Source organism: Pezoporus wallicus, unplaced genomic scaffold (assembly GCF_028554395.1).
Source record: "Pezoporus wallicus isolate ANWC-B61680 ecotype Strahan unplaced genomic scaffold, APGP_CSIRO_Pwel_v1 scaffold_13239, whole genome shotgun sequence".
Lineage (NCBI taxonomy): Eukaryota > Metazoa > Chordata > Aves > Psittaciformes > Psittacidae > Pezoporus > Pezoporus wallicus.
This window is the reverse complement of record NW_026642052.1, coordinates 3,867,135-4,116,965: the sequence shown is the minus strand read 5'-3', so window position 1 is coordinate 4,116,965 and position 249,831 is coordinate 3,867,135. Positions and strand designations below refer to the sequence as shown.

Sequence of the window (249,831 nt, the reverse complement as noted above, 5' to 3'; positions counted from 1 at the left end):
GGATCTTGTGCATCGACTGCATAGTATGGAGCTGTACTAACACCTTAATTCAGGCTGGGAAGGCATTTTTGAAGTTAATGACTCGACCTTACAGCCCTGCTGTATTTTGTTCATACTGTAGCACCCAAATCAGATTCTTTTTGGACGACACAAACCCAGAAGATGTGCTCCAAGAGCAGTTGATGCCATTCATCCAGCTGTGGCCTGTAGACCACAGGAACCAGTGAGAGAATATCTGAAATTAAACTTCCCCAAGTGTGCCTCATGTGGACCTCAGGTCTGCATCACCAACTGCTCTGTTTTGCAAAGCCCCTCTTGTTGGGCTGCGCTGCCTGCTACTGTACATGCACCCACAGAGAAGCCTGGGTTTATAGATAAAATGTTTATAGAATGAAGGATCCACAGCCTTCAGAGCGTAAGAAGTTCACCAGTGACTGTATTAAAAATCTGGGGAATTTTCTGCACGATTCTACCAAACATTTGCAGTCTGATCTGCTGGATGCTCTGTGTCTTTGCCAATGCACTATTAAGCTGGTTTTGAGAGAAGCCTGGTTATTCCATAGATGGCATCTACTTAAATATGTTTGTACAGAGTATCGTGCATGAGGGCAAGCTCACTCAGACACTTTAATTTCACGCTTGTTGTCACACGATCATTTCTCAAGCAACTCTACTATCTGCAGAGAAAAGAAATTATAGCACCAGTTGGCTTTATGCAGAGTCCATGGCACTTCCACTGACTGCAAGATGAACCTTATTCTGTATATTATTATTTTTGTCGACTTATTATACAGGTCAGAGAATACCTTCAGCTGTACTGTGGAGACCCAAGGTAGAATCATAGCATCACAGAATCATAGAACAGTTTGTGTTGGAAGGGACCTCTAAAGGTCATCTAGCATAATTCCCCTGCAATGAGCAGAGACTTCACAGACTCAGAGTGGTTTGGGTTTAGGGGACCTTAAAGAACATCTAGTTCCAACCCCCCTGCCTGGGGCAGGGACAGTCTCCACTGCACCAGGTGGCTCAAAGCCCCTTCCAACCTGGCCTTAAGCACTTCCAGGAATGGGGCATTCACAGTTTCTTGGGTCGGTGAGTGCCAATGCTTCACCACCCTCACAGTAAAAAAAATTTCTTCCTTTTATCTAATCTAAATCTCCCCTTTTTCATTTTAAAGCCATTCCCCCTTGTTCTAGCATTACTCCCTCTTATACAAAGTCCCTCTGCGGCTTTTTGGTAGGCCCCCTTTAGGTGCTGGAAACTGATTTAAGGTCTCCCCAGACCCTTCTCCAAGATGAACAAGCCCAGCTCTCCCAACCTGTCTCCATAGGAGAGGTGGTCCAGCCTTCTGATCATCTTCATGGCTCTCCTCTGAACTTGCTCCAATAGGTCCACGTCCTTCTTGTGTTGGGGTCCCCAGAGCTGAATGCAGTGCTCCAGGTGGGGTCTCACAAGAGCAGAGCAGAAGAGGAGAATCACCTCCCATGACCTGCTGGCCATAGTCCTTTTGATGCAGCCCAGGATACTGTTGGCTTTATGGGCTGCACCTTCAACCAGACCAAGTTGCTCAGAGCCCCATCCAACCTGACCTTGGATGTTCAGGGGTGAGTCATCTACCTATGACCATCTGTGTGTCACAGGTTGCCATCTATCTGGGCAACTTATACTCTTAGTTTATCTTTTCTTTTGACTGACATAGCGGTAAGGAAATGGCCCTTATAGTGCTGCGGAAGAAGAAGAGTGGTCATTCTGTATAGTATGTGCTTTGTGAGGACAGAACAAGTACTACTATGAAAAAAATGAGAACACATCATCACTTCAACAGGAGTGAGAGCACTTTAAACAGTTTTTACCCTTACGTGCAAAAATAGTATTAGAGCACTGAGAAATTACACAAAAATATTCTCTTGCAATGAATACTGCCTTGCTTTCCATCAGAAATGAAAGGAGGGAAGGCAACAAATAAGATGTAGAAGGTTTTTACAAAATATGCAGTGAAATGGAGAGGGAAAACAAAGCGGAGTGGTCATAAAACCAGAAGAAACTCCTTGGGACTCATTTATCCTATACAGCCTTATTGCCCTGCAAAAACAGCCAGTGATCTTAACTCCCAAAATCTCATCTGGTTTCTCCAAGTCATTTCGAGGGTAAAATACTCTTTCACATTTTAGTTCCAGGGAAGAGGGAAGAAAGTCTAACACAGCTGGAAAAGCAGTTTGCTGCTACAATATTTTATTGCAATGCCACTTGCTCTGTGGTGTTACAGTTCTGATCACACATGCACATTCCCACTGCATCACTCCATGTTTAACTCTGCCAGATTTGCCTTCTGCTCAGTTTGCTCCTTCTACATTGTGCATTAAATATTGGCACTGCACTGTAAATGTTTAATTACCAACTGTGATAAAATACAAATGGCTCCTTTCATCTGTAGTCTTGACAAAAATTATTAATGAAGTAATTTCAGACATTTTTCCTGTAGATTTGGGGATAGTGGGTGGGATGGGTGGGAGGGTTGATTATAGATCTCGGCACACTCTACAAAATGACATCAAAGTACATAGTAGAGGAAATTCTAGGCACCAATCCCCTCTTACATTCCATTCTTTCAGAAGTTTTAGATGTTTTCTGCTTGCAGAAGTCTGTGATCACAATTTCAAAGTGATTTCTGACAGTTTAAGCTAAACACAAATATTGGTGTGTTGCGGAACTGTGGTTGGCTGAATAAAAATCATTGGCATTTTCCTGTTTTCTAGTTGGGTAGCTATGCAAACTCTTTTACCATGAAAAAAGCGTCTGCCAACATAGGAGCAGCTTGGAGGGTTTGGGCAGGTACGTTTACAGTTTTGGTGGGACCTGGAAAGCAAGGAGATGTTCAAAGTGTATTTAATTAAAAAACCACAGATTTCTTCTTGACCTTCCCCTGCTCTAACAAGATCAGACCCGAAACAAACCACTGTTCTGCAAATAATTCCCCTTATTTTTATAGTGGCTTAGATTTCATCTGTGGTCACCTATGCAGGATCGAAATAAGAAGCCAGTGAAGGCAAGAGTCACTTGTCTACAGTGCTAGGCTGAAGGGACTCTGCCTTCTGGAGCAGCAAAAGGAACAACAACTTACAGCAGCCACTGGAGCCAAAGTCATCAGTCGTGCTAGGAAAAGCAGGAATTATTTTTTCCTACACAGCAGTTGCAGTTCAGTCCCTTTGCACATGCTGCCAACAGGCCCTGTGGTAAATTTTGAACGAGGAATAATGGTAAAGCTTTTATAAATCCTTCCAGTGCCACACAGTAACCTCCATGGTAAACTGGTGTGATTCTAAAACAGTTTTGCAGTTCTCTTGGAGAGAATACTAGTAGTTGTTTATCAGCAGCTACATGCCTAATTTCTTATGCATATTGTGCTTAAAAATCTTAGCTTCTGTCAGAGTAGTTACTTCTGTTTATCAGTATTTTAGTGACTGGATTAACTACTCTCTGACCAGGAGGGAAAGTGATTGGATATTCTTAGCATTCATTTAGCAATGCAAATTGACTTGCTATAATCGTGTTTGTGAAGAAACACACAGCACAACCAGGACCTTAATAATGACTGGCATTAGCTATGATCGATACATCAATAAACTTGGCTCAGAGTCACAAACACCCTTTTTTTTTTGTAATTTATAATTGGGAAGGAGAAATATATTTAATAAATTAAACCATTTTTTACAGAATAGCCAGACAGTCCTCATGACTCCTCCCAGAGACTTAAAATCACAACGTTAAGGCAGACAGCTTTGTTGTTCAGTGTTCCTGGTTTTTCTTTAAGTCCATTCTAAACAATGAAGTAAGAATGTCAAAAGCTCTGTAACCTTCAATGCCCATTCTGAGAAATACAACTGAGAACAGTCCTAAAATGCAAGTCTTTCTAAAATGTATGTACACTAATAAAGACTTATGTAAACCAGTGCCCTTTTTAATGGAATTAGGTTTAGTCATAGACAATTTCATGAGCAAAGACGTTGGCACTAGAGCTCTGGAGAATTTTTTTCATCTTACTTTTTCACTGTTTTGATGTATGTTATTTTATATCCCTGAAATTTTCCCACGATTATTCTGTACTTGAGAAACCCCTCTTGGAAAAGTACTATATAATTTAATTAGTAGTTATAACTTTTCTATACAATTCTATAGTGAGGTTAATATTCTCCAGTCAATGTGCTAAGTTACTGGGGCAATTTCAATGTGGTTAATTAGTAATGAGAGAATGCTTCAAGTCTTGAGCCCTATCATGATGAACACTATATCCACATATTAAGGTAAGTCAGACATTACTGCAGGGAATTTACAGTTTGAGCGTGCTTCATAAGATGTAAGTTGAAGCCAGAAATAAACTGGAAAAAGTGTTCAGGGAAGCAGGTAATGGTGAAATCAGCTTATTAAATGTAATGAGCAACTGTATAATGCAGATTTATGGTTTTTTTTCTGCATTAAATTTTATGCAATGTCTCCTTAAAGATGTGAATTTTCTGTTTATATTTGAAAGCTCAGGCTATGCAGTCTTGGAGAGTAGGGAAAGGGCCTAGGGAGTGGAGTGGAGGCAGAGCCGGCTGCGGTGACACCAGGAGCTGTCAGCAGTGCCTTGTCCTCTGCCCATCTCTGGCCAGTTAGAGCACAGGAGGCTTGGTTCTCCAAGAGGAAGGTTTCTCTCTGCAGCTGCAGACTCAAACCCAAGAGAACTGTGAAGAGCTGAAATGAAGACGTGGGTAAAGTGCATGACAGCAAGAACCAGCTTAGTTCTCTAAGAATCCTGCTTTTCCCATGGTCTGTCAGGGGCATTCACCTCACCAGGCTGTAGAGGGCAAAAATCCACGTGCAAACACTGCAGCAAACAATCCCTGCTGAACATTTTGGCTGACACAGATCAGTCACTGCGCTCCCAAGGTCCTGCCAACCACCTACAGGTGCATCCTCATCTCCTTCTCCCACCAATGAATCTGTCAGGAAAAAAAACACCCAGTTTTCCAACTACACTGCTACTGTTGAGTTACAAACACCAGGAATTAAAGGTCTTGGGAATGCTTAGAGCCTGCTGAAACCCCACCAAATCCACTGGTCAGAGTGGTTCAGAGGGCTTTCTTGTAGCCAGAATTCCTCTTACCGCAGTTACCAGGCTTAATGTTTTTCAGAGGCACTCATTAATACTGAACAGCTAATAAAAAAGAAAGAACATTAAATACAGCAAGACAACCAGCAAGGCAGCATGTATTTTAAAGAGATTTCTGAAATATGTTTTTGCCATCTTATAGGCACAGCTATTTGAATAAGCAATATAGCTTTTTTTGCAAATGAGAAACATAGTCACTCAATCTGGGCAGACAAATGCCCCTAAATGTATATAACTGATAGTGTGCTCTCATATTATAGCAGTAACTTTCATTGCCATATTCTTATTATTTTCTTCAAAACAAAGTATCTGCTAAAACTTGTAGTAGAGATATTGAATCCTACAGTCAGACTATGTGTACTATATTTAAAGAAATGTTACTATTTCATCCTACCAGTCTTTAATTTTATTCTGCTTCTTTTTATTGCTGTTTTGAAGAGGGATCTGACCACACAACTAGCCTTTTCTGGATACTTCTTTGCTTCATATTATCCTCACTGTTATTCATCTCGTCTTTAAACACACATTCTCCCTGCAACACGCATCACAAACACCCTCCTGTGTTTACCCCTCAGGGTTTTCAACCTTTCCGCTCAAATGAAGCTCTCTGTGTCTCTAAGACATTGTGTTGTCCCTCGTTGGAAAAACTTCTCTGTGAAATGCACCGATTTCTTACAATTGCCCCACCAGGACTGATAGTTATTAATATGAGGCTGCATTACCATTTTTTAGATGCATGAACTTCTAGTGCTTCATACCATCGTGTTTCATACTACTTTTCTTGGAAAAAGGTCTTTCAAGGAGTTGATTTTTTTCCTTTGAGGATCAATCACTATGCTCTGAACAGTTACATACACAACAAAGTGCTGGACTATTTTATTGCATGGTTTTAGCATATTTGTACTACAGCAATTCATGTAACTCCCTGACCTTTCTCCTTCCAACCTTGACTATGTCAATACTGATTTTCACCTTCCACCTTGTTGTACTGCCATCACTTGTTGGTAGGTCTAAGATTATTGATTTACTGAGCCAGTATCTATACCAGGGACATATCTCTGCTTTTCTTGAAGACATACATATGTATGAACAGATTAATTGACTGTGTTTTACTCCTTGAAGAAAAACGTATATTTACTTTATTTGGGCTAGCCAAGAATAAGAAATTAATCCTTTTCCATTTCATGTACTTCAAATAGAACATTTTCTCACTTCCCATTAACTCTGTAAGTCAGTTCACAGATGCACATTACCAGATTTAAAATGTATTACTTGATGAAAATATCCTTCTATTTTCCTTGATGACACTTATTCCAGTGCTCATTGCACAGAAATAATGCAGCCATCCCTGTGATCCTTTACACCATGATATCCTCATTACATGGCATATATATATTAATCTATACCTAAAAGGGCTGGCTGGGAGATACTTCTTGGTTCATCTGCCTCATGTTCACCAGCAGCTTTGGAATGCATATCCTTTTACAGGTAACAAGTCAAAACATGGATTAGAAAACATGTATAGGAAAACATTTGTAGCATAAACCCCAGATTTTTCCTGTCAATGGATTGCTATCACTATCTCAATCTTCCAAGCTAAATAATGTGCTTAAATATGAGATATAATATAACCACATCTGTGAGTGTGTTCTAAAATAAAGCCTTTCTTGCTTTCTCTCCAGGGATTTTAGATCTACAGATTTCCTGCCAGAAAAGATAGAAACAGGTTTAGAGGAGGCTGGAGACAAGGAAGTGGTTCTAGGACACAGAAAAACACTCTGGCCCAGTATTTGGAGTCTGATAATGTTTTGTGGTTAAGTAAGTCAGTCCTGTGTCTTCCTGATTAAGGGTGCTTTACTTGACATAGCAAGGCAATACTAGGCATAAACCAAATATTTAACGTATTTGTGTTGCTCCAGCCGTACTTTATTGTTACCTGGATGTATGGTATTAACAGAGAAAGGTTTTTTTTTGAAACAAGCTTGCATGTGATGGGCTTCCTCTCCTGCTTTCAAGAGCTCCTAGAAACAGATAAATTTCAGTCTCTTTCCATCAGAGTTTTCCGAAGCATTTGAACTTCCCTTTTGCACCTCTCCATTTCTGCCTGCCTTCAACTCCCATGTGCCAAAGCCCCTTTTCCTCTCTCAGCAATCCAGAACCCTGTGCTTAGAGTCTACTCCTTTCTTTCACTTCACAGGGAGACCTCAGGATACTTCATGGGAGACCTCATAGGCACCTCAGGGACCTAAGTAGCCGTTCAGACATACAGAGCTCACCAGTAAAATGTCATAAGCACTGGAGTACGCCTAAAAGCCCTACCTCTCTTGAGGCAGTGGGGCCTTCATCTAGCTCAGATCTACAGCTGCCCAAGGGATACCATACTCCTAGATCTGCAATACCTGCAACAGCTCAACACTGAGAAAATTCATCCAGAAAACAGAAGAATTGAGTTTGGAACTTTCCACAGCCCAAGGAGCTTGAAGTACTTCCTTCCAGGAGATTGGCCAGAGAGCAGAAAGGAACATATCACTTTTTTTTCCAGGCTATGAAGAATTCAAGATTAACATGACCATCTTACAAATCTGCAACTAGGGAGAAAAAGCTATGAAAGAAAACAAGATATTACATAAAGGACTGTAAAGAAGAGCACAATCCATGCTGTACATTCAACATAAAGTTTAGAAAAAAGCTATAAATACATGCTGTTCAAGTTCTACATCTATATTACTTCCACTCAAGATCAGCTACAGGACAGAAAGTTCTTGCTTTCTAATCAGTATTCATATGAAAGTGTTCAAACTGTAATTCAGGATCCTTAGAGACTGAACCTCCTCTCAATTCCATCTCTCTAAAATGAGAATAGATTCTATTTCAGTGTTAGCTTTGATGTATTTCAGACATATATTTTTTCCCCACATTGGTTTGGAGGAAATTATTTGCTCCAACAAATCTTAATGCCTGTATGTTTTGGATCTTTCACTATACTGCTTCTTAGATGACAAACATTTCTTTAGGGAAGTCCAAACATTTTATGAAGGCACATTTAAAAACATTTATCTCTTGTTTTTAAGGCACTAGAAATAAGGCTTGCTTTTGAATTTACATTATTCAAAACAACCGCACTGAATGATCCTTTTCGTTGCATGAAGAATTTGGAATTCTTCAACAAGTGAATGAAGGTCAGAGAAATGCTCCTTTACAACAAAATGCCCTTGGCAAAAGCTCTTCATTAACACTCATGCAGAATTCTGTTTTGCTAAAAGGACAGAAGTGTGTATCACAGGGAAAGATGGAGCACATAAGGCTAAGGAAATTCATTCCATTCAATGCAAAACGAATTGGCAAGTGAGCATCATTCAGCGAGCCTGTAACACAGTCCGTCAACAACAAAATGTAGAAGAGAGTATGCACAGTGGGCGCAAAGTAAGGAGCACTATGATGTCCCTTGTTCTTTTATCAAGAAATCATACTGCCTGAAAAAGTCTCTTCAATATAAAGGATGCAAGGAAAGCTACTAGTCCTATTATAGATCCATTTCCATTGGAAGATCAAAGCAGCAACATAAAAGCGAGTGTCAGCTCAAGTGTTTACTTTCAGGTAAAAGGGTAAAAGCTGCTGAATGGAAATCTATCAAAATGTTTTCTTCTGACATGTTGATGGTAATTATCATGACTGATCTTAACCTTGGTAAATAGCTCTCAGTGATAAAAAAGTGCAGAATCGAGTCTCTCTTCACAGTCTGTCTAAAGGAAATGTGGTCAATAACAAAAAAGTGAAGTCTTTTTCTTACCACTAAACACAAACAGATACATAAAAACCCAGCATTTATACTGGCAGTAGGTTTTTGGTCCCTTGACTACCACTTTGTACTTTACATAGCTTAATTCTTTCTCTAGTTTTAACCACTCATGATTAATATTCTATCCAAGTCTGGTATATGGCTCAATTCAATTTATTTTAATGGGAATTTTAGCTTCCCCTATTGCCCCTTTATGAGAATGAAAATAGAATACCCCTCTATTTTGCTTTACTCAGCCTTAAAGAGTCTGTCATCATGTCTACCACCTTTCTCATCTGTTGTTCCTTTACTGCAAGTTGATGCAAAGAAATCATCACAGCCCAAAGTCTGTCTTCTCTACAAAGCACAGTCCAAACACACAAGGCATATGAGTACAATCCCAAATTCAGGCTGCCTAAAGAATTGGGTAAAGTCAAAGCCAAGCGCTGTACAGCCTCAGCCACAAGCAGGTCTCAGGATCCCAGTTTACCCTATTCCTTTGATAGATTTTGTACCCAAATAAAACCAGGTCACCACCAATAGTCCAGAGCAGAAGGGACACAGGTCACAGAGTGCTTGATCCTCTCTGTGATAATAAGACCCACCAGTGTGTTACATCAAATTCAGCAAAATGCTAAGAACCCTAAAACCAAAATGGTGTTTGATATCAAAAACATTTTTGGTACATGATACATGATGCATTTTTGGTACAATGGTGAATGAGCCAAGAGCGCTGGACTGGTACTTGAGAAGGAACACAGATGGTGGTGGTGAAGCGGAAGAGCTGAAAATGCCTGGGCAGAAAAGCTGCATCTGGGAAAAGAGAAAGAGAAAACCAAGGAAAGAGGCTACATTCTGAGACTGCAAGAGGAAACTGGGCTGATCATCAAGGTTGGGACACAGCCAAGACACAGGCAAGACTGGGAGCCTGGGACTACAGGCAGAGCTCAGGCAGGGAAAGGCAGCACAGATGGATGAGACCAGGGGTGAGTAAGTGAGAAGGAGCAAAGGCAGGGAGAGAACTTTGATGAGAGTGGGTCTGACAGGGCAGGACAAAGCAGATTCTTGAGGACTGGATGGAGGAGTTGGTGCCCAGTGGGCCATATTCCCTTTCAGAGATCAGATTTCTCACTGTTCCTAGGGTGTTAGAAAATTCTGTGAATCCTCCAGCAAAGCACATCTCATCCCTCTCTGGTTCCCATGGAGAAATAAAGGGAAATAAGAGGAAATAGGGCTACCGGGAACAGAGATCTTCCAGACTTGCTGAGGAAACCTAAGAGTGTGAATGAGGGACTCAGAGCTCACCAGCTCCCATGCAATCATTTTCCCAAACACATTATTTCAGGACCAGAAGGTGCATTTGTTCATTTATAAACAATCAAAGCACTCTCACAGCAGGGGCTTTTGGTGCCTCCAAAACTGGAGGGCAGGAAAACTGACACCTATGGACTGCCAAGAGTCATGGAGGTGGGGAACAGGCTGGAAGAAAAGGCTCCCCCAGCATTCCATGGAGATACTCCCTTGGGGGCAGTGGATTTCTGCAAATCTTCATTATCTTACAGAACATGCCCTCCTGAAAAATTTTTACCAGCTCAAATTAACAAGGGAATTCTGATTGTCTGGATTTTTGACAGAGCTAGAGATTTACACACAAATATATTATTTAGAGATTGTTACGGAAAACCAGGATGTCAGAACCAGAAAAGGGAGGATTGGTAGAAGAGCCCAAAAAACCCAAGTTGAAAGTCCAGAGGCAATTTAGCAGACTCCATGGAAAACTTCTGATTTCCTTTTTTATTTAAACCAGCAGTATTTTGCACAAAGGTTTTGTCTCTTCTACAGGGGATTGTTTAACAGCCAGCAATTATGGTCAGTGTTTCTATTATCCAAGTAATGAGAAAAGCAGCATCCCAGATTTATAGCAACAAAGATTTTCAGATCCTCAGTAGGACTCAGATGTGGTAAAGTCCCTTCCACTGTCAACATCCTCTTTTCTCCTTTGCTTATTGGGAGCGGGGCTTCAACAAGAATCCTCCCAAATACACCCACAGCGAAAACTTTCCTCTGACTATGGTTACTGGCCTTTCCTTTAATACTGGATTAAACTGTCCTCAGGCAGAGGAGGGCTCCAAACAAGTATTTCTCCCCCTTAGTGTGAGTTCCTCAGTCACTGAGTTGTTGAAAGGGTAGAACCACCTTCACACTGGAAAAAAAGGCTTTAAAAGGAAAGCTCTCACCCTGTCCAGTGCTACAAACCCTGAATGAGAAACGTGTCCCTGGGATCCCAAAGCAACCAGAGCCTGCAAGAATCCTGCTGAAGGTACCCATTGCTCAGGTTACACGCTGTGAGTGGATTACTTCAGATATCTCATGGGTACACATTAGTTTTGAATACAAGAGGCAGAAAAGAAATGGTGCTTGTTCACCTTTCTTTCCATATTCTGTGAAGACTAGATGTTGCCAGTTTTTCTTTTCTTTGTTTAGGATCATGTATTATTTCAATAGTCAGCATCTGGTCTCAAAAAGCCCAATAGAAACCATTTACAAAAGCCAGCAATTCCCAGACTGCAAATGCCATGGGACTTTGGTACTCTGCAACAGAAAAACATTCCAGCTCATTAAAATGTACTGATGGGAAAGGGAAACTGCGTGCAAGAGCAGAGCCCTGGGTCCCTCCCAAGGCAGAAGACGGAACAAAGCTATACTTGCACAATCCCACAAACATACTGTGCAATAAGCTACAACAGTCCTGTGCCTTGTGAAAATGAACAGTCGATAGTGATTTGGAACAATTTTCCTGTGGGCAATCAGCAGCCGCTTAACCATATGGATGGGCTGTTGCTGTGCCTCCTACTCAGGGAGGAGTGAGCAGCTCAGAGTAGGGACAAGGCACCCAGCTTTGGTCTAACAAGAAATGAGTGCTGTGCTGGCTGATGCTATCAGGTCCTAAATAAAGAGGGAGTGTGGGATTTTGGGGTTTCACAGTCTTTTAATCAATGTCTGGATTCAACAAGAAGGGAAGTGAAAGAAATCCCAGTTTTCTCATCTTCCTTCATGGTGATTTCATGAGGTTTAATGGGTAAGCATCAATAGTCTTTTCAGATATCTGTGTTAAGGTTTACTTCCTACAGCCTTGTATTTTTTGCAAGTATTCAGCAGCTGCCTTTCTCTAATTTTGGTTCGCAGTGGATACTGAAGGTGCAAGTGCATGACCAGATAATTTTGATGTCTTGTTTAGGATTCTCACTTGCACTTCAGGAGCAAATATTAGAGATTCTTATTTATGAACACAGCATTATAGCTCATAACAGGAGCCTCAACAGCGAGCACACATAAATGCTTAAGCAATAGGGAAAAGCTGAGGGTGGGAATAAAACCAAGCCCCTTCACCTACAGCTGCAGAAATAGTCTGTTCTTTTTACACACAACAAAACTGAATGAACTGAGATGTGGAGCATGCCCCAGTTTTACCTCTCCCAGCAGTCTGGTGGTTAGAGCTTGCTCTCCTGAGGCATGAAAATGTCTGTGCCTGAGCCTAAGGGTGTGTTGAACTTACAAAGTGTACGGTGCTTAATAAAAGGTAAAATGTGTCTTCGGGCTGTGGAGTGATCTGACTCTTCATAAAGAAATATTTCACTGCAGGGACTGCAGTCCAGGAGGGCAAGGGAACCAAAGCCCAGCAGAGACAGAGGGGTTCCAAGCTCATCCTGTCCCATGCAGGCTGATGCCGGTCCCCATCAGCACACATGAAGGCTGGGCTGGAGAAGACCCCTTCCCCAGTCCCTGCTCCCTTGGGAATCCCTCTGCAAAGCCAGGCATCTTGGATTCGACCAGTAATGTTTTATTCTGACATTACACTCTCACTGTAAGCCAATATTAATAACACTTTCTTAACTGTGTGCCTGATAATGAATTGTTCTAATATCCCAGTTACCGTGCATTCATTATTGCCCCGTATTCTGTTACATTAAATGTCACTTCAAAATTCATCTGCAAAAGAACTTTAAAACTCTTTGGAAGAAGGTTAATGACTGTGGAGTAGTTTTCTATTTTTAACATTTTGCTGGGATCAGCATTAAAGATAGCATAGATTGCTTTGTTTGAATCACACGTTTCTGCTAAGCTCAACAAAGAAAACCAATGGAGTACTGAACTCTCAGATATCTAGTCTTTCCGTGCACACAGGCACAACTCTCCTGTATTCCAATTTACTCGTAATTCTGTCAGACTTGCCTAGATTAGACAGTATTTCTAGTCTTTACCTTTCATCTAAGGTGCATAATGGAAGCTGAGAAGAAATGATGAAAGATATTTTATTCTTTTATACCATTAATGTCAAGTCACTGTGTTTGCTAGTTTTTATTCTCCCCTTTAAAATGTTACCCTTTTGATATTACCTTTTTGTTAAATATCTTCATAGGGTTTACAGATTTTTAAGTTTCTCCTCTCACATATGCTAGTTGCAGCCACCTGTTGCAGTCATATGGCAGCGCTCAGAAACACTAACATGGGAATTTTGACATAAGCTAGGCATCATGAAGAATTTTCTCTCTTGAATTACATTAGATGAAGAGAACAGCTTTGCTCCTTAGTGCCTTCCAAGCAACACAGCTGTGGTGCTGTTGACTTCTTCTCCCAGCTTAGCAGGGTCAAAAGGAATCTGACATATTCTACTGGCATTGTCAACTTTTAGAGAGACTTAAAATTCAGCTGTCATCGAAGATCTTTTGGTATCTACAGCAAAAGAAAGTACCATAAAGCTGTAAAGAAAATTGTAATCCCTTTGAAATCAATGGAAGTTTTACCACTGATTCCCATGGCAGCAGGATCTTACCATCCCCATTGTAGAAACTGTATTCTGTCCTGGTAAACTTCTTCCTGAGGTCTGAAGCCTAGGAGGAGTTATGATGTCCCCTGGGAGCATATGATCTACAGTGTCTAAATAGGAAGTTAAAATGGGCAAGGAGAGAATATCAACCTGGAGACCTGATGTACAAGAAGAAGCCAGAGCCCTTGCAGAACTCAGTTTTAGGAGTACAAAGCCCTTTGGTTCTTCAAGTCCAGCTACTGGTTGAAAAGAGGAACAGGTAACATATATAGGAAAGTATTTAACAGAGCCTCCATTTCATCACATCACAAAAACCCAATGTAAACAACACTTGTGAATATCAAATTGCAATGTGAAATTGCACACTTCCAATGAGATAAAGAGGCTTTTTAATAATATCAGAAATAACATTCCTCCTGTAGTAACCTTGTTATGTAGGTGATACTCAAATTTTATTAATGTTCCGTAGGAGTTATGTGGTAGATGGGGGCAATACTGATGAGTCAGTTTATACTGAGCATGAAACACAACCAAAGCAGAACCAAGAGTCAGTATCATCACTGAGCTAGTTTGTTCTGGGAGTGAATTCCCTTGAAGGATGCCATTATGTTTTTGATGTTTTTTACAGCATCTATAAAGACTTACTGGAATAGTTGGTGTTCAGTTATCACACTTGTTCTTGAAATGTAAATAAATGTGCCATATTCTATATAACACTCATCCTTGCACAAGCTTTGCTGGAATCAATTCTGTATTAATCTTTTATTTTACTAGAATTAGAATTCACATTGTATTTTCACTACAAAGAGAGATAAAAAGGTGGGGCTGAAAACCAGCTATAGAAATTTGCAGCTGCCTATGGCAGATATAATAGTCCTGAATTAGACCTCTGCATTTCAGTGGAAATTCTAAGTATAATATTGCTCAGAAAGTTTCTAGAAGACTCCTGGCAGGTTTAGAAAAACTTTCTCACTGTCCTGGGTTCAGCAGTAGCAGTCATTTTTCTCCTTAGTAGCTGGTGCAGTGCTGTGTTTTTGACTTTTGGCCTGGGAACAGAGCTGGTAACACCGATGGTTTTAGTTACTGCTCAGTCGTGTTTACTCTGACCAAGGACTTTCTGAATCTCCTGCTCTGCCAGGGCGGAGGGGAAGCTGGGAGTAAGCAGACAGGACACCTGACCCAAACTAACCAAAGAGGTATTCTATACCACAGCACGTTATGCCCACTATATAAACTGGGGGCAGTTACCCAGAAGGATTAGATCACTGCTCGGTCAGGCTGGGTATCTGTTGGCAGGTGGTGAGTGTTTGTATTCTCTTCCCTTATTATTTCCCCTATCATTATTATTATTGGTGGTTGCAGTAGTGATTTGTGTTATACCTTAGTTACTGAACTGATCTTATCTCAACCGTGGGAGTCACATTCTTTCTATTCTCCTCCTCATCCCTCTGGGAGTGGGGGAGAAATGGGGGGAGTGAGCAAGCGGCTGCGTGGTTCTGAGTTACCGGCTGAGCTTAAACCATAACAGTTCTTTGTGGTGCCCAACGTGTGGCACGAAGGATTGAGATAACGACAGATCTGACTGGGGTGTGTAAAACAAGTTAGATTATATTTTTTTGAAAAAGATTTTTCATAATTCCTAATTCTTTTTGACAGGAAAACTTTGGGTTTTCTTTTTTGGGAACATGAAAAATCAAACTGAGGCAATGTTTAATATTTTTTGCAGGGCATTTCAAAATTCAATACAAAAAGTAATTGAAATAGAAGAATATCCGAAAGAATGTAAATTATGGTTAGAAAATTTACTAACTAATTTCACTATGTAATCTCGGTAGTTACAAAACTCTAACTCTTTTAAAATTATTCTATGCATTTATCATGCTGAGATTAATTTCCTTGGTTATTGCTTAGCAGTGTTAGCAATGGTCCACAGGTTCCATGAGCACCTGCACTTCTGAATAAAATAGGTTCATGTTCTGCATTTCACTCCTTCAAGCTCCTTCTCAGATGATTACTGTAATAACGTATCCCCATGTTATGGCAAGTTTTCCCTCAGGCTAGTCCTCTTAAATTACAATTTCGGGAGCTGTGTTACAGTAGACCCTACAACAAACATGGGGAAAAGGTCTAGTACTAAATCCAGTCATCAGCTAAACAATTTACTTAGAGTGTGCATGGGAGTAGATCGACAGCATTTAAAGTATTTTAGGTGCACATTTCTTCCTTTATTTTCCTAATCTGTGGAAGAAAATTAGAATGTTATAAAAGGAAGTTTAGAAATAGCATTCTTATCCCCTCAAGCCTTACCAGTTATTTATACACCAAAAGCTGGTATTTGTATTGTATTTAGTATTCTGTACAGTATCCGCCAGAAATGCAACCCAAATCTGCTGAACTGTTGACCTTAGGTGATCGCAGCCTCAGCCCAAGCTGACCTGACAGAGAATGGAACTCCTGTTATCAACAACCCTAACTATTCTATGATTCTATGATATTTAAGCCTATATGGAATAAACAAGAAAATAATGTATGCAAGACTTGCACTTATTAGTCAGTGTCAAAGCTAAGTGACACAGCTAAGAGAAGTTTGGGATTTGGAGACCCGGAAGAAGTAAAGAATGACAGAAATAAAATACATGGGCCCAGAGATTCAGTCCTGAGATCAGTGTTTTAAAATAAGCCTAATCTCACTGCATTAGTCACTTAATTAAGTGAATTGAAACACTGAAATGAACTTCCTGCTGTAATAGATTTTGTAATAGTTTCATCTGAACAATTTATTTTCTCTGTTTCAGGCTTTTATGAGTGATTAGTGAACAGTTTTGCAGTTTAATAGTAAATATCGGTAGTGGCCTGCATGATTTAATGGCCAAAGAATTCAGTGTTAATTTACTATGAGACCAAACAAGACAGAAAACCATTGTGTTTCAATTGCTGGCAGTAGCTATGGCTGAGTTATAGGCTAGCATCTCTCCAAGAACAGTGGCAGCAGTCAGGAGACCCAGCCATGCCAGGCACTTCAGACTGGCTGAGAAAATGTGTTTTGAAAAGATAACAGATGACCAGACCCAAAATTCTCTGAATTGAAAGAAAAGCCTCCTAATGCCATTAGGAAATCCTGAATCAGGGCCTTTGTTTCACTATTAAACTTCAGGCAGTGATTATGGTCTGTCTCATTTCAGAAGGCAATAATTCTTAGTGAACACTCTGTTTTTCCACTAGGACCACTTTTGTTCAGGATTCACTCTGCCTAGATTTTAGCACAACCAACTAATAGTCAGCCAAAAATACACTTTGGGTTAAATTAGTTCTGTCCTACTCTTCTATTTGTTTGCAAATACATGGGTAGTATCATCTAAATCCACAGTACCATTTAACAGCAAGAACTGCTCTACTGAGTTACGATCTCTCTTTCTATGGTTGCTGTTGGTGCTAGCCATTTCTAAGTATTTCTCAAGACTTGTTTAAACAATATTCATCCAGGAATCCATCATCCTTGCTCATATCCCACATCATTTGCAGCCCTTGGAACTATATCCAGTTTTGAGAAAGGATTTGGAAAAACATCTGTGCTACTACAATTTGTTTCACCGAGTATAAATACAGTAATGGAGTTATCCAATTGAATCTGGGGAAATAAATAAATACATTCACAGCGATGTTGTGGGCTGTTGTGGAGGGAATATCACTTAAAAAATGACATCTCGTTCTGTATCTTAGACAAAGTAAGCTGATTGCCCTACAGAGAAAATAAACCAAAATAAAAGCTCTGAGAATATACCTTCCTCTGTTTGCAAAACCAAAATAAGCATGCAAGAGTGAGACGACAACTACTATCTGTCATTTCTTGGTCCCATATAAAACCCAATTTTACCTGGTCTGTTGCCACAGAAAAAAATTATCAGAGGATTATTTATCACTGGAGAAAACCTTTAACAAATATTGGATACATAAATCGCAGCAAAACATAGTAGCTTACCCTACTAGATCTGCTTCAAGAAAAGAAAATTGCAGTCTGATGACGCCAATGCTTTAGATCCCCAGAGAAAATGAAATCTTACCAAGGTTCCTTCACCCACTGATCAATCATTTTGGAAACTGCACTTTCTGCTTGTAAACATTACGCAGAAAATAAATGACAGGTGCCAAAATATTTTAATAATCCATCATCTTAGAGATGAATCAGTGAATTCTGACAAGTGAAAACACTTTCAAAAAAAAAAAAAAGAGAAAAGAAAATGAAAAAGGAGGAGGAAATGATCCAGAGGTTCAGGTACTGAGCTGTTACTCTGTTCTCAGCTATGCTACAGACTCCTGGTCCAACCTTCAGCAAACAGGTTTGTGAGCAGCTTTCCCAGACCTTGAATGCCTCAGCTCTCATTCCATAGAAGAAAGATTATCTGTCCCTAGAAAGCAATTGTGATGATGCATTGTGAGAGGTTTAGACACTGTGGTGATAAGCACGGTGCAAAAACAAACCATGGTGAGATAAAACTTGTACTGTCAGTCACCCAGCTGCAGGGAGGTGTTTTTCAGAGTGACATTTCTGTATTATTTATTACAAAGAAAGTGAATTTTTACTTCTCTTTCCAGTTAGCATAGACAGCTGTAGCACAGTAAGCATAGTAAGAATAGGCAGCTTAGAAATAAGACAACTAAGAGTAAATGTGTAAACTCTGAGTGATGCCATGTGGTGCTAAGATTCATATTCAGATCTCTTCCTTTGGCTCCCACACGCACTGAGGAAGAATGTGGCTTCAGGAGAGCAGTACTTGCCAGAGCTGGAGACAAAGATGCTCAGACTGCAGGAAGGACTCACTTTGAATGGACTTGCCACACTGTTATTTATGTCCTATGTCAACTCCTATGTACACAAACCAAAAATAATTATGTGTGGCTTAGCAAATAGACCTGTGGAACTCACTGCCAAAGGATGCTGTGAATGCTGAAGTTACATGGGTAGACGGGTGGAGATGAAAGAGAAACTTACCGAAAACATGAAAACACATCCAAATGTGGGAGAGCTAAAATAGTTGCCATCTGGGAAAAGATGATACCTGCTTGCCCAGTTCCTTTTTTGCCCTTGGCACTAACTTATGTTGTCACTGGGGACACGGCACCAGCTTCAAAAGGTTTTTGAATGGACCAGTTAAAGCCTTTCTTAAAACATTTCAGAATAAAGTTTCCAGGATACCCAATTTCTTGTTGCCAAGACCTAAATCACACATGGCTCCAAGGAGAGCATTCAAGGTGATCTGCTTAGGCTGCACCACCAAGGGCAAGAGCTCCAGCAGAGACCTTCGTTCCCATTGATGGGTGTTCCTTCTCCTGTAATAGAGGCAGCCCCCATTCCTGACATCATCCTCTCTGCAGAAATAAGGACACTTTGTGGCTTTTTTGGTCAGTAGGAAACAACCTTTATTTTGGAACAAATAAGGTCATCCAGTGATGCAAATTTCCTTGTCACGGAGAAAAATGCTGCTATGTTAAATCAGAACAACCGCCCATCTCACACCATGCCTGTATTTCTCCACGGCATCTGATTTACCTCAGGAGGGAGGATAACAAACATACAAACTAAAGCCAGTGCTAGTACTTACTGAAAAAGATGACAGATATTGCCATCAGGTCACAAATGGAGGAGTAGCAGAGAACTACAAGGAAAAAGATGCATAGCCATCAGAAACACAAGCTCTTGCAGTTCACTCTGTGTGTTTTCACTCATATTTTAGTGTAGTTCCGCATGTTCTACAGAAAAAATAGCACCTTTCAATTAGAAATCACAGCACCTTTGGATTAAAATGTGATTCAGCTCCAAAATGAATATTTTAATGTAAGGTATTTGTTGCAGATGATAGAGACTGCAGTTTTATTATACAATATTTCATAGTGTACTTCTCTCTTTTAATTCCTCTAAAATACAATAATGCTAATTCCAGCCTGGACCTGCTGGTGTATTTGGAAAAGCTCATCTTTAGGAGGACCTGAGTGCCATTGTGTGTGTGTGTGCAGGCACTGGTGTGTGCAAGGGGAGGAGTTTGATGGGGCAGCATCTCCAGAGGGAAAGGCCACCTGTGTCACCAATGAGGCTCAGCAGCACTGCCAGCTCCTTAGCACAAAGGCTGGACTTGGAGCTCAGCCTCTTGCCTCTGCTCAGGGATGAGGGGCAAGGTGTCTGAAGGGCTGTGAATTCCTTAGGCTTTCCCCTTTGCTCTGTGTCCAGAGGAAGGGATAGAGATGATCCGATGATGTTCTAGAACTAAATGCCTAAGCAGTATCTGCATCACAAAAAGTTAAACCAGTATTAGAAAGACAACCACTAACGTTAGGCCAAGGAGCTATGAAACATACCAGATTCACACTGTGTTGGGGTGGTTTTCTTCTTTTTCCTCCTCTAAAAGCTCCAATGATGATGTCATTCAGGAATAACTCTTTGTGATGTCAGCTAGAAAGGACTGTCCTATCAGTTGTAATGATTCATAAAGCTATTAAAAAACCTAAATAATTTGTGCCCTGATGTGCAGACATTGCCGAGTGCAGCATCTCTCATGTCTGTCTCTGCACATTTTGAGTCTATGAAAACACTTGAGAAGTGTTAAAAAAAGGCCTGCAGACCTTTCTTTCACATTGCATTTACTTTGCATCTTCTGAAGGCAAAAACAAGCACATGTTCTCTCCCAGCTGGGGTGTGCCGTGTTAATTTTGAGAGAGCAAATAGATCCAGACAGACAAAGGTGTAAATACGTTCAAGCACTAACCATGTTCAGTGGAATGAATGCAGACACCTTGGTATGAACACCATAGCAACAACCTCCATTAAATCTTTTTAACCCTATCTTAAAGATGCAAAGGAGAGGAAAATTGTTACAGCATTTGAAACGTAAAAGACGAAGTGAAATTCAATTTAATAATGCTGTTTACCTCTTTCCCTTCACCTGTAGAGAGGAATTCTCTTAAATGTAAAATACATTTATTTGTCAGTCTTTCTAATGGCATTAAAGTATGTATCTGTCTCTTTGGGAAACACAGAGGAACCAGAATTGCTGTTATTTAAGGCTCTTTTGGCTTCTTGAAAGGCAAAATTGGAGAAGACAATAAGAGAGATGCTCATTTCTTATCCAGACCTTGGAAATCACAGATGAGGTGAGCACTACATAAAGAAGAGCTGCATTTGCTGCCTCTCTTGTTGCACTGTTGCTAAAGACGCCTGGGCTTTTTACTTCTCTTTCTCCTTCATCTTCTGTTTTCCTTCTTTTCCTTTCTTAGTCTCCTATTTTTACTTCTCCTTCCTTTCTTCTTTCCTTTGTTCCTTCCTTCCTCCTTCCCTTTTTTCTTTTCCTTTTTGTTTCCCTTTCCTTCTCTTTTTCTCTTTTTTCTCTTCCCCTCTTTCCCTAGAAAAAAATCAAATGGAGATGGATGCTGCACCCAGGGAATGGAGCAGGGAAAGGACAGGATGTGAAAGAGGGATGTTAGAGGTGAGTAGAGTCCTGGGGGCACAGCCTCAGATGCCCCTTTCCTATTTCAGTCTTCACAGAGGAGCAGAATGATGATATGGGGATGTAGCACAGTGGGAATCCCAGACAGCCCCCAAAACAGGCTCTCTCTTGTGGGTTCACCTGCCTTCTGCACCCCACATGAAAAACTATGGACCAAGGGAAGGAATTGAAACAGAAAACAACTTATTTTTCTAGCAGTTGAACCTAAATCAAAGCTACATTTTGGTGTTATGCACAGACCGGTAGTCATGGTCTGAAATGCAAAGGGAATATGTAAAGTATGTATGTGCCTTCCCCTGTTGCCCCATAAGTGAGCCCTGGCCATAGCACAGGACAATGTATACAGCTCCAAACGGCAACCCCATGGGAAGCAAGGATACCTATTTTTAGTCAAAACACTTGAAGTTTGAGCAAAATGCTACTTCTGTGGTCTTTGTGGAAACAAATAAAGATTTTATTCAAGAAAAAGCAACCACAATAGCTATTTTTCCAATCAACTACAATCAACAAGAGTAATTTAAATATCATTATTTCATACTATTAATAACATCAGCACTTCAGACAAAACATGAAATGACTAATCCAAGACAATGTAAGCAGTAACTCTGAACCCGGTGCTTATTTCTGACTCAGTGTTCACTCTGCTAGACCAGGAAATTCATTGGTATTTGAGAAGTGCCACCTGAAACAGAGCTTCAGGAGGGCTGTATTCAGACACAGCTTTTTAAAGCTTTTATACGCTCTGCATGCTCATTGAAACCCTTCCTGATGAGTCTATCCATACTCCTGAATTTTAGATCTAATATTATATTCATTTGAACAGGTTTCTGTTCAGTGAAAAGAAACTCTTATCCTACCCCTCTCCCATTTCCCACACACATTTCACTGAAATAGAACAGTAGAATTGGCTTGGTACTCCTTAATTCCACACTAACTTCTTTGCAATTGCCTTATTTTTAAGTGATTAACTTCAAAATGCCATAAAAACTAAAGCACTTCTGAAATGTTCTCAAGGAATAACTTAAATGATGTCAGTAATAAAGATGTTCTTTTTAATGACCAGTCTGTGTTATCTGAAATGAAAGAATTTCAGTCCTTCATTCAAATTGCTGCCTTCTCAAGAAGTACTTTTATTATTGCCTTCTTTTTCCTTCAACTGCTCTCACAGGCCTTCATGTAAAGGACACTTGTGAAGCAGCATCAGCTGTTCTTCACCCCTTGCTGGGAAGCGAAGGCATCATCTACTCATAACTGAGGTTCATGGGATAAATGCTGCATGATAGCACTTGCTGGAAATACCACTCTCTCCTTGAATCCATTTATTCTGTGCTTCATTTCCCCCTCTGTTAAGAGGTAGTAGGCATGTTAATTCCAAAACCACACCAAAGGAAATAATGCGAATCCCATATTACTGAAACACAGCAAACTGCTATTCAACAGAATAAAATTCACTCAACGTGAGTAAAGGAAGAAATGCAAATTGCGCTTTGACGTACATGCCCAGAGTGCAGTACCAGACTGGTAACTGTCATTCCACCTGCAATTCTCTATACTCTGCAAGGCTGATCAGCATCACCAGACAGTCTGAACCCAAAGGAGCAGTTAGAACTATAGAATAGTTAGTGTTGGAAAGGACCTTTATTCAGTTTAACTGCTGTGGGAATCAAATGCAATGAAAATTTCCTAGTCAGTGGGATTGTGTACAAAGATGAATAAAGCAGAAATGGATTTCAAGTCTGAGGATGTTTCCAGTTACAATATAGAAATTATGCACAGATGCATTTATTTCTTGTGTTTGCATGTTTATGCTAAAGCAAAGAGAGAAATCTAAAAGTCCCAAACCAACAGAGTAAAAAACATATGAATCATCAACAGAGCTTCCGGGGTATCAATTAGGATACATCTGTTAACATCAATGGATCTGTGCTCAAGATCTGTCTCCAAGTGAAATTTTCACAGATGTGTACTATAACACCACTGTTTCATAGGCATACTTAGCTTGCTGGCTATTTAATTCAAGCCTTAGGAAGAGCTAAGGAAAAAACCAAATACAATTTCCTCTGGGGACTGCTGGAAAGATATGCTCAACACGTTTAATTTCTGTAACGCAACTGCATGGCACATGAGTAACTACTTGCACTTCAGCCCATCACAGCAGCAGTTCCTGGGCAGAACAGCATCATCTTTAACAAGAATTAGCAGATTTCTTATGTCAGCAATACAGCCACGCACAACCAGGCAAATATATCTCCAAGATAGCCTTTTAGGTTACACTCACCAGTATTGAGAGTGTGAGGAGGCTGCGTATCGATCCCGCTCTCACAGCCATCGCGGTGCACCGGGCTAAACAGGGACCGAGGCAGCGCTGGGGCCGGGCGGGCAGCCAGGGTAGTGTCTCTGGGGCTCGGGACTGAGCTAGGGCTGCGTGCCGACTGTGACACCGAAAATCATCCAAAATGGGCAAAGGTGATCCTAAGAAGCCGAGAGGTAAAATGTCTTCATATGCCTTCTTTGTGCAAACCTGCCGGGAGGAGCACAAGAAGAAACATCCAGATGCTTCAGTGGACTTTTCAGAGTTCTCAAAAAAGTGCTCAGAACGGTGGAAGACTATGTCTTCTAAGGAGAAAGGGAAGTTTGAAGATATGGTAAAGGCCGACAAGCTTCGTTATGAAAAAGAAATGAAAAACTATGTACCACCTAAGGGGGAAACAAAAAAGAAGTTCAAGGATCCAAATGCACCGAAGAGGCCTCCTTCGGCTTTTTTCTTGTTTTGCTCTGAGTTTCGTCCAAAAATCAAAGGAGAACATCCTGGTCTGTCCATTGGGGATGTTGCAAAGAAACTGGGAGAGATGTGGAACAACACTGCTGCAGATGATAAACAGCCTTATGAAAAAAAGGCTGCCAAACTGAAGGAGAAGTATGAAAAGGATATTGCTGCATACCAGGCCAAAGGGAAGGTTGATGCAGGCAAAAAAGTAGTTGCCAAGGCTGAGAAGAGCAAGAAGAAGAAGGAGGAGGAGGAAGATGAGGATGAGGACAAAGAGGAGGAAGATGATGAAGAAGAGGAGGAGGATGAATATGATGATGATGATGAATAAGTCTCTTTTAGAGCAATTTCTTTCTTGTCTATAAAGCATTTAACCCCCCTGTACACAACTCACTCCTTTTAAAGAAAAAAAAAAAACAAAAACAAAACAAAATTGAAATGTAAGGCTGTGTAAGATTTGTTTTTAAACTGTACAGTGTCTCTTTTTTTGTATAGTTAACACACTACCAAATGTGTCTTTAGATAGCCCTGTCCTTAGTGGTATTTCAACGGGCACTAACCTTGCCTGGTACAGTGTGGGGGTTGTAAATTGGCATGGGAGTTTTAAAGCAGGTTCTTGTTGGTGCCCAGCACAAATTAGTTCTACATGGGGATGTAGTTCCTTTTTCATCTTCAGTTGTCTCTGCATCAGAAAAAATAATTGTTGTTCTGTTAACTGAATACCACTCTGTAATTGCGAAAAGGAGAAACAAGAAAAGTTGCAGCTGTTTTGTTGACATTCTGAATGCTTCTAAGTAAATACAATTTTTTTTTATTAGTATTGTTGTCCTTTCAATAGGTGCCCTTGGAAAATCATCCTTTTTCTTTTCTCTGTTGGTTTCTTTTTTTATGAGGGGAACTCATCTTTTGCTTTATTGAATGCCCGTATGGGATCACGGGAATATTACAGTTTTCATCTTTAATATAACCAGCTGATAAACAAAGCTTTGATCTGCATACCCTGCATAATCGGGATAGGGTAAGAAAAGAAATACGTAGGCATATAATGAATGAACATTCTTCCATAACTGGAAACAAACCAACAAAAAAATTCAATCATCTCAACAACCTGAAACTTGCTCAGATTTTTGTGAAATGTAATATTCTAGTGAGTTGCATGAGTTTACCAGTCTTGGAGAGCTGAGAAGTATAGAGTTCAATTTTACAGGAATGGAATACTTGGGGGGGCGAGGGAGGGCGGGGAGGGAGGGAATGTTCAGTTTTGTCCTCGAAGGACCCATAGGAAGAGCATATGCCCATCAGGTGTGGAGGCATTTACAGGTGCTTTGGGCACGCAAGGTGGCAGCAATTGCTTAACGCAGTAAATGAACTGCTTTCAGCAAAGACCCAGTGTAACAGTGACATAATCTCACTGCTCACCAGGTATCTTTAATTCATTCAGAAATCTTAGAATGTGATAGTCTGTGGTACTGCTTAACATCAATGGGTAAAGAGCAAAGAGGTTAATCAGCGTCCATTCAGGCTGACTGTACCAAGGGTCCTGAACAGGTCAAACACTGGGACCAGATGGCTTTGTTGTCTCACATTTCTCCATCCACTAATTTGTGGTGCCATCTTAATTTGAAATTCATACAGCTGAATGACTGTGGAGTTTTGGACTTCAGGCAACTACATAACAGATCCTGGAGAATTCAGACAGTATAAAGGCTACCTCTACGGCAGTGACAGCGTCATAACTCAGCCTGTTCAACAGAATACCTCTGCTTCAAAGCTTACAGTGCCTCCATTCATATATATATATAAAATATATATATATTTAATATATATATATTCATATAGATGGGAAGGGCTTCCAGTTCAAGAAATCTTCGCATGATTTCTAGGGCTTTTTTTTTCTTATACATTTGAGTGTTTACTGAGGATGAAACACTAAAACACCTTCTTTAAAGAAACCACTTTTATGTTATAATACCCTGCTGACTCATTAGGAGGGCTTCAGAAAGTTAAAAAAACAGAAGAACTTTTAAATAAGAAAGTACCTGTGTCTTGACTCCTCCCTCTAGCAAGTGTGATCCATGTCTGCTGGCAAACCATATGTCAGCCCAGCCCCACAACTGAACACAGAGGATACACTGATCTGGGAGCAGCCCACAGCTGCTCAACTGAGCCATCCCATCTGATTTATAGATGATAAACATGTTTCAGGATAAATGAGACACCAAGCCATGCACCCCCATTGAGACAGGACTACTTTGGACCATTGGCATACAATTACCAACAAAAATTCTGGTAACTGTGGAAAATACAGGTTCAAGGCTTCTGAAATGTAGGTGCCTTTAAAGTTAAAACTGCGGTAGTGAAGAACTCATTGAAGATCATAATTTGGATATTGGATACTTAAATATCTACCCTATTATTAACACTAACAGAAGGTTCCGAGATTGTGAATTTAGCCCTGAAGGACTGGTTTTAAATGACCAACTCTTTTATCCACATATTTTGCAACATGTTTTGCCTCTATTAAAAAAAGGCTCATTTTCAAGGAAAAGGGAAAAATAAAGATTTTCAGCCACTTAAAGGAATTAAGCAGAATAAGAAAAAGGAAAGCAGAAACAAACCAGACTAAATGTTTTCAATTCCAATTTTGGTTATTATGTGCTAAACAAGTTTGTTTCTGATATGAAAGCCATTCCTTCATTAAAAATATTGACCAGCTCTAATTACATATTTGTTCAAAATTGCTCCCATGGCAACTGCAGCCAGGAGCTGAAAGGTTCTTCTGTTTTTGTTTGAAGAAAGACCTGAATGCTGGAAAGCTCCTCTGCTATGCCCAAGTATACTCATTAGTCTAATCATATACAGCTCTTCTCCCTCCTAACCATGATGTCTAGCATTCAGTATCTTGTATATAGATGTTCTGAGACCCAAAATGAAAATATACCTCTGCTTTGCAGAAGTCATACATAACAGAAAAGCTCAAGAGAAGAAACAGATGATTATCTGAATACCTTTTTCCTACTCAGTAGCATTGAGTAAATTTTCCCAGTTCCTGTTCTCTACTTTCATTTAGTAATGAAACAGTAAAAGAGAGTTATTTTAATCTACACTACCTGCTGTAGGTATCAGTTGAACCATCCTGGAGTAGTGCCTGTACCCATCTTCCACTTCTGGCTAAAGCCATGACATTTAACTTCAATTAGATGCTGTGACATTTAGATGGTCAAAATAAAGCAAAACAAATTGCAGTGCATACCGTGTACACAGAGCACGCTTTGACAGCCAGAACATGCTAGCAGGATTTTATGCCATCCTAAATTACTCTCCAGTCTGATACAACACTGAATCACAGTACTGTATTAATGAAACCCTGACATCTTTATTCATGTAAATAGTATTATTGCACTTAGGGAACTATTCATATGCTGAAAAACTAGAGGAGCTGGGAAGATGCTTGGTCATTTCTGCAGGGGTTTTTCTCCCCAGGAAGTATACAGCTTGTCTTATCACAATTTTCTTATCACGTGTCCTTGGCAAATATTATTTCCAAATGCTAGAAGCACTCTCTCCATACACTTCAATTAGGAAGAAAACCTCTCAAATGCACACGCAAAGGCAGCAATACAATTATTCTCAGAATAAAGTCACTTTGTAATCTCATTTTATTCACCCGCAGTCTAGGCTTGGTATCAGAAATTAACTTCACTCTTGACAGCAACATGCAAGATGCTTTTAGAGATCAGTGCATGCTCTGTTAATGTACAGCTTCCTGCTTTGAATCAAAAGCCTGCAGGAAATTTGCTGAATACATGGCTTTTCTGTGCCTGGGTTGGAGGAGGCAGTCAGGTCATAAACCCTCCCTCTCCTCCACTGCTGTGCTACTCAGGAGCTGAATTCCTCAAGAGACTGTGTTACATATTCAACAGTTGGCTGAAACTGCCTTATTCCAATGCTGGTGTGATTTTTCACTTCTTATTTTATTTGCAAGTGCAGTGCACTGGGGCCTCAGTTCCCAGATCTTTATTCATACACCACTGGGATTCACACAGGCTTCTTGGTTTAACTCACTCGTGATAGAAAACCAAATTTGGATGAAAGGACCAAATGATGATCTGGATGCGCTGAAACCAAAGCAGTTGATAAAGAAGCCTGGAGCCTTCTTTAGGTGTTTGGCTCTCAGTGCATGTGACAATTTGTCTCACCTCATTCACCCTGGGGAACAGAAGGCTCAAGGGAGACCTCAGAGCAGCCTGGCAGTAGCTGAAGGGGCCTAAAAGAAATCTGGAGAGGGACTTTTTATAAGAGCAAGCAGTGACAGGAGTAGTGGGTTCAGGTCTTGGATTACTTCTGATTTTCCTTCTACTTTATTATAAATGCTAACAACTATGGATCCTTTTACTGAAACTTGGAAGACGTTCCATTTTTCCATTTCTTTTTACTAATGACCTGGAAGATGAAATTCTTACTAAATCTGTATTCTAACTAAATTTGTAAACAATACTGGGAAAGGCAACAAGCACACCAAAGGCCAAGATCAAAATTTAAAGGTGTTTAAACCAGCCAAATGAATGGTCTGAAGACAACAGAGGATAATGCCATTAAAGATACATGGAGAGTATGGTGCTCAGAATGGCACAGATGATGAATCAGAAACCTGGTTAGCTATGCTACTCTCCTGTAATAAACTATGGGCAGTGGGGGGAACACTGAACAGGATTTATATGAATTTGATGAAATTTATCAGTATAGGAAAGACTCTTCTGAACACCTCAAATCTGCTGTACCACTCTACAGCTGGTGGGATGGTGGGACTGCACGTTAGCTGCAGGAGGGTAAGGGGGCTCTGAGTGGTACTGTTCTTGAAAAGCAGTGTGCAGTACCCTACCAAGGCAGATTTTGCCAGTGGCAGCTCACCAGCTATAACCACAAAGCTACTCGGTGTTAATCAAACCACCATTTAGCCATACAACTAAAGGATTATAATACTACTTCTACTACCGGCAATACTACTACTACTTATTATTACCTAATGATAATTTATTAATCCAATAATAATTTAATAATTTAATAGTAATAACTTACTGGGTTTGACCCAGTCAGGGAGCATCACAATCTCTCTTCATTCTCCTGGAAAAGAAAGGGAGGTTTAAGAAGGAAACCTGGGATAAAGCAAGGACTTGAGCCCAATCTCCCAGCTTTCAGGATAGAAATACAGCTTTTTCTCTGTTCCCTGGTGAAAAGCAGACATCAAAGAGACAAATCTTTTCAGATGGAAACAAGTAACTTTTTCTGTGAGAAAAACGTATCACAGTTTTGGAAAAAAACTACTGTGAAAAGAATGTTTTTATTAAAACTGTCACTGAATTACTCTGATCCTTCTTGCCTGAGAAACTGAGAGCATGGCAACATTTAGTCATTATAGAGCTGTAAAAAAATATTTTGAGAATGTTTGCTCATTAGCAGAACAAATAACTGATTCAAAATACTACAAGAAAGAATATGAAGCATTTATGTTATTTCAGATGGTCTGAAGACCTAAACCAGTAAACATTCACAGGAGGTTCTAATTCCTGATACCTCCTCAATACCCTCCAAGATGTAAGAATGGTGAAAAGCAGAGATCCCTTTGAAAGAGATCGCTTTCGATAACGCAACCCTGAATTACCCAGTTTCTGCAGTATACAAAGAGCAGAGACAAACATACTCCTGTGTATGCAATACACGCAAAGGCCAATTTGCAAATACAGCAGAGATGGTGATTTCAGAGTGATGAAATCCCAGTGATCAACAGCAAATGAATAAGAATCTGCAGGCAGACATGACCAGATTTAATCACTAGTGATGGTCAAGCTGTAAGCAGAACAAAAATATACTGGAAAAACCTGACAAGCACTAATACAGACTAATTTTCAGCTAATACAGACTTTGTACATCTGTCCACTAAAATACTTCCTAATGGCCTTTCAATTTATGCTCTGAAAGTAATATTTTACTCCTTCTTGAACACCCTCCATAGAGATATTTTTGTTGAGTAACTACAAAATCATGCAAGTATTATAACCTGATGTCATTCTCAGCTACTCAAATGCAAGGACCAATTTCGCAAACATAGCAAGTTCTGCCCTCAGATTCTGAATGTTGTTTTGTCTGGGAACAATACCCACCATTTCAAACAGAAGTAGCTGAAAATACACAGCTTCTCTTTTGCAGGTAGCTTCTCTGGCACAATTGAAGAAGACGTTCTAAAGGAGACTTTTTCAAACTATAATTCCCTTCCCTGAATATATAACCAAACGTCTGTCTCCTGCTCTCCAGAGGAACGCCTGAACCTTGAGGAAAACGAATTGCTTTCTGTCAGCATGACTCTCTAGCTTTTGATACAGGTAAGGTGAGAAAACATAACTAGGGGTTTTATATGCCAAGAGGCACAGACTGCTCAAATATAAAGGCATTATCAGTTCTCATTAAATGGACCATTTATATCACAGCTTGTCTGCAACACAAAGGCAAACAGTGAGCACGCTGTATAGTCTTTCACAAGTGTTGAGCCTCATTTGTTTTCTTGCTTTACTCCCTGTGAATGACAAGAAAACAAGTGGATACAGAGCACTGAAGACCTGAACTGGTGGCCTTCACCAGCCATTTTGCAGAATAGGACTCAAGTGGAGAAGCAGAAAGCAGGAAAGGCTGGATCCTACCTGGAGCACTTGACTAGGAGGGTAATGTTCATCACTTGCATGATACTGCTTGGTGGGTACAAGTGTTCAGATGAACTCTCATACAGCTCTCGACAGCCTATGACAATATAGCTTTGGTAATTCAGTAAGGGTAATAAACTTTATGCTGGTACACCTATATCTGCACCAGTTACATCAGCACAGCAGCAAAATGTGTCACAAGGCAGAGGGGAACTGGATCAGCTGAGTGAGGAAACTTGGTGCTTGCTGCTTCAAAAATCCTGCTGTCAATCTCTTGGGAAGTGAGAGCTGTTGATGAAAGGCAGTGTAATTATTGGCCAGGGATTGTATTAAGATAACAACATAAAAAAATTAACATTCCCCAGAAGAAATAAAGGTGTTAAAATAGCAGCTGAGCATATACAAGATAATGAAAGAAATGAGCATGATTTCCCCAGGTTCAAATAAAGCAGACAAGTATTTCGTAGAATTGACCTTATTAAAGAGACATTGTCACTTGAAAAGTTAATTCAAAACCATTGCAGCAATCAGTGAACATGAAGTTACCCATTAAGCATAACAATCCCACAAAAATGTCAACCCCTTTTCTTCCATTTTTACATTTTTCGGTAGCGAAGTGGCAGGTCCACTTTGAATCTTTTAAATAAAAGCTTGATGTTAGAGTTAAACTAAACAACTGAGCGAGTATCATTTTGCACGCTAATCCAGCACCTGTATCTCTGATATGCAAAGCCAGAAATATGGCAAGGAGAATAAGTAATCTTTTAAAATCTTCTCTTTCTAAAGGGAACTATGCAGGCTTCACACTATTATTGTCTATGACACTGTGATTTTTGTTTCAACTCTACTAAGAGATGTAGCAAAAAACTTCATTACTCAGATTGATTAGACTTCACTAAATGCATTCATGAGGAAACTACAGCATACAATGTGAACAACAGGATCCTAGTTACGACACAGCAGAAAATCTGGTGAATAATTACAATTATTCAATTGCAATTAGTTGCACAGGCCCAAAAGCATATGGATACTAATTCTGTTTAAATCTATGGACACTGGGGACCTTGAAAATACTAAACATTCCAGTAAGTGCCCATTTAATCTTAAAAGGGCTGAAGTATCTTAAAATAATTTTCTGAGCCTTTATATGGCACTAGCATTTTGTCTCCTGCCAAAGCATTTCTAGCTTTGACAAACGCTACATGGTCCAGCATAAGGGATCACACCATGAGCAGAAAGCTGGGCCAATGGTAATGTCAAGGACCCTGTGCACTACTAATAAGCCTCCTGAAAATCCTGAACCAGAAGCCCAGGCTGCGCCCGCGCAGTGCCCTGGGCACAAGGGATATGCTGTCCAGGGGGTGCAGACTGCAACATTACTTAAGCTATTGTTGAAGAAATGATAACAAAATGCTACAGTTTATTCTCCAGTGTGGAGAGTAATTTCTTCAATAAATTATACCATTGCCAGTAAGACAGTTTTTATTGTGTGGATTAAAGCATCATGGCCCAAGGATAGTTATGTTTGCTTGTTCTTTGTATGCTTTGGCTTCTTGGTCAACAGCTTCAGGTTGAGGGGAGACAACAGCTGTAATGGAGATGGGACTTCACTGTCAACAGTCAGGGACAAGATGAGAAGTAATGAACTTACAGGGGAACACAATTAATTGTGCCATTAGAGGGTCCTTCGTTTCCAGTACTTTCAATCTCAGTAAAATGCATTATATAGCCAGATAGAAATCAGTAAGAAAAATGCTAAACAAGTGAGGTATTTCTTTGAAATCCCAAGTCTATAATGAGCACGATATTAGCACCCTTACCAGATTCTTTTATCCATTTAATTTCACTGTATCTTTTTAAAATAAGAGGTTTAACCAGACTGCAAGGTGTCCCTTTCTGATGTTGATTTAATGAGAATGAAGAACAGTTTGTCCCATATGGATAACATTCAGAATCCAGAACTGCACACAACAGCTGGCCCTCCTATGTCCTCTGAATGACTCAAAACAAAACGTAAGTCAACTCTGTACTGAAGTGGCCTATTACCTAGGTAGTACTTCTTTTATGAGGCACAAGACATTTTAAGATCTGGACATTTCTTTGAATATGCATTGAATTATATGAAACTGACTCACAGCAGGGCATGCCTTTCCCTACTAGAGTAGTTACAACCTGAGCTGCTTCAAATTTGTGATGAGGTGCGTGTGAGTTACAGATCAGTCTTCTAGTATTAGACATACAGATTATCTGTTAAGGATAATAAACTGAAATTGCAACCAGTATTCAGCTTTTGCATTGTATTATTATAACTGATTAAAGGTACTGGCACCAATGTTTTATCTTCGATCAGTACTGTCATTTCCCTTTCCTATTATAACAGCCTAGAGTTCAGGCTTGCAAAGAAATCTCGGGAGACTCACATTCAAGAGAGGGTTCTTCAGCATTTAATTACTCCTTGCAGGCCTGACCACAGCTCAGGTTTTCCTACTGGGTTTTCTTGCATAGGGCCAAACCCCTTTCTGAAACACCCCAATCTCCTCCTGTTCAGCTCTGACCTAGCACCACGGTAGGACAGATTCTACTTTTACCCACCCATGCTTGGGGACAACATATAAGACACATTAAAACATAGTGATTCTGAACTCCTACAATGCTGACAGACTCCTTTCTGTGAGAGCAATGACTTCTATGAAAAGACTGAAGAATGCAATCAAAAAATAATTGGGATTATTAGGCTAATTACTGCATACATTTTCTACTGCTAATAGCAATATGAAACACTGCTTGCTGTTTACTGTGGGATGAATATTTAAACTTGTCAAAAGAAGTGGGGTAAAAATACATGTTTTTCCCACTTGGGATAGATGACAACTGCACACACACATATACTGTAACATTTTAATTTTTAAAATGAAATTGGCACACTATTAATACAAAGACACAGAAATACCATACATGAAAAATTGCAAAATATATAATCATAGCACCCTCAGAGAGATTCAAAGAGAGTCAAAAAAATCCCTCCAAGCAGACTTGATCAAAATGAGGTATTATACATGTCTCTTTTAATTAGCCTTTTCCTGTATTTAGGGTTTATATGTACAGGCTTCTTTCTGTCAACAGAGGTTTTAAAGTGAACACTTTTTGAAATGCAAAATGATATCCTCATTGATTTAGAGAAATCTAGGAATAAAAACTTCAAAAAATACCCACCTAAAATTGTGACAGTTGGCAGCACTGCAATCAAAAAAGCCTGTGAAAGTTTTCCGTGCCCATTTACATTTTTCCCTTTTCTACTAAGCAAGTATGATGCTATTTCACCAAAAAAAAAAGAGACTGCAACAAGCTGCAAATATTTAACAGTTTTGAACTGTAGCCACATTCACAGCTCAACTGTAGTAAGTTTAGAAACAACAGTGAAAAACTGAAGTGACTCCAGGATGCAAGGCCAAGTACATATGTATATGCTGAAGAGCTGGACTACCAGCTAACACTAAAGAACAGAGACTGCAGAAGTAACATTCAAAGCCTATTAAGAACACATTAAACAGTACATTAGCTAGAATAGCAGAAAGTCAGTGAACAGAGGACTTGTGGGTCATCCACTTCATCTCCTCATGTCGCCTGCTATACCACAGCTTATTACAAGAATATATAAATACGAAAATAGTGAATCAGTACTTACTTTGCATAATAAATAACTTTTCTATATAACTTGTAAAAGTACAACTACAGTAAAATCAGTGCAAAAATGGTCAAAATGTACCAAAGGAACACAGAGTGCTGCCTGCCTGCATGTGTGTCATAAACCACCCATATCACACCTACTCCATCATATACTGACAAGAATAAAAAATGCACAATGTACACTGCTAACTGCGCCATTCTACACTGCAGCTATTTACAATGTCAGACACATGAGACTAAAGCAATGCACGTGTTATTTAAACTGCACTCTTTCTTCCTCATTATTTTATGGAATTTTAAATAACTCTTAATAACTCTTTCCCCATTGACACTATGAAGGGAAGTTGTCCTATGGGTCCGTATTTGCATGAGAAGCCTTTTTGGAATTAAGAAAGTTCTTTTTCTTTTTCCTTGGAGAATTGTGCAAAGGAAGAATTGGATCACTGGGTCCACGGAACAAAAATACCTTCTCCCCTGTGTCTAATAGCTCTATGGATTCAGCAGTTGTAGTGTTCAAAGAACCAGGTGGATCAGTCCGTTCCATAGCAGGCTGTGTAGGCGAACATCCAAGATGAATGAATGGTGCTTTTTCCAAGAGGGCAAGTTGTTTCTTCTTTATCAAGCTACAGTAATCAAAAAAAAAAAAAAATTGAAAAAAAAAGAAAATTTGGGCAAAAAAAAAGCACAATTTCCTGTGTCATATCCTCACATGGAAGTGGTGACTTCAGAAGCTAAAGAAAACAGAATTTCAACCTACAGAATTGTAATTTCCATTCCAATCCCAAATAATTCACATATTGTTTTATGAGATACAAAATTGCGTAAGGAAAGTTAGCCTTATAATAAATAAGCATACAGAAGACAGGCAGTGCATATGAAAAATATGTGAGCTTTGTACATATGCACAGAAAAATCTTTTTAGGCATTTACTATTACTGCTTATTACGTGCATTTATGAACTTATATTCTGATTTCTAACAGATAAAAGAGAAACCTTGGAGACTAAATGAAGTATTAAAAACAAACATGTATGTTTATTCCTGTTTTCTCCTTACCTGTCTTTTCTCTTGTTTAGAGAAGGGAATTTTTCCAGACTTTTGTTTATCAGATCTTGCCTTAATTTGTTCTCCAGTGCTTGCCACAACTCTTGGTTCTTCCTGAAGGAGTAGGAAAGGAAAAAATTCCCAGCAGCAAATCTCCAAATAAACACACTTTCCTCCCCTTTCTAATTTTAGCTACCAAACCCATGACAGTAATACCATGAGTACAGTCAGTAAGAGCATTCAAGTATTTGCTTGCTGCCCTGCCACAAATCATTTAAATCAGCTAAGATCACACCTCAGGGCATCCTTATCTGTTCCTTGACAACTCATGTTTGACAACTAGAGGGACCAATGCCACAACATCTGCTTTTCTTCCCTTCCCATGTCATGGCAGGGAGTTGGGAGAGAGCATCTGGGAGCACCTCCATGTTAGCTGCACAGCTAATGGAGATAAAATGAAGGGATAAAGGCTTTAGGAGATGAACCTTCTCCGTGAGTAGAGGGTAAACCAGTGGCCACTTGGGACTTCTATACTGAACTACAAAGGCGCAAGGTTGAAACTTTTATTATTAGAAAGAAGGACCTCCTTTATATCATTAGGAGTTCTATACTCCTGAAATCAAGTGTACTAGAATATTATAAATACAAATGCTGGAAGGAAAATATTTTCATAAACTCCAATTAAAGAGAAAAAAAATGATCAGAACTAGATTTATACATCTATAAAACAACCACTTAACTCCAAAAGTTATACAATGTATTATCTTTTTGTCAATTTATTATAGTTTAAATATTTCATAAAATAAGGTAACACTTTCAAAGTATTTTTACCCCACAAAAATATTTCAAAAGGAAACTTATGCACCTGTGATTTTTAATATTGCTGTCAATCTGCTTGTCCGGCAAACATACACATATGCAAAGCAATAATCTTCTCTTGCAATGGACTACCAAAAAATATCATGCTTACCTTTTCTTACAGCTGCCAGACTCATCTGCATTACTGTCACTTTCAGCAACACCATCTGAGTATTTACTGATTGAATCAAGGACAGAAAGAATCTCACTTTGTGAGCTGGAGGGCAGCAACAAATTCAGGACCCTGTGCAACATCCTCATTGGTACCCGTGTCAGTTTAGCCAAATAGCCTGCCAGCCGAAGCTCCTAGAGGATCAGTGCATAGAAGACAGATAAATTTAGCATTGAAAATAAAAGAATTATTCATTATAGAAACAAAAAATATTACTGAAAATGTTAGTGGCAACAATTTTGGTGTCAAGCGGTCACAGTCCCATGGCCACTGTTTCTACCCATATATATTTTGATGTCAGTGTTAAAAAACAGCTGATCTTAGTGTAAGTGCTTAGAGCATATACTTGATGCCCTTCGGCCTGAAAAAACACAATGCAACCATAATCTAGCATGTAAGGTTTAGTTAATTTATGGCTTGTACTATTATGAAGAAATGCTTTCAAGATAGTAATGAAGCTATATAGCATTCCGGGCTCTGCAAAATTAAGGGAGAAAAAATAGCCTCTGAAACCTAATGACAACATTTATATGTTGCCAGGGCTGAGCACTTCATTGTGCAGCCTCTCTTAACACAAGATTCTGTGATAAACTCAGAGAGCAGCTTGTAATAACATTTGTTAAGAGGTGAAGGAAAAATCTGGTTTTGTTTTGGTTTGGGGTTTATTTTTTTTCCAAATGTCCTCTCTTTTTTTGCCCAAAGGTCAGTAGTAGACCATATTAACATAGTGCTCAAATAGACTAAGTTCAAATGTAGTTGCTCCCTAGACAATCAACCAGCCCCATTTCCCCCTCCAAACCCCAAAATCCTGTTGTTTTCTGCTCTGCTTTCAAAACTACTGTGTCTCCAGGGCTGTTTCTGCAGACACCTCGTGTCTGTGTAACAAATATGAAAAGTCTCCAATGTATTGAGAACTACATGGAAAGAAAAGAGTTGAGCAAAATAAAACAAGTTAAATTCCTCAAAGGATGCCAGAAAAAAAACTGTTGTAGTCTATTCAAACCATCCATGCATCTCAGGTAGGTGAAGTTAGGTAAGATGTGCCAAATGTTCGAGATGACTCACGACAGCCGAGTCACCTCTGCTCTGCAGACTCTCCTATAAACTTGATGAGGAGATGACCACAAAGCCCATGTCACATAAAAAACCTACAAGGTCCCACCATGCTTGAAGACAGTCAATTTCTTTGTCCACAATGGATTCAATGTGTCACAGTAAATATCTGAACTCTGCCTCTTGCTTTGCATGACCAATTTCCAGAGTAGCAAACACACCCATGAGATGCCTTTATTAAATCACTCTTTTCTTTTGCAAGAAGGCATTTTACCAAAAGGATGTCCTGTAAAGGACAAATCTTTCTGCTAAATCCACGTAAAAACAAACAAAGCAATCACTCCTAATGCAGTCCTAACCCAAATTTTGATGGCCAAAAAATAAAAACCCATGACTATTCTCCAAGCAGAGAACTCCTCTCAGAAAGGAGAAAAAATAGCCATGTCCCCAAAGCTTCCTGGGTTTTACAGTGTTCTTGTTATAAGTTTTCCATGGAAACTCTGAGATACTAAAATGAACACGACAAAATCCTAAGTTTGAAGAGAAATTAGGAAATTAATGCAGTATCTAAAATATCCAATGTCTTCACCCTAAACAGGAACTAAAATGAGGTAAAAGAGATGTCTGTTTTGGCTTACGGCAGGAAACGGTCTGATTCTTCTCTGGAGAAGAATGTAAATAAGAGCTTTAATCTTAATACAGACACCTAATTTTAAATTCTACAGTTGTAGACAGACTGTGTTGTACTTTTAGTCTTTAAAACTGTTCTGTCAGAAACTTACAAAAAACACATTAAGTGAGAATAAAAATTACACATCTCTGTGATGTATTCTGCCCTTTTTGGCTGAATAGTCTCAGGACCTATAAGTCAGTAATTCATACACAGATGACATCAGTACTGCTTTCCCCTGAAATAGTTTCCTCTTTAGAACGTTTTCTCCACTCTGACCCTTACCTTTCCACATCAACAATGATTTGGGAACTGAAAGGGAATCCTTAATGCTTTTCTAACACAGCAGAATTCACAATTAAGTAATCCTGCCAGGTGCCACAATGCTGTCACCAGTACTGAAGTGGCACAGGGGCCCACTGGGATCTAACATATGTATGGCCAAGAGAGTGCAGATGTGTGAACATGCACCAGCAGTGAGCAGCATTTCCAGATGCTCACAGCTATTCAGAGCGGCTTGCAGAACCGGGAAGAAGTGAACGTGCATGCAAATACAGGAACGGTTAACCAGTCAGACCAAAAGCGCTCCAGTGTGGGGTGACTTTGATTCTTCAGGTATATTATATGGTCAAAATAAAACCAGGAAAGAATTGTAGTTTACACACAGCAGAATTACTTTTAAGTATATGGACTGAGCAATGTGAATTTCAACAACTAATGGCAGAATCAGTGAACTCGATCTGTGCTGTGTTTCAAGCTTACTGTGCTGTTTCCACATGGCACTCTGCCTGCATCATCTGCTGTCTCCAGAATGCAACTGGTGTACCTGGGACTATATTATGAGCTTATTTAAAAGAAACTTCTCAGACAGAGGCTTATGATCCTGAAGACTATCATTCAAGCAAATCTGTTATTCACCTAGATCTGCCTTGATAAGGATAAGCTGAAACATGCAATGTAGGAAAGCAAAAATTACCTGGTTTTCCAGAGAGGGCTGCATGCACAGTTCTGAAAACTAGCCTAAAGAGGAAAGACCTCTTAAAAGAAACAAATGATTGCAAGATACAGAGGTACAATGGCTATAGCTTCCTAATACTTGCCAATGTACTGTGTTCCATAATTTATATGAAAATGAGGGAGGAGGGAAGAGTTAAAAATCAATTCCCATATCATACACACGATAAGCACATCCAAAAGCAGGAACATGTTGCACTCTAAGCCATAATAAATTAGTCTTCTCTAAGCACATGCTTCTTTACAGTTAAATTAAGAATATTGAGGTTCGGAATTATAGTTGGACTTATACTTGCAGAGAACAGATGTTTTGTATATCTGCAGGGTAAATAAGTATGTGTTTTATGGAATTTCAATAAATTATGTCCCAGAATATCTCTGGGCTACACTTTATGTGAATAAACACAGAAACCCCAATGGTATACATAATGATATCAAATGTGTTTTTACACAAATTAATTATTTCTTCAGGGAACCTTATGAACAAAACACAAAGCAGTCCCCTAAGTATACACTGAACAGCGAGTGCAGTTTTTCAATTGCAGTGAAGTGACAGTGATGTTTTTAAATCTCTGTCTTCAAGATACCAAGATTTATAATTATCAAAGGTCACTGTTTACCTGCTAGGGTGGTAAGAGGAGTGGATACTGTGAAAATTATGACGTTTTCAGTTTATGTCTGCAAAGCAATGATTTCAACCTCTCAATTTGCAGAATACATGCCATGCTGTTCAGCAGCTCTTTCACAATGCATCTATGCCCAAGAAATTTAACAACCATCACAGAAGACAATTAAATTGCCGTAACCCAAGAGGAAATAGTCAGCAATCTGGTACACCACTTAGACACACACATGTCTATGGGGCTAGATGGGATCCATCCAAAGGTACTGAGGAACTGGTGGAAGTGCTCCCTGAGCCACTTCCAATCAGTTATCAGCAGTCCTGGCTGCTGGGGAGATCACAATTGACTGGAGGTTAGCATTCATCTTAACATGGCACAAATCTTGAATTCATGCCTTTATGAGGGAAGTAGATGCTGAGGCTCTAGCAGAGACAACCAAGCTCAAGATCAGCAGAAAAACATTTCACAACATCCTTTGCAAGATAAGAACTCTTCTGCTGAGCATCTGGCTTGTTACATGCATCTTCTTCCAAAGCTTCTATGCCAAGAGTATGGCAAGATAAGAACCACAGTATGAGATTAATGCAGTCTTCATGCTCTCTTTTAAGAATTCCCACTTAGTGCTGACTGGTTTTGCCAGCTGATGAAATTGCTAAATAAACACTGTACATGGTCTCTCCAATTAGTCCAAGATTGCAAGGCAACAGCAGATTTAAAAGTATTGAAATTAAACTATGATAATGGTCTCAGTAGTGCTAATCTGGAGGAGTTGGTCTGGGCTGTTAAAGCCTTTATAATGGCCAGGGATGCAGCATATTTTGTCAGATAAATATACAGTGAACTAGGGAAAAAAAAAACAAATCCCAGCAAACAGTATAAGAAGAATTCAAAAGACTACGGCCAACCAAGACCTTTGATTTAACCCACACTAGTACAGAGAAAGATCAGCAAAGGCCAAAGGACCTTTCAAAGCATTTTCAATTTTTCTATCTGCTATAACGCTTATTTTTCCACAGATGTGGAATGGAATTTATTTTATCTAAGACTTAACTTCTATTTATCATATTTGGGATGTACCTGAAGCACTGTATGTTTCAGCAAAATATTCACAGAAGCCTCCCTGTTTCACACAGAAAAAAAAAAGGAACATTGAACATGCCAAAAGATCATCTTTCTCCCAGAAAAAAGCTCTGAATCTTGAAGTATTAGACAAATGCAACTAAAAATGGGCAAAATAAAGCCTCTAATTTCATAGTGCCTCTAAAAAGTGTTATAGCTGTCACTGCCCACATCACCATTCCAAAACTGAATGAATAATGAAAATTGTGGGTGATCATTTTATGCAAGTTATTTTAAAGAAGCATAAATGAATACACATAAAGTTTAAAGTTATAAAGAAATAAAGATTAAAGCTCACCATCATATGAATATTTACATCATAAATACCATATAACCATATCAAGGTTATGATAAATATCACCTTATCAAAGGCCTGCAGCAGAAATTTTTTGCAGTGTCAGTAGGATGCACTGAAATCCCAATAAAATATTAGGAGCTTTATGCACAGTAGGTCATTGGGGGCAGAAAACAGTGGGAAGGAACTAAAGGCTGGAACAGAATTCAGTAGCTCCTGAGAGCCATATCTGCTTAAAACATCCAAAACTGTCAAGGCTGACAGGATAGCAAGCCAGTTTGAAAAAAAACAGTTGCAACAGGAGGTGGGGGGAAATCAAAGAGGAAAATAATAATACTAATAATACTAAACACACACACCCCCTGCCCCCAAACTCTACAGCAATATATAGCTTGGATTTAAAACTGGAAGGCTGGTAACGCTGGTCATGACCTCTTCAGCAAACACCTCCAACTGTAACACTGCAAGACACACCAGAATGTGTTTTTGATGTTTCTATTATTATGCCCACAGGATAGGATGCTCTGGAAAGTGTTAAGACAAAGTCTGAATTCCCACTCTGAGTTCTTCTATTCCAGGACAGAGCTTTAGCCATAAGGCTGCCAGATATTCAGAGGTAAGGAAGGACTCTCAAAAGGACTTGACTCTGAATGGAGCCTGAGTGTCCCCATGAGAGGCAGAGACTGAAGGGATTACCACCCTCCAGTGAACTTTAAGAGGCTGTGATGCAAATTCCTTACCTAAATCAGAGTACGGGTCTGAAAACATGTGCTACCTTCCGGGTGAATATCCTAACATAGAAAAAGTATACAAGAGTCTCACTCCAATTCTTCATGAGAGCAGCTGACTTAAAATAGACATCTAACTCGGGAGACAACAGAGTTCACAAAACTGAGCAGAAACAAGCTAAGGCACAGGAAAAGCTGAAAGACCCTTAGTCTAAATGATTCTTCCCTTTGCTTGCTGACTTCTGAAGCTCTGAATTTATGATTCATGTGACTGCAACCACACTTGCTCCTGAGAGGAAAGATGTTTGTATGCAAAAAGCTCCAATGCTGAGTCACTTTTCTAACACCAGTTACTATCTCAAACAAGGCCTGCAGATAGCACTTGAGGACAGCAGTGATTCATTTTTAACGCCTTTTGTGAGACTGACAGGCAGCCAATACCTGAAGAGGTGACACTCTTCTAAAAAACGCTATGAGTAATGATACTAGAAAACTTAACTAGCAGTCTGTCTATCTTCTAGTTTTGTAACACAATCAATGCAACCATTCCTGATTAAAACCTAAACAAATCCCTTGTCCTGTTACATGAAAATCAGACTGTAAATCTACCTGTAAACCAGAAACTTGGGCAATTTAGTTCTCTACAGAATGAAATGCAACAGGAGAACACCCTGAAAGGATTTTTAAGCGAATAACTCAGCAAAATTCAAAAGGCCGAAAGCAGGTCAGAATTAAATAAATGATAATATAGACAGCTAACAGCAGAACTGGGAGCCACTATTAGCAGATAGTCACTCCAAATACACTTATAACACTTCCCAAAAAAGAAGAAAAGCTTATTTTCAGATACAGCCTTAATTTAAACTTGGCAGCTTTGCTCAATTTCATGCTTACCTGACTATAAAGTGCCAATAATGCATCCATTTCTATATTTTCCAGGAGATCTTCAAGCACCACGCAATTCCATTGCTCATCTCTCAAGCTGAAGTGAAAGACAGAATTAATATTGAAGTCTTCCCAGGCGCAACAACTGTATTACAGAAAACAATATCTGAAAGTCATCCATTCAGGAAGCGTGACTTCCTGTCAAGCAAAGCTGGGTGAACAGCGTAACTTCTAAAATAAGCCAAATTCTTTTCCCTTCTTCCCTGAACCACCAAACAAACATGACAGCAGAATCTAAGGCTATGCTCTTGCATGCAATTCATATCCAGAGTTGCTCCAATGTGACACGATTCAACCTGTCCCCATCCTCTTTAAATTTCATCACCACAGTTTATGGCAAGTTGTGGATCTTTATTGCTGGAATATAATAGTAAAGAGCTAATTCCCTCACTAGTGGTGGTTTTTTTTAGTTTCTGGACCGAACCATGAAGCCATCCTCGTGTCACTTGGTAAAAGTACAAAATTTGTTTCTTCCATTAAGTTTTCAGGTAAACAGTAAAGGCTAGTTGCTGTTTCTTTGAAGTCATCACTGAGCGATCTCTACAGTAGCATCCACAAATCAGTAACTTACTTGCTCTTCTAGTGACTCTTCTGCAAGATAAGAGTCATTAATCTACATTGAGTAGAGCTCCAGCATGTTCAGAATTGAAACAGCCTTAAGAGTGCTGTAACTCCGCTCAAAGCCTCTCAAAGCCATTTTAAATATATCAATTGTTTCACAGAAATTCCTCTTTGTAATGGAAAACATCCTCTCAGGATCATACATGTATCTTGAAATGTGGTAGGCTTTTAATACTGTACAATACACATAGAAATGTAATACCTAACTCCTGTAACCCTATTGAAGGTAATACAATACTTTGCAATTTTGCACATTACCACCCATTTTTGTTAGGCAACCTTCATGACCAGACAGATATTTCTATATATTTTTTTTTTGGTCACTGATACCTTTACATAAAAATGGGCCAGGGAAAAGTGAAAACTGAGCCTGTCTCTAAGGAAGAGTTTATATATCCTATCAAAAATGACTGTGTGACAGGGAATTCAGTCTACAGTGTGACAGTTGAGATGGAAATTTAATTTAAATTATCTCAGTTAGTTCCCCTGAGCCCTGCAGATCAGGTTGCTACCTATCTTCTTTGGAGTCAAAGGAACAGGACTGAAATTCTTCTCCTCCTTGCTGCTAAGGAGTATTATTATTTTTCCACTATCGCCATCAAGAAATGGTGATTGCCATGCAACACAGCATAATCTATACACAACTAGGTTATTATTATTTCACGTTTCTTATTTCAATATTCCCAAGATTCCTCAGTTATGCTCTGGGCTACATCACAAAAATGCACTGTTCAAACACATGCATAGTTCCTCCCCAACAGCAGAATATTTAGCATGCTGTTTGTAATTATCTTATGGTTTATAAGGACTGCTTATAGAACCTGAGACCAAAGGACTTACCTTTGCTGATGCAGATTTATAAATTGCCCACATTTATTCATAGCCTGTCTTAGCAGAACTGTCACCTGTCTGTCTGCATTTGTTTCTACAGCTTCACTTGAAAGTCCCAAGCCATCCAGACTCCACCTCTGTCTGCTCATTAGATGGTGCTGCTGCTGAGCTGACTCCTTATGCAACATCTCATACTCCAGCTTCCTGTCAAGTTCTTCAATCTCCTACAGGGTGAAAAGACGTAATGATAAAAAGTCATAATTTAACTTGGAAGAGCGAATTTCATTTGGAGACAAGAAAAAAGATGGTATCAAAATTTCTGATATTATTCATTTCTCATTCTACCCAGCCACTTGCAGTCATTACACTTTCAAATTCATTGGATGGCTTCGCCAAACATGACTTGCAGACCAGGAATATCAGAACAATGCCAAAAGATACGAGTCAATTTTCACTGTGTTAAAGGTCAGTGCCCTCTGAAACCTTCCACTGTAGAGGACATCTACAAAGTACACTATCAGCATGGCTCAGATTCAAACAAAAGAATGGCACCATTAGGATTCATCTATAAGCTCTATAAAGCCTCTGAAAAGAGCTTGAGAAACTCAGACTGAGTTAAATCTTAAGCAGATTTAGTTCTACTGAATAAACAGCTAATACCAATGAGTTTTATGTGAAAAAACAATAATTCACATTTAGTGTGGTAAAATTAGGGTTAAAATACTATGCTCTTTGGGTTAAATGCCAAAGTCTTAATAAGTGGACTTTATCCCTCATGACGAAGATCTTTCTTTGGTCAGAGTCAAACTAGACATCAGAAGGGAAGTTCCATAGTCCACTTTTCCAATGTCATTGTCTGACCTGAACCTTTTAAGTTTCTTAGTATCTCAGTGCCCTATTTCTCAACTTGTATCTGGAGAAAATGCTGAATTTTGATCTATTCCTCCATCCCATCAGCTCTATTCAGACTACAGATTCACTGGAGCACAGCATCTTTAAGTAAGTGTCTGCTTCCTGGTCAGCAAGATTTGACATTAGTGCTTAGATCCAACACCAAAATTGGTTATTAACTAAGATGATTAAGGGAGTGGAGCATCTCCCTTATGAGGAAAGACTGAGGGAGCTGGGTCTCTATAGTTTAGAGAAGAGGAGACTGAGGGGTGACCTTATTAGTCTATATAAATATATAAAGGGGGAGTGTCACGCGGCTGGAGCCAGGCTCTACTCAGTGGCAAACAATGATAGGACAGGGGGTAATGGGTACAAACTGGAACACAAGAGGTTCCACTTAAACTTGAGAAAAAACTTCTCAGTGAGGGTGATGGAACACTGGAACAGGCTGCCCAGGGAGGTTGTGGAGTCTCACATTCCCATTATCTAGGTGGAGACATTCAAAACTGTGAAACTGTGAAACTGTGTAACTTGTTATCTCTGGACACATTCCTGTGTAACATTATCTAGGTGCTCCTGCAGGGGGATTGGACTAGATGATCTTTTGAGGTCCCTTCCAATCTCTAGAATACTGTGAAACTGTGAAACTGTGTAACTTGTTATCTCTAAGGGGATGAAGCAAACTCACAGCCATTGGCAAAACAATCACTGATGTTGTCAGCATTAGGGCATCCTCTGTAATCTGATGTATTTGTTTTAAAGCAACAGGTGTTACAATTTGCCAGATAGTTGGACAAAGGAGTTAGACAAAACCACAGCAAGAGAAAGAGGTTTCATCACCAGGAAACAGCCCCTGCAATCCAAGCCTAACAGGTTCTTGAAACAATGCCTAAAATATTTTTTTCTCCAAAATAGGTCTTAAATCAGTTCATGCACACTGGATAAAAAAATCCAGCGTTAGCTACTCCAGGTCTCTCTTCCATCCCTCCTTCAATTCTTTTTCTTCATCTGTTCAAGGACAGACAACCTAAAAGCAACCTCTTCCAAGAGCTGCCTTACTGCATAAAAGGCAGTAACTTCAGATTAAATTATTTTTATAATACTCTGTCTACATAGAATTTCACTATTTTCTACAGATTTTCTACAAATTTAAGCAAAGCTGGAATCATAAGCATTCTAGCTGCCATGCAAAGAGAAACGCTGTAGAGATGAAAGCATTAAAATTTAACCAGGAGTTTTCACAGCAATAGCTATCTAATGATGCCCTCTAGCAAAGAGGTTTTGCTCTTAAAAACCCATTTTGTCGGTTCGACTCCAGTGCTCTCGCAAGCCTCACTTGGATGACTGCAAACAGCAGATGTAAAAAAAAAAAAAAAAAAAAAAAAATCCTTATGAATACAAAGCACTGAATTATTAAAAAAGGTTCAGAAAACTGGCACACACCAAGTATATAATAAATACGATGAAGGGAGGCAGCCTTTCCAAAGTTTCTGCTATTTAAATGGTGTAAATGCGCTTGGAGGGAGACAGAGACAGGTAGGAGGCTGTATATATAATCTTTAAAAGCTCAATGACTTAAGCATATCATGTGGTTATGGATTTTACCATAAGGATAGCAATATAACATGGTCAACTTTGTAACAAAGTCATGACAATTTACACACTATCCCAGTCATGACTCACAATCACTTCCCAGTTATCTTCCTTGCAATCGATAAGTCACTAATAATAATTAGCCATCAAAATACACTGTAAATCTCTGGATGCCATTACAATAAAAATAAATCATAATGATGCACAGTCATTCCTGGCTCTACTACTGTTTTTCGCTTTATTCCTTTAACTGAGTGCATTAAAGCACATAATCACAGAAATTAAATACTGGACAACCAGGAGCTACAAATCAGCACAGCTAAATCAAGTCAACTAAGCTACTGTGATAGTTGCTGTCTCCTAAGAGGAATTTTTCCTTTTCACGACTTCATTACTTACAGGGTTGTGTGCTTCTAAAATCTGAATACATTCCAGTTTTGACAGGGCTTTTGACGTGCTCAGTTGTTCGAAGAGCAAAGCTTGCACACTTATGATAGCAGTATACAGCTCCAACATTTTGGATTTTTTAACAGTCTTCTGAAAAGCTAAAGCAGCAATATACTCTCCAAGTTTATTTTCCAGGTCGCGCAGCTGACACTCTTTCTCAAGCAGCAACTCGTGCTTAACCTAAAAAATACCAAACCACAAAAGATAAAAAGGTTAACAGAAAACCTCATGAAAACCTCATCATGCATGCCCATGGTTTTATTACTCTGTAATTAACAAGCAGGTTAAAGCATTGAAGAAATCAATTCTGTTATCTTACAATATAATACATTGCTTTAAAAAGTGCTTTTGACATTAAATCCCAAGATTTTACCGTGTTTAAGTGATCAAAAAAATACTACAGTATGGTCAGACATTTCAAAGAGATCAGGCTTTGTTTTAGGGTAGTCACAACTTTAATATTAAATACAAACCTAAAATAGAGGGTCTATATAATTTTTAATATAAGTAAAAATTAAAAATACAAATAAACCTATGCTTACCTATGTGGTTGGTTAAATGGGAAGATAAAATACATCCCTGTTTTAGCAAAAATACAAACTTTCTAGAAAGACTGTAATTACTATCAAACTGGTAATAAATACTGACCAATGAAATTCAACCTACTGTTCTTTAAACAAATAACCAAAAATCTTATGTAAAACAAAGTTAAACTGTAAATCAAAAGTAATGGATTTCAAACAAGATTAAAACTGGATTGAATGGACATCAAACAGGATTAAATCAACATGATTTAACTCAGTATCTATGTCGCTGCCACACATTTGATGGGACATCCACGGAAACTATCCAAGGGTGAAAGGCAAATACAGCATGTGCAAGCACACGCTCAAATGCAATGTGATTGATGAGCTTTCGACGCTATAGCACTGATATTCATAGTCAGCGATATTGCCACTGTAACCATTTTTCTGCAGCACAGGGTGGACTGCACCCAACTGCAATTACCCTCTTTTACATGCTTCCATTTAAGCTTGACATTTTAAGTCAAAGCCAAGGAAAAGGTACTTATCTGTATATTTTGTATCCTACAAAATGTGTTTCCAGTGTCATATAGGTATGGATGTCTAAGTTAGGCACTGCTGCATATCTAACACTTGGGTAGATAAATCCTCAAAGTCGGGAAATAATTATCAGTTTAATTTCATTCTCTCTCCCTTTATTATCAACATGGCTCCAAAAGTTGGGACTGTGAGACAGAGAAGACACAGAGAGAGAAAGCACATCCAACCACTGGCACAAGTTGCCTAGAGAAGCTGTGGCTGCCCCATAGCTGGAAGTGTTCAAGGCCAAGTCGGATGGTCCTTTAAGCAACCTGGTCTAGTGTAGAGTGTCCCTGACCATGGCGGTGGGTTGGAACTGAATGAACTTTGAAGTTTCTTCCAACACAAACCATTTTATGATTCTAAGAGAGCTCCAACTCCATTATTTGGTGTTGGTATCAACTACAGCTTTTCACAGTGGACTTAGAATAAAGTTAAGCAAAGAAACAGCCATCTATACACTGCTGGGTATCAGAGGGCAGGGTTTTTCCTCACTACCTCTAAATTATCTTTTGGTCTTGATAAATCTAATCTGATAGGTTTCACAGCATACAAAAAAAAATAAATAGAATTCTCAGAAATTAGCATTTTACAGTATTATGTATTTTAACAGCAGTGCTCAAGCAACAAGTTTACTATCACTGTGGCATCTGAGCACAGACATTCACATTTGCATTCTATGGAAAAGTATTTATCTCATGAAGTTTCAGCCCTGTCTTAAAGAACAGGCAGAGGTCTGCTCTTTGAACACAAAACATCTGTATTTAATTGAGATACCTACACAGTTAATACCTTAGCATGGCAGGCATCCTGTGGTATACCTTTATACGCAGAATCCACCTGTCTATGGTTTTGCAAGTCAATAAAATAAGAACAATAAAGACCTGCAAGCATGAACTACAACACTGTAACAGGTCAACCAGAGTCTTTATATATTGTATCTTCTTCCCATTGGCACAAGACCTGATTTTGCCTCTCAGAGTATCTCTGCACAAATAGAGACAGTAGGTACTCAAAACATTAAAACCTTATTAGCTTTCTGTTCATGCTAATCAGAATTACACATTATTGACTCCATTAACAATGAGCCTTAAAGGAGCATTTAAGGAGACTTCCACCAAGTTTTTAGACCAATAAGATGATAAATATGTAACATAATGTGCATGATTTTTCTCTGGAAATTTTGGTAAGAGATCTGCTAAATGCTATTACGTATCATACCAATTCTATTATCCAGTAGATAGAGCGAAATTTAAAATGTGATTTGGAACCAAATATACTTGTGATAGTCTCATGCCCATGTAATATTCCCCAAAGTCTCCATTATATCACCTGGAATGTCCTTGAATGCAATGGATGAAAGGTAACCTTCAGGAAATATTTCCCCCTAATGTGAATTAAACCAATTACAAGACAAGAGTAAGAAATCATTGTACAGACACAAAGTGGAGGCAAGATTCATTTTCTTGATATTTTTAACAAACCTCCATCATAAAAGACAGTCACTGCCTTTCAACATTACTGTTGATCTAACAAATTGATCTTGAATAATGCAGGTGTGTGACACTGAATAATAAGTAAGCATACGTGTTACAAATAAACACCTGTGATTTTTGAGTTAAGAGGAGAATTCAACCCCGGGATTGTATTGGAAATACACTAATTAAAATCCTGAACACTAAGCTGTTATTTTTGAACATGCTGGGCAGTGACTGAAGAGCAGAAGAGATGGCCAAAAATGGGAGTTCATGGGAAAAGAGCCGAGATGCCTTCCAGCACTTGCTCAAAAAGAACCCAGAAATACCTATTGCTTGTTTCTATGTTTCACTTATCAGTAGGAAAAATGTCAATAATAAATTATTATGATGACTATATTTTTATACATATCTTCTACATTCTGTGCAGGTAGGCAAGAAACCTATTAAAGAGAATTTTGGGCCTTTTGTTTTCCTAAAAACAAAACTTGTTTTTTAGCAAAGAGCAAGTAACTTTAGTATCTCATTTAAACTTCCACTTCAGTAGTTGAGAGGCATTCAAAGGTGTAGGCTGTACTCTGGCAGTACTGACAGGAAATCAAAGATAGAAACTTCTGCAGAACATCCTACAGGTCATGACTTTGATATAGATTGCACAAGACTGCCAAGCCCACTCTAACTCAGTTAGTTCTGGTTTATGGTCTACTGTGAGGTGCCGGGGTGGCAGGGGGGTTGGAACTTGATGATCTTAAGGTCCTTTCCAACCCTAACTATTCTATAATTCTATGATTTTAAAAATCCAAAGTGTTACTTCAACATATTCTTATAAACCAGTGATGTAAGACTAAGACCTAGAACTAAGCCTATTCCATACCTCAGAGCCAAGGTAAATATTTAAAACAAAAAATAAATAATTAAAAAAATTACATCTTTCTTCAGAAAAAAAATAATCTTTCTTCAAAAGCCTGTGCACAAATAAGATTCACATTTTTGTTCTGAAAGGCATGTTGAATTTATTGTTGTACTACTGATCACTGTGACACGAGACAATGTTCTCAAAAGCAACTGTCAATTTTCAGAGCTGTATTGTCAGACTGTTAAATTTTTTAAGGTCTCAGTTGTGAAGTTTCCATTTACTTGCCTCCATCCCTCTTTTCATCAGTGAAAGTTGTTCCACTTTTAGGTGATTCTTAAAGAGAATACCAGGAGAAATAGCTTCTAAAGGAAGGCAAGGAATTTGTATCTGATTCAGCCATTCACTCAACACTTAGCTAACAAGTTGCTGTCTAGTAAGATGCTCAGGGAGATTCATCACTACAGCAGACATCACTTTAAGGGGCAATATATGTTAGAAATGAACCAGGCTGGACAACTAATGCCATGAGCCACCTTTCAAAACTTTGGCAATGTTGAGTTTTGATTTGACTTAAAAGCAGGAAAATGAAGATGGATGAGAACCACCAATTTTTTGTTGCAAGAGACTAAATGATTTATATTATGATTTTTATCACAATAGCATCTATTCAAGGAACAGGGGGGAGGAAGGGGAGAGGAAATTCAAGCAGACCCTCCTCACTAGAAGTTTCCAAAAAGACTAATGCTTTAGAGTCTATGTGATGCTCACTATTCAATGTATTATGGCAGCCTCTTAACTAATAAGAATATTGCAACACTACCAGCTTGAATGAGTTGTGACAACATGCGCACACCAAGAGCTCATCTTTCTTTTCTTCCAACTTTTAGTTATATGTCTAAGATATTGCCTACCAAAATACACAAATTTTTACAAGATCTCCAGAAAGGGGAAAATATATGCTTGAGGTATGATTTGTTTTATAAGACAGAAAATTAGTAAGTAATATCTGAAGGCTGCCTTTGTGGTTTAGGGACAGGAAGTGCTCCAAACCTCTAAAAATGTGGAAAATTACACAGAAATGTTTTGACAGGTGTGTGCACACCACTGAATTTAAAGTTCAGCATCAGTTTAAGCTTCTTCACAGGAGGCTCAGTTTCAGACACAAGGATTTTAAATGAATTATACATATTTGAAATCTGGGGATAGATGAATGAATAATGAATACATGAATGGGTAAATGAGTGATCACCTTTAGTGTAAGTTTGAACCCATTAAAATGAATAATGAATAAGGATGGTAATGCAGTATGACAACTCAAGTTCACTTATAAGGAGACACAAAATGTGTATTATAATTGCATCTAAATTAAAAGGCAAGAGATGCCACTGATGAAAGAAACACTTATACTTTTGTCAACCACTTAAATAACAGGGATTTTATATATGTTCAGTATATTCCATAAATCATAAGATTTATGGTCCAAACTGCGAAACTAGGTACTATTTGCATATTACTATGTATGAAGCCATGTGTTAAGCATGCCCAAATACAAGGGATTTGAGGAAAGGCTCAGACATCTGGGATTGTTCAGCCTGCAGAAGAGAAGGCTCCAGGGCATCCTTACTGAAGCCTTTCAGTACATAAAGTGGGCTTATAAGAAAAATGCAGTCAAACTGTTTTGCTGTGACAGGACAAGGCATAATGGTTTTAAAAAGAAAGAGGATATAAGGAAGACATTAGTTTATGATAAGGATGTTGGAGCACTGAAACAGGTTTCCTAGACAGGTGGCAGATGACCCATCCCTGGAAATATTCAAGATCAGGTTGGGCAGGGCTCTGAACAACCTGATCTGATGATGTCCCTGCTCATTGCAGGGGGGGGTGGACTAGATGACCTTTGAAGGTCCCTTCCAACACAAAGTATTTTATGATTCTACGGGAATGATGTTCAGCTTTTTCATTCAGCATCTATTCAACATTATACAGTAAAGTAACTGCTTGTAACCAAATAAAATGTTGCATTATTCAACTGGTACTACTATCCCTAGTCACCTGAGTTTCTTCTGCCTCTTGTCAGCTTTGAAATCACAGCTCTGCAAACAGAAATACATTTGTGAAAACCAAAGCTTGCAAGTACATCTGACTTCAGTGTGACACAGAAAGCAATTTCAGTAGAAGCTGGATCAAATATTAATTACAAACTAAATTATAAACTAGTTATAAACTAATATCCCCTGGCCATTCTTGAAGCCTTTTATTATATCAGAGTACTGCAGTACACTGCTTGATATCATATTATTTGACATATAGTGTCAGACTACTTTGGTGATAGTGAATCCACTCTCATAGGTCTGAACATTTGCTCTTGATTCCACCTGAAACATTCAAACTACACAAAAAAATTGCCAGTGCTGTAAATGCACTATGATTAGTCCATTGCTTTAAAACACTGACTTTTAAATCCCATATTTAGTTCAGAATAATTGCTAACTAGTTCTGTCTCAGTCCTATATATTACAAATAAAGGGAATAATCTGAAAATATACTTATTTACCTGCAACCTTAAGTCATTTCTCAAGCAAATATTATTATTGGGTTTTGTAAGCCCAGCAGGGAAAATAGACTAAAGAATGAGGCGTTGACGGGTGGAACTAGATGAGCTTTAAGGTCCCTTCCAACCCAAATCATTCTAGGATTCTGTGATTCCATGAATGTTGGCATTTTTACTATTCTGTTTCTTCTGACATAAATTAACTTCTATTTCGGAAAGGAAGAGCTACTTCCTCACGCATAACCAGAAACAGAATCATAGAATCATAGAATAGTTAGGGTTGGAAAGGACCTTGACCTTAAGATCATCCAGTTCCAATCCCCCTGCCACAGGCACGGACACCTCCCAATAAACCATGCCACCCAAGGCTCTGTCCAACCTGGCTTGAACACCGCCAGGGATGGAGCATTCACAGCTTACCCAGGCAAACCATTCCAGTGCCTCACCACCCTCACAGTAAAGAACGTCCTCCTTATATGCAATCTAAACTTCCCCCGTTTTAAGTTTTAACCCGTTACCCCTTGTCCTATCACTAAATAAGACAACTCAAACCAGCTACAAAACACAAAAGTAGATAACGTCTGGTTTTGAAGATTTTCACAGTGAGGTCAATGATTCTCTCAGATGCTCCAAGATAAGGCATCAAACTTCCTGCCGTAGCTTCCCAGCTCATCATCTCCTATGAGTTGTTCTCTGCTGTGCCTGTTTTACCGTGTCACAAAACACACACTGCTGCTGCTTTCATAAGCATTAGCTGGAAACCATTTTACAGCCATCCTGTAGAGAGACAGAACTCGACACCATATGAAGTCTGCAGCAGTGAAAGCAGGTGAAATATAGCAGAGTTGTACTGCTCCATTGTTCTTCTTCCCTGCTTGAACTGGCTATGCAACTTCAGATGGTTAATTTTGAGGAAGACGACAGAAGTGTTCATATTAATGCAAAACTTAGAAGTGTTAAGATTCTAAATGAGGAATGAGGTAAGAAACTCTAGCAGCAAAAGAAAGAAACTCTGATTCTGTGATCAACATGAGGTCAACTGCAATATTTCTGGGTCCTAATGTGGGACACATATTCCATATAGTCCCACCATATAGTGGGAGGTGTCCCTGCCCATGGCAAGGCAGTTGGAACTAGATGATCTTAAGGTCCTTTCCAACCCTAATTATTCTATGATTCTATGATTCTAATGATAAAGTGTGAAGTAACGATCTTCCTTAGTAGTTTAGCCTCCTTACTAGGAAAAGCCCAAAGCAACTGGCTTTTTGTAACTAATGTGCAGCCATACAACGCAAACAATGGGTATGCCAGGTGGTACATATAAAACTTAATGAGGCCTAGGGAAGCTAAATTTCCAATTTTAAAACAAGATTCTAACAAAAATGGCAATATTCATACCAAATAAGTATTCAGTACTTGTAAAAAAATTTAAAAATATCTAAATTTTGGAGGTTAAGGAATAAAAAGCATAGGAAAGAGGTGCAAAACCAGATTTTTGTCCAATTTGGTACTAAAATAGATACTGCAACCATCTGTGAAACTACTTTTTATCTACCAGTGTCAGCTGCTTATTCTGCATAGCTGTTATAGCTGTGCACCATGTCTACCACAGTTACCACTGCAATACTCCCCCAATATACAAAAGTAGTATTACCCATATTTTACAAGTGGAAAAGAGAAGGAGAGAAAGGTTAAAGAACACAAACAAGACCTCATGGAACATCTGCTGGCAGAGAAGGTATAATCTTCCAAAATTCCATATTGGCATTGGTCCCACTCATTCCTTAAGGATTGACTATATACTGGGGCTGGTGAGCCTTTTAGAAGATAGATACCCACCAGAATCAAGCTCTCTTTCAATAAGATGTGTACAAATAAACTCAGCCCTTACGCAAGAAGTCTTTGATCTAAGAACCCATTCCAGGCTTTTCAGTAGCATTAGGAGACATTAAAGAACTAAATCTTGCTCAGTGAAGTATGCAGTGAAGCACCTTCCATGTTTTGAAAGCCTAACTAGGAAAGCCACAGGATCTCTGGGCATTATGCAATCATGCATGTGCCAAGTCCCAGAACCACTGGAAGAAAAAAAAGGTGACACATTAAATCAGTTCTGTAACTAAGGTGGAAAAGTTAAAACAAAGTTGAATCTCTTAAACCTGAAACTCAACACCTTTATAAAAGCAGGCAAGAGTAGAAGCATGCATCATGCCACCACACCATATGCCTTTTTATCTGTTTCTTATTCACACATATAGAAAACTGACAGTCATTAATTACTAGAGATTGTTTTAGTAATGTAGAAGACACTTACCTTATTCAAATTTTCATCTTTCACAGAGTCTTCATAAATGAAAATTTTGTCCTGTAAAGATTTCTTCAAAATATCCATCTTATTTCTATTCCTGGATCCATTTTTTTTCACTTTAGAATGCGGCTGGAAGTAGATGAGTACGAAATGCTTTATTTGTAAGAAGTATATGAGGACGCTAATGTTATTACTTGCTATTATTGACAGATCCACCTATTAATGATACACGTCAAGGATGACATTAACTGAGAAAATGTTTCTGAAATGAAGATGCTGCCCTATTCATTCAGAAGACTCCTTTCAGACAAAGTTGCTAATTACCTTTTCTAATTTCTTTCAAAGTAAAATTATATATTCATCCTTTCCATGAAATCTGCTAGCACACAGATTTGATTTTAACAAGGTTTAGCAGTGATAATAAGAGTTTTTAACTGAAACAGTCTCCTCAGCATGGTTAGAATGAACAAAGAATATTAATTTAAGAACTACATTGTTTTTCAAGACACAGTATATGAATCACAACTGAACCATGATAGTATTAAGGGGCAACACTCCATGTAATCAAATTATTCTTGACCTTTATATTTCTTTACAAGAATATCAACTAAGTATAATGTACTCTTGGGGAAATGATAACATCTGTTCAACTATAAGGCTTTACAAAGTCAACTCCTTTCTTTAGTACTTTAGAAATTATTAAGGTCTTGAACTAGGCTAATTCCTACTATAATTAACCCAAGTTAGCTTACATGTTTAGAAAACATAACTGAACCAAATCAAAGCAAGGGAATGTTCTCCTTTTTATGATGTTATCAGATACAATTCATAAAGGAAACACTTCCCCCCTCCTATTTAAAGAATTGAAAATAATTTATGATTTTTGGTTTTACATTTTACTGAAGGAATTAAACATCCTTCACAGAGTTCTTTAAAAAAAGGCTAGGTTTTATAGACAGATTCCTTGTTGGAAATATCTTTCCAACTCTGAGTATGCCTTATCTTCTACATATTTAGATTTGAAATAAACAAACATAAAGAACAACAAAGAAAACGCACCCTAAGCCACAAAACCCAACCCACTGTATATGCCCAACTCTTTTGGAAACTAAAAATGGAAATGAAGCCCAAATTCTTGCTAAGCAAGTCCAACTAATTCAGGAACTTTGGTTTCGCAAACTAACAAGACAATGCATGACATTCCCTTACAGAAACTCCTTGATTTAGTGTCAAATTTAGCACTGTAGGGGCTGCCAGGAAAATCTTCAGTCTATACTGTAAAGGACCCAACTTGTCCCTAGTATTCAGAGCCAGCCTCAGTGCCGCTCAGATTTTTGGCATTTTAGTGGACTCCCCTGCAAGATGCAGCCCCTTTTTGCCACCTGTCTGCTTCCTTGTAACTATGCCACCTTCTTGGGAAAGCTGGAGGACATGCAATCAGCAGAAATAATATGCAGATGTATGTGAAAAAAATGTGTCTAATTGATGCCCAATTATCTTTAAGGTCCACTGGTCCACGCAAACAGAAGAAATGTGCACTGCTGTCACACCTATGAAGAAGCTCTGGACCTGTATATGCAGGCAAGGCCAACAACCTGCAGACATACCAGAGAACCCTTCCACATCCCCACACTGATCCTACATCATTCCCACCTGTTTACTGGTCACTGCTAAATTCTGGTCGACTTTCAGCACCTCCGCATCCCTCTGCTCGACCTCGAAAGCCTGAAGCAAGGTTCTCGCTCTTATTTTGGGCCAAGCTAAGCTGCTGTCCACCTGAGAGAAGCAGCAATGCAACTCTTGCCTCATTCTACGCAATTCTTCTTCCGATAGTGAGAGGGGTAAACTTAGAAGCTGCCTGTTGAAAGAAAACAAAACAAAAACCATAGCCTTTTGCTGTTCAGTGATATAAGCATAAAATGTAAGAGAATACACACAGATACTTTACATGACAATAATAATCCTTTTTTTGTCTTATTCATGTAACAGTTAATGAGCCAATTCTGAGCTGCTTAGTATGTTCAAAATATCCTTGAGGATACTTTAAATTCTGCATACAGAACTTCCTGGACTGTAAAACTTCATTTTCAAGGGGACACAGTTTTTGAGTATTCAAAAAGTAAATAAAGACTTTTTAGCACATTTCCTATGCACAGAATCTTTCCACTTCCACAGACAATACAGTGCCTGAACCTAGGGATGAAATCGAGATAAAAGCTTCCCATAAAGCCTCCCTGTGCTGCTTCCCAGAACTCAGCACTCACAGCTACTGAGAGGGGTAAAATATAAAATGAAAAAGTCTCTCCTTATTACAAACTTATACCCACTATCGCTCCCATCACCCACCACAAGGTTCCAGCTCCTTTTTGTAAAAAAGCTTTTAGCAGTCTGAACAACACTGAGTATATTTTAGCAGTAATTTGAATCACTCAAAGTTCCCATTTTGGGTAAGGAAGGTTACCAACATAAAAGTCTGGGGAACTGATTCTCAGGTCAAGCTGAAGTTGACTGAGCATGCTAAAGCCTAAATTCACCTTCTAGTTGTAAACAGCCTTAGACTATACATCTTCTTATCTTGTGATTGAACTATTTCCTTGAAATATTTAATAAAAAATAGAATACTTTTTTATTTGGAAATTTTCTCTATTTCCCCCAAAATATATTTGAATTTAAAGCATGAATGGGTATTTAAAAAAGTAGTTTTCTTTTAAAAATGTATTATACAATACGTTCCATTAGGACTAATGCTTTTATTCAGTGTATCACAGGCCTATACCACCTCATTATTTCATTGACATATTTCAATAATAATGAAATATACTGAAAGTTAAATATTTCAATATATTAAAAGTTTAGAAATCCTTATTTCTGTTTACTGATTCAGCAAAGAACAGCAACATCCTAAATTAAAACATTTTTACTACATGAAGTTTGTATCTTTGAAAGATTACTCCCTTTAAGGCAATATTAGTCCAAGCAAAAGTATTTACAGCATACTTAACCATTTCTCATGGTTAACTACTTCTCAAGCTGTCTTAGGCTTTCAGAAGAAAATCCACACTATGTATCCATATGTACAGACAGATATATAGACTGAGATTCAAAGCTAACACAGAAAATCAGTTTTGTCATGTCTACGTTTAAAAAGGACTTTAAACATTAATGATCTTCATATACATATTTTGGACTAACTCACGGTCCTTTGATAAGCAATAGAAATGAAATGCTATCATTCAAAGTAATTTTTTGTGAAAACCAGATATCAGATGAGAACATGAACATGACAGCTGGCATCTGTCATCAAAATACCAAAACTGACAGACTGAGCATAAAGTCAGTGACAGATTTTAAGGGGCTTTTGGTAGGACAGTTGTGGATTTTTTGGATCTATTTCCCAGTATTTTACTGGGAAAAATACCCCAAACATCTTACCGTAGCTGTAATAAAGATAGCATACAACTGGTGACACTGCAGGCTGGAACACAATTATCTTTAATTGTAAGTTAGTAACAGGAAAGACCTACTGGGTCATACAATCTACTTCCCTGGTCCTGCAGGTCTTCTTTCAGCAATGCAAACAAAGAGATAAGATAGCTAGAAAATACATTGAAATGGCTTACAGAAAAGTATTTTAAATGCTGAACAAAACATAAAGTGCTTCAAATTAGAACCAGGAGAAAACACAAATGGATTTTTCTTCTTTAGCAAAGCAAACGTAATGGGCAAGATTTCTTTTTATGTTTCCATTATAAGGTTTTAAATTTTGTAGCAGGCAAACATAAAGATGTTGTCTGGACAAAACTGCCCATCCAGATCTGCTTTGCTTTAAAGAAAAGGTATGAAGGAGAAACTTCTGCTAATGCTTCTCTCCCCTCTAACCCTGGTTCAATCTCTCATGCTCAGTTTGCATTGTATTAAGGGCAGACAGGCTAATACAGTTTTCCCTGTTCCAGTTGCTTCCCCCAAAGCTGCAATTTTGCCAGCAGACTATTTTTTCATGTTCCTATGTCTCAAGCAATGCCTGTTATTAAACAGCCATTGTATAGGAAATGTAGTACTGTAAATATTCAGGCAACAAAACAACTAGTCATAAATTTATTCTAAAACTAAGGAGAAATGCTGCTGAGCAGTGTCAGTCTCTCAGGGCCTTGCTACCCAGTCTGAGAGGCACCATGCATGATTACTCTTGGCTGCAGCCATCGTCTCTCTCTGCACAAGGTCTCCCAAGGGTGGCAAAGTCACTGCCCGTCTTCCCAAATCCCTGGGGTCATATCAGAGCAGGTAGCAACAGCCATAAAGTACAGCTGGGGCCAGCAAATCTCTCTACAACACTGCCTGTGTCATGATGCCTCTCTGACTTGGGGTTCAGTGCCAAGGGCACTTTAGCAGCAGGCCAGACTGGCCAAGTCTGATGCATGGTGCCCATGAGCTGGAAAGGTGAGACTGCTGCACTGTGTATTTATGGAATATGTGGAAATACTGTGGCAGAGCTCAAAATGAACCTGATGAGTAAGGCTTGACTTGTGTCTGCAAGGAATATATCAAAACTGGACATGGGGCTAAGTAGGCCTGACATACTAAATGACATTTCCAAAGTGCTGGACCTTTGAGAACAGACTAAGAATAATAATGAAAGATGTGCAAGTGAAACCCATCACAGAGTAAACACGAGTACAAAAATACCATTCCATGATTTTGGTTTCAAAACAGCTGTTTCCCAGGATTTCCATTGCAGGGCTCACCCACAAGTGCCACAGGGGCTGAGCACTTGCAAACAAATCAGTTCTCAAGTGCCCGACAGAACTGACCACTAGGAATCATACCTGGACATGTCTGAAAAGTCCTAGTTCATCTCTATTTGCAATAATAACTAAGAAAAGATGCAGAGAGATACTTGCATGAATACTGATTGTTCCCAGCTCCTTAATTTTTTTTGTTCCAAAATGCTTGTTTCTAACTCTTGGCTTAGCTTCTGCCTGGTGAGCTGAAGCAGCTCTTCAGTGGCTGCGCTCTTTTCATGCTCTTCCCTTTCAAGCTGCTCATGTTTATCAACCATCTCTTTTTTATGCTCCTCTACAGCTTCTAGCAGGAACACCTTTGGCACACTGAGCTTTACCAGTTCTTGCACAAATACTCCACACTGAACACGTTTAAGCTCTTCAATGGCTTTCTCTGTTAAACCAAACACAAGCTCTTTCAGCTCTTCACTGGCCTCATTGTCAAGTTTTTCAGTAAGCTCTTCAAATTCAATGGTGTGATCACTCAAAAGATTTTTCCAGTGGCCCAGGTAGTGAGTGACCTCCTTAGTAGTTTTGAAGGTCTCTCCAAGGGACAGCTGCTCCTTCCGATGCTCTTTCTGCTGATTCATTTGCAAAAAGGAAGAACAAGGTTAAGAGAAGGAACATCTCAATTTCTACCTCTTTAAGCATGTATTCATAGCAACGCAAAATCTCATACTTTGGTCTTTCAGTGTTCTTGAAACTACTTTTCAGTGTTCAGAGACTTACCCAGCGCTCAACATGATGGCTTTGCGTGCATCTAGCAGGCCTGTGATGTCAGACTGCTAGACAGAAAGGCTAACACAGACCTGTGATAATCTGGATGGCTGCTCAATAAAAGGGCTGACACCTAAATAAATACATGGATCTATATTTATTTGATATAATCCAAACTGGCTGAACTGCAACAATCTGGCAGCATTCCAGAAGTGAATCTGGATCAAATACCAAGGAAGAAAAAGAAGGAGCAGGGAAAAAAACCAAATATTAATTGGAAAGCTAAACCAAAGCTACCTATACTCAGTAAAAATACAACAAATGAAGTGCCCATCTTTATACCTGCTGTCTGTCTTTGCACTGGTAACCGTTAAAGAGCAGAAAACACTGAAACACATACCCTGCAAAAGATAAAATCAGTCTCACCTAACTTTGGTCATCTAAAGAAGTATCACCTAATCCAAGAAAAATTTTTCTTCACTTTTTAGGCAGAGAAATATAGGGACTTTTGGATAGCAAACTCCCTTTCATTTATCTCAGATCATTTGCAAGACCTCTGCCATTAAGAGGTGATTTGGAGCTCTTGGAGTTAGCCTTGATTTCTAGATGTCTGAGATGAGGTGACATGAGTCCTACACAAGCAACCACAGGTACAACATATTCTAAATAGTTTTGTAGCTGAATTTTAACTGTGCTGTAGAAGACATTTAAGACACACATAACCAGGAAAACCACAAAAAATGACTACTGTCACAGATCTGTGTCATCTCTCTCACCAGCTCCAGAACCTCATCTGGCTTTTGCCTGTCTGCACATGCCAGAGGCTTGTCACAACCCCCCTGGACAAGTTAGACTAAGTACAGGGGCTTCACAAGTTTCTCCAGTTCTATTACTTTCTTGTATGTTTTTCTAAAAGAACAGCCATTAATTACTACATGATTACAACAGCATATGGCGGTACAGAGCTAAAACCAATGGACACTTATTTTCATCCATGCTCCTGGCAGCGCTGATCGCTGTTATAAGAATTACACTTTATTTTGCAATTCATTCCATTTTTAATTCATGGCAAGTTCTGTGAAAATAAATATACTGAAATTACCTTTTGCAGCACTTCCCGCCTTCGCCTTGTAATGAGTTTCTGGCGAAGCTTTTGCTTTTCTTGTTTTAAATCATGATCGAATTTCTGTTTAACAGAATTAATTTCAGCCTCAGCTCGGTCCAGCAGCATCCCCAAATGACATTCAGGTAGATGACCTGCCCTGTAATAACAGTGTTTGAAGCCTGTTATCCCAAATTCTTAAGAGGAAAAGGATATTTGAGGCAATTAGTACCATAATAAGGTTCAACACAGTAGCTACACAGAATGATCCTTGTTCTTTCAGCAGTGATACCTGGGGGGAATCAAAGAAGCAAGTGGATAATAGAAAGATAATCTCAATGATTAGTGTAGGTTTGAGACAGTTTTTGAAGGTAGAATGAAAGTGTATGAAGAAGGAACAGGAAAAAGGAAGGAAGGGAAGGCAAATGCAAAATCATTACCAGTCAGTAATATAAGCAATATTCAAATGAGACATTTTAAACCTTATCTATTATTCATAATATTTACATTTTTCATTTAATGCCCCTGGAATGCAATTCCAGATGTTTTTTATAACTCCTTCTCCTCATTAGGAACAATTTTTCTTTGAAGGATGTAATCTAATCAGGGAAAAACAATTAAAAATTATTTTAAAGATATCAAAGCAATCATATCCATCAAAAGATTTATATTCAGATTTCCTATTAATACATCATCATCATAATTATAAAGATTTCAAAATAATAGTGAAATAAAGTAATCTCTGGTCTACCTCCAGTTGCTACAGTATTTAATTTCAAAGAGTAAGCAAGATTAGGTTACAAAAGTTTCAATCTCCACAAACTCAAATTGAATTTCAAGAATTACCTGCTACTTACACCATAAATTCCTCAGACATCTTAATTCAGACCAGACTGTTGGACATTTGTGAGTTCTAATTTATAAAATTGAGCACACTGGACTTCTAAAATGTGGGGCTGAAAATTGCCAACATGGAACTCTGAGAAGAAAGCATCAGTTCTGGACCTAAACTTGGAATGTTATCCAAACAACTTCTGGTTTATTTTTTTAAATCCCCTTTTTTCAGAAGATACAAACATTACACACAGTGCCTGGATTCAGATGAATTCACATCTCTCCACCTACTGTTTAAGTATCCACAAGTATCTGATGAGCCACAAAGCGTCATCCCCTACATAAGGAATGCACTAGACAGAAACTCAGGTCTGCTGTATCACACAGTTATATCGACAGAGGTGGCTTCCCTTTGCAGAGCTTTTCTGCTGCTTAGCTATCATATTTCTTTAATCTTCTGAGATTAAAGAGGATTAAAGTACCTCTCCATACCTTGAAAGCAATGCACCAGGCATCATTCCTGGACCTTTCAGCAAAGTAATTGTTTCCTTGAAGCAGCCAATACTAAATTTCAGTGTTATGTCAAAAAAAAAACAACAGCACCAAGATTCCAGCTCACATTTGCTAACTCTAAGTCTTGCCCCCTTTTTGATCAAACCCAAGGCAAAACAATGAATAAAATGAAGATTTATTACAGTGACAAAGTGAGTCAAGTAATAACCAAGATCTTTTTAACACCTTCATCCTGTCTTGTACTGGGGAAATAAACCTAGTCTTGCCTAATCCAACTAAAATCCCTATCCAAAGTAGTGAAAAGGGTCTTCATAGAAAAACATAGATGTGCTGGAACTACCTAGCAAATGAGAGTTTTAAGAAAAACCATGCAACACAGAATGACTGGGAAATGATATATACCTACCTATTTTTAGGAAAAACAGGAATCTACATTACTTCAGTTTCAGGCTGTTGATTTATTTAGAGATCCAGTATGTCCACAGCTCAAACTGTAGGCGACACAGTATTGTAAAACCCATCGACCTATTTATTTGGAATCTCAGATAACAAAAATAATGGGCAAAATGCCTTCCACCACAGAAGTCTATGTGAGTTTATGTGGCAACTTGTATTAATCAGTATTATGGAAATTACTAGAAGGATCAATCCTGGCAAAAGATCTTAATTTTTGGTTTCATATAAACACAGTATAAAAACAATTGCAGTATTAGAAGTAAAAGACATCCTGTTCCCAAAGGACTCTGAACTGAAACACAAAATAAAAGGAGACAGATAACGAGACAGTATGGACTGTATGATAAACTGCTTGGTCTCAGCATACCAGACATCTAATCACTGAGGAGATGTGTAGGCAAATGTTTAATGTCTTTGAACAAGGAGAATTTTAATCAAGGAGAATACTGCAGCAATGACAGGGATATTTACAGGGAGATCCTCCCAAATGCAGTGAGCACCAAGGAAGGCACAGAGATGAAGTGAGTGCCCAACAGCAGCTGTAGGTCAATCAGAGGCAGACCTTCACTTCACTATACAAAACAGATGCTAACAAATTTAGGAGAAAATATGGAGTGACGGCACTAAAAGTAGTAGCAGTTTGTAGCTGATGCCACAAGAGAACTATGTAAGGGATGGTGGACCCCAGCAAAGGAAAATTGTTTTGTGAAAGTAAGAGAAGGCATGGGAGTATCACTAAAGCAAAAGGGAAATAGATGTGAAGCAGAAAAGTTGTACCAACCTGGATATATGTGGAGGTTCAATCACAATACTATACAGAAACTGTAGAGAGAGAACCTGTAGGAGTGCCCACGCTACTCCACTTCAGCTACTTCAGAATTTCACCTGCTGAACTGATATCTTGCTAGATCAGAATTCATGCAAATACTTCAGAGCAATAAATGCCCTACATAGCAAGCACTATGAGCAGAAAATGTATTAAAAGTTTATTAGATAACTTTATACTGATGCATTACTGCTGGAGGAATTAACTTTCCCAACACCAGCTTCCTGAAAAGTGCAGCAGGACACTGTTCAGAAAACTTCTTTGCTTACAGCAAGGTCCATATAAAGGGAGACTATCCAGAAGAACAAGCCCAATATGAGACATTTTGCTTTGACCTTTTAAGGAAGTCGACTGACCACTTTAAAAACACAATACACAAGATATTCTTGAGGTCTTATAAAAACTAAAATGTTTGGAGACATTTATATAGGAGTTTGAGCTGTTTGTACCTAGTGAGTCACAAGAACTAGATTCAGTTTTTAAGGCACCAAAGAAGGAAGGAAAGTTCCTGTGAACAAGCAGGTACTGGCAAAAGAATAATGCAACAGTTACAGCTGCTGTAGTTCAAAAACATTGAGCATTTCAATCTCTCTTGACTGCCGGAACAACCCAGGATGAATGCTGCCCCAGGTATTGCCCATGAAGAACCTAGGTAGACATCCCTGAAATCTATCATTACGGATTACCTTTTAAAACTTGCTTTCCTGCTTTTTGGCACTGCAGTCTACAAACTTGATTTTTAAAAGACACTGAATACCCACAAGCAGTCCTGACTAATGGGTCATTTTATTTAAATACTATATTTAAAATCCCAGCTTGAAAATTCTGGCTGCTCTATTTCATTTAAAAACTCTCCCTAGAATTGGTTTTGGTTTATTTTACTTTTTATAACACTTATTTCTGACCACACAGAATCTTATCTTAACCTGAAATTGCCTTGCTCTCTGATAAATCTTAAATATCCTATTAAGTTCCATTTTTAAAAGACCTCTCCCCTCATCATTTATCTGCTGGTTTATGTATCCCTGAAACTTTTTATCTGTGGTATATGTAATCTACATCTCTTCTTAGCGTCTCTTCTCCATACACACAGTTCTGCATTTCAAAATCCCATTTATAACAGTAAGTTTAAAGCACACTATTAAAGCTGGACGCAGCAGATTAAGACAGACCAGTATCTATATTTAGACAAGCAGATTCAAAGCTAAAGTATTGCTGTTACTGCCCAAATTTTAATGCTCTTATTTGTAAATATTCTCTCAATCTTTTATAATTAGAAACTGAAATGCAAGCCTTTCTTGGGGTCTATACTTGGATATTTCAGTATACCTGTAGGAAAAAAAAAACCAAACCAAACCAAAAACCTAGAAAATAATCTGAAATACTACATTTTGGAGTTTTATAGTCTCAACATCTAAAGAATGAGTAATAACATAACATTATGGCAAATATTTGCCTGAAAGGAATTCCTGCAACAACAGGTGTGGGAAGTTACATGAAAATAACTAATTCTAGTCCCAGAAAGCCAGATAAGATCACTTCTCTCCAAATGCTGTCTCCAAGTATGGGCACATTTCCTTTGTCCACAGAGTATTACGACCATTGCATACTCTGAGAAGTTTAATAGGGAAGAATTATTTTTTCATTTTGGTAATGACATTGGTGGTTTTGGAAGTTTTTGGATAGCATGATTTGGGGGCAGAGGGGCCTTAGTATATTTTTTTTGATGGGATCTATGAAGTCTTGCATTACTAATACTACATGTTTCCTCTCTGTTTTGTAGTTGATCTGTTTTGTGACTGTTACGTGCACTAGCAAGTACTAAACAATACATGAAACCTGCTTTTCCAGCTTAAGAAATTCTTGGTGTTCACTGCAATGATTTAATCCATGGATCCAGTGGTCATACACATGACAGTTTCTCATGAAGGCTTTTCACATAACTGTAACGTTTGACAAAATGTCTCGGACCATTTCTCTTTATCGATTCCAAAGAGAGGCATGAACTAGTGAAACAGAACTCTATGTGAAAGATGTGTCTCAATTATATTTCTTATGACAAGACTTATTTTTGTCTTTGACCCACACAGCTGCAGATGTCAGCAAAATAGGCAGAGCAGAGCAAGCATACTGGAAGAACCTCTCTCTGATCAATGAATCTTGAGGCTAATCTTAGGGTGTGATTCCAAAGAGGCAGCACAGAGGAAAATGAAAAAGATCAGCAAGGAAAAGTTAGAAAAAACCCAGTTAAATGACTATTGTATTAACAGACGCAGTCTTTGGTAGCTTTTAACAGTCTTCCTGCTCCCTAATATTAAATTCCTTTCAAGTAAGTCAACACTATGAGAAAAGAAACACAATGTAAAGACTGGTATTTACACATGTCCTCTTACTGCATGTTCCATATGTTGTTAGTGACTGACACCAATATAAACATCTAAAATATACAAATAAACCTGCATGCACGGGATTAACAGCAGCAGTGATAAATTGTTTTCCTGCTCACTAATGTATTTTACTGCACTGGCATGCTTCTCAGTAATCTCTCCTTATGACAGACTTAAGATACACCACAATTCTCTGGGCAGCAGCAAGAGATCTCTCTCAGTAATCCACACTGCCATGTGTAGTCTTTGCTACTGTCCTGGGTTCAGCAGCAACAGTCATTTTTTCTCCTTCTTGGTAGCTGGTGCAGTGCAGTGTTTTGACTTTCAGCTCGGGAACAGAGCTGATAACAAGGATGTTTTGGTTTGGCCAAGGACTTTGTGAGCCTCATGCTCTGCCAGGGAGGAGGGGAAGCTGGGAGGAAGCAGAGACAGGACACCTAACCCAAACTGACCAAAGAGGTTTTCCATACCACAGCACGTCATGCCCAGGATGTAACGGGGAGTTAGCCGGAAGGGCTAGGAGTCGGCAGGGTTGGAGGAGGTATCGGTCGGTGCTTGGTCGGGCTGAGGGGGGCAAGTTATGTCGGGTGGTGCTGAGGTGTTGTATTCTCTTCCCTTGTTATTTCCTTTATCGTTGTTATTATTGGTGGTAGCAATAGTGATCTGTGTTATACCTTAGTTACTAAACTGTTCTTATCTCAACCCGTGGGAGTTGCATTCTTTTCGATTCTCCTCTCCGTCCCTCCGGGAGCAGGGGGAGGGCAAGAAAGGGGGGGAAGTGAGCGAACGAATTACCTGACTGGGTTTAAACCACGACAGCTACTCAAGATCCTCCCCAGTTATGCTATTCATAAGTGTAGCCAAATTACTTTAGAAAACATTCATGCTTTCCAGTTTGAGACCACATATCCAGTTCCTCAAACACATTCAATCATAGGTGAACCAGAATTGTTCTTTACTCTTTAAATTCACATACTCATATGTAAAGAAACCAGACAACTGCTCTTAACTAGTACATGTTGCAGTGTTCTCTGGTAGGACATCTAAAATGACTGTGGACCATTTACATGAATAATGGATGTACAAAGATACTGAGAATCTCACACGAGTCTGCTTCCTGCTGAATTTAGAATTACACGGTTCCCAGCAATTCATCTCTGTGTTGTACGAAGTAGACACAGACAAGAAAGCCTCACCTTTCACCTTAATGTCTGCTGGGATATTAACTAAGTCATCAGTTACAAAATATTTTCTAAGAATTAACTTAAAGGATAACACTTTTATGCACCTTTCCTGCTAGGTAACACAAACAAAAAGACTTTTGAAGAGTATTTTATTGCCTGTGACATAATATAGCCAAATGGCTGCCAAGAAAACAATTGAGATATTTACCTTTCCATCTTATTAATGAGACTTGGTATCTGGGCTGCTGCTGCATTTATAAGAGCAGATGCTTGAGAATCCCTTAACCGTATCTTACTTATGAGATACTCTCTGTAAGCAAATCTTCTACTCAGATGATATTTCTTGCTAGCTTGCAAAAAATCCATTAGCTCTTCAATGTCTCCCTACAGGAAAGATTGTGAACAAATGTATTCAATTAGATGTAAATTTCAGCCAATACCTGTGGGTAACAGACCAGATTTATTCGTTAACATGGTAAAGTTAAAAAGCTCTTAGAAGTGAAAAGCAATAAACTTATATCAGCTTGTCTCTAATGAACACGTCAAATTACTACAGTGATTTTAACAAAACAAAATAAATAATAATGTGCTGAGCTTCTGGCCTGAATATCTCAGTACTGTGTGTACTCTCTTGAATAGTCAGTGCACCTCCCAAGAGCCCTGATTTAACAGGTCATTTGATCAGGTACCCACAATTAAATACACATGCAGCCTTCCAGCGTTAGTAGAACTGTTCCTGCTTAAAGTTATCCACAGGCTAAACAGTCTTCAACTGAGACGTGAAGAGAGCATGTGTTCAGTAACAGCAGTAAGCGGCACCATGTCTCTTTTTTTTAAATTCCTTTTTTTCTTTACAATGCGTTTTATGACTAAATAAAGGGTAACATTTTCAAAGGTGTTTAAACTGACTTCAAAGCCAAGAAAAAGCTTTTCACGTGTGTCTAGTATAAGAGCAGCAAAAGCCAAGCCTGCTGAACACAGGCTGGCTTAGAAATTTCCTCCTTCCAACAGATGGGAACAGCAAAGGTTTAGATACATACAGATGAGTCTGGCAGATACCAGCGGTACGCACACAATGCTCTACAGCAGGTATTCTTCCAGCATCAGCTAGCCAAGACAAAGTCTGACACTTAGGTGACCCATGCCTGAGCAGCTGAAACACTGTGAAAACTTCTTTTACTTGCTCTGTCTTCTGCTGGCTGCTCAAGTGTCTTTTGCACAAGTGCTCTACCTCTGACAGTGGCCCACATGCTTAGGAAATATTACCCATGAAAACAGAAGTCAGCACCAAGCACATACTGTTGTGGCAACCATGTATAACTCACTGGTTTAGAAAAATGTTTTTCACATGCATCAATGTACAGTTATATAGATTTCTAGATGTGTATAATAATTGCATTATACATTTTAATATTCTTCCTAAAAAAAATCAGCTATAAAAGTGATAAAATTCACCCTGAAATATATTTTCTGAAACACTTCTCAAAAATTACTGTGTGTTTGTATTCTGTCATTAGGTTAGGAATGGAATTATCCTATTACCTGTATTTTAGAGTAACCTTCCACTAACGTTTTAGCTGCTTCCAACTTCAGTTCTCCCTTGAAAGTAGCATTTGTTATCTGTGTAAAAAAGATATTATGGAGCTCCTTTCTCTGGCAAACAGCCAGCTCTCTATAAGCCTTTGCAAAATATTCCTCCTGCTTTACCAGAAGGAGCCTCTTCACATGGTCCTGCTCCAGTGTGTGAAGTCTATCCAGAAGACTTCTGTATTCTACAGCAGGCTGCAGAGAAGAGAGAAATAAATAGATCCAAAGTGATTTTCAGTATTCAACATATTTTAAATTATTAGTGCTACCAGCTAATACATATTTTACTCATACCCTGATTACCATAACTTCAGGCTTAAATGAAGGCTAATGCTAATTATTATAAATGAAGGCTATACTAATGCATGGTTTTCATCTGTTTGGAATGACAGAGGTTGTACAGCTGTCAATCTCTAATCCAGATAATGGCTGAAAGGCATAATGAAGTATTTTTAAAATTTGGAAGCATTATTTAAAATAAATTATACAAAACGGCATGAAATTCAATATAAAGACTATATACATGAAATCAATTTCTTAGGTTTCATCAATCCTGAAATCCTATTAAAACTGAATAGACTCAAATAAGTCAGAACAATGATGCAAGAATAAGCATACAATTTAAAAACAGTACAAATTAGAAAAAAATATTCTATGACAAATCTCTAAAAGTTCTTCCTATTGATGACCTACTTTATCTATTGATTTCTACAGATTAATGCAAGAGCATCATGTTAGAGTTACAACAATGGAGTATAATTAAATGGCAATTAATTTAAAAGCTTCTTTGCAATAAATACTTTCTTGCAATTCTCCAGTAATACTTACACATTCATAGTTTTAATCTCAGATGGTATAAACTCATTACAGAATCAAAATGCACATGTTCCACAGAGCAAAGGATGCTGCTTATGCCAGCAGAGCTACCTAATGGTAGCTGTGTTAGTCTTGCTCTAAATTTAATGCTATTTATCTGGGGACAACTGTCCTCTGCACCTCACCCCTCATTCCCAAGAAACACACTGGAGACAGCAAATAATTAATCAAAAAGGCAGGGAATATACACACTCTGTGTTCTGGCTGAGAGGGGAGGAGGTTATTGCTCCAGCTGTTTTTCACTGCTATCTCTTGGATGATAATACACCCACTGCCATGACCGCTGGGCCAAGCCTAGTGCTCTGGTATGTCCTTTTAGACAGCTTTCCCTGGCAAGTACAAACCCAGGTCCTTTCACAGACAGGAAAGTGAACAGCAAGACAACAGTATAAGATAAATACATCAGGAAAAGTATTGGACTGGCGTCAATTCTTTAATTCCTACCATACAGGATTTCCAATATAAAACACTGGAACTGAATTGGGACTGAACCAATACCAGTGTATTTTGTGCAAAACAAAAGCCACTTTGCTCAGAAAGTATTTATTGTGAGTTTCCATAGTCAGTCCCTTCTCTGCAGACTTTATCAGGTAGTGTTCAAAGGATTTATCAGGAAGTGTTCAAAGCTAGGCTGGATGCAGTTTTAAGCAACCTGGTCTAGTAGAAGTTGTCCCTGCCCATGGCAGAGGGACTGGAACTTGATAATTAAAGTCCCTTCCAACTGAAACTATTCTAGGATTCTATAATCTCAGCAAGGTGTTAGACATCTAAGTTCCTTCTATAATCAACAGAAGGAAAAGGACTTCTGCAGAATACAATTTACCTCATCCTTAAAAAGATGTACATGACTATCCTTTCCTTGCTGTCTCTTCTGACTTTTCTATGCTCATATCCTACTTGAAAGCTCTCTAGAGTCAGAAGTTAAAATTCACCTGGAAATGTCAAAGAAATTCAACTGGGTCACTAGCCTTGCACCATCAACCCTGTCCATGCAGCAGCCTTATAAAGCAAAGTACTTCCTGAGAGCTTCAACATACTCAGCAAAAATCTTTTGTCAAAACTTCAATCATGAATTGTCATAGAGGTCCTAACAATTATGATATGCAAATAAAACCACTGCTTAAAAGAAACTAAATCAAAACAGAAGGCCAAAAATTTAAGTACTGTCTGCAAACAGAGCACACAGAAGTAAGCAATATACTGATCTAAGGGATTATACTCATAATACTCATGTATCCGTACAGCTCTATTTCCACACAGACTACCTACAACCCTGAGCAATGACCCTTACCCCTTCAGAGAGAAATCTCGAGTGCAAGTGACACATAAAAGCACTAAGCTTTTACTTAAAGAGAGACTCTAATCTTGCTAAGAATCATACTCTGCCTTAAATTATTTATCTCACTGTTATCTAGAAGCTATTTCCAACAGAACTCCACTTCTTGCTCTGCCTAAAATACAAATGGTTTTGCTTGCCTTCAGGTTGAAGGAAATCAGCCTTTGGTTGCACTTACATTCTCATTTTCTTCAAAGTAAGAATATAAATATTGGAGGCTTTTTATCTAGATTGGAAGGTTTATGATGGAGAGAGTTCTGCTCCGAATGTGCAAAGTACTATATACAGTGTCTGGCTGGAGTTCTTAGAAACCATTGCAGTAAAATACAGTAAATAAAAATACACCACTTCGTAAGGGTTCAAGTAACTATAGAAAGATCATGGTAATTACACTCTTTTGTTTTCAGGTGTCACAGATGCTCTTGAGATACATTCGTTTTCTGGTTAAGTAAAAAACAGTTTCTCAATAACAACTACCCTAATTATGGCATCTGAATGTTTGAACACATTTAAATTGCACAGTTTTCCTCTTTTTTCTTAGAAGAGGACAACTCAGCCACTCTAGTCTAAAAGAGAAACCATCTATATAAAACTATGCATCATGCAAAACGTTTGATTTTGTAGCAGGTTCACCTTTTCATTCATTTTCTTCATTAATTCCTCAGCCTCTTCATTTACAGCTCTAGCTTTTTGGCACTGAGCCTCCATTTTCTTTCTGGTTTCTAGATTACACTCAGCTGTTAAAGCCACCATCTTCCTTTCATATTCCTCTTGAATCTCCTTCTCCATTGCAAGAAACTGCTTTTTGAAAATTGAACTCATCTTCTTCTCCACATGAGGAAAGAGGCTGTGACTTAAGACCATGTTCTTCATCATCATAGCAATCACTTCTTTGCATATCTGCGTTCGATATGCCTCCAGATCGGCATCTGCCCGTGTCAGGCTGGCAACCTCCAAGCTGTAGAAAGGTAATCAGAACTGTTTGAAATTGCAGATTATAGGAGATTTCTTTCAGAAAACAACCATATCTAGATTCATTCAATACTGGGTAATCGAATGACAGTCACAGAAGTGCAGGAATATCACTGACAGCATATGAGCTTACTAATCATGATGGTAATGATTTATTAAAAAGCACAGTGAGCCAATTTCTACTACAGCAACTTTAAGGAAATATGTCCATTCCTGCATTTCTGTTTTCTTTAAATTCAAAACATTCCCTCAGCAAAAAGCAAACAATAACCTCCCAGAAAGAAACCAAATCAAACCAAACAAACTTAAAACCACCACACCCCTGCTGGGAAGTAGAGGAAGTAAGTATCTGAATAGACTACAGATTTCACTGACTATGTAAAAAAGTTCTAAACTCACTGACCCATCTACATTGATGCAGCAATGCCTTGTGTTCTGCACTGGTGTATTCCCTTGCCTGCTGGGAAGAGGAGTGTTTTGATTATGTGCTGATACAAATAAATTAAAATAGGTGATCTCTTTCTCTCATTAACAGAGTTCTAGAAGAGATTAAATCCGGACAGGTTTTTACAAAATGCAATAAACAGCATGTTCCATATGAATACATTCTCATTTATCTTTAATTAAATTGTAATCATAATTATTCTTATTTCATATACAATGTAACTACTGTAAATTTTATAGCTGTGCCTATTCTGCACTCAATTCAGCACTGGAAAACTAGGTGGATTTTACCCTGGCATCACAATTTACATGAACACACAGCACTATATGCTTCTGTGTGGATTAAGTATACAGGAATAAATTTGTGTCCTACAAAGTACACTTTTAAGAGCTTAAATCCATTCTTTTTCAGTTAAGGTAAATTATTGGTTTGTTCTGTTACACAGTCAAATCTTAGAATAAATTTCAACTCCATAGCAAAGATGTTGGCAAGATTTGCAAGGCAGCAGAATGACAGTACATTCAGAATGGATTATCTTGAAGCATGCAAATCTATAAAAACCTCACCTTTTAGTCAAACTCTCCTTATGAAGCAAATAAAGTTTAAGTAAATCAGTGATATATTACCATCACTGCCTCTCAGTCAAGCACAAGAAATCTATTGTCTCCATTTAGAAATCAATAGGATAGAATTAACTTGTTTTTTTTACACTGACTCAAATACCTGAAGTATCTAAGAGACATTAGCTTTTTCTGTTGCAGTCTCTCAAAACCCTTGAAATGCACTGGCAAAGGCCACACTTGTCTTGGTGATCTGCTGCAGGGCTGTCTGGTTGCAGCTGCAAATCCTTCCCCATTTCCCCTGGCTCTTCATCCCATACAGATGCAGGAATCACTGCTGCATGAGGCCAGATCCCTGCGTTTGAAATACTGCGTGCCTGAAGCATTCTTTGCAGTAATTTGAAGATCTTCTGAGTTATTATTTTCTGTAATATCCCAAGACAACAAAACACTCCAGCTCCTCTGTGCACCTGCAGGTACACAGCCTTCTTGGGTGGCCTTCAACTATATTCATGGTCAAGTCCCCCAGAGCGCTGATCTCTTCTTTGGGAGAGTCCCTCTTGCTCCAGGACAGTGGGGCAACCACATAAGACAGGTGATGATGGCAGGATCAAGGGAACAGGATCCTGAAACAGCACAACAACCACTTCAAATGGGTGGTGCAGATGTGTATTTTCTTTTAAGTCTTTTTGTTTACAGAAGTTCTAGGCCTTTTGCTGGCATAGCCAGTTAGTACTAAGCTGTTTACTTGTTACAACTAACTTCAAAAGTGTTTCAGTTCTGTGCAAATGCACTTAAATAAAAACAGGGATCTGGAAAAAGGAGCTTTTATGCTTTATGAACGTTCCTCTAACAACTGTCAGGCAGTGGTAGCAGGCTCCCTTTCATAGATTCACTAATTCATTATTAGCCTGTAAAAACCAAGCCTCTGGGTTTGTTTTACTATTTAAATTCCTGCTTCAAGTCTAGTAGCTCTGATTTAATTGAAGTATATCTTTTGTAAGAAACATCTCATCTTGGTTTTCAAGCATCCCCTAATAGAGAACTAAACAACACTTTAATTAATTGTTCCACTTGGTAATTCTTTTAAGACCTAAAAATGGTCATCTTATCCTCAGCTTGAATTTGAATAGTTCCAACTTCTAGCTCTCTTTGTTTGCTAGAATAACAAGCTCCTTAGTCATTATTTTTCTGTTCTTCATGCGTGCACTGATTGATCGTGGTCACAGCAACTACAAACCTTTTCTTACTGAGGTGTGAAAGGCTGAATTCCTCATCTTTCTCCAGTCTCCAGTTCCACCATGTTGATACATAGCTTGTAACACAACATTTATTTCTTATCACGCATGCAGGATATTTTTCAGCATGCTTTGGAAAGAGATTAAGCCATTCCTCACCCACCCCCCTGATTGTTACTTTTCCAGTCTTCTTCAGTAGTGATCCCAAGAATGAAAGCCAAAACCAAATACCATCACATTTCCTATTGTTATCTTTACCTCAGGCTTCCCACACCATCTTGCTATTCCCTGCAAGTCATTACAGACTAGACCTGATTTCATGTTGAACAAGATTGCCATGTTCTTTCTCACCCATAGAGAGAAATATGGTACCAAATTAACTCCACTCCCCAAGATCATGATGCCAAATACAGAAGGAGCAATAGGTGCAGTTCAACTGATGCTGATGTGTCAGCAAGTGAGTGATGAGGCTGTTAAGATCTGAGGTGTATTCAATCTGCAAATCCCACGCTCAGCACATCTGTGAAGAAGGCAATGAAGCAGAAGCAGCATGTGAACTGTTCCACCAATCCAAGGGTTGTAGCAGGGAGAAAAAGTAATTACAGCTCTCCCAGGTCACATCCTGGAAGACAGCAGCCAGACCATTACCTTTTCTCAGCTGAAGAAAGGTTGTGTCTGCAAAAACTATAAATCTACCTTCCACATGATGTGCTTTGCTTCTGTTCTGCCTTCTCCACCCAGCAGCCAGTGGAGTGAGACAAGCTCATCACATCCTCCAGGAACCTTGCTTCAGGTTTTTACTCCAAATGAGAGGTTGAGGGCAGCCTTAACAAGCTGCATCAATACAGTCTTGGAGCACCAGCAGTCAGTACAAACTGCAACCCTGGACATATAATAAACCAAATGCTTTCAGACATAAGTTCACCAGAAGAACAATGCTTACAATCATCTAGATTAAATGTGCAATGTTTTGTGACACCTGGAAAAAAAAATCCTAACCTGACACTGTGCCTCCTCAAACCACAGTAGATCTAATAAGTTGCTTTAAATGCTCTGCACTCTGCTTGTTACAGCAATTCATGTTTAAAAGGTCTTGCATCTCTCCCTGAACAAATTCAGCACAATAGAAATATAAGTCAATGAAGTACAGGCAGCAGATGGCAAACTATTGATGAAAAAGATGAAAGCTTCTGTTGGGCAAAGCAGACAGAGAAAGGCTGAGGACAGTACAGAAGTTATGTGGTACAAAAGTACGGGGAGAGGAAAGGTGAACAGACATGTAGAAAATGAAACTGCAAACAGCAACTGTAAAGATATTTCACTCACTTGAAGAGGAAAAGGATTTACAGATCTGTCAGAGAAGATCTGGGAGGGGAGAATCCCAGATGCCAAAAACAGAAGCAGAGAGAATGCCTGAGCATCTGATGTCCTTCACAGACCTAATAAAAGAATACAGGAAAGCAGCTAAGGTCAGGAAAGATACAGCTATAGTTAATTAAAAAAAAAAAATACACCACAAAAAAGGAAACCTCTCATGAACTACAAAATAATTGTGTCTTTAAGTTCTATTATTCAAATTAGAGGCTTGCAGAGAGAATTTTTGAATAGGAAAATTAATAGCTCCTGAATTTAACAGTCCTAAAATGAACTAAGCTTTCAGACACAGAGACACAAACAAACTCAGAGTTCACAGAGATAATAAACTACTGTGAAACAACTCTGTGAAGTCTACAGAGGAGAGAAACATCAAGCAAACTCCCCTTCGGTGACATTTCCTCACCAAAACAGGAAAACCTGTCTTTCAGAAGACTTAGCTCTCATCTTCAAATGGTAGCCAATTAGTAGCATACATATTACAACAGCATCCAGAGGAGACTGGAGCCCTGTGGTAGCAGTTTCGGCCAAAGCATCCCTTCATGATACACAACGCTTCCAAAAAGCATGTAGCTTAGGGTCATTTGTGGATGGTTTCTCTCCAGTGTCCTGGATGCCTTGCTGCAGCAGTGACTCAGAGCACCCTGGCACAGCAGCTGCACCAACTCCTGCTGCAGAGAGGAAGGCAGCCAGGGAAGGAGAGACAAACACACAACCACCCCCAGTCGGTGGCAGCCACTGCTACCACCTGAGCCAAAGTAGCACATCTCCTGCACCCATGGGCACAGTGGCAGTGGGACAGCTGCAATGAGGAAAGAAGTGTTAAGGTCCATGTCGCCTTGTCATACTTCAGAGAAGTGAAGCTGGTGAGACGGTCAGGCAGGGAAAAGCAATGAAAGCCAACTGAAGTACAATGGGCATCAAGGGTCTTCAGCTGCAGATGTGGTTTGTTTCCTAAATCATCCATTTACTGAGGGATTAGTAATACAGTATCAGTAACTTAGGCTGTGTTTTGGGTTTTGTGTTTGGGTTTTTTTTCCTGTTTTTTTTGGTTGTTTTGATGTTGTTGTTGGCTTAGGTTTTTTGATTATTTTTGGTTTGGTTGGGTTTGGTTTGAAGTACCATGACAATGTGGACCCTGTGTGCAGTGCTGTGGTTTCCTCCCTTCAGCCTCTCCCTCCTTTTTTCTCTCCTCCACTTTCCATCCTCTCCCACTGCGTCCCGTGACAACAGAGACTGGAAACACTTCAAGGCAGGAATTTACATAGGTTGCATTACAACCAGACAAACATTTGCAGGAGACAAACTGCTAAAGCAGAAGCAGAGATAATGGCATGAAGTCTGAACGGCCACCGACTGCCCAAAACCTAGTTCTTCAGCTTTCCTGAGCTGGAGCAGGGTGTGTTGTTTTCCCTTGCTCTCTGCCCTGCCAGGCTGGGTGCATGACCCTGTGTTAGAAGAGGTCTAAAGATCCTCTGGGCTACACCAGCAGCTGCACCAGCCTGCAGCCAGCTCTCAACTGGGGGAGTTCATTCATTTGTCCTGTGACGCTTACACAGCTGAGCATAAACTCAGTGTAACTCCAACATGAGCCTACAGATACTACAAGAAATCTTGTCAGTAAATAAAATTGCTAAGAAAGGTAAATGACAATTCTCTAAGGATGCTTTCACATGAATGAGTCACAGGTTAATTTAAGACTTCCAGAAAAACTCAGAATGCTGACAAAACCAGAAATAGGATTCTTACGATATGTAGCCAAAAAAAAAAAAAACAAACTGGAAAAAAACTGACCTAAGAGACCAGTAACTCTTCAGAAAAAATATGTAAGCACTTGATTTGGCAGCAGTTTCACATCAAATTCCTTAAACTCTCCACAGCAACATAAAGAGAGTAAAGGTATCTCAATTCCTAAATTAATCTGTTTAAAAAACATTTGAAAAATCCTGTATTTAAGAGACTGAGAAACTCTGCTTTGATTGCAGAAAGTCTGAAACCTGATAAATCAGTGATCTTCAGCCAACCAATTTAAAAACCACAGGTAGCTACAACAGAGCTGTTGCCACAGAGCTCAGAAAATACTATTTCACTGACAAAATAGTATGCAAAAAGAGGTAAACATACTCCAGTCCTGCCTTCAGTGAAGTCATAACACATTTTACCATTGTTTTAAAAAGCACCAACTTCAGCCTGCATAATAACAAAAGCATAAATAAATATTATGGCTATATGCATCATGCATTAATGCCTGAGCAGCTTCCATCTTTGCTGTGATCTACTGAGATCCTTCTGATCTGTTCAGACAGGGTGAGTATTCATATGACAGAAACGGTAGGACCTATCAATCTTCTTTCAAACTGATATGGAGTAAAACATCAATAACAGCACTACTCTCAAAAGCAGACTGTTTTCTGAATGCGATAAATTGTTCTGGGTGGACAGAAGTAATGACCCATATAATTCTGAACACTATTTCTTCGCTTTGCCAATGTCAAAGAAACACGCTATTTTTGGGGGATGAAAAAAAGTTATGTATTCATTAATTTCAAAGGACTTGTTTTCTTCAGTTCCCCTATTATGAACTCCTATTACCTATTAAGCATTTGAGCTTCTATGATGGGGAAAAAATACACAGTTTATGCACTTGCCACTTATAATTCTTATAAGAGCACTCATAATACAGACCTACAAATGTTGCGTTTATTCCATGTGTATTCACTGCATCTTACTGTCATATCCATGTGATTGTCGTATTTCTGCATTGCACACATTGCATGAAAACAGAGAAATGAATATACCCTCCCTTCAGAAATTCTAGAATTTTGATCATACTTTTTAGAAGTTATGACATACAGAAATTTATCACCTCAACCGCTTTCTTGTACTAACAGTGTAACTATTTCTCACCATTTTCTATGTAGGAACAGTCAAGTCTAGCTGCTATAACAATGTGATCTTTTATTCATACTTCTAATCTGAATTCAGGGTTAAAAAAAACCCCAACACATTTGCTCTTAGAAAATTAAATTGAGATGTAGAGGAAGAAATTTACATTTAGAAGTAAAAAGTGACCTTCTAATATGGTAGTAAATTGTTTTTGACTTTTCTGTCAAGGCTCTCTGGAGACAGTTTGATCCTGTTCTCTAGTACATTGGCCTCAATGTCCTCTACTATAAATCAGCTGTGATGCATACATATTACTCAGTGATTTCCTAATATAATTGGCAGTATGTACTGTGTATCAGCAAGCAATTTCAAGTTCAGCTAGAGCTTTGACAAACTCAAGGAAGCATAGCTATATAAAAAATGAAGATTAAAAATAAAAGTTGTAATGGAAAGTTGTTTAAAGAAATTAAGTTGCATTTAACAACTATCTTCTGAGACTATGAGCATGATCAGACTTCATCACATTGGACATAAACCCCAGCTGCTCATCTCTCTTCATATTCTGTTCTAGACATATAGAAAAAGGGACCCACAACATTTTGGAACATCATCTAGGGCGCATGTCAAAATTCAAACCATATAGCTTCTCCTCATTAGGATTCATTACCAATGAAGAACATTCAGGAATATACACATTAAGGAACCTACTGAGAATAAAAGCCAAGCTATTTTGCTGCATAATGTACATCAAAGATATGACTTATTAAGACTAAACTCACAAAATGAGTAACTAAGAAGCTTCCTTATGAAATATTAAAAGTATGTTTTGTTCTTTAGCCAATCCTCCTGACGTTGCAAACTGTCTACACTACAAAGATGTCCCTGTCCATAAATATTGAACACATGCTCCTAATGTATTTGCTAAACAATTTGGCACTGTAAAAGACATTAACTATTAACATAGCTTTATGTTGTAAAGAGCACAAAAAAATCCTGTGGCTCATACTTTTCTGAGTAATTTTCTCATTTGTGTCTGGACCAAAGAACAAAGCACCAGAATGATCCCAAACATGTTTACTATCACAGTGAAATTTAAAAAGGATATATTATATTATGTTTGCAAGCTTATAAGTATGCCATGTACAGAAAATGACACACAGCTGCACCAATACATGCAGAAGGAATTACCAAACTAGTGTACAAGCAAGATGTTGGTTGAAAATGCCGAAGTATTCAAAGCTCTCTGACAAAAGCTCCTATAGTTTTCCCTCCCCAAATAATAAGAACCATGATTATGATGCTAGAATTTATATTGGTATACTTATAAAAATAATGCTCAAAGTAAAAGCCTGGTTCTCATCCTCAGTGTAACTACCACTCCTGTGAGACAATACAAACCTCATTTCACAGCTCCTTACAGAAAACCCAACTATTCTATTGAGTGAAACTAAATGTAACAAAACAAAATGCAACATTGCTGAAAAACTGATTGTGTCCACAATTAGTAAAATTACAACATTTAATTGAAGCACAGAATCCATTCAAATTTACTGCAATTATCCATTAATAAATTAAAAATGCAGCATCTTTCTTATGTTTTACAAATCACTATCTCTAAAGCAGGTAATTGAAAGAAGAATCATCCTATTCTGGTTTCAGCCTAGATTGCTCATAAATGCTCCTAAGGCAGTGGTACAGTATTTGATCTTTGTCTTTGGAATCAACTAAAAACCAGGATAATGTACAACAGTTTATGAAGTACAAGACTAAAATGAAACCTTTAAGGAATACAGATCGGCACCGCTTTGTCCTAACTTGCAGAATGAATAAGGAACCAACATTACAATATCAGAAAGTGTCCTAAGTTAAATATCAAAGTGTTAACAATGAGAGATAAAAAAAGGGTTGTATTACAGCTACTGAAGAAAGCAGAAACAATACTGCATGTATCTACAAGCATTAAAGTAATGCTGTGCCGCCTTTTTGACCAACCAGCCCACAAGAACGGGATGCATCTCACCCACCTCCAGACCCCTACAGCTGAGCTAATCAGCGCAGGCACCAGGCTTTAGGGTCAGTGGGCACAGAAGCCATATGAGCAATTTTTGGAAGTCTACTTTGGGATGAGAATAATCATATCGTAGAAGTGCCCTTTTTCACCTCCGAATAAAAAAGGGAACTCAGGGCAAGAAGTTCACATTGCAGAGATCCACACTCAGTCAAACTGCACCACCAGTAAGAGAGGAGAGAAACAGGTTTGTAGTAATTGAAAACACATATTCAATAAGCACAAATAAAAAGAGGGAAAGAATAGAAGAAAACATGGTAACCACATCTGTGTTTCACCTAGTATAAAATGAATCAGAAGGTCCATTTTAAAACTACAAGAAATGCGAAGAATTGGGATAATCTAAATAGGGATTGGGAAGCACCCATTGCTAACAGAGACTGATTTGAGCCCTTCACAGTAATGTCTATCACCCTTTCAATCACCTCTCATAGCAGGAATGACTGTAACTCCGGCTACCTTTGTGGACCATCTACTACCCTCATCCTGCAAGAGGGAAAAGCTAACTCTGAAGATGAAGGAGGTTACTGACTGCTAATGGGCTTTTATGTTATTCACTGCAATGCTCTATCTACTTAGAGGTAGAGAAAACAGAAACCATAGGGAAAGAAGCAGAAGATATTTGTGCTAACTGCATAAGAATATTAAAAATATTTAGCCTCTGGATACATACTCAAATTAACAAATGAATCCTGGTTTACGGTTTGGAAATAATCCAGTTATGAAAATAATCCAATCCAAAGTTTTGCAAGAATATTTACCTTTGTAAATCATATCTGGAAAGTACAGCTTTTTTGACTTTTCTTTCCCCTTGAACTAGCTAGACATTTGCTATCCCTAAAATAAATTAATACTAAAGTTACTTTAAAAAATATCTAAACCTCTTCTTCATATTCACATAATGATTTTCAGGATAAATCTTCTCAAAGCCTGAGCTGCTATACAGTTACAAAAGCAAAGACCAATATGCAATTTACGGAGATAAGTATCCCAATTATGAAATAATGATAATGCTGTTACTCTTCAAGAAAGATTACTTCCATGGTTCCTGTAACCTTTCCTTTTCAGCTTCTATGGAATTTATAGTTGCATAATACTGCCTGTAACCTGTCTTGGCAGGAGCTAATGGTGAGACTGAACAAACAATCTCTGTCCTCACATCAAACCTTTTAATCAAATTCAGCTGACAAACAGATGACCTTTAACAGCGGCACGTTTCTGTCAAACAGCCCTGACTGGCCTTTCAACAACATCAGGAGAGTTTCCCTGCTCTACCCAGTAATCACTCCAATTGCAGCTATGTGGTTTCTTTCTGGCAGCTCTATAAACTGTCATTCCTTAGACTCTGATCCAAGTGTTGCCAGAATATGCTGCTAAACAGCTATGCTGGCACCCAGCAGGGGCTCTCTTTTTCAGGACAAAAGCCAGCCTTTTGAAAGCAGAATGTGTTCAACAATAGCAGAATGCACCCTTCCAACATTTTCTTGTACAATGAAAAGTTTCCCTTAGTGAACCTTAAAGAGGCAAACCTAGATGTTAATTTGGACTGGAAAACTTGCATGCCTAGGGCCTAGGTGGAGTTGTGACCTCTACAGTGGAAGCAGTATGAAATATGATTTTCAGTTCCCACAGATGGCTATTTAATACAGTACAAAACCCTAAGGTTTTTATGCATAAAAAATTAAAGGGCAGATACTGAAAACACATTCAAAGGTTTGGCTGATAACAAATGTGATGTAAAAGCAGTAAGTTCTTACTCTTCTAAAGCCTGAAGCATGTTTCCAGGTTCTTCAAAGGACAGAATATCAATGATTTGGTCGTTCATAATTATATCTTCACTAAAGAGATCACCTGAATTAAACTGAGAATGCTCCAGTTTGTGATTCTGGATGAGTTCATGCTGCATCTCCTAAAAAATAAAAATTAACAATTTACACTGAATATCTGATCTGATTTTATTGCAGTTAACTCTGGGTGAGAAGGTTCCTACTTATCTGTACAAACTGTACAGCTGTAGAGGCTATAGAGAGATACACAATTCAGATACGTATCTGAAATCAAATATACTACTTTGTTTCAAGCTGAACTTTTTGTATATAACTGGAGTACAAATGAAGACATGAACGGAGAAGACAGAAGACTCTACACTGACTTCAGTAGGCTTGTGAAAGCCTTCTAGGAGGTTATCTTCTACTATAAACTTTCTAGGCCAATTGTTTTAAACTTACACAAATTATATATGGCAAGATTACAGCATCATGAGGTAAACTATGGCAAATTAATCCTATGAATGATGGAATTGACTCAAGTTTGTGGTTCGGAGACTCCACTGAGACTAAAGGCTAATAAAATTACCATACAAAACCCCACTATAAATATTTGATTCTTGGACCAAACTGACCCTTTTTCATTATTTCATTATCACAGCTTTTTCTGTTAAAAAGAAACAAGGCATGACCTTTTCATTTAAAGGAATATTTTTTCCAGACCTAAAAGTTGTTCAGGGAGTAATTTTCAATCACAGAAAATAAGGCTGGAAGTGATTTATGAGCTCCTCTGGTCAGTCCAGGGGGATGGGAGATCCAGCATGGTCCGTGCAGAGAAGGGACTCAAACATCTGAGTACGTGTCTCTTAGAGGTCTGCTCTAATCACTGTGATATTCTGACTGACGGCTCTAGCTCTCTCCCATTGAAGCTGCTGCACTTTACATAAATACATAAACAATTAATAGAAGCATAGGGTGGAACTTGGATCAACGTGATGAATATTTATCAGATTTTTATTTTCTCTCTCTGTCTCAGTATGTACAATCTGGCACAGCCTGGATAAAGAGCACTGAAAATGCTTCATCCCAAGACCCGACTGTTTTGTCCAGTCACTCCATGAAATTAAAGCACATCCAAAGAACCTAAATTCAAATCCCTATTCCTGATAATCAGAAATACAATTTGGAACAAGTCTCCTGTGCTCAAGGTAAGTGGTCTGCTCCCTTGGCAAACACTTGTAACTTACAGACATCCTGCTTCTCACTTTGAGGGATGGAGAGGACGAAGAGAGGAATATGAAAGGAAACTAACAGACAAAGGCTAATCGCCCTCCAGTCTGAAGCTAACATCCAGGTACTGACAGCAGTTCTTTTGATCAGATTATCATTCTTACACTCCCTCTAAATCTGATTGTGCTAAACATTAGAGGTTGTAGAGATTGTATTACCTGCACATGCAATCCATCACTTGGTGGCTTTTTATTTATCTTTAAAAAGTCTTTAGACTATCTGTATTAGTTGGCAAATTATACCATCAGATATAATCAATGAAAAGTTTAAAGAGAATTATGGACAGTATGACTTACCTGGTTTTTACTGCGGAAACTCCATTTTAATATTTGGGTTCGGTAAATGATGAAAAAGACAGCACATGTCAGTACGAGTGAAATAAAAAAAGCAATGAAGAACCCTGAAGCATGGATGGCATGGCTGTACAAAATCTGAAATTAAAAGACCACGTTATTAAAATTACATTTTGACTATATATAAAGATCAGACTCAAAGATTATAGCTGTAAGGAAAGTAGCAAATTATTTTTAAATGGCTTCACGCAACTTCAGGGTTCCTCAGCATTAAGTTAGAATTTCTATATTTCTATTAATATTTTCAAACACGTGTCTATTTTCTGAGGTTTTCAAGACAGCATGGTTTGTTACATTCACCTACTCCAAATTCTTGTGTAACTTCAAGCAACAGAACTCCCACAGATTGAATTTAGGTGCTATGACTTTTGGGTGTCCTGTACTTAACAGTTGGTTTTCCACTGTTGACAAACTCTCCTAAGTCTCGTTGAAACTGACGGCAATTGGTCTTGCTCAGAGGCTCTGAAAATTTGCTCGGATGTTGCCTACCTTTATTTAATGGCTATATCTCAATTTAATAAAACTGAGTAACTACCATAGGGAAAAAGCACCAGTATAAATTTCAGCATAAATATGTAACTGACAGCTGACAAAACCATCCAGTGTGTGTACACCCTTGCAGTTTCTGCATAAGCCGGAGTCGGAAAAGAATAGCTGGAGCACTGGAACAGCAAGCCAGCTAACAACTTTGCAGACCTTTCATTTCAGTTAACTTAATCTTTAAATTGAATTCCATTAAAAATTAATTTCTACTTCATGCTCCATGTAGCAAGAGTTAATTCAGTGTTTGTTTAGTTCGTTGAGATCTCTGAATGAAAAACAAAGCACAGCTATTAGTATAATATTTCACCACAAACTAATCACTCTGCTGGGGTTAGAAAGTGTAAATAATTAACATGCTTCTTGCAGGCTGGGTTTGGTCATCTCTTGGAACAGAAACCTGAAAGCAGAAACCATGCAGTCAACAGCAATTCTGCATAGGAAGCAATACTCAAACATGGTTCACAATTTCAAAAGGATTTATTTCAATTTAACACTAGAATTTTATGCTTTTACTGCCTAGTTTTTCTCTGGTTTTGTACACTGAAAACCTGTCGTATCTAACTGAAAGGAGCTGCCTCATGTCAGACTCTGTTGTTGCACAGGTTCACCTCCTCAAAGCTGCTGGAGATGCTCAGCACTCACTGATTTAAAAATAATTTCAGTTGTGGAGACCTCATAGTGGCCTTCTAGTATCTGAAGGGGGCCTTTAAGGATGCTGGGGAGGGACCCTTCATTAGGGACTATAGTGATAGGACAAGGGGTAACGGGTTAAAACTTAAACAGGGGAAGTTTAGATTGGATATAAGGAAGAAATTCTTTACTGTTAGGGTGGTGAGGCACTGGAATGGGTTGCTCAAGGAAGCTGTGAATGCTCGCTCCATCCCTGGCGGTGTTCAAGTCCAGACTGGACAGAGCCAGCCCTGGGTGACATGGTTTAGCGTGACGTGTCCGTGTCCACGGCAGGGCGCTTGGAAGTAGATGATCTTAAGGTTCTTTCCAACCCTAGCTATCCTATGATTCTATGAATTAGGCAATGATGTCAGTATTAATGGAATCATCAAGGCGTTAATACAGGCTACTATTTGGCACTTGCACAGCTCCAAGAAGATCCAAGATTTACTTCACAGAATTGTACATGTACAATCAACAATTGCTCTGACAGACAGGGGTGCGACTGGCTTGTTTTTTTTTGTTTTGGTTATTTTTAATGTGCTTAGTCTAAAATAAGTAAACCCTTGAAGCACCTTGAGGTTCACTAAAATGTTCTGGGACTAAGTATTTATCTGAGTAAGCCACCCATGTGCTGAATTCCTTCTAATACATTTCAATATCTTTTAAGTTTTTAATGGAAACAAGAAAGAAAAGAAAATGAGGAGCAACACAATAATTTCCCAGTTCCATGTGTAACTACTATCACACTGTCTGAATGTTTTTTCTTGATGTAGCTTTGGCCAATTGCTCCCATTACACTCTGTACCACTGGGTGGCTGAGTACCAGCTCTGTCCTCACCTCACTCTGCAGTGCCCACCAGTTCCTTGTCATGAGCTCAATTAAAGCTGCATCACTTTGTATCAAAATATCTTCATTTTTTAATTCATCTGAAAGATGTTTCTGTAAATATTAAGTAACTCCCCTTCCTAAACAGTGTTTAGCCCTACACAGTTCAAAAAGGTTTAGCTCATATCCCTTGAACTGAGACAACAAACATCTGTGTGGGACTTGGAAAAACTGCAATTCTGAAGACCACCTGCTGTCCCCAGCTTCTCCAGTCACACTAGGTGGCCAAGAGGGAATCATAGAAGGGTTCTTTAGCTATGCCATACCAAGGATCTGCCTGTGGTCTAACCACTTTCGATAAACAGGAGATGCTGTACATAATACTTAGGAAGAAAAAATGCTGCTTTGGAACTACTTCATTTTGCCTGAACTCACACTCATTTATCTCCAAGCACTCTGTGAAATTTAGGGATCTCTCCAGGCTTCTGGGGAAAGCAGGAACCTGGTGAAGCTGAAATGGAGCTTGTTAGCTTTTGATAGAGAAAAAGCGCTGACTAGAGAATTACCTGTACTTTCTAAGTAAAGTCGAGACCTACAGCAGCACAGTCAGTCTGCACCAGGGCAGGCAGCTCTGTCAAAAGTTAAGCTCCAATGGAGAAAAATGGAAAGAAAATCATCTGTGCTTTTACATTTAAAGTAAATGGGTTCTGGAAAGAAAGTCAATGTCACTGGGGGGCTGTACCTGCAAGCAGGACACAGTAGGCGCCTAATGACATCTAAAAGCATCACTGTGGATGGTGAGGGCAGGTGCTAGAAGAGCCCCTGCACAAGCCACGGTGCAGGAGCAGTGCTGGCACTGCAGGTCAACCTTCAAACCACTGACACACCAGTAAGCCTCAAAACCCACATCTGGCACTAACTTCTTCAGCCATTCCCAAACTGGAGAGAGGCATTACAGGCCCACGTTTCTTTCACAAACTGCTGCACTTCTGCTAATTTGAAGGATGCTGACAGAAGCAAGTCTGGTAAAAGTCAGATCAAAGTAATATCTGTGCCATGCAACATGCTCAGATGGGAGAACTTTCTTTTGTCCTTTTCACTACAGCATCAAAACCACCCAGCTAAGGGCAGAGGCACTCAGTACTCACAGCCCCTGAAGCATTGCGGGAAGACATCTGACATGGACACTCACATGAGCAACACATATTTTTTTCATAAGCCACAAAATTACCCTGTCACAGGCAACCAAGCACTTTCTTCCAGTGGCACAGAAGAAAAATCCACAGGGTTTGTAAAACTTTAAAGAACCACACAGTAGCCAAGTGTGCAAGCAAACCATGTGAAAGCTGACAGAACCAACTTAGCATGGCACTGCCATGTCTACACAATTAACTCTCTTTTCTGCCCCCTAAGTCAACATTTATTATTCACGTAATCACAAGTATGTTGGCTTTACCACACTCATTAACAGGTTTAAATAATGATTTTTAGTAAATATAATCTGAGATTTAGAGTATTTATGACAGCTGAAGGTATGGATGAAATACAATACATCGCACCTTTTTCAGCTAATCATAATTTCCTTGCACAAACTGATTTCATTCTGAAATGCCTTATGCTTGGCCACAGTCCAAAGGCAAACACTATGAATGTGAAACATGAAGTGTTCTGTAATTTCTAAGCTTTAGTTTTTAAAAATTAACAGCATTCTCCACACACCTTTACCACACATTTTAATTACAAAATCTGTTCATTTAGTAAGTCCAGATGCAGCTGAGCCAATTTTACCTAACTATGAAACAGTCCCCAAGAACCTGTTGAGGTCTAAATATCAAATTCAAGTTGAAAACCCCCACACTATAGAGGTTTTAAGTATAGTAATAGCAGAGACCAATGTAGCTTATAGTCTTAGCTTAGACATCACCAGCGGCTGTAGATCAATTCACACTGAACTCTACAGAAAACTATTCACAAAGCTATTTTTCTAACCCAGTCAACTACTGCATGGCTTACACCTTTAATAATATGAGTTTCCAAAAAATACCTTTATGGTAATTCCAAGCATAATTCTTAGCTATACAAATGTCCAATCCCTTTAAATCTTACTAGAACAGTAAGTTCTCTAGCCCATGTATAGTTTTACTTTATATCATGTTTAATTCTGACTTCCATTTTAATAGAGTGAACACCTGACCTTCAATTATGAGAAAGCCAAGTCTGGACTTATTATACTGATACTTAAAATTATACTAACAGAAGCTCAGAGGGCAAGAGATTCCCAGCAATAGAGAATACTGGAACAAGAGGTCCCTGTGCCCAATCTCCAAATAGACTACTGATTTTAAAGGTAGAGAGAAACTCATGGGACAGGCCCATGGAAGGAATGAGCAGCCTAGTCCTCAAGGCCTTGTCAGGCATGCCCCATCCATATGAACTTTACATTTCAAATTATATAATCGTGCAAAAAATGTTCCAGGGTAAACCAATTTTTTTCTGCCTGAACACAAATAATCACAGTGATCTTGCCAACCAAGTCACAGCTCCTTAAGAAAAGACCCCTTGCAACACAGCCTGTCAAGGTAAAAAGGGTAGGGGAAGAAAACCAAGTTTGGTGAACACATTACTCATTACTCAAGCAATAACAGTGATGGATGCAGTGATCCATCTTAAATAAAAATTATCTAGAAGAATAGTGCTGTTCACTGCATTCAATGTAATTTTGAAGGCTTATCTGGCCTTTTAGAAACCATAATAGGAAATCATAGAATTTACCTTGGTCTTTTCTTCTTCAGTTATGGTGAATGATGCTGTCAGTGATACGAGATGTGTTGCATTCTGAGATACAAAAATATTACATGCATGAAAACAAACATGCAGCAAACAGCCCAGAGTCCCTAGAAAACCCTGTGTTTAGAAGATAAGCTATATTTCTCATTAAGCTTAAAGCTGAAATAAATCTGTCAGGAAAATGCAGTGTACTTAGGAGTAACACTAACAGACATGGAAGCAGCTACTCTGTGGGATACACTCTCCCGCTAATCACACAGAAGCATATTCCGGTGCTCACAGAATCACATGCCTATAAAGGCTGGTTGACTTAAAATGCACAGAACAGGAGCCACAGGCAGTGCATGACTCTACTCTTACAACTCGCTGTTTTTTTGAAGTCTCGCTCACCTCTACGCTAGTAACACTCTCATGCATGCTGAACATTTTTTCCTCTAAAGCAAAGGAGATACAACAGTTGAAATGAAAAGACATGTACAGGTTCTTTACATGCAACAATGAAAACCACATAAAAAAAAAGTATCAAGCCATATTTTAGAATTGGAAAATTTTACTTTGGAAGAAAGCAAAGAGACAGGCTAACTCCAGCATTCATTAGATCAGCTGTCTCAGAGCCTGGTGCAACTGAGTTCTCAAAAATCAGCAAGGATGAAGATTTCTCAGCTTCTCTGGACAATCTGTTTCAGAGATTTACAACTCACACACTAAAAAAGTGTTCTCCTTACAAGCAAAGAGGTTTTAGTTTACTTCAGCTTGTTTTTTAGTTAAAATAAATTCTTTTTCTGATAAAAAATGGTAAAACTTTCAATCTCTCACAGACTAAACTGGAAAGAAATACAAAAAGCAGGAAGAAAAGCTACAGGACAACACACAAACATACTCCACCTATTTAAGGACGTCTAGGACTTCCTAAGCTATAAAGGGTAACTCATGTATTTGTAAATTTATGGTAAGCAGTCAGACAGCCTAAGAACTTAATTTCATTACATGCAGGCCTCATTGCTTAGGCAAACAAGCACCGCCTTGGAGATTCTTTTTAATTTATGTTTTTACAAAAACGGTGAAGAGCAAAACAAAATTGTAAAGGAAATACCTGTGATGAACTCTTGAAAGTTAGCTTTGCAGGCAGCATCAAGACCCTGCCATCCCATGTTTCTTTTGCATCAAGAAGTGCAGAGTAGTTGACTGCAAAGTATTCTCCACCTTTTAAAAGAGAAAAAAAAAACAGCTGTGTAGATTAAGCAGGTGAGGTACACCTGACAGTGCATTAGTGGCCTCTAAGTATTGTGTCTGCATTTTTTAAAACAGAACAGTAGCTATACCGACATGAAAACAACCCAGTACAGTTGTACATCATTTTTCAAACAAGAATGGGAGTGAATCTCTGAAGAGTGGAGCACCCAGCTGAGCTCAGCTGCAGCTACAGATGTTTGCAAAATTTGAAAAGCAAGTTCAATATGAATAAAACATCTGAGGAGCTTTCTGGGTGCCCCTTTAGACTTACGCTTCCTCAACAGTGAAAGTGCCCTCCTAGGAAACCAGCTGCAGTAAGCTCACAACACTGAATTCAAGGGAATTCAGCAGAGGAGGCAGCCAGAGCCTAACAGCATAGCTCAGAGAGGAGAGATTTGGATAGATTTGCTTTGTCCCAGGAGAATTATTTGAAGATCCCTGGCAAAGGCTTGAGACAGTACTGGAGCTTTTTCCTTCTGAAACAGCAGATGCCCCGCATCCAGAGTAATGGCCACATGAGCCCATCTACAACCCTATCTGTTGCCTCTAAGAACTCAAGAAAATCTGGCCCAGGATCTGGGAACTGAATTAACAGATGCCTCAAGCTACTGAAAAGCATCATGTTTTGACTGATATTAAAACTCAACATTCGATATTTAGAATTATATTTTTTTAATCAAATGGACAGCCCCTTTGTAACCACTAACTGGTTGATTCTTCCATTGAAATCAAAGAGAAATCTGACTGAGATTTCAGCTGAATTTTGACTCACAGTGCACTGGAGCACTAAAAAATTGTTTATGACTAACATGCAGTATGACAGTACATAAGACAGTGTAGGCACAGGCATTCTGTCCAGCCTTACCAGCTAGGTGTGGGCTGAGCCCAGGATATTCTAATGACCAAACCTTAAACTATGCAGAAATATGTTCTGCTGAATTTTCTTCCACTTAGTATTCTTCATGATGATTTGTGCAGTGTATATGGGCTGGAAAAGCTAGCTTCAGTTCCAGATTCAGTAGTTACATGTAAACTAAATAACTAATCCAACTCAGTTTACTAGATCAGCTCTGCAAGCCATTTTTCTACTCTTTCTCAGGGACATTGTTTCTTAGGAACCTCTTTCAAAGAGTTAGCAATTCCCTGACATTAAAAAAAAAACAACAGCCCTGTAATCAGTACCGCTACTCAAACTGCTGTTTTTAGAAATGGAGTCTGGCTATCTGCAATCAGACACAACCCCAGATCTACTTATTTCCCCTTCCTGTTTGGAAACCTCTCACCAGTAAAATAACACTAGGTACTTCAGGAGCAGGTATCACTGAATGCTTCTGAAGCTCCAGGAGAAATACCATGACTCAGAAGCAAGCTACTAATTTTCTATGTGCTTGTGATGAAGAAATCGAGAGGTAAATTTTATGAATGTGCAATGATCCAACTGCTACTAAAGATACAGACTGACTCCCAAGAGTGGAACTGGCTTCTCTCTCAACTACTTGTTTTCAATTTGTAAATTGCTAAGTTTGAGGACAACGGATCCTGAGAAGAGCTGCCTTATTTCTGATGAATCATCTTGCTTGCTTCCATGGCTGTTTGTAATTCCAATGCATAGAATCATAGAATGATAGAATCGTTAGGGTTGGAAAGGACCTTAAGATCATCTAGTTCCAAACCCCCTGCCATGGGCAGGGACACCTCTCACTAAACCATATCACCCATGGCCTCGTCTAGCCTGGTCTTGAGCACTGCCAAGGATGGAGCATTCACTGCTTCCTTGGGCAACTCATTCCAGTGCCTCACCACTCTCACAGTAAAGAATTTCTTCCTTATATCCAATCTAAACTTCCCCTGTTTAAGTTTTAACCCGTTACCCCTTGTCCTGTCACTACAGTCCCTAACGAAGAGTATCCCTCAGCATCCTTAAAGGTCCCCTTCAGATACTGGAAGGCTGCTATGAGGTCTCCACGCAGCCTTCTCTTCTCCAGGCTGAACAGCCCCAACCTTCTCAGCCTATCTTCATACTGGAGGTGCTCCAGTCCCCTGATCAGCCTCGTGGCCCTTCTCTGGACTTGTTCCAACAGTTCCATGTCCTTTTTCTGTTGAGGACACCAGAACTGCACACATTACTCCAAGTGAGGTCTCACGAGAGCAGAGGGGCAGGATCACCTCCTTTGACCTGCTGGTCACGCTCCTTTTGATGCAGCCCAGGATACGGCTGGATTTCTGGGCTGCAAGTGCACACTGCCAGCTCATGTTCATTTTCTCAATACTTCAGCAAGCCAATCTGCCATGCTTGGCTAAAGAAGGAAGCTTTGTCAGGTATGATTAAAATGGCTTGTGCAGCAGCTTTTAAAAATATCCAAAATGAACAAATACTATCATGAAAGTTTCTAATTAATTTTGATGGTAGCGACTTTTACAGAATACAGGGCCTCAATTCTGTGCCTGGGAGATCAGAAGCAGTTCAAAGGTGGGAGTCAAATTATGAGCTAATACAATTGTAAACTGCAGGACAAAACCTCTTCCGAAGTTTTTCACCTGTATTAACTCATAATCAGAAAATCAGAAATTTTACCACCAAAAGTAAGTAAATACTGTGATTTGAACAGATGCTCGTCCACATCTGTAATCCAGGGTAGTTCCCTGTAGATTTTGTTACCTTGCAAGACTCCTTTGCTATAAATCTGTATGCCATCTGTGGTCTTATTGCCACTGTTTTTTTGAACGTGAAGACCAGTGATATTGTCCAGGAGGATAAGATCTGTAATGTTTGTTGAGAGCAGCGTGTTGGTGTTATTAATCAGAAGTGTGATGTGTGCGATTTGAGGGTCATGTTCAACATCCACCTGAAAACAGAAATATTAGCATTAATGGTGCAAAATGGCTGTATGTGCATCTTAATATCAGAATTCATAGTCTTGATTATTAATAAAAGTTCAGTATATGTGTAAACTTATTTTCTGAATGCATTCTGAGAGGCCTGCAAGTGCCACTCCACTCTCTTTGATCTCCAGCTCCCAAGATTTTAATCTTTGGTATGTTAGGCTGTTGCTTGGAGACAAAGGGACAGAAACCCATGAGCTAGAAACCCAGCTCATGCAGAACCAAAAGTGAAAACAAGACCTTGAGCGTCCCTGTGATACCTCATACAACACAAAACTGTATGAGAACCTTAAAAGCAGAGTCTGGAAAATCCTTAAACTTGAACTTCTGTACCATGAAGATGTTTCTTTTGCAAGCTGCCCTTGCTGCAGATTCATTCTCTCTAAGCAGTTTTGGTCTGTATTTCCCTTTGCTCTCAGGAACCACACTCTCTGAAGGGTGCTGCTGCCTTGATTCGCCCTTCCCATGAGAGGGCTTGATGGAGCCACAGGTGGGCTTGGAAGTCCCATCCCTGCTTCCAGTTAGTGGTGAAGTTCAGAAGCTAATCACCAACCTCTAGCAACATGCATCAACATTATTTTATTTACTTATTCCACTAGGCCATTAACTGTCATTGAGTAATTATACCCTCTCAATAAAATTACTTTGAGCACAGAGTTGCTTACTGACCTCTCACCTTCCAAATTGTCTCCTGATATAACTCATATTAAACCAGAATTGCCTAAAGCTTTATCAGGTCTATAATATGCTGGCCTATAGTACATCCTTAATGTTGTAGCAGGCTTCTAATAATGACACTAAATTAACACTTATTTTACTGACCAAAGTACGTTTCAGGCTGAACCTTTCTCTTGTTTCCTCTTCCTTTCTAGTCTGTATCACAACACACACAAATGGAAATAAAGCAGCCCCCAGAGAAATAAGTTCTAAAAACATGAATTGTGCGACAGACTTCAGAACTCACACCAGAGTTTGTGGCAGCCACAGGGTCTGTCATATGTAGTTATGATTTCACTGTAACACCATTCATCTCTGCATTTCATACTAATTGAGTAGAGAATCAGATTACAGTTTTAGGATATCTTATGCATCAAGGAGAAAAAAAAACTTTATTGACATTGCTTTGTTTGCGTTTTTTTCAATGTAATTAAATAATATCTAATAATGTACTAATAATAAAAGTACATTTAATAAACCTGTTTAAGTGTTCTACACGCAGCAAGTTCAACCCTCAACTGTACAGAAGAAACAGATTTTATGGAAGAAAAAACCCAACTATTTATTGTACTAGATTCTGCAAATAATTGTCAGCACATATAAAAATAGGCTTAATCATGTTTGTGAGGAAAATATTACCAATTTCATATGTTCGTATATCATTAATTATACCCCAACATTTATGAGACATAACTCCACTATATATTAAAAATGTGATATATTTGGGGCAGATTTTCTCTCTCCTGGTTTCTGAACTGGCATGATGCAGTCAATATGCCTTTCAAACTTTCCTGTGCAGTCACAAAGGCTTTAAACTTCCTTTAAAAAAGCACAAACAACATGAAACAGGGAAAAAAGCCTCAAAGCCACATAAAGAAAATCCAAAGCCACAGAGCAGAGAACCTGACCCAATCACAAAAACAACACACCTTGAAAGATTCGAGGTTCAAACTACACAAATTGTTAGCACTACCTTATGCTTCACAGTAAGTGTGGATTGGCTTGTGCAGACAAACAAGTATGCACCAGCAATAGAGGAAGCTGGGGAAAAAGGAAGAAACAGAAAAACTTTTTCCTCCCTTCATTTTACCACACCTTTCCCTTGCCTTTCTGTGAGATGAAGCAAAAAAATGAGGATTTCAGGGCCTCTTTCTGTGCTTCTAATTAGGCACAAATATATTCCTTTACATTTGGGGAGAAGGGATGTAAACAGTAATTTAGATAAATTCCTACAATAAAATAGGCAGAGAAAGTTGCATGTGTATATTCACAGGCAGGAGGGGGAATATGGCAGCATTAGTCCTTTCCTTCCCCTGGGCAGAAGGTTTAATGTATGCTCCAACACACCATTCATTCTCTTTCTTCAACCAATTTTGCACTTTCTCTTCAGTTTCTTTCATTTAATAAAGTTCTTAATTCAGTGACTAAACATAACATCCCTTCAGAGGTATCCCAACCATACTGCCTATCACCTACCACAAGCAATGTGGGAATAATGTTGGGAGTAAGTTAGAACAACTAGAAATGGGAAAGGATTAAAAAAAAAATGAAGCACCATAGAATCAAAGATAATCTGTAATGCAAGAATACTTAGAAGATTGAGACAAAAAACGCGTAAATGTATTAAAAGCCAAATAGTCAAATTTAAAGATTTACTTCAGTTTTGTTCAGGATTATTGTCATTATGAAGTACTGTTACAAAAAAGTTCATGTCATAATATGGAATGAGGCTCTTAAAGGAGTACACTTCTAGAAAGAAGGAAAGGACGGGGTGCTGGAAGCACAGGTAAAATTTCAATAAGGTTATTTCTGTGATGAGGTGTTGGAAAAATCCTGTCTCCGAGAGGTATACATATGTCATCTCCATGCTTCGAGGAATCACTCATGTTTTAAATGGAAAATGTGCAGAATGTACTTTTTTCCATCTAAAACAGCTAAAGACCACCATATGGCCAGTGTCTCTTTAGCATCTGTTCAGATGAATTAGGACTGAACTAGATGACATGGTAAGCAAAGGAAAATAAAATATGAACTACATTTAAATGTGGAAAACAATCATATACAATTGCATAGTTTTCCGTAATTCACACCCAGAGGTCTGCAAAATTATTTTCTGATAATCCTAGCATCTATAGCAGATTAACCTCGATGTACAGCAGGATTTCACAATTTTTAATGAGCCTGTGTGACGTTGTGCTATAAACAGCAGGAAAAACCCAACATGTAACTACCTCAAACTCTTTGAGAGGCTCTGATATAAAAATTGGGAATCTACAGTTGGAAAAACAGAAGGATCTGTGTTACTGCTTCTTATGTCTGAAATGCTAACTATTCAGCCTTATTAATTATGATATGCTGCCATTTCAATAAGAATATTACAGGTAATTTATGCCATGAGATGAGATGCATATTCATTCTTCTCTAAGCAAATGATCTGGTGCAAGTTATAACACCACCTCTTCTGTCCTGGTTTCTGAAACTACTCTCATATGCAGCATTTAAGTACTGAATTCATGCTTGTCTTAAAATTGGATGTGCTTTCTCTCTCCAAGAGATAGGTAAGAAAAACTGTCTCTAAACAGAAAAACTCAGACTTGCTTCATCCGGTGTAAAAATCAACCAACTAATCAACAAAAACAGGGAAAAAAACAGAAAGGAGTAATAACAGTATAGGTAAATCTATCAACCTATGCCACATGAAGTAAAAATAAAAAGGAAGGTTTAAAATTTCCTTATATTAGGGAAGTCTTTGCTCCTCATAAGCATTTTACACAAGTCAAATTAAACCTTTTTTCATTATATACTGTGCAGTAGCTGTGTCCCACTGAATATGCAGACTATGACATGTTGGTTCTTCAATGGATGTGTGATAGGATGGCCAAAGATACAATGGGCATCACAAGGCCCAGTGCCCTACTCTTCAAAAGGAGTCTACAGGTGACACAGGTACAGCACCCATGACTGAGACAGAAGAATATCTCCGAAGGCTTATCTCATCCTCTAAAGAAGTTTGTCTCTATCTCTACCCAGCCTTGTGGCTGATTTCTAGAGTTCACTGGGCTTTGTCCATTTATAATTTTACAGATTCACACGGAAGCATTTAGTTTTACGACAATCCAAAATCCCCTGAAGTCAAGAGAACATTTCACTGACTTCAGTTTTGACTCAACACTGCAAAACTGTGCCTTTTACAGAGGGTGTAACCATCTTAACATCAAAAAGGATGTTCTCCCAAATACTCAGCATTGGCACAATTCTGCTCCCACTTTTTAAAGGACATTAAGGAACAAACTTCCTACCAAATTAACAAGACAAATATAAGAAAACTTACCACACCACATTTCTGAAGGGTTATTCCAAACCCAGAAGAAACTGACACATTGGACACATCTTTAATCTGGAAGAAGGGGAAAAATCTACATAGTGTATGAAAATATAATTCACAAACTGTAGCACAAGTTAGAAAGGTAAATAATGAGATGAGAAAAAAATAGTGGTATTGTCTCCAAATTTAAGAGCTTTTTTATTCCAATAGCTAATCTTTTTTTCTAATCTAAATTTGTATGAACTACTTATTCCCACAAGTAATTACTAGTATCTTAATTGATATATTCATCTTTGGCCATCACAATTCTCTAACAAAATATTCTCTGCATAACATTATCAGACTTCACAGATCCATCTCATTACTAAGTGTCTACCAGAATTTACACAGCAATCACGTAGTTTATCTGTCACAATAACTCTTTGGGCATCTCATGAGTTGGTGCTGCTAAAGCCATTTCAAGTGATCATAACCACCTGAGACAGAACTAGAAATGTACTAATTGGGTAGTGAATTCCCAGCTTGTGATATAATTGCTACAATCCTGAGTGAAAGTTGCAAACCATCTATTACTGACCTGGTGGAGGTTAACAGAAGACTCTCGTTTGAACAAAATCTTATTTGTCCATGAGGGTACCAATGCAAACAGCGAATGGCTCCACTGATTGTCTGAGGCTGCAGAGGTCAAGAACTGGTGAGGGGCTTCACTTTCTTGAGTGGCCAGAAGTAATGGCATTGCTGCAAACCAAGACAAAAGTATGCATTACAGCTAAAGCTGGCTCCTGTGCAGCAGACACTGGGTGCAGAGTCCAGGCATGGATGGGGCTTGTGGTACCTGGTACTCTGTGTGGACACTGCAACCAGCATGCTCTCCCTCAAAGCACTTAAAATCAATACAGATAACACAGATATGAGGCCATACAGGAAACAGAGATGGGATTTGCCCCCCAAAACCCAGCAGGAGTTAGAACAAAAGTGTTTCCTACGTAGGGAACACACACATACCCCACAGAAAAGTTATTGCCATTTAAATGTAAAGTGTCTAATTCATAAATTAAAAGGTTCCAGCCTTAAATCAACTGTTAGTATTTCAACACAAAGAAATTTTCAGCAAAGCATAAATAACTGAAGCACTTAACAGTGTGAGAGGCCTCAGTGTTAAGGGAGCTCTGCTTCAAAGATACCATCTGCCAATTAACCATTAACTGTGTCAATATTCAAAACAAATATATTTCTCAGTTGAGTAAGGGTCTCAGTTACATTTCAGCTGAATTTGAGTGCCAACAAATCAAATACTCCTCAATTTAGTAATTACCAATATAAATGCTGTTTATACTGTTTTATTTTCATGAAATTAGTCCATGATATCACACAAAATTATAAAAACTGTTTTGAAATCATATCACTTTCATCTACTAAATTAAATGCACCTATGACATTAATAAAATGAGCTTATACTAAAAATCAGTGGTTTAATATACTAAATTGTCAAAAGGTAAAGCTGCTGAATGAAGAGAAAAAAATGTAATGAAAATTCAAAATTATATTTGGCTGCCTATGTTTAAAAGAGATTTTTTTCATTCTTTGCATTAGAGTTCTCATTTATTACTTATTTTTAAGTCCCATATTTTAATCATTAGCAATATCTATTCATATGAAGAAAACCTCATTTTTGGCAAATGACATTTTTCTATGAAGTTTTCATTTTTAAAACCTATTATATGTTCACGAAATATAAAAAGCTGAAGATACTAAAATCTCATTAATTTGAGAAGCAGCATATTTTTGAAAAGACACTGCTCTGTTGGAAAACCAATACAGAGAAATTCTGTTTCCGGTAAACAGGAAAGACATGCAAAGAGCATTCAGAATTAGATTTTTAAAAGGAGGTTCTATAAAGGACCTTGAAGTATTTATGCACATGAATGATGAGAAGATTTTTGTTAACATGAATGAGATGCAGTCCTGCTGCTTACAGCACCTAGATGCAATGTGCACCTTGGGGAGCTTCACTATCACCCCATGCTGGAATAGCATGCTTTTATTTGGGAGGGAGTACATTGCACAAAGTTGTGGATATATGGGCCAGGAAAAGCTAGTTGTTTATATTTTGCAATCAGCTTTAATTTACTTATCTAAGTTCTACTGAAATACTTAAACCACTGCTAAGCAATGAAACAGACACAGACTAATTTAGGGACTGTAAAAATAATAGGATAAACTTGTTGAGAACAGTAATATGTATAGTTACAATACCAAATGTCTACGTATCTTTGGAGGTGGAATCCTTTCAGGGTAGTCATGTATGGCATATTTCTCTTTCAAGACAAACAACAGCCCAAATCACTCATTATGATACCAGTGCTGAACTGTAAGTGCTGCACAGTAAGTCAGCCCACCTGGCCGTGGCACTCCCCAGCAGATCCAAGTATCATTCCATATCCCACCTCCAATGGCTCTAAACCTATGTTGTGGCTACTGATGAAAGCCTCTTCACAGTTCTGTATAGATGTATCTAAACACTGAAAAAGATTAATTTTATATTTGCTGTGTCTCTTGTACATTAATGCAATTATCATCCCATTCCTATGGAGATGGAACACCAATTCTCCTTGTTTTCTTGCCAGACTATTGGAGATGCACATTCACTTATAGCAAACAGAAACACTGACTGAGGAATGGAGCTTCTCTGTGGGGCTTCATAAGTTTCAGCTCACAACGGCAAAATGTATGGGCTGCATTGAGCACCTGCTGCCTTGAAAGTACCTCATTTAGCTGACCATTTCCTTCTGTATTTTGGATGAGGGGAGGTCAGTCAACAAGAAGGAGATAAGTGCTTCATAAAATATCTTTTGTTCTTGTGCCCTGTGCAGCATGACATCTCCATCAGCGCACCCAACCACACTTTTCACGTGACAGCAAATCCTGATACTCCCCTTCGAAGAGCATTAAGTCCACAGTAGCCAACTGAATTAACTGATCTTATGCTTTGATTCTGAATAAATCTCTGTGCTAGTAATTACACAGATAAGTCTGTTTTCAAGTTATGCTTTACAATCCCAAGATAACAATGCCCAGATCTCAGCAGAAGTCTCCAGGCATGTTATCTGGCTGCTCCACCACTGGTAATTGGAGGTTGGGGATTTTGCAGGTTCCCGATGTTATGTTAAGCAGCCCCAACACTGGCAACGATTACAAGGATACTTCTGCAAATTTACTTGTATCTTCCCAGAACTTAGTGGAAGGTTTTGCTTAAATAGATTCAATCAGCGTGACACGTGTCTATATAGCAACATGTGCCTTCCTCCAGACTTTTTTCATCCTTTTCATTAATCTTTAATGATATAGATTGTTTTATAATATACCGGTTTCCCTGGACAGTAAAGCAGCACTTTTCTATCTCATTATATTTTGTAGTATTTACTGTCAGTTAAATAACTTTTTCCTGATCCACATATATTTAACTGTCACTACAACTGTCACTAGAACATTATACAGCTCAGTGCCACTGACCTACAAGAACATTACTGCTTTTCCACATAACCTGCTGTATACCCTTAACATCAAGACAACATAACTGTATTTATGCATTCAGCTGCTTTCTCTTTTCAGATTAAAGTCCTAGATGGATTGTAGATGGCTGATGATTGCTTGAAAAGCCGGATGCTGAATATCTGAGAAAGGATGGTGCAGGCGTAACACATTCTGCAGTTTTCACACCTACTGAAATTGCTTGGGTTTTTTTCTTTAACAAGTAGATTCATCTGAGGTTAGAACATACTAATATTTGACCCCTTGACTTTCATGAACAAGCACTGAGCTTTCTTTTGGATACCCTGCTGCTCAGAAGGGCAAGTGCACCATTGTCAGTGCGCCTTCAGAGGTGCATCCCAATTCTGATCAGTCTCCTTGTTCTTTCCACTCTCTTCTCAAAGCTTCAATCTTTGCTATTTTTCTGGTTGTTTTCAGAAAAGCCATTATCAGAGCTGCATGGTCTTCACTTCCATTAGTTTCTAAATAGAAACTATTCCCACAACTTTTCAAAAGGGAAACTTTGCAAAGCAGGGGAACAGTTTGAAGCTTTACACACAGCCCCAACAGCCCCAACCTCAGCTGGGCTTGCCAGGCTGCCACCAGGCACTCCTGGAGTACAACGCTCCAGGACAAAACATTTCCCAGTGAGCAAACCAGCAGGCGTGAGATTTAATCTGCGGCTTGCCTGCAAACATCTCCAAAGATGCTGAGTGAAACAGTTCATCAAAGAAAGGCAGCAATTTCACTTTCTTTTGAGATGTGATACAGCATCACCATCTAGAAGATGAAATTTTCTTTGCTTTGTTTTCCTTAATTAAACGTTCCACATTTTTATAATGTTACTACTGAGTTGTTAATATTTCATCTTTTAATTAGCATGTTACTACAATGTTTTCCCATGACTTCATCCTCCATTAAACCAAATATAAACAGATACGCCAGAACCCTGTCTTAAACTGCATATTCCTAGCTAATTACCAGGGCTGGTAGTCAACTAAGTATTGAATTACAAAATGAAAACATGAAAATAGATATTAATGTAGCTGAGACAGCTAGATTAGCATAACTCATATTACTATAGCATTCACTCAGTCCCACATAAGCACAGTGCTACAATACGAATGACAAATGCACAATTGATCAGAACAGTCTCTGCTATTTAATGCTGTTCAAGTTTCTTTGCTGTTAACCTAGGCAGAGAATTTTATGCACTATTGCTTTGGGTGGTGATCTTTTGCTCTTTTGGAACTCCAACCACCATATATAAGGCATGCAATACACTTAGGAAGGAGAGCTCTGCACTTCAAGCCCTAGCTGAGTTCACTTGCTGTTCAGGGCATGCAAATACAGAGAGGATCTGACCTGGCACAAAATGCAACTACTACGTGTAGACTGTGGCAACAGTGGGTCTGTGTTGCTATGGCCTGGGTGTGGAAGGATGGGTAACTTTCTAAACAAAAGCAACTGTCCTATTTTTGTGATCAGCATACTGTCCTTTGCTAAGAAACTAGTTTTGTGTAACAGCAGAGACCCTCAGTGCTAATGCACAAGCCTTTACCACTGGACTAAACAGGCTGAGTCCTGAACATGGCAGCGGGACAGATGGACTGCCATTCCAAGGGCAGGTATAACACCATAGTGCCTTACCTGTCCTTCATAGAAGCTCAGGGGAAAGTTATTCTTAACCATGGTAATTGAGCAGGATGACACAAAATTAAAATAGTCTTACTACAGGACTTCAGTATGTCCTTAAGGCTTCCCTACCTTTACAACACATCCTAACCTGCCAGATTATAGTAGGAAAGTGAAGACTGACAACTTTGTGAATTGTCAAGTTCAGAATTAAAAATTACCTCACACTGTGATCTAATTCTTAAATCCCAAGGGCTGCATATTTCAAGTCCCACATCTGCAGTCTGATTTGCTTTACCCTAGAATTTATCAGGAAAGCTTTGAATAATCTTGCTTTATTTCAGTGGGGAAGAAAAGAGTTAAATATACTTGCTTACTATATTTTTCTTTGTTGTTGTTCTGTATTATTCCCTGGCCTGTAAACCATCCAGAATACACAATCCAATTTGAAGTCCTTTCAATTACACACAACAATGAGCAGGCAAAGGTAGCAATTTACTGTATTTCAGTTCTGAATGTTGCCATTAGCTTTTCTTGTTACAAAGTCAAAGAAACTATGGGCATCAGCAAGACAAACCAGATCTTTCCAGGCCTGTTTTGAGTATGTCAGAGCAGATTCAAACATAACTCTCAAAAAATCTATTGTGTTCCCCAATCACGGGGCTATTCTGGGATTGCTTGTCATCTTATCCAGAAATAAATCAAAAAAGCTTCCAACAGTGAGACCAGTGTGCTACCATAAACCATTTCACTTCAACACACTGCCACTTTCAATGACAAAGGTTTTATGCAGAAGTTCTGATCTTGCTGCTTTCACTGAGAACATCTCCAGTAAGACCTAAACAGTCTAGTACACTGATTAAGCAAACCAATAAAAGATAAGCTTTAAATATGTTAAAAATTCCTGTTTATTAGAATGGGACAATTCTCAGTTATAAAATCAAGCATACAATTCAGTGCTTGCATCAGCCCCTCATTTAACATGTGCATTCACCTACTAACAAAACGGCAGAATTTCCTAGAATCATTTAGCTTGGAAAAGATCCTTAAGATAATAAAGTCCAACCTAACACTGCCAAGTCCACTTCTAAACCATGTCCCTATGGGCCTCATCTACACACCTTTTAATATCTCCAGGGATGGTGACTCCACCACTTCCCTGGGCAGCCTGTTCCAGTGCTTGATAACCATTTAAGTGAAGAATTTTTTCATAATATCCAATCCAAACCTCCCCTAGCACAGACTGAAGGCTGTGTCTTCTTGTCCTGTCACTTGTTACTTGGGAGAAGAGACCAACCCCCATCTCACTACAACCTCCTTTCAGGTACTTGCAGAGAGTGATGTCTCCCCTGAACCTCCTCTTCTCTAGGCTAAACAATTCCAATTCCCTTAGCTGCTCCTCATAATACTTGTGCTCCAGACCCTGCACAAGCTTCATTGCTCTTCTTTGGACATGCTCCAGCACCTCCATGTCTTTCTTGTTGTGAGGGGCCCAAAACTGAATACAGTATTTGAGGTGTAGCCTCATGAGTGCAGAGTTCAAAGGGATGATCACCTCCTTAGTTCTAGCTGGCCACACCATTTTCAACCACTAACTGCACGTCCAATCACCCCACTTCTTTAGCACCATGAAGGTTCTTCTGAACTACAAAACTGCATGTGTTTCCTCTTAAATGATGGTACAGTAATGTCGTGGTTTAAACCCAGTCAGGTAACTTGTTCACTCACTCCCAGTGAGTGGTGCCGAGCTGACAACAATCAAGGTCCGTGTCCGTCTCCCCCCCCCTGCACCGGGGCTCTCCCCTTCCCCACTCCCGGAGGAACGGGGAGGAGGATCGAGAGAGTGCAACTCCTACGGGTTGAGACAAGAACAGTCCAGCAACAAATCACCACCGCTACTATCAGCTAAAACAATGATAAGGGAAAATAACAAGGGAAGAGAATACGATACCACCGGCCAAGAAAACGAGTTCCACCTGGAAGCTCCTCTCCTTCCGGGTAACTCCCAGTTACCCCCCACCCCGGGCATGACGTGCTGTGGTATGGAATACCTCCCCGGCTAGCCCGGGTCAGGCGCCCCGTCTCTGCTTCCTCACAGCTTCCCCTCCTCCCTGGCAGAGCATGAGCCTCACAGAGTCCTTGGTCAGGGTAAACATCACTTAGCAACAACCGACAACATCGGCTTCACCAACGCTGTTCTCAAACTAGAAGTCAAAACACAGCACTGCACCAGTTAACACAAAGGAAAAAACATGACTGCTACTGCTGAACCCAGGACATTATCCACCCCTTATTCCATACCATTCACGTCGTGCTCAGATCCCACATTTTCAATACACCATCGCTCTCCCACATATATACATCCATACACATACAGACCAAGAGGAAAAAATCATTTTCTTAGTGCATGGACCAATCCCTATAATGCTGCCGAGTCCATTCGGTCCATGATGTTCCAAGTTCATTCTCTGTTGGGATGATGGCTGGAGGGAAGTCAGGGCCAGTCGCTGGTGACCTGGAGACATCTAGTTGATGGGCTATAAAAGCATTACACAGCAGGCAACAGTATACAATTGAGTTCACTGGCTGTTTTCCCCTAAAATCAAATCCCCTTGAGGTATACATCGGACTTCCCCATCTTCCCGCATTACCCACCAAGTATATCCAGGTCCCTGAGCAAAAGCAATCCCACGAGTGGGTTTGCCTTTACCTGAAGCAGGAATAACCCAGACCGTCTTCCCCAGCAAATTCTTCATATGCACCACAGGAACTTTGTCCCCCTCTACAATATGTAAAAGTTCTGACTGGGCTGGGCCAGCCCTGTTGGCAGATCCTCTGGTGTTGACCAACCAGGTGGCCTTTGGTAAATGTGTATCCCAATGCTTGAAAGTTCCCCCACCCATCGCTCTCAGTGTAGTTTTTAACAGCCCATTGTACCGTTCGATTTTCCCAGAGGCTGGTGCATGGTAGGGGATGTGATATACCCACTCAATGCCATGCTCTTTGGCCCAAATATCTATAAGGTTATTCCGGAAATGAGTCCCATTGTCTGATTCAATTCTCTCTGGGGTGCCGTGTCGCCACAAAATCTGTTTCTCAAGGCCCAGGATAGTGTTCCGGGCAGTGGCATGGGGCACAGCGTATGTTTCCAGCCACCCGGTGGTTGCTTCCACCATGGTAAGCACATGGCGCTTGCCTTGGCGGGTTGGTGGCAGTGTGATATAGTCAATCTGCCAGGCCTCCCCATATTTATACTTCAACCATCGTCCTCCATACCAAAGAGGCTTTAACCGCTTGGCTTGTTTAATTGCAGCACATGTTTCACACTCATGAATAACCTGGGCAATAGTGTCCATTGTTAAGTCCACCCCTCGGTCACGGGCCCATCTATATGTTGCATCTCTGCCCTGATGGCCTGAAGTGTCATGGGCCCACCGGGCCAGAAATAATTCACCTTTATGTTGCCAATCTAAGTCCATCTGAGCCACTTCAATCTTAGCCGCTTTATCCACTTGTTGGTTGTTCTGGTGTTCCTCAGTGGCCCGACTCTTGGGTACATGGGCATCTACATGGCGTACCTTCACCACCAGGTTCTGCACCCGGGCAGCAATATCTTTCCACAGTGCAGCAGCCCAGATGGGTTTACCTCTGCGTTGCCAGTTGCTCTGCTTCCATTGCTTCAACCACCCCCACAGGGCATTTGCCACCATCCATGAGTCAGTATAGAGATAAAGTACTGGCCACTTTTCTCGTTCAGCAATGTCCAGGGCCAGCTGGATGGCTTTCACCTCGGCAAATTGACTCGATTCACCCTCTCCGTCAGCAGTTTCTGCAACTTGTCGTCCAGGACTCCATACAGCTGCCTTCCATCTCCGCTGCTTTCCCACAATACGGCAAGAGCCATCAGTAAACAAGGCATACTGCTTTTCACTTTCTGACAGTTTATTATATGGTGGGGCCTCTTCAGCACGCACCACCTCCTCCTCTGGTGACATTCCGAAATCTTTGCCCTCTGGCCAGTCCATGATGACTTCTAGAATGCCTGGACGACTGGGATTTCCTATTCAAGTTCGTTGTGTAATTAGTGCAGCCCATTTACTCCATGTAGCATCAGTTGCATGATGTGTAGAGGAGACCCTGCCTTTGAACATCCAGCCCAGCACGGGCAGCCGGGGTGCCAGGAGGAGCTGTGCTTCAGTGCCAATCACTTCCGAAGCAGCTCGAACCCCTTCATACGCTGCCAGTATCTCTTTCTCAGTTGGGGTATAGCTGGCCTCAGATCCTTTGTATCCCCGACTCCAAAAGCCGAGGGGTCGACCTCGAGTCTCCCCTGGAGCTTTCTGCCAGAGGCTCCAGGTAGGACCGTTCTCCCCAGCTGCAGTGTACAGCACATTTTTTACATCTGGCCCGGTCCGGACTGGTCCAAGGGCTACTGCATGAACTATCTCGCGTTTAATTTGCTCAAAGGCTTGTTGCTGCTCAGGGCCCCATTTAAAATCATTCTTCTTCCGGGTCACATGATAGAGAGGGCTTACAATCGAACTGTAATTTGGGATGTGCATTCTCCAGAACCCCACTGCACCCAAGAAAGCTTGCGTTTCTTTCTTATTAGTTGGTGGAGACATTGCTGTTATCTTGTTGATCACATCTGTGGGGATCTGTCTACGTCCATCTTGCCATTTTATTCCCAAAAACTGAATCTCCTGTGCAGGTCCCTTGACCTTACTCCGTTTTATGGCAAAACCGGCTTTCAGCAGGATTTGGATTATTTTCCTCCCTTTCTCAAAGACTTCTTCCGCTGTATCGCCCCACACAATAATGTCATCAATGTATTGCAGGTGTTCTGGAGCTTGCCCCTGTTCCAGTGCAGTCTGGATCAGTCCATGGCAAATGGTAGGGCTGTGTTTCCACCCCTGGGGCAGTCGGTTCCAAGTGAACTGGACACCCCTCCAAGTAAAAGCAAACTGTGGCCTGCACTCTGCTGCCAAAGGAATGGAGAAAAATGCATTGGCAATATCAATCGTGGCATACCACTTGGCTGCCTTTGACTCTAGTTCATACTGAAGTTCTAGCATGTCCGGTACGGCAGCACTCAATGGTGGTGTGACTTCATTCAGGCCACGATAGTCTACTGTTAGTCTCCATTCTCCATTAGACTTTCGCACTGGCCATATGGGGCTATTGAAGGGTGAGCGGGTCCTGCTGATCACCCCCTGACTCTCCAGTCTACGGATCAGCTGATGGATGGGAATCAGGGAGTCTCGGTTGGTGCGATATTGCCGCCGGTGCACTGTTGTGGTCGCAATTGGCACTTGTTGTTCTTCAACTTTCAGCAACCCCACAGCAGAGGGATCTTCTGAGAGACCAGGCAAGGTGGATAGCTGCTCAATTTCCTCAGTCTCCAAAGCAGCAATACCAAAAGCCCACCGGTACCCTTTTGGGTCTTTGAAGTACCCTCTCTTGAGGTAGTCTATGCCGAGGATGCATGGAGCCTCTGGACCAGTCACAATAGGGTGCTTTTGCCACTCCCTCCCAGTCAGGCTGATTTCAGCCTCCAGCACAGTCAACTCTTGGGATCCTCCTGTTACTCCAGAAATATAGATGGGTTCCACCCCTTGACAGCTTGATGGCATCAGGGTACACTGTGCACCGGTATCTACTAGAGCCTTATACTTCTGTGGGACTGATGTGCCAGGCCATCTGATCCACACAGTCCAGTAAATCCGATTGTCCCCTACCTCCACCTGGCTGGAGGCAGGGCCCCTCTAATGGTCGTCACAGCATTGGACACTTAAGTCGTGTTGAAAGGGATTATTCTTCGTTATCACAGGAGCTGGAGTAAAATCAGCTCTTCCACTCCATCTGGGAAACTGCTCACCAGAGACTGAAGCCGTAGCTCTCATGGGACGATCAGTCTTGGCCCTTGCTCCCCTCTTCAGTTCACTCACCCGTTCCTCCAAAGCTGAAGTAGGTTTTCCATCCCACTTTGTCATGTCTTCTCCATGATCCAGCAGGTAAAACCATAGGGTACCCCGTGGCGTATACCTTCTGTATCTCCTCTCTTGAATAATAGGACGTCTTTTGTTAATAGCTGAGACGTGTGTTGGTACACGTGAGGAGCTGGATAAATCAGATACATCGTCCCTCAATTTGTCGAGGTCCTGGGACAGTTTTTTCACAGCTGAGATGATGGAAGGAGTGAGATTGTCTTCGAACTCTCGGAGTTTATGAACCATTTCATCCACTGTTAGTGGTACTATGTCATTCCAGGTCACTGTTGCCAATGAATGGGCATATGATGACGGTGCATTCCGTGTAAGTTTTCGCCACATGGGTCGTGTACATTCAACTTCATCTGGATCTATAGGTGTATCCCCGTTATTCGGCTTGATGTGATAGATCATCTCTACGATGGCCGATTCCCTCAGAGACTGGATGCCTTTGTCTATAGTAGTCCACTTGGCCGAAAGACTCGTAACATCGTCCTTGTACGGAAACCTTTCTTTCACAGCTGCCAAGAGCGAGCCTCCTCCAAAGGCTGAGGGACTTTTTCTCTCTTGCAATTGCTTTGTCAATTCCCCCTTCTCTAGCAAGTGATCCCAGCTGCTTGGCTTCTGTACCTTCTAGTTCGTGACCATCGGCCCCATTGTCCCAGCATCGGAGTAACCAGGTGATGATGTGCTCCCCTGGTTGACGGGTAAAATCTTTTCGCATATTCCGCAGCTCGGTTGAGGTTCGAGGTCGAGAAGTTACCTCTTCTTCTTCTTCTTTGTCATGTGATGATGACTCCTGATCAGATTCTGGACCGGGTGGTGAATTCATTGGTTCTTCATCTCGCTTCACCCTTTTTGCCTCCTTTTTGCTTGTTCTCTTGCGTACAGGGGCAACTGATATTGGTACGAATTGGTCCTCTGGTTTGGCTGCAGTGATTATCACTGTGGTTTGAGTAGCGACTGTACTTGTTGCTGGGGGTGGTGTAGCTACCGTGCTTGGAGCTGGGGTAACCGCGCTGTCTGTTGCAGTTGAAGTTTGAGCAGCTGCTGTACTTGCCACTGGGGTAGCTGCGCAGTTCATTGCAGCCAAAGTTTGAGTAGCGACTGTCGCTTTGCCCTCAAATCCGCCGATATTCTTTTCCTTTTGAAGGTGCTGGATAGTGTTGAACAAGGCCCTGTAAGCATAGGCCAAGCCCCAGCACGTTGCCGTGATTTGTCCATCTCTGGTATGGCCAGAATGACCACACACCTCATTTAAGTGTTTTACTAATTCTTCTGGATTTTGCAGTTGTTCGGTAGTGAAATTCCAAAATACTGGAGGGGCCCACTGACCTAGATACTTGCCCATACTATCCCACACACCCTGCCACTCATCTCTCGGCTGTCCAGCCTCTGGGAAAATCTCTCGGTCCTCCTACATCGTCTTTTGACCCCAGACAAGACCCAAACCTGAATCTGCTTAACTCTTGAAATCAGTAGTGGGCAAAACACACTCTGTAAAAACCTTAGCGCCCCACACTGTTAGCATGGTGATTCCCATCACCATCAGTAAACAAGTCTCAACAGCATTAAAAGGCCATTTAAAAAATTCAACCTGGAAGCAAGGTCCGTGTCCGTCTCCCCCCGCCCTGCACCGGGGCTCCTCTCCTTCCGGGTAACTCCCAGTTACCCCCCACCCCGGGCATGACGTGCTGTGGTATGGAATACCTCCCCGGCTAGCCCGGGTCAGGCGCCCCGTCTCTGCTTCCTCACAGCTTCCCCTCCTCCCTGGCAGAGCATGAGCCTCACAGAGTCCTTGGTCAGGGTAAACATCACTTAGCAACAACCGACAACATCGGCTTCACCAACGCTGTTCTCAAACTAGAAGTCAAAACACAGCACTGCACCAGTTAACACAAAGGAAAAAACATGACTGCTACTGCTGAACCCAGGACAAGTAATAATCTGCAACCAGTCAGAAAGCAAGATGTGAGCAGCAAAGATGACATCGAATAAATACAGGAAAAAAAAAACAAGGAAGCTCAGCAAATCTGAATTATTTGCTCTCATATTTAAATTAATAAATTCATTTGTTAATTAGCCATGGCACCAGGCAAAGAAATTAGAGGCATCTCATTAGATGACTGCATCAGAGTGCGTAATTTCTTGGCAAATGCATGTCAAGAAATCACCTCTTGGGGAACCACAGCCATGGGGGGGTTACTTCAGACACTGCATTGACTCCGGTTAATGCACTGTATGAGGATGTCATAATCTTTCAGGGTACTCACCTACACTATGCTTGGCTGAAGCAGCACACTATTTATTATACACATATAAAGAAAATAAAGACCAGAGACTAGGAGAAACTGTGATTTGTTCAAATGTACACAAAGAGCCTGTGTCAGTCAGCCCCCAGACACAGCTCCTCCAGGCTAAAAGTACTTTTCTAAGTATCAGATCAGGCAACTACCACTTCCTTGGTGCATCTGAAATCAGTGACAAGTATACTTGGTACCTGCTGTGAAGAGTATTAGTATCCCAGCAACAATTCCAGACACCCTACATCTGTAAGTCTTTACCAACTTGGTCCAGGACAAAGCATACAAGTTATTGTAATTGCAGAGGTCTCTGAAAATGCCTTCAAGAGTAGGTATTGCAACAGCGCTAGTAAATGCATAGAGGTTAAGATAGCTTCTGAAAAGGAACAATATCTTGATCAGCTTTAAACAATATAGTTTTTTTTTTCATAATACTGGTAACACTGGTCATCAAAGGGTACTCCCCTATGTCATTATGTTTAGTGAGGAAAAAGGACTGGTTCTGAAAATGATTCAGAGCAGGGTATGAACTAAGGTTTTCTCACAGGTGCTTTATTCCAGATGACCTGTTTAGGTAGCATAGTGCACTCTTATTCTTAACTTCTATGCAAATACTCAACTGTGACCCAGGATTAAGAGTCCCACTGATGAAAGCAGACCACCAGGGCACAACTCCAGTCCCCTGCCCACACCCACAACCACGCCTTTGGAGTCCCAGGACATCCACAGTGCTGAAAAGAGAAAACAATTACATACCTGTCATTCCCAGACATCCCATCTCTTTTTGAAGCCAAAGATTATCTTTAATTACCTAAATACAGAAGAGAAGAATTATAAGAAAAAAAATGTTTTGATAAATGTCTAATATTGAACTCTTACACTGAATTTATGCATCACTACTAGACAGAACTTTATTCCACAAAGCCTTGAGTTTCACAAAATTAACTATGAGAAGAGAGATACAGCATGGCTCTAGAGGTCTCACACAGCTACGTTAAGCAGTCTAAGGCTCAGTTGTCTCCCACTATGGCTATACACACTGGGGGCTCAAACCGTACTTACATTTCATATTATCAGGCCGAGTAGAAGGGTTTGCTCTTAGTTTGTACTTGTAAAATAACCTTTCAAAGACAGATTTGAGGACAGGGGAAAATGCCATCACTCGCAGTCAGCAGGAATGTGTCCATCACAAGTCTACTGATGTTATGCTCATTTTTCCTTTGGAGTATTACACAGAGCCTTTCAAAAATACAATGGGTGAAAAACTGCAACTTATGAGGCAATATGTGATAGCCTCCTGCCTGCACAGACAACAGGGATTGCTACAGAAATCACAGCTTTAAAAAGTCAGTAGGAGAAACCTGCGTTTTTAAGGATTGTTAATGCCCAGTGTTTTGATCAAGAGCTAGTAGTCATGCAAGCAAGTTTTGATTTAACAAAAATACTTCCTTGCAGGAAATAATACAGAGTTAGGAATGTCAGCTGATTAACAGCAATCTTGTAAATTCGCTGAATGACATGACCTGCACTTGCTCTTTCTGTTTACTCCCAAGCACTACATGTGAGTAATGTTAAGTACTGACTTATGTCAACACCACTGTTACAGTACAGCAAGTTAGGGGCAATTTTCTTCTTTGCCTGCTCAGGGAAGGGAAGCTGTCAGTTTGATTACCGCTAGAGCTATATGTTTAGTTAACCTTATGTGAAAATAGTTCTCACTTCAGAGAGGGGACTTTGCCTCAAAATAACAGAAAATGCAAGACATCTCACAAATTTGGATGCACCAGGAGCCCTGAGTTTTGAGCACTCTGGAATACAAGTACATGGGGATTTGAGGCAGCTCTCGCGGAAGAGAAAAGAAGGACAGAGGAACAAACAGAGGTGGGAACATGCAGCACACCCTGAGCAGCCAGAAGACACAGCTCTGGGAGACCCCAGGAGCTATTTCCAAATACCTAGTTGTATGCCGAAGCTCTCCAATGCTATTAGAAATTTCTTCTCATTAGTTAAACAATCTGCATGACCCTGAATTTTGAGTAGCCAAGCACCTCAAGAACACAGAAAGATAAGAACAGGAAACTCAGTGGCAAACTTTCACAAAAAATTGGCTATTGGATAAATATACACATATACATATTTCCATTTATGATACGGATATGCAGCAATAGAAATCACATGTTAAAAGGGAATTCAGCTTTGCCAGGTATTTCTAGAGCAGTCTAGAGCCCCAGCTCCATTAAGAAAATGTGTACTAGTACTCTAAATGGATGTCATGACACAAGTTTAAAACACTGGTGAAAATATAAAGCACCAATACAATGGTCTATTATGGTCTATTAAATGTTGAAATAAATCTTGTTTATAAATACAAATCTTAAATATTACCCTCATGCACATCAGCATATACATGAATGTGAATGTTAAACGTCAACAGCCCCTTTGTAAATGATCCTAACAAGAGAGTGGCCTAAGCATGCATAAAGGCTTACAGAAAATGTGAACTGCTATCTAACAAGCTTTACTTCTTACTTCCTAGGTTATCAGTGTACAAATGGCTCCTGATAGAGTCCAGGCATTCATTCATCTGTGGTTTTACAACTGCTCATGCACAAGACTTAGTGTGTTCGTGTATCCATGTCAGTCAACTAGAAATGGCATTACAGCATTCCTTGTTTTTTCTTCTGCCTTATCAGACATTCAGTTCTCCGTAGTCTGCACTGCAAAATATTGTCTGGATGTTCAGCACAATTCTTCGACTCTGCTGCAGTGTATCGGTAACAGCAGAGGGCATTACATGGGGCTCTGCATTGGCAAGTAGAGCCAATTCTACAGGCCAGCACTCATGCCATGCTTCAAAAGTAGTTACTTCAATGCAGTAATATTGCCAGCGGACAATTTAAATGAAGTTTTACATGAATTTGTTTTTCTGGTGGAAGGATCTGTTTGGTGGAAAGGTGGTTTGTTTGTTTTGGTTGGTTTTGTTTTTTTCACTTTCCAGCAAACCTATTTCCTGCTGATTAGACTTTTTGTAACCACACCACAAACTATTGTTTGTGACTCCCTCCATTCCCCACCGCCGCCTCGGGTACTCTCCACGCTGGGTAGAAGAAACCGTGTTGACACATTCTGAGGTGGCTTGACAGATACCTAGCTAAGTAAGGAGAAAGGATGAAAACCAAAAGCCGTATTTTAAACGGCTGGTGGCACTCCTACCAGAGGGCTGGGATCAGTGGGTAAAGGTGCTGTGACGAGGTAACGAAGCGAGGCCATTGCAAGCATGCGGCACATTACAGCGGGCCCCGGCAAGCCGAGCCCTGGCCACGGCTCTGCCACACACCGCTGCCCCTGCGTCCTCAGACCGGGCTTCTCCTCCGCCCGCCACCACCCGCCCTGGGCCCGCGGATCCGCCCCGCTGAGGGCTGACCCACCACCGCGCAGCGCCCCGCGGCCACACCGCCTTACCGCAGCCGCCGTCTGAGCGCAGGGGTCCCGGGGCGGGCCCAGCACCCCGGCCCCTTCCTCGGGGCTCGGCGAGGCCCGGGCGCGCTCGGTGGCCGCTGCGAGGGGCTGGGCGGGCACGGAGGGCCCGACGGGGAGCACCGCCAGCAGCAGGCTGGCCAGCAGCCTTCGCATGGCAGCGGGCAGCTCCTCCGCGGGCACGTAGGTCGCTCCAGCGCTTTGCAGGCGCTAACCCCGAGCCAGGCCTGGCCTCAGCCTCCGCAATCACCCGCCATCCGTCTCCTCCCACCGCGGCGAGGACGGGGGGCGGGCGGCGGAGGGGCCCTAAGCAGCAGGACCTCCCTCTGCTGTTTGCGGGCCGGGCCGGGCCGGGCCGGGCCCTATGGCGGCGGCCGGGGGCTGCGTACGAGCGGTGGGGCTGCAGTTCTGGGCTCACTCGCTACAGACGCTGTCCGCGCTGCTGGCCCCCGCTGTCCTGCTGGGGCTATTGCTGGGCGCCACCGCTGCCGCCCTGCTCTGCCGCTACGCGCTCGGGCAGCGCCGGCGGAGAGAGGTACGCGGGGCGGCGGGCGGTGGGCTTGCAGCCGTCCCACGCCGCTGCCCTCCGCCGCGGTGGGGGGGGGGGGGGGGGGGGGGGGCGGGCTCGACCTGTACCAGGCTGAACTGCTCGGAGGGGTCGGTTTTGTGAGGGGAGACGACCCCTCCGTATTTTCCGCGAGGCCCGGGGGTACTGCTGGCTCGGCCCGTCCCGCCACTCGGAATAGCCGGGGCTGGGCCGCAGGTCCCGGGGAGCCCTGGGGCGCTGGGCGAGAGGCGCGGCCGGGTCAGGCCTCCAGAGCGGCGTTGGGGTGAGCTCGGCGGGAGGTAATTCCTGACCTGACACTTCTGCTGGCAAGGGTGTTACTACTTTCTGCATCAATTTAATGGAACAAACGGGCTAACTCAAAAGAGAGGCTGGTGAAGTATATGTGTCCTGAATGTTGCCCTGCTGGCCTGTATCTTTAACGTGGGTGGCCCACTAACCGCGTCTCTCATCACTTGTACTGTGCTGCTGTGAGGGGATAATGGAAGATGTGCCTGGCTTGTAGAAGCTTGGTGAGGTAACTGAAAATAACCAGAAATTTCCGCCCTAAACCAGTAAGAACAATCCGATTTCCAAAGTAGTTAACAAACTTGTCCGAAGTTCCTTTTACAGACATCACAACCAGAGAATTAGTACTAGCTCACAGCAGTACCTTTGCACTGAGAGAACACACATAAATACCTGAGAGATAAAAGAGGCAGAACACATCTGACAGTACTAACAGGGTTTTTAAAGTGTCTGGTTTTGTTAATAACATACCTGCCTTCGTGTTTTAAGGACTGTGGTGAATAGTTCGTATCTCTTTATTACAAGAACTGAGTGTTTGGACTTGAAGATTGCAGTGGCAGCACATACCTGCAGAACACTACTAGGCAGATATATTTTCTGAGAATTGTTACTGACTTATGCTTCTTTCCCCCATCGCATTTAGTCCCAGGTCATGCTACTGTATCATTGGCCGGATGTGGTAGCAGTGGTTGACAGTGGTGCAGCTGGGAAATTTGGAGCCCTGTGAAACATTCTGCCAGCCTGCGGTGGGGTGCCTGGTTTGACTTGGGTTTTAACCACATTTATTTTTTAGCTGTAACAGCTCTGCTGTGTGTGCATATCTGCTAGTGTTGGTCGTCATTAAACGTGACAGAAGAGAAAAATCCTTTGCTCCCGACTGCTTTTAAGTAGGAGGTTCGAAACTCCGTTTGAAGCCATGATTTAGCCTAGTAATGGAGGCACTTCAAATGCTGGATCAATGCACCCTGTGCGAGTGCAAGCCTCTCTGATTCAATTGCTCAGCTTCCCTGCCTTAATAGGTGGTATCTTTATTGTACTGTCACTACCAACTCAAATATAGCTATGTGCAATTTTACCCTTTATGTCATTTATGTCAATAGGGAATAGAAACTGACAGTTCTCTCTGGCCCAGATTTTCAGATGGATTTAGGTACTTAAATGCCATTAAAATCAATGCTGCAGCTGTGAAAGAGTTGTTTATTTTGAAAGAAAAATAAACTGTTGGCTGGGGCACATGGAGCAGTGGACAGGTTGTATCCCATAGGTCTGATTTCCTGAATCCAGCAGTGCTCCCATAGGCTGTCTGTGCCTGTTCCTTCTTTGTAGTGCCTGCCCCACCAATGGGGCAGGTGCATTGTATGAATAGCAAGTACTGAACTGCACATATTACAGCCTTCTGAATCCATAGTAAAAGCAGAGATACCTAAGTATGCCATGTAGCTTCCCAGGCAGCTGAGTTGTCCTTGCAATAGGATCAGGACAAGTACCTGGAATCTGAAGCAGCCATATGTACTGTGTTAAACTGCCAGCATTTGTCACTCAGCCCCAGTTAATCACTGTTCTGTCAATCTCAGCCTGAAGCTGTGGGACTTGGGTGCTTGCAGGTAAGTGCCTTACTGGTTTCTTCGTCTGTGCATAGGATGTACTGGAATAGTTTTAAGAAGAAACTTCAGACTGCGTAGTGGATGGCACTACATTTCTATCAATATTCTCCTGTTAGAGTATGGCATTGTATGAAGGCACTTTGTAGTAGATTAGCTTGCAACTGCTTGTTGCAGTAATTACAATTAGACTTATTTTTCTTCAGTTTCTTAATGCTCAGTACCACTTCAGTTGCAAAAATAACAGGACAAAAACAAATGGAGAGGAAGGCGATGAGATATGTTAAAAAGAAAGAAATTAATCCTGGAAAACGTCAAATATTTTTTAAATTATAGTGTTGGAGATAAAGGAGTGAAAATGAATGCTAGATGAATATGAACTGTTGGAGAAACAGGCTGAGAAAAGCAGACTCTTCTTTTGGAGTGACTGTAGTGTGAGATGCATTGAAGAGGGCCACAAGGATGATCAGGGGACTGGAGCACCTCCCATATGAAGATAGGCTGAGAAAGTTGGGGCTGTTCAGCCTGGAGAAGGCTGCGTGGAGACCTCATAGCAGCCTTCCAGTAGCTGAAGTGGGGCTTCCCCCACTGGGGAGGGACTCTTCATTAGAGACTGTAGTGACAGGACAAGGGGTAACGGGTTAAAACTTAAACAGGGGAAGTTTAGATTGGGTATAAGGAAGAAATTCTTTCCTGTGAGAGTGGTGAGGCACTGGAATGAGTTGCCCAAGGAAGTTGTGAATGCTCCATCCCTGGCACTGTTCAAGGCCAGGTTGGACAGAGCCTTGGGTGACATGGTTTAGTGTGAGGTGTCCCTCACATGTCCCTGCCCACGGCAGGGGAGGTGGAACTAGATGATCTTAAGGTCCTTTCCAACCCAAACTATTCTATGATTCTTTGATGAACTCAACATGGCTACATCCTCAAGTCCTGATCTCTTAACCTAGATTTGGTGAACTTCTGGGTTGAGAAAAATGAGTGATAAGATTGCTGGGGGAGACATGTAGCTGTTCTTTTGTCATAAGTAGATTTTTAGTAACCAGCATCTGCATTTCAGCATATTGTACAGGCTAACTCAAGAATATGAGTCGTATTGTTGAGAATCCTAAGTTCCAAGAGTTGTATTTAAGGTTGTGGACCTCTCTATATTCTGAGAAAATTGACTACTTTTTATGGCCAAATGGCCAAATAATTCAAGGAGAATCTATCCACAAGACAGTTACATGCATAGTGGCCTCAGCCATATCATTAGTCTGTATCAAAAATCAGACAGTGGGTTGAAAGACTGAAAAATAATTTTAAAAGTAATTGAGGTAGGGTGGCTGCCATCTTTTCCTTCACTAAATAATTCCTTGCAATGGTGTATTTAGATGCATTGACCAACGTGAGCACTATTTTCGGGTCTAAGTAGTGCACAGGGAAGAGCATGTGCAGCAGGAGGTTTTGTTCGTGCACAGTCTGTGTCTGTACTAGCAGCTCTGTGTGTTTGTTAGGGAAGTAAAGGCCAATGTTACAGGCTGGTGTTGGAGAAGGAAGATGGTGAACATTTCTGATAGTTAATTGTCCCTGACAGAAATTTTCCCACAAATAAAACTTCATTTAGGAAGCTTTTCTCATCAGCGGAGCAAAAAATCTCAATGTTCTCTTCATTGGAGGCAATTATAGGCAATTTTAGTTAACACGTTTGACTTGAGAAGTTTGAACTTGGACTGTGAGCCCAATGCCATAGTCTGTATAAGATGCTTTGAGAGCAGATGGATTGATTTGACACTTGCACAGCCTTTTGCACCTTTTCAGATTAAAATTCTGCTTCTGGACTGAGAAATTCATGAAGTTCATTAATTTTAATTATTCCTTCCTGAATATGTAAAATTCTTACTCATTTTCAGATTTTATTTTTCCAAAATGTCCAACTGATACTGAAATAATTTTCAGGATAGAGACATGGATATATTCAGACTGCTGTCAAAGATATTTCCACTGATTTGGTGTGATTTCAGTATTATATTTTATCTGTTTTGTCTCAAAATTTCAGAGGGATGATTCCCAGAGACTTCTGGAAAGCTTCAGCTCTAATGAAAGAGAGCACACACTCGCGAAAAGTAAAGCAGAACCCTATATATCAGAGGAGGAAATGGTGCTGGAGGTAAAGCTCTGTTTTTCTTGGTGAATGTCCATTTTTCTGCATGTAGCAGTGATCACTTTCAGAGCCTGGTTCAAACTATCTTAATTTTGTTGTGTTTGGAATTGAGCTTTTAAAAAGTGTTTAGAAAAAGTGTAAGAAGGAGGGTGGGAGCTGATGGCTGCTTATGAATGCAACCATTTCAGGTATTCATTCCCATTATTAATGCCTTTTCTCTAAGGGGACTTTTGACATTCTATATTTTAATTGAATTCTGGAATTCTTTTTGGATGGAGGCTTGTTTCGTTTTGTCTCTACGTTGTCCTTAATTTCAAAAGGCTGATGGGAAAAGAACACTGTCAACGTAAGAAAAAGTTCTTAAGTACTGAAATCAGTGCTGATAGTTGATCCTGGATTCTTCCCTGGAGAAGTAGATTTATTACAGAATTTTGACATTAATGAAGTTCGCCCATCAGGTTCAATGTGGAACAAATACATTTTTTCTAGAGCCTTCTTAGAGTCTTCAACTTTCAGTTGGAGTGAGTAGACCAATGGAGGAAGAAAGAATAAATGAAGTAAAATGAGTGTGTTTGCAAGCATCAACATCTTCAGCGGCTTTCTTAGAGAGGAAGTTCCCTTGTCAGGTACCAGCTGGAGATACAGTGCAGAGTTCAAATGACCACAACTACTGAAACACCACTGTGGTGAGCTGGGATTCAAAGACAATTAGAGAAACCATTTGGAAAGGAAAGTAGGAGAAGGTATATACTTAACCCATCCTCAATCAAAAATTCAAATTTATTTTTTTTATATAATCACAAAATACCTTGAGAACCAGTTCTACTGTGTAGCTGTTAGATCACTGTCTTTCACCCAAATCTGATTTGATTTCTCTTTGTGAAGCTGAAGTCTGTTATATATACCTTAAATGCATGCAGAAAGTATCAACTAAAGCCAACCAGTCTGGTGCTTAGCTTGTAGCGAGAACTGTTTTCAAGACAAAGAGAAAATAGCCACTATTATAAACATTTTACTGTTGTTTTAAATCCTGATATGTAATTAATCTTCATTTCAGTTTTGTGATTGGGAATGGTGACAAAACCATGGTTGGTCATTTTACTTGAGTTAAAGTAAGGCATAACAAGCGAGCATGGATTAAATCCTCTTTTGGAGTGTAAATCCTGTGGGAGAACTTGTGCAGTGATAGAACTTTGTGTCTCTTTGAAATGGGATCATGGTCTTTTAAATGAGATCGTTCTCAACTGTATCCATTTCCCAAAACCGTTAGTTCATTTATAACACATTAAGAAGGAACTTTGTTATTTTGAAGGGACTTAATCCGACCTATTTGTCTAACTACTGAAGTTTGGTTTTTTTTTTCTCTATTAATTTGTTCCAATTCCCAGAGACTTTTGCTGTTTCTAGCATCACATTGACAATTCATGAAGAAGCATAGGTGGAAAACGCTTTTAGTTAGGATCAGAAAAACAGGTATTTTCATTGTGAGACCTTTCACATTGCAATAATACCATAATTACCATATTAATAATACATGGGTATTACCTATGCCTACTGAGAAGCAGGTTGTATTAGTTCTAGCACATTTCAGTGCAGCTTTGGGGCTTTGGACTGAAGCTGCTCTGCCTCCAGCCATTGTAGAGCAATAGCTTTGTTGGCTTCTGTCCCTGAATATGTACCATGGCCGTGGGACTACTCAGAATGAGTTGATGTTTTACATGCTGACCCCATGCTTCTAACTTTATCAGTAAATCCAAACATTACTTCTGGAAATAAATGAAATAAAGATGAAAAAGGTGCAATGATGGAAGTCCAATGAATGATGTAATTTGTTCTTCTCTTCCCATTCCTATTTTGTAAACTCTGTTAGTGCTTTGATATTTCCTGGAAAAAATCTATATAAAGTAAATTGTGTTTTGATGAATCAGATTCTTTCATTTCATGTGACAAACCCAGAGAAGTTGGAATAGGAAATCTCCTAAAGCTTGGATTTAAACATTCAGTCTGTTACTTACAGCCAACCTTTTATTAAGCCATAGATAACCTTGCAAAACAGTGCTGATTATCCCATTGTTCCAGTGCATAAAGCACTAGCTAGGAAAGAGGAGAAGCAGAAAGTCAGATTACATAATATAGCAGATTGTATGAAAAGAATGCATTATCTGTAAAAAGTTCTTTGGTATTTTCTCTAGTTTATAGGTAAGGGTTGTACTATAAAAGTTCTTCCAGGAAAAATGATGACTAGTTTTATTTAATCTATTGCTTCTTTATTTAATTTGAAAGACAGGATTTATAGCCATGGTGATATCTGTGGAGCTTATCTTTTAGTAGTTTCTATTAAGATAATATCAGCCTCTCGTGAAATCTTTAGTTGCTGATAAATAGGGGAAGGGGGAGCAAAATGAAAATAACTTGTAAATACCAGCTATTGCATATTATCCGTTGCAGGAGTTTTGGAGCAGTGGTAATGACAAGAGTTCCCTTTTCTTGGTTTCATATGCAGAATGAGTCTTATGAGGAGGCTTCTTGAGCCAAAGCAGAAACAGTCAATAAATAGTTAGCAATAGGAATTTAGAAGTTGTGTATCCAAAAGGGACATGCAATGCTTGCGGTAAACAACCATCAGATCTGCTGCTGTTCCCAATGGTTTTCTGTTCTTTTCCATACAGGAAAGTGAGTCTCCTCTGAACAGTAATATCACGGCATTTGCATTAAAGGCAAAAGTGATCTATCCCATCAATCAGAAATTTAGGGTAAGGTTTTAGATTTTACTTGTAAAAATTGATGACAGTCATTCCGTTTCAGAGTAAATTGCGGAGTCAAGTAATGGAAGAAAACTTACTGCCAGTCTGCATAACAGAGATCTTTCTCTGCTTAAAGTCCATTGACTGAGGGCTTATTCTGTAAGGTATAAGCTCTTTTCAGTTCCCCGACACATGCAGTGCTTCACATGATGTCTGGTAATTTTCATTGTAGTCAAGAGACCTTTTCTTCTCACTAACATTAACCATGTCTTCCCTTGGAAGTTGGGTCTGTTCAAGAAGCCACAAGAAAACTTCACAAGGATTTGTTCTTTAGTAAGAAAACATGCACCAAGCCAATAATCACAGCAGAAGAGTGCTTTTCTGGGCAATGCAGAAACCTGTCAGTATGATGAATCTTAATTTATGTGGAAACACTTTTGCTGTGTATATTGTTTAATTTTTCCCGTGAAGGCAAACACTGCAAAATTGATTTCCTTATTGTGTTGTATTAATTGACCTTGTGAATTTTCTTTGACTGTAGCCTTTGGCAGATGGCTCATCCAATCCATCTTTGCATGAGAATCCAAAGCAGGCGGTTCTACCTAATCAGGTTGTGGAGACATCTACATCAGGCAGCCTGGGATCCCTGAGCCAGGGAGACAAAGAGGACTGCAGTTCCTCCACAACAATACATTCCACAACAAGCGATGACAGATTTCAGGCTCGAGCCTTCCTCAAGGTGACCAGCTTCCCTGAAGTGCTAACATGTGAGAGGTAAGCAGTAAACGTGCCCTCTTGTTTGGTCATTTCCTAGTGTTCCCCAACAATCATTAAAGGCCTGGTGTAAACCAAAGGCTGGTGTATTCACCATATCAAGAGAGGATTACCTGCTTATAAGCCTAAAAGTGGTTGAGGAGATTAAAGTAATAGATCATGCTGCACATAGAAAGTCAGTTTGTTCTTTACAGAATTCTGGGAATTGGAACTTTGGCAAAAGCTGTCTTGTAAAAGGTGTATTACTGTAGGATAAGGAGATCCCTTTGTTTGGCTCATATGCTCAGTTCACAAGTGCAGTGGCATGCTAGACTGATGATGGAGTCCTCTGCACAGTACAGCAGAGGTGTGTTGAGAACAGCAAGTGGCAAGGGTCTGTCCCCTGTCTTAATAGGAGCTACTCGTGTTTTATTGTGGGAAAAGAGTTCCTTTCTCAGGCATGCCACTAACGAGTGGGTAGAGCTAGTCAAAATGGACTGTCAGCTCTGATTTTCTTTCAGCTACCCTATGACAAAATATCCCTAGATGAATACGTAAGTGTCTGCATTCTCATTAGCAAGAACAAAGAAAATCATATTTGTGTCACTGTGGGGACTGGGGAAGGCACTAGTGATGAAGAGTATTTTCAAAATTTATACTCATTATAGCTGTTTTAATTTAAAGCCTTGGTGTAGCCACTCATGCCTATATTTACCCTGCCTTTTTCTAAAGGGAACTGCAACTTCAACTTTGTTAAAAGCTCTGCTTTATTTTGCTTACTTTTATGTAGAGATACATTACGTGAAAGAGAAGGCAATGTAGAAGTGACTTGACTGCTGTTTTCGGGCAATGCTTTTAGGAGACTCTAGTGGTTAAATGAAACTATTATAGGGCGTTGTCCTTCTGTGTAACCTTCGTTTAGATTGGTATTAACACTTTTTTAATCTTTGTTTTAGTTTCGATGTTAAGCTCTGCCTTTGCAGTCTTACTTTAAAAGACCTCATGCTTCTTGATACTGAACTAAGAAAAGAAAAGCATGTGGTAGGTACTCATTTCTTATAGCTGTTTGTTTTGAACATCTTAGTTGAATATCAGTTTAAGGAAATAACATAAACAACTGGCTAGCTGGGAAGTAGTGTAGCGAAGTTGCATTTCTACAGTATTGTCTTTATTTTTTCTCCTGTTCTGCATATAATGTGAGCTTCCTAAAAGAATAAAATATAATTAAATATATTGGGCTGTGAAATACAGAGGGTCAGACTGGATAATATAAAAAATCGGTTGTAAACTTTATGCCAGAGAATAACATACAGCACTTGAGGTTCATGAAAAGAGGGGGAAAATTACTTAATAGATGAGTTTATGTCTCAAGGACAATGCTTTTGACATTCTGACACTGCAATTCCAAGGACTCCAAAGTCTTTGAGTAAAGTGAAAATCTGGTTCAGCTGAAACAATATCATTGTGATAAGTACAATAGTCATTATTTTGTAGGACTGAAGAATTAAAGTACCCATTTAAACCATAGATAGCTACCTACATCAAGTCACAGCATTCAAAGCAAAAAAAAAAAAAACCAAACCCACAAAGCAAACCAAAAATGGATGTATGCAATTAAAGCCACAGAATACTGTTAGAATTGTTTATGGTGACTAGTTACGGACAAGGACAGAATCATTACCACTACTGAGTTTTAGCCTAGTTAATATAAATCTTGACATAAAGTATATAGCTTTCTCCTCCCCTTCTTTCACAATCTCTGTTTGAACAGATTGATCATTTCTGACATAATTTATTAAATGTATTAAGAGTATTTCAAGGGGTGGGATTTTCAACACAATCCGAAAGAAGCAGCATGAAAGTAAACTTGGAACACAGCTTCTCTTCTGGTGAGTTATTCCCAACTAAGTAAATGAGAAAGTGAACTTGAGATCAGATTCCAGAAGGAAGTTTAGCTTTACTAGGGAAGGTTGAACTTGATCTGGAAGTTAATCATCAATTTGTAAACAAAGGTGAAGTCACAACATGGTGATGTAATCGCAGAAACACTGAGAAAACGAGCATTTAACACACTTCATGGCCCACCAGAAACTGCAACAAAAGGCAGATGACTTTGACCTGTAGCTGAAGCTTTGAATAGCTTTATGTTTTTGCTAGCATGGAAAAGGGCAAAAAAAATTCAGTCCAGAGAATAGTTTCTTCCTTTCCCACTTTCCTTTCTCTGATTTCAGTCAGTCTTTCTTAGCATCATGTCTAGAAAAAAGAAATTTGTCCTCCAGTCTTTTCCTGAATCCTTTTTTGGTTTTGTATTTGTCTTTTTTATAGTGTGTGCTATCTTGGTTGTGTATGCTCAGACTTGTCAAACTCCTATCCAAAACACTGGCAAATGTGGTCCAAAACACAGCTGCTTTATGGTTTTCTCTTCTACTGATCTCAAATGATAACATATTTTCCAGCTTTTGCTCAGCTGAAATACTGGCTTTGATAACTGGTTTTATATGTAAATATGATTTTATTTATGTTTTTATATGGTTAAAATGGGCAACTTCTGTATCATCTGTTTTCAAGTACATGAATAACAGGCAGGTGGCTGTTGAATTTCACATATTTTTATCTTCACATTGGAAATTCCTGCAGCAGTTAGTTATGAAGTGAGTTGTCCTTACACAGACACTCTTAACTGAGACTGGAGAGAAGAGGTTATACAGAAATTATCCCAGCATTCAAAACTATCTTTTTGAAGATACTAGTATTACAGTCTTTTAATATATATATATATATATAAGGATCACAGCTGAAAAATAGATGTATATTTTTGTAAGAGAATGTAGCTACAACTTGAGATGGTTACTTTTGGGTGGTACATAAAAATGTTGATACTTTTGGCCAACTACAGTTGAAATCATAGTAACCTTAACTATTCTGTGATTCTATAATGAACATGTTAGTATCATCCAGTTTAGAAAAATGGACATTATATATTCAAGTGATCTCCATTTTCTCCAAGAAAGGATTGTTTCAAATGTGTCAGTTTGGCGAAAAGTTTATATGAGATTATGTCCTTGTCCTTGTTAGAATGTAGCACCATCTTCCTCTATTTTACTGAAGCCAGAGCCAAAGAATTTTTCACAATGGAAGCACAGCAGAGTTGCTGATGATGCTTCTGTTATTTTGCTTATGATTCACTATAGTCTTACTGATTGATGTAAATCAATCAGTAAGCTGGCTCAGTGTCCAGCTGGAGACCAGTAACAAGTGGCGTCCCTCAGGGATTGGTGTTGGGACCAGTCTTGTTTAACATCTTCATCGCTGACATGGACAGTGGGATTGAGTGTGCTCTCAGCAAGTTTGCCGATGACACCAAGCTGTGTGGTTCAGTTGATACCCTGGAGGAAAGGAATGCCATCCAGAGAGACCTTGAAATGCTTGTGATGAGGCTGATGAACCTCATGAAGTTCAACCATGACAAGTGCAAGGTCCTACACCTGGGTTGGAGCAATCCCAGGCACAGCTACAGGTTGGGCAGAGAAGAGATTCAGAGCAGCCCTGTGGAGAAGGACTTGGGGGTGTTGGCTGATGAGAAAATGAACATGAGCTGGCTTCAGTGTGCGCTTGCAGCCCAGAAAGCCAACCGTATCCTGGGCTGCATCAAAAGGAGTGTGACCAGCAGGTTGAAGGAGGTGATCGTGCCCCTCTACTCTGCTCTTGTGAGACCTCACCTGGAGTATTGTGTGCAGTTCTTTTGTCCTCAACATAAAAAGGACATGGAACTGTTGGAACAAGTCCAGAGAAGGGCCACGAGGATGATCAGGGGACTGGAGCACCTCCTGTATGAAGACAGGCTGAGGAAGTTGGGGCTGTTCAGCCTGGAGAAGAGAAGGCTGCGTGGAGACCTCATAGCAGCCTTCCAGGATCTGAAGGGGGCCTATAGGGATGCTGGGGAGGGACTCTTCATTAGAGACTATAGTGACAGGACAAGGGGTAACGGGTTAAAACTTAAACAGGGGAAGTTTAGATTGGATATAAGGAGGAAATTCTTTGCTGTTAGGGTGGTGAGGTACTGGAATGGGTTGCCCAGGGAGGTTGTTAATGCTCCATCCCTGTCAGTGTTCAAGACCAGGCTGGACGAGGCCTTGGGTGATATGATTTAGTGTAAGGTGTCCCTGCCCACGGCAGGGGGTTTGGAACTAGATGATCTTAAGGTCCTTTCCAACCCTAATTATTCTATGATTCTATGAAATGAACAAGAGTTATCACAAAAATGTCCTTATGATGTTGAACAGGCTCTTACCCTGAGTTTTGTTTCCTTCCTTTTAATTAGATGGTTATTCAGATTCTCAAAATACACGTTACAGACTTTTATCATAAAAAGAAGATTACTGATGATTTTTTCCAGAAGATCCTTTTAATTCAAGAAAACGTAAGTGATTTTGTTGGTTGTGACTTAGGAACACAGAAAATAAGAGTTAATCCCACCATTTGGTGCAAGCTGCCACAGCAGGCTGTCTCACCTGCTCCTTTTTAACAGCAATGTAATTTGTAATCTTTTTCAGAAGAAATGCAAAGAAGCTCCCTTGTTGGTCGATTCTCTCCATTACTTTGTATGCATTTCCTCTTTGTTATTGTATGAGGTCATCAGGATGGTGATGTGTGTAATCTGTTAAGGATAGAAGTATTTTGTAGTTGAATCCATTCAAGCAAACAGAACATTATGAACCTTATTCACTCAGATTTAATAATCTCTAATTATCAAGTCTTTGTCTGGTCCTATGTGTCATTACTGATAATAAAATAGCAGGAAATAGAAGTACCAGAAAGAAACTCAAGGCTTTCATCAAGGAAAAATGTATTTTTTTTCCTTATTGTCCTTTTTCCTTCCACATACTTGTATTAAAATCCATATGCTACTTCTGAACTAGAAGACATACATTGACAGTCAAACTGCATTTGAAGTGGAGTGACAGTACTATTTTTAAGATTATTACAAAGAAAAAAAACAACCTTTACAAAACTAAACAAAATAGGAGAGTTATTGGTTCCACTTTCTATTTTCCAAATTAGAGTCAGAGAAAAATTTGTGTTGAAAGAGACTCCACCATTTCTAAGGACCTAGTCTAATACTCAATTTTTTCACAGTAATGACAATTTTTTTCTTACATAGGGATAGAATTCCACATTTAGGCATGAGCCTATCAGCTTGTCAACTCTAGTTGTTGAGATTTATTTTGCTTGTGCAGTCTCATAATCTGTGAATTAATATCAGGAATCTCTGTAGTTGTATCTTATCTCAGAATGCATTTTGCCTAAAAACCAGTCTTCTGACTTAAATCCTCAGTTTTAGTATTAAAGTTGATTGTATTTACTAAATAAAAAATGAGATTTGGTGTGCAAATCCCTTTTCCTTCTGGTAATGACTTGTACACAGAGGTAATACAGATCAGACATGTTTTCCAGTATAGCCTAACCCTCAGTTGGCGTGGATGGCACCAGTATCTTCATACATCTGACTGAGCTGCTGCAAGGCGAAAACTAAATTTTTTTAGGTTTTTTTTTAGTTTTAGTTTTTTAGGTTTTTTGTCATGTTTGTTAGATGCAGTAATTTATCGAGTAGTCCAGTTGTTTAAGTGTCAATATGGGATTCCTGTGTCCTATACTATGAAGAGAAAGGTCTTGGAAACATGGCAGCCTTCGAGCTGGGATATCATATAAGCAGCAAGGCTGGTTATAAAAATACTGTGTAAAAGAGACATTGGTAATAAGCAAACACAGTGACACTGGAAACTATTTAATGTAATACTACATTGGAAACTTGAAAGGTTTTATGATCTATTGCAGAGAGCATTTTCCTCTTTTTATTCTGCATTGTTAAGAAAAAATTATGAGATTTTGATGAAATTGTTTGTGAAGCTTGTCAAAATCTGGTCACATTTCTTTAAGGTATAAGGTTATCAAGTTAATGCATTGACACCCAAAATTGGGTGGTATTAAAAGTAAATATTTGTTATGTAAGGCATGTTTCAGCAACTGAAGAATTATCCATTTGAGTACTAACTTACTAGATAATGCAGAAGACTACTATATGTCAGTATCATTAGCTTTCAGAAAAAGTCATCCTGATTTCAAAGAATTTTACAAACCTGTATAATCAGGTAGCCTGTAATTTGTCCCTTATGAGCATTACAGGTGTATTCATCCCTGTGTGCTAGCACTGCAGAAAACACTATCTGATGATCATATCTGGATGCTGTCTGTGGTTTTCAACAGTGTACACAGTGTGTACAGCTATGAATGGCACTCATAGCTGCCATTTAAGATGGGGCATGTGCATTACAATATAACATTTGTGAATAGGTTCAAAGGATTATTAATATGAAGGCTGTGGAGCAGTGTTTACTAAAACTTGAATTCAGTGGAAATGGACAACAGTCTTGATTGTACTCACATAGGAGTGGAAATGTATGTATTTGTATTAAGTGCAGTTTCTTGCCATATAGCATATGTTTTAAGTGCAGTTCCTTGCCGTATACCATAAGTTTAAGTGCAGTTCCATATACCTTGATTTTATTTTGCTTGTTGCAGAAGGTTCATTATCCAGAGACAAAACTTTCTGAATGCTCTTGTTCAGCTTCCCTAGGCACGAGCCAGAGTGGACATACAAATTCACTCCTGAATTTAGAAGTTATGTCTGTTCTTTCTTTTTAAAATACTACTTGTGTTTTTTTTTCCAGGATTTTGAAGAATTACAGCGACAACTTGAGTCTCGACTCCAGCATACTGAGATGTCAGGAGCCCATAATTCAGAGTACCAGACTTTAGCAGATTTAGAAAGGAAAGAAAGGGAATATTCTGAGCACGTAATAGATAATGTAACTTCCTAATTTTTTTCTAAAATTTAATCTAATTCTTTAATGGGGAATGTTTATTTATTTTTTTTCAACTGTTGGCTGGCCCACTGCAGTTTAGATGTGCATGAGTCCTGAAAGCATTTTTGCATCGCTCCAGCAAAGTATTTCCAACTCTCTTTGGGAACCAGTATGTTTTTTATACAAAAGCTGTTTTATCACACTGATTTTAGAGCTGAGAAATGTCTATTGATTGCCAGATGGTAAAGATTTATTTTAAGCCTGCGTATATCCTTTTAGGACTTTTATCCTAGCACCTTGGTTTCTTCATTCCTCCATAACTAAGAGAGTAATAAGAGACTATAAAACTCTTTCAGCTCAAATAAATACTAAGAAAATAATTAATGTATAACCTTTTAGTATGTTTTGCACATTTATGTGCATTTACGTCGTTGATGTAAAGTACAGTTTGATAGCAAGCATTTGATTCTCAAAGATTAATTTCTTTCTCATCACTAGTGTCACTACATCCAATAGCTTGAAGGCTAGAAAACTGGCGGTTAAAAATATGCTGTATATTTTTTCCAGTAAACTTGAGTCATCTGGCAGGTATTCTAGTTCCCAGTCCTGTTTTTGAGTTTTGAGCAAATTTATGGCTGATGAAAATGGAAGACTGACTAGTCAGACTGATGGCTCTGTGAGCTGCCTATGCTGATTGACTGTGGCACTTCAGCCGTGAAGTAAACAGGCCACCATCTCAGCCTTGGGCTTTTTTTATAAAGGAGCAAATATTTTTTTCATATCTAGTGGTTCAGTGCTTCACTGGGAATTTTCTCAGCTTCCTCTTGATTCTCTGTACCTTTCACTTTTTAGTGGAAGTCCTGGTAATGATGGTACACCTGTGTCAAGTTTCTTTTGCAATTTAACTTTGCTCTGTGAAAGATTGATTGTTTAGAGTCCTCCAGAGTTAGTTTCATAAAAAAAAACACTGGCAGCCTTGCTGAGCAACATGAGGCAGTTATTCACCAGTAGCAGTCATCCTTCAGTGGGCCTGGCACTCTTAAGCCAGCAGATGCTTTTCATCCATATTGAAAATTATTTCCCTGTATGCCGATTCATATAGTCAGGACCTGCATAATGTAAAGTTTTTTTTTGCCATACTCACAGATGCCGTAGTCACACTCACAGATACTTCATACAAATCTTGCTCATGAATACATTCTCTTGTCTTTATGTATACTGGTAATCCCACTGAATACCACAGAATATTCACAGTTGTGCTCAGTCCTGTTTGTTGGATTGGAGCTTAAAACCGGAGATGCCCATATGATAATGTATCAGAATTAGCATATCTACTGCACTGATACTGCATAAGTACTTAATTCCAGTACAGGTAATAAAGTGCTTGTGTAGCATGTGTCTATGAAAGACTTTGTGAAAAACTGTCAATTTTCAATTTTCCTTTTTTAGCAGAAATCTTGTTTGACTGGAATGGCTGCTCCTATAGCTAAACAGACTTACCAGAAAAAGGGCAGCAGTTTGTTACCTCCTTTTCATTTAACCATTAATACTAACAACATGATTGGCTTTTAGAGATGCAATATGCAGAGAACTAGCAACAAATTCATAGCAAGTTATACCAAATTACTACATTTAAAAAAAGAGTTGACCTACTGGTTATGTGCCACCCATATGTTTATCATCATATAGTAAAATAGGCTCTTTAGCTTTACAAAATGTTCACTATAATTAATTCTGAAAGCTGTCTGTAGTCTCAGTGACTTCTATCTCAGTAGACTTACATGCCTCTTACTATAATAAAATACTAGAGATTGATAAGGAAGCATGGATTGTTTTTTTTATTCATATTCTACAGATGGAAAGTTTCTGGAAGCAGACTGACAAAGCCCAGCAGGCTTTTTTGGACGAATCAAAATGCTCAAGTGCCAAAGCAACAAAGATAATGATGGATCTGACCGAGAAGATGATTGCAGTAGAAGGCTTATTATGTGAATCTCAAGATTTGCAGGCAATGGTAAAGTACAAAAAGAAATAAAAGTTGAGAGAGATTTAGTCAATCTGAACACAAAGAATGATTCAATTGTACAGATTCTGTCAGTCCTGCCTCAGGAATGATGTAGCCTCCTTATTTCAGTTGCCTTTTTCAGTTTTGTTGTAAAGAGCTCAGCTTCCATTGCAATTTAGGAAGACTCACACAAAGATGAACTCTGCACTTGAGTTCTCTTGCTCAAAATAGTGTTGAGGCAGTCATGTTAGGAAAAAGCGATACTAATGCAGCCAGCATGCTCGAGCAAGAGCACTAGATCTAATCATGAAGAAGAATTGTTGTCCTCAGCATTAGGACATTTCTTTTTGTTTCAAAGTGTTTATTCCACTTTCACCGATAAATCTCTGTGTGACTCTGTGTCCAGTGACTTTAACTGGAATCGAAAAGCCTTAGCATCTCTTAGTGATACAGTCTTAAGAGGGAAGGATGTGTTTACAAATGCATCAGCACTGTGCTTTATGTTGTTTTAAATCTTAACATCCTTTATTCATTTTGCACAGGACTTACTGGAAGAGTTAATTTGTAGATTAACATTACAATCAGTCTGGCCCACTGCCTTTATTAGTAATGTGGAGAATAAAGGGATAGCTAGTTTTATTTGGTTTACCAATAAAAAGGTGCAGTAATTATTAGCTTGTTAGTTTTGCATTGGAGCAGCTAAGTAAACTAAGCTGTCCTGGTATGAAAATAGCAACTGAGCATGCAATAAACCCACTGCTATCCTACACCAGTCACAATTTAAGTACAGGAGATTGTTATTCACACGGTCTTGGGAAGCCTCCTTAGTTTTCTGTATAGTTTGTGAATGAAAATCTCAGTGAAATGACAAGCACAACTGAAGGCTTATTCTTGGTTTCTAAACAGGGCTTTTTAATGTTTGTTTTAGGACATTCAGGAAAGGTTATTCAACAGGGAGCTTATGGTGAAAATGATTGATTCACTGAAGTCCTATATACCAGAAGAGTGCAAATGTAGATTAAATATTGTATCAAATATTCTGGACCATTTAACTGTAAAGAATAATCTCTCAGTCCGACAAAAGGAAGAACTTTTAACAGATCTGCACAAGGCCTTTTGGGAACAGTTGGCACATTTCAGTAATGGTGAGTACATAGAGCAGAGATCATGACTTAACAAATATGGGTATAAATTCTCATTAGCGTATTATAGCTTCAGCACTATTCTCCTCTGTTTTAAAAATTTATTAATGAATTGGCAAACACTGTTACTGTGATGGGTGGATGCTTAGAATGGAAACTTCGGCTTTAAGCCTTTTAAGTCTTGTTCCAGGCATTACTGTGAAATTACAGTTCACATGATCTATACCTTATTTCATTAATTTGAAGATTGAAGAGCAGTCACATTTGTTACAAGTATCTGTGAGATTTCTCCATTTACTGCCCAGATACTTGACATTGTTGATGATACTGGCTAACATGAAGGACAGTAATAGCTGTGTATGTGCAGAAGTCTTATGATCTCCTGCTAGCATGTGGAGCCAGAAGATACACAAAACATAGTTGTGCTATCACTCTTGTGAAAACATAATTTTAAGGCAAATAATCTTCATATAAACCTGATTTTTACTATATGAGACTAAAAATACTTTAAAAATGAAGTCTTTTCCTCTTCCTGTTGCACGCCTTCATGTCGCCTGTTAAATACACAATTATAACAGTCTAAGCTGACTGACTGACAAGGTTCTCCCTATGTCACTTGGCATGTTACCTAATGCCCAGCATATTGAGAAACATACCCCCAGCTTTTCTGATAGGTGCTGTACCAAAGGCTCAGTGGTTCAGGACTCATGGAAAATTATAGTACACATTCAGCAAAAATGAGGAGTTTTTTACTCTCAAACATTTTCCAGAACCATTTCTGTTACTAGTGGGCATATTTAAAGAAAATTGTCCTAACAAAATGTCATTAGGGTTAGAGTTCAGTGAACTAGATAGAATGAATGTAGTCTTGTTGCAGTATATTCTAGTTGCAGTGCTGCTCATTCACTTTCAGGCTTCATGCTGATAAATTGTGCCATGTCTCAATCAGGAGTTCACAGAATCACAGAACAGTTGAGGTTGGAAAGAACCTCGTGAGGTCATTTGGTCCATCTCCCCCTTACTCAGGCAGGGTCAGCTATAGCTGGTTGGTTGCCCAGGAAATGGAACGTGCTTAAAAAAGTAAAACCAAAAATAATCTGGAGTGCAACATTTTCACATATGACTCTGTGTTGACCTTGCTTATGAGCTCCTAACTACATAAATTGAACTGTACCTATAATTTGTAAGCAGAACACAAAGCCAGCAAGACTGTGTTCCTAGGAAACAAACAAGGAAGTAGTAAAGAATCAAGTAGTGTTTAAAAACAACAGTTGCTGTTTGTTCAGGTGACATTTTTATTACAGGCTTTCTTATACTTTCAGTGCACTTTCAAGTGTTTTGTTAGTGTATCATCAGCCTGTGGATAAGCACAATAAATTAGCATGGAGGATAAGTAAACTGCTTGGTGCTGTACTAATAAACTCCTTTACTTCTCCACAAAGTAATTTCTCATAGTTGCAACAGCATGATGTGGCAGAACAGCAACCACAGAAGACTATTCTTTCGCATTCCCCTTTAGCTGCCTGAGTTGGGGTGAAATACTGGTCTAGGGAAGGACAAGGGGAGGGAAATGAACAAAGTTCTTCTTAGGTGGACAGGCAGTGAGACAGGATGTAGTTGCAGACCATTGAAAGCACCAATTCCACTCTTCCGCACAGGGTCCAGATAGACTCAGGAATTTGTAAATCACTTGGACCTATAGGGGAGGTGAAGAGGGGAGGAACTTCGTCCCAAATATTTCATGGTACAAGTACAAGATCAGAGGGACTTAACTTTTGCTGCAGGTTTCTGGATGAGTTACTTTGGGAGGCTGGTATGGCAAATCTGAACTAGCACTGCTCTGGATCTTTTCTCCATGCCACATGTTGCTGCCTCTGTCCTTGCAGCAGCATCTGCATATCTGCAATTAGGTAATGAGCCGCTTCTTTTGGGGTCCTGTAGGTGGGAATCTGTTTCTTGAGCTAACACACTGCCTTTGCATGAGCAGCAGCACCAGTGACAGGGAGGGTGCAGGATGGTAGTGATCCAAAAACCTGGTAAGTTAAGTGCCATATAACAACCCAGAAGTTCACATCTAAAAAGACTGTCAGAGTAGGACTTAAATTTGAAGTTCTCCATGGTGATTACTTGCCTCTTTCACTCACTAACAGATTTCTGTGAGCTTATGTTGTGTGACAATAGCAGATGCTAATTTCTCCCTGTGGAGTTGTGGTATCTAATCATGAGTGTTTTACGCTTCAGAATGTATCCAGCAAAGCAAAGACCTGATCTTGAAACGACTTGAGAGCTGTGCAAAGAAGAAAGAAGAGTTCGAACACAGACAGAAAGCTGAACAAGGCAGTCTCCTCAGTAAAACTTTTCATAATGAAGATGTTCATGATTTTCTTAAGGTGAGCACATAAAAGCTTATTTTCACTGTTCTGTTATTTTTTAAATATATTACAGATTCTTCCCTGTTCAATAAAGTTGTGATTTTTGAGTCTCCCTGAGAGTCAAGCATAGTAGCACCAGGAGGATAGTGTCAGACCCTTATTGCCTAGGTTTGCTTGGAGACTTTTTCTCCAGTATTGGTCTTGTTGCATTGGAACAAAATGCCGAAGGGTATTAATGCTAGATTACATGTTTTGTAGAAAACATTTTTTACTGAGATACTATGTGTTTGGTTCAACATAGGAAATCTCTGGAAGAATGTATCTGTCCTGCCTTACAGAAGAAAGCATGCTGCACTGATGTAATTGCTTTTCTATGAGTGAGGTTACTGAGTTCAAAAGACTATCAAATTTCACGTAAGCTGAGGGAAAATTCATTATGATTGCTGGCAGGATATATTAGAGAAGGTTTGCCATAGATAATTTAATATGGTATGTAATGGCCAGTGTAATGTTTTCTTGGCCGTATTTTCTATAAAGCTCCATTGTTATAGTTCAGAATACATATAGGAGATCAGTGTTCTTGGCTGTAAATGCTGGGAGCTGCAAAACTCCTTCAAGTGCTGAGAACTACAGACCCAAGTTATTAGGAAATAATAATAAAAAAAATCAATCCTCAATTTTCATTAAAAGAAATAGTTTAAGGTTAAAGTGGTTACATCCAGCACCATTAAACTTTTGATGAAATCTAATAACTTAGATAAATTTGTCTATGAGAAGACTCAGATTCCAGCTGTAATAAACTGTCAAAATTTATTGATCTCAACAGTGCAATTTTGTAGTGCAGGGCCAAGTTCTTCAATTATATTGTATGAATTGGATAATCATAGAATTGTAGAATCGTTAGGGTTGGAAAGGACCTTAAGATCATCTAGTTCCAAACCCGTCTGCTGTGGGCAGGGACACCTTACGCTAAATCATATCACCCAAGGCCTCGTCCAACCTGGCCTTGAACACTGCCAGGGATGGAGCATTCACAACCTCCTTGGGCAACCTATTCCAGTGCCTCACCATTCTAACAGGAAAGAATTTCCTTCTTATATCCAACCTAAACTTCCCCTGTTTAAGTTTTAACCCGTTACCCCTTGTCCTGTCACTACAGTCCCTAATGAAGAGTCCCTCCCCAGCATCCCTATAGGCCCCCTTCAGATCCTGGAAGGCTGCTATGAGGTCTCCACGCAGCCTTCTCTTCTCCAGGCTGAACAGCCCCAACTTCCTCAGCCTGTCTTCATACAGGAGGTGCTCCAGTCCCCTGATCATCCTCGTGGCCCTTCTCTGGACTTGTTCCAACAGTTCCATGTCCTTTTTATGTTGAGGACACCAGAACTATACACAATACTCCAGGTGAGGTCTCACAAGAGCAGAGTAAAGAGGCAGGATCACCTCCTTCGACCTGCTGGTCACACTCCTTTTGATGCAGCCCAGGATATGGTTGGCTTCCTGGGCTGCAAGCGCACACTGAAGCCGTCCCATGTTCATTTTCTCATCAACCAACACCCCCAAGTCCTTCTCCACAGGGCTGCTCTGAATCTCTTCTTTGCCCAACCTGTAGCTGTGCCTGGGATTGCTCCAACCTAGGTGTAGGACCTTGCACTTGTCATGGTTGAACTTCACGAGGTTGGCATCAGCCCACCTCACAAGCGTGTCGAGGTCCCTCTGGATGGCATTCCTTCCCTCCAGGGTATCAACCAAACCACACAGCTTGGTGTTATCAGCAAACTTGCTGAGGGCGCACTCAATCCCACTGTCCATGTCAGCGACGAAGATGTTAGACAAGACCGGTCCCAACACCGATCCCTGATGGACACCACTCATTACTGGTCTCCAGCCGGACATTGAGCCATTGACCACAACTCTTTGTGTGCGGCCATCCAGCCAGTTCTTTATCCACTGAGCGGTCCATCCATCAAATTGATGTCGCTGCAATTTAGAGACAAGGATGTCATGTGGGACAGTGTTGAATGCTTTGCACAAGTCCAGGTAGATGACATCAACTGCTCTACCCCTGTCCATCAGTTACGTAGCCCCATCATAGAAGGCCACCAAATTGGTCAGGCAGGATTTCCCTTAGTGAAGCCATGCTGGCTGTCACCAAGCAGCTTATTGATTGTCAAGTGCCTTAGCATGCCATCCAGGAGAATCTGCTCCAGGATTTTGCCAGGCCCAGAGGTGAGACTGACTGGTCTGTAATTCCCCAGGTCATCCATTTTCCCCTTCTTGAAAATGGGGGTTATATTTCCCTTTTTCCAGTCATCGGGAACTTCACCTGACTGCCATGATTTTTCAAATATTCTTGTATGCAACACCTGTGCAGCAACACCTCACTTCAAAACCAAAGGTTTCAGACACTTTTAAAGAGTAGAGCACATTTTACATCTTTGACTTTTCATAACTTGAGACAGATAATTCTGTCACACATTTTTGTAGCCATTGAGCACTTGTGACTGTACTTCCTTTATATACATCACTCAAATCTCTTGGATGCATCCAAAAAGCTTAAGAAATTTTGTTTTAAGACCTCTCCCCTATTAATTTAAAGCCACACAGCTTTGTGCAAGAAATGCTGTGTTCTGTACATTTTAGGAATGCTAACAAATACACTTAAACTTTACACTGGTGATCTGCTTATGACAGGCAAGTAGAAATGGGCAACTTACTCTTCATGTTGCATGACAGAATACAACTGAGTCAGTATTTTCAAATGTCTGTGTGCAAATAATAAAAGTCAGAAATTTAAGCCTTTCTGCTACCACAGTGGAGAGAGCCTTTTTTCCCCCCAGAACAAATGGGGTCTTGAGTCCAGAGACTCTTTGAAGAATAAAAAAAATGGTATGTATTTCCCATTTAACTCCCATGCTTTGACTTAAATAGTCCAGTAATTATTTTGTATAAACTGTCCCCTCAGAACTGAGGAGGTATTTTAAACCTGTTTCATGGTTTCACAGCCAGCCCAGTGAAGGTATTGGTTCTGAATCCTCACCATGAGCCCAGAGTTGCACCCATCAAATGCACCTTTCTTCTTTGCCTTCCCCCCTGCACCTAATCAAAAGGCTCGCACCACCATGGTAGCAGTCTCAGCAGTAACTGACCTTTCTGCTGAATATAGAGTGCTTGCCGGTTATGAAGGTGGGGTTTGTAATGAACTTTCTTCACATCAGTTTGTTCTGAACACAAGTTGGATGGTAATGATTTAGCTGCTGCAGCTCTGAATTTTAATATGTGTCTCCTTCTCTTTCCACTGGAAAAGGAGCACTTTTTTTTGCTTCATTTTTTTTTCTTCTTGGTTGTTTTTTTTGCTTTTTTTTTTTTACTTTCAGAAAATACACGAATGATCAAATGAAGCACACAAGCCAGAAAGTGCCAGTTACAATATTGGGTACATATTATTTAACCCAAATTGCTTAGGCTATGGAGTTTCATATCTAAGACTGGGTGTGCTCAAATTAAGGCGGTAAGGCAATGTCCCTCTGACTTACAATTCCAGCTGAACACTTAACTGTTGTGATGGTACATGGCAAAGGGATCAGAGAAAGGAAAGAGAGAATCACAAGAAGCTATCAAAATTTTTTCATCTATTTAAATACAGCTGTTGTGTTTCTTTTAGGCTTACCATGAATTGCTAGAGAAGCATCGGCAAGCACAGTGGGAACTGGAGGAGGAGGATGACTGCGGGAGCACAGAGGCTATTGCAGACCTCTACAAGGTGCCATCTCTAGTGATATATGTCATTTACTAATATAAATTCTGAAGATCCTCTAACCCCATTATGCAATGTCCAGCCTTGGGAAGGATTGAGAAATTGCAGGAGATACCATGGTGGCTCTGGCAAACCTCAAGACAGCACAGATGTCCACATTAGCTTGCCTTTTCCATGATCTTCCCAACACACTACATTTCCTAACCTCGTGGTGGCTGACAAGGCTTCAATAATGCTGAGAGCATATATGTCTGGCATTACATTACCAGGAGATACATTTCATTTATGTAACATAATTATCTCCTCTGCACCATGGTAGGATGATACTATTCTTAGTTAACTTCACTTTATCTCCAAAAATAGTTCTCTCATTTATCTTCCTCTCAGAGAAGTTGTTTTTGACACTAGTTAGTTCACTGAAATAAGTTCAGATCTTTGGTATAAGTAATATTTTATATTTCTTTATATTCCTGATTTGGAAAATATGTAAATGCTTCATACTTTTGCACCGTATTATTTCCTGTCTGCACTGAAAATGTGAGATAACGTAGTCTATCTCATGAAGCCTAAAACCAGCTAGCAGTGACCTTTAATTAGGCTGGAACAAATCACTTTTAGCTCAACAGGATCCTTGTCATGATTAATTATGACCAGATCAGGGTATTATGGAAACTTGTAGTTCCTATTATATTAGGATAAGATACCCACACAGTCTTAATTAGCACTAGTCCAAATGCACTTTTTCAAATTCAATTGATAAAAAAATCAAAGCAACTGTATTTAGAACAAGTAGTTTTGCCATGGTTTTATGTAATAGTGCAAGCAACAGGATATTTGATAAGCACTACTTTGGAGAAAGGATTGGAGAAAGGAAAAGTTTGCTTGGATGGCTGTGCCAGTGAATTAGAGTAGATTAATTGTACAAAGCTGTATAATTTAAGTAGAATCATCATGTCTTCTGATGCTGCTATGTGCAGTCCATTCTCCAGAGTTACTAATTTATCCATCTCCTTCCTCAATTCACAGGAAGATTCTGGAGACCAAACAATTCTTTTTTACCCTGTGCAGTTCCACCTCATTTGTGAAATTATATTGCTTTCCTTTATTGTGTACTTTGCTTTAGTGACGTTAAGATCAGACTGAAAATCTTATTTGTTTCAGCACTGTTAGCTAAGTTTTCTTTTCCATTAAAGAAAAATTGGTTTGGGTGAATTAAGTCTTTATAGAATTGCCAAGCTGCCAGGAGAGCTGCATAAACTTGAACCTTGCCAATTCACCCAGGTCTAAGCCATTATATGCCATATTACAGCTGCTCTCTTATTCCTAGATCCAAACAAACACTGCCAGACATGAAAAACTGCAAGTACTGTGATCCAGCTGGCATATGTTGAATAGGGGCCCACAAATCCTAATTTACACCTTTTTTTTCTTTTACAAAACATTTTTATTGTGACATTTAACATAAAGAGCAACTGCACTGTCTCCATTTAACCCTAAATACAGTTACTACAGACTGTTTTAGGAGAGCAGACTGCCTCTGAATATACCTTGTAAGCAGCATAAGTTAGAAAGAAGAGGAAATGCAAATAAGCATAGCTCTGCTGTCAGTAGATGGAGTTGTTCTGACTTCTACAGCTGAGGTAAGTGCAGTAGTTATACATATGTTGCCCATTACCTGGGGCATAAAAGCAAAAATAGATTTGCCATTAAGGTAGGGGGTTGCATCTCACAACTGCAGTGCCTTTGCTTCTCTCCCTGCTCTACCACACTTTCAGAGAAGTGCATTTGGACAAGCAGAAACCTTTTCCTGGGCAGCAGGGCTTTGCCTCTTCACTTAGTTTCTCTGTGTTTCTGCTAGGGAGATAACTTTACTCCTACCAGTGGGGAAGGCAAGATACCCATGTGAAGGCAGCAGTGATTTGAAGTACTCCATGGTGCAGTGGTGTTACTGCAGCTGAGGTAGACTGAGGCAAGCAAACATTAGACTCACCAGCTGGGTACCAGCAACCCTTACGTGGCAATAGTCAACACTGTGCTGCAAGATCTGTGTCCCGGTCAGGTTTGGACTAGCTGATGTGTAGAACATCTATGAATGTTAGATGCTAACAAACTAGCCAGCTAGTTTGGGAACATCTGCAAACACTGCAAATCTCCCTGGTGTCATTCCGGAAGGCCTGTACTCCTAAAGCTTAGCTGATAGTCATTTGCGTTGCATTTTGTTGGAAGGTTTGGACTCTGCTGTTTCCGTACTGTGAGCAAAGAAAAGGTTCAATTAAATGTTTGGTTAAACATTCTGTTTACTTAATCTCCATATTTCTATCACTGAAAGCATGTGTTACTAAGTGTAAGTTAGAAGGCAGGAAAATGAGTTCACAAGTGGAGAGTTGTATTCTGTTCTTTTATACCATTCTAGTAGAAACAGAAGCTTAGCAATATTACTGAAAAAACTGAGTGAAACTCTCTGAACTCACCCTGGCATGCTCCACAGATACTTAGATGAATATTCCACAGCTTGTGGTCCACAAGACATCTACAGACAGATTGCAAGACATTTTAAAAAAATGCATTAATATATTTGTAAACACAGAGTGGAAAGAATTAGAAGTAATTAAATATTCAGCCCAGTTTTTATGTTGTTGTAAATGAAAATTGGCCTTTGAAAACTGCACAAAGTAGTTAAAAGATTTCCGCCACACAGAATTAAATAGCTGTTGCATTTAAGGGAAATAAAACTGAGATGTCTTAATAGGAGATAATTTCCTAAATCCAAGAGGAGGAAAAGTGTTATCACAATGTTTCCATAATGAAAATTTAGCGATAGCATCCTATATGCCTTCTCTCCCAAGCATCTCATACTCTCTACTGGTCCAGGATTAAAGAATTACTACCTATTCCGGGCTGAACAAACTTGTGTTGTCCAGTACTCACAAGATTTAGGATTCCAGACAATTTCATGCTTGTGTACCCATTGCCATCTTGACTTTGGTTGGAAACCCCTAGAACTGGAATGAATCACACCATGCTTTTTATGTTAATGGCAACAGAACCCAAACCATGGTAGGATTTTTTGGTTTTTTTTTTCCACATCCAAGCTCTCAAGTTGTTCGGGCATCATCAATATTGCAATTTATAAGCACCAGTATCCTAGTAAAGAACAGCCATGTTGGTTCAAACAAATGACCATTTGGAGAAATATCCAGTAAGTTCATGTACTGTAACAGCACCGGTGTTGGAGAGATGCGTAATACCAACTTACCTAAAGTTAGGTCCTATCCTCAGGCATACCTTTAGCTAACAGCAGTTACTAGCAGCTTTCAAAGCCACTCTCTTAGAGCATACAGGTGCCTCCATCCTATATCAACTTTCTAAACCATCCACCCCCGTTTAAGTACTGTAGCAAAACTCATACTGTAGATAACAAGCTAGAATTGCTTGCATTTTCGGATTGCACTCTTGACAAACTCACTGAACCAAGCACAGAAGCCAAAGTGCTCAGCCATTGCCCTAAGCTCATGGTCCTTATCTGCTGTAGTTGAAAGCCACTAAACCTTTCTATTTCTTTTTTTTTTTTTTTTTAGGAGAAAAGGACCTGTCAATGTCTTATATGTGATAAAGGCTTGCATGCGATAACAAGTTTAGACTCTCCATTCCTCCGTCGGTTGTGCACTAGAATGACAACTTACTTCAATAGTTATCTTGGTTTGTCCTAGCATAAGCGAGCAGGGAAGCAAGCCTGACAGACTTAGTTTCATGAATAAGTACAAAGATAATTTTAATGGAAGAGGTGATATTAAAATATAAGGAGAAGGTCACCATGCAACCAAATAGGGAATCAATATCCTGGGGACAGAAAAAAAGATGCCACTTACCTGTAAGTGCCTCTCACTTGTGGGAGAAGATCTTTACCTCGTTCTCACATGGTAAGGTTCTTCTGAACCCTTCTCAAATTTTTAGGCCTTTGTTATTTTTTATTTTTTCCTCACTTACATAGTTTGTGAGTTCATCAATATAGATTTATATAACCCTCTAACCCTGCAAGCTACAGTACATAAAAAAAATTGTCCAAATTGGTGAATAAATACGTAAAAATGCAATGATCTGGAAGCTGACTGTGTTTGCACAGAATAATTGAGTAGGTTTGTTTTGTTACACATGAATAAATCAAATTATTTGGAATGGAATCTGTGGATACCTGAAGTGGATGAATGAGTTTTGTTTGGGTGATAGCGTAGGACTTTTCAGGCACGTTAGTGGAGTAAAATAGTCCACTGTAGGTGAATAGTCTGAGTTCAGACACAGGCTTCATAACTAATTTTTGAAGTGCAAGTTCAGGAAAGTGGAGAAGTGATTTTGACTATCACAGTGTATCATAACTCAAAAGAGGACTTTTGTCAGAGGTAATTGAATGGCTCAGCCGAATATTTTCATAAACACAGTCTGCAGATTTATCCTGTACACAAGGGATATTGTGCTGCAGTAACAGTTCTGTGCTAGCTTGGGAAGCTTTTCAATTGTAAAGTTTTTACTGTAGTATTATTTTAGGTGACAGCAAAAGCACCCCCATAATGTAGACTGTTTTGTTTCTCATTTCTTATGATCTTTTGAAAACATTAATATCTAGCTCTCCAGGTCTGTCACAAGTTTAGCAAATGAGATGTTCATCAATATTTAATATTTCATTTTCTTTTTTTTCTTTTTGTGAATTTCCTACTTACGCAGCAGGGAAAGGAGAAGGGAAATGAGGTTAGTGATCAACAGTTCATTATTAAGAAAACAGACATGCAGATTCACAAAGTAGATCAGTTAACAGTTGGGAACTACATTGTCCATGGTAAGATAATTATTTCTCCTCAGCTTTAACATCAAAACCATAAAAACCACACAATTTACTGTCATTTATAATTCCCCTTTGCTGATAGCAGTCACCCAGAATGTTATTTCATTTGACCTGACAGAACACAGAAATGCACAGGAATTTAGACTAAAAGCTATTAAATAATGATTATTGTCAACACGTAAAGCAATAAACATTTTATGAATGGGTAAACTTAAATGCAAGGTTGAAGCAAAGTATTTGATTTTTTCCTTTATTAAGAAAAGGGGAAAATTAACATCTGTCAAAAGAAAAAGTACAGATTCTCAGAGACTTACTCTTTCATTACTTTCCTTATGTTATTTCATTAAAATGAGATATGGTTAGGGATACTTTTAAGTAGAGTGGACTGTATTTTTGGGTACCGAGTGCTAGCTTCTTTTACAGGTAAATCCCCCGCAGCTTGCCTCAGGTGGAAATCTGTATCAAGAGACCTGAGTGATCAAGTTTGTGACCTCCTTCCATACAAACTGGGTCTGGTCCTAGTTTTGGCCACCAGTTAAGTCTGATCTGGTATTTCAGTCAAAGCTGATACAAGATTCCTGATATGGATGGTCTTCATTCTGAAGTTTGCTTCTTTCCTTACTGATAAGAAAATGTATTTTACCTGTGTATGGATTCACAATTTAGTAGTTAGACCTAGTAAAGGACGTAACCTTTTCTACAAAGGCAAGTTTCTAAGAAGGAAGTACAGAAAGAGAAGTTTGAAACTGCTTTCTGAATAAATCAGGACTCAAATTCCAATGAACCTCTATTTTAAATGCATGGAAATACAACTTTCTTTGTTTTTTTTTTCCAGTATTGGGGGCCTATAAGGATGCTGGGGAGGGACTCTTCATTAGGCACTGTATAGTGATAGGACAAGGGGTAATGGGTTAAAACTTAAACAGGGGAAGTTTAGGTTAGATATAAGGAATAAGTTCTTCAACTGTGAGGGTGGTGAGGCACTGGAATGGGTTGCCCGAGAAATTTGTGAATGCTCCATCCCTGGCAGTGTTCAAGGACAGGTTGGAGCCTTGAGTGACATGTTTTAGTGTGAGGTGTCCCTGCCCATGACAGGGGGGTGAGACTAGATGATCTAAAGGTCCTTTTCAACTCTTAACTATTCTATGATTCTATAATTAGTTTGTCCTATGGATTACTTCGATGTCATTGTATCTTATTGGTGCTAGGATTCTTAAAAGTAGTCTCCTGTTTTCATTTCCAGTTAGCATTCCATAATTCTTCACATGGAAGTTAGGAAGAAGTACATGCAATCAGCTTTATTTCATGTGAGTTTATAATGTGAAGTATCTTCCAGTGACCAGTGGCATCCAAGAATATTTGGAGTATTTATGGGATGTATGATCCGAGTATTGAATCTCTGTTCATAATAAGATACAGTATGGGTTGGGAGATGAATCTCTTACTTCCTAAACAAGTGTCCTAGCCCGCTGAGCTTCTGGAGGTACAGGCAAGAGTGTTCTGTAGCTTTAAGCAGAAATCTTAAATATTTTAATGAAATACTAATGTATGACAAGTTAACAAATAGCTATCACGATTTTACTATTCACTGTAATCTCATCTGCGTGTAAGAACATTTTAATCATTTGGGTTTGAGGGAGAACATTAATCTTGTTCTTTGGTTTTGTAGTGAAATCAGATAAGCTGTGTATTTCCCCTGTTTTTTGACAAAATTATGTATCTATTGCCTTGTTTGAAATTCAGATGCACTCAGCATTTTAATCTAAGCCCATTTTATTTCTGCGTATACCCCGTCGTATTTCTTTATGCTTGATGAATTCCTCTGGAGATTTTTTGAAAAGCTTTGAGATTGACTGCCAGGTACTACAAGCAGGTTCATGCAACACTGCAATCAGCTATTCTATTAATGGCATCAATTTGAATAAATTTTGTTAAATAAAAGTTCTAAAACCAAGAGGTGGTGTATCAGGAAGCTTGTAAGAAATGTTTTGTAAGGGTTCTAGTCCAAAAATAACATCCTGGAAGCAGCAGGGTTTCTTAATGGTTTTCTTCTTTGCCTGTGGAAAATAAGCTTTATAATGTGTAGTGCACCATCCCTGTTCACAGACAGACTTTATTGCTGTTTCAGATCAAGTATGTTCCTGAGACTAGAAGTAGTTTTGAGCTATGTTGTTAGCTTGCGTTGCTTTGGTAGAATTCGGTCACATCTGTAATCTTTCCTAAATGTAGATTTACCACTTCCCCTACCAAATTGTAAAAGCCCATTCCACTCTGTTTTTTTTTCAAGTGCTGGGTTAAACAGTGTGGCCATCATACCGGACCTGTGATCCTCTGGGTCGAGCATGGTGTCGTGTTAGAGTCTGTGGTGCAAGAGCTACCTGAGGTCTAATGTCCATATGATTATGTGTTCACATTAAAGAAGCCAGCAGCCAGTAGTTCCTTGAACACTTGAGAAGTTAGTGTTTTGATAATCATCACTGACAGTGGTTTATTTTGTGATGCTGGACCATAGATGAGACCAGTAAGTGCAGGATTTGTCCTGCACAGAGAAGGCTTTCTAACAGAACGTAAAGGGAGAGTGTTTAAAATCACCATTCCCGGGACTTAAAACACCTGACCAGGATTCCTGTTGCTTTCCCTTCCAGTTTGCAACATTCATAAGATGTAGAGAGCACATTGCTTAGTCCTGCTTCCGCTCCATATATTCACCCATTTTCATTTTTAATGGGACTGCTGATGTGAAAAACTGCCCTTCAAATCTTAATCCCACTTTTTTGTCCTTTCATATACCAGTTTCAGCAGAGGGACATGAAGTATTTTGCTAAGAAATAGTTAAGCAGCTTTGGTCTAAAGATAACTTGGCCATCACATTAATGAGGCAACGTAGGTGAGTAATTTTGTGAGAACAAGACCTATTTACGTTTTTCCTGGGTAAATTTTTCCACTCTGATAGTGCCAAAGGTGGGCACGCAGTATAATTTGAAGCTGGAGGGAGTGCAAGCAGAGCTATTCACTTGGTCTTTAGATAAAATGGCATAAAGGCAAGTAAGAAAATACGGTTTCTGTGTTCTGTGCAAAAGACTTACTGGTAAATAATACCAAGCTGTCAGCGTGCCGTGGAAATGCTATCAGTTCTGCAGCAAAATATGTTGCAAAGTGATTTAGCTGCCATAAGTGGAACTCCGTGTAAGTGTAGAGTTCCTTAACACCCTGCCTGAGATCTTTTAAGATTGCAATAGAAATGCCACAGACTCCTTTAGACTGCTTCTGAACTATTTCAGACCCAAGAGAAATTTTTATATCCCTGAACACCCAGTAAATGCAGGAGAATTACCTTGTTCTGAAAGGCTAGTAAAGCTCAGAGAAGAGATGGTTTACAGAGATACAGTGATTGTTCTTTAAGTGTTGTATAGGATACAGAGATTAGAAAATAGGATCTTTGATCATAGAATCATAGACTCAGCTAAGTTCGAAAAGACCTTTAACATCATCAAGTCCAACCATTACCTCAGGACCACCAAGACCAGCACTAAAGCTATCACTGAGGGCCTCATCTACACAGTTTTTGAACACTTCCAGGAATGGTGACTCCACCACTGCCCTGGGCTGCCTGTTCCAATGCCTGATCATCCTCTCAGTGAAGAAATTTTTCCAGATATCCAATCTAAACCTAGCCTGATGCAGTGTGAGACCCCATCACTTGTTACCTGGGAGAAGAGACCAGCCACCTCCTGGCTCTATCCTCCTTTCAGGTAGTTGTAGAAAGCAATAAGGTCTCCCCTGAGCCTTCTCTTTTCCACTAAACAACCCCAGTTCCCTCAGCTGTTCCTCATCAGACTGTTCCTCCAGACTTTTCACCAGCTTCTTTGCCCTTTTCTGGACCCACTCCGGCACCTCAATGTCTTTCTTGTAGCAAGGATCCTGATGTTGTGTTAAATCCCAGAATCTGGAGGTGTGAATTTTTAAAGAGCAGCAGAAGGGAGAATTCAAACACTTAGTGCATTAGTGGGTTTGCATGAGTATTGGTAAGCTAAGCCAGACCCACAACTACACAAATTGTATATATATAAATATATATATATAATTGTAAATAAAGATAGTAAAAACCCTGCCTCTTGTTGCAACAGTAACTGGTATCTGTAATAATAAAGGATTAAGGGAGATCCATCCTTCAGCATAGGATGGAACTGTGTAGAAAACATTACCCCAATGATACTGTCATGTCCAGATTGCCAGCAATTGCTAGAAATTGGAGAAGTGTTCCCAGAAATGAGGTATCCAATTGTTGGGTCTTTGTCTAATTCTCATACTTAGTACCCAGTTTCAGAAACCTGTAGCGTAGTTTACAAGTATTCAGAACACTTTGAGATTAAACAAAGCCAGTGGGAGCCAGATTCTGAAAATCCTGTGTGCTTTAAACAGGGAAGAGAGTGGAGAAAATCAAGACACCCAATCTTGAAGGTGTAGTGAACACTTTTGATAGTAGCGTGCCTTGATTTTATCCATAAGAAGAGGTTGCTGCAGGAAGCAATTAAGCTAAGCTATTGTTTGTGAAACGGCTAATTAATACGGTGATTAGCATCCTAGAGGGATCCTGGGAGGAAAATAATAATTTCATATTCAGTGCACAGTTTGGATATTTTACAATAAATAAGAAATACAAAATAAAGATTTTTTTTTTTTAAATCTGTCTATTCAATGGGTATAGATAAATCTAAACACAAAATAGATAAAGGTTCTGTGGAAAGTGTCATTTATCATTATGGAGGCACAAAACTAGTTTTCACATACAGCCTAAGATCTGGTCATTATTTCTGAGTTCTTGACTGCACAACTAAACCTCTTCTTTTGTTGTTTGGGGTTTCTTTATTTTATTGGGGGGGGGGGGGGAAGAGCAGCTTGGTCTTTCTTTTTTATGATACAACATCTAGCAGTTGGAATGGGCTCTTACACAATAGCATATTTTGCCAGTGTATCTCCCCAGAAAACAAGTCCACTACAACTTTTCATGTCTATGAGCTGCAGACAGATGTTTTTTGACATTCAGATAAATATCTCTCTGAGAGGTTCTAGATTTTGATCACTAGTGAGATTGGAATTAAACCTGCGTTTAAAAGAAGTCAACAGCTAGAAGCGTTGACTTGTTCTTGCAACAGGAATGCTGTATTTTAAGGAAAAAAAAAGAAATACAAGCATTTTCAGGAGGGCTAACACTGATATACAATGAAAAGAAAACCAAGTAGGCAACAAAGCTTTTTGGACTGATAAGATCATGTGGCGCTCGTACAAAAATAGCTCTTCCTACTGTTGTTGTACTGCAGTGTCCATGTGACCTTTCCAACGTGTTTTTGTTTTCTTTCTTCTGCTGGGGAAAGCTGCCTGCCCTCACTCCTTCTCCTCAGGGATTATATCAAGTTGTAGTAAGTTTGCAAACACAACTCATATCATCACTGTGTATTTGACAGTGAAATTATATGTTCTGAACAGACTTCTTAGCTTGGATGACAACTGACTAAATCACCCACGATTGAAAACTGCTCATATGAGACCAGTTTTAATAAAACCACCAGAGGATGTTTGGTTTTTTCTTAGCTTGAACCTCTTGTACAGCAGAAGAAATTTGAATAATTCTGTCCTTCAAGCATTGAAGAGTGTCATATTTTGGAGCGCCAACTATTAGCATTAATAATGTCAGTTTTGCGTAACTGAAAGCCATACTGTCCCTTTTTACTCTTCCTTCTTTCTTGCCTTCATTCATTTCATGTCTGCACCTTTGAAAATGTGTTGTACTACACTGGGTTGTTTCCACAGCAACTTTCAAAATAAGTGTCTTTATAACACATTGCCATAGCCAGTAAAATATTCCTTGCAGTGCAGCTGCATGTGAGCAGCAGTTAAGATTCAAGGTCTCATGTGCTCATGTCCCTATTGCATTTTAAATGACATTGTGTTCCTTGAACCAAAAGTTGTTCCATCTACCAAACCTGGTCTTTTTAACTCAAACTTTGGATTTTAGCTCTAAGGGTCAGTCACTGCCCCACTGTCTTCACTAGGACATGGTTCCCTTCTTCAAGACATGCAGTGGAACAGCCCCAAAGGGCCAGGGGGTTCACTTTGTCACTTCTCTCTGCCCTTTTTTGTCCCTCTGTTAGGAGCTGTACTCTAAAGCTTCCCATGCTTTAGTGGAGATGGTGACGGAGCTGTTTCTTCAGACACTGCCTCTTGTGACTGGCCTCTCCGTAAGAGAGTGTGAGCTTCTGAAAGAGGAATGGCAGGAGAATTTGGTCCCTCAGCTGGAAAAATGGGAGACCTACTACCAGAGACGCTGGAAACTTTTCCAGGAACAGCTACTGCAAGAAAAACAAGTAAGACCTGTACTATATTCTGGGACCCCAGGGCTAAAAACTGGGTACAGAAAAAAATACGAAGATATTTATCTGTGGTAAAACATATTTTGTATAAATACACAGCTCAGGTCCAGACTTGGGATGGGCAGTTTAATGTGCAGTATGGAGTGAACATATATGCTGTATGTGGACTTGCATAGAGGAGTCAGAGAGTAATTACTGAACATCTGTCCACAGTGTTTGATGGTTTTGTCAGGACATAAACATTTTTTGTCAAGGATTCTGTATGATGTTCTCAACTCTTCATCATCTCCAGAAACAGCTCAAAACTTCATCTGGTCTATTTGGAGAGGGTACATAATAAGCACAGTTTAGAGGAAAGGAGGCTGTACAATAATAAGTATTTCTTAGTAATTTTCATGTATTAATACTGCACTAATTGGAAACATGTCATACATACTTTATATAAAACTTATTCTTTACTCTGAGAAGGTGAAGAAACACATATCTTGCTTTCCTGCTCTGTTTGTGCCCAGCGTTCATTGACACTGAAGGAGAAAAGCAACAAAAGCAAATGCTATTTTGAGATATTCTAGTCAAGTCTAGTCTAGTCTGTTACAATAGTACATTCAACAACAGCGAATTCTATTGTATGATAAATGTGGAGGCAGGTATCTTCAGCATTAAGCTGGAACTCAAATATACCTTCAATTTATTCATGCAGTGCTAGGTCTCTATTAATACTACTTTGAAGACTAAAACAGCTTAATCAAAGAAAGACCTTCTCTACACAAAGGTGTAACCCTCCTAAATGTTAAGTGTGTGATGCAATGTATGGAGTGAATGGAGCTTCTTAAATAAAAGGTTGGCAGAGTTCTTTAACACAGGCAAAGTCATGCTTTTACCTACTGTCATTCTTCACAGTGCCTGGATAATCCAGTACATGGTTAATAAGGTACTGATTGTGTCCCTAAATATTACAGACTGATGTAAAGTATTTTCAGGAAACTGTGGGCTGGTAGAGTGGTTTGGTTGCTGGGGGTTTTAGAAAACCCGTGGGAATACAAAAGCAAAATTACTCATTGGAAATTCCTAGCTATTTCCCTTTTTTTTTTTTCTTCCCTATTTTTCTTAATCTGGAGTCAGGCAACATGCACATCCCTGAATATTTTATGTTTGCTTTATTGTAATTCACCTGTTATCTCAAATATTTTACAAAGCAATTCTGCTTGCCTCTTCTGTTTCTGTGTCACAGGGATATCTAGCAAACTAAACTAAAAAGTGCTTAGGATCAACTGCTGATGCCACTGAATTTGCTCACATGCTTTCAGTTAAGGGCAGGCATTTGTGTTTTCTAGGGGTGCTGGATAGCATTTAGTGTTTGAATACCATCAGTAATTAAGGAAGCAATATCTGACCTCAACTTCTTTTTTTGCCCCTTTTTATCAAGTATTAGATTCAATACCTGACTTGGTGAGCTTAAACCTCTAGGTTGCATTTTGTTTTCACGTTCACCCAGGATTCACAAATTGCCTGTCCTTGTATGTGAATGACCTTAGCAGCCAGGTCTGTTACATGAACTATGTGTCATAGCACATGGAGCCCAAAGCACCATGGTGGTATCTGCTGTCACTAAAAACCACAGTCAAAGAAGGAGGGGGTTCTGGTGTGCAATTTACAGTTGGTCTTAGAAGTCAGAGTGCATATTAGGGCACCTCTGCTCTGGTCCTTCCACTGTCCCATTGAGCCTCAGCTGTTGTTCAGGGCCAGAGAGGATGCAGTTTAATGGCTAGGACTCTGTCCACAGAAGGGGATATCTCAAGTTAGAAGTTTTGTTCCAAACATGCTGTTGATGCATTCCTCTTTTACTCTCATTGGGCACAGCACTGAGTCAAGAAACCATACTACCCTGTTTTTTTTTTTTTTTTATTTCAAGGGATTAAAAGGATTGGTTCATCTCCAGTGCTCTGTTGCTCTTTGGGCAGCGCTGTATGATGGATTCATTGTAGTGTGAATTCAGATGTTCCAGTCATGCCCAAGCATATGTTATTTAAATTAGTAGGTTGACTTTCCATCACTTCCAGTGTTCTGTAGCATTCATAATATACAGCACATATCCTGAAAAAAAAACTTAAAGGGTTTGCTGGCACTGTTAACAGTAATTACTGAGCTATAGAGGCATTCACTTAGCAATGACAGAGCAATCACACTGGTCTCTGGGTCACCAGCCCTGCAGTTGGGCCTTATTCAATATAATAATTTCCTGAGCAGCAGACAGAGCTGTCCTAAGGACATGTGATTCTGTGCGATAAATTCCTAGAAGAGACAAGTGTTTCTCTTAGTGGGAAAATGTGTAATTCCTCAGGATGATACTCTTTGTGGGTGATTAAGTAGCTTTTTTAACTTGACGCCTGTGGCTTCTTGGAAGTGGTTTGAACTAAACTGGAAGAAAAGCCTGCTACGTCTTCAGAGAGAGCATGGAAGGAGAAAGCTATTCCGCCAAAGTTTGGCTGGCAGATTTTCCTGTATGAGAGTCTGAAATATAATACGTTCAAAAGCAAAATGCGTTTCTTGGCCTTTTCATAGTATAAACACAGCAGCATGTACATTTAAACAATAAGCTGACACAGAAATAACATTTGATTTCCACCTTAAGAGACATCAGACACTTGTGACATTTAGGAGATCCCATAGATGGTACAGTGCTGAATGTGCTGATCCATAAATCAGCATTTAAATTGACAGCCCTTTTAATTTATCAGGCATTTTCCAGCAGGAGATAGGTCTTTCATTTCCCTCTTAATATATGTACTATACGAAGAATTACATAGTCACCTTCTTTACAGACTTGGGAGTCTTAACACCAGAAAGCTTTTCACCAGAGTATTTATGTGTGCTTTTCAAAGTGGCTTTTTTTTAGGTATTTTTTCCTAGCATTTATATATACCTGGAATATGATGTCCTTTGGGGGAACAGAATCTGTTTCACAGCTGAAAAGAAAAAAATAGTTTCATATTTGAATTTGCCTTACACTCTCAAGGATGCAAGTGAGGCAAATGGGAATAAAAGACTAATGAAAATAAGTTTTGAGCATTTTTCCACATAGTCCTTACCTCATGATTTCTTTAGACATCTCTTCTGCCTGGGCAGTGGTTACTGGGAGTAGACTGCTGCAAGAGGGTGAGGTATTTGCTTGGCATACGGCATGTATCACACCCCATCTACAGGCTGTTAGGCAGAAATTGCTTTCCTTCGATTTCCTGAATAATCTGTGTTAAAAATGTCAAGTAGAGCTGCAGAAAAAAGAATGATCTTCCTTGCGTTTAGTCTGCTGTTGCATCTGAGGTCTAACTCAAAATACTTATGGGTTTCATTACCTATAAAAGGCATATTTCTCACCTTTATTGATAGAGAGTAATAGTTCATGTTAGCAGTGCTCCAGAAAGTCTTGTAATGGACTTGTCAGGAAGCAAAGCACTGAGAAGCTTAGAGAGTAAAAAAAGGGTGAGGGCACTTCTGTCCATTTCCACGTCACTGCTTGACATCCAGAAATGTTACTAGCACCTGATTACCAGTTTTGACATGGTGTGCATTTTATCACTTTCTCTTTGGTTTATATTAATTTTTTCATCGTGATTAGAATGACTCTTCAAGAAGCAAGATATTCCTTGAAGCTTTACTTCCCCATTTACCATGCATTTGTTACTGGTGTTACTGGTATTACTGGTTCAGTGCAGGAAACAGAAAGCCTGAGCTCTGTTCCAGACACTGAGTCTGTGCAACAGTGTGATTTTCTCCATTGCATACAACCTGTCTTTGAGCAAAGAAAGGACATTCCCAAAAACTGGAAAGCTTGGAGAAGCATCTGGTGTCTTGACCCAGCATTGAGAGATAGTACAGCACAAAGTCTGACCTTTCCACCTGGCTTGATGAAGTAGTGGTCTCTGTTTTGCTGGTTTTCAGCCGTACACCGGCAGCCTTAAATTAAGATTCCTAGGTTTTTACTGTTGCTTTTGTGCCTGTATATAAGGGAGTTCTAGTATTTCAGAGGTGGAAAATACCCAGTCCTCCCAGCCCACCCAAGTGAGCTGCTGAATAAAGCAAATAATATTCTGTTTATTTCCAGATGATCCTTCCTTACTTGATCATTTTCCTAATGGCCTTGTTGAGACAAAACACTGGTTTGGTATTTGGTCCAAATCTCAATCTTCCTTATTTATCATTCCATCTTAAATGTGTAATAACCCACCTCCTTTCCTCTTTGTTCTCTTATCACTTACACAGCTGATGTACTTCTACTGTAATAGCTGTGTGCTGGAAGGATTTTCTGCTGTTTTCTCAGCTTTCCATTGGTCTCAGGGAGGTGAAGAGGCCTTTTATAAATTCTGCATACAGCTTACCCTAGATGTGCTCAGTGGAAAAGGTGACTCATTCTTTTCCTTTAAAACAAACTACGGTTACCACCAGAGAACTAGGGTATTTTTTCATAAAAAAAGGAGTAAACAACGACTACAGTCCCTGTCTTTGTTATCACTCTGAGTGCCTTTGTGAATAGGATATACTGAGAGCAGCAGAGATGCTAAATTTTGGGTTCTTGGCGGCAATGACATTCACCATTCTAATTGAAAAATCATCTCCTGTTTTCTGTGTCTTGGTGATCTATATCCTCATGCTGTTTGACAGTCAGTGTGCAGACAGGCCCTTCAAGAGCAACTTCTCAGTGAATAACCAGGCCTCAAAAAATTATGGGAAGCCACGTTTGAGCCACAGCCAGTCTCATTGAAAATGAAGATACTTCTAAAAAGTAAAAGGTCATTTTCAGCCCTTCTTTTAACTACTGGAAGAGACATCAAAATACACAATGTGGCAGATCTGCAATGCATATGCAGTGAGGCATGAAACACTAGGAAGCTATATCCACAGAGTTGCTAAAGGTAAATACTGATACAGTTAGTATTACTTCAAGCAAGTATTAGCCATCTTGTTATTATGATACCTGGAGACCTGATAGGCCTTAATTTGACACTTGAAGCATGCAGTCAGAGAAGGCACCATGCTCGGCTGTGGTCTGTGATTTTAATGATTGCCCACTCTCACATCAGTTGAGGTCTGGCTACACTGGTACATCTTGCGGCTCTTTCCAAGAGCAGCCTGATGGGCTCCCTGCCACTGTACAGATTTTGGGCTGTGCTTCTCGTGCTCGGAAGCACTCTTCCCATCTGTCACCTGGTGTTGACTGCATACCCATCCTTCTCAGGCATCCTGCTGAGGAGCATGTGTGCTGGTAAGGTTTTCTTCATAGAGAGGGGTCAATTAGATGTGTTGCTGTGTATACTACAGAGAAGGTGCTATCCAAGAAAGAAGTATGTTTTAAAGCCAAAGGTGATGTGGTTTCTCATGTTCTGCAGTTCCCACGGGAGTTCATTCCGTGCTCACGGATAAAGACTCCTTCCTGCACAGTCACTGCTTCCCAAAGAAAAGACTATCAAATCCAGTAGGAAGGCCCAGTACCACTCCTAATTTTTAACACTAATAATTGTGCAATTACACATTGAATTCTTTGTTACACATAATGATTAGTGAGACGTTGCTGTCTGCAAAAATATAAAATTTATTCCTTTGTGTTCTGAATGAGGCTAGAACATAAATTGAAGCTGTCAGGGGGTCTGAGTGTTATATTTAATTTAGGGGTTTGCATACATCTACAGGCAACCTGCATTTATCCAGCTGCCACTTCATCTAACAGTAATAGAGTTTGTTCCTTAAGAACAATTTCATTTTATGGCTTATTATTCCTTAAATTCTAGCACTAAACAAAATCATAAGTCCATATCTCCAAAAATTTACAGTCTAATAGCAAATCCATCAAAATATTTAAAGATTAAATTCCTTGATCTAAATATCATCCTGAAGGAGCTGTAAACTTGCAGTCCATAAACCTAATAACGCAGTGTCCATCTCTGACTATTAGCACCATGTACTATACACAAAAGTGTGATAGCAGATGATACCTTTATTTTGTTCAGTGAAAATAAAAACTAAATTCTCTACTAGGGAAAAAAAAAAGCACTGCAACCTGCTGATAAGGATGAGTTGATGCAATATTTTTACCCTATTGTTCTTTTTCTCTTGTTCCTCTGTTGTTGCAACTGTAAAATCTGTAGGAGACACAGCCCAAGGTTAATCCAAACCAGTGCAAAGCCCCCCTTTCTTTTAGTGAGCTGTGTTTAAGACTGTGATCAGTGAGAAAACAGTATTTCTTAGTAGAAATATTTTCATTCAGCATGAGTTTGTTTCTTGAAAGAGGGGGGTGGTTGTTTTTAGCAAAATAACATGAAATAAACCCCTGTCACTTAATGTGACTAAAGCCAGAGTGTCTTACAGTTTTACTTTTTTCCCCTGCTTTTAGCTCTGGATGAAGGAATATGCTCTGTCTGCTGTGATGCAAAAGCATCTGTCTGAGAAACAAGAGAAGATTATTCAAGGTGTCACAAGCAGACTAGGATGCCTCAGTGATGAGTAAGCATGGTTTTATCAGTAAGCAATGGGGTAAAACTCCACTACTGCGTGCACAGATAAAAACTTAATCATACAATAGTTAGGGTTGGAAAAGACCTTAAGATCATCTAGTTCCAAACCCCCTACCATGGGCAGGGACACCTCTCACTAAACCATATCACCCATGGCCTCGTCCAGCCTGGTCTTGAGCACTGCCAAGGATGGAGCATTCACAGCCTCCCTGGGCAACCTATTCCAGTGCCTCACCATCCTAACAGGAAAGAATTTCCTCCTTATATCCAATCTAAACTTCCCCTGTTTAGGTTTGAACCTGTTACCCCTTGTCCTGTCACTACAGTCCCTAATGAAGAGTCCCTCTCCAGCATCCCTATAGGCCCCCTTCAGATACTGGAAGGCTGCTGAGGTCTCCACACAGCCTTCTCTTCTCCAGGCTGAACAGCCCCAACTTCCTCAGCCTGTCTTCATACGGGAGGTGCTCCAGTCCCCTGATCATCCTTGTGGCCCTTCTCTGGACTTGTTCCAACAGTTCCATGTCCTTTTTATGTTGAGGACACCAGAACTATACACAATACTCCAGGTGAGGCCTCACAAGAGCAGAGTAGAGGCGCAGGATCACCTCCTTCAACCTGCTGGTCACACTCCTTTTGATGAAGCCAGGATACCATTGGCTTTCTGGGCTGCAAGTGCACACTGAAGCCATCCCATGTTCATTTTCTCATCAACCAACACCCCCAAGTCCTTCTCCACAGGGCTGCTCTGAATCTCTTCTCTGCCCAGCCTGTAGCTGTGCCTGGGATTGCTCCAACCCAGGTGTAGGACCTTGCACTTTGCATGGTTAAACTACATGAGGTTGGCATCAGCCCACCTCACAAGTGTGTCAAAGTCCCTCTGGATGGCATTCCTTCCCTCCAGGGTATCAACCAAACCACACAGCTTGGTGTCATCGGCAAACTTGCTGAGGGCGCACTCAATCCCACTGTCCATGTCAGCGACAAAGATGTTAAACAAGACCGGTCCCAACACCGATCCCTGATGGACACCACTCATTACTGGTCTCCAGCCGGACATTGAGCCATTGACCACAACTCTTTGCGTGCAGCCATCCAGCCAGTTCTTTATCCACCTAGTGGTCCATCCATCAAATCGATGTCTCTCCAATTTAGAGACAAGGATGTCATGTGGGACAGTGTTGAATGCTTTGCACAAATCCAGGTAGATAACATCAACTGCTCTACCCCTGTCCATCAGTTCTGTAGCCCCATCATAGAAGGCCACCAGATTGGTCAGGCAGGATTTCCTGTTAGTGAAGCCATGCTGGCTGTCACCAAGCACCTTGTTGATTTTCATGTGCCTTAGCATGCCTTCCAGGAGAATCTGCTCCAAGATTTTGCCAGGCACAGAGGTGAGACTGACTGGTCTGTAATTCCCAGGTCATCCATTTTCCCCTTCTTGAAAATGGGGGTTATATTTCCCTTTTTCCAGTCATCGGGAACTTCACCTGACTGCCATGATTTCTCAAATATGATGGCCAGTGGCTTAGCAACTTCATCCGTGGATGGATCTCATCAGGACCCATGGACTTGTGCACATTCAGATTTTTAAGGTGGTCTTGAACCAGTTCCTCTCCTACAGTGGGCACAAGGTCTTCATTCTCACAGTCCCTGCATCTGCCTTCCAAGACTTGGGTGGTTTGGTCAGAACCTTTGCCAGTGAAGACTGAAGCAAAGAAGTCATTCAGAACCTCAGCCTTCTCCAAGTCCTGTGTAGCCAGTTCTCCTGAGAGCTTCCTGAGGGGGCCCACGTTGTCCCTAGTCTATTTTTTATTTGCTATGTACCTGTAGAATCCCTTCCTGTTATCCTTAACATCCCTAGCCAAGTTTAATTCTAACTGGGCCTTAGCTTTCCTAACCTGGTCCCTAGCTTCCCGGACAACATCTCTTCCCAGGCTGCCTGCCCTTGCTTCCACTTTTTATAAGCCTCTTTTTTCATTTGAATTTTCCTCAGGAGCTCCTTATCCATCCAAGGAGGTCTCCTGGCCCTCCTGCTGCACTTCCTTCTGGTTGGGATGCAACACTCCTGGGCTTGTAGCAGGTGATCCTTGAATATCAACCAAGATTTTTGGGCCCCCCTGCCCTCTAGGGCTGTATCCCATGGAACCTTCCTAAGCAGGTTCCTGAAGAGGCCAAAGTCTGCTCTTTTGAAGTCCAGGGCAGTGAGCTTGCTGCACGCTCTTCTCACTGTCCTGAGGATCTCAAATTTGACCATCTTGTGATCGCTGCATCCAAGGCTGTCCTGGAGCATCACATTTCCAACAAGCCCTTCCCTGTTGGTGAGCACGAGGTCAAGCATGGCACCTCTCCTTATTGGCTCCTCTGTTACTTGCAGAAGAAAAAAATACTTCTGTACATTACATTGTGGGAAGCAGTTTTGAGGATTGTGAGCATCTTCAGGCAGAGAGGCAGTTACTGTAGTTTTTTGTCTGAGTATGAAAAACAAATAGATACAGATACAAATACAACTTCTGCTAAGTAGAAAAAATAGTCTTTTGTGATTTCTAAAGTGAAGTGGTGTGCTTTCTCTGTATCTCCTCCTGTGTGAGTGATTTCTCATCTTGAGCCAACCTCTCTTTGCACTCTGTATTTCACATTGGAGTTCATATGTAATCGGCGAGGAGAAGCAGACAGGCCAACCCAATATGGGTGATAAGCAAACTTCTACTTTATTTGTGGCGCACTTCACTTATATCCACGTGGTGTTTAGCCACGCCTACTAGTCAGAACAGGATTGGTCAGTTCTACACAGCTTCCTTCACATTCTCCTCTCACATCCGGTATCCGGTTACCTGTGAGGCCTACCCCTTGCCTTGCTCGCACAAGGCCTCTAAGGCTCCATGGCCTTGCTCTTAGAGCCATTCTGCAACATTCATAGAATCATAGAATCGTTAGGGTTGGAAAGGACCTTAAGATCATCTAGTTCCAACCCCCCTGCCATGGGCAGGGACACCTCACACTAAACCATGTCACCCAAGGCCTCGTCCAACCTGGCCTTGAACACTGCCAAGAATGGAGCATTCACAGCCTCCCTGGGCAACCCATTCCAGTGCCTCACCACCCTAACAGGAAAGAATTTCCTCCTTATATCCAATCTAAACTTCCCCTGTTTAAGTTTTAACCCATTACCCCTCGTCCTATCACTACAGTCTCTAATGAAGAGTCCCTCCCCAGCATCCCTATAGGCCCCCTTCAGATCCTGGAAGGCTGCTATGAGGTCTCCATGCAGCCTTCTCTTCTCCAGGCTGAACAGCCCCAACTTCCTCAGCCTGTCTTCATACAGGAGGTGCTCCAGTCCCCTGATCATCCTCGTGGCCCTTCTCTGGACTTGTTCCAACAGTTCCATGTCCTTTTTATGTTGAGGACACCAGAACTGCACACAATACTCCAAGTGAGGTTTCACAAGAGCAGAGTAGAGGGGCAGGATCACCTCCTTCGACCTGCTGGTCATGCTCCTTAAATTGGATATTCTTAAAGATAGAATGTTCAATCCAGCACCATTCAGCTCTACCTTTGCTTTCTGCTACTACAGTATCACTGACCATTGCTTTGTATGATAATAACTCCTCTCTTGGTATCTGTATTCAGCAAGGAAACTGTTAGTTTTGTCTCATCTTTGTACAGCTAAAACATCTCTTTGATAGAAGTATTTCTCAAGAAAACACAATTCTGTGTTATCCCCCTTGCTCTGATTAAGATCAAATATCTTCATATACCATGGTCTTCACATTATCAGAGATCAAATCATTTGAAGACTTGTCTCTTTGGAATATTGTTGTTACTGCCATTGCATTCCTTTATTTTGGATCTACTTTTCAGTTAAACCTTACATTTTCACATTCTTTGACTTCTGTGTTTCCTAACATATATCTAGAGAGCTCACAATGCCTTATAACTTACACATACATGCAAGTTAGATCAGGTACAATGTCATCCCAAATGATGTTGACACAGAGATTTCAGTCAGCTGGTCCAGCCTCAAAATTTGCTCTCCTGTTTAGAATTCACCACAAACTTACTTCAGCCATGTCTGCCCTGCCAGCTAACATTAGCCTCTTAGATGTATCCTCATAGTGTACCTGCTTGTTAATCCAAGATATGCTGATCCTCATTTTCTTGACATAACTTTCCTGTAGTTCTGTTTACATTCTCCTTTCATCTTATGTCAATTATCTTACTAAAAAAAACTTTTATTATGTAATTATAGATCACTGTTTATCTATTTTCTTTCTATTTAGTTTAACTTCAGTGTGACAGAGCTAGAAGTCTATCACAGCAATACCCATTCTTTACACCTGATCAGCTTTCCAAGGCATGCTTTGTATGAGAAGACCTTATTCAGGGTGAATAGTAATCCCTGTGATATTTAAGCAGTGGCTTTGCTCCACACAGGTGTGCCAAATCACAAGCAGCTTAGCTGGTTGATTTTTAATGGTCCTTTTTACAGGTCTGTTAACTATATACTGCAAAAACACCAACTTCTGCTGCGTTCAGTACTCAGAAGGCTAACCCTCCGAAGAGTTGGAATGGCATCCCTGGCCCGTATGAGACTGTCCAGAAAGAAGAGCTTGCTTCAGGAACTAAGACAGCAACATATCCTTCAGAAGGGATCCTCCCCCTGCCAAGATGAGGACCAGTGGCAGTTACAGAAGGCACTGGTAGGCACAGTGTCTGGGTGTTTTTTATCTGAGGTTCTTCTATGCAATGATGCCTGGCATATATATATACTTATATATATATAAAAATTATATATATATATGTAAAAGAAAATATTCTCTGTCAAAAATGAACCAACTACTGGCATAGGAGGTAAGCGAGTGTGCCTGGTTTAATTTGGGCAGACGTTTTAAATTCCCTGATAGTTTTATCTATTGATTAGCTATGTGGTATGTGTTATCTTGGTAAGCTTACTTAGCTGTTTATTTTATATGAAAACATTATTGAAAGAAGACATGCCAATGTGTATAAAGGACTTCTACCCAAGTTACTGCTTCAGGGTAAGATAAGCTCATACTTACTCTGCTAGGGATCTTAATACACAATTGACAAGTTCTTCCTTGAGCATCAGAAGAAATTCTTCCCTCCACCAGACCTAGCAAATATTTCTATACTGTCATAAGTTTTCATTCCTTTTTTTTATCTTCTCTGCCCATGAGTTGCTCAGCCTCCATTCCCTGACATCCTTCAAAATAATTTGGCTCCTGTAGGTCAAGGAGGTGGGAGAAAGTTCAAGGGATTTTGAGACTTCACAGGTCTCAAAATCTCAGGTATTCCACAGATTGCTTTCAAATCTGCTTGTTTCAGATCTGTTTTTTAGGGTTAATCCATTAATTGTTATTAGTTATTTACTTACTGTATTGCAGATTTACTTAAAACAGCACCAAATTTCAGATTTCAGCCTCAGAAGACCTTCCTAACAGGTGTCCATGATAGCCCCTGTCCAAGACCACTGCTGCTGTATGTAGGAGTTTAACTCATCCAGCATCTTGCAGCTTCGTGCTCCATGCTGACACTGTGTAATTAGCTGAGAGATAATATTTTGTGCTGACTAATTTTGATTTGTGTAATATAAACCCTAGTTCTCCACTTGGCAAAGAAATAAGGAAATCCTCTCTGCTACCATTTTCATATTTGGTACTTACATTGAAGTAGTTGGTGTTAAGTGTGAAAATCTCAAAACGTCATTAACCTTCCATAGAAATAGAATAGAAAATAACAAAATACAAATGCATATGACTGCATTCCTCTTGTTAAATGCTTTCCACTACTCCCTCTCACTTAGTACCCACAGGGATGTTAATTGATGCAATCACCGTGTTCCCTAACAAAAATGAAATGTCCCCAGGTATTACTGTTCCTTTAGCCTCTCTCCATTACAGCCTCTTTCCAAGCCTGTCTAAAACCCATTTCACAAGGAAGTGCCTAAAAGTACACCTGGAAGATCCTTGCTGCCAAAGAAGTAGGGGATAGGCATGGAATTGTGAAAAGTCAGAGAGAAAAAACCTTTTATGAACAGCCTCCAAAACTAGAAGCAATGTGTAAGGAGTTAAGCAAAAGGTTAATGTACAAACACTCAATGAGAATTTAGATAAACCATATTGTCTGAACTAAACTTAATTTTAGCTTGCGCCAGTTTTAGTCTGGTAGACAGTGTCATGTCAATCTATTGATTTCATTTAAAACATGAAACAGCACTAAAGAATCCTAGCTTGGACATAATAACATGACATTGGGTCTTTTAGAAGAGAAATGGTTCAATGGCATTCCAACTGTCTAAAAAACAAACCCCAGCAAAAACATGTATCTGAGTTATAAATAAAGCCGTGTGAGAGTAACCCAGCATTAGTAGGGACCTCATTATTTCCTCAAATGAAAGTGGGCAGAGCAGGTTCTTTTTCTACTTTCATTTCTTATTTCCAAGAGGGAATCAGAGGTACTTAAATGAGAATATTAACATAAGAGGGACATCAGCAATTCAATAGAAGGCAATCTATGGAAGATTAATACAGGTAAGGAAGACAGAACAGATCAAGCTGGGGAGTATATACTGTTGTCTGCTAAAGAGAGTTCAGAGGGAAAATGTATTTAAAAAGAAGTGTAATAAATGGTGGTGAGCATGGTCCAAAGATCTCAAGAGACTGGAACTCTTCAGCCTAAAAAAGAGGTGTCTTGTGGAATATCATAGGTTTTAAAACTGGCATAAAATATATGAATAGGGAAGAATTTTTCACTTCTTTCTAATTTCTTGTCACTAATAAAAGAAGAAAGCACTGAGCAAAGCTATTAGATGACAGGTTCAAAATTAAGAAATACGTAGTTAAGCTGTAGAACTCATCACCACAGGATGCTGTAGATGCCAAGAGTACATATGGTTTCCAAGTGCTATTAAGCACATAAGGGCTGTAGACCAACTTTTTTCAGCTAGACCACACAAACTACAAGTATTCCAGGTGCATAATTGTATACTTGCCTTATTCCTGTGCACTTTATTGAGGCATCCTTACTGGACTCAGGGTATCTGACATAGATTGTTCATGTTTTCAGTAGAAATTCAACAGTACAGTTTACAAAGATGGGAATACATCACTTGGAAATCACTAATGGGACAGGATGCATCTGTAATTGTATGTATCGGTACAGGAGAGTTTCATTGCAAAGACAAATATCTTAAATTACCGTAGATAAACTTCTGCTGGAAATGAGATTATTCTAAGTATTAAAACAGTAGCATTCTGGATTGAGGTAGGACTTTCTTTTAAAATGAAAGTGACTAAACTTATCAACATATTTAAACAGAGCTGCTGTCTTCTTGTCTGATTACCAGGAGTCCCACATTCTGGAAGAGGAGGAGAAGCTTGAGGAAGAAACACAGGAAACCCATTTAGAATTTCAACAGCAGCTGGTCACAGAAATCCAAGAAGCTCTTCAATTTCTTCAGCAGCACATGGAGCAGGTGATTGGGCAGACACTGCTGCAGCATGCCCGACGGGAAGCTAGAAAAAAGAGTTCCAATGATGGACAGGACTTCAAGGTAAGGAAATGTTCAAAAGCAGTTTTCCAAACAAAACAAGTGCTACTTCACTAAAATGGAAGGCAGTTTCTTTTACGCATTGCCCTATGCCTAAAAGTATCAGTAGGAGGCCATTATAATCTGTGTTAAAATTGAAGATAACCTTGCAAATTATTTACGAACACTTTAAAAGTACATTTTTTTTCTAGTCACTTGCTGTAGCAGCCAAAAGAGCCCTGGAACATAAGAAAAATTGAGAGAGTTCTTGATTTACAGAGAATGACAAAAATGAGGAAGAAGTGGAGATAGTTATCTACTGATGAAGGTTCTATGTTTAATCAATAGTATTTGTATATTAACATCTTAATATTAATTCATAGATAAATAATCAAATAAAAAAAAAAAACCTTGCTTCATAGGTTAATAAAATTGTTCCAAAGTAAATATTTGGATTTTCTGTATAATGGAAAGTTGTAGTACTTTCACATGTACTGATTTAGTTTGCTGGCAGTCAGGTTGACAGGCAAAATCGGATATAAAGATTGAACAGATAGAGAATGTTCCCTTCCCAGGTGGAGGTGAGGCACATTATAAGGATTTTACTATACTTTTTCATGTTGAAATATTCAATGGATCAATAGAAATAGCTGTTTTCCAGCATCTCAGTCTGCCACATTTTCAAAGCACAAAATACACAATTTTATGTGCACATGCAAAATTAGATGGGGTCTTCAGTTTTAGACATACCAGAGCACTTCAGTTTTGGACTTAGAAAATTAATTGTGACTTGTACTGTGTAATGCAGGAGAGACTGGTGGAAGCTGCTGTAGAAAGTGTGTATGGGACCAGCAATAATATCGATAGACTGGTGCAAAGCTACTATCAGGAATTAGGAAAAATCACAGAAGGCTATGAAGAGAAAAAGCTTCAGCTATTGAAATCCTTACAAGGTATGTATGATATTGAGAACTGTAAGATAATTCTGCTTTTTAAACAGATAAACTAATGTTCTTACCATTACAGAAAGAACAGAAATCTGTTATTTAAGCAACAAAGCAAAATGAATATGTAGGTCCATTTCCATCTTTGAAAGAGTAGCGGTAGAATTGGTTTTAGTTATAATTACGTGAAATACAGTCATAGATTTGGGACCCTGTTACTCAAAGTTTGATACAGACACACAGAGAACAATGAGGAAGCATTGGAGGTTATAGTTTAACTACAAACTCTGGCTCAGCAAGCCAAGGTCAGAGATCCCACCATCATCACAACTACCAGCAGTTGATTTTCTGGTGGTCTAAACCTCAACATAGGGCAGAAGAATTTAGAAAGCACACTTGTACAAGTGTCAGATTGTACAGCTAATGTCAACCGTAAACATTGTTCAACTTTCATGTTAATATATGCAAGTAAAATTAATCAATCTAATATTCATAGGGGGAAGAGAGAGGGTATATGACAGGCACCTATGATCCATTCCCTAGAAGGGAGGAGATCTGGTTTGCAATCCCTGCTTCCATGTTAGAAACCGTAAACATAATTGTCAGACAGTCTGCTTCCTCTGAGGCGATCACCCTCAGCTTTGTGGAGCAGATTCTTCTATTTATTCCTTTTTTTTGGCTCAGTGAAATGTTGTTGTCTCTCAAACTGAGGAATTGTGTTAGAGGAGACACCAAAAAGCTGAGCACGTCCATCCTGGAACACTCTATGAGATACTTCATTGTTTCTTAGCTGTCAATCGTGACTGTTGTGAAACTGCTGAAAAGATTCATCAACTGCTCAATCTGACATAAATACAGGCAGTTTCTCGTGGAATCATTTCTAGTTGCTCAATCCCTTTAGGAGAGGAGAACAAAAGCAAGCTGTGATTATTTATTTCTTTTGTATAGACACTTTCCCTTCCCCAGGATAAAGGCTGTTGGTGTTAAATGAAGTTAGCGAGTTAGCAAAACGGCAGTAGTTTCAGAGGCTGAGGATCTGAGACACACAGAATCTTGGGTTTGTTTTTTTTTTTCTAGAACTAGGGTAGCAATTTTAAATAGAAAAGATTCTTTAACCACAGAAAAGTTTTTAAAGAGGAACAGGTGTACCCACTCAAGGATGAGATCCAGAGATGAGATGGGAGGAAGGATTTGTGAGCCCCAGTGGTATCTAGTATGCTCACTGGTTGTAAGATAGAACCAATCTGTTCTGTACTGCACTGTTGTGAATCTTGAAGACTTTAATATTGGAAGCTGAAGTTCTAGGGTAAAGCAAAATCTGTGCGGGGAATTAATGACAATCTGTATTTTAGCATTGGGAGCTAGCAAGGCAGTCAGTTACTTGAGTTCTCACAAAGTTCCTCTGAAGAACTATTTGGCCCTGACTACAGTGTCTAAAATCCCCTTGATTTGAGTTCCTTTAAACAGGAATTAAACTTTGACCAGAGTGCTTCAATGATCCGAGCTGAGATGGATGTCATTACACACCAGTGTTCTGCTCCATCATTCTTTTTTAAGATTGTTCTCAATTGGTCTCTCAGTTAGGTGGTGAGACTAGAATACCAGTCACTAGAACCACAGTTGGCTTTCTGATGATTGCTCATTTAGATTATTTTTTCTCCTATAGTTTGTGTGCATATATTATTATTTCAGTGTATTGGTGTTCCATGAACTACAAGGAAGAAAATAGCATGTGTAAGAAGAACATATTCTCTTTTCAACTGAAGAAAAAGAAAATTCTGCTGCTTCAATGTAAGCCTACAGGCTTACAGGATGAAAGTACTTATGTTGGTAATCAAAGCCAGAGTGTTTTAGATTTGGGTGGCCAGAGAGAAAACCAGCTGAAATTCACAGATCAAACAGACTGCACAGTGAAAAAATACTTCAAACCCACATGTACATAGTGTAGCATGGCTGAGATTTTCAGGATCAACAGATAACTGCTTCAGCTTTGTTGGTGCTTTCTACATTAGGAGTGAGCACTACTGTCTAATAAAGGACTTTGATGCTTTAGTACATCTAACTCCTTCTTTAACCCAAGTCCAAATTTGTGATGTAGAGCTCCACTCCTTTTCTCATTTCAGCTCTGTATTGGCACCAGAAGCACTTAAATTTCTCTCTGTGATTCTTAATGGCCTGGAGCTCTGCTCCAGGGGAGAGCCAGGACACTGTAAATCCTGCCAACCAGTCAAATACTTTCCATCCAAGCTCAACCAGGAGGTATAACATCCATGTTTCTTCCTCTTTAGAAGGGGCTGATCTGTTAGGTGATCTCCAAGTAGGACTACCACACTGAGAGTGTGATCCTCCTCACAAAATACTCTCATAACTTCTCTCTCTGAAACACAAGATGGAAAGAGCACTGTTGGCAATAGAGCCACTGTACTGCATAAATGACATAGTAGATGTGATAGCCTGGGATTGGAATGGCCACATAGGAAATTTCTAATGTACTTCATTCAGTGATAGCTAAATGGGAGTAAGGAGCACTCTGCCAGTGACTGTGCTTAATGTCAGGCTAGATTTTGCTTCTTTGGGCAGCCTTTGACCTAGTAAATCTGAATTTATGGTCTTTCTGGCGCAGTCACAGGAAAAAAGGTGAAGAACACCTCACCTCCTCCAGCCAGCCCAACCCAGCCCAGAGCATGTTCAGTAACTGCTCCCTTGTGGTGCCTTTGGTAGGAAAGGTACACCTGGTCAGCCTCTCTGAGTGTTAGGAAAAGGCCGGATACTCCTTAAGTGAATGTTGTGTATCCCAATCTGTTATGTACCTATCTACACCACTCCTTCTGTGTTATATTTAAAAGCAGTGGTACAAGGAAACTGGTCCTGTTTGACAGACGTGCTCCAAGCCTTGCTACCAGGCAGAACTTCGGGAGCAAGACTCCAGAACCTGGTCAGCAGATAAGCACCAAGTTACTTGCAGAGTATGAGCATATGACAAAGTACCCCAAATGCTTTACCATCAAATGAGGGGCCATCTAGTGAAGTTAGGCATTCCCAGGACTGAGACGTCCAAGTGGAGGTTTTCTTTATATTGCATTTTTTCATTTAGGTATCACAGTTCTTGCTTAAGGCATCAAGGACTTCTCATAAAATTTCTGCTTTGAATTCCATGTTAATAAGTTAACCTATTAGAAGTAGATAATAATAGGAATTCAGTGACATCTCAGGTAAATGATGCACAAACTCTTTGTGCAATAAATCACAGTGGCAGAGCAAGAGTGTGTAAAAAGTGCTCAATATCTCTGAGGAGCAGTAACTTTGAAAGACTACCTAGAACAGGGATTAGTTTGTGCTGATGCAAAATGTAAATTGTAAGTTTGCTACAAGTCAGTGTTTGTAATTTTGAGCAGAAGATTTACAAAAACATTATTTCAGTAGAAAGAAGTGAAAGGAACAGACTTAAGAAGAAACAAGAAAGTGAACTAGCATTGAAAGAAAAGCAGACCAAAGGCCTCTTGAGTGTATCATCCGCAGTCCATCAAAGGTAAGAGCAGGCAGCAGCACTGCTGACTATTTAAATGTGAGTGTTTGCAGATCTGCATAAATGTCTAGCTGAATAAATGTCTTGGGTTTGCATTTTATATTTGTCTTTGATGGAAAACAAATATCTGTTGCCAAATTGCGTCTGCCCTTTGATCTTGAGAATTACTTTCTTATTAAATAAACTTTTTGATGCTCATTAATTACAGACTGAAGAACTATACATAGACAGTTTGAAAAGAGAGAATGAAAACCACTGCCAAAACACATGCCAAATTTTAAAAGAAATGTAACATAAATGGAAGATGGGAACCAATGCTGTCTAATTCATTGCGATCCATCCTTTCTGCTTTGAACATCAAAAGTGTTTGTTAGTTTGCTGTTGAGTAAACATACACCATAATGAAGAGAAAATGTTTGAAGCATAAATAATACTTCAAATGGCAAGTAAGAGTTCAGTAAATGCCTTGGACAATCAAGATTACTTGCACTAAATTTAGAGAAAAATCCCTCAAATGTTAATTAAATAAAAATCACATTTAATTCATTACTGATTTTATGAAACATAGAATCCAGACAAAAAGCAGTGCCATTCCAAAGGAGTAAGTTGTCATAAAGAGCTGCATGACATGGTGTGCACATGATATATTTTTGTAATAATTTTATTTATTTACTCTTGGTTTCTTACCCAAAACAAAACACCAACTGCAGTTTTGACATTGTAAAGAGGTTAATTCTTTTTTTAGACATTCTGTTACTTCTAAATTGAAATAAGTCATTGCCCACTTTCTGTTTTTCATTCTTGTTTGAATTGGTATAGAGATGGATTCATGTAATAAAGGGCTTTATAAAAGACCTGTTAATTATCCATTATAAAATTTATCATTTATTCTGACATAGAAATTCACCTTCAGCGGTTGTCTCGGGTTTTTTCTGCCATAATCCATTCTAGTGTCTTAAAATACAATCAAATTTGCCTTCATGCAAGCAGAAGTATGGTATTGAAGAATGTAACTATTCAGTATCTAAGCTGGCCTCATAACCATAAGTAACAGCAAACCCATCTTCCTGTTGTCATTATGATTTCTTTTACAGTCAAATCCCAGTCCTGTGTAAATTAATGACAAAATTTCCATTAATTTGTCTAACTTCTGATAAACTCAGCATTGTTTTATTTCCTTTTGCTCTTGGTGCAGGGTTATGAGTGTGAGCTCAAAAAACAGATTTTGCAAGCTAACCTTCTCTGAGCATTGGCCAGTACAATAGCAACTGCAGTATGCGTACATGTCAGAAACCATTTGTGTTATCTCCTTCCCTGAGGAATGTGATGGGTGATTGACAGCATTGCTTCAAGGTAGATCAGGCAAGAGAACAGAAGAAATACAGGTTCAGCGAAGTTGCAGCCATTCAGGCTCTACTGTTATTAATCTTTAACCAGCAAAGTAAAACAAGCAAAGAATATAGCTGTTAATGTTCTCAATTGCCAAATTTTGAATTACCACATTTGTGGCTCATTCTCAATCTGGTGCTGAAAAGCCCCAGATGAAATGCCTAATTCTTAATCCCTTATCCTCACACCTGATCTTCTAACAGCTTGTCTCTTTGGCAAGCAGACAGTAAAGCTGGCTTTAGAAACATACAATGGTTTCAAAAGCAGACTTTAAAACCATTAGAGGTGAACTTCAGCTCCCAAAGTCCAGGAATGGACAGCCCAAATTCCTGCTTCAATTCCTACCTCTGAAAGGAGCTTTTATTTTATGGAGAGACGGGTCATTAAAATAAGTGAAATCTGTCTAAAAATCTAGCGCAGAACTTTTTGTCCAAGCAGAAGCTGGATGGACTGATACTGTTAAAGAGCCTTTCTCTCTACAAAACCTTCTAAATACACTTTGTCAGGACTGTATTCCTCATTTGAACTGAACATCAGTACTTTTAAATTTCTCTTGACCAGGATGGTGCTACAGCAAAAGAAGGTTTTGGCTCAATTTGAACTGCAGCAGCAAATTCGTCTGGAGTCTCTGAGACAGAAGCTGCTGGGATTGCATCACCTAGAAACTGAGTTGGAGAATCAGCTAAAGGTAAATCAGGGTAAAATGACTTACGGATCTGAAGCCGTCCATGGCAAAGCATTAGAGAGGTTGTAAGGATCTCTTTGCTGTCCTAGTTGAAATCAGAGCTAAGATTCACCACTGTCTTTTAGGAAATGCTTCCCTGATGGTAGCCATATTGTTTCCTGTGTTTCTGCAATGACATGTGCCTTTTTTTGACATGCCACATGTAGAATAACATAACCCAGAATCAAGCTGTGTTGTGTTAAATGACTTCTGGTTTATCCTTGTGTGCAGGAAGCAGAGCAGGACTTTGTGAGGGAGTTGGCTGTGCTGGCCCGAGTTCCAGTGGCTGTGAAGAAGAAGCCTTCCAAAAGGAGCAAGGCAGTAGGTTGGTACAATCCTGAATTGTTTAAAAAAAACCCCACATCATTCCACATGTTAGTGTGTATTTTGCAATAAAATACAATGGAGTTTCAGGAAAGATCTTTTGTCAGTGCCATTTCCCTAATCCAGGTGTAGAAAAGTAAGCCAGCCCTCCAAGATCACCCAGCTTGCTAGTAGCACAGCCACAAATAAGCATCACCATTCCTTACTCCTGTAACCAGTCAGTCACTTTGTGTTCACTGAGATAAGGTTTTACCTTACTCAAACCAAAATTACTTTTTATGTCTGTATAATGTTCTTTAGAAACAGCTCTGTTCACCTCAACAACAGTCTTTTGGTGGACAGCAGAGCTTAATCACGCAGAGTTTTCCACCAGAGGGATGACTCACCAGAGTCATCCTTCTGGTAGAATGGAAGAATCACCTTCCCACACACATACTCAAAAGTAAAATCTTACTGAATCAGGAAACTTGAAGTATTTATATGAGTTCACTGCAGTTTTAACAATTTAGACTAATTCATTGCTCAAGAGATACTTAGAAACAAATTGTCAGCATAGCGGTTGTGTTTCCTGGTCCACATTTGGGGTGGAGCACACAAATTCTCATCCTTTGAGTCATGCAGTCCTCCTGTCATTATCAGAATGAAACATTTGGCATTACATTTGAAAGATGCTTAAAGGTGAGGGGGGTGCTAGAAAGGGAAAAGCGGCTTTCTGCCTAGTCGGTTGTTCCTCAGGTGTGCAGAGCTGTTTGCCCTGGTAGGCACCAGGATACAGGGAAACTTAGCTCAGGGCCCTAAAAACAGTGACTTTTTAACATCAGATTGTTCTGATTCAAATAAAATAATGAATTGGCTTTTTGTCTGTTTGCTGGTAGTAAAAAGCCATTTGCAACTACTTACTAAGAAAATACATGGTAGAGCTTTCAACTGTTGTACCTCATGGAAATGCAGTGTTCAGCAAGTATGAAAATTCAGGGTCTGACCCGTGAGAACTAACCAATGGTAAAAATCCAATGTGCTAGGCTAATGCAAAGTGGAATGATAACATGTCCGTATGAAGTGTTAGCATATATTTTTTTTTTGCTTTAGGTTAATCAAAACCAAACAAGCTCTACTATATAAATTCTTTTTTGTTTGTTTGTTTAAATCCATGTATATTTGGCAATTCAGGGGAAAAAACAAAAAGAAAGACCTTTCAGTCACCACAATCAGCAGAAAAAGATGATTCTCATGAAAATATCCAGGAGCCCCCTGGACTGACTTCTGGCTTATTCAGGTACAGTAGAGGCTAAAAATACGGTATGTGAAAAAAAAAACAGCAGTACAAAATCTGCTTCATAAGCAGGAATGTGTGTCAGTCAGACCCAAAATACAATGCCTGCACTAGCTGAGCTGCTTCTTTAATGGTTACTTCTCCCATGTACTTGACCTTTTTTCCCCAATATTCTTTTCTAAATTTAGGAAAACCATCTGAGTTTGCTTGTCTGTGCTGCTGTGTATTCTATAAATAACTTTGATTTTAGGTAAAGAAATGAGAAATACAAATTTCCTTTAATTAGGTTTTTTAAAACCCGAGTCACAGACAACATATATCATCAGAGACAAGTGAATCCAGTGGAACTAGGCTGACATGTAGCAACCAAAATATGGTCTGTGGTATTTAGGCTTTCAACTTCCACCTTTATTTCAGGAACAAAGGCAAGTGCCAGTCTTTGGCTGATGAGGGTAGCAGCTCTAACAATGATTTTCTTGATAGATGTTTCAGTTGGCTTATGCTGGGGTGCTAACTAGAGGAGAAGAAACGACTACAAACCTGAAAGATGCCAGCTGATTATTACGGGCAGATCAAACCAGCCAGCTGGTCGCTGGGGCTTGATATATTGAGCAGAGAAAATCCTGTTGACAGGCAAAGCAAACAGTTGGTTCTCAGGAGCCACAGGCCTTTGGGGAAAAGTATTTATCCCCTGAGTGACCTCAGCCTGCGACTGACTTCAGGAGATGGCTCCTTTCCCTGATGGCATCAACCCTTTTCACACACTCCTTTCCCACAGCCAAAAAGGGATACATGTGTAGGGAACAGGGACCCAACAAAGGAACGTTTATGCATCTTTGTTTTGGCAGCCTCAGCAGAGGCAGCTGAAAACTGAATGCAGAAGTTATATAAGAAACACCTTGCTTCTCTTATCAAAATTAATTTAATTTGAGAGAGAATTACAGCATTTTAAAACCTCTGTCTACAGTTTTATTTTTCTTCTGTATTTCTTTCAGAGAGAGGTTACAGAGTCCACATGAAAGTGAGCCTGAACCAAGGAAAAACTCCAAGATGCTAAAAAAGAGAGGCAACAGGTAGAAAAAGCATTTATATGAGCTGCCTGAACATAGAGTACAGAAGCGTTCTTCTGGGGAATCTCAGCAGCTATAAATATTTACTGAGATGCTTTACTGAGAAACAATGAAGAACATCAATAATAACCGAGAAATCTCCTTTAGCCACAGACCAAGAATCAATACCAACTTCCTTTAGATGTTAATAAAACATTCCCACTTGGTTTTGTTACGGGGGAACAAGGAAGTCTTTAATATGAGCTCTTCCAGATAGCTTGAGGAATATGGAGGAGAGTTAGTTTTAGATTAGGAATATAACCAAAGAAAGTACGCTTGTATGAGATCATATCCACACTAGGCTGGTTGCCCAGTTGGTGTATCTCAGTAAGGTTTCATTACAGTTGAGAAGTACCACTTGCTTTTGAGCCCTAAATGTGGTAGATTTGGTCTTAATACTTTGCGATTGCTGCTTTGGACTTACAAAAGTAGATAGAAATGTAGAGAATATGTAAACAGACTTCAGATGGCATCGGTATGTCCAAAGATTACATTTGTTCCCTCTTTTGTCATGTTTTAGTGCTTCCAAGACTATGTATACTTCTTAAAATTTGTACGGAGATTTTTATGAATGTATTTTTCTGCATTTGTATCAGATTTCAAATTATTTTTAGGAAAAAGGGGACAAAACCAGTTTGCTGTTTTCTTTTTTATACTTCTAGTCTTCTTCCTTAAGTATACTCTTTGTTTCCAGCATACTTTGTTACGCTCATTACATTTCCTGTGGGAATTCTTTTATGCAAAGCAGCTAGTTCTTACTGGCTGTACAGAGCACCTGTATTGTGCAGTAAATTGCCTCACTTCAGCAATCTTACAGATTTCATCAAATGAAAATTTCCTGCCTTTTTAAGATGAACATACATTTTGCTAATGAAAAGGCTGTCCTTTGGTGTATGATGGAAAATACTACAGAAACACTACATCAGCTCTGCAGTGTACCTCAGACTGAAGTGCCACCACATGAATTACTTTACACACAGTTGTTAAATGGTTTATTTTCACTTCAGTCATTTAAATAAAAAAAATAAATTTGTTTTCTAAATTGTGCCTCTTAAAGCATTTGATTTGGATATTTCTGTACTGGGGCTCTATGGTCTCTCTGCCTTCTTGAGCTGGACATTTTAGTTGCTGCTTGTTGTGCCTTTTTAGAAACAGATGCAGGCTATTACCTTTGAAAATCTTAATTCTGCAGGGTGCTCTATACAGATGGCAAGCTTTGAATACTAGAGTTGATGATTTAAACCACATAGGGCAGCAGCGGCTCCTATCACAGTTAGGATGCAGCATAATCACCCAAACAGGGTCTCTAATCACACGGGGGTCTCTAATTACCCAACCCGAGTCTTCAATCACCCGAGCAGGGTCTCTAATTACAGAAGCCGGGTCTCTAATCACACGGCGTCTTCCCGGACGTACTGTGATGCCTTTGGCTAGGCAGGCCTGAAATGGCTTTTTCTCGCCATTAGAAAACGTGGAAAGGGTTCGGATTATCCCAAAAGCAGGGCAGCAGTGCCCTCTCCCGGGCAGCTAGCGAGGTTTCTCATCCCCTTCCTGGTGGAGGTGACAGGCAGGGAACACCGGGAAGGAGCCAGGGAGGGTGCGAGTCCCCCTGGCTGTGGGTGCAGGCATCCCTCTGCCCAGCGCTTCAGCCGCTCCAGCTGCCCAGCGTCCCTGGGCTGGAGCTTCTACAGACAGACACGTCTTCACTTCTCCCACATTCTCACTAGCTTTGTGGCGAAACACCCGCTACTCTTGCCCCTGTTACTGAATTCTTAGCGTCTGTGAGTTCCTCCATGCATTCACTGTCCTGTTTAAAGTCATGTGCAGATTTCATGCATGGCACTTGCCATCACTCCCCATCAGTGAAGCAGATACTGAGCAAGGCAGAATTTCGTTAGAACAAGAAAAAAGCACACCAAATGCCAAGCTAAGCTCACAACAGTTGCTCTTCATTTAAGCACTGTTCAACTTTGATGTTGTAGAAACACAGATTCATTTAGGCTGGAAAAGACCTTTTGAGATTGAGTCCAGCTGTAAACCTAACACTGCCCTAAACCATGCCCCTAAGTGCCACATCTCCACGTCTTTTAAATTCCTCCAGGGAGGATGACTGTATTACTTCCCTGGGCAGCCTCTTCCAATGCTTGACAACTCTTTCGGTGAAGTTTTTCCTAATGTCCAACCTAAACATATCCTATCATTCTGTTGTTACATGTTATGTTACTCAACTTTAACCATAAGAAGAGTCAGTTTCTGTATCCTGATGCTGATGTGCCTCCCATCTCCTGACAGTCATTACAGAGTGGGGGGTTTTACCTCAGAGCCCTCAGTTTACTTTAGATCCATGGGAATGCTTATTTCTGAACCAACACAGAACAATACAGAGACCAAGATTTCTTCTTGCTGCTGTGAAATACTTCATCACCAGCCAAATAGGCACAGCTTCTTGTAATAGTCACAAGTTTCAGCAAAGACATTCCATTAGGGATTAAAAATTCGTTGCCATGAAATGGATGAATCTCTGGAACAGGCAACTCAGAGAGTGCAGAACATCCATCCTTGAGAGTGCACAACATCCTGATCGACCTAAGTTTGATGTTAGCCCTGCTTTGAGCAGGAGCCTGCACTCCAGATGATACCTCTTCCAAGCTAAATCTTTCCATGATTCCGAAAATCTTTCTTACTAATGTGTTACCAGAATGTTTGGTGCTTCCCTCCCACCCCCTCCTTTGTATCTTCCCTGTGTTTTAAGGGATGGTAGAAATTGCTGCAAGCAAGGGATTGTGCCTAGAGGGTTCCTGGGAGAGAAACTGCACACAGTTTTGCCAGGTGAGAGCAGTCTGCAGCATAGTAGATGTCAGATGGGGCAGCAATGGGATATCTAGGTGCCTGTCACAGCTCAAAACGCTTTATAATGCAAATCTTTTGCTTATTCTGGAGAGTCTAACAAGGAGCTTTGATCAGGTACATATCAAAAACACTTGCAGAAATTCAGGTGAAAAATGACAGGTCTTTTTTCTCCATTTTTTTAACATCAAGGGTAACAGTTACTACAACGGTTTATGATTGTACTCTGTCTCATTCCCAGCTGTATGACAAGAGTGTATCTATCTCAAATTCTAGGCACGGTATTAGAGTTGTTGAATGTATCGTTACATCATACAAGAATCAAACCAGCTTTGCCATAGAAAAATGCATAAATCCTCTGTGTGTTGAGTTCTGTGCAACATTCCTGTGCAATATGGGTAGTTTCATTCCTGATGTAACCAAGCACTTCTAAGTCACACGTAAGGGTCCTAAGCGCCTTCAGTCTCTCCATCATGGCACCTACAAGTCTTCTGTTCAACATGCTCTCTGGGAGCTGTTGCTGCACTGGGAGAGCTCCTGATATCAGCTCCTTCATCACTACTGCTCTCTAGAGCATCAAGGGAGGGGACAAAGGTCTGGACCCTGCCCACTGAAGATTTTCAGAAACAGCATTGCGGTTACTGATGTATTCATAGGTTGGCTTATTTTCAGTTGTGGGGAAGAAGCAGCTAAGCTTAAAGCTTTTTAAAGCATTATATATGACTATATTTAAGGATAGCATGTACAGCTCACTGTGCTAGAAAACTACAGAATAGGCAGTCAGGGAGGGGGGCTGAGACCCAACTGATTTATCCAAATCACTGCAAATACTTCAGGAGTTACATACAACTCAAAGCAATATCCCAAACTGCATTTTTACTGCATTGTAAGACATTATTCCCTCTCCTATATACAATTTACTTTCATCTCCCATGTACAATTTATATTCATTTGAATACCCCTCTGTCATCACTGAAAAACATCTGGAAGGCTTGTAGAAATTCCACCACAATTATGATGAAAAACTATCCTCAAATCAGTTTGTTTAGATCACTGAGATTTAATGCTGCCGGGTCTAAATGACAAGAATTATCTGATGCCAAGTAGACTAGCTTAGCATTTTGTCATCATGCATTAAGCTGTGCAACTCCTTGATCCAGGAAGCCATAAATGCCAAGATTTTAACCAGAGTTTAAAAGCACCTTGGCAAATTCATGTCAGAAGAATTCACTGACAGCTACAGAGTACAAAGCTGCTGCTGCTTCTTAAGATATCACAAGGCACTGGAAATGAGGGAAACACTCAGAGGAATATTAGCAGTAGATGTTTTCTTTTTTCTTCTGGCCTCCCCTAAGCTTATGTTGTTGGCTAGTAGAACTTGTAGTAGATGGTCATCAGACCTGTGCCTTTTTAGTTCTCAAGGATGAAGATCAATGTGTTGCTATGAGAAACATTTAATGGCTGGGACAGCGGTCAGTTCTGGTACACTCTTAGCATCATAATTAAAAGGCTTTGCTACAAATGCTAAAATTCAAACCTTTAACTGTATTGCTCTGGTAGCAGACAAACTGTAACACAAGACAAACTGGTCCAAACTATCACTCGTGAAACAATCCATGGATCCAGCCTTCTCATCCACATCACTTGACTAGCAAAGATAGCCCTCAGACTGGTCATAGGGACTAATTTTAAGAGGTCTGCAACAGCAACAGGGAAGAGCCAATGTTACAACATAAAGGCTACGTCAGGGTTATATGCTGCAAAGGTTTAGAAGTTTGACGATTCAAAAAGCATGAAAGTTTTGCATTGTTTTCTTCTTGTGGTTGAAAACATCTCCCAACCCATAAGTGCACAAACTGAACCCAGCTTGATGCTGCTATAAGGGATCAAACTGAAGCAGAATTTCCTATTCCACAAATGTATTCAGGATCACCAGCTAATCCACATTTCATTTACTGTTGCTGTTTTATTTCTTTAAGGACAGGTTAGCAATATAGGAGCAGTGACACTGCTGTGTAATAGGCCTCCAGGTGATAAGAGAAGAACCACTTTGCTTTGTTTAACCCCTCCATGGCACATGCCATCTCTCTGACAGTATATCACAGTAACCATCAAAGTAAGAAATCCTTCACCTCACCTGACGACTATGCACTAAGGTACCTGTGCTCCCAAAAAATCACATCCAGGTAGAACTGCATGTCCATGTGGAGGGAGCCAGGCAAGCCACAGGATCCATGGGCTCCCTGCAGGCTGTGCCCCAGCAGTAGCATGGCAGCAGCAGTGAGGCTGCTGGGGCTTGTGAACATTATAGGCATGCCAGTGTATTTCTCCTTGGAATAATCATAGCAGTTACACTGACCTGGCAAGCAGAGTTTTGTTTGCACAGAAGCACTGAACCATGAAGTGCCTCACAAACACCCACACCTATTTATTTCACAGGCTCTTCACTGTGAAAAAACAAACGCATGTTAACAACAGTGGATCTTGACCAGCTTGTAAGGCAAAGGGTCTTTGCTTTAGGATGTACTTTAGTATGTTGGAAAAGTGGAATCTGTCAGTACTAGTTACACAATGATTGTTTCTGCCACCTCGAGTGTGATAAGCCTCGTAGATGGCGAAGTTCTGTTTGGACCAACCATAGCTACCTGCACAAACACACACCAGGAAATCACTAAGGAAATTGTAACCGGCAGCTCCAGAATTTTCACACAGTGTCAAATTAATTTGCCGCACAGCTTCACAAACCAGCCTTATTTCTATTGTCAGTTTACCAGAGCTGTTGCTGGCTCTGTCAATGCTCATAGCAAATGGGTTGGAACAGGAGATGGAGACTTGGCTTACCTGATAGGCTGTGGGTTATTCCAGGGCAGGTTGTCTTCAGGCTTCTCTGCTAGCAGTATTTTACTTCATATACAATACCTGCATCACCAAGTGAGCAAGCAAGCCTACGGATGAGGGCACTCTCCAGACAATAGGAAACATTAATTGGAATCCTTAACAGATGGGATTGTTCATGAAAAGTTTCAATTTTCCCCTTCTTTTGGGAACAATCCATCCAGTTCACTGCAGGCTGAATTGCAGTGTTCTTTCACTGCTTCAGCCAAAGCAAAAGCTGGCTGTTCAGACCAGCTCTGCTGCCAGGTTTTCAGACCAAGCTGACTGAAACGGAGCTTTCCAGGGTAGCGGATCCTTTTCTGGGCAAACTGGAGGTGACAGCGTATTGGCTTCAGAATAAGAAGACAGGTTTCAGGTAGGCTACTTTCCAAGCTTTAAATGGTAATTGATTGCATTCTGTACTACAGATGAAGATGATGGCAATCAGCTACCATTTGAAGCAAATCAGATGCAGGCCTGAAGGTCTTGGGAGCAAGCTCATTTAGGTCTCATTTGGCCAAAACTGAGGCAGCTGCAATGTCGATAGTGAGAACATTTTTACTATGAGCTCTATTTAATTAGGACAGATTATGGCATGCTGTAGTATGCTTATGCAGACATATATATATATATTTAACACCCCTTGTGATCAAAGGAGGTTTCTTCTTTCACATGATGTCAACTTAAAAGAAATTTTTGTAAAGTTTCTCCATTCTATGTTTTCAATCACTGAGCAACCGCACTGGAAAGCAGAGGAAGACACTTACCCATCAATTCATTTCCTTTATTTCACAAGTTCTGAATTCAGAAATTGAACCATGACTAGTAGATCTTGATACGGTAGAGTAAGTAAAAATGCATGTGATTACAAAGGAAAAACTTTGTACAAAAAACTTTAAAAATCCGACGGCAACTTGGATTATCTGTTAGTACCAAAAATCTCATGCAGAAGGAGAGCACTACTGCCCAGATGGAGATATCCCTGCAGGGGTGGCAATGGCATCGGTGTGTATAAATTATGGCTCTGTCTAAAATGGAAACAAGAAGGACACAGACTTGGAACGTACCGAGTGGGAACAGACAAGTGCTACAGAGACCATTTGTCATTACGTGTCCTGATGATTTTCTGTGTCTGAGAAGTGCTTCTTGGGTTTATAATAAATTAAAGATGAAACAGAAGCTGCCTGTACTACTCTACTCCATACTTTCAAGATGGCCATTTTCTTCCTTCATAAGTGTTTTTGGTGACGTTTCTGAAATACGGACATTAGTCTTGGCATTGCGTCTAGTCAATTATTGGCAATGTGTTCTAAAGGGACTCACTCACAGAATGCAACTTGCATAAATAACTCAGTAACATGCATCAACTAGTCTAATACAGCGAAAGGGTGCAAAGAAACCATCATTCAGTTACGAGACAAAGCTAAAACCTGTAAGTCACTAAAGGGGCAATGGAAGCACCATGCTTTAAGGTGACTATGGCATGAAAGCACAATTGTGAGGCAAGTAGTTCCAAGCAAACACACCACACTATTTTCACCTCTTCCTATACAAAAAGAAAAAAAGAAAGACATTTCAATTTTTATTTCCATTAGTACCAAATAAAACTGTGGGTTTGATAACACAGATATTGAAGGGAACGGACATTATTCCCACGATCCTTCATCCTTGTGTTTCTGTCCATCATTTTTCAGCCAAGACTGGTAATATTAGAGCGACCACCAGGAGGTGCCACGATGCGGTGGCCAGTGCGGCGTGGGTTGTTGTCATCTATCTGAGCTCCTGCAACCACAGAAAATGAGGACAAAGCTATGAAAAGGAACAAACCATCAGCAGTGAGTTTTTACCTACCTAGATCCAGCTGTGCTTCCTTCACACCACCATCAGCAGGTATCTCTTGAGCCAGATCCCTGACTGAAGTGCTACACAAACCTCCAAGACACATTTCTGTTCTTAGCTCCAGCTGTCTCTGATAGGAAGTATAGGATTAAGCGTTTAGGATCAGACTGATGCTCACCCCACATGGGGAATTGTTTTCCATCAACTTGAAGAAGAGCCCATGCAAAGGTGACACCCTACAGACTGGGTTCCCTTCGCAAGATCAAACCCTGATAGAAAACACTGTTGTAACTACAACCCCCCCGTAAACCATACATGTGCAGAGTGGAGTTTTGAAACCTGCCTCACTGTTTTATAATACTTGTTCCCTCTGAGTCCATGGTGCAGTAAATCTGTTGTCAGGAATCATAAATCCAGGAGGAAAGGAGCATTGAGCTGTTGCAAACACACACTCACTTCAAACTGCATTTTGAAATGTTGAAAGGTCAAGCTTAAGGTGACAGCAAGCTTTCTGCCAGGCTGAATATTGCCTGATCACATTCAGCAATGTAAGACTACCATAAAAGTGTAGCATCATTTTAAATGCTATCGCAGTCTGTGGTTCTGCTTCATTTCATAAGAACACAGTAACGTGCATTTAATTTGGATCAAATTCATACCGCTAGATGCCTTGGTAGTACTGAGAGCCAGCAGTGGACTGTGAATCCAGAGCTTCAGATGTTTATGAAAATCCCACATATCAGTGATTATTATGAGAGGTTAAATTTCTAAACACTTTTTTTGCTTTATATATCTTCACATCTCCCTATATGCTCACAATGGCCCCAGGTGTATGGGCAAAAATACACTTCAGCTCACTATAAGGGTTGATAAAATATTTGCTCTCCTTGGGCTTTCTTCCAGAAGTTCCATTTAGTTTCTAAAGACAGGATGTGTCAGGGAGAAAAACACCATCAGCTCCCACAGGGGAGAAAATCCAGTGACTTTCATAACATCATAAGCCAGTTATTTACCAATTGGGCTTTAGCCTTTTGAAGGATCAGCATTTGACACACTTGTAATTGTCCTCAGATGACAAGAATTATTTCCAACAACCCCAAAGGATGATTTTCCAGTCTATTTCTTGTGTACCATGGAAAATGTTTTTGGCTCCAAGAGCAAAGAGGACAAGAAATACTCTAATCTGCATACGAATAGCTTCTGCACATGGTTTGCTGACCATGGGCAAGGACAGTAGAGGTTTCCACATTCAGCAGCTTCTGGTGATGCAGCAAGAAAGAAATATGAGGTGTCTGAGCCACATGGATTACACCAGACCGAAGTCCCAATAGCTGTACATAACACCAAGGGGGCTCAGTCACATCAGCCAGAGACCTCAGGTAACTGCAACGGGCCAGGTAAATAATATTAAAAGACTGCATGCAGAGAAAAAAATTTAGATTGCAAGCATTTTGAATATTTGGCAATTGGTAAAATATTCCTAGGGAAAGAATGTATAAAAACATATACACACACACACACACACACACACAAGTATATGCATGTATGTGACTATATATAACACTTTCATATCTGATTAAAGGATGATCAGGGGACTGGAGCACCTCCTCTATGAAGACAGCTAAGAAAGTTGGGGCTGTTCAGCCTGGAGAAGAGAAGGCTGCGTGGAGACCTCATAGCAGCCTTCCAGGATCTGAAGGGGGCTTATAAGGATGCTGGGGAGGGACTCTTCATTAGAGACTGTAGTGACAGGACAAGGGATAATGGGTTCAAACTTAAACAGGGGAAGTTTAGGTTGGATATAAGGAAGAAATTCTTTACTGTGAGGGTGGTGAGGCACTGGAATGGGTTGCCCAGGGAAGTTGTGAATGCTCCATCCCTGTCGGTGTTCAAGGCCAGGTTGGATGCAGTCTTGGGTGACATGGTTTAGTGTGAGGTGTCCCTGCCCATGGCAGGGGGGTTGGAACTAGATGGATCTTAAGGTCCTTTCCAACCCTAACTATTCTATGATTCTATGATTCTAAGGAATTATAATTGAAATTTATCACCAATAATCCATACTCACAGCTTTAGAACATTTCTGATGAGTCAGACTGACTTACCTGATAAGCTAAAATTGGATTGATGGAGGTTTCTGATTGGTGGGGGCTGGTTTTTGGCAGGGGAGCATTTAGTTGAAGGTGCAGGAGTTGCATATTTTGGCGTAGCTGGGATTTCATACACAGGCCCATCATACATTCCTCTGGAGACTCCTTGCAGTCCTCCCACCTAGATCAAGAGGAAGATAAAAAAACCCAGATCCTGAATGCTCTGATAATGCTCCCTAATGAGCACAGATCTGTATTCTGAGTTAAAAACACATATATATTCTTATCAAGGCTACAGTCTGCTTTCTATATAAAGGAAATGACAAACCTTCCTTTCTCCATTTACACACATATATATATAAAAATTATAAGGGGAAGATCCTTATTAGGTTTTCTTCACAGTCAGTGGAGAGAAATGGGATTCAAAAGAACAGCAGGGGCTGACCCAAGATGTTTATTTTAACTAAGATCAGTCACCATCACCTCTTCTCTCTCAATTCAGAGGCTTGTCAGCAGGGTTGGTTCAGCTGCTAAATCCCACTCGGGTTGTTGCAAGATAGATATTCACTATATTGACGGCAGGAGTTTCACTCCTACCTGTATTTTCTCTGCTCCTTCCCTTCAGATCCCTCTTTATCTTTACTAGGACTCAATGAAAAGTGATGACAGCTTTTTAATTAAAATGTCAAAAGTTTCTGGCTTTTGTCATCAATTAGAAAAGCAATTATATGCTAGAATGTGGCATGGGACTGTTTGTCAATAGAGTACCTCTCATTTGAGTTCTGATTTCACTTTGAGGTCTCTAGATTTTATCCCTATACAGTTCTTATATGGAATATGAGATAAAACAACTGAAACAGCCTCACTGGCCTTAAAAGCACAGGAATCTAGGAAATAATATATTAAACACAGTTCCAATTTTCAGGACGAGCCTGAAGCCATTGAATCACAGAATCCAAAGCTCATCAAAAAGAGCAGAAATCTGTGGTGGTTCTTCATTCAGATTAGGTAAGATTATTGTTTCAGAGCCATTTCTGCAACAGGTTAACAGTGAAATTAAAATACCATATAGAAGACACTACGCACAGGGGTTTGATCCAGCTCTTACAGAAAACAATGCATTTTCCCTGCTTTCGGGAACAGGGATATCAGGATTAGAAAAGCCATCATCTCACAGGCTGAGCCAAAACTAATGCCCAGAAGACAGCAGCTGCCAATCACGGCAATGAATCCATCTTCCAGGGACCCACAAAGGCAGGAATTTATGCTGCTATTCCTGTTCCAGGGATAAATTTATCCTGCTAACTTCTGGTTGCAGCTTTGCATCCCTTTGTTTGACATGTTATTTCTATATTCCTTTGTCATGCACTGACATACTCATATGGTGGCTATGACCATCACTGCTTTTATTCTAAATATTACCAATCGATAAGACTTGATAGTGGGAAAATAAACACGGACATGACTCTGCTCTCCCTTCCTCTCGGCAGGCAGCAGAGGGAGCTGTAAGTGCAAAAATACCAGTTGCTTTCTGCATCCTTTTCCACACCTTTTCTAAGTATCAAAGGTCTCTCCCAAAATCCAGGCCTGCTTGCAAGGCCCAGGTTATTTAGCACGGTTACTTTTGTGCAACCTCCTGTTATCAGACACCACTCTCTGATACTTGTTTTTCAAGTGCTGTTTTCAGTATTTGAATGACACTGTCACTGATTCATACAGCACTCCATGTGCTAAACCCTTGAGAGGTGAGCGCAAAGAAGGCCCATGACATCTAAGTGGATAATGTAAAACGAGTGCAGGACTGATTGGCATTTTGCAAAACTTTTGCAGGTGCACTTGATTTAACAGTGCTTTGTCTCATTAGAAGTGCAGACCTTTTGTGCCCCACAGCTTGACCAAATTTGTGTAAGAAATGGCAGAGGATAAAAGCCGCTTGGAGACTTAATTTCAGCTGCCACCCTCACAGCCTATGATACATGCTTGGTTGAAGAAAACAGGAGTTTTAGTCAACTTGTCTTGTTACCTGCACTCACACAGTAACTTGCTTGCTCAGTGGCAAGAAGCAGTTTCCAAATAACCCCAAATTAGTACCAAGATAACTGGTTTTCAACAGAGGAGCACTGACGTAATGCAAAACCTGAAGTGATCCAGTCCAAATCTTGATCATTTCCCAAGCTTTTTATTAAGCACAAGAGAATAATTTTCTGAGCTGCGAATGCTGCTAATACTCAGCAAACACACTGACAAAAGCTCAGATGCCAAATATAATAAGCATCTCTGGCTTACATGCTTTTCTTCTCTGCAGCATGGCAGTTCAGTACACAAAGCTTAGCAAAAATGTACAATTCTGTTTCTCTTCTGGCTAACCCTCCTCCCAAAGAAGCTTTATCTTTTTCCTGAATGTTAATTAAAAGTAAGTTCTATCACTGTTCCACCTCCCCTCAAAAGCCTGCACAGCTGGACATAAGGCAATTATGCCTAACTAGCAATTATATGCTTTACCCACTGTAGCTCACAGTGTTCAGTTACACCAGTTCACACTTCCAAAGGAACCAATTTTGTGATCGTGTTTTGAACAACTCATATATATTCCATCTGATATGGACTCATATTAGCACAATAGTATTAAAATACATGTGCTACTGTGGTTCCAAGAGGGTATGGCAGGAAAGAAGATTAAATAATATCTGACGTTACCTTATTCCTGATTTTGATGCGCTGGTAAAGATATTCAGGGAAAGGTTTGCGAGGGATGAAGCGGCCCATTCCCTTATTTACGTGCAAATTTCCATCTTCAAACACAATCTTCCCTTGGCTTATGACCACAAGAGGGGCACCGTGGCACTCCATTCCTTCAAAGATGTTGTACTCAACAGCCTGAGGATCAACCGACATATTCACTGCAAGTTCGGTACAACATCTCTTTCATTAGTAACTTATAACCCATATTTGTAGTCACAGTTTTAGACAACTGGCATTAAGGTGTGCATAAAATTGCTTTGTCTGAAGGAAAAACAGTGCAGTTAGATATAAAACTATTTTAAACAATCTCTCTGATCAGACTTTCCTGGATCAACTTTTCCTTTCCATTTCCCACTTTCTACCAAGGCCTTATCTCTTTTTTTTTTATGGACTTTCCATATTTACCTAGAGCCTCTAGAAGTACAACAGCCTTAATAAGAGGAAAATTGTGACTCGGCTGCCAGATAGCCAGAGGACATGGTCCCACCATGCATCTGCTGTGACTCTGTAAGGGAATTTCAAGGAGCCAACACACATATTTCTGCCTGAAAAAGCCCAGAAAGGACCAGAAAAGTCTGAATCTAAATGGGAATGATCTGTCAAAGAGCAGGTAATTATTCTTGAAAATACAGAATCACAGAATGATTTGGCTTGGAAACGACCTTAAGATCATCTAGTTCCAACCCCCTGCCATGGGGTTCCTCATACTAAACCATGTTACCCAAGGCTCTGTCCCCCTGGCCTTGAACACTTCCAGGGATAGGGCAGCCACAACTTCTCTGAGCAACCTGTTCCAGTGTCTCACTATTCTCACAGTAAAAAATTCTTCCTGATATCTAATCTAACTCTACCCTCTTTCAATTTATAGCCATTCCTCACTGTACTACAGTCCTTGTTGCAAGGAAAGGAGCAGATAATTCTAATTCAATTTATTATTGCCAAGTAAATATTTCCTACAACAGGCTCAATAATTGCAAAGGAGAAGGTAAACATCAAGGATCTGAAGTAGGTAAATACAAGGTTTGCAACTGAGCATAACCACATGATTTTTCTAGGCTAAGTAGTCATCAATGCATTTCCTTCCCAGCAGGTATTTCTTGCTACCTTACGGTACAGTAACAGCCACTACAGAGCACTGTTAGTCCATGCGCAACCAGGAATGTGCACCTTCAGTGTGATTCAAGTTTAGTCCCTCTTTTTTCAAGGTGAAAAGATCAGGAACACCTGGTCAGTGGCAATGACAAATAAGAACTGGAAGAAAGCAGGAGTGATGGCCATCTGTAAAATAACAGGTATAGGGGAAGGACCTAGGATGCCTGAGCACTGGGACAGGTTTCTCAGGGAGGTTGTGGAGTTTCCCTCCTTAGACAATTCAAAAACTGTCTGGATATGGCCCTTCACAGCTGCTGTACGTAGCCTTGCTGGAGCAGGAGGTTTGGACCAGATGAGTACCCGAGGTGCCTTCCAAGATCAACCATTCTGTGATTCTGTAAGGTGCATGCACATCCCTGAGTTTAATGTCCATGGAGCCAAGGGGAAAGAGTAAGTAAAGAGATTAATGTCAGCTCTTTGAATAAAACAAGAGGAGAACAAGCCAAATTACAAATACCATCAAAAACCAAATCATGTCAAAACAGTCTTTTTCCTTCCTCTAACAGGTTAACAGCCTCCTGAGCAAAGGAAAACAGTAATCGCAAGTATATGATTTGTCTAGAAAAGCTTTTGGCAATGTTGGACACAACATTATAAACAAGTACAGAAGCATAAGCCAGACAGAAACAGTACAGGGTAATGCCAAAGTGCCAGTAGTCATTACTAACACACTACCGACATAACTGTCTTGAGCACAGTCTCACATACGTTTTCCCTTTGTTGGTTTTTGTTGTTTTGGCTTTTTTTCCCCCAGTTTTTGCCCTCATGATCTGGGTAACAGCTGAATAATGTTTATCAGATGTACACCAAACCAGAAGAAACTGTAAGCATAGTAGAAGACAATATCTGAAAACAGATTTACAACTTTTCAGCCTGTGGAATCATGGGCTGAAAGGTCCCACTTGGTTATAGGAGTCTATCACCTTTGTAACTATTTCTTATAGCTAGAACTATTTCATATGTATCCAAATATATATTTCTATTCATTTGTACATATTTGTGAGCATACACAGAAACAGAAATTGAATCACCTGAACTTACTTTTTAGAGGTTTCTAAAGATTTTACCTTTTTAATATAAAGCACATCACTGGATTTCCAGTAAAGCTTTTGGAAGAATTCCGCAATATAAAATACCAAAGCACTGCACAGGAAGATAACAACTTTGAGATAGGCAACACATAGGATAAAAGCTGTCGCAGTTAAAACTGAAGCGACTGTTGAGTCTCTGGTACTCTGCGCTAAGGGTAGAGCAGTATGCAGCAAAGCTTGGGGATTAAATAGAAAATCCCAACCCCCAGGCTGATCAGAGCTGTATCATCAAAATATTTAATCATCTCTCATAGTTTATAATACTGTTGATTTAATTATGCAATTTATAACATCAGGTTCTTTTCAGGTAAGCAAAAAAGAAGTGAGCTGGTTGTAAATTTATCATCACAGTTTTACTAACCTCAGCTGCACAGCAGCTGATTCACACCTAGTGCCAAGCCACAAGCATGCAAAACACAGTGAAATGCTAAGCGCAAAGTAAAAGAAAACCTTCCTGATCCCAGTGCTTCCAATGGAATAATTCCATGCTTTCATTTCCTGAAATATTTACCCATTCCAGAACAGGAGCAGGTAGTTACCCCACTCCTCTATAACCCATGCATATGTTGTTCACATAAGTTAGATCAACAGCTGAAAAACAACAGTGACATTTCTTTTTACTTGCTGGTTTTCTCTTCCTCCTTACCGATTTATGGCTTTTAGCTGTTATAGTCTTCACCTTATCAGGGTCCCAAATAACAACATCAGCATCTGATCCTACAGCAATCCGGCCTTTTCTTGGATACAGATTAAAGATTTTGGCAGCATTGGTGCTGGTGACAGCTACAAACTGGCTCTCGTCCATCTTGCCTGTGGCCTAAAAAGAATGTGATGAGTGAAACACTCAGAGTCTTGAACAGTCAAGGAGATACTGGAAAGCATGTATTTCACATATATGATGATGCCGAATGAAACGGATTTTATCAAGTGGGGCTTTATACAAGGCACATTACTTGGCAGTTTCAAATAAAGGAATGTGTTACTCCTGGCATCCCAAGGAACAGCCAGTAAAGCCTTAATGCAGGTGATACCACCAAGTTGCTCAGTTAGCTAAGGTCCCCTACTCTACACACTGATGGCCAAGTGTGTTTTGTTGCTAGTCCTAGTAATTTACATTTAAATGTTCTAATCATTTTAAAACAGAGAAACATATATGGGTATTACAAGATTAAATAAAAGATCAAGATTCAGACCCTTTTAGAAACATTTCTTGCAAATTAAGTCCATCCTACTATCAGTATTACCAAACCCATGCATGTAAGTAACACAATCCAGTCCTTTCCTGGAGAAATGCCACCAACAATTGAACTTTTTACGCAGTGATGGTTTAATAGCAGCTGTACACAACAGCATTTTGATTTCTCAGTAGAGTATTTTGGGATGTCTTCCCTGGCAATAAGCAAGAATAAAGAAGAACAGCGCCAAACTTTTTAATCTTAAACAAATGTTTCTTTCCTGCCTGGCAGAACATCAGCTCAGCAAGATATAAGCTACTTAGTGGTGTAGGACTGAATGTTACATCTGTAAATCCCATGTTGAAGCCCGCTCTGCAGCTCCTTCCCTTTGTGGGAGTAACAAAGGGGAAATATCACTAGCTGGCTGCACTTTGCTTGCTTCCCTGCTTTGCTCCTCTATCTGAAGCTGCTTCTATGGTTGGAATCTAAATAGCTGAAGAAAGTGGTTATTAAACACAGTCTGGGAGAAGTGCTCATGACAGCATTGTAAATACTACCAGTTTGCAATATGCGCTAGAGTGCAATACAATGTAAGGTAAGTGCATGTGTATGTGTGAGTGCGTGTAACTGGCTGTGTATGTGAAGACAGACAATGGAGGGAGAACATCATTAGATGTTAGGATCCATGGAACCATCAAAAAATTGCTAACTTATACCAGCATCCCACTGCATAATATGCCAGCATGAATTACATGCAATGTTCTCCTTCAAAGCACTTTATCACCTAGCCTCGGGCTCAGCTGCCATCCATTTGTACTTTCTCGAAAATGATGAGACACTTCCTGAACTCAAACACTCCATTCATCACATTTATATGGGGTTCACTTGAAAGTCATTAAACTGCTCCAGATCCAACATCTCGGAGAAACATCCACTCTGACACAGCCAGAAAATTGAGCGGTGGAGTCTGTGAAGCCTCAGGTCTAATAAAACACGATGGTGTTGCAATGTCAGAAGTGAGATGCAGCCTTGAGTGTTTGTGGTAGAGAAAGACTTGAGGTTTTGAAATAAACAATTCACCTTGTAGTAGCGCTCTCGCAGGGAATTCTCAGAAATGCATTAGAAAGTCACTTAAGTACTGGCCAAGAGTCTCCTGGCTTTCATTATTCAGCCAACACTCATTTTCTTTTTAGTCCACAAAAGTAAGCAATTACTTACTACAGCCTTGTCCCAGACAACAGTCATTCTCTCCTCAATTCCATTGACCCCTTCAGGAATCATAGTGAAGTTGTCCTTTCCAATGGCTTTCTGGGCAGTGCTATATGGGCAATGTCCACTTCCCGTCACCTGCAGGTCCCCACTGTGGAGGTAACACACAGACAGACGCTTAAACCACGCCTCAGCAAGGTTACCTTGCTCTGAGACTAGCTGTGAATGGACTTTTCAAGCCTACACACCAGAGGCATATGCTGCAAATCATGTCAGCAGCCTTCACATGTTGGCTACAGATCACTGAATAGTGACAATGGCATTGGGCATCTCCACTTTCCCCCAGGAGCACCCTGAACTCCCAGATTACAGCCTCCTTTGGTTTCAGGCTGCTTATCGACAGAGATCAGGCACAAGCCCACTAACCAGGACAGAGGATTAATCTAGGATTAAGGAAACGATCAGAAGCTTGTATGAAATCTCTGCCACTTTTAAGATGAATTAACTCACAACCATGTTGACAAAATAATGGCAAATTCATAAGGATCGAGCTTGTTCCCCTGAATTTCTCCTCTGCACATACATTTTTCTTGCGGTTCTTGTCTGACCTTCCAAACCAGAACCATGAAAGCTTTTTATCAGGTAGTCTTCCAATTAAATAAAGCAAGGCATAGTGCAAGTCAAACATGTACTCTGGATTTATCTAACTTAAAGGTCTTACACAGAAAAAGGCATAGAGTGAAACACAAAAAGAACTAACAAATAATAATGGTTTTATTTAAGAAGTGATTTTTTTTCAGCCTGGAGAAAAAATTTTTGCAGAGAGCAGAACTGGATCACAGCTGCTCCCAGCAACAAAGGGGAAGAAAATAACCAACATGCAGAACCTTGCAAAAATAGAAAGATGAAAAAGCACATAGGTTCTTCAATATCCACAGCAAACAGGTACTTTTAGGTCTTGATCAAGCTTACAGGAGTCAAGCACATTAAAACACACTATGATTTCTCTTCTATCAATCCAGAACGTGATGGCCCAAGAGCCTGCCATCCTGTTCTTTAACTAATTATGTAAGTCCCAGCTCTGAAGCATCTGAATGATTCTGGTCTGCAAATTTACTTTCCAGCAAGCAAACATAGCCAAGTACAGAGGAAAAAAGGGTCACACATCAGCAATTCTAATGCAATTTTCAGGGCTGCCAGCCCTAATGATTGCTGACAGTTAGAGAAGAACCTTTGGCCTCTTTTCTGGTTCTTTACCATGCTCACATCCATCCATCCAGTTTTTGGCAGATGCCAAACCCATGTAGTCAATAGTGAAAACACAGCTATGTTTTAGTGATTCCTGATTATTAATGACTGTCTGGTGTTACCCCACAGGATTAAACCAAACCCATCAGTTAAGCATTCATTTATTCTAACACAACAATCAAGTCAGAAGATTCCAGTTCCATTTCTTCCTTCTTGTTGCTCATCTGCCAGCTAAGCTTCTGTGGCTTACCCTCTCCCTGTTTCCTGCGCTCGGATGAATACAGCCATGAAAACATGAATGTCACAGCCAGGCCCTCTATCCCTTCCCTGCAGTTATGTTGCACTTCTTATACCATACTATTAATTCCTACACCTGAAAGATACAAAGTTGCTTTTTCTGAACTCTACTTTACCTCTCCTCTGGCATTTAATGACATTAAATGCCATGCAATGCACTCGCCAGTCTAATCAATAGAAGGCTTCTGAAGCTGAAGAATGTCATTGAAGAGCTGCCCAACACCTCCTGGTTAACCACATGGGCACTCCTGCTGCCTAGATATACTCTAGCGTCAAATGCGGGGTGAGCATAAGATCAGAACTAAAAAGCTGAGAAACGAAAAAGGGATCACCACGGAAAACATTTCCAAAACAGAGAGTGGTGGGAATTAACAATGGACAGATCTGCATGTTTAAATGCCACATCAATATGCCATCATCTTAGCCTTCACCATAAACAAAGCTTTTATAGCAGGTTACATCTTCCATGAAGCACCAAGATCTCACATCTCTTGTTCATAAGAGATGGCATATTACAGTGGCAATAATGCAGCAGTAACAGCATGGAAGATGACAGGTACTGCAGGTGCGTGGCCCACTGTCCTTGTTTCAGCTCAGACAGTGTTAATTTTCCTCCCTGTAGCTGGTGCAGTGCTGTGTTTTGGCTTCAGTCTGAGAACAATGCTGATAATACACCAATGTTTTAGTTGTCGCTGAGCAGCATTCACCCTGATCAAGACCTTCCAGTCTTGTGCTCTGCCAGTGAGGAGGGGCACAAGAAGCTGGGAGGGAGCAGAGACAGGACACCTGACCCAAACTAGCCAAAGGGGTATTCTATACAACAGCACCTCATGCCCAGTATAGAATCTGGGGGGAGTCACCCATCATTGCTCGGGTCAGGCTGGGTATCGGTCAGCGGGTGGTGAGCAATTGTATTGTGCATCCCTTGGGTTTCCTGGGGTTTATTCCTCTCTCTGTCTTTGTTAGTCCCCTTTTCATTACTGCTAGGATTACTAGTATTATTGTTGTTATCATTATTATTATATTTTTCTCTATTTCAATTACTAAATTGTTCTTATCTCAACCCACAGGTTTTACCTTCTTCCAGTTCTTCCCATCCCACCAGGGCTGGGGGTAGGGGGTGAGCAAGTATAGTGGCACTTACTTGCCAGCTGCGGTTAAACCATAACATTCACAGATGAAACAAGGGCGTCAATCTCATGAGACAAATCCATTCTGCAAACCAACCCCTTGAGACATGCTGAATCTTTACACATTCAGCTTTTCAGTGAAAAATCATACACCTTCTGTGCAAAACAGCACAAACACTAGGCTGCGTACCTGCACAGCAAGAATGTTGTAAGGATCTTTTAATGAATGTAAAATACTTGTCTCCTAATGAGCAGTGTAATATAAAAGTGAAATACTGTCTTTAGCATCATCCTTGCATAAAAGTCCCCACAAATGCAGCAGAGTGATAAAATATACAGTTCTTTTTTTAGTTTCAATGTATAAAGTATTAGAACTGAAAGCAGGCTAAGCTGCTGCCATTTAAGATCTAGGACTTTAAGCCACTAGGAAAAAAAAAGCCATTTTTGCATGCTTGGAGGATAATGAAAACTTCTGTGACCCCTCAGTTTGTCTTTCTGATGTTAATTCTAAAAAAGTCATTATTTGGATTCCAGTTCTAAAAATTCTCTTGCTATTTTAGCTAATCTGTTTTGACCCACATACTATTATTTTGGGACTCTCCTCTAGTAAACACAGTCTGAGAGAGTACGGGGCCAAACATTTCGATACACGTTCACATGTGCTGGCTAAGAGCCTTACCCTCACACAATGAGCTTCACTCCTGACAGGGCTGATAGCGACGGATCAGACCAGAAAAGTAATTTTTCTTCCTTGTCCTTATTTTAAGGAACAGAAAGTTCAATTATGGAAAATCTCTTCTCCCATCAGACTGTCACAACAGAACAAATTCCTACATATTGATCTTAAGGTCCTTTCCAACCCTAACGATTCTATGATTCTATGATATTCTTACCAGAATCACATGTTAACTCGGAGCTCAGCTGTGCTTTCATTAGCAGTGTTATCCACGCAGGATCACTGGGGCAGCTGAGTTAAAACCTGGGTTTGGTGGCTCTTGACCCACCCATGTGCAAGGAGAGATGCATGCATACTGCACCAGTGGCACTGAGTGATGGCAACTTCCCATCACACAGATGTGCCCATCTGCCTAAAGGGCAGCTCTGCCCAAGCAGGGTCTTTATGTTACCAGCCACACTGGCACTGCCAGCCATACAGCCTGCCAGTCAGTCATGTGCAAAACTAACCTTGGGAGGAAATGTATTCTGAAGACCAACAGGCTACTTAGATTCTACTGCTCTGTCCAGAGTAGCAGAAACCCTAGAAAGGGGAGGCATCAGGTGAGATGGGTGCCATCATATGGCATTAAATAAGGTTTCAAACAGTAAGTTTAGTTCCTTACTCCAGCACTAGTAATCTGTCCTGGCGAGACTTTAGCTGTGAATTTCCATATCATTTCAAAGCAGATGTCTGTTTTTTAAGCTAAAGGAGACCCACAGTTGGCTACAGGCAGGAAATACTTCCAGGGATGTGTTTATGGTCTGGATTGCTGGCAAGGCATTGCTGATACCTTTTCAATATGAGAACGACACTTCTCCCTCTGCTGTGCACATTCTTTTCATCTCATTAGTGACAACCCTAAACATGGGGCTATAACCACCCCTGGTTTTCTGTGTCCTTTCTCTGCCATTTCATGTACGAGACCAACTAAAGGAAACTGAGCTGATCCCTAGATGCTTCATCCCATATGGCTTTTGCACTTGCTTGTCCATCAGCCTGGAAAAAAAAATGAGGTCTTACCATGCTAAGAGTGAATTTAAGTAATCTGGAGTAGTAGGATCAGGGCTCAGAGGTGGCGAGGTCACGAAAGCTGCAGCCTTGGCCCAGTTTTTGCTCCAGTAATGTGTCCCATCTGTCCCCAGGCTGGCAGTGATCGGCTCTCCAAAAACAAGGGGACCTTGGGGAATGCAAGGATATACAGGAACTGATTAGAATCCACTCTCTCTTCACCACATTACACTGCTTGCTGCCTGCAGCCATGTATAATTTAAACATTGCTACACAAGCAGTGTAGCTCCCAGAAAATTAAGCAGCCCTGGCTTTGTCTGTATGATAAAATATTAATCAGGAGTCTCTCTGAGCTACACATGCTTTTGATCAGCATATTTACAAAGCTCCCTTTCTAATCCAGAAGGAGACAGTTCAGATCTGGTTTTAATTTGTACTGGTTTAATCACAGCCATGTTCTCTCTGTTGCTTCAATTCGGAGCGCATTTAGGTGGAGGATGGGCTCCAGCATACAGATGCCTTTTTACTACTTCCAGGTTGGGCACAGCACCAGCAGATACCAGCATGTGATTCCCAGCACCATACTCCAAGTCCCCAAGAATACAGATTTCAAGATGATATTTTGCTCTTTGGTCTTTCCATATTGTTCACATGCTTTTTAGCACCAACCAGCACAACAGAACTGGCTCGCAAACGCAGCTTCCACAGCATCTGCCTCCAGGCTCACAAGTCCCTTTTGGGAGATTTACAACCTGGATCCCTCCCTGCCCCTTGCTAGCGGGGTGCACATCCTTGGTGCACATCTGATGGGGTCAGCCTCCAGCAGCAAGGCCAGGAGCGAGTACCAGGCATTTCTATCAGCAGGTTCACTGCCCAAGCCACCCCTCAGAGGGTAACACCCTGAAATACTGCCAGAAGGCATAGAGGATGTGCCAGACCCTGTTAGGAATAAAATATCTCCCTCCCATGAACAGAGAGACATCAGTCTAAGGGAAAAACAAAAGGGAAAAGAAGGATAAAGAAGAGTTACAACACAATTTCAAGGGAACAGTTTGGGGGGAGAGTTTGTCAACTGCAAAATGTAGAAGGATTTCTCTTCATCTTTCCCAGTTGTAAATATTTCAGGTCTCTGACGGTGTTACCATTCTTTGGTGACCTCTCCCTCTAGCTTGTGATTTGGGTCAAGATGCATGGGTTTTTCCACTGAGCTTCTGTTCAACAACCACAAAAAAATGAGTTTTGCGAGAAAATGAAGTCTCACCTTTCTTTCTGGCCAGTGCAATGATATCAGCTGCACTCTTGCTCATCACCTTGGTGATGTACACTGGGCAGTTTATTCGGCTGGCAATGGTGATGGCACGGAAAACTGCTTCTGCTTCAAGCTGAGGAAAGCAAGGAGGGAAAAGTTAACAGCAAAAGCAGACTAAAGGAAAAATGAACTGGAGCACTGAGCCATACTGCTCACTGTTTAACAACAACTCTACAGAGGTGAATTCTGCTTTTTCCATAGAGAGGGATGCAGTGCTGGGACACAGGGAGCTAATCCAAACTTTAGACACTTTACATGAGGAGTAACCACAGCCAGGCTGTACTCACTAATAGGGTACAGCTGCCTGGCACAAATACAGCTCCCTGGCTCCCTGCACCACAGGAAAGGTCATTTCCAAGCAGCTGACAGGGCTGCTCCTTGCCTCCCTTGCACCTTTCTGCTTCAGACTTCCACCCTGCAGTTGGAAGGAGAATGAAGCAAGGAAACACTGACCCAGATTGGAGGCAACCTCTAAACAATGATTGGCAGCTTTACCCTATGCAATCTTTACATAAGGATAAGATGACAGTGAATGTAAAGTATTCTCAATCAGCAACTTCAGCACCATGGACTGAATTTAGCCCATAATCCATAGAAGCCTTTGAAGCATCGCCCAGTAAGTCCCCTCCGTCAGCAAGCACAAAGGCAACCTCCACCCAAGGAGCTATCCAGGACATAAGCACACAAAGCAGTCATCTTCAGACAGAGGAGCAGTGTTTCCCAGCAGCTCTGGAGACTCCTTTCCCCAGTCATCAGCTTTATGCCTCCTTCCCAGATGCACTGTCAGTATTAGCATTTTAATACCTAAAACTGTGCTGTCACTGAAAATACTGACTCCATGGTACAGTAATTTCTCTAAAGTGCTGTGCTAGAAAAGTTGAGAACATAGCCCTTCCAGTGGCTTAATTCTTCACAGTTCTGTAACATGGTTTTTCTTAAATCCCACTGTCACTTCAGGTTCTCCTAGGACTCTTATCACAACATTTGCAGTGTTGCACCCACAGAAGACCAGGGAAGGAGGCAGGACCTCTGTACCTCAGTGTTGGGGCTGAGGCGGTCAGATGCATGGTGAGAAAGCTGCAGAATTCCTTACTGGAAACTGCAAATGAACACTTTCCTTAGTCCTAGTCCCTTGTTCTTATTAAAAGGAAACAACTCCATTCTTTCAGAATAATGTAAGCGGAAGTTAAACAACAAAATGAAAAAGTACATAAACAGTTCAATAGAAGAATGCAACCAATTAAGCTGATTCCTTTTGCCCTGGGGAGAGGTTATATAAAGATCTGCAAACCACCACAATTCCTTCAAGTTTAGCCTCAAATCCCCAGGACCTTTTCTCTTTAGTCTCCAGGGAAAGCAGTCGCTTCCCACTACTTGCCTTCCGCCATCCCATAAACAGTCTGAACTGTGTACATTAAGGGACATCCACATGGCTCCACCTTTTCCTTCTCATTACAGAAACCCTTTCCAGATGCCTGAGATGATCCATGCCAGAGCCTGGGTTTTATTACAAGAGAGTTGCATAAATCAAGCTGCCTCGCAGCATCTTTCCATTCTCACATATATGCATTTCAACATCCTGCACTTCTACTACTAATATATCTGCCAGCATAAGCGTATTTGTATGTGGGTACATTTACATGCATGGTATAGGTGTATGCTTGCACCTTGTAGGTTTTCAGCCAAAGCGTTATAATGAATGCAGTTATCCCAATGCCTAACCCACAAGCTGCACTGCTTTTTACCCTGATAAGCCCCTTTGGGGCAGCAGGAGCTGTGACTCCTGAGGGTACAAGGACATGCTCATTCCTGGACTGAAGGAATGCACTCTCTGCAACAGTGAAAGGGCATTTTGGGCAAACAAACAAGCCGAAGGGGACCTGGAATTTTCAAGGCTGTTGCCTTCCCCCAAGCACTCATCTATCATCTACACACACAGAAGCCAAGCTCTGATACTACATGCTTGACAAAATATTTCCACGAATGACAAAATGAGTGAAGCCTCTTACCTCTTCAGGCCTGCTCAGAGCATGTCCCTCAGGTCCAGTGATTCCCATCTCCAGGATACGCTTTTGTTCCTGCAACATAAGAGATAAATGCTGACAATTGCTCCAGAATGAGACTCTTGCACCAGGCATCCTCTGACGATTAACAGCCACGGTGTCTGGCTGCCCCTTTTTTTGTCTGTGTAAATGCAGCTGCATAATCTTGCTGCTGGGGGGAGCAGAACTGACAACACTGGCTCTAAACTTGTCTAGTGACACCCTGGTGTCTGCTCTGCACAGCCAGCACAGATTTCAGGGGCAGGTTTGTCTCTGCAGTGTCATAGGGTGTATCTGTGCCTCAAGCTGCCACTGGGATGCACCATCAGAAATCTCCTCTGCCCTCCAGAAAATCTTGACACCAAGACACCACCCCAGGGAACAGACTTCAATCAATCAACACACTAAACAGTGATCAGGGATATTTCCAGTCAGTGATTCTTTCTTTATTTGCACAAGTTCTTCTCTGGCTGCAATCCCTGAAGCACCATTACCTTCCTTAAACTTTCATCATTGCTGACACTTTGTCAAATAAAGTCTTGCCTTCGGCATCCAGTTTTCTGTAACACCTTTTTCCTATAAAGTGAATCACTAAAATTGTTTTCAAGAAAGCAAAACAGTGCCCTCCGGTTGTGAGGGCATCGTGGCCACAGAAAAAAAAACATTTCAGGACCAATAAGGGACTGTCAGAAAAAAATCTCTGCTATCCAGCTTCACAGCAGCAAGATATTATTTTTCTAAATAGATAAAAATCCTCAGCTATGTTTTAATTTAAGGTCAAGCAGTGGTATTAGAATAATTTTCCCTTTTTGCAGAAAATGGTGGTCAACCACTTCTGATCTCAGGTTGGTCCAGGTCTGCCCGCAGAGCAGAAGTGGGACCAGAGCTGTTGATGTACCTCTGACCCTGGCCTGCCCTACCCAAGAGGTCTCTGATGAGCCGAGTTCAACAAATGTAATGACTCTCTGATACAGACAAATGTCCCCTAGAGACCAGGATGAAGTTACTGAACATACTTTACTGTGTCATCTAATAAATAGTTGATCCCAAGTCCCTGAGGGTGAAAAGCTCACACATTAACATGCTCCGGCAAAACCTGACCACGTATACTTTTGCCTTGGTTGCAATCAATCAAGGCTGAAGAGGTATTAATAGGAAAGTATTAATCTGACTGCGTAATTAAGAATATTTTGGTTAGAAAAATGCAATGTCTCACAGGTATTCTTAAAAATAGCTGTTCTAAATCATTACTGCAACAGCTCTGAACAGTGACAATTAAACTCTTCAGATCATTAAAATAAAACAAAAAAATGAAGTTACAACTATATTAAAGTAAAAATTGCAAGAGGGCAAAGAATGGCTACACAAAGCAGGGTAGATTTGCACCCCGAAGTCATAAAATCAGATCATATGATAAAATTACTCACTGTAAGAGGATCTGATAGTGCTAATAAGCTAGAATATTGCTTGATAAGATCAAATCTGTATCTTCACACAGGATAGTCCTGAAAATCCTCCCTGCAGGCAGATTTCTTTTCACTATGCAAACAATCCTTCTAAATAGAAGCATAAGGAAAGACTGATTTTATGAAGCATGGCAACGGTAAAGAAATATGCTGATGTATAACCGGTATAATTTACATTTCTTTACTACCTCCTCCTTTCCTAATAACTTTTCTTTTATGTTCATATTCCATGGTTGTATGTTAAAGCTGATCAAAGAAAAATGTAACTAAACCGATTTCTATCATAAAAGCAGCTCCATGAGTGCTCCTTGATTTCAGTGGGGAATGTATCAAAACATCACAGTTGCCATTTGATTTATTTTGCCATTCCTACAGTAATATTGACTTACTATGTTTCCTAGAATTCATTTTCATTCTACTGGATATTTTATGTTGCATTAAAACTACAAATTATGTATTTTGGTAGTTTTAAATCATGCTAACTTCATGGCACATCAGCTTTTTTTCCCCTCTTGAATCCAAATGAGGGGTTTTCACCCGATTTCAGTGGGGGAAGGACACAACTGCATTGTGTATGTCTGCTGACTCCTCACTAGCAACTTTTGAGCCCAGTGGCTATTTTGGCCAAGCTCCAAGGGAAAAGGGAAAGATGGCTCTCAAAAGGGGTAAATTCTTATCAGGCAGTTAAAGGACAGAAACCCACAGAGGAACAAACAACAAAATAAGCCAATGTTGGCAAGAGCCCTTAAAACACTGCCAACCACTCAAGCACTCACTTGAGGCTCTCCCTTAACCATGAGATAAGGTGGTTTCCCAAGTCCTGATTTCAAAGACAGCTTGGTTTTAGCTATTGTAATTTCCCTGTCAGCCCTGCAGCCAAGTCCTTAGCAGATCAGCAGCAGATAAAGAGCTCAGCAGATAAAACACTCAGCGCCTCAGGGACCTCAGAGGGGCTTGATGTATGTACAAGGAATCAGAGGAGGGAGACACCTCTGCAACAGCCTTAAAACATTCATCTGCTAAAGATGAATAAAGTCATAATCACACCCACCCAAACCCACCCATTCTGTTTTATAGGGGAATCCTGGCCTCTGAAAGACCAGCAGGAGCTTTACTATCGACTGCTGTCCTCGGGACACCTCTTCCCAAGCACGGATCAGAGCTATGACACACTCCAGTGTGAGGACAGTACCTACGTGAGGTACCTGACCTGCAAAGCCTGCACTGGGCATCCGGGACATTTTAATGGAACATACTGAATTTGAGCCCAGTTTCCTGGTTCTAAGAGACATCCTCACTATAACACACATTTTTTAAACGTTTAGATGATCATGGTAGTTTCTTATTCTCAAACTTTAGAGATTTATAAGAATATTCTCAAAAATAAATAGACCTGAGAGGTTTACCACCTCTAACCTCACTGTGCTGCTTATGCTGATAGCTGCAACAAGAGACATTAGCATAAAGCTTCTGAGCCACACTTTTTGTCCCCAAAATCCCTGAGCAAGGATTTACATTGTTCTGGCTCACTTGTCAGATCCAGACTGCTGTCTGGATCACTGCTCTACCTCATGGATGCTCTGCCAAAGCATGCAAAAGTGCCTCGATCCTTCTCATTCCAGGCTGTACACCAGCAGCGTAGGGAACCAGGCTCAATTAAGGCTCTTAACAGGTCATTCCTTTCTTTCTACCCATACTCTGACTGGAGAGTTTTACTTCTCTTGTGTCTATCTCCTCACAAAGTGAAGCAAATACGACAGTTCACTCACCTGAGCTATCAAGTCTCCATTCTCAGCATGGACCAGGATAACAGCCCCAAGACTTTTTAGAAAGGTAAAGGCTTCATAAAGCTGCAGGTAGTACAAAGAAGGAAACACTGCTGAATAAGGAAAACACATTATTTAGCACTCAGACTCACCGCAGCTTTGCACCTTCTATGCTGGTAATTATGTAGGTGAATATCAAATCATCTCCCTTTTCCACTCTCCACTTTCTACACAGTGAGCTTCACTGCTTGGTTTTGACTTACCCATCCCCTTACACACCATCCCCTTACACACTTCTGCCCTTTTGCACCAACACAGGGTGGAAAATCCCAAGCAGAGTTGCATCTCCCCTAGACACAGTGTCTTCCCCAGCCCCCTGTACTGCAGGGCTACCTCTTCACACCCTTCAACACAGGCCTAAGTTTAGCTAGTAGGCTCTCTTTTACATTACTTTAGCAAATGTAAAATGGAATTATTCCCATGAACTACAGACATTTTTAGTACAGCTAGAACACCTCTTTCCTGAAGCACAGGTATTTTGCAACATCTTCTTAGAGCAGACAGTGTCAAGCTTTCACAAGCATCTTTAATTTTGCAATTAAATGTTCCAGTATTTTTCCCTAGAGCATCCTTTTTTTTTTTAATTATTGCTTTCTAAGATGTAACCCCAGCCAATCAGAAGGGAAACAGTTGATGCTATTGCTTTTACTGAGAATTTCTGAGCACAGATCTACTAACATTCAGTTCCCTTTCCAAAAGGTATTCAGCTAATGGGTCCCCAGTTTAAATCAGGCTTCAGTAAAGTGGGAGCACAGTTTTCAAACACAGATCTAATACTGAAGACATGGTTTCTTCAGTGTCTACTTTTGCACGAGGCACTTCGGATACCACTGAATAGCTAGCTGAATAGACAGCTTGGAACATGTGCGTTTAAACAAGGTAACAGGCATTAGTCTAGCCACACATTACACATGCATTTCTCTTGACAGTTCCAGCAGGGAGTTGAATTTAACAGGCACTGCCTCTCAGAGAATATTTATATATTCTTACGTCTAAAATTCCAATTAAAACCACATGTATTAGAGGTGTAGCAACAGTTATTTAAGAGACTGAGAGCTATAGCTCTGGGAATAAGAAAGAAACATTTTCTCAACTGAACAAGCAAACATTATTATTACTAACAGATGTCATTGTCAATTTACAATGACCTGATCCTTATGAATAGGAAAGCTGAAGAGTCTGGAATCTGTAATGAGCTCTGGACAAACAAGCTCATTGTTATCTCCAGCCCTAATGAGAAAAGGCCATGTCCCCCAAAGAGCAACTCCATTTAGCTGACTGCTATAACCGAGAAACTCTTGAAACCTCAAAACTGGCCCTGCCTCGAGTGTTTAATCTTTTCTTCTCTCTCTGGCCAAAGTTCTTGAAAGGTAACACTGAAAAACAGTGAGGGTGAAATCCTGAGCAGTGCTGAACGGTTGCAATGTTGGGAGACACCAGAAAATCTGTGCAGAGGGTGTATGTCATACACTTGAAGGAACACATGAAGATGTTCCCCGCTGCTCACCACTGACCCTCCAGGGAGAAATCCCCCACTGCACATTTCCCCCAGTGCCACTCAGGTCAGTGGGAACGTTCCTCTGGGATTCAACCTTAGCAAATCCTCAAGCGCTGGGAGGTCACAGCAGAGAGGACAGACCACAGCAGTGAAAAGCATCCAGAGCAATACCTGGCTGTCGGACATTTGGTAGAGATCTTTGTAGGCCATGTAGACTTGAAAAGAGTTCACACCTGTTCCAAGACAAAATGCAAAGGTGTTGCCATGTAAGTGGGTTCTCACATTGTATATGAACAAAAACTACAGGCAAAATAAGTCACGGAATGTGTATGGACCAGGCTTTTCACCAGTGATGGCCAGAAATAAAGCACGGCTCCACAGCTGCATTATGGCTGCGACTCCCCTCTTCTCTGGGGGAATTTGTTGGATTGCCTGTGTCCAGCCCTGGGGCAGCCCAGCCACCACCACAAATGAGATTGCTTGTAGCTAAATCACAGCCAAGCAATGGTGGCTAAAGCAAGCATGTCAAGTTTGTAAAGTTTAACAAAACTTGCATAACGTTCTGTGAATCACTGGGTTTGTTTTTAGCTTTCTTCAGCTAATGAGGAAAACATTTCAGCTTGACCTGAAACTGCGCTTTTTAATAGATAAACTTCTAGTTAAGTTTCCCCAAAGTGCTGAGAAGCCGTCGGAACTGTGTATCTGGATTTCCATACAGACTTGCTTTTTCTTGACCCTGCTGCCCAAAGCACCCAGCTTAGCTGATGGCAGACACTGGGAAGGAGTGGAAGCAAAGCCTGAAACCAGTTACAGGGGCAGCTCACCACACCTCTTCTTTCACCTTCCAAAGATGGAAGGATTTACACTGGCAGTAATACAACACCATGAAAGATGACAGCTCCGAGTTACAGAAAGCAGTAAGAAATGCCAGTGTTGAGTGTTGTTTGCCAAGAACCAACTGTATTTAAACCCCTACAAGTTTTGCTATTTATTTCAAAGATTTGATTATTTACACAGCTTCTTATTCTAAGAATGAAAATTCCAAACAACTTCTATTCATATACTCTGTACATATGAATACAGATCAGTTTATAAATTTGCCTTACTCTTTAGTATACTGATAACATCCCCAGTCTGGTACAGGGACTGATCTCAGAGTATTTTAGCTTAAAAGAAAAGTAAATTCTGAGCTGTCTAAGCTGCGTATGCTGCATTTCAAAATAGCTATCATGAAAACTGTGCTTCCTGAGGCAAGAGGAAAGAGATCTGTTCATGTTATTCATGTCATCTATACAAAATGAACATGGCTCTCTGATGAAGATAAAACTCCTCCATGAGTCTAGAATGACCAAATGCATCCTCAGGCAGAGAGTATGGCTGTTCACACGCACACAGAGAATTTGTTTATTCACAATTACAAGGCTAAAATACCCCAGGATACATGCAGATAAAACCTTGAAATGATCCCCAGTATTATGTCTTCCTGCAAAGTCCAGGCAGCTCAGGAAGAAAGACAAGCAGGAGCTGGACGCTCACTGCTGACTTCCATGATAAGCAAATCCAGCCTGGACCATGGAGCCCTGTCAGCCTGTATGCCCATCCTTTCTTCCTATTTTCTTATTTCTTGAGTTCACAGAAAACAGTCATGGCCTTTACTAACTGCATTCCCTCAGTCTATCCCTCATTACACAGTTTCAAAGTACTCAGCATGTCCCTGTTTTAAAATCTTTGACTACATCGTCCTTGTAGCCAATGCTTACAGCCTCATGCCTGCAGCTCTGTCTCCTGCCTGACTGTTCACAGCAGCATCCAGCACATCTGCCCAACCTGCCTTGGAAGAAAGCTCTGTTTTCTCTTCACAAACCTACTCAGAGTCTCAGATGCCAGCTGCATCCGGAAGCCACCCTTCTGCATGGGTGACCATGCACACGCGAAGCAATGAGAGACGTGTCAAGGCTGGTTCAACCCATGCTCACCTAGCCTCAGTGATGGTAAAGGACTGAATCCTCTTGTACTCATCTCTCTGTAAGAACAGAGCTGGGTTACATTTTGCTCTCCCTTATCCACTGGGATCTAGCCAAAGATTTAATCAAAATCCCACAGAGGATAAGGCAGGTTTCTCTGGGTACTGTGGCTGGAAGGGATACTTGGGTCACCAAGCAATAGATATTCTCTTCCTTTTTCTTTTATTGCCTTTGTATCTTCTTAGACCCTATTCTGACCTTGGTAAAATGACTGAGTTTTGCTCCCACTCATGGCAACGTTTTCCCTGAAGTCAGTGAGAGTAGAAGGAATCCAGCAGGGATCCCACTGGGAGATCTTGAGCCTATCCCTTCCCGACAGTTCCCACAGTGCAGGAGTTCTCCCATCTAAATGCCCATCCATGCCCTCAGCTACCACATCAGATGGTAGGAAGTGAAAGGGCATCTCACAGGCTGCCTTTACAGCTAACAGGAGAGACTGTTTGAACCATCCTGCCTTACAAAGACAGTACTGTTATGAGATACCAAGATAAAATTACACCAATTTACATATACAGTATCCAAGATGAGACTCTTTGTCTAATGCCTTGGTCTGGTGTCTTGATCTACTCATTGGAAATATGTGGCTTTTCAAAAGATGAGATCCATGGCCTATTGACCTTTTTGCTTAACATTTGTACATACTACATGCTTGTCAATGTCCGGCTTGCTCTTGCACCAGAAGCACTCGACATGATCCTTTCCAAAGTTCAGACAGTGCTACAGGGTTTTTTGAACTGTGACAAACAAAGGAACAAGTGAGTCATCTGTGAGCACATTTCAGGCTGTGGTTCCTTTGCATATACTCAGAAGCCCAGCCCCAAATTAGCTGCTGAAATACTACAAGCCTGAGTCTTTATGATCAATATTTGGTTCTACAAAATCTACAGGCCCTTCCAAAGCCTGTGTCTCCTTAGATTAGCTTTGTATTGATTTAAAACTGATTAATTATTCAATTATAACTCATGACAAGGCATCCCAACAGCAGCTCCGAGAACCCCCGTTATTCATGCCTAGACTGTATTAGGCATGTGCAGCACTGAAATGCGATTAGCTGAGCCCTGTTACTCGGCTAACTCATCCACCAGACAATCAGCCAAGAACAAATTCAACTCAGATTCCCAGCTGATGAAAACCAGTGTCACTCCATTGACATCATTTTTATTTGCATCAGCTGGCTCAAATGTTTCCAATTATCAGTAGATATTATCCATTAATTTGAAAGCCCTTGCCATGCTGAAATATTTCCTATTGTGCTTTCATACTTGCCTGTACCTTGTGCCTCCTAACACATGAGACTAATTCACACTGACTGCATCACTGTGAGAACAAAGGTGACATCCTAATGCTATTGCCACCAAGGAGGCCATCACAGGCCCCATCACACATCCTGGTTCAGGAACCAATGGACAGAGCCCTGCTTCCTCTGAAGACTGAAAGGCAGGTCAGATTTATATTGAATACTCACATTTTCATAGTTGAAGAAAACTATTAACCTAACTGTCTGTACCAGGCTTTTAATGTAAGCCCTCAGGCAAATTTGGGAGTACTGAGCTATCTGTGATCCAGAAGCTCTGGAAAACAGTATTTAACCATTGAAGCGAGGCACAGCATACTTGTAGGACAGTAGAGTCAGATAATGCACAGCAGCATCTCCATGTTAACACTGATAACAGGGAAACAGCCCAGATTTGTCACCATTAGTGCTGACAGATGTCATTACCTTGTAAAAATCACCTACATTATACAGACCAGCTGCAGTTTCTCTAAATTATGTGTAATCCTGCTGATTGAAGTATTTTGTTGCTTGAAATCTAATTATATAGCACGTGCACTGTTAGCATGCTGCAATACAGGGAAAACTCCCCTAGGAGACTGCATCACCATAGTATCTCAGTGAACAACTGCTCACTCAAAAATAGGATTTTGCTTTCTTTTTCTACTTAGACAGTACATTTCTCTATACAGAGAAACTTTCAAATCTAAGTCATCACTAGCACAACACCTTACAAAGGATGCTGCATACACATATTACTTAGACTTTCCAACAACAAGGGCCATTCTGATTTACCCATGGCAACTAAATACCATTTCAGAAAGTATTTCCTAATTAGTATCTTACTTATCAATATATATTTTCAAGGAAAGCATCAAGTGAAAAATACTTGAAAAAATATGTTTCTGGAAAGAAAATGCATGCCATTAGGCTAAATTTTAAGGAACTAGATCCAAACTAGGATTTTCTGAAGGCTAGATTCAGTTGTTCACACATAGGTATCTGGTGCCTGCAAGATGCCTTCCACACATGAGATTGCCATGCTGAGCTGGCATGTATAACAAGGAGTTATGAGGCACTTTATCTGTGTTATTCTGGAGTGGTAGCTGGAGTCCAGCTAGGGTAACCTACAGTACCTCACGATAACAGACCTATTAATTTATCTGAATCAAGCCTATAAGTGCCTTAAATAGATCCCTATATAAGTGACCTGTTTTTTAATAAGTCCTGAAATAAAGTGTCTTCTAGTAACACCAGGGAAAGCCACAGGAGACCCAGCACTTGAGAAAATCAGGACATTTTTTCCATGTACCTAACTTTAGCATCACTTTCTTTCTAATAACATGAACCTATTTTAAAAATATAGGCATGTTCTATGAAAAAATCTAGCCTTGGCAAGTCAGTTACCCTAAGCCATTGCTGAGAAATGAGATCCAGCCTGTGATAACAGTTTCTCAGATATATCTGCCTTATATACTTGGCTTAATTTAAGGCAGCTAAATGGGTTGATTCAAGTCTAGTTCAAATCTGAACCACTATCTTTAAATGTCTCATCCCCTCCATTCATGAAATAGAGGATCTAAGACAGCTGGCCTGATTACCCTAAATGCTGATCTCTGAGTTTTACCTTAAAACAAAACCTAAGTATGCAGTGTCTGAGCCTATTTCCACATGTATATTAGCAACAATAAAGTAATACATTTGTATCTGACAACATACACATCTTAATTTTCCATACGTGTACTGAGGTAAACCTACTTCCTCCACTGGCCTTGCTGCTGAGTGGCACCAGTGCACAAAGTTTTAGGTCCATTTTACACACCAAGAAGTGAATACAAAAGTGCAAGGAAGTGCAGAACCTTGGGCAGCATTACCAGCACCTGTGCATCTCTGTTCCAGACAATGCATTCATTAAAATACTACATGATATTCCAATAAAGCAAAAAATACTACTGATTTTCACTCACTAACCTTTGTCTTGCACCAGTATTTCCAGCTCTTCTCGAATGCCATCATACCAGCTGCTGATGTCCACATGGAGAGAGTAATCACAACAGGATTTGGTGTCAGCTGCCTCGTGCCACTTCTCAAAGGAGGTCAGTAAACTTGATCCAGGTTCTGGAAGCACGTGGTCAACTGAAAAAGAGATTCAGTGTCCATCACCTGGACAGCACGCACACTGTTAGAATTCCTCAGTGCCTGTAAGTAGCTTCTCAGCATTTGGCCAAAACAGCAGCCTTGGAGGAAGTTTGTGTGCAGACTGTAACTCTGGGACACCAGCCAGGTCCTGCTGCCTCACGTACAGCAGACTTTGCGGACAGCTTACACTGTAGCTGAGTCTGCAACCTGCTTGGTGCAGCATCAGTGAACACACAGTGGGAGAATCAAACGTCTCAGAGTTTAGGAAACATTTATTTTTCCCTTTACTGTTTTGTAAGCCCACAAGTTCTGGACTTACCTGTATTTATTGCCTGATGTGTCCATTTCAATGTATCGTTATTAACAATATAAATTAATAGAAATGTATTGTTATCTCAAAGCATTGTTATTAAGCAGTGCCTTGTAGTCACTGAATTGGCCAACTCTGCCCAACTAATACATCAATGCAGACGTTGAATCAGCAATACTGGGAATACAGCCAAAAGTCTGAACAGAGATGATGCAGAGCACAAACACTCAGCCACACTATGTGGCAGACTGAGTGCCCTGCAACCATGCATCTTCACTGTCTCAAACCCTTCTGCATCTGATGATGCCACAGCACTTACTGACATAAAGACATGGCTATTTATGCATGTATACTTATCTTTGCAGAGCTTCGTCAAAAGTAAGTATGCAAACAAAGCAAGTTGGGCTTACCAGTGGCATTTGCAAACCTAAGGCTGCACAGGAAACCTCAACAGAAGAACATACACTGAAAAAATTATTAACAAAAGTGATGAACAGCAACGAATTTTGTGCTTATTGCCAGAGATCCTTTCATCTGATACTTGTTGCAGAACATAGGTAACAGATAACACTACTCAGCAAAAAAAGACATATCCCAATTCGGTGGGAGTAAAACCCCACTGGGAAGCTCCTCTGCACAAGGAAGCTAAGACAGCTGATGTCACCTGAACAACCAAGGGACAAGCCAATGCTTGTAGGAAAGAGATAAACCTTGCCCTGCCATCTGGTAGACAGAAGAATGATCTTTAACAACTAGAAACACTTCTCCTTTTCACTAAGAAAGATGTTCCAGAGCATCTCTGGCAAGGACTCCCTCAACTCCTGGTGCCAAATCCAAGTTCATGAGTAAGCATCTTGTCATTTTCAAAGCCCCTGAAATCTCACTAGGTGAGAACAGCAGATCTTTGTCAGATTTTCTGTGCCATATACTTACAGCACTAATTACATTGTTTTGCAAAAGTCCCAAGAGTAGGTGTATTATCCCTCAGTGCTTGTTCTGTGTTTCAGAGGAAAATCCAAGAGCTAATTCCCCATGCCACTCTTTCTTTCTGAGGGCATAGATTCATTTTCAGGCCAACCCTGGGTGACAATGATGAACAGATCTCCAACACAGAGCCTGGAAATTTGAAGATGCACTGCAGAAGACCTCATAAAAATGGTGTGGAGCATCCTGAACCTGTTCCCACATGTGCTACACAAGCTTCAGCCTGGAGTAGGAAGAGTTAGTATTACTAGTACTCACTGATCATGGTGGTGCCCCCTGCTAGTGCCGCTTTTGTGCCTTGATAGAAGTCATCAACTGCAGTCATCCCATGGCAAGGCTTTTGTAGGTAAGTGTTGACATCTATTCCCCCAGGAATAACCATGCGCCCATTAGCCTCTATGGTCTTGACTCCTCCAGGAACAATCAGATTCTCTCCTATTTGCCTAGGCAGCAAGGAAACCCAGTATTATTTTACTTAAAGAATCACAGGGGACAGAAGCTATTTGAGGCATGTAGGGGAGAGGAACCTAGGGGCCACAGAGAAAGAAATGGGACCCCAAAGGAAAGGTGAAGCTCAAATACCCGCTCTGGCTGCCCTGCATAGTACTGGCAGAACAAAGCATCTACAAGCCTGCCTAGCTGGGCTGTCTGCTCAGGTTGCTTTGTTTTAGTGGCCAATAAAGAAGCCATAATGCACCAGCATTAAAAAGTGATTATTTTTTAATGATTCCTATCTTTAAACAAGTACAAGTATGTACAGTGAATGCCCTCTTGGGAACTCTGGGTTTCTATATTAAGTTCTTAAATGAAAATTGAAAAACATCGATCAAATATGACAGCAAGCTGCAATTGTAAATACATGGCAGAAGCACAAGCACATCAGAAAGGAGTTATAATGACTTTGCAACCAAGCAATATAAATTTCTCTTTAAAAAGAAATCTAAATATCCCAAGATACAGAAATACATACTTAAGTGATCCAAACACCTTTAATCTACCACGTCACATATTCTTCATCCTTCTCTTAAAGTTAAAACTTAGTGGAACATTCTGTGTAGCTGTCTGGAAAATGTTCATTAACTGTTGCCATCTTTTTCCCTTCAGTTCATCAAAACAGGATGGGTTTCTTTACTATTGAAAATATTAACCTGTCTCCCACGCTGATAGCAAGCAAATTCCAGATACTTCCAATCATAATACTTTTAGTGCTCATGAACACAACAATGAGTAAATTAACCTTTAACTTCTAAAGCCACATGACATTTTTATTGTCTAATTTGCATGGTGCCAAACAGGAAAAGTTATGGGTCTATGTGGAAGCTACGTCCCTGCACTGCTACACCAGAATATATTTGGGCTTAGGGATAACTATAAAGTAGTTTAAGTTCACTTAGTTTATCTCATATTACAGACATACAGTCTTTGCCTTAATTTCCTTTTGTCTGGGATAAAATAACATTTATCCGCAGCTAAACAAATATCCCAGACATGTGAGCTGCTGAATCTGTTTCTCCCACATTAAAATGCAACTCCCACCTACAGAGCAAAACACACAGTGAGTGATTAACAGCCGATCGCAGCAAGCTAGAACCAAAAATGAATATAACTGTTAATTAAAACCACTGAAAAAATCAGGGATAATTATTCACATTGGCATTTGGCCAAACCACCAGAGTTAATAAATAGCCCCACGAGGTCAAGAATTTGTTTCACATGCTATGCAAAAATGTCACCTCCAGCAGCTTGGGCTCCCCAGTGCTCTGGGTTTTGGCTGGAAGGAAGCACAGCCATTTGGTTAGCAAACCCCTGCCAGCATCCCAAGCTGGGGTCTCAGCCACTCAAATCCAAAAGGGCTTACTCATGAGCGCTGATAATACCACGGCTTGAAGCTATACAACTCCATGTCTGGCATCTAAGAGTCATCAACACATATAGCACTGGGAGCATGTCATAGCCTGTTTACAGCTGTGAGGAGCACTAACGATACCATGACAAACAGGGAATTAATGTGTGTGCAAAAGCCAGCAGCAGCCCAGCACATCCAACTGCGCAAACAAGTTGCAAGAAGCTCCTCTGCTGTTAAAATCTGACTAATAAAGGCATACTATAAGGCACTCCAACCCAGGAGCAGACTGAACACTTGTATAAAGTTAGGTAGCCCTGCATATAGTAATGGTGTTGCACTAATCCTCATTACCTGGATCCACTCCCAAGATCTTAATCAGAACAATCTTCACTGTACAAACACTTTGTAGAGTGTCCGTGGGGCCAAAAACTGAACTGGGGAAAAAATATTTTTTATGACCAATCTCCTTTAAATACGTCTAAGATGCAATTGCACTCCAAGGACAACCACACCTTCTGATGGTAACGTTAAAGAAAACCCCCACAAAACCAGAAAAGCAATTCATTTTTATTTTCTTCCACAATCAGGATCTACCAGTTTCCTACTCAAGAGGACACACTCCCTAAAGAAGTTTAAAAGTCCCAAGTATGTACTTAGGTTTTCTTATGAATGATGGCTTACTATTTTCATTGTACAGGTGAGTAGTAACAGCTTATTTGGCAGTGGCTGAAATCATTCATGCTGAAGTGGCCTTTGTGGCTGATACTGTGCTATTACCTGTCAGGAGCCTGTCTCATCTTTTGCCCTGGCATCAAGATTAAGGCTGGGAGAAGGCTGATCTTCACTGGCATTGAAGGTTATTTTTATTCTGACTTACCAGAACACAGAGTAAGAGGTAATGTGACAGGATTCCTGAATTGCTCCCTTGTTAATGCAAAGTGTATGATAATAAGAATGGGGTTCGGTTACTTGTGGGTGACAAAATACAATAGCGCAGATAACCGTATTCTAGACACTGTATAAATGATTGAGTTGGCTTTCTGATGCACCAGCAACTAAAAAACTCAGAGTCACAGAAAGTTGATGCTGTATGCTGTCTTCAGTGGAACAAGATGATAAATTCTGTCATACATGAGCTGGTTAAAGCACAATGGGATCAGCAGGCTTCAAACCTTCATAAGCTTAACTTGAGAAAGCTGAAAACCCCACACAGAACTCTGTGGAGTTATTTCTGTCGTTATCAAGCCCAGATCTCTTTTAGGCACCTGAGGCTCCCTTTAACTTGGCTCACTGCCTGCCCCACTCTGGAGACCAGGTCCCCAGTCACCCATCCTGCACCCATTTCCTCTTGGTAGGGACAGAGCAGAGTACAGCAAGCACCAGACCATGACCTGCCCCTTGTTATGGAGACCAGAGCTCATTTCCTCATGTGGATAACAGAGAAAGGATAGATGTAGGCAAAATACATTATTTACATGCCAATGGCAATTTAAATTACTAAATATCTAAATTGCTATTTAGATACTAGAGAACTGTCTCTCAGCTGCAGGGCTTAAGTTTCAGCTAGGAAAAATCCACATGCACCACTGTTTCTTGTACCTAGGGAGCCAGTTTGAACATTGATTAGCATCTACCATCCTCCAAACTATAGCTAATCTTCAAATTAGATATATTCAAATGTAGATATAACCGTTCAAGGTTATATCTACATTCATCTCTGCAGGACAATCTACAGGGATATAAGCATTAAAAGGCCTTGTTCATTAGTCTGCAAGAGAAATCCAACCCCCTATTTTCCAATCAGTTTCCACTGCAGAGTAAGAAAATAACCCAGATCTTTTATGTGCTACCAAAACCAGGACACTATTGCCTATTCTGGGCTGAGTAGTTTGGTATTTGCTCCATTCTGTGGAAAGAATTCATATTATTGGCAAGATCTGCAGTGGAGAGTTAGGGCATCAGCTGAAACATGGAGGTTTGAGGTCCTGCTCCAAAGGATCTTGAGCAACATACAACAACAATTTTATATATTCAGACACAATGGGCAGTTCCAGCCGAAGAAACTAAAAGAGACCAATCCCAGAAAATATAGCACTATCCTACACTGCAGAATTTATCATTTGAACACAAGTAGGACCCAAGCCCATACCAGGCTGCCCTCACAAATGAGCTGTTTTTTCAGAGCAAGACTTCTTACACAGTTTACAAAGAAAGATCTTGGGTCACCTAAATCCAGGAAAGCAGGCACTACTCAGAGTATTGAATAGAAATATGCTTCCTTGGGCAAAGATAAAGGCATTTTAAACATTAAGATCTTGCCTCTGTATTCATTATTAATACTAGGTATCTTGGGCAGCTGAGATACCTTCTTGGAGGTATGGATCCACACATGGACTCCAGAGAGAGCCTAGGCACTTAACAAGGGCAGCTGAAAGGCTGGCATTGCTAACCTGCCCAACAGTACCACTTCATTTCTGGAATCAAAACCAAAAATTCACAGCAGTTTCAGACTCTCTGCATCTTATGCACTTACTTAAATCAGTTCTGATGCTTGGAAGTGTTACTAGGAAATTTGCATCTGAACAAACAAAAGCACAGGAAAACTCAACTAAAATACCTATCAAAGGGAGCACAACTTGGTTTATTACTGCCGTTAAAAAAGATACACGTTCAAAATGTGCCTTCTGCACTTAAAACAGTATACTCCTTTTGCCACTTCTGCAATGCAAATAACATTACAACTTGAAAGACAGTTAAGTATTAAAACAAAAATGGCACATAGATAAAAGGGTTCAGAATTTTTCCTGTTCTAATAAATCATAAATAATGTAAGTAGCCACAGATATATATGAAGAATTGGACTTTTAACCTGATTAGATATTCTTAAGAAAAGGAGCTCTGAAAACAAGTCGATATTTAATTATTTACCAGATAACCATAATTGGGTTTCTGTGCATTAAATTGTAGCCTCTGGAGACCAAACTTGTTATGTCACTAGTGAAAGTTTTCAGCAATCAAGAAAATGACTTTCATCCTTATGGGCATCAGAGTGCTTGTACACACTACATTACTTCATAAACCTAGACACTCTCATCTCCACTAAGCCAAGGCAGGACCAGTAGAGTACCTGGACATCTCTGTTAGCATTTCCCATGCTATCAGTAAAACATCACTTCATGTTTTTCACTTAAGGAATACTTTCCCAGTTCCCATGTTTTATATCCTGATAAATCATTAGGATTTTCTTTCTAATTGTGTTAATATTTAAGATTATATTTTCTTCTAGGCAAGAAAAGTGACATACGAGCAATGCATAACAATGTTGTAGGAACAGAATTTGCTACGGTTTAGTACTAACCAGGAGTAGGTCCTCATCAGCACTATGTAACATGAGGCATATTTCTGTGCCATAGAATCCTTTAGAGCATGGCTGCATTTGCCTTAATTAGGTGTGGGGAAAAAAAGCTTTAATGAGCCTTCTGTCATACATGAACTCAGAAAATACCTATTGACCTTACCATTCCTTCTCATGTTGAGAGAGCTTACTTGCATTGACTGTTTGGAAGAAACTAGGATTGAACCTGTTTGCAAAGTAAATACCTTCTTACAGTAAAGACATTTTCTATTTATCTAATCTTAGTGAAGATAAAATGACAGAACTTCATAATTAAACATTCCCCCATTATGGCCCTGCATCTAGAGCTAACCCAGATGCTGGCTGCAAGATTTCAGGTCAGCACCATCAAGAAATCACAGCAGTCTATACTAACAGGCATGCAAAAAAGGTTCAGTATTTTGAAAAACCAACTTTATAAGTCCATCTTCAAGGTATAAGTCTGCATAGAAGGAGTGGTCATCATTGATAATTCTTCCACCTTTAATGAGTAGTCGGTCACTCTGGGAGGAAAAAAAAAGAAGAAATATGGGTTTGTTGAAATAAATAAACATAATAATGCATTGGTGATATCAAATAGGTCTATATTATACAGAAAGCCATTATAATCAGAGCATTTACCCTATATAAAGGTCTATGTCATAGATTCAGGCGGCTACATGGACAGTGGAGATGAAAACCTTAGTTTCGCTGAGTGTTTATTTCTGGCTTTTGGAACATGAGGCTCCATGATCATCCTAGTCTTCTTCCTCAAAGCAGAACTTGCTGCACATGGAAAGACTTGAAATCCCTCTACATCCCCTTTTTACTGACACCTTATTATATAAAGTCCAAAAAGAGAATAGAAGCCCCCAGAATAAACTGCCCGACACTGCAATGGCCATGCTGAGCTCACCTGGGACTCTCAGTACCCCTGAGAGAGATAACTGAGCTTGAAGTGGAAAGGAACAAGGTCTGGAGAAGATGCCGAGCCCTACACTAAAGAAATTCCTGCCCAGGGAAGCTCTTTTAAGCAACGTCAGCTCAGCAGGTTCAACTTGGCCACTCCACTGGGGTGGCCAAGAGGCATGGCCCACAGGTTGTGTCTCCTGTATTGTGCTACAGACCAACAGCACAGAATCTAGTTTGCAGTGGGCACGAAGAATGAATTGTCTGACTGTGATTCTGCAGGTCAGGAGGACAGGAATGCAGATTCAAAAATTACCTGAAATATCATGCAAAGAGCAGAGAGAGGTGCTGCCTCTGAAGCGCCAGAAAACAAACTTTTTCCCACGAAGAACTGTTCAAATATCAAGACCGCTGGGCCACTGTTCACACAACCACACGTTTTCATTGGTCTCTATTCAAGTGGTTACACTGCTTCCAAAATATACATTTTATAGAAAGCAAATGTTACCACCATATATTTATTCCTGAGAACCACTATTTGAATTCTTTCATTGAAGAAGTCATACTGGAAATGCCAACACCCTACCACCTACCTAGAGACAGGGAAATTCTGTAAGTTCACTACTGGGTTGGTTTTGCCTGGGATACAGTTTATTTTCTTCATAGTAGCTAATATGGGCTGGTTTGGATTTGTGTTGGAAACAGTGTTGATCATTCAGGGATTATTTTTGTTACTGCTGAGCAGTACTTACATAGGGCCAAGGCCTTTACTGCTCCTCACACCACCCTACCGGTGAGCAGGCTGAGGGTGCACAAGGAGTTGGGAGAGGACACAACCAGGACAGCTGATCCCAACTGACTCAAGGGATGTCCCATACCATATGGTGTCATGCTCAGCATATAAAATTAAGGGGCCGGTTGGAGGGAGCTGCTGCTGGGTGACTGGCTGGGTATCAGTTGTTTGGTGGTGAGCAATTGTTTTCATTTGCGTCACTTGCCTTTCCTGGTTTTATTTCTCTCTCTGTTATTTGTCTTACAACATTATCATCATCATTATCACTATTGTAAAATTTCAATTGTTAAACTTTATCTCAACCCCCCAGTTTTCTCACTTTTACCCTTCCAAATCTCTTCTCCCACCTCACAGGGGTGAGCGAACAAGTAGGGTAGTTGCCAACTGGGGTTAAACTGTGAGAAGTATGTAACACTTTTGGAAAGACTTTTGCCAAGTGACTCTGAATGCTGGTAAACCCTAAAACAACCAGATCTTTCTTTTCCCATTCAGATATATACATAAAAAAACATTTATTGTAAATTATTTCCTTGGTTCACCACACAATAACTCAGAATCTCCACTGTGTCCATGTTTATACTCCTCACTCTAGACTCAGTTCCTGATTTAATCATAGGATGATTCACACGCATGTCTCAAGTTCCCAGTTTAGAGAACAACTAAACAAGTTGGTATGCTTCTTCACCTACAAAAGCAGGACAATGAGACAGACCTTCTAAAACTGTACTGGTTAAAAAGTGCTAAGGCAGAGCTAGGGGTGTTACAACAACCTTTCGTCAATGTAACTTCTCAGTTCCATGATGCAGATTTACTTTTTAGCTTGTCCTTGAGAAGATTTTCAGGTTCAAAGCCTCTGTCATTCCAGAAAGGCAAAAAGAAAGGAACAGATATTTTAAGGGGAGAAAGAAGGGGTAAAAACATCTTAAATATAGTGCTTGACAAAAGAGCATGCACACAGAAGGTGTAAGGCTTTTCTCTGTGTGGTGCAGCAGGGAGACAACCTTGTGGAGGACCAAAGACACAGAACCACAATGAAATATGTCCCCATGACCTGCCTCAGGGGTTGGTACCCTCTCATTAAAGGATGTAGATGAATGCAAGTCTATCTTGCATCCAGTCCCTCAGTCTGGAATTTGCCAAGCAGACTCCCTGCTTTCTCACCAGCCTCTCTACTATCACTTATAATTGCAGGACTTGTGAATCAGCAGCCTCAATAGTAATAAGCTATTCTGACAGATGCTGGCAGTTGAACCTCCTCAGCATGTTGATTTACTACACAGCTGACCTCAGAGACCACCATCTTGTGAGCTCTTTTTGAGCTTGTTCATTTGCCTTCCTAAACATTAACATTAAATAGGCAAGAGCCTATTGATACAAGGAGGGAACATCACCAGAATGTTGCATCTGTCATTGCTAATGAGTCAAAAAATCTGCACGTTCATCAAGATGCTTTACATTTTATTTCTTTCAAAACAGCAGAAGATGCATGAAATAGAAGCAAAAGTAACAGGCTGGGAAAATAAGACATAGAGAATAAATAAAGCAGTACAACCCCAGAAAAATAACTGCAGGCATAAGGATTTTATATTTTTTTATGTACTTGTACATATGTAAGTGGCAAAATGAGTAGTAGTATAATCTGAAACTAAAAAGGATACAAATAGTTTCAAGAAAGCAGTCTTATTATATGAGTCACCCATTAAATGAAGACATAGTTGCACTTCATAAAGTACTAATAAATGCTTAGCTAAATTCTTGTCTTCTTCAGAATTTCAGTGTCTTAAGAAATTCTGGTGAAGAAAGAAACTGCGCTTTATGGATACTTTAAATGACCTGATTTTTGAGACCTTCCCATTCAAAACTGCTGCAAAAGGAAGCATGTCCTGCACTTGAACTGGCCTGTGGCTAAGGCTGCCCCCAGCCAGAAATGGGGAGCCATGGGAGGCAAGCTGACCAAAAAACCACAGTTTTCGTTCTCCCCGGGTAGCCTGCCAAGCCATTAGGGAGGGTGACATGGAGCCTTGCCCAGCTTTCATCAGCACCTGATAGATGTGGAAACATCTCTGACACACATTTCCATCCCAGGAAATCAGCAAATTCAGAAGTAAAAGGGTTTTGCTGGAACTTGTCCCAGCCAGCTCAAGCTGCCAGTGTGTCTGTAGGATGCATCACAGATCGCTGCAAGCCAGGAGCACAAAGCACAGTGCCTTTACACAGGTGATGCTGATGGGCACAGGCAACCCTCGCAGGGTTCCAGAGCCATGTGGGCACCCGAGCAGCACGCTGTGCTCAAGCACACAGGCAATACCTCCTGCACCCTGCTCTGGACCAGGAGTGGCCTGTCCCCAGCCAAAGCACTATAACACACACCTGTGTGCACCTAAACACACAGAGGCATTTCCATGAACACACTGGAAGAACTGCACAAACACAACTGAGCAGGGAGCCATGGGTTAAGGTTGACAAGATATTTCCAATATTCTTCATGAAATAAACTTTCACACAAACCCTTGGTCAGCGTATGAGTATTCATTCCCTGACACAGCCTTAGCATAAGCTTCAAGGACAGGCACAGCCCTGGCCTGAAGGCAAAGGGACAGGGGCCACCACCCTGCACCACTGCCACCCATGGATGCCTGGGTGCTGCTGCACTGATTTAGGTCACTGGTACCTGCTGCAGTGAAATCCAGGACAGAAAACCGGGCACACACAGGGTCTGTGAAGTAGGTTAGCCTCCCCACGCATGCAGTCCAGCTGTAACATGGTCAGGGGCCATTTAAGGGGCCTGATGTCAGGCAGGTTGCTTGCAGTTTTTCTTACCAAGTGCCAATTGTCCAGGAAAACTAGGCAACAAAGTCCTCTTCTACCTGGACAATGTTCCAGGCTGAGGAACAGCCATGCTCTGTAGTACCCTGGGGAAAATAGGGGGGATGGAGAGAAAAGTGGCCTGGAGCTGATGAATTAATCACACAGTGCTGGCCTATATTTCCCCTTCCCAGCTGCAAACCCCTCCAGGCAAGACGCTTTCTTTGCCTAGCTCTCAACTGTATCCTCAGCCACTTGGGGTGACCTTCATTTGCTCTCACAATGCAAACAATGTGCTCATTAGTCAGGAGGTGACAATAGTGTAAGCCTTTACAGGATGGCTGCCACCTTGCTACCCAGCTAACAGATGTCTCAGGCACGGGTGCCCTGCCTGCTGAGCCTTAAGGGCTCCACACCAAGTTTTCAGCGCATTGCCTGGCACAAGAATCTGCCAGCCCAACTCTTCCCTCTAGGCTGCCAAGGACAGACAGCAGGAACATGGCAAAACAGAGAGGGGGTATTATATTGAACATATAAATTGAGCAATTCATTAAGTGCCAAGATTCAAGGGGAAGAAAAAGACAAAACTGCTCTCATTGAAGTGGGAGGTGCAGAAAGGCACTGTAGATCCATAGCACTGCTCAGCATTCACTGCGGGGGGTGGGAGACGAGGTGATTCTCCTCCACCCATCACTGCTGCAATGATGCAACCGCTTCAGTGCAATGTGTTTGATTCCAGGTTTTGTGCCGGGCTGTGACACAGAATCAGTACATCAACGATGCTTATCTTCTGTCTCCCTGCAGCTCCATTTTATCATCTCTGTGGCACCTCCTGGCTCAGCTCGCTGCTGAGTATGATACAGCTATTCCTATTATCCACAGCTCTTCACCTTCAAACCCTCCGCACTGCTTTCCTGGTGGTTTTTTGCTAATCACACTCTAGCTTCTCCTGCTTAATCTGGCAGCAAAGCCACAGAGCTTAGTCTGTGACATGACAGCAATTTTCATGGCAGCAGGAGGAGATGCCACAAACTCAGTATCATTTGCTGCAGGAGGAGGGGCCGGCTGCTCAGACACGAGGCGGTGGCTTTGCTCCCTTACAACTATTGTTTGCATTGCAGTACAAGCAACACGAAACATCTGTAAGCTGGTGAATGGGACAATTTGTTCAAATTGCCTGTTTTGCTTTTTTTTTTAAATGAGCTTGGCTCAGCTCTTTTGAAGCATGTCCATATTTTCACACACGCCCAGTGGTAAGAGGCCAACACAGACAAGCAGTGTCTGCATCAACCTGCCGGATAACGAGCCTTATGCCTGCTGCGGTCCCCAGTTCTACAGCGGGCTCTGCCCAACGACAAGTAAAGTCAAATTCCCTTGGACAGTAATTCACTCTGCTCTGGGTTATTTGAAAATATGATCCAAATGTGAGAGTAGGAACAATTGCAAAGAAATGTAAAACTTGCCTTTTCTCATTCACCTACTCCACTCACAGCTAGAGATACCTAAAAACGCTACAAAATTCAAATACGTCTTTTATACATGCAGTTCTCAGTCTGCTTCTGGAACTACTAAAAATCACAGTAGCAGAAGAAATAAAACTGCCATCTTCTGACATAAGATTTACCAGGAAAGTATTATCTCAAATTGGTGTGGCATGTCAAAATACAACGCAGCACAAGTTATAGCAAACCACACACTTCTCTACAGTATCTATACCCATGGTACTGCACTTGCAGGCACCTTTCAGAGAAAACCACACCTTTATCATACAAAATGGAGTTTAGGAAAAAAAAAAAACAAACACAAAAGGAAGAATTATGCCATCATGTATTCTAACCATACAAAAACATTCAAAGATATTTCAATAGCACGGTTTTCATCAAATAACAACAGCTGTCCAGACTGCAATTCCAGTACATGCTATTCTTATTTTTCTTCCACAAATGCAATGTCTACCTATTACATCTTCATCTCCAAATCAGCTAAATCATATCTTTTTAACTGTTAACAGTTTGCTTTACAATTTATCTGCAATTAACTTCATATAACATAACCAGCATGTGGGTCTAAGCACTGCTTCATTCTTGGATTTCAGCTTTTATAAGTGCTGCATTGCAGCTGTCGCCAACTGAAAAAGTCTTTGCAACACTCTTAGTCCCAGATTTTCCAGGCCTAAAGGAGGAGGAAACACTCAGCAGTGATTTCACCCTTTGCATAATTCTAAGGACTTACTAGAATATACCATTGTCCTTACATCTCCAGAGCAACAATGGCTGTATTCTTTAAAATCCAGATTTGTCAATGCCTCTGAATATCACTAAGGATTTAATACAAAATAGCCATCTGAAAACAGTTTAAGTTCCAAATCCACCTATATTTCCAGTTCTCTGGTTTAAAAGACATCAGATTAAATGCAACAGACATAAGAAGGCATTAAGACTACATTATCACACTTGCAGCTAAAATATTCATCTTTACTTTTTTGAGAGGCAGGATCCTTTGTTGCTAAGGCTTTAAGATGTCCACTGAGAGTTAGAAAAGACACAGCATCCCCAATTTAGATGGAAGGTTCAAAAGACATAGGCTGATATTTGTGCTTTCCTTGATTATCCAAATCTTCACGAGTAGACTATTTGCAAGGAAGCAGTTTCTCAGAGGCAAAAGTCCCCCTGGCAAACAATGGAGGGAGACACTTGGAGCTCCTCTGTGCTTCCACGCATTCCTTACTGCAGAGTTATTTCCCACAATATACAAGAGATTTATTTTATATATATATATATATATATTTGGTTGTCTCTTGTCAGAGCTGGTCAGACTCAGAACCAGTTATGATACAGTACAGTTAAATTACCTTGCTTTTAGCAAAGTACTTACAAATAAGAAACATTTTTAAACGTAATGGCAAAAGAAGAAAGGCATCATTCCCAAGAGGAATGCTTGCTTAAAATCCTTTCATAAGGATCAAAGAGCTGAAAATGGTATTTCATGAAGTACTGTCTGCTTATAAAAAATCAGCATTTAATCAGCACTATCCTTCCTTTCGAATTTCATCTCTGGGTTACCCTCCACATGAAGTAATTTTTAGCTAGGGTGATCCCTCAATCAGCTAGGGGAAACACTCAATCCTTGAGGCATCATTTCCGATATGCCACTAATGGAGAATCCTGCTTTTATGGTCGTTTTCTTAACAAATACACTCCAGTATATGGCAATTCATTTAGGAAGGATTATGTTGATTGCAGTAATATTGTATCTTGGTCTGTAGCCAATGTATTCATTCATCTTTATTCATTTAAAAGATCTGATCTTCTTTTGTTTCCTCTTCGGAGGCCTGACTTTCTATTCAGCTAGCAATTTCATTCCTTAATCACACAGTCTAAAAGGGCTACCCCTACAGCTACTAACTCCATGGGGATTTCCTCACTGTAAATGTCATCTTTGCTTTGCTTTTAGAAGGGAAGCACAACAAACATCTTACTGATGACAACGCTCATTGGCATCAGCAGGGGTTTCACCTAAGTATGGGCTGGAGGGATGATCCCATTGCATTGTATGTTGTTATAGCCATCTCCTGGGTTACACACAGGTTACGTCAATTAGAGCTGATCTCAAAATCCCAGCAAGACATTCACTGGAGAGGTTAAACTTGAGAAAAAACAGCAGCAATTGACAGCACGGCTGCTGCTATGTGCCAGTGAACTGAAGATATGTTTAAGTTCTAGTCAGAAACCCACATCAGGTTACTGGGACACATCAGCCTTGGCACCAGTCACAGTCAAAATACAGCTAAGCCCATATGGAATCCCTTCTCTAACAGAGGAGAGGGATGCAAGGGAAACAGAATGGTAGAAAATGCCCTTTAATACGATGCCAGCAATGGTACTTCATGATCAAATACATGCGGTAGATACAGATGCACTCATGTTGCCTCATTTACCTACTTCTTCTGCAAGTCATATCTAGTTGTGATGCTTGCTGCTTCACCTCACATGGTATCAGGACTGGCTCGTGAGCGACTCTTCCACAGCTTCTTAGCTCTCATCATGGTGTACTCTTTCAGCCAGCCACGTGCAAGACGGGCAAGAGCTGAGGCCTTAAAGCTCGTCAGGACATGCACTACAGATTGGCACTTTTATCTTGTGACAAGTGCATCAAGCAACAAGCAAAAGTAGTCCCAGAGTATCTCTGTCCCAGGGATGATGCCATCATCTTTACATGTAGCAAGATTAGAAACCTGCAAATCATTCTGCTGCTACTTCTGTTCCACCTCCCTCGTGAGTATAAAAGCAGCAGGAAATTTATCCCAACTAACTGTTACAGGGCCCAAGTGCTTCACAAGCCGGCAGGGTCTCCTGGATCCTGCAAACAAAAATGAAGATTCTCCCTTTCACCACATATATAAACCTGTTTAAAAGAGAAATGGCAGCAAAGCAGAAAATAGACCCCGACATCTTGCCAAGAAAGTGGCTCATTGGCAGTGGTTGCTCTCAGCACTTTTAAGAAGGAGATTAAGACAACCACCTCACCGCATCAGTTGTCTTCCCAGACAGCCACTGTCCCCTTTCCAAATCTGCCCAGCTTCCAGCAAAACACAGCTCAGCTCCACATCGTGGCACCAGCTCTGGCACTGAACACTCTGATGTCTCGCTGCTGAGGGCACTGACTGGTGAACTTGGTGTGGCAGTTAAAGAAATCACTGCCTCAAAACCTTCTTTCTGGCCTGCTGCCAAAGGTTCCAGTCTCCATAGAAATGTCCCCAGAAGGCCCTATTCTCAATGCAATTTCAGACATCAGATGGATGTGACCAATTTTTCTCTGTACAAAAAGGAAAGGAAAAGACGTACCACAGGATCACAGAAATGGTGGTTGGAAGTCCAGCAACTTCTACCGAAGCAGATAAAGCAATCTGGAGCTGTCAGGTTCAAGTCCAATCCACTATGCAATATGAACTCACAAATGTTCATTGACAAACAAGTAAACTGGGGGGGGGGGGGGGGGGGCAAGCCTATTACACAGCTACAGATGGGAAAATGTAACTTTGATTATTAAGCAAATACTCAAAGAGTAAGAAAAGGGATGCAGAAGCTACCAGGTTCAAGTCCAGTCCACTATGCAATGTGAATTCACAAATGTTCATTGACAAGCACATAAACTGATGGAGGGCAAGCCTATTACACAGCTACAGATGGGAAAATGTAACCCTGAGTATGAAGCAAATACTCAAGAGTAAGAAAAGGGATGCAGAAGCCCCAGGCCTTCGTGTTTTAAAGCAGGACAAAAAGTACTGTCCAAACCAGTGCAAATCTTGTGCCAGCTGCAGAGTAACAACATGGGTCATTGTTCCCATGCCCAGCATTGAGTAGGATGTTCAAAAACTTCTGGCAAGTCACGCACCGATCTGTGCCTAGCTTCACATTGTTAAATAAAGGTGTGCAGAAAAAAAAAACATGGTGAGGGGAGGTATGCAACAGATCCAAACCTAGACGAGGACTCTGGTTCCCCGTTCTTGCATCTGTAGCACATGGCCCCCCTGGTGTCCGAAGTGAACTAGCTGGCAGCTCTTGCACTGCCACTGTCTCACACCAGAACACCTCACATTACCCCACTTGCCCAGGGCAAAGAGAAAGTTTCTGTCTTGACTCTCAATAGTTACCTTAAGACCAGTGTCTTGCACAGAAGTCCAGACAAATGCATTTTTTCTCTAAGTATTCTGCCATCTTCAACCGCAGCCTATTTATTTCTCAGCTCTCTTCACATCAATCAATTCAAAAGGCTACAACTAAAATTATTCTCTGTGCCCACTCCTCTGAATTTCTTCAGCCTCTCTTCATTTCTCTGCATCTGCTTCTTTTGCTCATCTCATGCCAGATCTTCTCTTTACTTGCTAACTCAGTAGTGAGATCCTTCCTCTGTAACACCACATTCTTAAGCTCTCTTTTTCCCCATGCCTTACAGTCTGCCAGCTCAGGACCAGCAGCTCCTTCCCCCATTCAGACACCAACCCTTGGACCATTCCCAGGAATATTATTCCATTTTCTAAGAGATTTGGACACCATATGCCTCTTCCATGTTCCTCTCTTCGTTTGCTTTGGTGACTAGCTACTCTCCTTTTGCTCAGTAGAGTTGTCTTCACACCTCCCCTTCACTGAGCTCCCACTGATCGTGTTTTAATGGTTGCAATCGCTACTGGAACAAACAAATCTTGTACCAGACATTTCACACACCACATGCCTTTTTTAAACTGTGTTCTGTATATACTGCAATGTTGAGTTCATCTGCATGAGGGCCTTGCTTGGAAAGTGCCGAGCCCTACCAAAACACAAAAGCCAAAAAAATTTGCAACAGATATTTCGGTGTCATCATCTCCATAGATTCCCTGTAACATATTGCACACGAGTGGAATAACCATGTTAAAAGCAATGGGTGGGGGATGCACCTGGAAAATCTGGTCTGCGTGAGAGCATGCCTACACAACTGAAGCATGAAAGATTGCCACCTCATGCAGAAAGACACCTCAGCAATGGATGGTAGTGGCTGACCGTACTACATAGGCAGAGAAACGTGCTTCTGCAGATGCATTCTTGGCCATCCTTACATTATGCAAATCCTGTTCCATCCTGAACCAGGGGAGTAAGAATCCCCAAGAACTTCAGCACAGTGCAGAGGATGCGACTGAAGTGCTTAGACTTACTGGTTCAGTGCACCTCTATTTTACATTACTCAAAGACTGGTCTGGTGCTTCAAACACAGAGGTCTTTCGTGCAGTAGTTACAGCAAAAGGAGCTCAGTTTTCCCAATCCAACTCACAACTGAATGGCACCTTACAATGGAGCAGTGTTAGTGCTCAGCTACCAACAGCAAGCCTGAATGCTGCATAGGATGCATAGGATGCTGCAAAGGGCAGCAGGAAAGTCACAAACAGAATAAATCATGCAAGAAGCATGAATTTTCAGGGGGCCTGTTGGCAGCAGTGTCTCTACTGTCCTAGATACTTCGAGGAGAAAGGGGAGAAAGGAAGGGAGGAATAAAGCTGCTTCAGAGGAAAAGAGTGAAGAGGGTATCAGTCAGGCACTGCTAATAGTCCGAAGGAGCCAGGAGGCAAGGCACGGTCAGACAAAGCACAAGGATGCAGTTATCCCCACGTGCACCATGGGGAGTAACCCAGAAAGGACACCACAGGGTTGTCTTCCCAAAAGCGGTATCAGCTCCCATACCGGTAACAGCTGAAACCAGCCTCTGCCGCTTTCTTCGTGAAATTCTTGATGCTGCAGACCTGACCCTGGAGGGCAATTCTGGCCAGGCACTGACTGCAGGTAGTGCCTGGGGCTGGATGCTGTGGGAGGATGCTGGGTGCTGTTCTCCTTGTGTGCTCAGGATAGCTTCTGCCCCCATGCGAGGAACACAGGCTTGGGATGGGAAAATCCACAGCAAAGTAACCACACACAGGACACTGACAAAATGAGTTTCTCACTATTTCAATGAATCCAGGAGCTGGTGTATCTCAAAATAGCAGGAGTGTGTATGTTAAACACAGTAACAAATGACATTTATATATGATATCATCACTGCTGTTGTTGTATAACTTTACAGAGCTATCACATTTCCTTAGAACCCAGAAGGCTTGAAGCTCCAATATATTTCCTTAGTGACAGGATGCAACATCTAATTTATTATACTGGAACAGGGCTTCAGAAGATACATGCAGAGAGACCTGGTGGGCTCTTGTGGGATGGGCAGTGTGTACAAGCTATAGCACAAGGTGTCTGATTTGCTTTTGCTGGGTGGAAAGAAGGGCCAGAAGTGTAAAACATTAAAATATAAAAGGCAGCCAAGACCTGATGCCTGCCAACTTCAGTAATGTTAATTTATGCCTTTGATTTGGTCACAAAACTCAACACTAGCGTTAATGAATATTCATTTATAGAGACTTCAACACATCCCTTTTCAAAGAGAACAGGCTGAGGTTTGGGCTTTCTTTTTTCCCAGCAACCCTCTCACCACCACAGAGAAGGAAAATTGTGAGAAGTGAAGAAATTAAAACGAACTGTTGATTCCAATGAAACACTTGTAATTCTTCCAGTTTCTTCTTTTACTCCAAATTGGAGAACAAACAACTAGCTATGGGTGGGAACCTGCTACACACCAGCTCCAAAGGAAGGCTGAGCTGTGCACAAAGCACCTGACACTCAGAGGGCAGCAAGAGCCTGCCCCCATCCAGGGGTACCTTGAGTCACACGATGCACTGAGGATGAAGGCGAGAGGAGACATCGCCCAAAGAGCCACTGCATCACCCACGCTCAGCCTCACCACCACATACTGCTGCCTGTTGATAGCGGAAAACTGCATAAATGCAGCACTTTGGTACCATAAAACTGCTTGTGGAAGGAGTTTTCCTCCTGACCAAGTATGCTGGCTAACAGGTTGGGATTTTAATATCGAGGAAACCTCAAGGTTTCCTTGAGGATTAACAAGGTACAAGCCTTGTACCGCTGGCTCAAATAATGCCTTTAACCATCAGGTTTGCTCCGGAAGCTGCCACACCCACCCATCACCTCACTCCAGCTACTGAAACTTGCCCTGTGCCAGGCACCTGACAGTGCCAGCTTTTCCTGGGCAAGCTCCGTGAACCCAAGCCTCTCTGAACCCAAGCCTCCCTGGGCTCACTCCGCTTCCTCACTCATCTCTGCCCACACAGCAGCAGTGACCCCATCACCCACCGATCCAGCCCCTCAAGAGGACAGTAGGCACCAGCCTGGAGACCAGCACCAGTGTCAGGGAAAACCTCTGGGTGACCAAACTCCAGGGGAGGTTTTCCTGAAGCCCCGCTCCTCTCCAGTTCTGCCTGATCGTTATCCAGCCCTGCGGAACCCGTGTATCTAGGGGAAACATCATACTGAATCAAAGGACCCACATCCTCTCTTCCTGGCACAGAAAGCACACTCTATTGTAGTACTGCTCGGGGATAAGAGCATCTAACGGGAGGCAGGCACAGCTAGGAAGAGGATGGTTATGATTAACTCTTTGCCTCCTGATCCCTACCATGGCTGATGTATTAATAGCGCGCAGAGGTGTTGGTGCTGGCATCATGGCGCTCTTTGATTTTCCACGCTCCTACCCCTCCCGTTTCCCCCCTCCTATTTCTCCGCATCCCCAGCCCGCCCCGGCTGCCGGGGGGCGGCGGGGGGCACGTTGTGCTGCGGCTCGTCCCCTCCCTCTTTTGTTCTGCCTCGCCCGGCGGCCGAGCCGCCCCGGGCCCTGCTCCTCGGGGGAAGGACGGCACCCCTGGCCCCGCCAGCGCGGCCGGGCCTCCCCCCTCTGCTTCCCAGCCCGGCCCCGACCCCAGCCCCGACCCAGGTTCTGTTCCCAGCACACGGCGCTGAGCCCCAGCTGTGCGGAGGGCGAAGGAAGGGAAAGATAAATAAAATAGAAAAATAAAATTATATATACATATATGTATATAAATAAAACACAAAATCACTCCCATCCCGGAGCTCCAGCAGGAGGAGGAGAGGGCACCGTTGCCCGCACCCGTCCACACCGTGGAGCCCCAGCCCCGCATCCCGGTCCCCGCCGCCACCCGCGGGGCACTGCGCGGCCGCGGCGCTCCCGCCTCACGCCCTTCCTTGCCCGCGAACAAAGGAGCGAGGGCAGCGGCAGCTACGTGCCGGGCCCGCTTACCGTTATGTGGGGGATGCTCTTCTTGCCCTGGTAAGACATGTCGGCTCTCGCTAGCGCCGGGCGCACGCCACACACCCCGAGGAGCGAGCCGAGCCCGACGGGAAAATATCGGAGGTAATGAGAGGAATAATAATTGAGAGCCTGATGGGGTGATGGGGCGGGGCGGGGGAGACCCGGCAGTGCTGGGTAATGGAGGCAAAGTTTCCTCGCCCAGAGCAAGGGGAGCCAGGCAAACCCGGCACCTTTTTTCCCGGCTGCAATAAAACAGGGACGAGGCTCCCGCGGGCAGTCGGCGAGCGCTGCCTCTCCCGGCGGCAGCAGCGCCCTCCCGGCTGCAGGTCGGAGCAGGATTCGCTCAGCTCAACCCAGGAAGCGCTTCCTTCCCTCCTGTCCCCCACCCCTACCGCCTCGGCCCCCCTTCCCAGCCCATCAATCCAGCCGGAGCCTCCCTCCCTCCCGCACCGGCGCTGGGAAACACCGCCCCCCCAGCTCCGCCACCGCCCCGCCGCACGCTCAGGTCACCGGAGGGGTCCCGCGGGTGGGAATCGGGGGAGTAACCCTCGGCTGTGGGTCCTACTGCGCAGTACATGGTAATGTCACTGCCTGCTCTGTCCCTGTGCCTCTGACCCTGACGGCACTGCCCGGTTCTGTCCCCATCGCAGTGCCTGCTCTGACCCCATGGCACTGCACTGTTTTGTCCCCAGATGGCAGTGCCTGCTCTGTCCACACCAATGGCTCTGACCACAGCAGCACTGCCCTGCTCTGCTCTCCCTTGTTACTGTCCCAGTGCCACTCCCTGCCCTGCCCTGCACCCAGGGAGGCTGGGGGTGATGGCATAGGCCAATGCAGCCTGGCGAGCCCAGATAGATGCTGTGCCAGTGGCAGCTGGAAAGGAAAAGTGGTGAGTTGAAACCCTTCTGTCTCTTCTGACTCACAGAGTGCCTCCCTCCACCCATGGTGGAGGCTCCATGAACAACTGCAGGAAGGGTAAGAGGCACTGCAAAGCTGCGCCCAGGTTAATCCCTCCATGACAAGCAGCACACCCACCCCTATGACACACACGGATGGAAGGTATTTCCCATCCAGCTACATCCCCGACACATCTCCCCTGAAATCACTGTTCAGAGGTTGCAAAAAGCTGCAGCCACCAGTGTGCAGGGGTCAGGCACGTGACTCCTGCTCACAGCACAACTTCCTAAGCCAGTGACCAGATCTTGACAAGTTTACCCCAAACCTCCTCCTCACTCCCCTCCACCCCCACCTCTTCCCATTTCAATCCAGAGCCAGACAGCTCAGGAATCACAGTGAGATCCAGAGGTAGCATACAATGGGCTCACTACCCGTGAGTCCCAGGCTGAACCAGGCAGCAGGGAAGACAGGGAGGAGGCATCAGGGATGTCCCATCAGATAGGGGACTTCAGGGTTCACCATGCCCTCCCACTGCCCAAGGTCCTGATAGAAAAGACACGGGTTCAGGTGAGCTGGGAAAGGGAAGACTGCACTGCAGCTGGCAGCCTCTGAAGGTTGCTGCAGTGAAGTGGCACCGTCACAGGCACAGTGTCCCACCAAGCCCTGCGGGCTCACTCCGGTGTCCCACCACAGTGGGGCACTCACCAGGCTGCATGGGAGGCTGTGTGGCCCCTGCACCCAGCCACCAGCCCAGAGAGGACCCCATTCATGCTCAAATTGAGGAGGGAGAGAAAAGAGTTGAAACTCCCCTTTTAGCCTATGGCAAAACAGACCGTGAGCAGGCCATACAGCCTCCAGGCTGGGTGCTAAGGGTGCATCTAACCAAGGCCGCTACTGCAAGGCCACATTTCTTCCTAAGGACAAATTTGTGACAGCCCCTAGCTCCCCAGAGAGCCAGCCCCCGGGGTCTGCCTCCAGCCTGGGTGCCACCGGCAGGACTAAGATGGAGAAGCACAGCTGGCCCGGGCTGGCCAGCCCCACCGGCCTCCCTTCTTCCTGAAGTCTGCAATAGGAGACCAGGTTGCAGCCCCAGAGGTGGGGAGCCCCCGCGCCAAGGTTTCGGCTGCTCCTCCCGCCCTGCGGGAGACAATAAAAGAGCGGGGGGAGCCGGGGCCGGGACAGAGCCTGGTCTGTGCCTGGGACAGGCCGGAGTTTTCCCTGCCAGCCCAGAAGTGCAGCGGGGGCTGCTTTGTTCCGGGAAGGCACCAAGGGGGCCCGGGCTGCCCTCCAGGCTCTCCGGCATGGGCGGCGTTTTAACGGCAGGGAGAGAAACGAAGAAAACTCATCGCCATCACTTACAAAGGAAAACGATTTCTGAGGTCATCCCCCCCACCCCCCACCAAGCTCAGGCAAGTGAGATAGTTTAGGGGCCAGCCGGGCGCCTCCTGTAGCATCACCGTGCCGGGGATGAGGGTCCCCGCCTCCCCGACCTTCCGTGAAGGCGGCCCTCGTACCCCTGCGCTGGAGAGCAAGGCTCTGCGGCATGGCTCAGTACAGTATGCACGGCTCGGCACGGTACGGCACGGTACGGCACGGCTCGGCACGGTACAGCACGGCTCGGCACGGCTCGCAGAGGGAGGGCTCTCGCCCTCCTCCCCCCCCCTTCACGCTCGGTCCCTGCTCACCTGCCCATTGTCCTGGCCCTGCAGCAGCTCCTTCCCCATGGGGAATTTGATCTCCACGCCCGGGGTCTTGTCCTCCCGGTCGCCCGGGGAGCTGATGACGGAACCGGAGACCTCGCTGATGTCGCTGGCGGTCTCGCTGTAGTTGTCTCCTCCGTCCAGCATGTCGTGCCGGCTGCCGCTCCGCGGGGTCCGGGACCCCTTCTTCCCCACGCTATAGGCGTCGAAGTCGATGGTTTTGTTCTCGTAGGCCCCCTCCACGGAAGCGAACATCCCCCCGTACTTCTGCCGCGGTGTCTGGGCGGTCGTACCCGGCCTCGCTAGATACACGGGCAGGTCATCTTCTTTATTCCAGTTCCTCTTTCTCTCGGCCATTCTCGCTGTCCGGATCTCTCCCTCCCTCCGTCCCTCCTTCTCTCTCTCTCTCTCTCTCTGCCTCCCACTTCTCTGCACCTTTCACTACCGGGATAGGCTGCTGTTGACCATAAAAATGAATGGATGGATGCAGCAGTGGCGGAGCTGGGTTGGCTGGTGGGATCTTTCCCTTAGGGAGATGCAAACGTTAACCTCCCTCCCCCCACCCACCCCCCGGGAAAAAAAAAAAAAAAAAAGAAAAAAAAAAAAAAAAAAAAAAAAGAGAGAAAGAGAGAGAACGAAATAAATCCAAGCGGGTTTTAAAAATAGCCGTGTTAGTAAAGAGCACGTGAAAATAAAGTACAAAGAGCGGAGAGGAGAGGGTAGCAGAGGCAGGTGATTGGAAAGCCCCCGACGAATAGGAAGAGCAGCAGCAATTCCCAGAGCAAGGACCGCAGTGCACACGCTCCCCCGGTATAAAGAATGATCCGGGGGGCGGGAGGCAGGGGGCGGAGGGAGCCCTCTACATGCACACACAGCCGGTGCCAACGGGGTCCTTCCCGGCGGGCGGGAAGGGGTGCGCCGGTCACCTGCTGCTGCGTGGCTTCGGGGTGGATGGCAAAATGGAAAACGAGATAGATAAAAAATAAAAGCCCCAAATCTCCGCAGCCCCCCCGGGGGAGGGGGTGGGGGAGTTTCCTCCACTTTGCACACTCACATTCCCTCCGCCTCCCTAAGCAGGAGGGGTCTGCGGCGCTGCCCCGGTGGGGGCTGCTCGTCGCCGGTCGTTGGCCGCAGGGTGAGCGGTGGAAAGGGAAGGGGGGAAGAAGCACGACCAGGCCCCCGGAGCAGGGGCGCTGCGCAGCGCTCTCCCTGCCGCAGCAGCTGGTGCCGGGGAGGGGGGGTGGTGGTGGCGGCGGCCCCGCTCCTCCCCCCCGCCGCGGCGGCGCTGGGAGGGCGCCCGCTCCCGCAACAGCACGGCGGCAGCAGCCGGCCCTGACACGGAAGTGATCGCCTGCGCCGCCGGCTCCGCCACCGGGGATGAGGCGCCGGGGGGCGGCGGCTCCGCGGACCTCGGTGTCTCCCCCGCAGCCCGGAGCGCCTGGTCCGCCGAGGCCCCCGCGGAAGCCTGCGCGCCCTCGCGGAACCCCCGCGGCATGGCGCCGCGGAGCTGTCCCTTCAGCACTCCGGGCGGCTCTCGCCGAGGTTTCGCGTCGGGGAAGGGAAGGCAACGCAGGGAGCCTGGGGCAGAGGCTTCCTTTCTCTGTGAGGGGTGCCAGTGCCCCAAATCAACGATCAATAAGGGCTTTTTTTTAAAGCAGGAGGAGTGGAGAATGTGCTCCCCTCAGCTCTGCACAGCACACTTCAGAAAGTCTGTCTTTACATCTCTACCTGTTTTCTAATCCTGCAGAGATCATCCACTGAAACCACAAAACTTGGACCCTCCTCTCCCATACACGCATCCAATCTCAGACAATTCTGCCAGGCTTTGAATACACCAGCAGTTACATAAGGGACATTCTCTGTTGCTCTGAAGTAATTCATTGGAACAAACTGGTCTGAGATTGATTAAATGACTAAGCAAATTTGAAACAGCGAATCAGTCCCAAGACCTGTTTACTGCTCATGTACAACATGGTTATGCCATTTGAGTACAAGCCCAGCAACAGAGCACTATTGTCTGTGGCCCACCATGAGAAAAATCACAAGTTAAGAATGAATCAGGATAAGTGGGATGCTAAAAACAGAGGTCCTTGGGACTTCATCAGAAGCAAGTCCAGATAACCATCTTTCTCATTAGCAGCTAACCATGGACCAAAACCATGTGAAAAAGCAGTGATGTAACATACCTGAGCATTGCCAAAGGACATCAAAAGAAAATAGCAGTCTTTTCTGCATTTGTCATAACACAGTGGTACCTGTTTTCCTGAATGCCCCGTGTGCACATTCAACACTCTATGTGTTGTTTGCATGAGGGGAGTTAGGAACTAAGTCAAAAGTTTCCTGATCACTGGTTACTAACACGTTAATTTTAGCAATTGCAGCATCAAGACTGACATTTCTGAACACACATTGTCCAGGATTCCATAGTTCACTTAACAAACCGTGCTACTACATCAACACTGTAATATCATATGGAGGTTTCAATGGGGAGTGAAAAAATAAGTGTAACTTGTAGGACATTGCTTTGTTGCTTCTTTAAATTCTTCTCTTGTATATGTGGGCTAATATTGATTTTTATTTTTTGTTCCTGATAGTAACATTAAGATTTATTGATCATGCTGGGGAAAAAAAATCCACCTCAGTTTGTTCCTCTGCATCAAACCCTGACAGTGAAATACGCAGGTGGCTCATGGTGTGTGATGTGTGACCTGCCTGTCCTCATAAGTATTGGAAAAATTATTCATTTTATGAGATATTTCTTTCCAATCAAGAGATTAATTTGAATCTCCAGAAAAAAAAAACCTTCTGATGGTGCCATAGTAGGCCCAGTATGTTGTACATAATGCATGCATCAGATAAATGAAGAGTATCTTTTATTTAACATCCATAAAGCTAAGAAAGATGGACACTGTTTACACTTGGGACCTAGTTACATAACACTGTTCAGGTTTTCAGATCTGCTCAGTTTTTAAAAATAGCAAAGAATAATTCATTTTTTTTTCAGTATTAAGCCAGGACATTCATCTTTATGCTAACACATAAGGAGACCACGAGACGTAGAGAATATGTCAAATCAATGCTTTAGAAAACAGCATTAAACTTTCAAGTTAGAAATAAGCATAAAATCGTATCAGATTCTTTCTTTGCTTTTAAATGGATTTCTTTCACAGTGTAGCCTTTAATGTATTAAAAACTGTGTTTTAAGTCAACAGATGCATACTGTTCTTCTGTTCACTAAGAAAGAAAATTGCAATTTTTAGTTGCAGAAGCAGACCCAGTTACAGCCTGATACCCTGGTTACCCTTCAAGTTTACCTAAAAACATTTATGCAACTTAGGAGAAATGTATTGCTTTGGTATATTCTCTTGCAGACACTGATCTCATCCTGCCTTGACACAGCTTCATGAAAAGAGGACAGAACTTGATTAAAAGTGCACCCTCTTCCTGTTTATTCCAAATATACTAGATAAGAGAGAGCAGAAAACCTAAAGACATGCTTGCTTCACACAATAAAAACCTTGAACGAAAGTCTAACAAGAAAGCTATCACTGGCTTGGCTCCAGTTGTAGCTGGAACTCTTCTTGCATCAGCAAGATCATGAGCTATAATAGGACTCCCCTGGTACAGGGGCTCAGAGAATATGCAACATTCATTTTGCACCTATTTTTGCTGTTGTGCATTTTACAGCAGAATAATCAGACAAAAAAAAGGCATGAACACCCCAGAAGTAGTGAGTGTGATAGAGAAACAAGTTTTCTAAAGTAGTGAGTGTGATAGAGAAACAAGTTTCTTTTCCTTCCTCCCTCCTTCTCTCCCTCCCTTCCTCCCTCCCTTCCTTTCTCTTGTCTCAAAGGAATGACTTGAGTTACTAAGTCACTGGGTCAGTCTCCCTCTCTCTGCTCTACGTGTCTGTTGTACCCTGGCTGCAGTGTCCTCCTTCCCCCACAAAACCCCATCCCATGGATCAGTGATTCGGACTTTCTCCCTACCTGCAGGAGCAGTGGATCCAAAGCTGTACAAGCCGGGGAAGGCTCAGGTTTCCCCCTTCCTCATCAGTGATCCAGCCCATAGTATTCTGCTAATTCATAATAATTCTGCTAAATCAGCAAAATTGAATGGCAGCTCCTCCACCAAGAGAAACAAGAGCTCAGACTTAACAGTTTCCTTACCCTTTTAGAAGACAGATGGTCCCTTCCTCAGAATGGAGACTTCCTGGGTTGCTGTTCATGGATACAGTTGTATTTACTGCTATATTTCAGAAGCTCTTCCACCATTTGAGTGTAAAAATAATTAAAATTATAAAGTTTTTAATTTAAAATATGCATACATTTAATATACAAAATTATACAAATTATACATTTAACTAACATAGAAAAATACATCTTGTTAACAAGATAAAATGTCAACATATCTTACATCATTTAAGTGAGAGTTACAAATCTGTGATAATCATCAAGTAGACTTTGTGACTTCATTACAATTCTGTATCCTCCCTAGTTACACTGAAAATTAATACATATGTACAGTTGATATTTATGTCAAAAATTTTAGAGTGGAAATCTTTGCTGAAAAGTTATCCAGCAGGGTTTAATGGAACAGATTCAAAGAAGAGTGGCCTCTCTCATACAACTGAAGCTTCTCACTTAGCTGAGACCGGTTTGACACCTGGTTACAGGGTGGCGATGGGTCGAGTTTAAACTCCTTGCATTAATTTACAAACACCCCTCTCTCCGCAGTCTAGCTGGTACATCATACCATAACCCCAAGGCTTTTTGTGAGTTCTTTGGCACCTCTTTAGATGGATCCCAATCTATGGCCCTAACAACTGCTTTTTATGACTTCGGGTTACCATCCCATTGTTGCCTGTGCAGAAGAGTTAAATACTGCACGGCACCAGAGCTCAGAAGGCAAGATCTCTGTATGTTATTCAGTCCAGATTACTCATTAATACCTTAGGGGGTGGGGAAATACCTTTGTTTCAGTCAGACAAATGTATGCAGCAAGTCTTTACTCCTTATTTAATTTACATGGTTTCTTTTTCCAAGTTCCAAACAAAAGACAAGAGTGTAATTTATAAACAAGCTATAAAAGTCTGTTCCATGCTGGGTTTTGTCTTACATACTGCAAGCTATGTGATGACTTTCTTTTAACTATTTACATATTCTTTAAAACCTGTTTATCATCACAGGGATCAAAATAGAAGACCACCATCACCGCTTTGATTTCCAGGCCTTAATATTCCTCCCCCCCCCCCTTTTTTTTTTTAGCTGTACTAACAATTTGCCCTTAATTCCTAAATGACAGAATTAACTCATGAGTTAAAAGCTTATTCAACTTTTTCTAAGATCTGCTTAAGACCATCAGCGAGTACATGAATTACCTCATACAGGATTTTTTCCACAGGAGTTGTTTTCAACTCTGAACTACATTTTCCCTCTTTTTTAAAAAAAGACCACAATTCAGGGAGTAGAGAAATGCATGAGAGAATGGCATCAGTTAGTGCACACTGCACAGTAACCTCTCACATTGGAATTTACATTTGCATATTCATATTCCCATAGCAAGAGCCTATGTTACACAGAGAAACAATAGTGAACAGAGATTGGTATAAATCTCTGAAGATCCCAACAACTCCAAATCAAGACAGGTCTCCACAACTACTAATCTCTCTTTTTCTCTCCTATGTGCATAGACAACATTAAAGACAGCATGATGCTTAAGCATCTATCAGAACTGAGCATTCAAGCCAAGTTGCAGCAAGCATGAAATCTCGGTCCCAGGGATGTCAGTGGAAATTTGCCAGTCACTTCAGTGGCAGAAACATTTCATCCAGTACATTTAAATTTTCTCTCTTTTTAATTTTGTTCAGCTTGACCTACAACTTGCAGCTTTCCTTGTATGCACTGATCCCAGTGGTAGAACTGAAGTTAGCTATGTTTTTAGTTCACATCCTACACAAGAAACAGTATACTCTCTTTCCTAACATTGCAGGGACAAAAATTCCTGACCATAATCCCGTGGCTACTGATTTCTAATGCAAATATGTTTCGAGCCAAAGGCACAATATGTTTTAAAGGAATTCTGCTAAAGCAAGAAAGAGGTTTGAACAAGTTTCTATAATCCTAAGGTCTGTTCCCACTCTGCCTCCTTAAGGCACTAAAGGATTTCCAAAGGATTACTGGCAAAACCCAGCATGCACATGTCCCTCCCTCCACCCCACAACCACAGGAAATTCAAATCCTAAAATCCTTCATCTGCAAGTGGCTAATACAGGTAGATTTATGAAACACAAAAGGCCACAAGGACAAACCTCATCCATGCCTTAGCAGGAGGTTTATGCTGGGAATTCTGCTGTGTATGTGAAATACTTCCTAGCAATTGTATTATTCTGAATGTAACATGATTATCATGCTAGAGTCAATCATTGTACTTCAAGCATCTGCCATCCATAGTGGTGTGAAGAATAGAATTCAGGATTTAAAGGTTGCATATGGAACTGTGGGAATACTGTAAACCATATTCTCCATATCCTGCAATGCTCTATAGAGTATACATAAATAAGGGAACTGTCAAGAAATCATATTTTCCACGTGACACTGTCCATTTTGTCTATTTAGGGTGACAGAAGAAGATTGTATTTACTTATGTAGACTTAACAGCTTCTTAATTCTGACTGGAAGGAATTTGGTCAAAGCAATATTGTGCATATAAAGCAACCAGAACAAAGTGCCCAAATTCGCATTCTGAGAAAGTTTAACATGGAACAACTATACACGTGAAGCATCCCCTGGCACGTTTGTCATAGATAGCACATTAAACAAGTCAATTTCTGTTAACACAACTTTTAGAAAATACTTTTCATAAGGCAACTAGAAAATGATAGCTAGGCTCTCTCTCTTAGCTAGTAATCTCACATTAAAATTTTTCTGCTTTCTTATAATGATTTGAGATAAAGTTGGGATTTTAATTCTTGATCCTCAGCCACATGAAATGCACCCACTGGCTTACCAATTCATAAACAGACTTTTCCAATATTGGGGAGACAATTTTCATATTAGGAGAGGCTAGAATTTAAAGGAGATCAATATGCTTCAAACCACAAAGAGTGAAGCGTGTTGTACGTTCCTTATGCTAATCATTTTAAAATGAAACCAAAAGGAGGAATGCCTATGACGTTACAAAATGGACAGGTTCATTATCAACATTTATAATTTGTGGCCGGAGATTATATATAAATACTAAGAAAGAGGCATGATGTTTTATTTTGACACTTAATTCAAACGTAAGAAGTAGGGTTTAATTGCCTGAGTGTTGTGGAAATGATGTATATTTTCAGGTGGATAGTATGCAAATGCATAGAAACCTACACATATGTCATTGCTTTATTTTAAGAACTTGTAGTTAAGCTTCAAGTGTTACCATGCCAACGTGCATCTTGTTACTAATCATAATCTAGAAATGCACATTACATTAATCTGATCTGGGATTCCACAGTTTATTATCCTTCTGCCTCCTTTCAAAGGCTATCTGAAATTACTGGGTGACTAAGGACCATAAAGACAGTGCATTCTATCAGTTAGGTCTACATTAAAAAAAAGAAAAAAAAAAGAAAAGAGGAAATACAAGTCATAAAACAGTTATAAAACCTGAAAGTGCATTACACTCTAAGGGACATTTTGAGAGAGAAGTACGCACAGCTGCTCCTGCTCAGGTTCAACACAAGTATTGCCACTGACTTCAACAGTACTATGTGACTTTAGTTAAAGAAGGAATGGATGTACCATATGATCCCTTATGCACAAGTCTTGTGCCTGCACTTACATCTCCCTGCCTTCACAGATGGGTACTCAGACATGAACAGTGGGGCTTAGGGGTGCATAAATCCATATTGTGTGGTGTGGATGCAAAATGCGTTTGCATCACGTGTACCATTATCAACCAGTGTGCACAAACCCACCTGTTTCAGGAAAAGCGTGTATGCATATGAATGCCTTAATCTGAAAGTTAAATTAAATGTGGCCTATTCATGCAATTGAAACAATCAATCTAGACTATTGGGACACAGCGCTTTGATGTTCTAAGTGCCTCTCAGTGCGCATGAAGTGCATTCCTAATTCCTACTTACCCTTGTAAAATTGCAGTTGTCTCATTTCCTAAACAGTTTGTACCCTCAAGTACCACGTCCACAGAAATACTAAACATCCTAACTCAGATCAAAGACTCTTTCAGGAATGCTCAAAGCCATATGAGGCGGAAGATATTACATGCCCACACACCTAAACCTATAAAGACTGAGATCTGTGCTTAACTGGATAATTTCTTTGAAATGCTGAGATCCCAAGAAAAGAAAACAGAATGAAAACTCAAACCACACACTGGGTTGGCCCACATGGCCAGCTTCTACTACAGGAGGTGGCTAAAATGTGACAGATGGTAACTCAAGGCAACTTCCCAGTTTTTCCCATAATGAAGCAGCTGCAGTCACCAGCAGGTCCAAGCACCTTTCATCATTTCTTCAGAGCAGTACTGCTTCTTCTGTGTGACTGATACATTCTTCCCTGGATAAGAGGAAGGGGGGGGGGGGGGGGGAGGTGTGGAACATGGAAGAGAAATAAAAAAGACAAAAGCATAAGTATTTGGATTTTCACAATTTAGGGAATTGTTTGTTATTCATTCAAGGCCAAAATGAAGCATTTGGGAAGCAGTCTGCCTAGGTGCTACCATACCAACCCAACTTAATGACAGTGTTAATAGGGCACATTGTAGAAACTTAGAAACTGAACTACTCAAAACACATGGAGACATTCTCCCATGATTTACAGATTTTAAGATTAAAAGCACAGCCCACACTTTTCCCTTTTGGAAACTACCTTACTCCTTCTTGTAAACAATTTACTGCCATCCATTTATCAATATGGGAATAGACACAGTCTTCCATCTTCCCAACACTATTTCATCATCCCCTTGGCAGGGATCTGCAGAAGTAGTCTCATGGATAAATTTCATCCCAGGGATAACAGCCATCACAAATCCAACCTTCCAAGTAAGTGCTACTTCTATGCCTCTTCTGAGAGCAATATTCACCATTTGAATTCTTCCTCAGATATTAAATTTCAAAGCCTGCAAAATACTATATCTGGCTTTTCCATTTCCATTGAGGCTGTCATTATTACTGTTGAATATCACCAGTGACACACTACTTGCATACTTAATGATTGCTAAAACTTGGTGTCTGCTGGAGGAGCATACATCTTGGTACATCCGGAGTATAGGAAATGATAATAACATACATAATTAAAAAAATTGTAATTATTATAGTAATAATGGTCTGGTGATAGTAATGAACTGTCATTACTAAAACATGTCCCAGTCACTGACATGCCCCCTCCAAAAAAATCAAAAACTGGAAAAAATAGAGTCTTTATGGCTTGTTCTGAAGGGATGGAAAGGTTTTTCCAAGCAGGAAGAACAGAACTGAAAAAATATCCTGCACTTAAGCAGAGTAATAAAGGGGAGGCCATTATTTTTGTAGTAGCTAAATAGGGTATTGTAGGACACAAAACCAGTGAGGTATGCAAAAGTCAGTAAGTGAGTCACGAGAGGCCAGTTCAGCAGGAGCACATCTAGGAGCCCTGCTGATGAGAGGAATTTAGAGCTCTTGCGTACTTCCTACTTCAGATTTCCATCTTGGATCAGAAGGTGGCAAATGTTCAGACTTGCTTCTGGTTCAAAAAAGCACCAGAAGCTTTCTGTAGCCTTCTTAAGAACTTGTACATTATCTCTGATTCTGCTGTAGGTAGATCCAAACAAAACCATTTTTGGAATTTCTTCTCTTTCCATGGTCCAATAGAGCTGTACTCCAACACACAGCTGTACTGCACAGCTCCAGGCTGTACTGCACAACTCCAGTCTGTACTGCGAACACACAAAGTCTATTGCAGTCCACTCATGTTGTCGTGGTTTAAACCCAGTCAGGTAACTTGTTCACTCACTCCCAGTGAGTGGTGCCGAGCTGACAACAATCGAGGTCCGTGTCCGTCCCCCCCTGCACCGGGGCTCTCCCCTTCCCCACTCCCGGAGGAACGGGGAGGAGGATCGAGAGAGTGCAACTCCTACGGGTTGAGACAAGAACAGTCCAGCAACAAATCACCACCACTACTATCAACTACAACAATGATAAGGGAAAATAACAAGGGAACAGAATACGATACCACCGGCCAAGGAAACGAGTTCCACCCGGAAGCCCGTGTCCTTCCGGGTAACTCCCAGTTACCCCCCACCCCGGGCATGACGTGCTGTGGTATGGAATATCTCCCTGGAGAGCCCGGGTCAGGCGCCCCGTCCCTGCTGCCTCACAGCTTCCCCTCCTCCCTGGCAGAGCATGAGCCTCACAGAGTCCTTGGTCAGGGTAAACATCACTTAGCAACAACCGAAAACATCGGCTTCACCAACACTGTTCTCAAGCTGGAAGCCAAAACACAGCACTGCACCAGTTAACACAAATGAAAAACATGACTGCTACTGCCGAACCCAGGACACATGTCTCCAGGCAAACAAAGGGAACCCTACTAGAGTCTCCATGGATCATCTTCTTTTTTGATTAATGTCTTTGTGGTCTAACTGCAATTAAAATAAGACCCAACAGAATGCATGGTCTTTGCTATCTACAGCTTCCAAAGATTTTTTGGGACTGTGGGCACTTTGTAATTGATATTACAGTGAGAAATAACGACTTAGTAACAGCAGAGCTGATCTTGTATTCTGGGATGGTCTGAAATACATCCCTGTCTCTCCCCTTCTACTCATATACAAAGTCTCTCCTCTGTGATCCCATCACTGTACATAACGGGTGAGGAGGATCAGAAGGATGAGTCCCTAGGTCCTCCTAAAACAGCCTTATTTTAAAAGACAGAGAGGTTGCAATTTTAATCCTTCAATTGCTTTCACAGGAGCTACTCATTATTGCCAGTTGTCAGTTTACTGACTTGTTCGAAGGGAAAAATGTACCTAAACTATCAGGTGTGAAAACTGGTGTGGCCAGGATAGTGGAAATCTGATTCAAACCTCAGTCATTCAGTGACCATATTTTTAGCAATTAAACGATCACACCTTTTGTTATCCACCAATTTAAATGTAAACCAAGTTCTCCAGTTTTCTAAACTTAGGGATAAAGAATATTTGCCAAATACACACTGCTAGACTAGGGAGCATTTACAAATGTAACAGTCATTATTTGCATAATATTTACTTTCATTTTTATTACTTTTTTTCTTGAAATGTTAGCTCCCAATTATAATTATTTTCCTTTTTTTTTTTGTCAGCCTTTTCACTTCCTCTTTCCTTTCACCCTCCTTTGTCCCTTGCTCCTTCCTATGTGACATTACTTATCCCCCCCTTTTATTCTCCACTCCAAGTCCTTTCAAGTCCTTGTGCTCCTTCCAGTCTTATTTCCCTGACGTATTTGTCCTTCGCCTTTCTCTTATTCTTTTTCTTCATGCCACTTATCTAACTAAGCATTATGGCAACATAAACCACTACTGAATTGTTTTGTAATTACTCAGTCAGGGAGGAAGTCTGTGTGGTGAAATGCTTGAGGAAATAGAAAAAGATCTTCATAATGTCACTTTACCCATGAAAAATGTCAACCAGGCATTTCTACTGCTTAAGCACAAAGATGCAGTTTCCAACTGTGCATCACAGTGGTTAAAAACCAGCTGAGTTGTTATTAATAATGGACCTAAGTGTTTCAGGATGGGTATTTCTGGTGCTCAGAAATTTGCTGGCCTCCTGTTCTTTGTTAGAGCTAAAGCACATGCTTGAGCAATGATGCAGAGGCTGAACTCATGTTCCTTCACATCACGAGCAAGATCAATTTCAGTCACCAACACAAAGACCTGCAAATGCATAAGGTCATAAAAAAAACTGATTTCTTCATGACACTGGAGCCGTAAAGGGAACCTTGCAACATAGAAGTGATGAGACTGCGCACTGCTCTCTAAGCCAGGACTGAATTATTCTCAGCATAAGAAAGATCAACAATCCATTTTCATGTACTCATTTGAGGTTCTCCAATTTTTTACCACCTCTGTGAGCTGCTAGCATTTATTTGTTCTAGCTGCTCCCAGTCATCCTCATCTACCCTTATTCATCATGTGCCAACTGCCAGGAAACCATAAGATCATAGGAAGGGACCTCAGAATATCATTTAGATCAACATACTCAAAGCAGAAGTCAGACAGACCATTTTGCTCAGGGCTTGAAAAACTCCCAGGATGGAGTTTTGGATAACTTCCCTGGGCAGCTTGTCCCACTGTTGGGCTGTCCTCATGAGAGAAATGCTTTTCCTGTGTCCAGTCTGAACCTCTCATTTCAGCTCATGCCCTCATCTTCTCACCATGCACCACTGTAAAGAGCCCTGATCCATCTTCTCAATTACTTGCTCAGGAAGGCTGTTGTGAGGTCCCTCCAAAACTGGCTGTTCTCCAGGATGAACCAGCCTTGATCCCTTGGCCTCCCCTCACAGAGCAAGTGGTCTACTCCCTCAGGTATCTAAACTAACATTTTTAAGGAGGCTCAGAGACCATCAATACTGCCAGACAAGCGTATTGCTGTTCCCTGGCCAGTTCGGCTTGTTCAAAGACAGTAAATATAAAGAGTACTATGATCAAAATAGTGCTGACTGCTCTGCACAAGCTCATTACCTCAGCTCTTACCAGTGGAACAGAACTAGTGCTGACCAGCCACACCTCTTCCTACAGCTGCAGGACTGTACAGACATTCCTAAAATCTCTGTGTCATCTTCAGAGAGTCCCTGTTCTCTGTTTTAGTTAGTCACAGCATTATATAGATTGGAAAAGACCTTTTAGATCATTGAGTCCAACCATAATGAATGCGTGCACAAGGTTTTAAGTTAAATAGTTCTTTCTGTTGAGAAGATAGAAAAAGCATGATGCTATTTTATTCTTTTCATCTGAAAGAAGACATGAAATATGGTGATACCACTGTAAATCCATATCAAAATAATATCTGCTAACTTTCTAAGTGTTTGAGGTAGGTGTAGGTAGTGGACTATCATGCCATTCAAGCTGCTTCAGTTTGGCTTCTGAATAATACCAGTCAATGCATACTGGGAATGTTTCCTCAATATCTAACACATAGCATCAAAGATCTGAAGTCACCAGTGCACGGTGGGTGCTCTCTACCTCAGCACTGATACGCTGAGTGGGTACACCTGTCGTGGTTTAAACCCAGTCAGATAACTTGTTCACTCACTCCCAGTGAGTGGTGCCGAGCTGACAACAATCGAGGTCTGTGTCCCCCCCCCCACCGGGGGCTCTCCCCTTCCCTGCTCCCGGAGGAACGGGGAGGAGGATCGAAAAAGTGCAACTCCCACGGGTTGAGACAAGAACAATCCAGCAACCAATGTACAACGCAGATCACCACCGCTACCATCAACTACAACAATGATAAAGGAAAATAACAAGAGAAGAGAATACGATACCACCGGCCAAGAAAACGAGTTCCACCCGGAAGCCCGTGTCCTTCCGGGTAACTCCCAGTTACCCCCCACCCCGGGCATGACGTGCTGTGGTATGGAATACCTCCCTGGCTAGCCCGGGTCAGGCACCCCATCTCTGCTTCCTCACGGCTTCCCCTCCTCCCTGGCAGAGCATAAGCCTCACAAAGTCCTTGGTCAGGGTAAACATCACTTAGCAACAACTGAAAACATTGGCTTCACCAACACTGTTCTCAGGCTGGAAGTCAAAACACAGCACTGCACCAGCTAACACAAAGGAAAAAAAAACATGACTGCTACTGCTGAACCCAGGACAACACCATATTTCCATTGCTTTGTATCAGTAGAGGTATTCAAAATGAAGAAAGTTCAAAATTCAAGAAATTCATAAAATTTATTTACGCCAGGCAAGGAAACCCATATTTTTGCTATTGTGAACAAATATTTGAAGAAAGTACAATGCAACACCTGGAAAGAGTTTCTGTTGTAAAATATAAAAGATGACTTCTGTCATCTGCCCTTAGCAAGGGTTACATATTATCTTTAGTTTTGTTGAAGTGCCACTGGCTTTTACCACTATTCTGGAGCTACGGTAGCACAAATGACAAAAATGCCAGGCATGGAGGCTTGTACTGTTCCTTAATATTTGAAAATGAAGTTGCAGATACTTCACTTGGTCTAACTAATAGAATCATGAGCAGCCAGTCATTTTATAATTTCTATTCATTGCAGAAAATCAGTGTGTCTGTAGCGCACAACACACTTTAATGGAAAATTATCTACCATCAATTATTTGTGTGTGTTTTATAATAGCTTATTTTAAAATATGAACATCTTTATTTAGAAAAGTTGTGGTTACCTGCAAATTGAAAAACTGGCAAAGAAAGAAAAGTGATTACAGGAAAGGATATGTTGCAAAGCCGCATTTTGACATAATATACATGGGATTCCTCAGCTGTTTGGTAAAGAAATGCTATATGACAAAGAGTATACTGACCTTTGTAAAAACACTTGACTGCTGTGCTTGAAAAAAAAGAAAATCAAATGGTATCCAATGTAGTCTTCTCATTCACAAATTGCTGCTTATACAGTTCATTTCTAATTGATGGATTCACACTGGAGGTGTGAATCTCATTAAACTCTGAATGAAGACATATTGATCCCACTTATAAACAAAGGCCAAGAGAGCTTGCATATATCCCATAGGAAAGGAAAAACTACACCAATTGCAACCCAGGGAAAAAAAGCCAAAAAACCTAACCAACCGTGGATGTTGAAAACCACAAATAAATTATATTATATTATAAAATTAAGTAATATTATTCTATACTTTTGTGTTTAATAAAGGTATTAAATACTGTATATTGTTACAGTTATAGAACTGATTCAACATTGTCGCTTTGCCTTTATGCCAGTGTCTTTCTTATGAAACGGTGTAACTCTGGTACAATGAATTCATGCAGCACTGAATGAGGTTTGTCTTAATCATATTCTATGCAAAATACATTAGTTTCCTGAACAGCTGAATGTGGCCAATATACAACACACGAGCAGCACTGCTATTCACTGTCGTGGAACTCTTCAGAAAAATGTCACACACGCGTTCCTTCTCACACTGTTTGGAGAAGAACAGTTTAAGAGTTGCAAGTAGGGTTGGGGAGCCACAGCAAACAGGAGCTGCAAATGTGAATCTGACAGAGTGAATGGACAATTGAATTCACTACTGTGCTGAGCACCATTCTGGAGGTTAATTTCTTCCATTAATGGCCTATCAATTTATATAGGAATAATATATTTGTTTTCAAAAAATGTCTTCTAGAATTGCCTTGCAACCATTGCAGCTTTGAGATGCAAATGCTTACAGAAGAATCCCAATGTCTAACCTCCCGCACATCAAATATTCCACAGCTTTGCAAGCAGGCAGCAGGAGCATGCACGCTTACGAGATCAATTGCTAACCCAAAATCTTGAAAACGCAGCTAAAGCAAGGCAGCTTGCCAAGAAGCTTAGGGTGAAACACACTGATATGAAGCAGTCCAACAATTTAAAATGACAAACTAGGAAACCTCAAAGTCTGATCACAGATTGCTGAGAACACACACTAATACTCCAACTGGAATATTTATTTTTTCATCATAGTATTCACCCACTGCTAGTCCTAATTAAAGAGTGGTTCTATTCCAATTAAAACAAGAAACAATGAAAACACCCTTGTATTCAAAGCATCTTCCACAGGACCCTGTTTGTTTTTGCTGACTCTATTTTCCTGTACAGGTACCATCTCATTTATATACCCCAGGGCTTTTAGTAGCATTTGTTAAATACAGGCTCTTTTCTCATGCTAAGGTAAAGTGAGGACAGGAAGTTAGTGTTATTTAAATCTCTTCCGTTAAGACATTCATAATGGATTTAAAGGCTAAATCAAATGAGTTAGCCTCACACTGTAGAGACCATAACAGCATGACATGTCCAAATACGATGGCAGAGTGGTACCTTCTGAATAGTGGGCATATTGGTTTTGAGAAACATCTCCAAACAATAGTGCAACTGAGTACAATGTGAAGGCAAATTCCAGAAGGATTATCTTGTCAATTAAAAGACAGAGACAATTGCTATCATGTGCATATTTCATCAAGGTTAGTTAAAGAAGTGAGCATTATTGGAAAATTACCAATGATAACAGGCAGTTGCAACCACAAAAAAATACTTTACACCTAATGTACTTCACTATGTGCCTTAGCACCATCATACATTCAGTTACAACTGGAACTTCCAGTGGTAAATATGCAACAGCCAGGTTGACCCACAACAATCCCACAGCCCCCCCCTCTCCCACCATATGCAACAGAAGCACATTCAGCTTGGTTATTTCCAGATCTTTTGCTGGGCCACCCATTTCTCTTACAGTTTCCCAGAGAGACATCATCAACACAGAAATCTTAATGACAAGTTTCTACTGGTAACATGTAATACCAGGTTCTCGTACCAGTTGTAGAACACCACTGAAACAGGTATATTTGCAGTAGGTGGCAGCCATGAATCTTGTAAGAACATGCTTCATTTGCTGAACTGGGTTCAACCTCCTTGCATCAAGGCATTGCAAACTGGTCAAAAGGCTATGAGCAGAAAGCCTGTGCCCCAGGGGCAATGCTGGGGAAGCCAAGGAGGTAAGTACAACCATGAAAATCTAAAACACCTGCTGGGAGCAAAGAGCCCAAATTGTGAGCAGGACGTAAGGTCCTTGGTTACAGAGGCCATTTGAGCCCTTCAGTCTCCGAGTCATGCGACCTTTTTACTGGGTGATCTTCCCAGGCAATCCTTTTCACATTTGCATGGCTAGAGCCTGCCCAGAAGACCAAGGGCTGCATTCATCTAGGCCATAGCAACCTTTGGAGCAGAGGGGTTTTGTCCTGGAGGCAGCAGCGATACTTGTAAATGCAGACCTGCCCATTGTCCTTCAGGAATATTAATGGTTTGAAAAGCACTACAAATGTCCTACAGAAAACCATTCATTTAAATTTTTTGACTGAGAGGAAGTCACAGGCATTTTTTTTTTAAAGCCAAGGTCATTAAGAATGGCTCACTCAGTACCAGACAAGATTTTATGACTCACAGGAGACTGGGAAAATCATCAGCAGCATTGCGTATTTAGAGCATAATGTTTAGTCACCAAAGACGCTTTCAGATTTATTGCCTCTTCCTTAGACACATTTTTTAATTGCTGTAACAGAGCAGCAGCAGTAACAAAGAAATATCTTTTCCTAAAATGCACAGTCATACAAGTAGCTCATCATCAGGTTTGCCTTGCTGCTGTCAGCCTAAGAAAAAGGGGAAAATGAATCCCCATTTCAGCAAAACATTTTTTCATCCCACTTACCCTCCCACCATACAGGGAAAGATGATGTATGCACATCCAGAACAGATTAAGTAGCACCTGAGGAAGAGGATTTCAGGATGCTCTGAACCCCATAGCAAAAGCTTAGGAAGACAGGAGCACACATATATCTGAGATTTTCTGTTTTGCCTTGTTTTTCTTGCCTGATCTTTGCAAAGGTCTGTTACAAAACAGAATAACTGCTAGAGTAGGTTGGATTTTTTTCAATGTCATAATCAAATCAGTATCCTTACAAGGCTATGAACAAATGGTAGTCATTTTGCGGTTACATCCTTTCCCT

The 249,831-nt window shown here is 40.7% G+C and overlaps 4 protein-coding genes across 13 annotated transcripts; 2 read left to right on the top strand and 2 right to left on the bottom strand.

Annotated features, from left to right (window-relative positions):
• The first annotated feature begins 23,540 nt into the window (after positions 1-23,540).
• On the top strand, positions 23,541-24,877 carry LOC130608636 (high mobility group protein B1-like). The gene has a single exon (XM_057426696.1). The coding sequence runs from the start codon at positions 23,708-23,710 to the stop codon at positions 24,347-24,349; it is 642 nt and encodes a 213-aa protein (XP_057282679.1). The 5' UTR covers positions 23,541-23,707; the 3' UTR covers positions 24,350-24,877.
• A 9,843-nt stretch (positions 24,878-34,720) lies between these two features.
• Positions 34,721-115,298, bottom strand: EVC2 (EvC ciliary complex subunit 2). Of its 6 annotated transcripts, none has more exons than XM_057426587.1 (22): positions 115,049-115,294; positions 112,343-112,397; positions 98,705-98,865; positions 98,134-98,199; positions 93,862-94,048; positions 91,063-91,172; positions 89,955-90,017; positions 85,085-85,219; positions 83,490-83,641; positions 72,823-73,147; positions 69,933-70,172; positions 68,599-68,774; positions 62,191-62,350; positions 60,488-60,952; positions 57,247-57,447; positions 55,600-55,722; positions 47,256-47,483; positions 44,382-44,596; positions 42,870-42,957; positions 36,414-36,607; positions 35,456-35,557; positions 34,721-35,023 (listed from the first exon to the last, which is right to left on the bottom strand). In XM_057426587.1, the coding sequence occupies exons 1-22, from the start codon at positions 115,217-115,219 to the stop codon at positions 34,750-34,752; spliced, it is 3,891 nt and encodes a 1,296-aa protein (XP_057282570.1). In that variant the 5' UTR covers positions 115,220-115,294; the 3' UTR covers positions 34,721-34,749. The 6 variants fall into 6 exon arrangements, 5 of the variants coding, with proteins under 5 accessions (XP_057282570.1, XP_057282571.1, XP_057282574.1 ...); XM_057426588.1 differs by having other exon boundaries at positions 60,488-60,949; XR_008974576.1 differs by lacking the exons at positions 34,721-35,023; positions 35,456-35,557 and adding an exon at positions 37,553-37,812 and having other exon boundaries at positions 36,488-36,607; positions 115,049-115,298.
• Positions 115,299-115,415: 117 nt separating this feature from the next.
• Positions 115,416-174,423, top strand: EVC (EvC ciliary complex subunit 1). Of its 4 annotated transcripts, none has more exons than XM_057426593.1 (21): positions 115,416-115,598; positions 119,553-119,663; positions 122,327-122,410; positions 122,943-123,175; positions 124,111-124,195; positions 127,476-127,574; positions 129,883-130,020; positions 131,873-132,031; positions 132,951-133,167; positions 135,406-135,554; positions 139,198-139,296; positions 150,280-150,492; positions 156,884-156,993; positions 161,491-161,701; positions 164,368-164,574; positions 165,359-165,503; positions 168,918-169,023; positions 170,971-171,097; positions 171,365-171,458; positions 172,628-172,733; positions 173,726-174,423. In XM_057426593.1, the coding sequence occupies exons 1-21, from the start codon at positions 115,428-115,430 to the stop codon at positions 173,805-173,807; spliced, it is 2,946 nt and encodes a 981-aa protein (XP_057282576.1). In that variant the 5' UTR covers positions 115,416-115,427; the 3' UTR covers positions 173,808-174,423. The 4 variants fall into 4 exon arrangements, 3 of the variants coding, with proteins under 3 accessions (XP_057282576.1, XP_057282575.1, XP_057282577.1); XM_057426592.1 differs by having other exon boundaries at positions 168,915-169,023; XM_057426594.1 differs by lacking the exon at positions 127,476-127,574 and having other exon boundaries at positions 168,915-169,023.
• Positions 174,424-180,330: 5,907 nt separating this feature from the next.
• CRMP1 (collapsin response mediator protein 1) lies at positions 180,331-232,720 on the bottom strand. 2 transcript variants are annotated; one of them, XM_057426606.1, is made up of 14 exons: positions 232,126-232,720; positions 215,782-215,870; positions 210,386-210,570; positions 208,666-208,830; positions 203,569-203,630; positions 201,843-201,923; positions 198,575-198,643; positions 196,518-196,638; positions 195,269-195,425; positions 190,865-191,006; positions 189,118-189,288; positions 186,184-186,363; positions 183,502-183,667; positions 180,331-181,342 (listed from the first exon to the last, which is right to left on the bottom strand). In XM_057426606.1, exons 1-14 carry the CDS (start codon positions 232,495-232,497, stop codon positions 181,251-181,253), a joined length of 2,052 nt encoding a protein of 683 aa, XP_057282589.1. In that variant the 5' UTR covers positions 232,498-232,720; the 3' UTR covers positions 180,331-181,250. The 2 variants fall into 2 exon arrangements, with proteins under 2 accessions (XP_057282589.1, XP_057282590.1); XM_057426607.1 differs by lacking the exon at positions 232,126-232,720 and adding an exon at positions 229,532-229,909.
• Positions 232,721-249,831: the final 17,111 nt, after the last annotated feature.

What these genes read in the sequence shown, in the direction of transcription:
- EVC2 (XM_057426587.1), bottom strand. Translation starts at nt 115,219, where the DNA reads ATGCGAAGGCTGCTGGCCAGCCTGCTGCTGGCGGTGCTCCCCGTCGGG. An exon ending in CCCTTCAGAAATGTGGTGTG is followed by an intron (nt 94,049 to 98,133) that starts GTAAGTTTTCTT and finishes TTCTGTTTTCAG; the next exon opens with GTGGATGTTGAACATGACCC. An exon ending in AAGATGAAAATTTGAATAAG is followed by an intron (nt 47,484 to 55,599) that starts GTAAGTGTCTTC and finishes GGTATTTTTTAG; the next exon opens with GTTAAGCACGAGTTGCTGCT.
- LOC130608636 (XM_057426696.1), top strand. Translation starts at nt 23,708, where the DNA reads ATGGGCAAAGGTGATCCTAAGAAGCCGAGAGGTAAAATGTCTTCATAT.
- CRMP1 (XM_057426606.1), bottom strand. Translation starts at nt 232,497, where the DNA reads ATGGCCGAGAGAAAGAGGAACTGGAATAAAGAAGATGACCTGCCCGTG. An exon ending in AGGGCCAGGACAATGGGCAG is followed by an intron (nt 215,871 to 232,125) that starts GTGAGCAGGGAC and finishes TTTTCCTCCCAG; the next exon opens with AGTGACCGACTACTCATTAA. An exon ending in CTCTGAGCAGGCCTGAAGAG is followed by an intron (nt 196,639 to 198,574) that starts GTAAGAGGCTTC and finishes TGCTTTCCTCAG; the next exon opens with CTTGAAGCAGAAGCAGTTTT.
- EVC (XM_057426592.1), top strand. Translation starts at nt 115,428, where the DNA reads ATGGCGGCGGCCGGGGGCTGCGTACGAGCGGTGGGGCTGCAGTTCTGG. An exon ending in CTGAGCACGTAATAGATAAT is followed by an intron (nt 130,021 to 131,872) that starts GTAACTTCCTAA and finishes CATATTCTACAG; the next exon opens with ATGGAAAGTTTCTGGAAGCA. An exon ending in TCATCCGCAGTCCATCAAAG is followed by an intron (nt 169,024 to 170,970) that starts GTAAGAGCAGGC and finishes TCTCTTGACCAG; the next exon opens with GATGGTGCTACAGCAAAAGA.